The 285,557-nt window shown below is 43.5% G+C and overlaps 9 protein-coding genes, 2 long non-coding RNA genes and 2 pseudogenes across 32 annotated transcripts; 6 read left to right on the top strand and 7 right to left on the bottom strand.

The window, feature by feature from the left end:
• Window positions 1–342: 342 nt before the first annotated feature.
• LOC309607529 (uncharacterized protein) lies at window positions 343–7,751 on the bottom strand. Of its 4 annotated transcripts, XR_014232435.1 has the most exons (5): window positions 7,538–7,751; window positions 6,368–6,602; window positions 5,870–6,127; window positions 5,502–5,586; window positions 343–2,992 (listed from the first exon to the last, which is right to left on the bottom strand). XR_014232435.1 is itself a non-coding variant. In XM_082346152.1 (4 exons), exons 1-3 carry the CDS (start codon window positions 6,415–6,417, stop codon window positions 5,508–5,510), a joined length of 387 nt encoding a protein of 128 aa, XP_082202278.1. In that variant the 5' UTR covers window positions 6,418–6,923; the 3' UTR covers window positions 343–2,992; window positions 5,502–5,507. The 4 variants fall into 4 exon arrangements, 3 of the variants coding, with proteins under 3 accessions (XP_082202278.1, XP_082202279.1, XP_082202280.1); XM_082346152.1 differs by lacking the exon at window positions 7,538–7,751 and having other exon boundaries at window positions 6,368–6,923; XM_082346153.1 differs by lacking the exons at window positions 343–2,992; window positions 7,538–7,751 and adding an exon at window positions 3,687–4,089 and having other exon boundaries at window positions 6,368–6,933.
• A 6,725-nt stretch (window positions 7,752–14,476) lies between these two features.
• FAM229A (family with sequence similarity 229 member A) lies at window positions 14,477–15,603 on the bottom strand. Its single transcript, XM_082346194.1, has 3 exons — window positions 15,124–15,603; window positions 14,896–15,042; window positions 14,477–14,702 (listed from the first exon to the last, which is right to left on the bottom strand). Exons 1-3 carry the CDS (start codon window positions 15,258–15,260, stop codon window positions 14,600–14,602), a joined length of 387 nt encoding a protein of 128 aa, XP_082202320.1. The 5' UTR covers window positions 15,261–15,603; the 3' UTR covers window positions 14,477–14,599.
• A 180-nt stretch (window positions 15,604–15,783) lies between these two features.
• Window positions 15,784–17,925, top strand: TSSK3 (testis specific serine kinase 3). The gene is made up of 2 exons (XM_082380774.1): window positions 15,784–15,963; window positions 16,726–17,925. Exons 1-2 carry the CDS (start codon window positions 15,819–15,821, stop codon window positions 17,385–17,387), a joined length of 807 nt encoding a protein of 268 aa, XP_082236900.1. The 5' UTR covers window positions 15,784–15,818; the 3' UTR covers window positions 17,388–17,925.
• Window positions 17,926–18,066: 141 nt separating this feature from the next.
• Window positions 18,067–40,753, bottom strand: BSDC1 (BSD domain containing 1). 5 transcript variants are annotated; one of them, XR_014232353.1, is made up of 11 exons: window positions 40,700–40,753; window positions 40,374–40,434; window positions 34,859–34,975; window positions 32,349–32,516; window positions 30,941–30,995; window positions 28,886–29,001; window positions 28,396–28,464; window positions 28,148–28,226; window positions 26,718–27,197; window positions 21,036–21,195; window positions 18,067–19,548 (listed from the first exon to the last, which is right to left on the bottom strand). XR_014232353.1 is itself a non-coding variant. In XM_082345645.1 (11 exons), the coding sequence occupies exons 1-11, from the start codon at window positions 40,708–40,710 to the stop codon at window positions 19,516–19,518; spliced, it is 1,293 nt and encodes a 430-aa protein (XP_082201771.1). In that variant the 5' UTR covers window positions 40,711–40,752; the 3' UTR covers window positions 18,067–19,515. The 5 variants fall into 5 exon arrangements, 4 of the variants coding, with proteins under 4 accessions (XP_082201771.1, XP_082201772.1, XP_082201770.1 ...); XM_082345645.1 differs by having other exon boundaries at window positions 21,036–21,139; window positions 40,700–40,752; XM_082345646.1 differs by lacking the exons at window positions 40,374–40,434; window positions 40,700–40,753 and adding an exon at window positions 36,537–38,288 and having other exon boundaries at window positions 21,036–21,139.
• Window positions 40,754–70,019: 29,266 nt separating this feature from the next.
• ZBTB8B (zinc finger and BTB domain containing 8B) lies at window positions 70,020–125,209 on the top strand. Of its 3 annotated transcripts, XM_082345602.1 has the most exons (5): window positions 70,020–75,473; window positions 82,639–82,817; window positions 84,748–84,979; window positions 85,848–85,944; window positions 124,564–125,209. In XM_082345602.1, the coding sequence occupies exons 1-4, from the start codon at window positions 74,489–74,491 to the stop codon at window positions 85,895–85,897; spliced, it is 1,446 nt and encodes a 481-aa protein (XP_082201728.1). In that variant the 5' UTR covers window positions 70,020–74,488; the 3' UTR covers window positions 85,898–85,944; window positions 124,564–125,209. The 3 variants fall into 3 exon arrangements, with proteins under 3 accessions (XP_082201728.1, XP_082201726.1, XP_082201727.1); XM_082345600.1 differs by lacking the exon at window positions 124,564–125,209 and having other exon boundaries at window positions 70,020–70,429; window positions 72,940–75,473; window positions 84,748–87,045; XM_082345601.1 differs by lacking the exon at window positions 124,564–125,209 and having other exon boundaries at window positions 85,848–87,045.
• Window positions 81,696–84,736, bottom strand: LOC309623696. The gene is made up of 3 exons (XR_014241462.1): window positions 84,336–84,736; window positions 83,550–83,727; window positions 81,696–82,687 (listed from the first exon to the last, which is right to left on the bottom strand). It is a non-coding gene; the product is annotated as an uncharacterized lncRNA (long non-coding RNA).
• Window positions 111,056–141,140, bottom strand: LOC309623688. The gene is made up of 3 exons (XR_014241459.1): window positions 141,004–141,140; window positions 125,207–125,280; window positions 111,056–120,344 (listed from the first exon to the last, which is right to left on the bottom strand). It is a non-coding gene; the product is annotated as an uncharacterized lncRNA (long non-coding RNA).
• On the top strand, window positions 140,561–199,660 carry ZBTB8A (zinc finger and BTB domain containing 8A). Of its 2 annotated transcripts, XM_082345710.1 has the most exons (5): window positions 140,561–141,140; window positions 151,871–151,965; window positions 186,177–186,997; window positions 189,171–189,340; window positions 194,432–199,660. In XM_082345710.1, the coding sequence occupies exons 3-5, from the start codon at window positions 186,178–186,180 to the stop codon at window positions 194,762–194,764; spliced, it is 1,323 nt and encodes a 440-aa protein (XP_082201836.1). In that variant the 5' UTR covers window positions 140,561–141,140; window positions 151,871–151,965; window position 186,177; the 3' UTR covers window positions 194,765–199,660. The 2 variants fall into 2 exon arrangements, with proteins under 2 accessions (XP_082201836.1, XP_082201837.1); XM_082345711.1 differs by lacking the exon at window positions 151,871–151,965.
• Window positions 144,376–222,799, bottom strand: ZBTB8OS (zinc finger and BTB domain containing 8 opposite strand). Of its 9 annotated transcripts, XM_082346053.1 has the most exons (9): window positions 222,722–222,799; window positions 222,534–222,597; window positions 222,199–222,262; window positions 213,554–213,578; window positions 212,854–212,975; window positions 212,557–212,639; window positions 211,553–211,605; window positions 209,504–209,540; window positions 205,536–208,124 (listed from the first exon to the last, which is right to left on the bottom strand). In XM_082346053.1, the coding sequence occupies exons 5-9, from the start codon at window positions 212,924–212,926 to the stop codon at window positions 208,038–208,040; spliced, it is 333 nt and encodes a 110-aa protein (XP_082202179.1). In that variant the 5' UTR covers window positions 212,927–212,975; window positions 213,554–213,578; window positions 222,199–222,262; window positions 222,534–222,597; window positions 222,722–222,799; the 3' UTR covers window positions 205,536–208,037. The 9 variants fall into 9 exon arrangements, with proteins under 9 accessions (XP_082202177.1, XP_082202176.1, XP_082202179.1 ...); XM_082346054.1 differs by having other exon boundaries at window positions 222,534–222,765; XM_082346049.1 differs by lacking the exons at window positions 222,199–222,262; window positions 222,534–222,597; window positions 222,722–222,799 and adding exons at window positions 209,101–209,161; window positions 221,966–222,123.
• Window positions 209,548–211,545, top strand: LOC309607466 (transmembrane protein 126A pseudogene; annotated as a pseudogene). The gene has a single exon. The product of its transcript is annotated as a transmembrane protein 126A pseudogene (transcript).
• Window positions 222,800–222,978: 179 nt separating the features above from the next.
• On the top strand, window positions 222,979–240,756 carry RBBP4 (RB binding protein 4, chromatin remodeling factor). 2 transcript variants are annotated; one of them, XM_082345735.1, is made up of 12 exons: window positions 222,979–223,259; window positions 223,700–223,847; window positions 226,834–226,979; window positions 233,574–233,747; window positions 234,118–234,233; window positions 234,347–234,507; window positions 234,604–234,730; window positions 235,168–235,245; window positions 235,979–236,055; window positions 236,496–236,553; window positions 236,643–236,753; window positions 239,907–240,756. In XM_082345735.1, exons 1-12 carry the CDS (start codon window positions 223,124–223,126, stop codon window positions 239,970–239,972), a joined length of 1,398 nt encoding a protein of 465 aa, XP_082201861.1. In that variant the 5' UTR covers window positions 222,979–223,123; the 3' UTR covers window positions 239,973–240,756. The 2 variants fall into 2 exon arrangements, with proteins under 2 accessions (XP_082201861.1, XP_082201860.1); XM_082345734.1 differs by having other exon boundaries at window positions 222,984–223,139.
• Window positions 240,691–258,034, bottom strand: SYNC (syncoilin, intermediate filament protein). The gene is made up of 4 exons (XM_082345455.1): window positions 257,432–258,034; window positions 251,179–252,322; window positions 243,887–244,011; window positions 240,691–242,271 (listed from the first exon to the last, which is right to left on the bottom strand). Exons 1-4 carry the CDS (start codon window positions 257,482–257,484, stop codon window positions 242,196–242,198), a joined length of 1,398 nt encoding a protein of 465 aa, XP_082201581.1. The 5' UTR covers window positions 257,485–258,034; the 3' UTR covers window positions 240,691–242,195.
• Window positions 258,035–258,570: 536 nt separating this feature from the next.
• On the top strand, window positions 258,571–266,423 carry LOC309631631 (large ribosomal subunit protein eL6 pseudogene; annotated as a pseudogene). The gene has a single exon. The product of its transcript is annotated as a large ribosomal subunit protein eL6 pseudogene (transcript).
• The last annotated feature ends 19,134 nt before the right edge of the window (window positions 266,424–285,557 follow it).

The raw sequence follows: 285,557 nt of genomic DNA, 5'->3' as shown, positions 1-285,557 counted from the left end.
CCCCATAGCGCACTCTGGGCTTTTCCCCAAGCTGTACGCCGTTCTCCTTCCTGCATTCATGTAGCATTGTCCTTCTTCCCTGCTATGCAGCAGGGAAACAAGATGGGTTGTTGAAATAATCCAGGCAAGTGATGATGGGGAACCTGCACTAAAGAGAGAAGGGAGAGTCAGCCAACACCAACATTTCCTGAGCTAGACTCTATCCTCAGTGCTCGGGACTGCGAGTGTAGCCTTGGAGCTTAAGTTTGAGATGACTATGAGGGTCCCCGTGGAGACACCAGGCTGGCAGTTAATCGATCTATGAGCCTGGACTTCAGAGGCGAGCTTGGAGGCCTCCCCGAATTTTTTTTTAAATAAATTTATTTATTTATTTATTTATTTATTTATTTTTGGCTGCTTTGGGTCTTTGTTGCTGCGTGCCGGCTTTCTATAGTTGCAGAGAGTGGGGGCTACTCTTTGTTGCAGTGAGTGGGCTTCTCATCGTGGTGGTTTCTCTTGTTGCGGAGCATGGGCTCTAGGCGCACAGGCTTCAGTAGTTGTGGCTCGCGGTCTCTAGAGCACAGACTCAGCAGTTGTGGCACACGGGCTTAGTTGCTCCGCGGCATCTTCCCGGACCAGGGCTTGAACCCGTGTCCCCTGCATTGGCAGGCGGATTCTTAACCACTGTGACACCAGGGAAGTCCGGCCTACCAAATTTGAAGCCACAGGACTGGATGGGATCCACCGAGAGGAGCAGCTCAAGAAGACAGTGCCGGGGGCTCTCCAACTTTGAGACTCTGGGTGGGGGACCAGCAGGGGGATTCAGCTCGTGGGCAGAGAAAGGAAGAGAACCAGGAGCAGGGGTGTCCTGAAGGCTGAGGGAGGAAATGGCTTCCAGAAGGAATGCGTGATCTGCCATGTCAGATGCTGCTGAAGGTGGAGGAAGACAGAGGGGGAGAGGTATAGGAGGGGTCCAGGGGGCAGAAGTGACAGGTCTTAGCAAAGGACTACGGATGTCGGGAGTGAGGAGGAAGGACCGAGGATGGCGCCTGAGGGTCTGGCTTGGGAAATGGGTGGAAGGAGGTGCCAAGCCATACACAGAAGGCCTAGGGAGGAGCAGCAGGGCACCATGGAAAAGGAGAGGTCAGCTTTGGACAGGTTGAGTTGAGGTGCCTTTGGAATGTCATTAGGATCTATGCATCTGGAATGAAATGTGTGTTGGAGAGAAAAAGAGAACATCCCCCTGTGTGTATGTGTGTGTGTGTGTGTGTGTGTGTGTGTGTGTGTCTGTCTGTCTGTCTCTGTCACTCTCTCCTCTATCTTTTTTTTTTTTTGGCCGTGCCATGTGGGATCTTAGTTCCCTGACCAGGGGTCAAACCCGTGCCCCCTGCATTGGGAGTGCAGAGTCTTAACCACTGGACCATCAGGGAAGTCCCTCTCCTCTATCCTTTTCTATGTGTATTTATGAGAGAATCTATATGCTGACCGTTATGAAATCTCTATCTCCAGCCCAGATCTCTCCAGAACTCTGGCTGCCCTTGGAGATCACCCCGGATGTCCCACAGGGACCTACAAGACACAGAAAAGCAGGCTCAGGACACAGATTAGAAAGGACAGAGTTGGAGGCGAGATAAACCAGGGAAGAGTTGATCAGACTGGTCCAGACAATGGCAAAGGTGGCCTGAACTAGGCAAGGGCAGAGGGCAGAGGAGATGAAGTGCAGAGACATTCAGGGAGCGGAGAGAACCAGAGATGGGGGCGAGGTTCCATGTGGAGGGAAGAGGGGCTAGAGGAGGAAGGGAGACGGCTCTAGGGGTCCGCTGGGTGTGGAGAGTGGGGGCAGCTGCCCTGCAGTCACCTGTTTATGTGACTGAGACCCCTCCCAACAGGGCAGGGGAGGAGTCATAAGTGGGTCTTACGGAGTGGGGAGGGGGCTGCTGTTGACCACAGTGTGCGTGAGTCAGGGTGGACACCCGAAGACTCCTTCCTTTAGCCATTGGCACCCTCTGCCGAACCCCTGCAGGGAGGCATGAGCGGGATCCACTCCCAGCCTCAGTCCCAGGTAGGACCTGCGAGAGTGTGTAAAGGGGAACACAGGGACAGGTGCTCAGGGCCTTGGACCTAGTTGAGGGCCAGAGACCACTTGTTGCCCACCAGAGTGGACTCTGAGACCCTGGGAGGGCTCTAGGCTTAGAGATGCCACGATGGGACCATGTCCCTCCCTTGCTTTAAACCTGTCCATGGCTCCCTACTTCCTCTTGGAGAATGTCCACCTCCTTGGCCTGGCCTTCAAGGTCTTTGAAGCTGCAGGCCCAGCTAGCTTCATCTTAGGCAGAGCCCACCTGGCTGCCAGTCTCACGGTTCTCTCAGCAGGATGACCGCTTTGATGATACCATTTCAGGCTGCAAATCACCAAGCCTTTCTCCATGCTGCCAGTTCTTCTTGGATTGCTACTCCCTGTGTAGGGCCTGCCCATCTGTCAAGATTCAGCTCAAGGTACCCCTCCAAAAGGCTTTCTTGATCTTACAGAGGAGTCACTGTGCCCCAAACAAACTAATGTCACCCTCTGTGGCACTTTACTGAGCTGGCGTATGTCTCTGCCTTTCTCTTTCTATGGCCTGTGAGAGTCTGGGGAGCAGGAACAAGTCGGGTTCACCCAGTCTACCCCATGGGGGGTGGTCATGGGTGCAGTGGGACATTCAGGGGTGGCTACAGAGGCCCTCCCAGCCCTGTGGGTTCAGTCTAACTCAGTGTGTGTGGATGGGGAGAACAGAGATCATCATCCCCCAAAGTAGGGAGAGCCAGAGAGCAGTGAACGCTGCTTTATTCGAGCAGTGGAGGGCGGAAACATGGAGACGCCAGGGGATAGGGCAAAGGTGGACAATCTTCATCCACTGAGAGGGGACACAGGACTGTGCAGTGTTCCCAGGCCATCTTCCTGCTCATCCTGGCTTGGCACAAGTTAGCCTCGGGACCATGATGAGATGAACCTGAAGCCTGTCTTCTCAAATCCCTGGAAAACAGACATCCATGACACTCCTCTGGGACCTGGGGCACAGGTTGTGTAGCTGAGCACCCTAGACTGTCTGGGGTCTCGTCCAGCTCTGCTGTGAACTCGCTGGGTGTCCTCGGGCAAGTCATTTAATGGCTCTGAGCCCTGATCAGTCTCCTTATCTGAGAATAATGGGAATAACAATGGTACCCACCTCAAAGGGTTGTGATGAGGCCTGCGAAGTGTTAGCATAATAACTGGCTGAAAGTAAATGTGGAATAAATATGAGTTGTTAGGATTATAACTATTCTATCAAGAGACCTGGGTTCTGGTCCCAGTTCTGCCATGTTTTCCTTTCTGGATCTGCCTGAGTTTCCATCTAAAAAATGGGATATTGAAGGATTAAATGAAATAATGGATGTGGCAGAGGCTCCTAAGATGAGTGATGGTCTCTTTCCCTCTGAGGTTCACCTCCCTGGGGCTGCAGAGGGGTTGTCACCTCCACTCTGTCAGGTCTTTATTGGGCTCTCTGTCCAGGCAGGATCTGCTGCCGCAAGGCCAGCCCATCTCCTCCTCTTGGCCCATGAGGCAGAATGAGAGGAAAGGGCTGCGGTTGCCCCAGCAGGGACTGTGGTTACACAGGACGAAGGACTTCCTTCCAGACTGCAGGATGCTATCCTGGGAAGGAGCCAGAGATCGTGGGACAGAGGCTGCTGAGGGGAGGGATTGCTTCCAGGGGAATGTCCAGACTAGGCTGGTTAGGCCAGAGTGGGCCAGTGGAGTGCATGAGCTCAGCAGTGACCTCACTTCCAGAGAGCCTGGAGGGGTCTTGTTTAAACCTGCCCCATGGCTCCCAAGATCACAGAGACAACAGACAGGAACAGAGACATAGCCAAAGGGGTATTCCAGGACAGACAGCCAGGGGCAAAGGGCCACCCACGAGACATATGCATGCTGTTCCCTCCACCCAGAACACTCTTCCCAGGTCTGGAGTGGCTGATCTCTTATCCTTCAAGCCTTGATTAAGAGTTACCTCCTCAGACAGGACCTCTTGGCCAACCGATTCATTCATGCAATCTTTAGTGAGCCCCAGTTATGAGTCAGGCACTGTTCTAGATCTGTGAACAAGACACAGTCCTTGCCCACTCCATATAATGTAGCACCTGGCCCACCTCGATCTTCTCAAAGAGAGCACACTGTTTATCTCTTTTTTTTCTTTTCTTTTAAATATTTATTTATTTATTTTGGCTGCACCGGGTCTTAGTTGCGGCATGCAGGATCTTCGTTGTGGCATGCGGGATCTTTCAGTTGCCGCATGTGTGCTTCTTAGTTGCAGCATGCATGTGGGATCTAGTTCCCTGACCAGGGATCGAACCTGGGCCCCCTGCATTGGGAGCACGGAGTCTTACCTACTGGACCACCAGGGAAGTCCCCATATCTCTGACTTCTTTTTTTTTTTTTTTTTAATTTTTTATTTATTATTTATTTATTATTTTTATTTTTGGCTGTGTCGGGTCTTTGTTTCTGTGTGAGGGCTTTCTCCAGTTGCGGCGAGTGGGGGCCACTCTTCATCGCGGTGCACGGGCCTCTCACTATCGCGGCCTCTCTTGTTGCGGAGCACAGGCTCCAGACGCTCAGGCTCAGTAGTTGTGGCTCACGGGCCCAGTTGCTCCGCGGCATGTGGGATCTTCCCAGACCAGGGCTCGAACCCGTGTCCCCTGCACTGGCAGGCAGATTCTCAACCACTGCGCCACCAGGGAAGCCCCTCTGACTTCTTTTTATTGTGGTCTTCCCAACCAGAATGTAAGTGCCATGAGGACAGGGACTTCAACTGTTCCTTTCACCAAAGTGAACTCAATGACTCAGAGTATCAACCTGGCACAATCCTCTAAAATAGGCCCTTGATAAATATTTGTTGAAGAAATAAATGGACACAGAGACCAGGGATAGACAGACACACAGAGAAAAAGAGCCATGCTCAGAGGTGATGTAAACATTCAGAGATGCCCCAAAATATGAAGCACACACAGACACACACAGGACAGTGTCCTTCAAGCAGGCCGCTTCCCTTAGGTCATTCAGTTTGGTCATCAGGCCTGGGGCTGGGGTGACTCCTGTCCTGGAACCGACCCAGTTGGTGCCCAAGGTCATGACCTATTCTGGTTCCCACACTCCCTGCGCGGGGCACCAAGTTGGCATTATGTTTGAAGAGCTCTCTTTGGAACTCTATTTTACTCCTTTAGTTGTCTTTTGATGAACAGAAATTTTAATATAGTCGAATCTGTCAATTTTCCAAAAAATGTTTGCGGTGGTTTGAGAAGGGCAGGGATGAATAACCCCGAAGAAACCCACGCCCGGCCCGCAGGGCCTCTCTCACTGCGGCTCAACTCCTCTGGGTCCTCGAGCCTGTAAGGCAGGGCGGACCAGCCTCGTGCCCGGGTATCACCCTTTCCCCACCCCAACCTCCGTCAGGCCCCGCCTCTAGACCCGCCCCTCCGAGATCGCGCCCTCTTCTGGCCCCGCCCCTCACCGGCTCTCACGGGCGCAGGGGAACTAGATGTCTCTTCCTCTTGCCCAGATATTGGTAGTTAATATTCTGCCACCGGTGCTTCCACCTGGAGGGAGGGAAAATTGGGCCGACAGGACGGCGGCAAGGCTCCCCACCCCCTCTGGGTCTACGTCCGCTTCGCCTAGTCCCTTCCGTGGTCAGCCGCTTCAGGCCCCGCCGTTCCCACCCAGTTCCGCCCACTCCTCCCGCTCCTAGGTACAGTCAAGCCCAGCCTATCCAACCCCTGTCCGACCCTCGCGTCTGGGGATCCGCCCCTTCCCACAGACCCCTCCCCTGCCGTAGGCACCGCCCCTCCCACCCAGGGCTTCCGCCCCGCCCCGCGCGCTCACATGAGGCGCGGGCGCGCGCCGTAGCAGCTGGGCCAACGCGCCGAGGGTACGTCCGCCAGCCCGGTGGCACCCGGCAGCAGCAGCAGGAGGTTGCGCGCCGGCCAGCGCCAGGCGGCGCCTGGCGGGCGGCGGCGCTGCGGGCTCAGCCAGTAGTCGCCCAGGCTGCGGTGGGCGGCGGGCGCCGGCATGGCCGGGCCCCGGCAGCCCCAGAAACACAACTCCTGGTCAAGGCGGTGCGGGGGCGTGGCCCGGGGGCGCCTGCGGGGTAGACGGGCAGCGGTCACCCCAGGAGGCACGACGGGCGGGGAGTAGGCGGCCGCCTCGTGTCAGACGCGGCGGCGCGAGGGTCGGGGTCACTCCTGGCCCATGTAGAGGGGTGGGGAGGGGGATTGGAGGCCCCCCCCTCGGGGCCTTCCCAAGGATCTGGACTCCTCCTCCCCCCCAGCTGCCAGCCCGGGGCCCTTCATCGCGCCGGCACCCTCCCCCGGGCCCCCTCACCGAGAGAGAAGAAAATTCACCACGAAGTGGGCAGTCTCGGTGAATAGCATAGTGTCCAGTCTGCCTGGCCCGGCTTCGGCCTCTTTAATACCTGCTGGGACTTGGAGGGGGAGGCCTGAAAACCCGTAGTCCCCCCGGGCCCTGCTGTTTTTAGCAGGAGGCGTCAGCTGGCAGAGCGGGGTGGGGCAGCGCCAGCCCCTCTGGCGGGGTCTAGTCCGTGGTCTGTCTTCCGCTGCTTCAGTGGGAGGGGGTTGGTCACCAGTGCTGGAGGATCCCCTGAGACCCTCCTCCCCCAGGGACAGAAAGGCAAGGACAGGCAGAGGCAGCAAGAGGGGGCCCAGGATAGGAAGGTCAGCTGCCGTTTGGATAAACCCTTCCTTATTTCACCCAGGGGCCTCCAGCTTCTGCTTACACACCCCTGATGGTGTGTTCAGGAAGAAACCACACCTCAAAAGGCCTCACTGCTCCCGGGCTTAAGAGCCTCCCACCTCTGCCCCCGTGGCCCTTACAAGAGCCTTTCCCCTGCTCTGGGGCACTCTTAGATATCAGAAGCAGTAGGCTCCTCAGCCACCTCTAGTTCAGGAGTTCTTATCTGGAAGCCAGGAATGAGTTTGTGGAGACTTAGGAGGCCCGAAACTGTTTGCAAAGTTCAAACACACATATATTTCTGGAAGGAAGCTAGAAAGGGTCCCTGACACCTCCCCCAGCCCCACCCCCCCACCCTCCCGCCAAAAAAAAAAAATTAAAAGCCCACATTTTTTGCAGAAAGGAAAACAGTTTCAGAGAGGGGCAGAGAAAAGCCAGTAGTAGGACCCAGGCTTCCTACTACTCTGCCCATCCTTACAAAGGGTGAGACAACCTCTCTGTGCCCTTGTCCTGCTCAGGGCATGGGGTTCCGGGCTCAGAGCCCAGGCTGGGCCCTGCTGCCCCACCCTCTGGGGATCCTGAGGAGCATGCTGGCCCCACTCCCTTTCCCACACTGCCTGTTTGGGCTATTTCCCCCCAGTGACTCACGCTGGCTGCTGGGGAGAGTGGGCAGCTGTTCTGAGCCCCCAGAGCCCTGTACGGCCCTGACTTGCCCCCCGCCAATTGTGTGGCCATATTTGGGGATTCCACCTCCTCTTTTCCCTCCTTGGGGAATTTCCCTCCTCTCATTCCTTCCTCCTATACCTATTTCCAAGCTCTCCCTCCCTGATGGCTCCTTCCCAGCAGCAAACAAACAGGCTCTAGTCTTTCCTATGTTTGAAAAAGAAGAAAGCCCTCCTTCGACCCCAGGTCCTTCTCCAGCTCCCCTTCACAGCCAACATTCTTGAAAGAGTTGTGTACACACGTTTCCACTTCCTCACCCAACCCCTGCAGTCTGGCTTCCTCCCCCGCCATTCCACAGGGACAGCTCGTCAAGGTCACCACTGACCTCCCTGTTGCTAAATCCAAGGGATGCTCGTGAGTCTTTATCTGATTTGACCCCTTAGCAGTGGCTGACTTCGACACAAACACTCCCTCCTATTTGAAACACTTTTGTGCCCTTGTTTTTCTGGACACTGTGGACTCTTGATTATTTTGCTATTTATTTGCAACCGTGTGGTTGCCACCACATGGCAAATTTCTCATCCTTCACTCACTGCCTAATCATGGGTGTTCTTGGGCCTTCTACGGTCTGTCCCAGGGGATCTCATGCATTCCCATGCCTTTGGTGCCCACCTGTGTCAGAGACTCACTTCTCTCTTTCAGCCCAAGCCTCTCTTCCCTGCCCAACACCTATCTCCTGGCCCCGTCCCCCTGGATGTTTCACCTCACAGCAAACATGCCCCACACCTGCCCTTCCTCCCATGTTCCCCAGCTTGGCCGTTTTCTCGGTTGCCTGAACTGGAAATCTGGGCTTGGTTCTAGAGTCTTCCCTGTCCCTCCCTTTTCATATTCAAGCAGTTGGGAAATCCTGTCCTCTCCAGGATATATCTAAAATCCAATTGCTTCTCTCCATCTCCACTGCTAACACCTGGTCCAAGGCCCCATTGCCTTTCACCTGGGAGCCTGCAGCAGCCTCCTGAATGATCTCCCCGCTGCTACTCTCAATCTCTTATGTGGTCTGTTCTCACAGAGCAGCCAGGGTTGTCTTTCCAAAACGTGAATATGTCCCTCTTCACCGTGTCTTCAGCACCACGTTCACTCGTGGCACAGACAAGTCCCAGGGCCAGGGATATTTCCCACCGCCATGTCCTTGTCTGGGTAACTGCTTCTCATCTCAGTTCCAGTGTCGGTTCCTTAGGGAAGCCATCCCAGATCCCCCAGCTGGCTCTGCTATTCCTTCTCCTCTCAGTGCTCAGCCTCTCTGTAGACCTATCAAGCAGTCATTCACTAGCTAGTCTAATCTGCAGACATTCTACCAACTCCTGAACCCTTCCATTCTAGGCCCCGGGATGTTAGGATGAATATGACACAGCCCCTGCCCTCCGTGAGTCCATAGTGTAACGGGGTAAACAGGCATTCAACAGGGATCAAGGAAGAGATGAGTACACAGTGGGACAAGCAGGTGCTATGGGAGGGGAAGGACAGGTGGTCAGAGGAGGCTTCTTTGAGGAGTGACAATTGGTGGAGATCTGAGAGGTAAGGGGGATGGGAGGAGGCTATTCCAGGAAGAAGGAACAATGTGCTGAAAGCTGGGAAGAAGGTTTTGTGAAGAACTCAGGGGTGTCCACATGGCTGGACAAGTGATGTAAAGAAGCCATTGATGAGATTTAAATAGGAGAATTACATGGCTGGGTTGTGGTCTTTATAGAATAATTCTGGGCTAGAGGAATCAAGCAGGGAAGGAAGCACAAGACCGGTTAGGGGGCTACTGGAGTAATCAAGATGAGTAGCGATGGGGGTCTGATTCAGGGCAGTGCGGTGGAATTGAAGCAGAATAGACTGTGGGCACCAGAACTGGGGATTGGAGAAGAGAGAGGGAGTGAGAATGATTCCAATGTCCTTACCCCAAGGGCAGGTGAGGAGAGGCCAGTGGGAGCTGGGACACCCATATTCCTGTGGGGGTCCAACCCACTGATCTACCTGGTGTTAGGTTGCCTGAAGTCTTCCCACGGCCCTCATCCCTGCTTTCTCCTAGAGGAGCGGATGGAGTCCCGAGTGTTAGATACCTGCTAAGGAGGCCTAGGAAGAGGCGGGCGGGGGGAGGAAGGGGAAGTTGGGTCAGGGTCCAGATGTGATGGGGTTGCAGGGAAAGTGGCATTGGGGTTTCCTCAGAGTCTGGAAGCTCCACTGTCTCTGGCTTCACCTTGAGACCCCCCAGTTCTGAATGCTCAAACTCAGGGCCCAGTCCTTAGGAGTTCTGGGGGCCTTTTAGGGGCTTCAAGTCTATATCTGAGAAGCCACAATGCCCTGACAAGTCCCCAGGACTCTAGAGAGTCACTAACATCAGTGTGCACTTCCCACGAGCTGGCCCACTGCCTATTACCTGCATGATCCCCTGCAGTCCTCACATTAACCCTCGGAGGCATGTAGCTTACTATCCCTGTTGTACATACTAGACTTCCATGGTTAAGGGACTTGCTCAAATTCAAACAGCTAAAACGATGCAGAAAGAGGATTTGAACCAAGGTTTGACTGACATCAGAGTCTGTGCTTTTAACTCCTGTGCTATATTAAGCCTGTCGACCCCTTGGTTGATTGGCTCAGTAAAGGGAGGAGGCTTTGTGGGGGATTTGCTTGTGGTTGGGGTGGCTGCCCCCTTCTCATATCAAGCGATGGGAAAGGGTAGCGCTGACGTCAATTGTTGCCATGGAGATATAGCAACCCTTTCCCTGCCATCTCCATGGTAACCTGGGGGGGTCCATCTGTACTTCGCCCCCTCCTTCTAAAAGAGGGTCCCTTAGGGAGGGGCTGTCTAATAAGGTGTCTGAGAGAGAAGTCAGGGAAGGCAGTGATTCAAGTATCCTCCTTCCCCTGGGCCCCTCCTCATTCCTCAAGCTGAGAATGAGGCTGGGATGAGGGGGTCCTGCCTGGGGGTCTGGGGAAAGCTTTACCCTCTAGGGTGAGGGAGGCAGTTCTGCCTTTCCAACCTGGGGATTCCCCTGGAAATGACCCCCCCCCACCCCCCCACCCCCCCCACCCCCCCACCCCCCCCACCAAGTTCCTCAGCACCTGAGCAGGACTGCCAGGAACTTGGCAGAGGGAGGCGAGAGAGATTCCCCAACCCTCTCCAAGGCTGGGCATCACCCAGCCCCTGGGGACACGGCTGGCTGGCTCTCTGCTATCCCTTGAAGCCAAAGGTAGGAGCAGCAGCAGCCTCTCTTGCTCAGTGCTAGTGGTGCCCGACATTCCTGCCTGGTGCTCTAGGTGCATGACTTTACTGAAAGCTTCCACCAGGTTTCATTAGCCCCATTTTACAGATTTGGAAATAGAGACTCAGAGAGGCTAAGTATGTAGCCCAAGTTTGCACAGCTAGTAAATGGCAATCAGGACTCAAATCTAGGACTAGAGTTTAGGCCAGTGACTTTTCCAGGGAGAAAAAAGGAAGAAGCAACAGAGAACATGATGGAAAAGGAGAAGAAAAATAGAGTGAAGTGACCAAGGTTGGAGCCTGTCGTTCTCCCTGTCACCTACAGAACAAAGTTCAAACACAAGGCCTCCCTGATTCAGCTTCTCTTCTGTTAACTCATCCCTGGATCCCTTGAATCCTGAGCTCTGCAAGGGCAAGGGATCTGTCAGATAAAGGCCTGGGTTCTCAGCACCTCGTGTGGCCCAGGTAGGTGTTGGTGAAAGTTGATTGAACTGAGTTCCTTGAAATTGTCCTCCACTTTCCTGCCTCAAGGCCTTTGTCCACAGTGTTCCTTCCACCTGGAATGCCCTTTCCCCTTGCTCATGGCCATTCTAGAGCTATGTAGCCCCAGGGTCTGGCCCACTGGCAAGGTGTTTGTCTGTATTCTTTGCATCCCCCACTAACCAAGCATATGGGAGGTAGCAGTAAATCTTTTTTGTTTGTTGTTTTTCTTTTTCCTTTTTTGGCCACGCCACACAGCATGCGGGATCTCAGTTCCCTGACCAGGGATTGAACCCATGCCACAGCTGTGAAAGCCCGGAATCCTAACCACTAGGCCACTAGTAAATCTTTTTAAATTTTATTTTATTTTTAAAATTAAAATAATTTTTTTGGCTGCATTGGATCTTCGTTGCTGCGTGCTGGCTTTCTCTAGTTGTGGCGAGTGGGGTGAGCAGGCTTCTCATTGCGGTGGCTTCTCTTGTTGTGGAGCATGGGCTCTAGGTGCATGGGCTTCAGTAGTTGCGGCACGCAGGCCCTAGAGTGCGCGGGCTTCAGTAGTTATGGCGTGTGGACTCCGTAGTTGTGGCTCACGGGCTCTAGAGCGCAGGCTCAGTAGTTGTGGCGCACAGGCTTAGTTGCTCTGCGGCATGTGGGACCTTCCCACGTCAGGGATTGAACCCATGTTCCCTACATTGGCAGGCAGATTTTTAACCACTGTGCCATCAAGGAAGTCCCAGTAAATCTTTTTTTAAAGGAAAGGAGTGTCAAGAAGATTGGAGAAAGGAAGTGAGGGAGATAAGAGAGAAAGGAAGAATGGGAAGGATTCAGCATTTGTGGGCTGGCAAGGTCCATAGAGATCACTGGTGCTTTTTTTTTTTTTAAACTAGTGAGGAAATGGGCCCAGAGGGAAGGGATTTGCCTCCCAGCAGGTCATTGCTAGGCCATGTGAGTTCCATGAGGGTCAAGGCCCATGTCTGTCAGGTTCATCGCTGAATCCCCAGTGTCCTGCACAGGCCTGGCTGGTAGACTTGTATTGAATGAAACAGGGACAAAGCCTGAAGGAGAACCCAGTCACACAGAACTCCTGGTCACACTTTCTAAGGCTCCTCATTGCCTTCAAATTGAGTTGTTACACTGGCCCCTGCCACTCTCTATCCCTTTTTTTCGGGCTTCTTTTCCTCCCGGGGTACTTGATCTTTACATAAGCTGTCTCTGCTCCTGGAATGTTTTTTCTCCATCATTACCCATTATTTTCTGGTGATGCTGTCAATCACCTGGCTGTGCTTGCATCTCAAGTGTAGGCTTACCTGTGGCTCAGCCTGGTCAATTGTAGTCTCCCATCCCCCTGACAGTGGTAATTGGCCCAAGGAATGTGCATGTGATTTAAGAAGGGCCAATCACTGGCCTTCCCAGGGATAGGTATACCTAGACTGCGAGAAAGCAGGTCTCCCTTCCTGGAATATTTAAAATTTTTTAATTTTTTTAATTTAGGCTGTGCCGGGTCTTAGTTGCGACATGCGGGATCTTTAGTTGTGGCATGCGGGATCTTTTAGTTGCAGCATGTGGACTCTTTAGTTGCAGCATGTGGTCTTCTTAGTTGTGGCATGTGGACTCTTAGTTGTGGCATGCATGCGGGATCTAGTTCCCTGACCAGGGATCGAACCTGGGCCCCCTGCATTGGGAGCACAGAGTCCTAACCACTGGCCCACCAGGGAATTCCCCCTTCCTGGGATTTCTAAGCTGATGCAGCCATGTTGCCATGTTCCCTGCCCAGAGGAGATAATCAGGGATGAGAGGAACAAAGCAACAGTCCTGGTGGGGTTGAATCCTTGATTCCAGCCCAATGAATGCCCTGGTTCCTATAGTTCTTCCTTTAATCACTAACATATCCTTCCCAGCAACTTGAAACAATCAATTCCTTTTTTGCTTAAGCTAACATCAGTTGCTTGCAATGGAGAGACCTTATCAATACAGAAGCTGTTTTTTTTCTCTCTAAAATTACAAGGGCCTCCTAAGGAGGGTGAGTACTGTTTACTGGCAGGGAGGCCCTTTTTCTGCAGAGCAGCAGAATGGGTTGTTAAGCAGACTAGGACCTGCATGGAGTTTGGTGGGGATTGAAACAGCTGGATTACTTCACTTAATAGAAGAACAGAGAGTCCCGGTGGCGGGGCGGAGGTTGGGGGGCGTCTCCAGGAGGTAAGGGTGAAGGGGGAGAGGAGGGAGGGAGAGAGAAGCCAGCACTATGGCCTGAAGCCAGGGATTATTCTGGTGAAGGGGAAAGAAAGGCATGGAGGCGCTTTTAAGAGCCAGGATGTTAAAGGACCGGGGCACTGAATGGTCAAGTCTAAAGTCCAAGTAGATCCTTTTTGACAAACATCCTCTCTTCTTTCAATAAGCCTCCTACATCTGGGACTGCCTGGGAGGGAAGTCGTGGAAGTTGAAAAGGGTGGCCCTTTCTGGTGACCTCGGGATCTGAAGTGCTCTGGGAGGCTTAGACTTCTACTCCATGTGGATTAGAGGAGGGGTGTTGAGTCAATCGTACTTAAATCTCAGGGGACAGGAGACTGAACATGACCTTTGGGTTACATACATTTTTTCCAATATTAAAATAATACAGGTTCATTAAAGCAAAATTGGAAAGTGGGAAATATTCAGCTTCCAGGCAGCCTTCCTGTCATGGGCCCCTCCTATGCATGTATTTTGGGGCCTCAAGTCTGAGGACGCTGAGGAGTGCGCTAGCATCACCTGTCGTCTGGGGGACCCCAGGCACGTTGCTTAAGGCTCAGTTCCCTCACCTGTAAAAAGGAATAAGGAATCGAAGTTTTTCAAACGACTTCTTCCCCAGTCTTCTGGCCCCACCAGTCCTAGGAGAAACCAAGGCTCAAGATGGACAGGGACGGGGCAGCCCCTAACCCCTTCAACAAAACCAGAGGTGCCCAGGGTCACAAAACAGCAGGTAGCAAAACCAAACTCCATCTTGGGAGAATTAAATGGGCCTGGTGTGGGTGGCCATTCTCGTTAAGTTCTCTGTCCACCCCCTCCAGTCCCAAGCTTCTCTGGGCCCCCCAGAGTCCAGCACAGTAATGCTAATTTTACTGGAGAACCAAGGAGAGTGTTGGGGAGATGGATGAGGGCAGAGAGAGCCTGAGCAGAAAGGCGGCCCTGAAAGGGATCATGACCAGCAAGAAATGGGGGAAGGGCTTGGTGTCCAGGGAGAAGAAAGCGGAATCGGAAGGGCAGGCCCCTGGGGCTGGGTCCAAGTGAGGAGGCAGCAGAAGGGAAGATGCCTTTGGATGAGGCGGAGCAGCGGGCAGCCCGATCCGACGGGATAAGCATACACGGCCAGCCCGGAGTGGAAAGAACAGTTTATGCTGTGCTTTATTAAAATGTGCATCCGTTCTTTTATTTTAAAATGTGCATCACTGTCTCGTGCTCGGCGCGCGCGACCTCAGCGGAGCTGCGGTGCACAGGCGCACTCAGGTGGCGCGGACCCGGGGGCTCCCGCCCAAGGCCAGGTAGACGTCGATGGGCACGTGCAGCAGCGTCAGGCAGTGGCAGCCGGGGCAGCGTCGAAGCGGCCTGGGGAAAGCGGGGCGCGACAGGTGGCGCTGAGGCGGGGGCCGGCTCATCCTGTACGGGACGCATCGGGGAGTGCACTTGGGGTCCCAGAGGTTCGGGCGTGGATGTGGGACCTTACGTGGGGCGGGGGTGGGGCGGTCGGGGGACGGAAAGTGGGCCGGGGTGGGGCGGCGGGGAGGGGCGCCGGCCTCACCTGACCGGGTTGTGCTCCGTAGCTACCCGCTCCGAGCTGTCCTGGGACTCGCGGGGGGCGGCAAAGCCAGGGGAGTCTCCGGCCTCAATGGGGAATCTCCGACCCTGCGGGGCCTCCTGGGCACTCATGTCCGGGCCCCGGGGCGCTCTGCGCGGGGAGTGGCGGTCAGGCAGCTCGCGGGCCGCCGGGCGCCCCCTCCCCGCGCCCGCCCCGTGGCCCGTCCCTTACCTGCCGGAGGCCGAGGCCGGTCCCAGGCTGGAAGCAGCTGCCTGAGCCCTGGCCGCGTGAGGACGCTCCGGTCCAGGCGGAGCCTGGCAGGTGTCTGCGGCGCGTCGGGGCCCGGGCGTCGAGGGGGAGGGCTGCATTGTGACACGGGCTGTGGCGCGCTGACCTCATAGAACCCGTTCCTCCCGCCGGGGAACCTCGCGCCGCCCTGGCACTTAGCGCGGCGCGAGCCGGTAGTTGGAGGGCTCTTGCCATGGGTCGCGCAGACCCCCAGCTGCCCGATGGGGGAGCAGGAGGCTGTGTCCACAGAAAGGAGCCCGGCATCCCGGGCCGCGCGCAGACGTCCGGAGCGGCCCCCACAGGCGGGGCTGCGACTCACTACCTGGCGCGGGGGCTGAGCGCAGCCGTGACTTAACCCGTTCTGGGTTTGGTGGTGGTGGTGAGGGCAGGCAGGGGGCATTGCCCATTTTGGCCAAGAGTCACACAACATCTACATCACAATTGGGCCAGAGTTTTAAAATGTCTGACCCTCTCCCTCCCCACCACCCGCGGCTTGTGTGTCCAGACGGAGAATGTTACAGCGCTGGGGGCGGCTGCGGATGAAAAGGAGCAGGCCAAGGGCAATGGTGGAGTAGAGCTGCCTCACAGAGGCAGCATGAGCTGAGAGGGTGATAGGAAGGAAGGAGGTGCTAGACAGCATGGAGGACTTTCTGCTCTACAATGGGTACCAGCTGGGCAAGACCATTGGGGAAGGGACCTACTCAAAAGTCAAAGAAGCAGTTTCCAAAAAACACCAAAGAAAAGTGGCGATTAAAATTATAGACAAGATGGGAGGGCCAGAAGGTGAGCTGGGGCCCCTTTGGAGGAAGCGAGGGCTGGCTGAGGTGGGTAGCTGCTTCCTCCAGTCAGAAGGATCATTCCCTCCTCCCCTTTAGTCTGGAACCAAGGAAAGCAAGAGAGACTGTGGCTCTGGGGTAGGTCAGTGGGGAACACAGGGATGCTGGGAGTCCAGGAAAATCACACCCTCTAAAATCCAAGATTAAAGTGGAAGGAGGTGAAGGATCCTCAGAAGCAGAGCTGGAGCCCACTAGGCCTTTCCTATTCCAGGAGGGGAACAGAGACTGGCGAGGCCATGGCCAGGGCTAGCAGAGGGCAGGAGCTGGAGTCAACGAAGGCAGAGATGGGGAAAAGACAGGGCTCATGGAAAGAACTGTGGGTCAGGAGGCAGACGTGAGAGGAGCGGGCTCACCACGCTGTGGGCAAATCAGGCCTCGTAACTGAGATTCAATAGCTTTGTCTAAAAGTCCCTAATAGTCTAAAAGTCTAAAAGCACTTTGATATCCATGGTCTCACAGGCTGCTCACAACAGTCCCTGAGGCTGACAGGGAGTAGTTCCTTTCAGTAATTAACTACAAAAACAATAGAGGTGAACATTCTTTGCAGTGTCCAAGCAGACAGACATTAAAGACTATGAAAGGGAACCAAGGCACAAGACCCAGACATGGTGGGGAGATAGGCAGACAGAAGTTGGAAGGCAGCAGACAGGAGGGAGGAGTTACGCCCTTCTGCACTTGATGCTCCATCTCTTTTCCCTTGTTTCCGTAGAGTTTATCCAGAGATTCCTGCCTCGGGAGCTCCAGATTGTCCGCACCCTGGACCACAAGAACATCATCCGAGTGTACGAGACGCTGGAGTCTGCTGATGGGAAAATCTACCTGGTGATGGAGCTGGCTGAAGGAGGGGATGTCTTTGACTGTGTGCTGAATGGGGGGCCACTGCCCGAGAGCCGGGCCAAGGCCCTCTTCCGTCAGATGGTCGAGGCCATCCGCTACTGCCATGGCTGTGGTGTGGCTCACCGGGACCTCAAGTGCGAGAACGCTTTGTTGCAGGGCTTCAACCTGAAGCTGACAGACTTTGGCTTCGCCAAGGTGTTGCCCAAATCATGCCGGGAGCTGAGCCAGACCTTCTGCGGCAGCACAGCCTATGCCGCCCCAGAGGTGCTTCAGGGTATTCCCCACGATAGCAAGAAGGGTGACGTCTGGAGCATGGGCGTGGTCCTGTACGTCATGCTCTGTGCCAGCCTACCTTTTGATGACACAGACATCCCCAAGATGCTGTGGCAGCAGCAGAAGAGGGTGTCCTTCCCCACTCATCTGGGCATCTCGGCAGAATGCCAGGACTTGCTCAGGCGGCTCCTGGAACCAGACATGCTCCTCCGGCCTTCAATCGAAGAAGTTAGTTGGCATCCATGGCTAGCAAGCACTTGATAAAAGCAATGGCAAGTCCTCCCCAATAAAGTAGGGGGAGAAAGCAAACCCAAAAACCCGCTTCTAAAATGGTGATATATATTTTACACTTTAAGTTTACTTATCCTAAAACTTACCTACACCCTCTCCAGCCTTACTTCCCTTTCCCTTTAAAGATCTTCATGGAACCAGAGGGCCTCATTCAGACTTCCCTTTTATTATAGCTGACAAGTGATTTTCATACAGGTGTTTAACTAAAGTTAATTAAAAATAGACCCCAGAATCATACACATACAGGGGGAGGAGAGGAGAAAAATGACGAAGAGCAACTGGAACCACTGTTGTTGCAACTTCCTTTCCAAATAAAAGCAGAAGCGTTGGGAATGCAGTAACGGCCTCTTGACTCCTTGTCTTGGTGACAGGCCTGTTGGGGGCCCTGTCAGGGGCCCTGTCCCTTTCTCATCCCAAAGGCCAAGGTGAGCCTGGGATGAGGACAAGGGACTTCCTCAGAACCCAGGCTACCTCCCATCCTAACCCCCAGGCTCCAAGCAGGAAGCCACCCTGCGCACAGTGTGCTTCCTGCCCTGGCTCTGGGGCAGCTGCCGCAGGGTACAAGAACAGAGCCCCAGACACCTTCCAGCTTCTGTTGAATCTCTTTAATAGCTGTTAACGGCAAGTCTGGAAAAGGTTCAGGACAAAGTTCTTTTTTCTTTCTTTTTTAATTACAAAACTAACAGCTGTTAGAGTCTTCTTTTTTTTTTTCCTTTTTTCTTTTCCTGGCTACAAAATACTCTGGGGAGATACATTATAATTTAAAATATATAATATTGCACAAACAACCAAAAGGTTAATTAAACTAAAGAAATAATTACAAAGAGAAAAACCCCATCCCATCAAAAAAAGATTCAGCATTCTCTCCATCCCACCCCCTCATCGAAGGTTTGAAGTGGAAGTGACCACCACTCTCTTGGCGTCCCTGACCACAATCACTTTAAATCATTGGTGAACACACCAGATTATGTACAAGAATCACCAGAGCAGCATCGTGAAGCACCAGGGTCTCCAAGGATTCCTGCAGCCCCTCATTCCCCCAAGAGAGGTGCAGCTTTTACCAGAGTGGAGGGTGAGAGCCACAAGGATTTGATCTGCCTTCAGGAAGAAGAGCTTTTGCAGAAACCTGATGACAGTCTCAAGAAGCTCACCCCCAGCATATCCCTTCCAAGACGCAGAAGGGTTGAGGTGGAGAAGTTGGGCTTACCAGAGTTGTAAGTACTCAGCTTTGATCACTGCTCTGTACCGCTGGTAGCTGGCTTGTGTCCTAAGCTACAGGGGAGTCGAGGTGGGTAGCTGGTTGGACAAGGTATCCCGCCAGGTAACACACAGAAGGGCCTGAAGTGGCCCCCTCCCTTCTTGGGGAGGGGAAGAAGAGCAAGAGCAGACTCTTGCAGGTGGCACAGCTGGGCTAAGGACTCGGGTGCATGTGACATGAAGAAGCCTTGGGAAAGGCGTTGGGGACATACCAGCCTGGACTGGGTAAAAGGGAGTTTGGTCTCTAGATTCTGAACCACAAGGAACCTTTCCAGGAATGGAAGATGCCTGGGAGCGGGAGATTCCTAAGAGAGGCAAGTTTCCCAGAAATGAATGCCTCTTACCTGCTGGGATAGGAACCAAAATGTGTTCACCATCCCTGTCTAGCCAAGGGCAGGTGGCATGGCCTTCTTTGCCTGCTTATGGGTGACAGAGTGTGTTGTCTCGGCGTCCTCCAAGAGACTGGTAGCTTGGCCTCTGCCTACACAGGCAGATGGGCTAGGGCTATCCGTTGGGACTTCCCAGCAAGAGTCCCCAGGAACAGTGGGTGTTCAGCAGAGAAGTGTAGGCTCTTCTGGTGAGGGGGGTAGGTTTCCTCCCCGTTGGGTCATCCTATGGTTGGCACAAGTCAGAGTTCCTGGTTTGGATTTAGCAAGCCCCTTCCCAGATGTGAGCAGAGGCCCAAAGGGCCAACAAAGAACAACCCAGAATCTGCCTAGACCTCTGGCTGACAGAGGCCATTTGGGGGACATTCTTAGTCAGTGTCTTCCAGGGCCGGGCGGAGACGAGCGAGGGAGGTGGGAAGTGCTGTGGGTAGGGGAGCGGCTTGCTCTGGCTCCCCTCATTCCCAGTCCTCCCACTCTACATCTTCCAGCTGCAAAGGGAGGGGATAATGGAGAGCACAAACACGTATTACTCCTCTGAGTCAAGCTGAGACCCAAGCTCCCCGGCTGCCTCCATTTTGGGATAGCCCTCCCTGCAGCCCCAGCCCCAACTCTCCTGGGCCATACCCGGCCTCCTCTCAGAGCGAACCACTCGCTTCAAGGAATGTCTGGGGAGCAGAGCTGCTCTCTGCCCAAGCGGTGGGCCTGCTGCTCTGATGGTTCCAGACTCAAAGGAAATGCTTCTACCAACCAACACTGGACACCACAAGGGGACGCCCTGCCTACAAGAAGCCTGTCAGTCAATCCCTGAAGGAGAACTTGTCTCCTGCGGAGCAGGTAAGAACATGGCCCTGAGAGGCAGGGAACTTTACAGTGGTGCTGTGATCAGAAGCAAGCGTGGCACTGGACTACAGGTGCTCACAGGGCCTTCACTAGGGGCTCCAGCACCCTAATTCCCAGCTGAAGTCTCCCCAGGCAACCCTCTCTTGGCCTGCTGTCAGCAGATCCCCTGATATGATGGGTTATAGAATGATTTTGTTCAGGTATATTGTATGTCGGGTTTTAAAGAGGGCTGTAAAGACACCAAAGCCATGAAGGCCACGTGGCATAAGAGGTGCCATGGGCCTTCTCTACCCCGGGTATAGTGAGGTCACAGGTGTAAAATACTCTTGTGTAGGTCACTATCTCCCTCCAGGCTTCAGTCTCTCAGCATGAAAAACAAGGCCCTTCCCATTCTCTCTACTCTGTTCACCTCTTTATAGCAGGTTCCTGAGCTACATGTTGGAAGGAATCATGGGGTTCTTGTGTGACAGTGGATATAACACTGACTTGAATCAGATGTGTGGGCTGGAGCCTCAGTCCTGTCCCTTATTAGCTATGAGAGATTTTTGCCCAGCCCCTCATTCAAAACGACCATCCTTGATTCTGAGAGGAAGTGAAGAATAAGAATAGGCCTCTGAGCTTATAACTGTTTTGTGGTGGTTTCAGGAACGTCTATTAGTGCGCCCATGTCCCCGGGCACTATGCCTAAGGTGTGCACATGCATCATCTACCACAGCACGAGATTATAATGATCAGTGCCATATTTTAGATGGGGAAACAGAGGCTCAGGTTAAGTGATCACATTGTCTTTTGTCTCCAAGGCCAGAAATCTGCTCAGGTCCCACACCTGGCGACCATGAGTCAGAAGGTCTGGGGCAGGGTTTGGCATCTGTATTTTTTAGTAGTTCCTCAGGTGATTCTGATAGGAGCTAATGTCAAGAACTCCCCCATCCATCCCCCTGGAATTGAGGGGAAGCGGACCCTGCTAATGACTACTGTTCAGGGCCTGAGTGGGAGGCCCTAGCTTCCTTCCCGCAGCCTGCCACCTCAGACAGGAGCGGGATCCACCTTGAGGGGACAGTCGGGCTTGGCAGGGAGAGTCCTCAGACCTGGAATCATTGCACTTGCCTCCCTGTGGCCAACCAGGCCCACTCACCTCACCGGAAGCATCCACTTTGGAAAGTGCCATCTGCACTTCTTCTTCAGTCATGTCCAAGTCAAAGTCCTTCTCCCAGTCCTCACTGATGTCTGTGCTTGAGCCTGGAACCATGACCCATAGTGTGAGAGACAGGAAGGGGGATGTGAAGAGGCTGTAGCTGGGGGTGATGGAACTCTTTAGAAAGGCCTGACAAATACACACCAAAGGTCTTTACATTCTGTTTTCTCTGGCTCAGTGATCCCACTTTTAGGAATCTATTTTAAGGAAAAATCCTGGATTCAGTAAAAAAATTTAACCAAAAGGATGTTCACTGTAGTGCTGTTACAGTGATGAAAACTTAAAAAACTACCTGAAAGTTCACTGATAGGAAATTACAAAAATAAACGGTATAGTCATATGATGGAACATTATGTGGCTTTTAAAGGTTAGGCTATAGAACATTTATATACATGGCAAAATAGTCTTAAACTATTAAGTGAGAAAAAGCAAGTTACTGAATAGTGGAGAAGTACTGTGGTCCAGAAGTTCCCTAGGGGCCATGGAAATCTTCCAGAAGAAATAAACAATGAACCTCTTCCTCCTCAATCACTCCATTCTACCTACACTGATCCTGCTACTCCTGAAACACACCAGGCACATTCCCACCTAGGGCCTTTGCAAGGACTGTTCCCTGTACCTGGAACTCTTCCTCAGATACCCACAGGCCAACTCGCTTGCTTCCTTCACACCTTTACTCAAATCTCACCACCTAAATGTGGCCTACCCCGACTGTCCTATTTTCAGTTGCACCCTGACCCCTCACTCTGCTCTGGTTGTTCTTTTTTCTATTGTATTTACCACTTTCTAGTGTATTACATAATCAGATTCACTATGCTCATTGTCTAATAGTAGAGGAGCTGGAATGTGAGCTCCCGAGGACGGGGATCTTCTGTTTTCTTATGTATTCCAAGTGACTAGAACAAATAGTTTGTACTCAGTAAATATTCGTGGACTCTTTCTCTAAATCAGGGGTTGGCAAACTATGGCCTGTGGACCAAATCCAGCCTACTGTCTGCTTTCGAAATAAAATTTTGGAACACAGCCATGGCCACTTGTTGACATATTGTCTATGACTGCTTTCATGCTGAAACGACAGAGTTGGGACAGAAACTGTATGTCCCCGAAAGCCTAAAATATTTGTGACCTGGCTCTGTGCAGAAAACATTTACTCCTCCCTGTTCTAGGTAATTCTGATGCCTGCTAAGGTTTGACAACTGCTCCAAACATTCATATTTGGGTATGCTTTCTTACCGGCAATATAAAAAAAATGTACATGTGAAAGTTATTAGTAAGAAGAAAACTACAAAAATCATTCCTGTAAAAAAGAGTATATGCAGTATGATTCCATTAAAAAAAAATACGCTCACAGATGCATGCACACATACGGAGAGAATGAGCAAAATACCCACAAGAATACTAACAATAGTTATCACTAGGTGATGAGGTCATGGGGTAATATATTTTTTTAAATGAACACATATTACTTTGTAATCATTTTTTTAAAAAGCACCTTTAAAAAGAGTAAGCTCTGATCCCCCAGTGGCACCACCTGTAAATACCTTGTTTCTTCCTGTCCAGCTTCTTCCTCACCATGCACCCAGGCTCTGAGACCTCCCCAAGCCTGGCCTCCGCGTTCCTTATTAGGGTTCTTGCACTGTTCTCTAGTCACCCAGCTAGCCATAAGTGGTGTGGTAACAGCAGGGTCTCTGGAGCCAAGCAAACCTGGGTGGAACCCTAACTCTTTTATCTATTGTGTAGTCTTGGGCAAGTTATTCTGGGCTTCAGTTTATTTATAAAATAAGGATAAAACCACCCTCTTTGCAAAGAACCACTGGAGGAGCTTATTAGAACGCAGATTCCTGCTTTCCCATCCCCCTCATTCAGATTCAGCAGGTGTAGGTGGTGACCCAGAATTCTGCATTATAAACAGGTACCTAGATGATTCTGTATAGACCTTGGCCTGCAGTTGAGATACAACAGTGTTAAAATTAGCAGTATCATGTAAAGTGCCTGTAACATATATACACGGTGGATATTTAACAAATGGAGCTGTTAAAGGCCTGGTCCCAGAGTTAAGTAATTTTGCACATGGTCCCACAGCCAGTCAGGGGCAGATGTGCAACCAAGACCCAGTTCTTCTGACTCCACATCTAAGGCTCCCTGTGCTTTCAGGACACTCTTGGTGGCTTGCGTCTGGTTCCCTGTCAGTGCAGGCTTCCTGTGGGTTAGAAGCTGGACTCCTGGCTGATTTCTCCCTCCAGAGCTGTGGCTGTGGTCATGACAGCTTTTCCTAACCCCAGGTTGCCCTCCAGGGATTTGAAACTCTCCTCTTCAGGCTTAAATGCTAGGGCAGACCCTTCGGGGTAAAAAAGAAAGCATCAGCTAACATTTTTGGAGCACTTTACACCCACCCTCTGGGATATGTATTAACAGTCCCAATTTACAGGTGAGGAAACAAAGGCTTTGAGTGGCAGAGATGTGAATCTGGGCTTTCTCTGTCACCTGCCTCCTCCCACCATCCTGTCCTGTCACACAATGAGAGTACTAAGCTCTCCTTTACACTGTGCACGTGGCAGAGAACTGATCTATGCAACAACAATTTAAGATTTCATGATGAAGTTCTACTGTTTTCTTTTGTTTGTAAGAAAGGGGAGTTTTCAGGTGATTATTAACCTCGTGGTGCTGTCACTCACAGCTCATTTTATTCTGTTTAATTGGCTCTTTGCTTCTCCAGAGAAGAAATGGAAGCAAATGCCACTCCCAGGTCAGTCAGTTGTGAAGTGGCGCTTTAAGCCCAGAGCTCCTTCCAGTCCGCAGGCCACAGGGCCTGCCCTCATCTCCCCTCTCTGCTCCCTGCTGAGGGAGCCTGAGCAGGGTAAGTCTAGTCTCCTTGCTCAAATGGATCTCGGCACAAAATACAGGTGGGAAGCAGCTCTGCAATGACAGGCATCACCCTGGGACCTTAGAGGTCCCTGTGGCTGGGCCACCTCCAGAGACTGCTGTATCCAGAGACCAAGCCTCCCTCATGTCATCTGGACACAAGAGGGAGAAGGAGTCACTCTGCCTCCAAGCCTCTTTTAAGATTCTTCCTCCCTTTACTCTGTCCCCACTGTCCCACCCTAGTCTAAGACCCCAGCTTCCCCCCACTAAGTGACTACAACTACTTCTGGTGGGTCTTCTGCACTGAATCCCCAGGTCCTCCTTTTGCGAATCCCCCAGTGCATTAGAGGCAGTATAGCGCACTGTTAAGAGCTCATGCTGCATCTTCCCCATAATCTCATTTCTTCCAGTCTCTACCCACCATTCATTTTTTCTCATCACGCTCTCCAATAGCCCAATTCCCAATGGAAACAATAATTCTTTAACCTTCCAACTGTTTCACTGTTATTCCCTCCCTTACCCAGCTCAGATTCCATGAACCATCATTCTGATCGCTTCTTGCATACACTTGGACTCTTGTCTTTCTGAGTTCACCTGGGTAAGCTTGAACCCTGATTAAGTCCAACTCCCCATCTGCTCTGTGCCTGCACCTGAGCAACTGAATGTGGCTGGACAAAAGTACAACTGTGCTGACTGGTGTCTCTTAAAATTCACGACCGTTATCTCAAATGGACCCTTCGTACCATCCACCCAGCAACCCCACACCACCTATTGGGTCCATCACCTACTCTTCACTCTCCTAAAGGCAATGTCACACTTTTCTAAATACCTACTGGATGGGTGATTGATCTCAGTTTCCTACCAGTAACAAAAAAAAAAAAAAAAGGAAAATCTCACAGATCTCAGGATTTTTGTGAGGATTGAGTGATATGCATATTAAGTGCTTAGCACAGAGCTATACAGACATACAGAAAGTGCTCAGAGAACGGTACCTCTTATTATCTTCATCATCTCCCCAAAGCAGGGCTCTACCCAAATTTCTTCCCTAACTGAGGACCTATCAGGAAATAATTACCCCCAACTTACAGAGGAGAAAACGGAGGCTTAGAGAAGATCAGTAGCTTTTCTGAAGTCACATGGCTCATGAAAAAAGTTGGGATTTGAACCCAGAACTGTCTGAACTCCAGAGCCTGAGCCCTTAGCCTCTACATGTAAAGCTTTTACTATAGGTTGGGCATATAAGCAGCATGCCCTGTTGCTTTGTGGCACCAAGTCCAAGTTTCTGAATTCGGCTTAAGATTTTAAGTTCTTGTTCCTCCCTCTCCTGGGAACAATACAGAAACGTGGGCTTTGGTCACCCCCTTCAATGTGCCCCATGTCCCCATGTCCTTAACACACGATCTGACATGTGGGGGACTTTGTAGGCCCTCTCAGCCTGGACTACCGCTCCCCGCGCACCTGCCCCAAACTCTCCAACTCTCCTATACGATGCCTGTCTCCTTGGTGAAACACCTGCTGATGCGTGGAGGTTCCTCCTTTCTCTGAACTCCTGTACCAAGCCTGCCTCATACTGCTTCGTGCCTCATCATAGACTGCAGCCTTTACCCCGCCCTCCTCAGTGTCTTATAAAGAGTAGGTAGGAGCTCAATGGATGACCTCACTGAATCAGAGTCAGAAGGAATACACTGTGTTGGAAACTGGAAATCAGCCTGTTTCCCATCCACTGCAGTAAGCCAGCCCCTCACTGCCAGTAGGCCAGTGCTCACCTGCTGGGCAAGCTTTGTGGCCAACTGGTGCTGAGTGTTGGCAGACAGGATGCCTGTGTGTAAGGAGCTGAGGGGAAGTCTTGCTGACAACTGGCTATCTCTGGAGAGGTATTTTGGATGTGGCAAAACAAGCTGACACCAGAGCCATCACTGTCCTTTAATTGCAGGAGTTAGAGAGAGGTTCCCCCTTGACATAAAGTCAAAGTGTCTACAGTCTAAAATTTCATTATGCAGATAAGAAACTAAAGCTCTATTACTTAAGCTGGGTCACTGCAAGTTCATGAGTATTCATTTTATTCTTCTTTAAACTGTACATGTAAGTTTTGTTTATATATTTTATAATAATAACAATTAACACAGGCCTAGGGAAGCTAACTGACTTTCCTGAGGTCATCCATGGAAGAAGACCCTTGACAGCAATCAATGTTACAGGAGTACAGGAGTTCCCACCCCAAAGTTGAACTGTTCAAAAGGATAGAAACTGACACAGTGTGGTAGTTAAGGGCATGGGTTTCAGGTCAGACAGAGTTGGGTCTGAATCTGGGCTTGCTACTTCCTGGCCGTGTGAATTTGAGCAAGTTACTTAACATCTCTGAGGCTCACTTTCTTCATCTGTAAAATGAGGACAGTTATATGGAGTTGTGAGTTGTAAACTGGAAATTAACACGCTCCCCTGGTAACTGAGAAATTAAATGCAATATTACATCCTTAACACATGATTTGACATAAACCTTATTTTGTTGAATCTAAAACCCCAACAATTGTAAGATGCATCCTAATTTCAGAGAATAAATGCATCTTGGAATTGATGGAATAGAGTATACTAAATACTCAACCTATAGTAGCTGTCATCATCATCATCATCAGTAGCACAAATGAAGGCCATCTGCTCCTAGGATCCTCACATGGGACAAGGAGACAAGTCTGCCTTGTGAGGTGGCAACTCTCACCTGCCCTGCCCGCACACGCTCCCTGGGCTTTGGCCTTGGCTTACCTTTTTTTCCATTGTTGGAGGGTGTAGACTTCCCGCTGTCTGAATTCAGCTCAAACACCCGTAAGTCTGTGAGTACCTCCTCCCTGAGAGTCTCTACTCTGGCTGGAGGCCGGGGCTCTGGACCGCTGGGGCGGACAGCAGGGGTGTGGGGCTTGGACTGAGCTAGGGGTGGGGGTCCAGTCTCGCCCACATCCACAGCCAGGTCCTGTTCCTCCAAAGATGCCTCTAGAAGCTTTTGGGACAGGTCCTTGGGCAGCACTGGTGCCTCAGACGCAGGGGTAGGTTTGGCAATCTGTGTCACGAGGGAGATGCTCTCACTGCTCTCCGATGGAGTCACCTCTGTTGGAGCCTCAACCGGGGTCACCAGACTCTCTGCACAGGGGCTCCGGGGGCCAGGTCCTCCTTCAAGGGATGTGGGAGTTTTGGCCACAGGAAACTTGGCCTCTTTTGGAGATGTGGGTGAAATGCCCACAAGCTCCTCTGTCAAGAGAGAAAGGTAGGGAAAGAGAGTGATGTACCCTGCTTAGCCCCAAAACAACCTTGGAGCTCTCTGAAAACAGACCTCAGGTTCCCACCAAAGTTTGCTCTAACCAAAACTAATGGGTGCCAGTTTCCTCACCTCCCTCTCCATCACAGTTCTTCTGCAGATAATCCCTGTTGGTCAAAGTCTCTCCCACCCTTGAGGCAGAGCACGTGCCTGGTGGGCACTCAGCTTCTAGCAGTGCAGCCCAAGATAATATTATAGCTTAGAAAGCCAAGACTTTAAAGTCAGTCAGTTTGAGGTTCAGGTTGGGCTCTGCTATATCCCAGGTGCATGATCTTGGGCGAGCCACTTAACTCTTCTTTAACCTACCTGCCTCATTTGCAAAAGAGGGATAATGAAGTTGTGGTAAGGACCATACATGTAAAGCTTATAGTACAGGTTGGGCATATAATATAAGCACTTAGTAACTGTGTTAACACACCATGCAGCTGGCTCCCACACACTGTCCTAAGCTGAGCTACCAGGTAGAGGGAGCTCAGCTCCGTCCCTAAGCCAGCAGTTCCCAAGTCTGGCTGGCCATTAACATTACCAGTGGAGCTTGTTAAAAATACAAGTTTGGCCACATGTCCATAGAGTCTTATTTAGAAGTGGAAGAAGGGAATCTGGAATTTCAATAAGCATCCCCTACTCTGAAGTACTGGTCCATGGGCTGGCAGGGAAATCTGCTTCAACTGACATATGCGATTTCTGTACCTAAACCTGGGATCCACCAGCCTTGGTAAACAACCCCTTGTTAGCTCAGCGTATCCTGGCATGTGCAAACACCATATTCATTCCCTCCTCTTCCCTGGGGTGCCATGTCCCTCCAGGCTTCAGAGAGAATGGCCCAGACAGTCCCCCACAGGCAGGACTTGGTACTTTCTCATCACCTCTCGATACCTCTTACCTTCTTCCTCCTCCCAGCCAGGCTCTTCAGAGATGCTCTGTTCTGCACGCTGCTTCAGGGCATCCCTCCGGGCCTGCTCCTGAATGTGGGGGAGTAGATGGCCAGGAGCAGTCAGGGAACCCTCTTTCCCAGACTCTGGTCCTGACCGCAGAACTCTTGGCACCCTCTGTCCCCTTATTCCCTCAACAAAATCCAGCCCCCTTCCCCCATGGCTGAGTGGAGTACCTTCCCTGGTTAGGCCAGCATACCTGCTCTAGTTGATGGACTTTATAGAAATACCGATGCCAGAATTCTGAATGGGAAACAGCTGCAGGCACCTGGAGGGAGGGGACAGTGGAGATGAGACTTTGGGAGTGGGTGTGTGGGGTCTATGTCCCCAGCCTCATCAGCCAGCTCCCAGCCACTCTGGATATCAGATGGGATAAGTGGCTGAGTAGTGATTCTTAGAGCACTTCCACCCCCCAGACCCACCTTCCTGGCCCAGCTTGGCCAGGGAAGAAGAAAAGAACTCCCATCAGGCTTTGCTGGCCCATCCATTTCTCACCGTGATTGCCAGAAGCCTGGCAAATCAGTTTCCCCCACGTGAATTCTTGGCTCAGGAGCTGGCTGGTTTGGCTCCACAGGGCCTCCTGCTGCTCTCTAGGCCAGAGGACTCCACAATGACTCTGGACATGTCCCTCCCACCTCCCCACACCTCAGGCCGGGAGTTGGTTGAGGTCCTGCCAGCTGTGCCCTCACCATCTTGGTGTAGAGGGCCCGGATGGAGGGGCTGCCTACAAGGAGCTCTGAGATCTCCCCCTTCTTCTCCTCCAAGCAGAACTGGGAAAGCCAGGTGTCAAACAACTCCGGGGGCCCTGCAGAGGGACAGACACTGATGGTCAGTTCCGTGGGTCTGGAGAAAGAACACTGGGCCTAGAGAAATCACACCTAAGCCTGGACATGGACAAAGAGGAAAGCTTAAGGTTTTTCCAAAGCCATATGGCCCAAGGTGGGGGGTCAGGCAGGGTGAAGGGGTGGGTAGGCCTGATATCAGGGCATGGCCCCTAAGTGATCACTGGGAGGGGCTGCAGTCTCCATTCTCTCCCATGCCTGCTTGCTTTTTATCCCACTGCACTTGGCTACTGAATCCTCTCCTCTCTGAAACAGCTACTCTCAGGTTACCACCAGTGACCCTATGTTGCCAAATCCAATAGCAGATTCTCTGTCCTCCCTCATGTGACCATCCTACAGTTTCTGCCCTGGGAGCCACTACCTTCCTCTTGAAGCCCTCTTCTCTCCTGGCTTCTCACTCTTTTGTGTATTTCCTACCACTTCTCTCGTTGTTCCATCTGAGTCTTCAGTGGGCTCCTCTTTTTCCTTTCCTTATCTCTTCTTGTTTTCCATTTTCTCCCAAGATAACCTCCACTAAACCACGAGTTTCAACCTCTTCCTCCCACTGACAATTCCTCCATGTGTCTTTGGAGCACAGGCTACCTTTCTGGGCTCCAGATCCAGAGGTCCAGGTGCCTGGACACATCCACCTACACATATGCTGCAAATACAACGTGTGCTCATCTTCTTCCCTCCCCCACCTGTCTCACCCAGTTATCCACTGGAGAGCTGGAGGCCCTCCCAGACTCCTCCCTTATGGAGTCACTCTGGATTCCACTTCCTCAGCGTCTCTTATACATGCATACCTTCCTCTTCATTCCACCCGCCCCTTCCCTGGTTCCGGCTGTACCTCTGACATGAGGATTCCTACCAAGCCTCGTAACTGGTCTTCCCATCTACCATCTCTCCCTCTCTATTTCATCCTACAAAACACTGCTTGAAGGCTCTTTTATAAAATGCAAAATCTGATCACATCAGGTCTCAAAATGCTTCAACAGTTCTCTACAGGAGGGCATTTTAGGCTATGGTGCAAAGATGGGCTTCAAAGGGTTAAAGAATTCCCATATGCATATAAAATTCTGTTGAGAGAGGGCTTGTTATTTTCAACAGATTTTTAAAGGCCTTTGTGACTTAAAAAAAGGTTAAGAACCACTATCTTGAGCCTTTTAGGACAAAATTCCAACTGCTTAGTCTGGTACCCAAAGCCTTTCCAGTCTGGTGCCCCTGGCAGCTCTCACTGCCCTCATTTCCTCACATGCGCCCTTTGTCTGGCCTTCCCAAATGCCTAGGTTTTTCGAGAACTTCAAATTCCTGTTGTCCTGCTTGAACACCCTTCCCCCACTTCTAAAAGTAAAATTAGTTTACTTCTAATTCATCGGTAAAACCTCAATTCAGGTGTCACATCCTAGGTTTCCCAGGCTGGGTTACATGCCATCTTCTGGGATCCCACTGCTCCCCTCTTTCTGTGGAAGCAGTCAAGTCACTCTATCTTTAGTATCTTTGCTTCATTCCCTGTTTCTGTCTCCTAACAGCAGGTTCCTGGAGATCTGGACAGGGTTGATTGAGGGTTCAACTCATTTCTGGTGTCTGGTTCCCAGCCTGGGGCTTGCTGCACAGCAGGAGCTTAGCAAACGGGCCAAAAGGAAGGCAGGCAGGGCAGCAGGGCTGGGAGGGAGCCTAAGCTGAGGATGAGGGACGAGAGGAGCAAAGCCTCTGTAGAAGGGGATGAAGACAGTCTGGGTTCAGGGAGGAAGGGGGACCATCAACCCATCCCACCAGATCTAAGGGTCAAACTAGCCCCACTCTGGTCCCTCTACACAGGGGGTGCCTGGCCACTGCTACCAGAGACAGACAGGGTGCGCAATCCAGACCCGCTTGGTCTCCCTGCCCAGCAAGCCTGCCCCCTCATCGCTACCCCCTCACCATCTGGTTCATTGCAGTAGGTTGCTGGGTCTGACTGCAGGCTATAAAGGCGAGCCTAAAAAAACAAGAGAAAAGAACAGAAATTCTGGGGTGATGGGGATAGAAAGCAACCCCTCTCTACCAATCAACCACAACCCAGCTTCTCCCCTGTTGGCTACCATACCCACAGGGCACCTGGCAATTAACACTGTGGGCTATGGAGTGGAGCACTGGGCTAGGAGTCCAAAACTGGGGCTCCTAGAAAAATGCTCTTTCACCCAGTATTCCACCCCTGGAAACTAAGAAAATAAAGGGTAAGCAGGCTATAAAATTATATGTATAAAATGGTTTTGAATTATGTGAGATATGAAAAATGTTAGTGCAAATATATTAATAAAGTCCAAAATTTACTGGCAAATTTTGAAATATTTAACTCTCTCAAATTAAAACAATTCATCAAGAATTTCTTAATTTCATAGCCAGTCTGCCAAATAAACTGCAATCTATGTTCCCATTAGAGCCACAGGAGTGGCAAACTTTAGCTGGTAAACGGAAAGCCCCTCCTTCCTTCCTCATTATTGCAGGAAGCATGGGCTGGCTGTATCACAACTTCAGCAAGCGATTTTGGTGATTCACTGTTATAATTTAAAATCCTATAATTAAAAATTTTTCACAATCCACTTAAATGTGTACTAAGTGGTGGTGCTAATACTAGTGTTGAAAAACATGCTTGAAAAATCATGTTTGGAATTGAAATCCAATGTGGTAAAATGCTATGAAGAAGGCCAAACTGCTGTGACACCACACTGTGAATCTGGGAGAAAACGCTCCACAAACTATGAGGAATAATGGTGAGAAGATAAAATGCAATAGAAATATACTACCATTCTTGTTGATTTAATTGCTTTGAAGATATCCTCCCCCTGTACATTTATTCCTATTGGAAATTAGTCTTAAATAACACAAATGTGGAGATCATGCCCGTAAAGATGCTGTCCAGAGCATTCCTTATTATGGATGAAAGCTGAAAGGAATCCAAATGTGCAGCACTAAGGAAATGACTGAATAAATTATGCTATATACACTTGCAAGAAAGTGATTAGAGGTGATTAGGAAAGATGCTAATAGTTAATTGTAAATTTTTTTTAAGTGGGTTACAAAATTGCATGTATAAAGTGCTTTTTCTATTAAAAAGCAAAACCCCAAACTATCTTTACCAGTGTTTGCAAGCAAAAAGAAATGGAAGGTTATACACCAACGAAGAATCAGTGGTTCTCTTTGAGTGATGGGATTACGGGTTTAGAAACAATTATCTTCTTGCTTATTGGTATTCTCCAATTTAATTATATACATGTATTTATTTTTTATGAACATGTACTGCTTTGTGAGCTCAGGTTGGAAGCTAGAGCCCAGTGCCACTAGTGAATACCTTGGTGCCATCATAGGGCTCAGCCGTGCCAGAGGGTGTGCCCATCAGGGTAATGACATCGCAGTCGATGGTTTTGTCTGGTGAGGGTGCAAAGGTGTCGGAGATCACCCCTAGGAAGTCAGACAGCCCTTTCTTCATTTTTTCCGTTGCTCCCGAGGAGCCTTCAGTCTGCAGAGAGAAGCCAACAGAGGAAGCAAGTGGCCCAGGAGCAGGCTGCAAACTGGGGTACAGGGTATGGAGGTATGAAGCATCAGGGGTCAAAGTGTACTGTGTGTGGGGACCAGGGAAATGCTCATGACCTTTCACCCCCATCTCTGGGGTTGGAGAAGGAGAGAGGGGCAGCCAGAGTCCCCGTCCCCCAGATGGGGGTGTGGAACAGGGCCACAGTAGGCCTGTGTAGGTCAGAGCAGAGCTCCTTGACTGGCTGTTTCAACAAAATTTCAAGGTCGACCAGGCTGATCACAAATTGACAGGGGAGGATCCATGCCATAGACATTCAGTGGGGAAGAGGACTTATGGGTAGAGTGATGGAAACGGTACTAGCTTTGGGGTCAGTCTTGGATCTGAATCCCAGCTCTACTACTTGTTGGTTATGAGACCTAAACCCTCTCAGAGTCTGTTTCCTTATCTATAAAATGCAGATAAATATACTGTGGCGATTAAAAGCGATAAGGTGTGTACAATGCCCAGCACATGGCAAACATTTAATAACTAGCAGTACTGTAATATCACAATCTCATCATCATCATTGCTCAGGAAGTATTTTGTATGAAAGGTTGAGGACATATGGGTAGGATGAGAACAGACAGCCTTGTCTAGAGGCAAACCTGGGACCAGCTGAGGGCCAATGTATGGACCTCCTAGAAGAGGCAAGTGGGGCACCAATCTTGAGCCACACTGGTCAGAATGCCCTTGAGCAAGAAGGGATGGGATGGGACTTCCCTGGTGGCGCAGTGGTTAAGAATCTGCCTGCCAATGCAGTGGACAGTGGTTCGAGCCCTGGTCTGGGAAGATCCCACATGCTGCAGAGCAACTAAGCCCATGAGCCACAACTACTGAGCCCGCGTGCCACAACTACTGAAGCCCGCATGCCTAGAGCCCGTGCTCTGCAACAAGAGAAGCCACTGCAATGAGAAGCCCATGCACTGCAACGAAGAGTAGCCCCCACTCGCTGCAACTAGCGAAGCCCACATGCAGCAACGAAGACCCAATGCAGCCATAAATAAATAAATACATACATACATACATACATAAGTTAAGAAGGGATGGGAGGCTGAGAGACAGGACCAGGCTCTGCAAACCTTGTAGAAAAGTGTCACATTTACTCCTGATTAGGCTGCCCAGGTATTTTAAACCTAGAGACTATCAATGGTGCCTGGCACATGTTGGCACAGGTATATAATCATATTTGTTGAATAGAAAAGGAGTAAATAAATGAAAGAAACAAGTGGCATCTCTGCTACTGGCTGGACTTGCAGCAGTTCAGCTCGATTACTACTTGTTATTCACGCTCATCAGTAGCTGTGGTTAGCAGGCAGACAGTATTTTACAAGATTCAACAAAAGAAGCTTGGCTATAAAAACTCCATAACATGTTTTTCATAACATGGCCTCTAATTACAAGGCAACTGATTCAGCTGGTGATCAAAGAAACTGAAATCTGTTCCAATACTAAAGGAGAAACTGTAATATAAAACCAGTATACTATATACTTCATTGGAAATTTGAGGTTTGCAGGGATATCTCTGACCATATACAATTTTCAAGTTTCATGCTGACTTTAGAATCTAACTCCTATCTCACAAGAGAATTCCACTATACATCTCTGATTGATAAAACCAGGGCCAGTAAGAATATAAGCTGGCAAAACCTTTCTGGAGGACAGTTTTACAGTAGATATTAAAAGGTCTAAAACAACTATATTCACCCTATATCCTTTCCAATACCTTATTAGGAAAAAAATATTAAGCAGAAAGATTAAGCAATCAGCATGTTCACTGTAACTCTGTTTACAATACTGGAAAAAACAAACAGGAAACTAGGAACTGGTAAAATCCACATAACAGAATACCATGCCATTTATGATTCTGTAGAACGAGGTTTGCAATGATTAAGTCAAAAACTAGGTTATGAAACATGGTGTTCATTTGATCCCAGTTTTGAAAAAGAAAGTATACATAAGGGGTATACTCCTCAAGTATTAACAGTAGTTAATCTCTGGGAGAGGGACTTATGGGTATCTCTAGGTCTTTCTTTTTCTTTTATTTATCTGTATTTTCTAAATTGTCTACAATGAATGACTTTGCTGATCTGCTAAAACAATACAGAAGTGGGAAAGCTTATTATTACTTAACATATGTAGCTTGTTTGCTTGACAGACATAATTTTCAAAATGGGAGCCTATGGGAAAAAACAATCACTTAACGGTAGAAAGGTTGGGAGCTCCCACCAGGGTCCCAGGCAGGTCAGGCTATGGGGGAAAGTCACTTGGAGGGTGTAGGTGGTACTCACAGCCAGCTTCTCCTTGACCACGCTGGCAGTGGCTGCAATGGTGCAGGCTGTGTCGTGCTGCACCACCTGGGTGAACTCTGTCAGGTCCCGCTTCATGAACTCCAAGGCTTCGGAGGACTAAGGGAAGACAGAGAGGAATGACAGAGCCAGCTGGTGCCACCACCCTTTGTTCCTATTCCCTGTGCTTTAGTATCAGACAGAAACATGGAAAACTCAGTGACATGGGAAGCCTGGGCTCAGAAACAATGCTTACTTGTCCCAATTCCATGACCTGGGATTACCCAACAGCAGAGAGCACAGAGGAACTTCCTGCTGCTCTGAGAACAGGGACTGAGCTCAGCCCAGACACTTATAAGTTATGTGGCCAGGAGGAACTCTCATCTAGCCCTCAGTTTTCTCCTGGGAAATGAGGGAGGTGGAAGAGATCAGTAGTTCTCATGAGCAGAATGGGGAAGGGGGCACACGCAGTCTGAAAACAAAACAGACTTTGATGCATCACTGCTATGCTGTAAGTCATGACCTTTGTTTCCAATTTCAAACACGAAGAGAAGGTGTGTGTGTGTTTTTTTTTTAATCAAAGGAAAGTGTTTTCTATTTTTACGTTTTTTGTTACAGGGAAATTCAGTTGAAACATGAAACAGTAGGTGAAATTATTTGTGTGAAAGGTTTTATAAATATGTTGTACTGGTAACAGCAATAGTTTAGAAAGCTTTTATGAGCAATTTTTGACAACACCAGTGAAAAAGGTGTGTGATTTTTTTACATTCAACAAAAGGGGTGTGAAAAGAAATACTGGATCGGATTCTCTCCTAGGCCGCCTTAGTTCCACCATTGCCCAAGGTTCTGTTCATCCATAGAGCTCCTTTGGGCAGAATTGATACTTGCTTGTCGGACCGGTCTGACTCTCACTCTGCACTCAAACGCAGTGTGAGACTGCAGGCCCTCAGCTCTTGTCTAAGCCTTACCTCGTCTTGCTTCATCCTCACCCACTCTAAGACACGTTCCTGGACTATCACTGTGCTCACCCCTTCAAGCCCTTTCATTTTACACAGGGATAATCACCTGCATTTTAAAAGCATGTTTTTGAATGTTCTGGTGATTTTTTTCTTTGCAGAAGAGCCTGCCTAGTTTTCATCATCCTGGGAAGTCTCTGAATGGGACAGTCTCACCTATCAGCCAGAGGCTTCCCTGCGAGTGGGAATGCCTCCATTTCAGATTCAGGACTCCTTAATTGGAGTGGAAGAGTCATTTATTAATTCTCTCTCCATCCACACCGCCACCACCTTAGTCCAGGCCAACCTGCTCTTTCAACCGGACTCCTTTCCCAGGTTGCATCAGATACCTCTATTACCTTCTCCTCCTGACACCAGTGGGAGCTTTGTAAGTCAGAGCAGACCACGATGCCCCTGCTTTACATTCTTCAGTGATTACACGGTATCCTATGGCAAGTATAAAATCTTTACCTTCACTTACAAGGCCCATATAATCCCACCTCTGGCAGACTCTCATCCCCTCCCACGATGCCCCTCACTGAGCTCCAGCTGGCCTTCCTCAAAAAGTTTCCCAAATGTTCTACCATCTTCCCTAACTCAGGGTATCTGAACACATCATTCCCTCTCGACACATAGTTCTAACTCTTCAAAACAAGCGAACAAACACAATGAACGAACCCTCTCACCTGGCTATGTTTACATGTCACTTTCTTCAGATGTAGGTTGGCTCCCCTGCTCATGGGCACCTGCACGTTCTCTTCTTTAACATTTACTGTCCTTTAGATTTATGATTACCTGTTCGTGTCTATCCTCCTGGATAAACTGTGAGCTCTGTAAACATAGAACCTTTGTTTTTTGTTCACTGATGCTCTCCCAGTGTCTGACATAGAGCCTGGCATAAAGTAGGCACTCAAAAAATGTGTGCTTGTTAGACTGGTACGTACCAGGGCAATTTTAATTATATAACCATTTACATGATTATTTGATGAATGGTTGTCTCCCTCACTAGACTGTGAGCTCTGAGGGGACCAATATGAACAGATATGGTGCCAGCCCTCCAGGTCACAGTCTACTGGGGAAAATGCTCACGTAACAGTGCTGATGTGCAAGGGCAGAGCAGTGACCGGTGTATTGTGGGGAGGTTGGAAAGACTTGTTGACAGGCCTGGACTGAGCCTTAAAGAATGAGCAAGAGTCATAAGGAAGCCTGGGCGTGGTGAGGCCTGGGGTTTACTGAGGCCTACAAGCACTTCAGTCCTAATGAAAATAAAGGGTAACGCAGAAGTGGTGAGGGATAAAGCTTGAGACAGCAACCTTGGAGGGCCTGGTCAGCCCTGCTGGTGACGGGGAACCACCAAAGTCTGAAGCAGGTGGAACATGATGAGACTCGCGTTTTTGACAGGTCACTCCAGAGACTGGCATGGACTATAGGTCCAAGAGTGACAAGATCAGAAATGGAGGAAGACCAGTCAGGAGGCTGTTGCAATAGTCCAGGAAAGGAAATAGAAGAAAATGAACAAGGACAGCGCTGGTCAGGATGAGAAGATGGGACTGGTTCAAGAAATACTAGGCAAAAAAGGTGGATTTGGTGATTAAATAGATGTTTTGACTCAGGACAAGAAAGAGTCGGGAAGAGCTACTGGCAACTAAACTAGGTGACTGGGTGGTTGCAGTGCTGCCAGCTGAGGAAGAAAATGCTGAAGGGGGAGCGGGTTTATAGAGAAGATGGTGACAATGATTTTGGTATGTAGTATCTGCAGTGACTGTGGGATATCTGGGACACCCGGCCAGCCGGAGCTCTTCTCAAATACTAAATCTCACAGAAAAGGATTAGGAGTCTTCCTAAAATGAAAGAGTTTGTTGAGTGAACAGAGCAATGTGTGAGGATAAGGTTCCTCAAACACCACCTTTAAGGGGCAGGCAGAGGAAGAGGAATTCGTGAAACAGGAAAGGAAAGCCTGGAGAAGTATGTGGAGAACTGAGAGAGAATCATGCCACAAAAGCCAAGGGAGTAGAGTTTCAGGAAAGAGAGAGTGATCACTAGTGTCTAATGCAGCAGAAAGGTCCAGAAAGATAAGACCTGAAAAACACCACTGGATTTGGCAAGTGGTAGGTGAAGCTGAGTGTTTATATAGATAAGTCTATGTGTAGTGGCTTCAGGGGTGGGGAGGGAGTTAAGAGAGATCATGTTGTTGACTTCAAATTTTAAAAAGTAGGAGGTGAGGGCTTCCCTGGTGGCGCAGTGGTTGAGGGTCTGCCTGCCAATGCAGGGGACACGGGTTCGAGCCCTGGTCTGGGAGGATCCCGCATGCCGCGGAGCAACTGGGCCCGTGAGCCACAATTACTGAGCCTGCGCATCTGGAGCCTGTGCTCCGCAACGAGAGGCCGCGATAGTGAGAGGCCCGTGCACCGCGATGAAGAGCGGCCCCCACTTGCCTCAACTAGAGAAAGCCCTCACACGGAAGCGAAGACCCAACACAGCCATAAATAAATAAATTAATTAATTAAATTAAAAAAAAAAAAGTAGGAGGTGAGCTTGTCTCCTGGAAGTAAAAGAGGAAGTGGTTGGACAGGGGACTTGAGGAAGAGTTAGCTTTGGGGAAAGTTTCTGAAGGCAAGGGGAGAAGCAAATATGAGACTGAAAAAAGTTGCTGGGGCAGGGGTGGAGGGTGAGGGGCCCAAGCCCAGAGAGTTTGGGGAATCTGCGGTGGGCCAAAGAGCATCGTGACTTTCCCTACTAGTGTCCATGGGCAAGCAAACACACACACACACACCCAGAGGAATGAAGGGGCAGAGGGAGGCAGATCACAGCACCAAGGGCTGTATTTTCTGGGGCAATATACGCTATGGGGTGCAAGAGAATTGGGGGTGCTGGGAATTGAGTGGTCCAGACAGAGCCAGCATAGGGAGGGAAGGAAGCAAGGCCAGGAAAGTACTGAAAGACCAAGAACAAAATGGAAGGAAAAATGGACTGCAGGTATTTAAGAGGTTTCCCTGTGGCTCTCAATACTTAATAATAAAAATAAGTACTTAGGGCTTCCCTGGTGGCGCAGTGGTTGAGAATCTGCCTGCCAATGCATGGACACGGGTTCGAGCCCTGGTCTGGGAAGATCCCACATGCCGCGGAGCAACTCGGCCCGTGAGCCACAACTACTGAGCCTGCGCGTCTGGAGCCTGGGCTCCGCAATAAGAGAGGCCGCGATAGTGAGAGGTCCGCGCACCGCGATGAACAGTGGCCCCGGCTTGCCGCAACTAGAGAAAGCCCTCGCACAGAAACGAAGACCCAACACAGCCAAAAATAAATAAATAAATAAATATTAAAAAAAAAAAAAGTACTTATTTAGTACTTACTGTATGCTAGATATTGTTCTTAGTGCTTTACATATATTATCATTTAATCCTCACAACAATCCTAGCAGGTAGGTATTATTAGTATTCCCACTTTACAGATGAGGAACTGAGGCTTTGAGAGGTTAAATATCTTGCCTAGGTTCATATAAGAGTAGGCAATTTAAGTCTTCTCTTTCCAAACAGGGAACTGTCAAAGGCAGAAACAACACCCATTCCCCTTGCTTCAAATGAGAGAACAAAGATGGAAAGCTAATCAACTACCTATTTTTCGTGAGTTATGGTAAGACCAACGTTAAGGGTAACACATAGGAGGCCCTCACACAACATTTGCTAAATGAACGTCAGACTCTCCTTCCAGTAGACTGCTCAACGAAAAGCAAGCTCCTTTGGGGTCTCTTCTATTAAACCTCAGTTTGAAATTCTCTGAGTCTTCATCAACAACATAAACAGCTCAGGTCATTCTCAGATTTTGCTGGGCTGTAGTGATGCTACACTACAAATGCTCCCAGAGTAGAGGATTGATTTAACTGAAGCCAGAAGCCTCTTGGAGTCTGCCCTGAAGCAGGACTCAACCCAGCTGCTTGAGCTAAACAGTAATTAACTTTTTCCAGAATTCAGTTGGGTTGGTTTTGACAAACTAGCATGGACTGAAACAGCAACACACAATGGCATTGCCCACCGGCAGAGCCAAGCCTCACTCGTCCCACAGGGATTGCTGTTTCCCCACTAGACTGTGAGTTTTGGGAGGTCCAGGATTGCACCTGCTTGGCTAACGTCGGTATCCTCAGGACCACAGAGTCAGACAGTGCTGGCTGTGGCATATACTCTAATATTTAAATGACTAGAGGAGAAAGTTTCTATCGCTAGAATCCTTTTTCTTCAAGGCCGAGATCAAATGTTCTCTCTTCTACGAAGTTGTGAATTTCCCAAGCGGACATAAACCGCTCCTTCCCACGGATTCCTACCACAGGGTCGCTGCAGCCTTTAAGACCGTATTTATTTCACTGTAGCTAGAGTCACACTGGTCTAAGTTGGGGTCTGTCTACCCGTAGGGCCCAAGTCGGCCTCATCCCTGAGGTCCGGCGCCCACACGGGTCCGGCGGGACGGCTCGGACCAGGCTGCAGTGAGGCGGCGCGGGGCCCTGCCGGAGGAAGGGCGCCGGCCCGGCTTACCTTCTCCTTGACTGCCTGGTAGCTCTGCTGCAGCCAGCTCCGCCACCATCCCACGTCCTCCCTGTGGAAGACAGACACATCTGGCGGCCCCCCAGCGCGACTCTCGCCCGCGCAAGGATCGGGTCTCAGTTCCCTCCTTAGATGTGGCCCGCGGGCCGAGACTTCGCAGGCCGCTTCCCCACCCCCTCATGCTGAGACTCCACCCCGTCCTTTCAGCTCCGTCCAGGCCCGCGCTAGCCTCCTGTTCCCCGCGGGGACCCTAGCCCAGCACCCCAGCCCTGGGAGAATTCAGGGCCCAACGCCCGAGAACTGGATGACTGGCTCACCCTTCCGCCATCTTGCCCGCATGACATCACCACTATTTACTGACCTTTGACTTCCGACACGGCACCGCCCCCTCAAGCACCGCCCCCGAGCGCGCGGCCCAATCCTCGCGCCGACACCGCCCTCAGCCCAATCTCCACCCCGTTCCCTCATTAGGCTCCGCCTCCTTAAACTAGGTCCAGTCTCGGTCCAGAGTTCGGACTTGAAACTCGGCTCCTGAACGCTCGGTCCAATCCTCACCCAGTACTGTCTTCAGGCCCCACCCCAAGTGTTAGCCCCACCCCCACCAACTTCGAACCTCTCTCGGTATCCCCTGACATCCTATATGGTGGCCGCTTTGGGTCAAGATCAGCCCTGCGACTGGGGGCTCGGATTGCTGGGAGTAGAGGGGAGGAAGGGAACGAGCCGGCCTGGAGCTCGAATGTCTGCGTAGCTGAGCGCAGGGCTAGGACCGCCTCCCTTTATGAAACCCGCCACGTAGCAGTTGCCTGGGGTCTCTTCGGGCTAATTCAGCAAGCGCAGTCTGCGGAGCTCTGGGCCGGGGTTTGGAGGTGTGTGGAGGAAAATTCAGAGGTGACTTCGATGCAGCCTCTAGGGGGGGCTCTCAGGAAATGGGAGAGACACATTTAGTTACCTCAGCTCTTGGCGACCCAACTCAAAACAACGTGAGCTGGATGTGGTCTGGAGGAATCCTGAGACAGTCTGGAGGAGGAGGATTGAGTGTGTGTGTGTGTGTGTGTGTGTGTGTGAGAGAGAGAGAGAGAGGGGGGATTGAGTGTGTGTGTGTGAGAGAGAGAGAGACAGAGAGAGAGAGAGGCAGAGATTTTCCGGAGGAGGCCTCCCCTGCTCTTACTGCCTCATCTGCTACCTGCCTGCATCTGCGCCCTCATACTTTGGCCTAGATCCCATTGTCTCTCTCTCTTTTTTAAATTTTTATTGGAGTACAGTTGATTTACAATGTTATGTTAGTTTCTGCTGTACAGCAAAGTGACTCAGTTATACATACATACATATCCAGTCTTTTTTAGATTCTTTTCCCATATAGGTCATTACAGGGTATTGAGAAGCGTTTCTTGTGCTCTACAGTAGGTCCTTATTAGTTATCTATCATCCCTTGTCTATGGGTGTAGCTTTAGTAATTCTCCCCCCCCGCCATTTTGTTTTCCCTCTTTCCAGGATTCTTTCTTTTTTTTTTTTTTTAATAAATTTATTTATTTATTTTTGGCTGCATTGGGTCTTTGTTGCTGTGCGCGGGCTTTCTCTAGTTGCGGTGAGCAGGAGCTACTCTTCATTGGGGTGCTCAGGCTTCTCACTGCAGTGTCTTCTCTTGTTGTGGAGCATGGGCTCTAGGTGCGTGGGCTTCAGTAGTTGTGGCTCGCGGGCTCTAGAGCGCGGGCTCAGTAGTTGTGGCGCACAGGCTTAGTTGCTCCGCGGCATGTGGGATCTTCCCGGACCAGGGCTCGAACCCATGTCCCCTGTATTGGCAGGCGGATCCTTAACCACTGCGTCACCAGGGAAGCCCACAGGATTATTTCTGTCATCATGCATGCTGTTATTTCTCGCATCTTAATAGCAAGCAAACAAAAACTCACCCTCTCTTAATCTGTCACTATTTCCCTATGCCCCTTTACAGCAAAACTCCTGAAAGAATTCCCTATACTCACTGTCTCCATTCTCTCTTGACCTCACTTCGCTGAGGTTTTTGCCTCCCCACGGTCCTTTGAATCACTTTTGGTAGGGTGCCGAGAACAATGGCCAATTTGCAATTCTTTTTTTTTTCTTTCTGGCTGCAGTGCCCAGCTTGTGGGGATCTTAGTTCCCCAAGCAGGGATTGAACTCAGACCCTCGGCAGTGAGAACTTGGAGTCTTAACCACTGGACCGATAGGGAATTCCCTGCAGTTCTTACCTTACGTGAACCATCAGTATCTTATTTAACACTATTGATCACTTTCCTTCTCCTTCACACACTTTCTTCACATGGCTTCCAGGACATCTTGCTCTTCTGACTTTCCTCCTACCTCACTGGCATCTCCTTCTCAGTGTTCTTTGCTGTTTTCTTTTCACACCCACTTCTTGTCGCTAGAATGTCCTAGGGCTCAGCCCTTGACCCTCTCCTTTTCGATGTCTGTAATCATTCCCCAGATGATGTCATCAGGTCTCATGATTTTAAATGCCATCTATACACTGGCAACTCTCAAATTTTCTCTCCAACCCACACATCTTCTCTGAACACCAGGATCATTATCTCTATTTGGTTGTATAATAGACATATTAAATTTAACATGTCCCCAAATTCCTGATGTATCCACCTCAACTTCCTGCAAACTTCCCCAAAGCTGTAAATGGCAACCCTATACCTCCAGTTGCTCAAACCAAAAACCTGGGAGACAATTCGATTCCTCACTTTTTTCATACTCCAAAGCTAATTCCTTGGCAAATCTAGTTGGTGCTACCTTTAAAACAAAACCAGAATCCCGTCGCTTCTCACCACCTCCACTGCTACTATGCAGGTCCAAGCCACCATCATCTCTCACGTGGGTAACTGGTATCTCTGCGTCCCCACTCTTGCCTTCGTTAGTGTAGTCTTTTTTTTTTTTTTAATTTATTTATTTATCTATTTTTGGCTGTGTTAGATCTCTGTTGCTGTGTGTGGGCTTTCTCTAGTTGTGGCGAGCGGGGGCTACTGTTTGTTGTGGTGCACGGGCTTCTCATTGCGGTGGCTTCTCTTGTTGCAGAGCATGACCTCTAGGCACGCGGGCTTCAGTAGTTGCAGCACGCAGGCTCAGTAGTTGTGGCGCACGGGCTTAGTTGCTCCATGGCATGTGGGATCTTCCCCGACCAGGGATCGAACCTGTGTCCCCTGCATTGGCAGGCGGATTCTTAACCACTGTGCCACCAGGGAAGTCCCCCATTAGTCTAGTCTTAATTCATCCTGAAAGTAATCTTTTAAAAAGCATAAGACAGTGGGAATGTGAAATGGTGCTGCTGCTGTGGAAAACAGTATGGTGATTCCTCAAAAAATTAAACACAGAACTACCATATGACCAGAAATTCCACTTCCAGGTATATACCCAAAAGAATTGAAAGCAGAAACTCAAACAGGTATTTGTACACCCATGTTCATAGCTGCATTGTTCACAATAGCCAAGAAGTGGAAGCAACCCAAGTGTTTGTTGACAGATGAATGGATAAACAAATGTGGTATATACATATGTTGGAATATTATTTAGCCTTAAAAAGGAAGGAAATTCTGACACATGCTACAACATGTAAGAACCATGAAGACATTATACCAATTAAAATAAGCCAGTCACAAAAGGACAAATATTGTAATATTCTACTTATATGAGATGCCTAAAATAGTCAAATTCATAGAGACAGATAATAGAATGGTGGTTACCAGGGGTTGTGGGGAGATGGGAATGGGGAGTTATTGTTCAATGGATTCAGAGTCTGAGTTTGGGAAGGTGAAAATTTTCTGGAGCTAGATGGTGGTTATGGCTGCACAGCAATGTGAATGTACTTAATGCCACTGAACTGTACACTTAAAAATAGTTAAAGTGGGGCTTCCCTGGTGGCGCAGTGGTTAAGAATCTGCCTGCCAATGCAGGGGACATGGGTTCAAGCCCTGGTCCAGGAAGATCCCACATGCCGCAAAGCAACTAAGCCCGTGCGCCACAACTACTGAGCCTGCGCTCTAGAGCCCGCGAGCCACAACTACTGAGCCCGCGTGCCACAACTACTGAAGCCCGCGCACCTAGAGCCCGTGCTCCGCAACAAGAGAAGCCTCACTGCAATGAGAAGCCCGCGTGCCACAACAATGAGTAGCCCCTGCTCGCTGCAACTAGAGAAAGCCTGTGCGCAGCAACAAAGACCCAAAGCAGCCAAAAATAAATAAATTAAATAAATTAAAAAAAAAAAGTTAAAGTGGTAAATTTTATGTTGTATTTATTTCACCACGATAAAAAATATGTATGTAAATCAGATCACAATCTTCCTCTGCTCAGAATTCTCTAGTGTCTTCTTATTTCACTCAGAGGAAAAGCCACTAAAGCCTCACAGTTTCCTTTAAGACCCTACATAGTTGATCTGACCTTGACCTACTAGGCCTCTCATTCCCTCTGCTCCAGCCATACTGGCCACTTTGATGTTCCTTGAAAATTCCCAGCACTCTCCTGACTCAGGGGCTTTGAGTTTGCTCTTCCCTCTGCTTAGAATACTCTTCCCCAGACATTCATGTGCTTCAAACCTTCACCTCCTTCAAGTCTTGATTCAAATATCATCTTCTTATCCACCCTGACCACATTATTTAAAATTGCAACTTGTACCCCCAGCATTCCCATTCCTCTCCCCTGCTTAATTTTTTTCTCCACACCATTTATCACCATCTGATGTACTACACTTTTTACTTTTTAAAAAATTGTCTGCCCCGCTATAACTAGAAATATGACCTCTGTGAAGGCAGGGATTTTTATTTATCTTGTTTACCTGTCTACCCCTAGCACCTAGAACAGTACCTGGAATAGAATATTTGTTGAGCAAGTGAAATAATAAATGTAAGGAGAGTAAGGACAAAGACAAGTCTAATTGGGAGCAAGCTGGAGTGGCTAAAATGAAAAGGGAAAAGAGAAGATGGAGGTGAGGCTGTAAAGGTCATTAACATCTAGATTCCTGAGAACCTTGGATGAAGAACTAAAAATTCAAACTTAATCCATGGACAGAGCAGAGTCACCAGAGGTTTTTGAATAAGGAAGTGGCTTGTGCTGTGAAGGTGATGTGACCTAGTGACCACGCACTAATGGTGCCATTTATTAATCAGGTGATCATTTTACACAGTGTACCTTGTGTAATCTTCCCAATAGTCCTATGTGGTAGGAACTATTTCTGATCTCCGTTTGTAGTGGAAGAAGCTGAGATTCAGAGAGATTGAGAGATTCAGAGAGATGGAGTGAATGACTTTTTCCAAGGTCACACAGCTGGGAAATGGCAGAACTCTGATTTGAATCCAAGGCTTTCTGATAAAATCAAGTTTCTGCACATAGCGTGTGCCTTAACTTCTTCCAGTCTCATGTCCTGCCTCCCCACCCAGCCACAAGCTGCAGACAGACAAGGACTGCATCCTCTCCTCTCTACTCACCTTGCCTCATTCCCTCACCTCCAGGCCTAGCACAGTGCTTGCCCAGGAGGTCCTCAGTGTGTGTGGACTGAGTAGGACTCTCGTTGGATCTCTTTGGTCTTCCCCATCTGTTCATCCCTGCACCTTGACCATTGGCTCCCTTCAATGGCATCAAGCAGATCTGGATTCAAATCCCAGCTCAGCCACTTCCCAGCAACGTGGCCTTGGGCAAGTTAACTTCCCCTGGCTTTAGTGTCTTCATCATTAAAATGGGGATACCACTCTTGGTTGTTGTGAGAATTAAGTAAAATAAGTAAAACACAGGGAATTCCCTGGCAGTCCAGTGGTTAGGACTCCATGCTCTCATTGCTGTAGGGCCCGGGTTCAATCCCTGGTCCGGGAACTAAGTTCCCACAAGCCACGCAGTTCTGCCAAAAAGAAAAAAAAAAAGTAAAACACCCAATGTATCTTATGGCATAAAGTCCTTAATGTGGTAATTATTATTGTCTTAGCCCCTTACCCCTGTCCTAGGCACTGGTAGAGGATTTATAAGCATCTGTTGAATTAAATGTTATGTTGAAACATCACTACATTGGGTGTCAGCAGATGTAGATTTTAATCCTGGGTTATGGGCATTGGTCATTTTTTCTCTCTTGCACTGTTTTTTCACCATCCTTAGAACCTCCAAGTTCTCTTCTAGCTCTAAGGTGAAGTGTGAATGCATCATTTTATCCCGTCCCTGACCCTCAGACCCTCCTTTGACGCACATCTCTCCTGCATTGTTGGATCCCTCCTGGCCAACAATTCTTTTCCCAGGATCCTTCTAGCTTTGGCTCCCAGGGAACACTAACAGCCAGCTGCCACCAGATGGTGCTACGGACTCATTCAAGTGAAGCTGGCGTCTAGTCTCCAGCCGGGCTGACAGGAGCGGTCTTAGGATGCCCTTCTGGTTCCTCTGGAGAGGCTGGGCTTCCTCAGTAGAAGGCAGCCAGGCCCGGGATGATCCTAGGAGGTGAAGTTTCCAAAGCCCGCCCTGGTTCTGCAGTGGAAATTCCAGCATAGAGTTGGCAGCAGGACAAACTACATAAATTGTAGGACCCAGTGCAAAATGAAAATGCCTAAGTTGCTGGTGGAAGCAGCACAGGAAATATCTAAAAGCCAGCAGAATGGTTCTAGTTCAGCCTTCTAGAGCTGACTATTAGAACTTTGGGAATTTTATGAGCTGGTTGTTGAACACAGCCATTACAAAAACGTAAATTATAAAAACTTACAATTAAATAACATAAAACCAAAAGGTAATAAATACCCCAAACTCATATTTTTATACATTTCACTATCATCTATGCTTTTGAAATAACTTACATTTTTTGTATCTATATGTAAGAAATACTATATAATAGTGTGTTACTTACTGTAATCTCTTCCCAATTCTGCATTAGATGATGTCACATTGGTAGTTCAAAATCAATGAAGGTGGGAGTGTTTACATCATCAAATCTACAAACACGACAAATCATGTCCCCCGCCCCCAAGCCAGTTGTTAAACTTTTCTCAGTACACCCCTGGTCCTCGTTGTACTCCTAACATGCTGTGTTGTACGATCTTGGGCAGAGCCCTGTTCCTTCCAGCCTCTGATAAATCTATGCATCACTTTATAATTTACAAAAGGGGGGCATCCTTTCTGTTAGGGGTACTGTTGTCTCATGTAACTCTTACAGCAGTTCAGGAGGTAGATTATTGTGGTCCAATGAGCAAAGGATATTTCTGCAGAAGAGCTGATGACTTTGGCTCCCAGGGTGGCTGTCACCAAGGCTCCCAGAAGGTGGCGCTGTGGACTGACTTCAGGGAAGCAAGCCACGTTACCTTTCTGTGCCTCTTTTTTTTGCGTTGGAAAATGAGAACAACAACAACAATAACAATAATAGTAATATATTTCCAGCTGCTTCCAAGCATTGTTCTTGGAACCTGTATGTCATAAGCTTGCTCCATGGCTGTATCTGAGAGTGGGTAGAGGAAAGAGCTAGCCCGCTCTGCTTCTGTAGGACCTAGCAGTGGGAGGTGAGAACTAGCATTTCCTTCCTACTGTGACAACAGACAGTGAGGGTTTTTCCCAAAAGGGAGACTGCGGTTGGATGCTGAAGGAGTACAGGAAATGTCAGCCCAAAATATGTTGCCTTGGTATATTGATTATTTTGCACTGAAGGCACTTGAAAAACAGCAAATTCAGGGAGAGGCTTTCTCTGAACCTCCCTCATCTGCTTGGGGACAAATCCTCCAAAAGGAACTCAGTTATCATAAATTCCCTCCCCTGGAGTTTCGTTAACCAGGGAAGATAAACTTTTATCATAGGGAGACTAGAAGTTGACCCCACACCCAGACAAACTGTCATAAACTGTCATATCTACCATATATTCTCCTAAGGGCCCATTCATCTTTCCCCCAAAAAATCATTTACTCTCTCCCCTAAGTGCCTTACTTCTTCCCTCCCTTCTTCCTATTAAGGCAGTATATAATCTTTCAAATCTCACCATTTTTTTTGGTATTTACTTTTTTTTTTCCTGCGATGTCCCATGCACATAATATTAAAAAGGAATAAATTTGTATACCTTTTCTCCTGTTAATCTGCCTGGTATCAGTTTATTTCATGGGCCCAGCTATGGAACCTGGGAAGTAGAGGGAAAGTCTTTCCTTCCCTACAATGTGGATGGCCCAAACATTAACTGTCTATGTACCCCATTTGCTGCCAAACATATATACCCTGTGTCCCAAACTTAGACTTGCTTCCCAATGAGTAGAAAGCGGCTATCACTCCTGTAATTAAAAATACCCTTAACCCCCCAGGAAAGGCACCCCAATGCCTTGATGTTCCCCCTGTAGCTTTCTCTGAATCCCTTCTCAAAAAGCTGTAATCTATGACTGAATGGTGAAGATAGTCTCCATATACAACCACAAAGAGACAATAGTAGGGAAAAGAGAGAAGAAAGAGGGGCTTCCCTGCTGGCGCAGTGGTTGAGAATCTGCCTGCCAATGCAGGGGACACGGGTTCGAGCCCTGGTCTGGGAAGATCCCACGTGCCGCGAAGCAACTGGGCCCGTGAGCCACAATTATTGAGCCTGCGCGTCTGGAGCCTGTGCTCCGCAACAAGAGAGGCCGCGACAGTGAGAGGCCCGCGCACCGCGATGAAGAGTGGCCTCCGCTCGCCACAACTAGAGAAAGCCCTCGCACAGAAACGAAGACCCAACACAGCCAAAAGTAAATAAATAAATAAATTACAAACAAACAAAAAAAACCACAAAAAAAGAGAAGAAAATGTATTTAAAATATGTTAAATATATACACGGAAGGAAGTTCAAGTAGAGGCTGTAATCTTCACCTCCTTGAATTATTCTAAAGCTAATCTTATATTTATGACTTTCCTTCTTCACTATCCCAGATTCCTTCTGCCTTCAGTCAGCAATAGATGGTCAAGTTCTTTTTCCATGGAAGAGCCAGATCCTCTTGTACAGAATTGTTGTAGTCTTGCAGTAACTTTGATCACAGGATTTGTAGTAGGACTATGATCCTTAGGGAATACAGGTGAGTCTATCCCTAAGCCTCCTACACCCATTGTGTGGTAACAACTTATTTCTCCTTGATAGGCAAAGTTTTGAACCCCAGAAAATACCTTGATTTCTTTTTTTGCTTGTCTTTCAGCAGCACGAGGTACTCAAAATGGTTGAGTGGCAGTTTCAACTTCCAGTATGGTGGGAAAATTGCATCACTTGGTGGAGGCATTCCCCGTTCGGACACTAGAAGCTTTTAACATACCTCCCCTCCCTGCAGTCATGGGGTCAAGAAGCAGATTATTTATTTACTTATTTGTTTGTTTATTTATTTGGTTGCACCAGGTCCCTTTTTTTTTCTTTTTCTTTCTTTCTTTTTTTGGCTGCGTTGGGTCTTCGTCGCTGTGTGTGGGCTTTTCCCTAGTTGCGGCGAGCGGGGGCTACTCTTCATTGCGGTGTGTGGACTTCTCATTGCGGTGGCTTCTCTTGTTGTGGAGCACGGGCTCTAGGTGCGTGGGCTTCAGTAGTTGTGGTGCTTGGGCTCAGTAGTTGTGGTGCACGGGCTTAGTTGCTCTGTGGCATGTGGGATCTTCCCAGACCAGGGCTTGAACCCATGTCCCCTGTGCGCCAGGTCTTAGTTGCAGCAGGCGGGCTCCTTAGTTGTGGCTCTCGGGCTCCTTAGTTGTGGCTCACTGGCTCCTTAGTTGTGGCACGTGGGGTCCTAAGTTGCAGCAGGTGGGCTCCTTAATTGCGGCTCGAGAGCTCCTTTAGTTGCAGCTTGCCAGCTCCTTAGTTGCAGCATGTGGGCTCCTTAGTTGCAGCATGCGGGCTCCTTTGTTGTGGCTTGCTGGCTCCTTAGTTGCGGCATGCAGCCTTCTTTGTTGTGGCATACGAACTCTTAGTTGCGGCAGGCATGTGGGAGCTAGTTCCCTGACCAGGGATCAAACCCGGGCCCCCTGCATTGGGAGTGTGGAGTCTTAACCACTGCGCCACCAGGGAAGTCCCCAAGAAGCAGATAATTTTTGAGTGAGTAAAAAAAATTGCATTGTTAGAGGAAGCCAACCCTACATCCAGCCCCTTGGTTCTTGAACTCTGTGTCTGGCTAAAGGAGAAACAGTTCATAGCATTACTGCATCTTGCAGATGGCTCTCTATCTCCCAAAATGTTGTCTAACAGCTGGTACTTTATCTGGACCTTCAATATGCCTTTCTGCCATTCTAGAAGGCTGACTAATGGAGCACATGGTAAGACCAGTGATTCCTATGGATGTCAGCTCACTGTCTCATTTCTTTTCTTGTGAAGTGAGTTCCGTGGTCAGAAACAATATTGTGTGGGATACCAAGACTGTGTACTTAGTCCACAGGTGGAGGTTCTGGCAGAGGCATATGAGACAAGGAAAACAAATCCAAATCCAGAATAAGTGCCTCTTCTAGTGAGACAAATTCCTGCCTCCATCATGGGGGTCCTATATAATCAATCTGCCCAAGCAGTTGGCTGGTTCCCTTAAGGTGTGACACCAAATCAAGAGTCCAGGGCTGTTAGCTGCTTTGGGCAAACTGGGTATCAGTCCTGGTGGTTGCCCTACTGGCCTTGGTAAGGGGATATCCCTGTTCTTGAGCCCATGCCTAATCTCCACCCCTGTCATCATGGTCCTTTGTCCATGAACCCATTGAACAAGAGCTGGACTAGCTGGGGGAAAAGGCCATCAAGTTAACATCCACAGAGCATGTTATTTGCTGGTTATTAAAAGCTTCCCCCCAGTGGAGACCCAAGGTGAGCATTCAGATGGCATATCTGCTGTCTTATGATCTAGGATCATTCTAGAACTCCATCTTTTGCAAACCTCTTTCTCATGAACTTCCAATCTTTATGACTGAGCTGCTCACATCATTAGTCGCTGGCCATGACCTGGTACAGACCCTGACCTCAGGCCTTCTCTCCTTCTAGGCAAAGTGGACAATGAGATATACTGCTTACAGTTTTACCTGCTGAGGGATTTCTTTCTTCACTAGTCTTTGTGGCCACATAACCATTTCTTTTTTTTTTTAATTTTTTTAAAAAATTATTTATTATTTATTTTTTGGCTGCACTGGGTCTTTGTTGCTGCACACGGCTTTCACTAGTTGAGGTAAGTGGGGGCCACTCTTCGTTGTGGTGCGTGGGCTTCTCATTGCGGTGGCTTCTCTTGTTGCAGAGCACGGGCTCTAGGTACGCGGGCTTCAGTAGTTGTGGCTCGCGGGCCCTAGAGCACAGGCTCAGTAGTTGTGGCGCACGGGCCTAGTTGCTCCGCGGCACGTGGGATCCTCCTGGACCAGGGCTCGAACCCGTGTCCCCTGCATTGGCAGGCGGATTCTCAACCACTGCGCCACCAGGGAAGCCCCGGGAAGCCCCCATAACCATTTGTATAAAACCATTTCTTGCTCTTTCAGAGTCTGCCATCTGAAAACCAAGCTCTAATAGTTTTTCTTTTACAGGGAGCCTTGGTGCAATCATCCCATAGCTGTGAACATAATGGTCTGGGCCTATTCCAGCAGGTCTGTCCTTGTGCCTCTGTCCCCAACTTTTGTTCCCAAGCCTCTCATCTTGTTTCTTCAGTAACCACTTCCTGGGATTCAGTGTTGATCCTGATTTCAGGCCATCTCTCCTTCGAGACAAAGTGGAAAACCATATGCCCCGCTCCACGTTCTGCCACCAGGATGATTTCCTTCCTCTGCTCTCCTTCAGGGTCATCTTGAGTGGGGTGCTCAAGCCACAGCAGTCTCCATTTCTGGCTGGTACCTGCACATTGTACAGAGCCATGTGTAAAGCAGTTCTACATTTTTTCCTTCCCAATCACCTGGGTCTAACTAGTCGTAACAGTGTTGCAGGAGTGGACACACTGGGAGTGAGGACAACCTGCTTATTGCCTCTTCAGGGCTGTTTGGGCCAGGTTTTACATGGACCATTTCCCCTTGAGAACTGCAGGCATAGGGGTCAGAAAACATCCAGTTCATGATGGGAAGCTCAGATTACAAGGTCATCTGGAGCCCTATGGTCAGGTGTACAATCTATCAGAGCCCATTAAAACTCCAGGAGCTAGTTCACAAAAGAAAAATACTCTCTTATGAATAAAGCATGGCTTTACCCCTAAACGCTAAGGGCCTGTCTACAGAGATCCCTCTATCAGTGTTTGCAATAGGCTCCATAGAGCATTCTACTTTACCTGGCACTGTGAGCCATGGATCTGTTCGGTCATCAGGGCCAAAAGGCTGAGCTACTTGCACTGCGGCCTGGACAGCTGGAGAAGCCTCTCCTTCCTCTCTTTGTCTATGCCTTACTCAAAGCGGGTAACTGGCAGACGGGTAGGACAAGTAGACCAATCATGCTGTGTTGTTTCCTCCCAAATCCAAAGAGATCCACCAAGCATTGGGACTCCTTCTATGAGGAAGGAAGTCTAAAGTGCAGCAGCCCTGTTCTTTGCTTTGGAGCTAATGTCCTGACGTGTTTCAGGCCATATGACTCTAGAATTTTAATGAAGTGTCATGATGCTATATTTTCACTGGATTCATCTTGTACCCTTTGGTACCTGCTATTTTCTACTTTTTGTGTTCTGTCCATATGGGGCCTCCAGTGTGACTGCATGTGGGATGAAGTGATAGATACTTGGATTGGCTCTTGACCTCTGTTCCACCATCCTTCTATTTGAGGCGTTGTAAAGCTAAAAACATTTCCCAGACTCCCTTGCAGCTAACGTTCTAGATGAGATTTAGGAAAACAGAAGTGAGGCAGAAGACACCTTTCTGCAGGAGTGGCTACTGGCAAGCAAGATCTGCTTGAAATACCTGGAGTGGTTTCTGTTTCCTACATTGAGCTGTCTTATCTAGACGGTGGCAGAATCAAGATTCCTGCAGGCTAAATTAGGGCATGGAGCAGAGGGGTTTGCTTTTCTCTGGAGCAAGATTATAAAGCTAATTGCTTCTTATATTCTCTGTCACGATGGAAAAAATACATTTTTTTTCTGCTCAAGTTTTGGGTTGTGCTGATACACTCCCCCCCCAAAAGCCACATCTGGAACAGCATTTGCAATTACAGCCACCGTTTGATTAAGTTTACATATTATTCTGTGTTCTTCATGACCATCTGTCTTTTCCACTGTCTGAAGAATGGATAATGATGTTACAAATTTCACCATGTCTGCATATTTACAGTTGTTAATGGTGGCATTAATCTTTGCAATGCTCTCAGGATTTTTTATTTTAATTTACATATTGGTGGGAATGATGAACTTCAATAACACCTACTTCATTTTTCTTGTAGTAAAAGCTTTTAACCTGTGGTCTGGGAGCCAATGTAGCATTCTGTCAGTGGTTTAAGATATCTATTCCAATTATACAAATGAGCACAAAAACTAGTACATGGATTGGGACCTAGATCTATCCCTAAGTGGACTTTGGTCAAAACTCCATTTACGGCCTGACTCCCTAGACTTCATATTGTCTCTTGGTACTTAGTCTCTCATCCGTCCCTTTGTCATCTCCTCTGTGCAGCCAGGGCTAGAAGCCTGCAACTCCATTTCCCAGACTCCATTGCTAGCTGGGTCCCAGTTAGGTTCTGCCAATGGGAGGCCCTTGGTTATGTTTGAAGCTGGGGGGAAGGGAGAAACTCTTTCTGCTTCAGGAGGTGCCTTGTCTTTGGCAGCAGTGGGTCCTCTGGCATTGTCAGTAGTCAGTGTGGGGTTGCAGGCATCAGCCCAAGGGTGGTAGCAACTTCCTGGGCTCTGGGGAATGCCACCCTTTACCCCTAGCTCCTAGCATTTCCACTATCTTTGTGACCAATCCCTGAATTAAATTCCTCTCTTCTTGAAATACGTAGGGTGGTCTCTGTTTTCCTAACTGGGTACTGATTCACACATTTTCATAAGCCCACACTCTTTTGCAGCACAGAGGCATTGTGGGTGCCTAGGAATAAGTGTGGCCAGTGTCTGAGCATAAGTTCTTTGGACAAGGAGAAAGACTCACAGTATGGTCTTATGGTATTTTTGTTGTATCTTTCCTTAAGGATCCTTAACTTTCTTTTTTCTCAGTGGTCAGTGCACTTGTAAATTAATTAGGGTATGGGGATTGGATGAAAGATCAAATTTGTCTATTATGTCAATAGAGGCCCTTGTTCACTAGACACAGAAGTATTTTTTTTTTCTGTTAGTGTTATAAAAACTAACTGGGAACTTAGTAGGCTGTTTATGATTAGTTGTTGCCAAAGACTTCTGTGGATCAAACCACTCTGATTTCATGCCCACTCTGCTCCTTATTGGTAACCCTTCCCACTTTGTATTTGGTGGGTAACTGCCACCACCTGGGCTCTACCACCCTAGAATCCTCCTATCGTCCTTGAGATGAGAGTCTATTTCAATTGTAGACCCATCTACCACCATTCCTGGCTTACAGAGTACTGTCAGGAGAGTGCTTTTTAATGATTTTGGCATTTCCCTCATCAGTTGTCCTTTAGCTTTGGTAAAGGAGGTGAATTTTGGGCCTTTTCAAGGAATATAATATTGGCTTGGTCAGCAAGATGCATATATAAATTCAATAAATCATCCTGCCCCTTGAGATCTTTGAATTCCTTCCTCTGGTTTATGCCAAGAGTTTTCTACTGTCATACAAATTAATGATGGGTCAGTATTGTATCCACGTTTGCATAAACCAACACTTCAAATTGCTAGAATAACAGCTGCAAGCTGTCAGAGGGAGCACATTGAATGCAGACTCTCCAGTAAGTACACTCAGATCAATACACTCATTTTGATCTGAAATTATATTCAGGCTTTCCTTAAGTACCCTCCAAATCCACCTCCATAAATAGTCTCCTGCTTTTTCATTATATAAAATAGCAAATTGCTGCAATTTTTTCTTTTGGTGGACCTCCTCTTCCCTATTTTTTTGTCTGTTTTTCATCCTATAAGATGTGTTAGGTTTGGACTTTGGTTCTGGCCAGAGGGCAAGAAGGGACTTAAGTTTTTTCCAGCAATGAGGGTTCAGTCTTATCAATTAAGGGAGGATGAAAACCTTCAGGCAAGGGAAGAGAGAACGCTTCCTTGTGGCTCAGTAGACAACCCTCTACACTCCTGCTAAGAAATTTAGTCCAGTCTCACAACTTGGATTAAATGTATTAGAAGAACCTCTCTTTTTTTTTTTTAAGATTTTTTTTTTTTTGATGCAGAACATTTTTAAAGTTTTTATTGAATTTGTTACAATATTGCTTCTGTTTTATGTTTGGGTTTTTTGGCCCCGAGGCACATGGGATCTTAGCTCCCCTACCAGGGATCGAACCCACACCCCCTGCATTGGAAGGCGAAGTCTTAACTGCTGGACTGCCTGGGAAGTCCCTAGAAGAATATCTCTCTTTTTTTTTTTAATTAATTAATTTATTTTTGGCTGTGTTGGGTCTTCATTTCTGTGCGAGGGCTTTCTCTAGTTGCGGCAAGCGGGGGCCACTCTTCATCGCGGTGCGCGGGCCTCTCACTATCGCGGCCTCTCTTGTTGGCAGCACAGGCTCCAGACGCGCAGGCTCAGTAGTTGTGGCTCACGGACCTAGTTGCTCCGCGGCATGTGGGATCCTCCCAGACCAGGGCTCGAACCCGTGTCCCCTGCATTGGCAGGCAGATTCTCAACCACTGCGCCACCAGGGAAGCCCTCTCTTTTTTTTTTTAAACAATTGTTTTTGTTTTTATAATTTATTTTATTTATTTATTTATTTATTTTTGGCTGCATTGGGTCTTTGTTGCGGTGCGTGGGCTTCTCATTGTGGTGGCTTCTCTTGTTGCGGAGCACAGGCTTTAGGTGCGCGGGCTTCAGTAGTTGCGGTTCGTGGGCTCAGTAGTTGTGGCTCACGGGCTCTAGAGCGCAGGCTCAGTAGTTGTGGCGCACGGGCTTAGTTGCTCCATGGCATGTGAGATCTTCCCGGACCAGGGCTCGAACCCGTGTCTCCTGCGTTGGCAGGCGGATTCTTAACCACTGTGCCACCAGGGAAGCCCGAAGAACCTCTCTTAATTGACCGATACTTAACTAACTTGCTTGCTTAACTTATACTCTCTGTGACCAGTTGTTTTCTCCATGCTTTTAAAGAAAATTGCAGTAAAATTCACATAAGATAGAATTCACAGTTTAAAAATATACTCTTCAGGGAGTTCCCTGGAGGTCCAGTGGTTGGGACTCGGTGCTTTCATTGCCGTGGCCTGGGTTCAATCCCTGGTTGGGGAACTAAGATCCTGCAAGTCCTGTGGCACGGGCAAAAAAAAAAAAAAAAAAAATTCACTGGCATTTGTTATTTTCACAATGTTGTACAACTACCACCTCTCTCTAGTTTCAACTTTTTCATCCCCCCAGAAAAACACCTCATATCCTTATTTTCCCCTCCCCCCATTATCTGGTAATTACTAATCTGCTTTCTGTCTCTATGTGTTTGCCTATTTTGGATATATCATATAAAAGGGAATCAAACAAAATATGACCTTTTGTGTCTGGCTTCTTTCACTTGGCATGTTTCTGAGGTTCATGCAACTTGTAACATATATTAGTACTTTGTTCCTTCTTCCGCCTGAATAATATTCCATTGTGTGTATATACCACATTTTACTTATCCATGTATCTGCTGATGGACGTTTGCGTTGTTTCTACCTTTTGGCTATTATGAATAATGCTGCTAAAAATATTTGTGTACAAGTTTCTCTGTAGACATATGTTTTCATTTCTCTGGGTATATTCCTAAGAGTGGAATTTCTGGGTCATATAGTAATCCTATCTATAACTTTTTGAGGAACTCATCAAACTCTTTTCAAATGGTACAGTAGCTATACCATTCCCACCAGCAATGTACAAGTGTTCTATTTCTCCATATACTTGTTATCCTTGTTATTACATTATCTGTCTTTTTCATTAAAGACATATTAGTGGATGTGAAGTGGTATCTCATTGTGGTTTTTTTTTTAATAATAAGTCTTTATTGGAGTATAATTGCTTCACAATACTGTGTTAGTTTCTGTTGTACAACAAAGTGAATCAGCCATATGCATACATATATTCCCCATATCCCCTCCCTCTTGAGCCTCCCTCCCACCCTCCCTATCCCACGTCTCTAGGTCATAGGTCATCGCAAATCACCAAGCTGATCTCCCTGTGCTATGCTGCTGCTTCCCATCTCATTGTGGTTTTGATTTTGCATTTCCTTAATGACCAATGATGTGGAGCATCTTTTCATGTGTGTGCTGGACATACGTGTATATCTTCTTTGAAGAAATATGTATTTAAGTCCTTTGCCCATTTTAAAATTGGGTTGTTTGTCCTTTCGTTGTTGAGTTGTTAAGAGTTCTTTAGGTTGCTTTCACATTCTTTTTTTTTTTTTGGCCGTGCCGTGAGGCTTGCAGGATCTTAGTTCCCTGACCAGGGATTGAACCCAGGCCAAGACAGTGAAGTGCTGAGTCTTAACCATTGGACCACCAGGGAACTCCCTGCTTTCACATTCTTAATAAAACAAAAATTTTAAATTTTTTGAAGTGCAAACTATGTTTTCTTTTGTTGTTTGGGCTTTTGGTGTCAAATCTAAAACTCCATTGTCAAATTTGAGGTCATGAAGATTTACCCCTATGTTTTTTCTAAGGGTTTTATAGTTTTAGATCTTATATTTGGGTCATTGATCCACTTTAGTTAATGTTTGTATACAGAGTGAGGTAGGGATCCAACATCATTCTTCTGCACATGGTTGTCCAGTTGTTCCAATTACCAACTATTTGTTGAAAACACTATTCTTTTCCTATTGGTCTTGGCTCCCTTGCTGAAAGTCAATTGGTCATAGATGTTTGGGTTTACCTCTGGACTCTCAATTCTATTCCATTTGTCTATATGTCTATCCTTATGCCAGTACCACACTGTTTTGATTATTGTAGCTTTGTAGTAAGCTTTGAGATCACAAAGTCTGTGTTCTCCAACTTTGTTTTTCTTTGTCGATATTGTTTTGACTATTCAGAGCCCCTTGCAGTTCTGCATGAATTTGAGAATCAGCTTTTCTATTTCTGTAAAAAAGGCCATTGTAATTTTAGTAAGGATTGTGTTGAATCTGTAGACTGCTGTGGGGAGTATTGTTATCATAATAATATTAAATCTTCTAATCTGTAAACATGGAATGTCTTTTGGTTTATTTAGGTCTTCTTTTTTTAAAAAATACAGCCACAATATGATTTTTTAAAAATTTTTATTGGAGTAGAGTTGATTTACAATGTTGTGTTACTTTCTGCTATACTAGGTCTTCTTTAATTTCAGCAATATTTTCTAGTTTTCAGGGTACAAGTTTTTCATCTTCTTGATTACATTTATTCCTAGGTATTTTATTCTTTTGGACGCTATTGTAAATGGAATTGTTTTCTTGATTTCCTTTCAGATTGCTCATTGCTGGTATATAGAATCAAAACAGATTTTTGTGGGTTGTCCATGCTTTCTTTAAACATACTTACTGATGCCCGCAGCATGAGGGATGCTTGTAGCTTGTGGGCTACACTCTAGTATCCCCTGTCAATGCTGATCCCACCAGCTGAGATGTACTTACCAATATTCATTTCCCACTTTCTTTCTTACTAACACCATCCTGAGATAGCAATATTCCCAGCTAAGAAATTATATTCTCCAGCCTCTCCTGGAGACAGGAGTGGGCATGTGACTACATTCTGGCTAACAAAATCTAAGTAGGAATTATTGGGTAGGTCTTCCAGGAAAACTCCTTTACAAGATGGGCTAGCTCAGTTAGTATATATCTTTTGCCCTTTTACATTCCCCTTCTTCCTTCCTGGAGGTTGGCTTTAATGACTGGAGCTCCAGCAGTTATCCTATGGCCTCTGAGGGAATCTTAAATATGAAAGCTGTGTGCTAGATGACAGACAGGAGAACAGAAGGAACCTGAGTCCCTGATGATTTTATGGAACTACACAGCCCTGGCTGCCTACCTCTGGACTTCTCTTTTAATTAGAAAAATTAAATCCAGAATTTAAGTTATAGATTTTTCAAATGTCTATTACATAACAATTCCTACTTTAATCAGAATTTCATATCTGTTGTTGCAGGAGACAGAACCTAGAGAAGGTGGAATCAGGGAGGAGTTAGGGTCTGGGGCAGTGAAGAAACAGATTTTTGCAGGCTGGAAAATGTGATTTTTTTTTTTTTTGGCCGCGTCGTGCGTTTGTGGGATCTTAAGTTTCCCCATCAGGGATTGAACCCAGGCCGTCGGCACTGAAAGTGTGGAGTCCTAACCACTGGACTGTCACAAGGAATTCCCAAGGTGAACTTTTTAATACAGAAGTGAAATATATATATGTATAACTGAGTCATTTTGCTGTACAGAAGAAATTAACACAACATTGTAAATCAGCTATACTTCAATAAAATTAAAAAAAAAATAAAGTGACAGAAGTGAAATATTTATTCCCAATGTTGCCTGTCTTATCTTGGAGAGCAGATCATAAACCAACTGAGGCAGTAGCTTTAGGGGCAGTGGTAGGAAAATTCAGATTGTTGGTGTGTTTCTTTGATGAAAAGAGGAACTCACAGTAGAGCCAGCCAGTTTGCAAGAAGAGATGATTGGAGCATAGCTTTACTAAGGAAGGAACTCTGCCTAAAGCCTGAAATCTAAATTGACTAGAACCCCATAATTTGATCCCTTGCACAGCTGAAAAAGCCATCTGCTTCTGTATCTCAAATTGGACAGGCCATTGGTGGTGCCAGCAAAGTGGTTACCTCAGAAGGAGATAAGACTGTGGCTTAAAGGCCTTTTTAAAGCATCTTTCACCTACCAGCCCTCACAAATGAGCTCATCTATTGTTTCTATGACAGTGGCCATTAAGTTAAGAGAGGGGTTGATGGGCAGAGCTCAGAGGTCAGCAATAAAGAGCCAACAACTCTAGAGGAGAGTTTGGGCTGTAGTTGTTTGTTTACATATGGAAGCAAACTTACCGGAAGCAAAGAGACTAGAAGCTACTAAGTTTTTGAGGGATTGTATTTGAGGCCATTCCTGGGTCCTGGAATCTACATCACCAGGAAGTGGGCTGCACTGGTCTATCAGTTAGGATCCAATCTGGAGACAGAAAACATATCAGTTATTTTAAAAGAGAGCATTTAATATAAATAATTGTTAAGCAGATGTTAGAGAACCAAAAAGGCAAAAAGAAATTAAAGTATCATAAAAAGAGTAACTTCAAGAAGCAGTTACCGGGGCTTCCCTGGTGGTGCAGTGGTTAAGAATCAGCCTTCCAATGCAGGGGACATGGGTTCAAGCCCTGGTCCGGGAAGATCCCACATGCAGCGGAGCAACTAAGCCCGTGCGCCACAACTACTGAGCGTGCGCTCTAGAGCCTGCGAGCCACAACTACTGAGCCTGTGTGCCACAACTACTGAAGCCCGCCCACCTGGAACCTGTGCTCCGCAACAAGAGAAGCCACTGCAATGAGAAACCTGCGCACCGCAACGAAGAGTAGCCCCCGCTCGGCGCAACTAGAGAGAGCCCAGCCCGCGTGCAGCAACGAAGACCCAACGTAGCCAAAAAGAAATAAAATAGATAAATAAATTGAAAAAAAAAAGAAGAAGAAGCAGTTACCACCCATACCGTGTGGCATCACAGGGAAGAGTGTGGAATCATTTCAATTTAGAAGCTGGAACTAGGGTGGCCAGATTTTGCAAAGAAAAACACCGAACACCAGTTAAATCTGAATTTCAAATAAACAATGAATTATTTTATATGTAAATATGTCCCAAATATCACAGGGGACATACATATACTAAAAATTATTCGTAGTTTATCGGAAATTCAAATTTCTCTGGTGTTCAGTGTTTTTCTTTGTGAAGTCTGGCAACCCTGGCTGGAACCCAGACCTCTGAGAAGAGGAGCTACTTGCAGTCACTGGTATCTGAGAGGGGGACAATGAAATAGATTCTTTTTTTTTTTTTTTTTTAAGTTTTTTTTTTTAGAGGGAAGGATTATTTATTTATTTATTTATTTTTGACTGTGTTGGGTCTTCGTTTCGTGCGAGGGCTTTCTCTAGTTGTGGCAAGCCGGGGGCCACTCTTCATCGCGGTGCGGGGGCCACTCTTCATCGCGGTGCATGGGCCTTTCACTATCGCGGCCTCACTTGTTGCAGGGCACAGGCTCCAGATGCTCAGGCTCAGTAGTCGTGGCTCACGGGCCTAGTTGCTCCGCGGCATGTGGGATCCTCCCAGACCAGGGCTCAAACCCGTGTGCCCTGCATTGGCAGGCAGATTCTCAACCACTGTGCCACCAGGGAAGCCCTGAAATAGATTCTTGAATGTTAGAAAAGTACAAACCCAAATCAACCGCCGCTACTGGAACAAACTGCAGCTGCCAGAGTGAAAAATCATTGCTGGGGTGATGCTGGAGGGAATAAGAAGTAGACAGGAAGAAGGATACACCTTCACCCTGTTCCAGAACTGCAGTCTCCCTCTGGGATCCGCTATTGGCAGCTGGCAAAAAAGAACTGTGTTTTCCAGGAGTCTCAGCTCTGGCATTACGAAGCAGAGCTTTGAGGGTGGGTTTGAAGCCGAGAGACTTCAAAAATAAAAGCTGGGCAGCTGCCAAGAAGGACATTTTCTCCAATGCCCACCTCAGATGTGGACACAGAAAACAATGGACTAAGAAGATCCTTCCAGAGAAGAGATCCAGGTGCTGGCTGGCTGATGAGCTCATCAAGAATTTACAATATTGACTGTGCAGGGAATTCTCACTATTCCTGCCCCAGAGCTTTCAATAAATGCCTTGGACAATTGCCATGACTTCTGGGGGTTCACAATCTCTTCTTTTTGAACGATAGTTGTTTTTTTTTTTTTAATTGCAGGTTTCCTGTTTCTTCTCTATCATTGTATATTGGGAGTGTTGAATGACAGGCAGATCATGTTTTCTGCATCTGGACTTGATAGAGAAGACTGCACATCACACAGAGACTTTCAGTGAGATGCAGTAACTGGATGGGACTTTAGGTGGTCTGTCAGGGAGGAGATGAGCATATTTGATGTTTGGGAAGAAGAATGAGTGTAGATGTTGGTATCTAAAGAGGTGGACTGTGCAGAGACGGAGTAATTACCATCCTACATAAGTTCTTCCAGAGAAGAGAAAAAGTGGGAACATTCTCCAAGGCATTTTATGAAGCTGACATTACCATGAAACCAAAACTGAGGATAGGACAAGAATAAAAATTAAAGATCCATCTCAATCATAAATATGAATGCAAAAATCCTAAACAAGATATTAGCAAGTCAAGGGACTTCCCTGGTGGTCCAGTGGCTAAGACTCCACGCTCCTAATGCAGGGGTCCCAGGTTTCATCCCTGGTCAGGGAACTAGATCCCACATGCCACAACTAAGGGTTCACATGCCGCAATGAAGATCTCACACGCGGCAACAAAGATCCTGCATGCCACAACTAAGACCCGGCGCAGCCAAGTAAGTAAGTAAGTAAGTAAGTAAGTAAGTAAATAAGTAAATAAGTAAATAAGTATTTTTTAAGAAAAGATTAAAAAAAAAGATACTAGCAAGTCAAGTCCAGCAATTTACGAAAAAGGAAATAAATCATGACCAAGTTAATTTTATCCCAGGAATGCAAGATGCATTTGACAATTTAAAAAATCAATTAATATAATTCATTTAATTTGCAAATTAAATGAGAAAAAGCATACATTCACCTCAATAAAGGTAGAAGAAGTGTAAAGTTCAACATCTATTCATGATTTAAAAAAAAAAAAACTGAAGAGTGGTAATAAGAGGAATTGAATTGTTGAATCAGACTCACATAAGTCATAGCTCTTACCCTATGCTAGACTAATGATCTAAAGGATAAAAGCAATTACAAAGCATAGGCAAAGTATTCTTCCCTTGGAGAAGTCCAATACTGTCAGATGCAGCTCCCTGTTTAGAGAGAGTGTCCCTCCTCTCTAACAATAAGCTGTGTCCTAGTTTCAGATTTAACAGGTGAGGTTTGTTCTGAGCAATGTGTAGGAAGCCATTGCTTACACAGAGGGGATTATTTTGGTTCTGGAAAACCTCCATCTTACATCTGATTAATCACACTGCTTATATTCCCATTCTCCACGCTCCCCATAAATTCATAAATTCCAGGGTTATATACGGTAAGCAGTTTAGACAGGGCAGGTATATCCTATTAAAAACATTTCATAGATAAGGATTCTCTGTTATTTTTCTGCTAGTAAGTACTATTAATGTGCTTACCAAGAGCATGAGTTATTAGCATGTTTACAAGATTTGACCAGAGACGTTTCTTTCCCCCTAGATCCCAGGAGAAAGAGGGAATGGGTTGCAGGTCCTATTTCCTTCCCATTAGGGAACTTCCTTTATCCCATACGGGATATTTACCGTAAATGTACTTTGTATATTAAAATTCTCCAGGAAATTCCCTGGCGGTCCAGTGGTTAGGAATCCACGCTTTAACTGCTGAGGGCCCAGGTTCAATCTCTGGTCAGAGAACTAAGATCCCACAAACCCACGGTGAGGCCAAAAAAACCCAAAAAACAAAAAATCTCTGTAATAAAAAGTAAATAGCCTTTTTCCATCTTCCCAAAACAGAAATCAAATATAGTTAATGTATACAATCTGGTAGTTGGGTATGTCCATATGGACTCCATGGTCTTAAACATGCAGCCATGATTGTCATTCTTTATTCAGTCTGGGGAGAATATATATTGTCCTATTATGACTCTGTTCAGTGATTTCATTGTACCCAAGCTCTAGGCATCCGTCTATTGGTCCCTGTACATCTCTATCCACAATACATATGGCACCAAGTTGGCAAACTGAACACCTTGAAATTGAACATCCATAGAGAAGGCAAGCAGCTGGAAGGGACCTGGGGAAGAAGCCTGCTGGGTATCATCATAGAATGCCACCTTTTTAGAAACCTCTTTTTCACAGCCTATGGATTGGGCCACCTAGGGTAGGAAAAGTGTTGTTTTTAGCCAGCTGATAATTCCTAACCAGGCATCACCTGAGGAATACTCACAGGTCAGAAAAGGAGGCATCACACATTTCTCTCCTACTCTGGTTTTATGTAAAGCATTGACATGCGTTAAAAGGGAGTCTGCTCCTCACCCTACTTGGCACCCATCTGGGTAAAGCACAAGGTCCTGGCGCTGTGCATGTATTAGTGGGAGGACTGTTGTGGTTCGGTGAGGGCCGAACCTGGGTCAATGTCTACAATGTCTGATCTTGGGACATTGGGTCAAGTACTTGCCCCACTGGGTACTTGCAACTGGCTGGCATCGTGACACTGACCCTCCATCCAGATGGAGCAAGTGCTTTCACAGGGCACCATCAGGCCAGAATATGTCCTGATGTCAGGGGTAGGGGATTTGTTTTTTTCCTTTTTTATAGAGCAAAAGTTACCTTGTGGGTCTTCACAGTTTGTCCATAACCACTAGAGGTTTTCATGAAGGTATCCTTTGCAGCACTCCAGAAAGAGGTCAACTTCTTGACAGAAGCAGACTTGTAACATCAGACAGTACTCAATAACTTGTTAGCTACCAGAAAGTGGGGGGTATACCTGATACTTAAATCTATTGCTCTGGTGTGGCAGAAACTAATAATCAGCAGCTCAAAATATCCTATTATATTTTTAATCAAAATGATTAAAATGGCAAGGGAAACAAATGGTGCCTGTGGCATCGGTTTTTCATGTTTCTTTAGGAAGATAGAGTTGATTTTCTGTAGGAAATAGTTACTTGGGAGTTTTTCTCTATTTGGCTTTGTAGCTCCCGGGTTTTAGAATCAGTGTCACAGTGCTGTGTCATCCATGGTGTTTGGTGTGCTGGATATTGTTGATTGGCACTCAGCATCCTTTCTTACCTCCCTCCAGTGTCCCTGTGCTGCAGAAACTGGAGAGCTAAAATGCCATGCCAAGATTTGGAAGGCAGAAGTGAGGTGGGGTCCATCTTCCGGCTGCTTGTTGCTGATGGCAAACATGGCAGTGGAAGTGTGAGGAGTTTCTGCAACCGGGTTCCAGGGTACCAGTCACTAGCCTTGTGGGTTGAGAGGCTGTTTTGGCGGCAGTGGTGGTACCTGGATTGCAGTCACAGAGGTGTGTTGTTAAACTCAACAGGTACAGTGGTGGCCTCCTGACTTCTCTCCTTCCTGATTTCAGCAAAGGTAGCAGCTACCCTAGTGGGATAGTTTGGAGTCATTCCTGCAGAGTCCACTTTTCTAGCCTTCTCAAGAATTGGTGTCACCTAATTTCTTGTATGAACCCTTTTGTGTTTAAACTAGCCAGGGTGGTTTCTGCTTCCTACAGCTAAACCCTGACTGATATACTGAAGTTCAGGGTATTTAATTCTGAAGGTTTTATTGGTCTGGAGATAAGGAGCTCCACAACAGACTGTATCAAATCCAGGGATCATAAGAATATCTCTTATACCTCATTGCCAGAAATGTCCCCTTTTCAGGCCACCCTAAAAAACCCCTTTAAAAAAAGCTTTTTTTGAAGCATAGTTGATTTACAATGTTTCAGGTATACAGCAAAGTTATTCATATATATATTTCCTTTCCAGATTCTTTTATAGGTTATTACAAGATATTGAATATAGTTCCCTGTGCTATACAGTAGGTCTTTTTTGTTTATCCATTGTCTATATATAATAGTTTGCATCTGCTAATCCCAAACTCCCAACCCTTCCCTCCCCCACCTCCCCTCCTCTTGGCAACCACAAGTCTGTTCTTTATGTGTGAGTCTGGTTTTTTTTTTCATAGGTAAGTTCATTTGTGTCATATTTTAGATTTCATATATAAGTGATATCATATGGTATTTGTCTTTTTCCTTCTGACTTACTTCATTTAGTATGATAATCTATAGGATCATCCATGTTGCTGCAAATGGCATTACTTCATTCTTTTTTATATATGTACCACAACTTCTTTATCCATTCATCTGTCAATGGACATTTAGTTTGTTTCCATGTCTTGGCTATTGTGCATAGTGCTGCTGTGAACATAGGGGTGCATGTATCTTTTTGAATTATAGTTTTGTCTGGATATATGCGCAGGAGTGGGATCGCTGGATCATATGGCAATTCTATTTTCAGTTTTTTTGAGGAAGCTCCATACTGTTTTCCATAGTGGCTGCACCAATTTACATTCCCACCAAGAATATAGGAGGGTTCCCTTTTCTCCACACCCTCTCCAGCATTTGTTATTCGTAGATTTTTTAATGATGGCCATTCTGACTTGTGTGAGGTGGTACCTCATTGCAGTTCTGATTTGCATTTCTCTAATAATTAGAGGTGTTGAGTATCTTTTCATGTGCCTGTTGGCCATCTGTATGTCTTCTTTGGAGAAATATCTACTTAGATCATCTGCCCATTTTTTGATTGGGTTTTTTTTTGTTGTTGAGTTGTATGAGCTGTTTGTATATTTTGGATTAAGCCCTTGTCGGTCGCATAATTTTCAAATATTTTCTCCTAGTTTGTAGGTTGTCTTTTCATTTTGTTTATGGTTTCCTTTGCTGTACAAAAGCTTGTAACTTTGATTAGGTCCCATTTTAAAATTTTTGCTTTTATTTCTATTAGTAGTATGTATCTGTTAATTCCAAATTCCTAATTTATCCCTCCCCCCCACCTTTCCCCTTTGGTAACTGTAAGTTTGTGTTCTATGTCTGTAAGTCTCTTTCTGTTTTGTAAATAAGTTCATTTGTGTCATTTTTTTATATTCCACATATAAGTGATGTCATATGATATTTGTCTTTCTCTGTCTGACTTACTTCACTTACTACGTTAATCTCTAGGTCCATCCATGTTGCTGCAAATGTCATTATTTCGTTCCTTATTATGGCTGAGTAATATTTCATTGTATATATACCACATCTTCTTTATACATTCATCTGTCGATGAACATTTAGGTTGCTTCCATGTCCTTTTTTTTTTTTTAAGATTGACTGATTGATTGATTGATTGATTGCTATGTTGGGTCTTCGTTTCTGTGTGAGGGCTTTCTCTAGTTGCGGCGAGCGGGGACCGCTCTTCATCGCGATGCGTGGGCCTCTCACTATTGTGGCCTCTCTTGTTGCGGAGCACAGGCTCCACACGCGCAGGCTCAGTAATCGTGGCTCACGGGCCCAGTTGCTCCGCGGCATGTGGGATCTTCCCAGACCAGGGCTCGAACCCGTGTCCCCTGCATTAGCAGGCAGATTCTCAACCACTGCGCCACCAGGGAAGCCCCTGCTTCCATGTCTTAAAAGCCCCTTTATTTTAGTAGCCTGGACTATTATTAAGTTACCTAGCACAGGGCATATGTGTCACAGACGTAAAATTTGATACCTTAAACTTGGATACTGGATGCAGGAAATGTAGAATTACTAACACAGGGTGAGTTTCATATATGGTTGTAATTAAGGTTAAGGCACCAATTACATGACTTCCCAGGTTAGAAGATATGAGAGGCTGAGCTTGGAGAAGCCTCCCTTCTGATGACTTCTCCACTGCCATGAGGATCAAACATCCTTGGGTCCTGAGCTGGTCATTGGGAACTGGGTGGCAAGGAGAGGCACCCTGAGAGTAAAGATGTAACTGCTGCTGTCCTTCTCTGGGTGTCTGCTTTTGCAAGGGATAAATAAACTGCTTTTCTCTGATGAATTGTACAATGATGTTTGGCTGACATCTTACCTCCTAAATTATCTTTATCTAAATTATCGAAGTTATTTTTAGAGTGAGCTGCAGTTTAGTCATTGACAAGTTCTAAAATATATTCTAAACCGGCCCTCTCCATCTCTACCACCTCTACCCTAACCCCACCGATTAGCATTTTTTACTGTGACCACTACTATCAGATCATATCTCTCCCTTGCTTAAGTTCCTTCAAAGGTATCTCATCCCATGTAAAACAGACAAAAAAATCCAAACCCCTTAACTTGGCCTACAAATCCCTAGGTGATCTGGCCTCTGCTTCTCTATCCATTCACATTTCCTGTCACCTGTACTGGCTACATAATTTGTGGGGCCCAGTACAAAGTGAAAATATAGTGGTCCTTGTTCAACAATTATTAAGAATCGCAAAAGGGCAATTAAAGCAGCAGAACATTAAACCAAGCATGGGGCATTTCTGAGAGTGGGGCTCCGTAGAATCGCACAGGTTGCATGCCCATTAAGCTGGTCTGCCTGTCATTCACCCCCTCACTCCAGGGGTCATCCTCTTGTTTCTGTTTTAGAGCCTTTGTACTAACTCTTCCTCTGCCTGGAATGCACTTCTGTTTCATCTTAGCTTGGCTCACTTCTTCTAGTTAGGGTCTCAGCTGGAATGTTACCAACTGAGAGAGGCCATCCATGACCTTCAACCTAACCTAGCCACCGAATCATTCTTTGTTGCTTCGCCACCGTTTTAACTCTTTGCCATGTACTTTACCTATTTCCTTTTTTAAGTTATCTGTTTATTTATTGGCCATCTGTCCCTGATATGGGTTGAATTGTGTCCCCTTTCACTGCCCTAATTCCTATGTTGAAATCCTAACGCCCAGTACTGCAGCATGTGACCTTATTTGGAAATACGGCTGTTACAGATGTCATTAGTTAAGATGAGGTGGTTCTGGGGTACAGTGAACTCCTAACCCAATGTGGCTGGTGTCTTTATAAAAAGGGGAAGTCTGAACACAGACGTGTATGAACATGAAGATGGGCATCTACAAGCCAAGGAAAGAGGCCTGAAACAGATTCTTCCTTCAAAGGAACCAACCCTGTCTACATCTGGATTTTGGATTTCTAGCCTCCAGATTAGTGAGACAATAAATTTCTGTTGTTTAAGCCAGTTTGTGGTACTCTGTTACAGCAGCCCTAGGAAACGAATACACCCTTCATTAGAACTAAACTCTCTGAGAGCAGTAACCTGGTTTGTCTATTTCACAACCGTCCCAGAACGTGCCTGTACTGTTACTTGGAACATGTCAGTACTGCTGTTTAACAGTTTCACTTGTATATATAAACCTGAAATCCTTTCAAGGGAAGAGAGTATTGCGGGTGTTCAAGAAAAACCTGTTGAGTACATTAAACCATTTCACTCATTTCCAGAATTTTTGCGGAGAGCGTTGGCAGTTGTAAAATGTGTGCGGACTGACAGGTCATAGCTCTTACTCTCCAGGCTGTATTAATATGCACGACGTGCTTTTAGCTCTTCGGACAAAGAGACCGTTACTTCGCAAGTCCCTCAAGTGGGACTCAGAAGACCGAACCGAGCTCCAGCCTTTTACAAGCGCTGGTCCTTGCCCCTTTTGGCATCTTGGTACTTGTAGTTTTGTCCACTGGATCTTTGCCCGAAAAATGCACGCTGAGACCACAACTCCCATCACCCCGCGAGAACTGGAGCCTTCAGAGCGCATCCTCTGGAGGGGGCGCCAGAGCCACTGACCAACCTTCTGGCCCAAGGGCCCGCCTTCCTCAGCCCAGGAGCACCCATGATTAGTCGGCTGCCCAGCCTCTCACCGGAGGGGGCGACAGGTGAATGAAAGGGGGGCGTGTCGGTGCGCGTAGCTCGGCGGCGGCGGGGCTGCAACCCGCTGGAAGGTGAGAGCTGAGAGGCGGGTTTACGCTGCCGCTTTCATTGGCTTGGGGAGGATTCGGGGCGCCGGGGAGGGGGCCGGGGTGGGCAGCGGGCAGGGATGTTCCGCCTCGGTCGGCCTCTCTGGGACCATCCTGCCCGGCGAATCCCCGGACCTAGGCGGGCGAACCCTCACTCGATGACCGACCCCCTCCCTCCCCTCCTTCCCTGACATTGGGTTGCCCCCTACCCCGGGCGTCGTCCAGCGGGTGGTATGGGCACGCGCTCATTCTGATGGTGCCAGGTCGCAAGGGCTCATTCTGATGGCGCCAGGTCGCTGGGGCAGTGACCGTCGCAGCGATGGTCACTTTGTCCGGGAGAAGCCATGGGAGGGGCAAGGCCTCGGTTCTCATCCTCGGGGGCCAAAGACCATGTACAGTAACGGGTTCTGGTGATTTCTGCAGGGTCGTCTGGCTCCGGATGGGGAAGGATCCCCTTGTCTTGCGATCAGTTTAGCTGGTGAATCAAAGGTACAGTTGACCCAGAAATACTTTCTGTGAAAGTGGAAACTATTCTTCCGAGTAGTTCCCCAGCACTCCGTGCGTTGGGGAAAGGAGTGAGTGAGTTCCCCAGCCCTTCTCGCGGTTTCCTGGAGGGTTTGGGAAGTCAATTTGGCATAGTGGTTAAGGATGTCAACTCTGGGATTCAAACGAATCTCTCTGCCCCAATCCTGGCTTCAGCGTGTTATCTGTACATCTGAACCTCAATTTCCTTCTCTGAAAAAGAGGATATAATGATTTTATCTACTGCACTGAGTTATTGTGAGATTAAAATTAATTAATGCTTGTAAAGTATTTCTTACAGTGCTTCATGAGGAGTAGCGCTCAGTACATGCTAACAATTGATGAACAGGTTTCCATTATTCTCCTGTTGGTGATACTGGAGGAGTGTTGTCAGAAAGAGTGGGTGGAATTCAAAGCTGCTTTTGGCACTGGAGTGAAGACAGTCTTGCGATCCCCTCAGGGGAATGTCGGAGTTGGTTGCAGGTACTAGTGTTGGCATCTGCCCTCTCCTGGAGGACATGAGCTGTACTTGGTTCATTTTTCTATTCTTGGCATCTTCCTTGTGTCAGGCATTGCTTGTAGCCAGTAACCGTTGAATTGGAACCGTGGGAAGGTTGGGAGTGTCACTGCCAGAATGTGGATAAATGTGTTTCTGGGAGCAGTGTACCCTAAGAGCTTCCTTTTCAGGAGAAGTGGTGAGCCTCAGCATGTGCCAGGGATGCAGAGCACTGAAGGCAAGTGGGATTGAGGTGAATAAATACTTCCACATTGTATGCCAAATGCAGGATTGGAGAAAGGTTTGAAGAAAGTATGTGGATAGACTTTTGCAAAGTCAGGGGTCATTTATACAACCAGGTAGAATCTAGAATGTTTGCAGAGAGGAAGCCAGAGGAAATGGGTTTTGGGTACTGTTGCTGGAAAGGAGCGTCTTCCAGTGAAAAAATGCAAGTACTTGGGAGGAGGCCCTGTAGATAAGACCATTCTACAAGTTAAGAAGTATTGGGCCTACTTAGGTATTTATCTCCCTGATTTACCAACTCCTTATCCCTCTGTGCCTCCTCCTTTTTCTTCTTTGCTAAAAAGGAAAGGAAAAAAAAAAAAGCAATATATGCACACAGTAAAAGACCCTAACAGTACAGAAAGTTTATAAATGAAAAATGAAGGTCCTTCCACACACCTCTTACCCCTAGTCCCTCTCTTCAAGGATATCTGCTGTTAACTCTTGCTCATAAAACCTTCCAGAAAAAAATTCTTACATATACCAGCAAAAACATGTACATAGATCGGATCATACTGTACATTTTGTTTTGCATCTTGCCTTTTTCCTTAATATATCTTGGTGACTTTTTTATATGAACACAGACAGCTCTAGCTCACTAAATGCACGGTTGCATAGTATTCCACTGTGTGAATGTACCTCGTTGATTTAATTTGTCACCTATTGGTGGACATTCAGATTGTTTCTACTTTTGCGCTTGAACAAAAACCTCGTGCAATGGACATCTCTGTACTTTTGACTTGATGTACTTTTGGGAATACATTCAAAAGGGTAAGTTTTTAGCCGTGAAATTTTGGGGACAAAAGATGTGTACATTTTAAGTTTTGATAAATATTGCCAAATTCCCCTCTAAAATGGTGTTCCAAATGACAGTTCCATCAACAGTGGATATTATTACATTGAAAAATGTGATTTTACCAGTCTGATAGGTTTTCTTTCAGTTCTGAGGAAGAACAGAATGTGGTATTTAAATGTAGCATTCTCTTGTGTCTTGTTTTCCCCTTAATATTTTGATTGCCAAAGCCAGGAAGGTTTGGAGTGGCTGGAAGAGGTGAGAATGACAGTGAAATCTTAGTCCTGTGAAAACTTTCAGAGCTGATTTATTTGGGAAGAGTAGAATTTTTCAGATATCTGACAGTTCTCTTCCTTTCTGAACGAAAATGTTAATTTTAACTACTTTGGATGAAAAAAAATTTCCCAAAATTATAACTTCCTTGAGTCTAAAATGAATATAAAAAGAATCATCTTGATGACTTAGTCCCATCCATTATAGCCCTGGGCTATAATTTAGTGATGTCCTTAGGCCATTTTGAATATGTAGGAGCATTTAATACCCTTAGCCAAGTGGCCTCAGGCTGATATTTTGAAAAAATTTCTAGGTCTGTTTTTTATAACTTTTTTACCTTTTCCTAGCTGTCAGTTCTCACTTTTGTCAGTTTACTTGCTTAGAGAGGCTCCTCTACTTCTTTCCCTAATTGGTTCTCTAGCTTCTAAACTTAATGCATCACTTGTTATAAATATGTGTAAAGTAGGTGTAAATTGCCATTTAATGAGGTTGCTGTTGGTCTTTTATGAGTAAAGTCTGTTCGGTTAGCACATAGGCCTTGAGGGATCTATTTGGCCAGTGGAAAGAGTCTTTCTGGGGGGTGGAGGTGCCTCATTTCTGTTAGGTGAGGTAATTGTTGTGTTCCATTTGTAGAAAGAAAGAGTGCTGAAGAGTTGTTAGCTGTGGTTGGCAGCTCTAAGTAGGCCTTTTGGGATTCCGATAGAGGGAGAAGATGTAGGAACTTCTCAGAGCTCAGTGGGTCAGTAAATAAAAGGGGTAAGTTGATGGATGGCTATGTGGTTTGTGTGATGGGAAAAGATGGAGAGGAGAGCTCGGGGAAGGTCAGCTTCTGTCTTCCTCATTAGCAGACGGATTTTAAACTTGATTTATACTTGTTCTACTTAGCAGGTAAGAAAGGAGTATTCGTTTGTATTTAGCAAACCATCTTTGTCCAAAGCACTCTGCCAGGGGCTGTGGGGGAAATCTATGAAGTAAGACACGGCTCATGCCTTCAAAGGGCTTATAGTCCACTGACAGAGAAGGTCCAGGACATAAAAATACAGAGGAGAGAACCAAGGGTCGTGGAGTCAATCAATTAGGAGTGTCTCCGTTGTAAGAGATAGAAAATCCAACTCAGACCAGCTAAAGCAAAAAGGGACTCAATTGGCTTCTGGGACAGCATGAGCTGGGGCTCAGATGGTGCCCCTGGGCTCCATCTGTTGCTCCTGCTTGAGCTGGGCTGTCATCTGTGTTAGGCTGGTTCCCCTTGTGGTGTGGCAGCAGCATCCCTCACGTCCCACATGCCCACAGAGTAGAGAGCGCTCTTTTTTCGAGACCCCAGCAAACATTTCATTGCTTTTCATTGGCTCTGACCAAGTCACATGGCCATCTCTGAGCCAATCACGGTGGTCAGAGGGTAAGATATGTTGATGGTTTTAGCCTATGTTACCTCTTACACGTCCGGAGCCTGGGGATGGTGCCAGCTTTATGCAAAGCACGTTGGCTGTGGTTGGGGCCAAGGATGATTCCACCAAAGCCATAAAGGGCACTAAAACCATAAGAATGGAGAATGCATGCTGGCTAGCCCAAGCATCCACTAAATGTTTCCACAGACTTATGGTAATGGGTGTGAGCTGAGACTGTATTTGCCAGTCTCTAAGTTCTGTATTGGGATGCTGGAGACTCACCTGGAGACTGTAATTCTTAGATTCAGGTATTATTTATATTTTGAGCCTTGAAGAAAGTAGAATGTAATTTATAAGAGCATGAACTCTGGAGGTTTTGAGTCCTGGCTCTTTTGCAGCTGGATCATCTCCTATCCTCTCTGAGTCTCAAAAGTACAGTATTAATAAGTACAGTATTGTAACGTATAATATTAGTACTTCCTCTTAGGGTTTTTATAAAAATTCATTGAAAGAATCCATGTAAAATACTAAGTACTGCACCCATGTACAGTTAGGAATAGTTACTTTTCTTGTTTTCATCAGTTAACCCAGTTAGACAACCTTTGATTTTTGTTAGATCCCAAACAGCCCATATTATAAAGACATTACTCAACCAGGGTTTTTGGAAGAAAAATAAAAGAAAACAAACAAACAAAAAATGAACATCTTATTTGTAAGGTTGGGATTTGTGAATTAACTGAAAAAAAAAAATCTTGGCAGAGATCCAGGTTACTCCAAGCGCAGCAGCTGGTGGAGAAATGGAGATGCAATCCTATTACGCCAAGCTCTTGGGGGAGTTGAATGAACAGCGGCAGAGGGACTTTTTCTGTGACTGCAGCATCATTGTGGAAGGGCGGATCTTCAAGGCCCACAGGAACATCTTGTTTGCCAACAGCGGCTATTTCCGAGCCCTGCTCATTCACTACATCCAGGACAGCGGGCGGCACAGCACCGCCTCCTTGGACATCGTCACCTCTGATGCCTTCTCCACCATCTTAGACTTCCTCTATTCTGGAAAGTTGGATTTGTGTGGGGAGAACGTGATTGAAGTTATGTCGGCTGCCAGCTACCTGCAGATGAACGACGTGGTGAACTTCTGCAAGACATACATCAGATCATCCCTAGACATCTGCGGAAAGATGGAGAAGGAGGCCGCTGTGGCTGCAGCGGTGGCAGCAGCGGCAGCGGCAGCGGCAGCGGCAGCAGCGGCTCACCGGGTGGAGAGTGGAAGCCCCAGTTCAGGCAGGGAAGGGACCTCCTGTGAGACCAAGAGCTTGGTCTCTCCAGCCGAGGGGGAAGAGAGTGTGGATCGGCCAAGAGAGTACCCCCGTGGTGACTGCAGAGGCTGCCACCCTCTGGCACTGGTGGGGAAAGACAGCCAGGGCAGTGGCTCAGTGGACAGCGACCACTCCATTCAACCCAAACAGATGGAGCCCAAGGTGGAGTTCGATGCCGAGGAAGTGGAGGTGGAGGTGGGCGGACAGCTGCAGCAGCGTACTGCCCCGCTGAGCCTGGCCCACGGGGAGGAGGGTTTGCCCAGAGGCCAGGCGGTCGACTTGGCTTACAGTAACTACCATGTGAAGCAATTCCTGGAGGTGCTCCTGCGCCACAGTGCCGTCCAGAGCAAAGAGGACGCGGACCAGCACTTTTCTCGGAGTTTGGAGGGAAGACCAGGTGGTGCAGAAGTAGCAGCCATGAGTTCCATGATGGATGTGCAGACTGACTGGTATGGAGAGGACTCAGGTGAGCTCCATGAGCCTCCATCGTCTCTGCCACTCTTTAGCACACACTTGTGTGCCTTCTGGTCTCTCACTGTCATCCTCATCACTGGCATTGTCACTATTATCATCATCACCACCATCACCACCATCACCACCGCCACTGTTATCACCTCATTATCACTGCCACCACCGCCAGTAGGTACTAACTGAGCACCTGCTGTGTGCAGGGCATTGCCTCTTCAAGTATGTTTGTCTTTTACCTCTGCAACTAGAGTATAAGCATGTTGAGTGCAGTATGGAGACATGGAAAGAACCCATTCTCTTCCACTAACCAGCAGAGAGACTTTGGTTAAATCATGACATTTCTTTGAACCCTTTTTGTTCAGGAGATAATCACCCCCACCTTGCCTTTCTCACAGGGTTGAGGACCAAATGAAAAGGTTTTCAGAATTTTTTCTCACATATGAGAACATGTTCTATACAGGTAGGAAATTTATCCTACTTTGTGTCGATCATGGTGCCTGGCCCATGTAGACACTCAGTTAACATGCTGTGGTTGATGGTGTGATTTACTGGAGAATATTTTAGAGTTGAATTTGGTTTCATGTGAGTAAATTTCTTGTATCCTTTGGTAGACTTTTTAAACAGGAGAAAATCAAACAAAAATTTAGTAACATGAACACATAGGAGAGACCCAGGAAAACTGAGTCTGTCTGGAGACTTTTAATTTCTTTCTTTTTTTTCATTTTTACAGTTTTTAATGAAAGATTACTTCATTCCTGCATCTAAATTTCATTTTTTAAAAAATCAAGAATGCTCTGTATGTCTGATTAAAACTTGACTTGAAAAACTTGAAAGTACGGTTTCTGGTCCTCAGAGACAGTGGCTTAACCAGCAGGTAAAAGGTAGCGGCTGTTTTCAGTGACTACACTCTGGGAACTTGTTGAAATCTAATTTCCGTGTATATAGTAGCACTTCACAGACTGTGTCCCCCTTTCCCATCCATCAGCCCTTCATAATGCCACATGAGTTAGGTAGAAGAAGTGTGGAGAAACTGAGACCCAAGAGGGTTTAGTGAGTTTCTTAAGAATGCAGAGCTGGTAAATGTCACAGCTAATACTAGCAACCCTGGCTGGCTTCGTTTCACTCATAAAACAAACTGTGAAGGCAGTACAAGCGGATAGAGGATTTCAGTGCACTGGTTTTGTCTGTCAACCCCTCTGCCTGTAAGCACAAGTATCAAGAAATAGTAATTCAGCTGTACGTCACCCTCATTCAAGTCCATCTGTCCACCTGTAGAGGCAGCTTTCCAGCTACAGGGGTCTGTGGCAAGGCAGCCACCCCAGCCGCTTGCCATGCCTGTTGTCCGCCAGGTGTTGATTCGGTTCACCTGGCTCTGGGCTACGTTTATTCCAAGTGCCAAGGCACAGAGTTGGACTGATTTGTTTGGTTATTCCTTTACTTGCTCAAATATTTGAGCACCTTCCTTGTGAAGATACAAAGGTAAGTCAGATGTGGCTCCAGCTCTCAAAGAACTGATGATGTCTTAGAGGAGTTAAGAGGTGTGTAAATGGCACCGTGTGATAGAAAGGTACTAGGGCTGGAAGACAGATGGAGGTGTGAGTTTCACAGTAGTCCAGAAGCAGAACTGGCTTCCTACTGGTAGATCAGAGAGGCTTTATGAGAGTGGCATCTGAATACTCACTACTATATATAAAAGAGATAAACAACAAGGACTTACCGTATAGCCCAGGGAACTATATTCAGTATCTTGTTATAACCTATAATGGAAAAGAATCTGAAAAAAATACATGTATACATATAACAATCACTTTGCTTTACACCTGAAACTAACATAATATGGCAAATCAAACTATATTTCAATTAAAAAAAAAGTGGCATCTGAAGGTAAGAAGAGAAGACATGGGGAGAAATTGTAGCCAGATCATGGAAAAGCTTAAATGATAAAATGTGGGTTTCTATCTGTAGGCACAGGAGAATTTTTAGTAGTTTCAGAGCTTGGGAGTGGACAGGAGAGATTAATTTGGCCCCAGCACAAGATGGTGCAGAGATGGGAGATGCGGGCAGGGAGACGGTCAGGAGGCTGTTACAGTAGTTTTGTGTTCACATTGCTCATCTCTGACACTAACAGACACTGTCAAAGCACATGGTCCTCCTATAATCTCTCCTCCCCTGGACCTCCCATACCCAGCTCCAGCACCTGCCATTGCTTCTTGAAAAGTTCATCTATATCGGCCACCTCCACTGTTTTACTTCCCAATCTTTTCTCAGCCCACTGTGCTCTGACACTACCACCAACTCCCCCTTCCCTGAAACCACTGTCATGAGGTCAGCTCTACATTTCCAAGGCCGATCCAGGGAGTGATTTTCAGGTGTTATCTTTCTTGACTACTCTTGGTAGTTAACTCTGATCTTTCCTTCTTGAAATTCTTTCCTCCCCTGGCTTCTGACACTACAAGTACCCATTGCTCTTACCTCTGCCCATTCCTTTTCAGCCTCATCATAGGGTCATTTAATGTCAGTGTGTCAGCATTCCACCATTGCCTTGCTTCTTCAACATCTTATCATTCCTGTTCATTCATTCATTTAACGGATATTTACTGAGCACTTCCTATATGCCAGGGACTATTCATCGCAGTGAACAGAAGACAGTCTTTGTCCTCATGGAGCTGATATTCTAGCGTAGGGAGCCGGACAATAAACCAATAAGTACATATATAGTATGAAGAAGAACTAGAGCAGGGACAAAGTTGATAGAAAGTGAAGGGGATGCTGTTTTATTTAGTGTTGACCAGGAAGGCCTTTCTAACAGGTTGCCTTTAAGCGAGCAAACTGTAGAGATATCAGGGAGAACATTCCAGGCAGAGGGAAGAGAAAGGTGCAAAGGCCCAGGTGCAGGATCACACTTGGCAAGTGAATGAAAGGAACAGCAAGGATGCTGGTGTGGCTGGAGTGGAGTGAGCAAGGCAGAGAGTGGTGGGGGATAAGGTCAGAGAGGTTGAGTGAGGGCGGACTGGGGAGGGTGTTGAAGGCCATGAGAAGGCCTTTGAATATTGCTCTTAGAAGGAAATCCACTAGAGGGTCTTGGCAGAGAGTGACTTGAGATGACATATATTAAAAGGATCCCTCTGGGTATTGTGTGCTGTCACCTCCTAAGTGGGCCTCTTGCTCTCCTGTTGACCAGAGGGGAGCATCGACTATAGGGGAGCATAGGTGGGAGCAGCAGGACCGTTTAGGAGGTGACTGCAATAACCCAGGTGAGAGCTGTGCTCCTTGAATCAGTGTGGTAGCAGTAGAGAGGTGAGATGTGGTTGGATTAGGACTATACTGTCTCTGAAAGGTAGAGCTGACCAGATTTGCTAATGACATATAAGTGGTATGAGAAAAAGAGGCATTAAAGGTGACCTTAAGGTTTTTAGCTTGAGTGATTGACTTAAATGTTATGTTTGTGGTGCCTTTTGGATATCCCATTGAAGACGTGCAGTAAGTAATTACATCTATATGTTTGGAGTTCTGGGGAGAAATCAGAGCTGAGATATAAATTTGGGAGTCATTAATGGGTCCATGGAGTTTAAAACCTGTATGTTCCATGAACCTATAGATCTAGAAGGAGAAGACAAGAGATCTAAGGACTGAGCCCTGACCCAACATTTAGAGGTCAGGAAAATAGGGGAACCAGCTAAGGAAACTGAGAAGGGGCAGCCAGTGAGGTAGGAGGGAATCAAGAAAGAGTGATAGATGCCAAGAGGAGAAAATGTTTCAAGAAAAAGGAGAAATCAGATATGTCCAGTACTGTGTATAGGCAGATTGAGAACTGATCATTGGGTTTAGTAATGGAGAGGTCACTGATGAGCAGTATCAATGAAGTGGTGGACAAAAGACCAAACAGAGTAGGCTTAAAAGAGAACTCAGACGTAGACGTGAAGATAGTGAGTATAGATGCTTCTTTCAAGAAATTTTGCTGTGAAGGGAACAAAGAAATGCTTCCTGGCTGAAGGGGCATATGAGGTTAAGGTTTTTATTAAGGTGGAGGATCTAAAAGCATTTATTTACTGATGAGAATGATCCAGGAGAGAGGAAGATAAATGATAATGGAAGAGTGAGGGACAATGGATAGATAGAGGAGAGATGGGGGTCCCATGTATAAGTGGAGGGATGGTCTCGCCTTGGATGGGAGGGAGAACAATTCATTCATAGTAACAGGAGTGAAAGCGGATTAGATGTGTTCATATTGGAGGTTGGGGGGTGGCTGGGACCATGTAGACATTCTCTTTGCTTGCTCCGCCTTCTCAATGAAATAAGAAGCAAGGACAGCAGCTGACAATGAGGAAGGGGTAGGAGGGGGGGGAGATTTGAGCAGAGGGAAGGTATGAAATAGTCACTGAGAAGAGTGGGAGAGTGAATGAACCAGGGAAATACTTAGGGTTCTTGGGCAGAACCAAGGGCTCTTTTGATATTATAGTAGTCAGATGGTGATGGTTGGATTGATTTAAAGTGAGACCGGACCAGAGTTGTGCATTTTTTTCCAGTGATGTTAACTTGCCTTGTTTCACCTACAGAATAGGCAGAGGGTTATATTGAACTAGATGAATGCAGATAGAGGGAGATAGTGGACCAAGGCAGCTGAGGGTATATGCAAAGGAGTGGTTTCATTGATGGGCTATAGGCACTCAGCTGGGGAAGGAGGGGAATGAGAACTCGAGGAGGGGAAGGGCAGTAAAATGGCAGTATAGTCCATGGCTTGGACGTCCCAGTAGAGAAGGAACACCTACGGGGTGAGCTGGAAAGATATAAAATGGTGATTGGAAAGTGGAGCGCTTGAAATGTGGGTTATGGAGTGAGTACAGTTATTGGCAATATCTAGGTATGGGGCCATGATTCTCATCCCTGTCTGTACATTAGACTGGGAAGGATGCTTTAAAAATATGATGCTTGGGTCCCACCCCACCCATTAGCTTGGGATGGGGATTGGACATCAGTATTTATTTTCATTTTAAGCTTCCCAGATGATTCTAATATGCAGGCAGAATTGAGAGCTCTTTGTCTAGGATTGGGTGGCTGAGGTGGAGTGGAGGATAAGGTCTTTGGAAGAAAGGAGGTCCGGGAACAGAGAGGCCAGGGTGTTGCAAGCGTCATTTTCGGTATTCACACCAAGAATTATGCCAGGAGTTGTGTCTGAAGGCAATGTGATCAAATCTCCAAGGAGTGAGGGGATGATCTAGGGGCTCCTGGATAACTGTAACAAGGATGGGTAGCAGTATCATCTGATGGGATGAGCTCCGAAAGATCTTAGGGTTTTTAAGGAAGGAGGGAGGGACAGTGGTCTGGAGATGACAGTGAAGCACAAGGAAGACCCACCCTCCCCTGATCCAGGGTGTCAAGGCAGTGGGTTAAGGGAAGCAGGGTGCTTAGGGGAGAGCCAGACCTCAGTTAAAGCAACCACTCCAATCTGCTGAGGACTCTCAAAACTGTATTCTTCTCTTCTTTCCCTGAGCTCCAGATTTATCTGTCTAACCCAGATATTCCCCCATGGATGCTCTGAGCCTGCCTCAAACATCGTAAAACCCAAACCGACCTTCTCATCCATCCTGCTCCTGCTTTTCCTCCTGTGTTCCCTGCCTCGGTTTATTCCACCGTCACCCACCAAGTCAGCTAACCCAGAATCGGTGTCATTTAGAATCTTCTCTTTCCCTGCTCTCTCCTCCCCAACGTGGTCATTGAGTGCTGTTAATTTTACTTCTCAAACCTTTCTCCTCCTCTCCACCTCCACAGCCGTGGCTTTAATTCACGTCATCGCTCATCCCCTCCCACCTGGACTTCCTGCCTTTAATCTTGCCTCTCTTAAATCCTTCCCCTGCATTATCCCCAGAGGGATCCTTTAGAAGTCAAGTCTCACCTTGTACCTTCCCAGCTTAAAACCCCACCTGCTTAGAGAATAAAGTCCAAGTTCCTTAACATATCAGCATTGCAGAGGCAGGGATTTTTGTCTTTTCTGTTCACTGCTGTATCCCCAGGGCTTAGAACACAGCCTGGCACATCATAGGTGCTCAGTATAGATTTGTTGAATAAATGCATGAATGTGACCTTCTTGACCTTTCCTTGCCCTTTCCTTGGCTTCATTCCTCATCCCTCTCCACCCCACTTAATATTTCATATTCTCATTTACCTCTGTACCTAAGCATATGTTGTTCCCCTGCCTGAGATACCTTCTCTTTCTCAATGTAGGGTCTGCATCACAGCAAACCACTTCTACACATGCCTGGAAGCTATTATTAGGAGCTGCTGTCAAAGAAAGCTTGAATCCTGACCCAGTAGTCTGTTCCATCATAATAATTTTTTCAAACTTTTGAGGGTCATTAAATCAACTCAGGGGGTTTGTATTAGCCAGCTCAGGCAACCATAACAGAATACCACAGACTGAGCAGTTTAAACAACAGAAATTTATTGTCTCACAGTTTTAGAGGTGCAGAGTCCAAGATCAAGGTGCCAGCAGGGTTGGTGTCTGGTGAGAGCTCTCTTTCTGGCTTGCAGACGACTGCCTTCTTGCTGGTCCTCACATGACCTTTCCTCTGTGCAAGAGTAGGGAGAGAAAGACATCTCTGGCATAGTTTCCTCTTCTTATAAGGACACCAGTCCTACCAGGTTCGAGCTCTACCCTTACAACCTCATTTAACCTTAATTACCTCCTTAAAGGCCCTGTCTTCACATATAGTCACATTGGAGGTTATGGCTTCAATGTATGAATTTGAGGGGGATGAAATTCAGTCTATAGCAGGGTCTCAATCATTATTGTCCTAAAATGAAATCAAAGAGAATAGACATTATCAGAGTGAGTATTATTTTGGGAAGCTTTTCAAGTTGTCCACATGAAGGTATATGTGTTCTAAGGTTGTAATATGAGCTGTGTTTTCTAACTGTGAGCCACAGAGAAGTTTCAAAGCTGAGGCCTTACAGCATTCCTTGCAATCTTATATCAGAAGCCCACCTTCTCCTCTGGCTGACTGGGAACCAGAGTTGCAATTTGCAGACAATGTTTTGCTGTTAGCTGCTGGCGGAGTTGGGGTCCTTCTTCTCGACCTGGGCTGGTCGAACTCCCCTGCCCTGGATCCCATCCATTGCAGGGCGGCCAGTGTTGTTGCTGCTTACAGTACCATTTGGTTCCCCAGGTGGTGTGCTGGTGGTGCCCATCAAGCTGCACAAGTGTCCTTTCTGCCCCTACACTGCCAAACAGAAGGGCATCCTTAAGCGGCACATCCGCTCACACACGGGGGAGCGGCCCTACCCCTGTGAGACCTGCGGCAAGAGGTTCACCCGACAGGAGCATCTGCGGGGCCACACGCTCAGCGTAAGTGGAGGAGCCGGCGGTTCTCTCAGGACGGTGGGGTGGGAGTGGGGGTGGTTCATGACGTTTGTCTAACGTGAGGGCAAAAGGCCAGCCTGTCTTTCTCTTTTCTGTCCACTGGGGTATTTCCAGAGAATTTTAAACATGTATTTCTGCTACTAAGTTACACCTGGGTTGGTGGCACTTAGAGAAAGTTAAAACTTATATGGTAACAGACTAGTTTTCTTAGGAGGAAAGTTAAGAAAGTTTAGACCCTAGTCAGGGATGGTTGTCAAAAGGCAGAGAACACTGAGGCTTAGACAGGGGATTGTGGGTCTGTTCCCTGTGGTGTGATGCCAGAGGTAAGCTGCATTCTCGGTTTCCCACCCAACCTCAGCACCCCGGGGTGGGGAAGAGATATACTGCCATTTATAGGGCTACCTGTGAGCAGCAAAGAGGACCCCTGCCCAAGCGGACCTCCCCTCCCACTGGCTGCCGCCTAGGATTCTGTCTCCCAGGTGAGTGGGTGATTCCTACCTGCTAAAAAGCATTCAGGCCATTTAGAAAGGCATTGCATTTAAGATCGTCTTTGAGCAAGGCAATCAGTCTTTGGAAAATCCAACATAAAAATGGTTTGGATTTCAAAAGACACTATCAAGAATGTGAAAAGACAACCCACAGAATGGGAGAAGAATCTTTGTGAACCATTTATCTGCTAAGGATCTAATAACCAGACAACAATAGGTCCCTGGGTACCTTTAAGATAGTTTCATTGGTTGGAATCCTCATTCCCTCTATTTTTCCACTTTGTACGAGGTCCAGTCTACTGCAGCCCAAAGAGGTGGTCTTCAAAGGCTCCATCAGGTTATAAGGGTCACATACACACTTGGGTTGGCTCAGGCATTGGGGATTTAGCATAGGCAGCCCAGGAAACCTCAGGGGAAGCAGGGACAAAGGTCAGGATGTAACGGCAACTCCAGCAACCTGGGTATCGTTGTTGGCCCTTCTCCTGCATCAGCCTCTCTCTGTCACTGCCTCTTGTGTGTATCCTGCATCCAGAGCTCTCTAAAAGAGAGGCTCTGATTGATTCACAGATCCCCTATTGGCTGGAGTTCCTGAAAAGTGCATGCATTAGAAAGATAGTTCCTTATACAGAGGGGACCCCTGGGACTGCTGCCCTCACAAGGAGCTGCATGGAGTAGGAGATCAGGTTCTCTTTTCATAAGTAAGGAATGCATTTATCAATGAAAAAGTCAAGGGTGAAGCATCTGCTGGCACTTTTAGAGAATACACTGTCTGGCAAATCTGCCTTCCTAATAACTAAACAATCCAAGGTACGTAAGAGGCCATGCCTAAAATCCTAATCGGTTCACTGAGTGCCCTTTATATGCCAGGCACTAGGGATGTAGTAACAAATGTGACAGAGGACAGAGAACATGAATGAGGATAGTCCATGACCTCTTGGAGCTTAGAATCTAGTGAATTTTACCAATGATTTGTTAGAAATAAAACAAAGGGAGAAGTATAGGTGAGACTATGTACCTGGGGGACCTAATCTGGCCTGGAGCATCAGAGAAGACTTCCTTGAAAGTCATTAGTGGGAATTCCCTGGCGGTCCAGTGGTTAGGACTCTGAGCTTTCACTGCCGAGGACGCGGGTTCCATCCCTGGTTGGGGAACTAAGATCCCCGTAAGCTGCGTGGTACAGCTGGGGGGGAAAAAAAAGGCATTAGTAAGGAGGGAGAGGTGACGGGGGGAGGAGGGCACACTCCACGCATGTCCGATGGCCCTGGGGTGGAAAGGACCTTGGTGAGGCTGAGACTGTGGCAGAGAGAGCAAGAGGGAGAGTGGTGAGAAATGAGACTGGAGGGTCAACGAGGGGCCATGTCTCATGGGGCCCTGAAGGCCATGACTCAACCCCTTTTCTGTGACATTTACTGTGCTGGTGATTTTAGGTCCATAGGTCCAACCGTCCAATTATCTGCAAGGGCTGCAGAAGAACCTTCACAAGTCACCTGTCGCAGGGGCTGCGGCGCTTCGGGCTGTGTGACAGCTGCACCTGCGTTACAGACACACATGATGATGATGACGAATTGATGCCCATCAACCTTAGCCTGGTGGAGGCTTCGTCCGAGAGCCAAGAAAAGAGTGACACAGACAATGACTGGCCAATCTACGTGGAGTCTGGTGAGGAAAACGACCCCGGCGGAGAGGATTCGGATGATAGACCCCAAGTTCAGCCCAGCTTATTAGATGGAGAGATGCTTACGTAGCAATAAATTAGTGGAGAAGCGGGTTTAGAATTTGTTCTTGCCAGTTCTGTGGTTGAAAGCCACCCTTTGTCCAATTTTGTGGAACCCTGAGAGGAACATTTTTTCACTGTTAATTATTTGCATTCCTGTTAGACTACATGGTGGAGGTTGGATTCTGTGACTCAAAGGACTTTTTAGTGCCGCCCCTGATTTCTGAAAGCTTTCTGAGTGAATCAAGGTTGGCTCTGAGGCGTCCCGTTTTTCCTGCCGTGCATCCAAACTCTGGTTGGGAGGGAGATAAGAAAATCTCCATACTTTTTTCATAGTGTCTCAATCTTTCTGCATTCCTGTGTCGTTATCCTCTTTCTCTGAAAAGGTGGGCAAGAACATATTAAGTTTTGAGATCAATCTTACTTCTGCCAAGCCTCACCTAATGAATTCCGTACTTTAATTTTCTGGTGAAGTATTAAGGAGAAAGTTTCCTTGATATAAGGCAGACAGGGCCGTCTGGCTATATGACTGTAAAAATTACTTTCTAAATCTAAGATTGCAGTTTTAAAGGCTGGGGGCATTTATGTGCAGACAAGCATGGAAATGAGCTGAAAGTTTCCTTATGGCACTGTGACTTGCCCCGTTGAATTAAATTTTAAGTTAGCCCCGGGAAGGGAGACTGAGAGCCCAGGTCTGGGTGGTTTCCCTGTCTGGCTTGGGATTTAACAATTCTTTGCACACAAATAACCTGTTTTATGATCATAAAACAAGGCATTTGGGCAAAACTCAAAATGCTCCTATGCATTTTCCAGCCATTTCCAAGAGCCACTGCTGTGTAACCTGGAAATGCAGCCACCACTGACATTCCTTTACTTCGTTTATGAATAGAACTTTAATTGGAGGGAAAAGGTAAGCCAATATAAGCAAGTTATATGTCTAAATTGTTTACCTTTTAAAAGATCCTTTGGAGGGAAAGGGAAGGTTACTAGAAGAACAGGTTTTTAAAACAAGTCTGCTTTTCACCCACTTTGCAGCCATGCAATTATTCTAACAAAAGAGACTGTACTTCTTTAAAAGTCTAAAGAGCAGGAAATATTAGGGATTAAAGATATTTAAGGCACTTTCATAATTTTGTCTTATGTTAAAGTATCCAAAATGAATTTTCTTCCTTTAATTTTACTATAGTTGTATTTCAAAAGATGGTAAAAAACAAAACAAAAACACTTTCCTTTCTGCCTCTTGAACAAAAAGAGATAATCAAAAAATTGTAAATTGGCTTGTGAATAAATGTTAGCATTGAAGGGTTCAGGAGGTGTTTAAACTGTACTTCTCAATAGAAGTTAGAACCCTAGGATGGTGCTGGCCCCAGACAGCAGCTGAATTCCTGGATCCCAGTCCACACAGTAGGACCACACGTTGGCCTGAAGTAGACTGGAAGTTTAAAAACCAGTCTATTAACAGAGATAGTTGGAAAATTATTGTTCTAGATCAAGAATTACACATTGAAAATTTTCAAGGACCAGAAACACTTCTTACCAGAAATGAAAATATTAGCATTGTTTTAAAAGCAGGACCTTAGCAAAAGGGAAACCTAAAAGGAGGTGTAGAAGATATACTTTGCAGGGAGTTACGTTTGATATTTTCGCTCTCTCCATTCAAAGCATTTCTGATGTTTTAATATGACTTTTCTACCTCACAGTTCAACGCTCTGCCTGCTTTCTCTGGCAGAGCAGTGATCCTCTCTGGTGACCCCATAACCTATTCACATCACTGGGTGCAAAATAAAAAATTTTACATTAGAGATTACACTCTAAGACAGTGATTTTCAACTGGGGGTGATTTTGCCCCCCAGAGTACATATATCTGGCAATGTCTGGAGACATTGGCTGTTTGGAGTTTGCGTGTTGGCATTGGGAATAACTGAATTCGGTCGCTGAATTCTGTCACTTTTAAAGAAGATACTTCCTCTGTGTGGACTATCAGATAATAAACTGTCCTCAGTTTTAAATTCATGTTCCCATTTGGTGGTCAGTATTTATAATCTGCAGTGTCTTTGAGGTTTAATTTGTGGAGTTGGTGATATTTTTATAAGTAAATTCACAGTTGGGCCCAATGCAGACCATTAGTGATTTAGTTTATATTTGGCATCTTTCTGGCATATTCAGTCCAAGTTTGCAAAGGGATTTTTTTTCTAATATTACATATACTGCATGGATGGGAACAGGATTTTTACTTGTAATGGGATTGAAAAGTGGTACCCTTGAGAAATTGTTTCTTTTGGGAGAAGGGAACAGGCTTTCACAGGTGTTGGAAAGGAATATAAATAAGGCCTGGATCTGTAATACCTTTAGAAATGACATAGAGCATCATGGCTTCTGGTCATTTGGCAGAAAGATGCCAGTCTGATGTAAATATTTTGGTGGTCACTATACTTTGAATATTCCTTAAGAAAGCTATTGACCCAGTGGTCTGCAGAATGTTGTGAAATTGAATATTCTGGAGGTTCAGAATACTACGAAGGGTTTTTTATTTTGTTGTTGTTGTGAATTGATGTTGTAATAAACCCCACGTAGAGAAAGGCAACAGGCAGGGCTGCATGCACTGATTCTGAGGGCGGTGGGGAGACTGGAGTGGCCTTTGGTCACTTGAATTCTTGCTGTTTCATTTGGATGTCTAGGTTTTGCCTGTGTGTCTTTTGTGCACTGACAATAGAATTATCTCTGTGAAGTGTAGTGTAATAGGGTAGAGAGGGGCAAGGGGATGGGGTGGGTGAGAAGTCCCTGCTACACTCTGTTTTGAGCATTACCACTGTACTTCCTGTCATTGTTGGTCCTTTGTCGCTTGCTTTGTGCTTTCATGTGTTCGTGCTATCTTTTTACCCCAAAAGGGGGGTGCTTTATTCAGTTGCTATGATAGGCAATGTTTTCATTGATTTTTGCTCCATATTTCTACCAAATATTGCTGTGTTCCTCAAACCTTTCATTAAAGCTCTGAAAATTTGAATTCTTTTCTTCAAATAATGCTTCTGTAGAGATAAATGAAAAGTTGTTTGTTTGGCAAGGGTAGTTTGCCTGGTTTCTAATACGTCCTAGTTTTCAAAGGTGACACTAACTCACACCATTGTGATCAGATGATATGGAAGCTTCATAACTTGAGGAGGACATTTAGCATCTGTTCTGACCCTCCAGATGGATAATTTTACTACTGCCAGTGCTTCATTGACAGCTGTGGCTTGGGGAAACAATTTTTATATCCATCATTTGATTTTTTTTGGCCCTCTGTCAGTAGCATATTAAAAATTATTGGGGGTTAGGATTGGGATTATGTGTTTAGATGAAGAAGGGTTAGCAGTAACAAGCTTGGCGATTTTAAGGGAAAGCATCAATTTGAGATATATGTCTTGATCATGTGTAATGGATATGGATTATCTGTCATGCAGACTGTGAAGGGTATGATTAGGATTTTTTTGGAAGCAGAAGAATATGCCAGACAGTTTCACATCTTTCTACTATCCATAGTCTCTGAGGAGCTTCTCCTGCCACCAGAAAAAGCAAGCAAATAGTAATATAGTGTCCTCCAGGGGTCTACTTAGGCACAATCGAATGTTTAGAAACATTCAAACTCATAAACTACCACAGCAGATTCGCTTAGAAGGACATAGGATGGGAAGCACGGCTCACCAGCAGGGCAGAGCCAGATGTTGCTTCTCCGTCGGAGTCCTTGCATCTGTCCCTGTGGTTCAGGTGCAAGGAGACAGACCCACATCAGGCAAGTATGGAAGCTATTCTGGCTTAAAAGCCTCTTGTCCCAGGGGGGCAAGTATCTCTTATAACAACTCCATAGAAATAACTTCCAGTGTCCCCACAAGAGACATGTCTCTTCCAAGAGTCACTGTGGTTCGGGAAGCCCAGAGGTGTGGCTTCCTATCAGGCATTTGTAGTTCTCCCAGTCTGGATACAGTTCACCAGTTCGGGGTCATTTCTACCATATGTAATGTTGCCCAGCAACATGGTTGATATACTACTCTTTATTAGGTTGCCAGGGGAACAGAGCTAGAAAGTTAACCCAAGGTTAAATTCTCACACAGAAGGGGAAAAGGTTTTGTTAATCCTTTACCAAACGGTATGCTGAGCAATTACACAACAGTTACTGCACCTAGTTCCTATGAAATATAGCCAGAGGAATTTCCTGCTAAAATATAGCCCACACCAACTCACTTTTCCTTGAAGAGTATTCATTCTTTGTGCTTAGCTACTCATGATTAAAACACTGCAAATTTTGCTGAGGTATGTGTAAGAGTTGGATAAATGGTCCCGTCAAAATTATCCCATCAAAATGTCTTGTATCCTTTGATGCTACCCAGAGTAGGCAGGTATAGTATAACATACTATAGGGACATCATTGAATGGAAATTTCTGGGGATCCCATCGATCACACTTTGATAGGAACCTATGTCCACCTGGCAACCACCAAACACTAGGCTCTTGATAATGGTGCCTCTTATTTCTGTGTCATGTGATGCTACCCTTGCCTGCTTCTGTTGCTCCTGGCAGAGCAATAAGCGAGGACGGCCAGTTATTTATTCAACAGTTATTCAATAATCATTTATGGAGTCCTTATCATGTGTCAGGCACTGTACCCCTGATGTACTGTCAAGGGTACATTAATGAACAATTCCTGTCCTCCCAGAACTTGCACTGTGTAATCAGGGGGGCCAACAAACAACACAGTTTGGGGTGTGACAATAGGGGCAAGGACAGGGTGCCCTGAAAGTGCTTGGGTAGAGCAACCAGCCCAGTCTTAGAGCCTCAGAGAAGCCTTTCTTGTCTAAGCTACTGTTGTTGTGGTCCTTCCCATCCAGTAAACTTCTTGCTTTGGGATACAATTTATAAGCAACTTAAATAGTTTCTGACATTTCCAGCCTTTTCCAAACATGGTGGCTTTGGACATTAACAGTGTTTAAATTACATGCTTTATTCAGGTATATAAAAATATTACAAAAATTCAGAATATCCTAGTTGTTAGAAAATATGCATCAGATGCTGTGGTTTTCTTATTCAAGAAACAACAACAACAGGGACTTCCCTGGCGATCCAGTAGTTGAGACTTCGCCGGCGATCCAGTGGTTGAGACTTCGCCTTCCAATGCAGGGGGTTCGGGTTCGATATCTGGTCGGGGAGCTAAGATCGCACATACCTCACATCCAAAACAACCAAAACATAAAAAAAAAACCCAAACCCACAAAAAACAGAAGCAATATTGTAACAAATTCAATAAAGACTTTAAAAATGGTCCACATCAAAAAAAAAAATCTTAAAAAAAAAGAAAAGAAACAGCAACAAGTAACCTACCAACAAATAACTTCTCCACCCCCTGTAATAAGTTAGAAGAAAGGTATTGTTAACTGTGACAGATGTGGAGGAGCCCTATTGCATATGGATTGGGTCTTGGTTGACCATGTAAACTAGTTAATTCCCAGACCAGATAGATATGGAACAGAACCATTAAATCAAAGGATTTGAGAAATGGAAAGGACTTTGAGGATAATCTCCTCCAGAGAGATTTTACAGAGAGATGAAATGACTAGTTTTTAGTTCCCACACAGCTAGTTAGGCTCAGAAAACAGATCCTGTCAGGCCAACGCTGATAACAAACAAACATGTTTGGGCAGGCAGCAAAGACCATCTGTAGACAGCATTTGTTTCCTTGGGTACCCATCAAACTAAAACCCCAGAAGAGGAAATGGCTATTTTAGCCTCATGTGGCTTTGTGTGATCCTGGCCTGAATTCTTGTAATGCTTAGACAGGGAGGGGGGAAATCACATGTTGAACATGAGGGAGTTAATTTAATTTCTTTTCCTATAATACCCACACATATTTGAAACAACATAAACCACCATCAACACACAAACACACACACACAAACACACACACACACGACAAATCGAAATTTTATTGTCCACTTATCTAATATGTATCAGGTATTTGATATTAATGTATTCACTTTGTAAAAACTTTCAAATTAAAAAATTTACAACATTATCCTGAAGTTACTTTTGCCAACCTCTCTAGCTGATTTTTTGGAAATTTATTTATTTATTATTTATTTATTTTTGGCTGCATTGGGTCTTCGTTGCTGCGCGCGGGCTTTTCTCTAGTTGCAGCGAGCAGAGGCTACTCTTCGTTGCGGTACGTGGGCTTCTCATTGCGGTGGCTTCTCTTGTGGAGCACGGGCTCTAGGCGCACGGGCTTCAGTAGTTGTGGCGCATGGGCTTAGTTGCTCCGCGGCATGTGGGATCTTCCCGGACCAGGGCTCGAACCCGTGTCCCCTGCATTGTCAGGCGGATTCTTAACCACTGCGCCACCAGGGAAGCCCCTGATTTTTTGAAATATAAATTGGGTGTGATTCCGGGAAGGTGACAAGGACAATCATATTTGAAACAAAAACCCACATATTTTTAAGACAGCAACCCATATAATATTATGGTATTGAGTGAAAATGTATTTTAGGTATTTCTTGACTCAGTGGATTTTAACAAATCTACTGCAAAAGCTAATTTTACTTAAACTTCTGTGATAATATATAAAAGTTAAAAGTAAAAAGATTAGTGACTTGACAATCTAAAAATACGTAGAAGCAGTGATCCTGGTTGTTAATGATATCAAGATTGGGATTAAAATTAATGTAAATCATCTTTAATTTGGTTAAATAAACCTGGGGGTAAACAGGGAATAATCTCAAACTAAATTTTTGTTTTGATTTATAAAAAGTCAGATTAAGACACCTAGTGACAAATTTAGAATAGGAACAGCCTGCTCTGGGTTCAAGGAAGAGTCTTTTTGTTCCTTTATTGCTCATTTTGTCTTCAGAAACAAACGTAATTTAACTATGTTCTGTACCTCCCAGATTCAAAATTGACCCAAATTAGATAACTGCAAGTTTTACAACGGCTAAGGTCAAAATGGTCAAAACAGTTTCTTTAGAATGAATGAAATACAATGAGGGTTAAGCCTCTCACATGAATGAGTTAATAATCCTTCATCATTTAAACTTAGTTAACTGGTTTTCTCAGGGCAATTATTTTACATGAAATTTTATGAATATAATATTAGTTAAGAAAAACCTCCCACAAAACAATGGGAACTATTAAATAGAGCTCTAAACAGAAGAAGCTTCCATCAACATCCTTTCCCACCTCTGTCCCCTGGTATTAGGACCAATTACTTCCTTATATTAGACAGTTTCTGGGCAGAGTATTCCAAGCCAGGACATTTTAGATTCTGTGAAAGAAGACTGACCACCCCTTGATGAGTGGGCAATGCGGGATGCAATATAAGCAAAAGCAATGGCAGATAACACAAAAATCAGAAAAGGTGCAGCCTTTCTAAGTGCTTAGGTCTATAGGCATACACTTTCCAACAACTTTTGGAAGAAAAATAGAAACTGACTTTATCTTTGGCTGCCAAGTTACCAAGTGGATTAGTTCCTCTAAGAAAGGCACTTGTCAAAACTATCAGAAAAAAAAAAAAAAAGACAAAGTTGGAAGTGATCCAGACCATTAAAACAATAGCAACTGATACCTTTTTTAAGGAGTGGGAAATGTTCTGCTTTTTAGAACTGAATTGGTCTTTATGTTATAGTGGTTATGTACCAGGTCTGTTTATATGATTCAATGTTGTCCCCAAGTGTGTTGTTTTGCTATTTTTACTCTTTATATATAAAGAACTAAAAATAAGACAGAATGAAGTAATAAATTGGTGGATATAATCTATGTAATTTAGATGTGACTTCTCATTTCTGTTGTTTTGGCATTCCATTTTTAACATAAATCTTTAAGTCGTGTTTGAAATATTATTTCTGCTTAAACAATTTCAAATATTTATCTTCTGAAGACAGGAAGTTGGTTCAGTTTTAGCAATGTACTGATATAATTTTACATTTTAAAAAATGTTGAGGCAGGTTTATTTAAGATTGGCTGGGCTCACTGCCAGCTCTTGAGAAAAGCATTTACAGCCTATAGATTTTAAAAAGATTCCCTCATAACAATATAGAACTGCTAACACTATATACACTTTCCATCTGTTTGAAGACTCATTAACTTCATTTAGTAATGAGCAAAAAAAGTTACTGTCTAGAGCAGAGGTTGGGTCAGATCTGCTTGCTGCCTGTTTTTGGCAAATAAAGTTTTATTAGAACACAAGCTCACCCATTCCTTTCCGTATTGTATATGCCAGCTTTTGCCCTACAGGGGCAAAGATAAGTGGTTGCAACAGATGCCTTTCATCTACAAAGCTCAAAATATTTACTATCAGAACTTTATAGTTTGCCCACCTGTGATCTAGAATATTGGATGGGACGTGAGATCTGTTATTCCTTATGTAGAGATGATGGAGATGAGGTAGGTTCCACCAATCTGGTGAGCATCACAAGGATTTAAACCAATCTGGGTATGTATGAACCAATCTGTGAACATCACTAGGATTTAAACATGTCTGGTATGTATGAGAGTCAGTGAAAGGGCACAGCTGGTGTGTATGAAGTTTTGGGGGGAAGTCACTGGAAGGATCTGACCAGGAGAAAAGAGTCATTTGTCTCAGCTCCAACGAAGTATGCCTGAGCCTTCAGTGTGAGAGCTACAGGCAGAAACTCAGTGAGTATGATCCAAGATCTTGGTGAGATGCTGGGGGCTCAAACTTCACTGCTTTGAACATATGATGCCAAAGCTTGAGACGGAGTGGGAGGGCAGGAGCACTGACTGCCCTGCACTTCTGTAACTCTGCACTTCCTTGATGTATTCTCAGCACAGCTGTGGCTCACAGGCAGTAGCAAGAGAGGTTAAATCCAGATGGACAGGGAATTCCCTGGTAGTCCAGTGGTTAGGACTCCGTGCTTCTACTGCAGGGGGCACGGGTTCAATCCCCGGTCGGGGAACTAAGATCCCGCAAGCTGCGTGGCGTGGCCAAATAAATAAATAAATAAATAAATAAATCCAGCTGGGACAGCCTCTAATGGTTAGCACTGAAGGCAGCTGGGATGTCAGCTTTCCCAGGCACCCCTGAATTCAGCAGCAGCAGACATCCAAGCGCCCCTCTTTGTCAGGGCACTTTTGGTTTCAAGGAACAGGCACTCAAGCAAGCTTAAGACAATGGTTCTCAAAGTGTGGTTCTAGGACCAGCAACGTCAGCATCATCCCTAGAAGCATTCTGCTTCAAACTGAAGTTTGAGAACAGTTTTAAGAGGATTTATTTCAAAAGTAAAGTGAGCGACATTATGAGTGTTCTAGGAGAGGAAGTCAGCGGATCACCCATAATTAGAAAGTCAGGACTGAGGCTGTTATGGTCCTTGTCCGCCTCGCTGTGCCTGTGTGAGGCTCCCCAGCCATTCTCAGACTAGCTTTTTTCTGCCCATTTATCAATTCTAAATGACTGCCCCAGCCCCTACCTGTCCTTCAGTTAAAATCCTCCAAAGGAAAACACCTCAGTTTCTGCCCAACAAAGGATGGGTTCCCTTGGGTCACATGGTAACTTGGGCAGAGGAGGGCTCTGGCTGGAGATGAGGGTTGGGGGTCGAGGGGTCAGGGGATATTTTTTGGATGTTACTTGGGTGGGTGATGACAGTATGAGAGGCAGAGCCCCTGAGAAGGGGCCCTGGAGAGGGCAGCTATATTGACATATATGTCTCCTATACCAAGAAAGTCAAGGCAGACAGGAAATTTTTTGGGAGCATGCGTCATACAGCTCCAGGAATTCCTAGAATCAATGGGAGGAAAACTGCAGATGGCTGTTGTGTTTTCCATTAGAAGGGGAGCAAAAGTCTATTTAGTTATATACCCAAAAGAATTGAATTTGAAAACAGCTGTTCGAACAAAAGCTTGTACGCAAACATTCTTAGCAGATCTATTCATAATAGCCAAAAGGTGGGAACACCCAAATATCCATCAACTGATGAAAGGATAAAAACAAAATGTGGTGTATGCATACAGCAGAATATTATTCATCCATTAAAAGGAATGAAGTCCTGATACATGCTACAACATGGACGAACCTTGAAAACATTATGCTAAGTGAGAGAAGTCAGTCACAAAGGACATCGTATTGTATGATTCCATTTATAGAAAATACTCAGAATAGGCAAATCCATAGAGACAAAAAGCAGAGTAGTGGTTGCCAGCAGCTGGTTGGAGAGGGATATAACCACTCAGATGTAATGGGTGGTTTCCCTTTGAGGTGATGAAAAAGTCCCGGAACTAGATAGTGGTGATGATTGTACAACACTGTGACTATACTTGATGCCACTGAATTGTACTTTAAAATGATAAATTTTATATGCATTTTACAAAAAAAAAAAAAAGTCTATTTAGTGGGACTCCCGTAGGTATTCCCGGGAGGGCGTCGGGGCAGCCCCGGGATTGGCCAGCGAGCCTCGCTGCTGGCCCAGGCGCGGGCGGAGGCGCCGCGGGCTCTGGCCCCGGGCGGCTGCGGCGGCGGTGGCGGCGGGATGCGGCCCGGGTGCGGCGCCCCCCAGACGTCCCCGGGCCCCGAGAGGGCGGGAGGCGCAGAGGCGAGCGGGCACAATTTGCAGCCTCGGGCGCAGGGGCGGCGGCGCGCCGGCTCGGAGGGGCTGGAGACGGTCACAAAGGAGACGCGGCCGTCCGGCTCCGAGGACCCGGCCTCGGGGCGGCGGCAGGGCGCGTGGTGGTGGGGCGCACCGGTTCCCGGACTGCGCGGCTGCCGCGCCCTCCCGGCCCGGCCCGGCCCGGCCCGCCTCCGCGCTTGAGACGGTGTGCGGGACAATGGCCGCGCCCTCCCGGCCGCCCCCGCCGAGCGCCACGCCCCCCTGGCCGCTCGGCCCAGCTCGGCCGCAGCGCGGGGAAAGGCGGGAAGGCGCGCGGAGCCTCCTGGCGGCGGCGGCGGGAAGGCGGCGCGGAGCCGGTGCCGAAGACTGTAGCCGTCGGGTGCCGAGGACTCCCGGAGGGTCGGCGGCTGGCCGGGCTCAGGCTGCGTGGCGAGTGAGCGGCCCGTCGGATGGAGCGGCGGAGGTGGTGGCGGGTGGGAGGACAGGCCAGCTAATCTGTAGACTCTCCCTCTCTTGGTTTTGTGTGTCTCGTCTCGACTAGATTCAGGCTATGCGTTTAGGCAGGACTCTCACAGGACTCTCAATGCGTTCTTCTCAAAGCATCACATCAGTGGCCCACTTTGTCAATTTGTTTCATTACTGATGACGTTCATTTTGATCCTTGATTAAAATGATGACTGCCAAGCTTCTCCACTGGAAAGGTACGCTTTTCCCATTTGTAGCGAGATACTTTGAAACTACATACATCACCCATTTCTCATCAAACCGCTAAAATTTTATTCATTAATTTTTCCTCCCAGTTTTATTCAGATATAATTGACATACAGCACTGCATAAGTTTAAGGTGTACACCATAATGATTTGCGTCATATACATCATGAAATGGTTATCACTGGGCTTCCCTGGTGGCGCAGTGGTTGAGAGTCTGCCTGCCAATGCAGGAGACACGGGTTCGAGCCCTGGTCTGGGAAGATCCCACATGCCGCAGAGCAGCTGGGCCCGTGAGCCACAGTTACTGAGCCTGCGCGTCTGGAGCCTGTGGTGCGCAACAAGTGAGGCCGCGGTGGTGAGAGGCCCGCGCGCTGCGATGAAGAGTGGCCCCCACTTGCCACAACTAGAGAAAGCCCTCACACAGAAACGAGGACCCAACACAGCCATTAATAAATAAATAAAATAAATTTTTAAAAAAAAAAAGCTTGCCTTCAATTTAAAAAAAAAAAAAGGAAGAAATGGTTATCACAAGTTTAATGAACATCCATCACCTCATATAGATATAAAATTAAAGAAATAGAAAAAATATTTTTCTTCGTGATGAGAACTCAGAATTTACTCTCAACAACTTTCATATATAACATACAGCAGTGTTAGTTATATTTATCATGTTGTACATTACATCCCTAGTACTTATAACTGGAAGTTTGTCTGTTTTGACTGCCTTCATCCAATTCCCACCCCCCCACCCCCTCAAACTCCCTCTCCCCTTCTGGTAACCACAAATCTGATCACTTTTTCTGTGAGTTTGTTTGTTTGTTTTTGACCTATAATTGACCTACAACACTATGTTAGTTCCTTTTACACAACATAGTGATTAGATATTTCCGTACATTTCAAAAATGATCACCAGGATAGGTCTGGTTATGATCTCTCAACACACAAAGGCATTACATAATTATTGACTGTATTCCCCACACTGTACCTTTCATACCCGTGACTCATTTATTTTGCAACTGGAAGTTTGTACTTCTTAATCTCCCTCAACTATTTATTTTATTAATCATATGGACTCATGGCTTCCTGTTTATTCATTGGGCTGTAATCTGTTGCAATCATTTATTTTAATACTCAAAGTATCCCAGATTTGGCCAGTGGAAGCCCATTGAAGCCAACTTTTGTGTCCATTTGATGTGTCCCTATAGTTATTTGAACACTTTGTTCCTTTCTTACACAAGATGTTCCAGGATCATCGTGTCCTTTTTTCCTGCCCCAGCCCCAGAATCAGACACTTCTCCAAGGAGCTTTGGTTCTTTTTAGTGGAGAACCGTTATTTAGAAACCAAGATCTGGATGCATGGTGTGTTCCTTGCTTATGAAGAGTTGCTGTTTTCAGGCCCTCTCGGTGGATATTTCCATAGATACACAGATAAACAGAGAGATAGATTGACATACAGACAGGCAAATCCAATTCCAGCCCAACACCACAGAATTCATTGTAATTTTCTCTCTCTTACTGATTTTTGGTGTATGTGCTGTTAAGGGGAATACTACTACATTTATCCTTTCAAAAACTTTTATTTCCATCATTAAAGTATTCCTATCAATAAAATCTGAAACTACCAAAAGCTGCAGGGAGGAAAATCAACCATATTAGCATTAAAATAAAAAACAAAACCCACATTTTGTAAATTTACTTTCAGCTTTTTCTTTATGTGTAAGTCTCCTCTTTAAAGTTATAGGAAATCATATCGTGAATACAATTCTGTACACTGCTTTTTCATTTAAGTTTGCAGGGGTAGGCAAATTACAGCCCACAGGCCAAACCTGGCTCACTGCCTGTATTTTTCCATGAACTAAAATTGGTTTTTAAATTTTAAGTGATTGAAACAAAATCAAAAGAGGAATACTATTTTGTGACATGTGAAAATTGGATGAAATTCAAATGTAAGTGCCCATAAATTGTTTCATTGGAGCACAGTCGTGCATATTTATTTATAAATTGTCCATGGCTGCTTTTCCCTCTGACAGCAGAGCTGAATCTTTGTAGAAGAGCTGTGTTGCCCGCAAAGTATAAAATACTATTTGGTCCTTTACAGAAAAGTTTGCTAACCCCTGAAATGTTGTATTTTAATCACATTATTAAATTAGCTGCTAAATCTGTGCTTTGAAACATTATTTGAGTGACAACAATAATACTTAGCACATTTTCGATGCTTAATAAAGGAATTTCTTCCAAATAATTCAGGAAGAGAAGAGAATAGGAGGAAGAAAAGAACGAGGAATAATGGCTGTTAGACTTGTCTCTTTTCAGGTGTTTGCTGAACTTACTATTCCCAACTAGAGGAAAAGATGTCTGGTCATTAAAAGGAAAGATGTCTGTCATCAGTCTTTCATGACTGAAATAATAGCTTCTTAAAGTCCTTTGAAAAAATTATTTGGGCCCCAAATAATCTTGTTGTTACCAAATTAGCAATATGTCTAATTTTAGCTAGCTTTTCCCCTTAGTTTTGCAGCTTTGGTGAGTTGTAAAAATGTCTCTATAAGACTCACAGATGTAGAGAACAAACTAGTTGTTACCAGCAGGGAGAGGGAAGGGAGGAGGGGCAAGATAAGGGTAGGGGGAAAAAAAAAGGTTATTATGGGATTATATGAAATCATGTGTGTGACACTTTTGAAAATTGTAAAGCACTGTAGAATTTAAAGAATCTTTCATTCAATAAAAAAAATTAATTTGGGAGATTGGGATTGACATATACACACTACTATATATAAAATAGATAACTAATAAGGGCCTACTGTATAGCACAGGAAACTCTTCTCAATACCCTGTAATGACCTATATGGAAAAAGAATCTAAAAAAGAGTGGGTATATGTAGATGTATAACTGATTCACTTTGCTGTACAGCAGAAACTAACACAACACTGTAAATCAACTCTACTCCAATAAAATTTTTTTTAAAAGTCAAAAAAAGAAAATGGCTCTATAACAAACATGGGAAGATGGTAGGGAGCTGAAGAGACCTCTCCTACCTTGTGTCTCCCCCACCTCTAGCCATGTGGTCTGAGCAGGGATAAATGCTGAGACACGTTCTATTTAGATCTCTCTAACTGAAGATCAGCCATGAGTTTATTATTTGTATTATTTATGTCTGTAGTTTTGAAAGTGACATTTAATTTTTTCAATACTTATATCATTGAGAGGTGGGGCTTTTATACTCTCCTCTTGCATCTGGGTGGGCTTATGATGGCTCTACCATGTCGTGTATGGCAGAAGTGATGCTCGGACGCTAGGAAAGGCCATGTGCCTTCCACCTAGCTCTCTTGGAATGCTGGCTCTTGGGACACTCCCCCTGGGTTTGCTGCCCCATGGAAGCCAGCCACCGTGCAGTGAAAAGCCAAGCCACGTGGAGAGGCCACGTACATAGCCTCTCCAGCCCAGCCTCAGCCATGTGAGTGAAGAAGCCGTTTTGGAGTGACTCCTGCAACTAACATTCTAACTCCTAGCTGTTAGTCACCAGTTGAGGCCCGGGACGGGGTGGAGCAGAGAAAAGCAGCTCCCACTGTACCGTTTCAGAATTCATAACCCACAGAATCAGTATGCCCAATAAAATGGTTCTTTTGTAATTATAATTATTATTAGCTGTACCGCGCATCTTGTGGGATCTTAGTTCCCAGATCAGGGATTGAACCCGGCCCACGGCAGTGAAAGTGCTGAGTCCTAACCACTGGACCGCCAGGGAAGTCCCAAATGGTTGTTGTTTTATACCACCAAGTTTGGGATGGATGCTGTACGGCAAAAGTAACTGGAACAATACTGTCTCAGTACAGGACCAGTGAAAAGCCATGGAGAGCGAAAGGATAATTAAAGCTAAAGGTCGTTAGTATAACTGAATATTAAATATAGTTCTGAGTTTTCTAGCAGCCAAAAATATAAGCAGAAAGGTGGCTAAATGTAATAGTTCTCATTGTATAATAAAGGAAAACGACTATTTGTCAAGAGAAAGGAATTTTTTCTCTCACTAAACTCTAAAAGGAATTTATTAAACAGTTCCCTCTAAAAGGGGTATTGAGGGACTTCCCTGGTGGCACAGTGGTTAAGAATCCACCTGCCAATGCAGGGGACACAGGTTTGAGCCCTGGTCTGGGAAGATCCCACATGCCGCGGAGCAACTAAGCCCGTGCGCCACAACTACAGAGCCTGCGCTCTAGAGCCTGAGCTCCGCAACAAGAGGAGCCACCGCAATGAAAAGCCCCGCCCTGCAACGAAGAGTAGCCCCCCGCTCACCGCAACGAGAAAAACCCTGCGAGCAGCAATGAAGACCCAACGTAGCCAGAAATAAATAAATAAATAAATAAAAATAAAAGGGATATTGAAAAAATATTATAGGCAAATTCTTTGTCAGCAGTTTTGTAGAATTCACAAGGGCTCTTTCTAATATGGACCATCAATAAACCCCAAGTACACAACACTAAATTGTAAACTCATATTGCTAAGTGTGTAGCTTGATGCAGAGACAGAGCTCATAAAATCTAGAGGAACAAATAGCACATTCCTTTGACCCTCTGAGCAACCATACACACCAGGCTTTTGGCAAGGGCTTGTCAGCAGCCAATCATTAAAAGATAACTTTTCTGGTGGATGTCTGGATTGCAGGAATTCTGTGATGTTGACTGAAGGTCCCTTACATGCTTTAAAACACAAGAAGACAAAGTGGCAAGGTCTACAACATCTCAACATGAAGGCAGGACTACAGACTGGAGGCAGGGCTGAAGCTTTCTTTAAAAAATAATCTTGAAACACATCGAAACAACTCAATTTTTAAAAAATGAGCAAAAGATTTAAACTTCACCAAAGAAGATATACGGATGGCAAATAAGCACATGGAAAGATGGCGTTAGTCATTAGGGAAATACAAATTAAAACCACAATGTGAAGCAAAACCACCACACACCTATTAGAGGCTAAAAACAAAAACAAAACCTGACAATACCAAGCACTGGCAAGGATGTAGAGCACAGGAACTCTCATATGTTGCTGGTGGGAATGAAAAACCGATACAGCTACTTTGGAAAGCAGTGTGGCAGTTTTTTACCAAGTTAAATGCACACCTAGTGTATGCCCTGGAAACCCTCCTAAGTATTTACTACTAATAAGTAAATACTTTTAAGTATTTACCCAAGAGAAATGAAAACTTAGGTTCACACAAAAAAATCCAATGTGAATGTTTATAGCAGCTTTTTTGTTTTTCATAAATCTCCAAGCTGGAAACAATCCAAAAGTTCTTCAACTAGTGAATAGATAAATGGGTGTTACATCTGTACAATGGAATATTACTTAACAATAAAGAAGGGAGGAACTAGTGTTACGTGCAACAACATGGATGAATCTCAAATAAATTATGTGAAGTGGGAGAAATCAGACTCAAAAAACTACCACTTGATGTTTAAACTGGCAAATTTTAACCATATATCTCTCTATATATGGATAGATATCTATCTATATATATATCTCTCTATATAGATAGATATCTATATATCTATCTCACAATTTACAAAAATACTATATGCTGTAGGATTTCATTTATATGCCATTCTGGAAAAAGCAAAGCTATAGGGACAGAGAACAGATCCGTGGTTGCCAGGAGATGGGGGGGATGGAGGGGTGTTAACTACTAAGGTTCAGCATAAGGGAGGTTTTTTTGGGGGTGAGAGAATTGTTCTGCATCTTGATTGTGGTACTAGTTATGTGACTCTATGCCTTTGTCAAAACTCAGAACTGTGCACCAAAAAGGGTGAATTTTACTGTATGTTAATTAAAAAATAAAAAAATAAAATTTCTAGTGGCCACATTTAAAAAGAAAAAAGATTAACATTAATGTTAAAATTATTTGTTTAATAATATATTTTGTTTAACTCAATATACTGAAAATATTATCATTTCAGCATGTAATCAATGTAAGAAAGTATTAATGAGATATTTTACATTCTTCATACTAAGTCTCAGGAATTTGTAGCTTCCACTTACAGGACAACTTAATTTGTAAGGGCCACAGTTCTAGTGCTCAGTAGCCACCTGTGGCTAGAGACTACCGTATCAGACAGTACAGGCCTAGATCATGATCTGAAAAAAAGTAAGCATAAGAAAGTAGGATATTTCCACCGAGTAGAATATACTACTTAAAATGATCAGGCTTAGGGACTTCCCTGGACAGCAGTTAAGAATCTGCCTTCCAAGGCAGGGGATGCAGGTTCGATCCCTGGTCAGGGAATTAAGATCCCACAGGCCACAGGGCAACTAAGCCCACAACTACTGAGCACACGGGCCCCAGTGAGGAGCCAGTGCACCGCAGCCTGCATGCCGCAGCAAAGATCCTGTCTACGGAAACTAAGACCCGACGCAGCCAAAAATAAATAAATAAATATTTTAAAAAACTGATCAGACTTAAAAAAAAAACTTAAAACAATCATAGTGAAAAATTATAAAAATATTAACTCAAGAGAGTCATATTTTTGCTAATGCAACCAAACTGGCATCATCTTCAAAGATGACATCACTCTCCCACTTGCATCATCTGCAGTACTCCCTGAAAACACCACTCCCTTTCATGTTGCTTTTGCTCTTGTATTCTTCTGCTCTCTTATCTCTTCCTCCCTCCACACACCCATATACACTTCACCCTGGTGAAAATTTACTTCTCCTTATAGACCTAGTCCCAGTGGACTTCCTTTTCTCCCAAATTCCTGCTCCGGGAGGGCAGGAACCATGCCTTGTTCTTTGCAATTCTGATACCAATTCAGATGTGTGGGGTTTCCAGCCCCATCAAGCAATTCTCCACCACCAGCCGTGTGTCCTACAATTCAACTCAATTCTGACACTACCTGGAGATCGAATCAGATCAGTCCTCCGAGACTAAGTTTTTCTTGTCTTGTCATAAAATATGAATTTTATTTCACAATTTCCCGCTGTTGATCATTAATATTTCTATAGAAAGCATTAGGTGATCAAATATTAGGTCCCTTGAAGCTAGGGTGGCTGCTTGCCTGCCCCAGTGTCCATCATGTCCCTCAATGCTGGGTCCTAATAGCCCGGTTTCTCTCTTTCGGTGGTTATACTAGCAGAATGTCTGGCAAGGGCTGACAGCCAATTTTAGGTTGTCCGATAAGGGACTTAAGCCATTAAGCCAATTTTCCTTGCATGTGCATTGTGTATGCCCATTATTTTACAGAGAACTATAGAGGTGATCTGTAGTTTCAAGTTTAGACATAATTATCCTAGTACCAGCTGATGACACACAGTGTGAAAAGCAAGAAACTATCACCTTATAAGTTCCACAAACTGTAATTTAAATTGGTAGTAGGAGCAACGATGTCATTAGCAAGGATTTAAACCAAAATCCTCCTGAATCAAATCATTTTCCTAGATTTCCCCTAAACTGGGAAGAGGATTGTTCAGAGCAGAAATTTGACACCTTACAGGTCATAAGATGAATTAACAAATATTGTGGCCAAATGGGCATACCATTGGAAAACTGATAGAAACCAGCATGCCTGCACTAAAGACAGACTGACAGATTGGCAGGGGCTGTTTCCAAAGCTGCTTGTAAATGAGTGACTTTGAGCGCAAGGGAAACCAACTGTGCCTCCCCCGAACCAACCTGGGGAGAGCCAAGGTCATAAACTTGTTCCACAAATCCACTGGGTCCTGTTAGGAGCTACCCAATATTCAATATCTTATAAAAAGGACTATTTATGGCCAGAACCGACATCATTAACTGGCCGGGTAAAAGGGGTCTCACTAAGTAATATTGGCGGTAACATTATCTTGCAGGGTGCTAGACTTTCTTTCCCTTAAAATAAAATTTCTCAAGACCATTCAATTAGAGTCTTGGAGAGGTGAAATCCACCAAGGCAACCTGGGTGTACTGGACATAGGTAATTGGCCATAAATCCAGCAATTGGATTGATTTTTTTTTAAGACTTTATTATTTAATTTAATTTATTATTATTATTATTTTGGCTGCATCGGGTCTTAGTTGTGGCATGCGGGATCTTCGTTGAGGCGTGCAGGATCTTTCTCATTGTGGTGCATGGGCTCTTCCTTGCAGCACGCAGGCTTCTCTCTAGTTGTGGCATGCGGGCTCCAGGGCGCATGGGCTCTGTAGATGTGGCACGTGGGCTCTGTAGTTTGCAGCACGTGGGATCTCTCGTTGAGGCGTGGGAGCTCAGTAGCTGTGGTGTACGGGCTTAGTTGCCCCGCGGCATGTGGGATCTTAGTTCCCCAACCAGGGATCAAACCTTCGCCCCCTGCATTGGAAGGCGGATTCTTTACCACTGGACAACTGGGGAAGTCCCTTGCATTGATTTTTGAAGTTTGCATGTGATTAAGCCCAAGAAATACATTTGGCTCACTTGAAACTTGCATATGATTAAGCCTAAGAAATACATTTGGCTCACAAACAAAAGTATGAGCAATTGTCAAAGTAGTCATACATAGGCCTGGTCCAGGATCTTGGGGTAGCTGTCTACTTCAGATGTTGTCTTCTTCTTATCCTAGTCTGGTAGCGCTGGTCTTAGTCGAAGTCGGGTGTCAAAAACAGGAGATGCAGTTCATTCAGGAGAGGCCTGAACATGACTACTAAGTCCTTTATCTGATGTCTTTTCCAGTATGAATAATCTCCTGGTTGCAGGTCATGGCGAATCTGATCTTCATCCAAAGTTAGATTACTGTGATAAACTTCAGAAACAAACTTAGTGTCCTTTTATAATTACTAAACTTTGCAAGGAGCTATCTGGGAAGTGTGTCTTAGCCAGTAAATATAGACCTCAATTAACAAGACTAGAATTTAATGTTCACTGAACATAATCCTTTTTGTGTCTAAAATTACCTTAATTTCTACCAAATATCTGGTTAATTGATCATATGGACTCTTTTAAGCTGAGCTGAAACTTTTCACAAAGAATCTCAGATTGAACTTTAAAAGGCCAGGAAAGCCATACCAAGGAAGTGTCATAGATTTTGGCTATGATATCTATAGATTTGGGTGATGGATTTGGGAGAATTCCTCTCTTCTTGAGGTCCCCAAAATACCTTGATATTCCTGCACCTGTTAGGAGGTGGCCTTCCTTATATACCTGAGAAAGCTGCTGGGAACCTAAGAGTTTCCAAATTCTAGAGGGATCAGGTAGAGAGAAAATATAAATGTTTCACTTCTACTTACAGGTGTAATTTAAAGATTTCCTTATATCTAGAAAACATAGATTAAAACCAGTGACATTTCAGATGAAAACCATAAACATTATAACCATATTCACCAGTTCACTCAGTAACCAATCCTTTTGTTAGCTTTTTATGAAACCATCAGCCATTCCCATTCGATTTTTTATTTATTTATTTATTTATTTATCATTTATTTTTGGCTGTGTTGGGTGTTCGTTTCTGTGCGAGGGCTTTCTCCAGTTGTGGCGAGTGGGGGCCACTCTTCATCACGGTGCGCGGGCCTCTCACTGTCGCGGCCTCTCCTGTTGCAGAGCACAGGCTCCCGATGCGCAGGCTCAGTAGTTGTGGCACACGGGCTTAGTTGCTCCGCGGCATGTGGGATCTTCCCAGACCAGGGCTCGAACCCGTGTCCCCCACACTGGCAGGCGGACTCTTAACCACTGCGCCACCAGGGAAGCCCCCCCATTCGATTTTTTGAAATTTCTTATCCAGTGTGATATATACTTATCAAAAGTCCTTCCTATGAATCTTCTTTTCTTTATAAATTTATTTATTTTATTTTTGGCTGCGTTGGGTCTTTGTTGCTGCGCGGGAGCTACTCTTTGTTGCTGTGCGTGGGCTTCTCATTGCAGTGGCTTCTCTTGCTGCGGAGCACCGGCTCTAGGTGCACAGGCTTCAGTAGTTGTGGCATGCGTGTTCTAGAGCACAGGCTCAGTAGTTGTGGTGCATGGGCTTAGTTGTTCCATGGCCTGTGGGATCTTCCCGGACCAGGGCTTGAACCCCTGCCCGCTGCATTGGCAGGCAGATTTTTAACCACTGCACCACCAGGGAAGCCCTGAATCTTCTTGAAGATGAAGCATTTTGCAAAGCATCAGAGTACAACGATAATTGTCTAAAAATGACAAAAGACTTAAAAAGTCACAGTTAAACACTTGATTACAGTGTAACCAATAAAGAAACTTGGCTACAATAACCAGAATTATGACTGGTAACATTTTATCAGGACATACCAGATTTTTAGGAATTCCATATAATTTTTAGAATACATGAATTAAAAAATTTATCCATATAATATAACCTGAGATGGCTTATCATTCATTTGACAATGCTTCCCATGTAACTTAACATAACCGAATAAGCCTAATTAGTGTAATATTCCTCTCTCTGAAATGGAGAGAAAACAAATATTTTGAGGTGTTCCAAGAACCCTTTGGAACACCTCAAAGTTAACTAGAGGTCAAATGAACTTCATTTCAAATTTGATCTTTGGGAAGTTTGTCAAATTTATCAAAGAGTTTTTTTTTTTTTTTTTTTAAGATTTTTTTTTTTATGTGGACCATTTTTTTAAGTCTTTATTGAATTTGTTACAATATTGCTTCTGTTTTATGTTTTGGTTTTTTGGCCACCAGGCATGTGGGATGTTATCTCCCTGACCAGGGATACAACCCACACTCCCTGCATTGGAAGGCGAAGTCTTAATCACTGGACCGCCAGGGAAGTCCCAAAGAGTTTTAAAATACTTGGTCAAATAGAATCACAGGTCACTCTGAAACAATACCTATTCACTCAACCAGTGATAATAAAATATCCCAATGGCAAATACAGGTCTCACTTAAACACAAAGAAACTAACAATCTATTACCAAAAGCAGTTAAATATTTTAAGAAAACTTTGTCCTCTTAGAGAGAAAACTAAATTTGGGTTTTGTACCACTTTACCTTTAAAATTAACTTTCTTAATTAAATTCAATCTTATCTTAGCCAGTCCTGACCATGAACCAAACTCTGTGTTCTTCATCCACACCTTTCTGGATCCATATTAATCTTTCCCTCACTTTCTTTTCCATTCAGAAACAACCAGCTTTAGGATAAAACCACCTTTTTTTTTTTCTTTTAACAAAATGCATTTTCATTCCTCATGCCTTTTTTGCTGAACATACATCCTACTTTCCTTGCATACTGAAATGTTTCTTTTATCATTCTTAACCTTAAAACCTTAATCTCTAGTGAAAACCAAGAAGCAAGTAATTGTAAACTATCATACCAGCGTTTCCTGATTGACAGACTTATGCTTTAGTCTTCCTCTCCTAAGAAGGCAAAGGTAGGTAAACTTAGACTTTCCCAGCAATCAATGTCCCAATATTGTATCCTATTTGAAATGTCCCAGATAATCAATGAATTCTCTTCATTTAACTTAGTTTAGTTGCAAGTTACAAAAATCTGGAGCCTGTTTTAGGTACACATTTCCAAAACATAATTATTCCTATAGAGTTTACCTAAAAGCTCTTATCTCATTCATATTTACTTAAAGTTTCATCATAAAGTTTTTTCCTTGCCAACACACTTGCAACAGATATAATAAAGGTCTTATTTGATCTCTAATAAATGTAGGTACAGCAGAAGTATTATACTTAACATTGATGATTCTAAAGACATGTCTATATTAAACCAACAAGCTTAAGCTAGCTTCAATAGCAGATATTAATTCAGTACTGAGTACTTCCCAGATCATGTGAACTCAAAATTCATTCTGGCCAGGTTCTTTCATATTTCTGAGTATTTATATAAGCGCTTGACTTCCTTTAAGCCAATTAGAGCTCTTTTACAAGGTAATTTTGTCAATGCCACACAACTACAACATGCATATAGATATGTACAAACACAGAGACCTCATAGTTCCCATTCCAAAATTTCAGCTGTGAATCAGGTCCAACAATGCAAAACCCATCAGTTACAAAAGAGGTTGGATTCAAATTGGGTTTCTGGCAGATGGGACAAATCAAGGTACCCTGTGTGGATGGCTAAACCCTTTTTACTGACATTTGTGGAAGACACTTCTATTTCTTTTTTTTTTTTTAATTTATTATTTATTTATTTATTTTTGGCTGCCTTGGGTCTTCGTTGCTGCGCACGGGCTTTCTCTAGTTGAGGCGAGAGGAGGCTACTCTTCGTTGCGGTGCGCGGGCTTCTTATTGCGGTGGCTTCTCTTGTTGAGGAGCATGGGCTCTAGGTGCGTGGGCTCTAGGTGCGTGGGCTTCAGTATTTGTGGCACGTGGGCTCAGTAGCTGTGGCTCCCGGGCTCTAGAGCGCAGGCTCAGTAGTTGTGGCGCACGGGCTTAGTTGCTCTGCGGCATGTGGGATCTTCCAGAACCAGGGCTCGAACCCGTGTCCCCTACATTGGCAGGTGGATTCCCAACCACTGCGCCACCAGGGAAGTCCCGGCACTTGTATTTCTATTTGTCTTTGACAAGTCAAGTTCCAAATTACCTACCCCTTTTCCCAAAATTTGCATTTTAAAAAGATGACAGAGATAAGTGTTCCTGGAGAAGACCAAGTATAACACTTGCATCTCAAAGGCTTGAGGAGAAAAGTAAATTCCTCCTAGGATGACTTTGTTCCCTTAAGGCCAGAAAAAAAGTCTTTTTTTTCCCTCAATACTTACAAGCCTTTTAAGATAAGTAGGGGAGGTTTGGGAGTGGTAGTGATTCACTTATAACATTTACATGTACCTATTCTTTTTCAAATTCTTTTCCCATTTAGGTTGTTACATAATATTGAGCAAAGTTCCCTGTGCTATACAGTAGGTCCTTGTTGGTTATCTATTTTAAATATTGCAGAGTGTACATGTCAGGGATTGGTGGGATTTGGATTATTTCTGGAGCCACACCTCTGGTCCTGTAAAGACTAGATTTGTAAAACATGGACACTTTTTTTTCTCACAGAACTGGGTGGTCACCTCAATGATATCAAATGACTGACACACCCATTTACCTAAGTTGGCATGTTTTACTTTCCCTCATTTAGCTTAGGGGAGAAGGCCTCCCCCAAATTCCTATTAGGTTCTGAATATCAGCTATAGTCAGTTTAGTCAGACTGGAGGCCTCCCATTTTGGTAATCTATTTACAAACACTTTTGAGGATCCTCCCTGGGTTTAAGAAATTCTCTAATATGGTTGTCAGTTTGGCTTTTGATCTGAAGAGGCTTGCATACGGCCTCATGTGGTCCCATTTCTAAAGGTAACCATTTAATAGTGCCTTCTGAGTGGAAAGGCAATTCAAAAGATTTCTAGAATGAGTACTAAAATAAAGGATAGAAGAGAGCAGCAGTTAAGACTTTAGGTGCCTTTATATCATTACTTTCATTAGCTTTCTACAACAGATCTTTCAATGAAGCTATTTTGGAATTTTGAAGCGTTTGGGGGCTTCTTCATACCAATTAAAATAGGTGCAATAGTTTAAGATGAGCGCTCTCTAAAATTTTAACAATTTAGATGTTTCCCCAATTCAAAGGATGCATGGAGCTAACCATACAAATATTTTTCCTGCTAATATAATTTTAGAAAAGAAAAACACTTACCACTGTTGTTTCCAGTAGACCCTGCAGGCACAGATGACTGCCAGCTTTAACTGCACGCTCAAAAGTGTTTCAGAGTGTCGAAAGAACACCAATTTGGCCATTTCAGGGCCTGATTTCCTTTGGTTCCCAATTAAGTACTTGCAAACATACATAAACTCAGCTGGTATTCCCATAGGTGGCTGTTTGCATGGGAGTTGTTTGGCCTTTGAGGCACAATTTCCCAGTATTAATTTCATTATCCAATTCAGATATGAGACATGATCTGAACAACTTTCTGAGGACAGGGTGGTGGATCGCACGTGTGCTGCTTCTGAGTCTTGCTTCCCAAGGAGTTACACTTGGGTAGGTTCAACTTCTTTGATGTGGCTTTGTTTCTCCCAATGACAGCCTAAAACCATCATTGGGTGCTCAGAGCACTAGGCGATCAGTCTCTGTGGTGCCCCCCGGATGAGCAGTACTTATTTCATGGTCATAGTGGGGTTCCCCTATTGGACCACTGCACATCATGAGGATTGATCCTCACTCACTTCGGCAAGGTCCTCAATCGCCTGAGGATGCCATGTGGCCAGAAGGAGCAAAATCTCCCTTTATTCTTTGGACCTGAATAACTCAGTCTCTCATTTCACTAGCAAAAGTTTTGTTCAGACCATCTATCAACTCATTTTTTTTCAATTTAAGCCAAATTTAACAAAAACCCAGCCACCTACGTTTCCCTGAGCCTCTCGCCCAGAACCCCTAGGCCCTGCCTAGGAAATGCACTGGTGCCCCTTAAGACTCCAAGTCTTAAGTGAAAACCAGCTCAAATAAAGTTTTTAGGATCATCACCCAAACAATGAGATCTGAATATCAGAACTCACTGGCACACCTGAGGAGTACCGAGAAGCCGGTGGGACACGATGCACCTGTGCTGGTACCAAGCACCGGTTCTGGGTAGACTCCAGGTGTCCTCCGGTGGGTGTCTCTGGTATGCTGCCTTGACTCTGCCAAGTACATGTCAATGAAAAATTAATCAGTCGATCTAAGAAAGAATTGGGAAATTTTATTCAAGCCAAATTTGAGGATTATAACACAGGAAGAGCATCTCAGGAAGCTCTGAGAACTGTTCCACCCATTAGAAGTCAAGACATAGTTTATATAAGTTTTTTGAGACAGAGGGCTATATATTAAATGACATATTATTGACAGTTTACATAATACAGATTTAAGCGCCATGTGGGTCATGGTGGGTCATGTGACCCTTTATAAGATCAAGAAGGAATGTTATCTTTTAAGGAGTTGTCTTGTTGATCCTGGAAGAATATTGCTGTTTATAGTTGAGCAGGTATTCCTGCTGATGGGGGAGGTTTGGTCAATGCATAATGCAGATACACAATGCACAGTGAGGGGAGAGGGAAGGCCAAAGGGCAAACAAGAATTTTTATGTTTAAATTTTTCTTGTCTTGCCATAAATTTGAATTTTATTTCACACCTGGAAGGTCTCCAAACCCCGTTCTTTTGGGTTTTTATGGAGGCTTCATTATATAGGTATGATCGATTAGATCATTGGCCTTTGTCAGATGAGTCAACCTCCAGCCTCTCTTCCCTCCCCTGAGGTCAGGGTGGGGTGGGACTAAAAGTTCCAACCCTCTAATCACATGGTTATTTCCCCTGGTAACCAGCCCCCACCTTTAGGTGCTTTCCAACAGTCACCTCATTAAGATAAACTCAGGTGCAGTTGAAAAGGTTTGTTATAAATATCAAGACACTTTTTGGCTCTTATCACTTAGGAAATTCCAGTGGTTTTAGGGGCTCTGTGCCAGAAAGAATCACAATATAGCACACACAATATAATGGCCCTCACCATTGTCCTTTCTTCTAATGTTTATTGAGTACCTCTAGGTGCTGGGGATACTGAAGCTGAATCTGGCCTCTGTACCGTGAAACTGAATTAAATCTCGGAGACAGAGTTTTGGGTGAAGTAGAAAAGAATAGCTTTATTGCTTTGCCAGGCAAAGAGAGGCACAGCCGGCTAATGCCTTCAAAACTGTGTGTCCCAATCCCAGGTTGGGGAGTGGGAGGGTGTTATGAGGAGTTTTATAGTCAAGGGCTGCTGATAAGGCTCAGGGTGCGTGCAGGGCTCACATTCCTTCAATCCAGAGATCATCTGGCAGCAGGTGATAATGGGTGAACTGTGACCTTCTCTGGAATGAAAAGTACTTCATCAAATAGTTAACATCTTCCATTTGGTGGGGGTTTTAGTTCTGCAGAAGAGCTCAAAGATATTGTTATGTGTATCCTTTGAGGGGGAACCAAGACCCTGCCCCCAAGTCCGCACTATTGTTTCTTGACTGCTCCTCCCTTGTCTCTGCATCCCCTCCCTTCCCTAATTAACAACTGTTCTAATCTGCCCTTTGGAACTCAGGGAAGGGGACACAAAAAGGCTTTTGTGCCCTGGAGCCCCACAGGGTCCTGCTTGGTTTCAGTACCTGGGTGAATGAGACACAGCCCTGTCCCCAAATACCTTGTGGTCAGTGGGGATGACCAACAAATTAAAGAAGCACTTTTGGATAGCCTCATCCACCAGAGGGCAGACAGCAGAAGCAAGAAGAACTGTAATCCTGCAGCCTGTGGAATGAAAACCACATTCACAGAAAGACAGACAAAATGAAAAGGCAGAGGACTATGTACCAGATGAAGGAACAAGGTAAAACCCCAGAAAAACAATTAAATGAAGTGGAGATAAGCAACCTTCCAGAAAAAGAATTCAGAATAATGATAGTGAAGGTGATCCAGGACCTCAGAAATAGAATGGAGGCAAAGATCGAGAAGATGCAAGAAATATTTAACAAAGACCTAGAAGAAAGAAAGAACAAACACCTAGAAGAATTAAAGAACAAACAAACAGAGGTGAACAATACAATAACTGAAATGAAAAATGCACTAGAAGGAATCAGTAGCAGAACAACTGAGGCAGAAAAATGGATAAGCGACCTGGAAGACAGAATGGTGGAATTCACTGCCATGGAACAGAATAAAGAAAAAAGAATGAAAAGAAATGAAGACAGGGCTTCCCTGGTGGTGCAGTGGTTGAGAATCTGCCTGCCAATGCAGGGGACATGGGTTTGAGCCCTGGTCTGGGAAGATCCCACATGCCACGGAGCAACTGGGCCCGTGAGCCACAACTACTGAGCTTGCGTGTCTGGAGACTGTGCTCTGCAACAAGAGAGGCCGCGACAGTGAGAGGCCCACGCACTGCGATGAAGAGTGGCCCCCGCTTGCCACAACTGGAGAGAGCCCTCGCACAGAAACGAAGACCCAACACAGCCAAAAAATAATAATAATAATAATAAATAAATAAATAAATAAAATTAAAAAAAAAAAAGAAATGAAGACAGCCTAAGAGACCTCTGGGACAACATTAAATGCACCAACCTTCACATTATAGGGGCCCCAGAAGGAGAAGAGAGAGAGAAAGGACCCAAGAAAATATTTGAAGAGATTATAGTCAAAAACTTCCCTAACATGGGAAAGGAAATAGCCATCCAAGTCCAGGAAGCACAGAGAGTCCCAGGCAGGATAAACCCAAGGAGAAACATGCTGAGACACATAGTAATCAAATTGACAAAGATTAAAGATAAAGAAAAATTATTAAAAGCAACAAGGGAAAAACGACAAATAACATACAAGGGAACTCCCATAAGGTTAACAGCTGATTTCTCAGCAGAAATTCTACAAGCCAGAAGGGAGTGGCACAATATATTTAAAGTGATGAAAGGGAAGAACCTACAACCAAGATTACTCTACCCGGCAAGGATCTCATTCAGATTCGATGGAGAAATCAAAAGCTTTACAGACAAGCAAAAGCTAAGAGAATTCAGCACCACCAAACCAGCTCTACAACAAATGCTAAAGGAACTTCTCTAAGTGGGAAACACAAGAGAAGAAAAGGACCTACAAAAACAAACCCAAAACAGTTAAGAAAATGGTCATAGGAACATACATGTCGATAATTACCTTAAACGTGAATGGATTAAATGCTCCAACCAAAAGACACAGGCTTGCTGAATGGATACAAAAACAAGACCCATATATATGCTGTCTACAAGAGACCCATTTCAGACCTAGGGACACATACAGACTGAAAGTGAGGGGATGGAAAAAGGTATTGCATGCAAATGGAAATCAAAAGAAAGCTGGAGTAGCAATACTCATATCAGATAAAATAGACTTTAAAATAAAGAATGTTACAAGAGACAAGGAAGGACACTACATAATGATCAGGGATCAATCCAAGAAGATATAACAATTATAAATATATATGCACCCAACATAGGAGTACCTCAATACATAAGGCAACTGCTAACAGCTATAAAAGAGAAAATTGATAGTAACACAATAATAGTGGGGGACTTTAACACCTCACTTACACCAATGGACAGATCATCCAGACAGAAAATTAATAAGGAAACACAAGCTTTAAATGACACAATAGATCAGATAGATTTAATTGACATTTACAGGACATTCCCTCTGAAAACAGCAGATTACCCTTTCTTCTCAAGTGCACACAGAACATTCTCCAGGATAGATCACATCTTGGGTCACAAATCAAGCCTCAGTAAATTTAAGAAAACTGAAATCATATCAAACATTTTTCTGACCACAACGCTATGAAATCAGAAATAAATTACAGGGAGAAAAACGTAAAAAACACAAACACATGGAGGCTTAACAATATGTTACTAAATAACCAATAGATCACTGAAGAAATCAAAGAGGAAATCAAAAAATACCTAGAGACAAATGACAATGAAAACACAATGATCCAAAACCTATGGGATGCAGCAGAAGCAGTTGTAAGAGGGAAGTTTATAGCAATACAAGCCTACCTCAAGAAACAAGAAAAATCTCAAATAAACAATCTAACCTGGGCTTCCCTGGTGGCGCAGTGGTTGAGAATCTGCTTGCCAATGCAGGGGACACGGGTTTGAGCCCTAGTCTGGGAGGATCCCACATGCCGTGGAGCAACTAGGCCCATGAGCCACAACTACTGAGCCTGCGTGACTGGAGCCTGTGCTCTGCAACAAGAGAGGCCACAATAGTGAGAGGCCCGCACACCGTGATGAAGAGTGGCCCCCACTTGCCACAACTAGAGAAAGCCCTGGCACAGAAACGAAGACCTAACACAGCCAAAAATAAATAAGTAAATAAATAATTTTAAAAAACAAACAAACAAAAAAACAACAACAAAAAAAATCTAACCTTACACCTAAAGGAACTAGAGAAAGAAGAACAAACAAAACCCAAAGTTAGTAGAAAGAAAGAAATCATAAAGATCAGAGCAGAAATAAATGAAATAGAAACAAAGAAAACAATAATAAAGATCAATAAAACTAAAAGCTGGTTCTTTGAGAAGATAAACAAAATTGATAAACCTTTAGCCAGAACTCATCAAGGAAAAAAGAAAAGCCCTTTTTTTCTTTTTTCTTTTTTTGGCTGCACTGAGCAGCTTGTGGGATCTCAGTTCCCTGACTGGGGATAGAACCTGCATCCCCTGCATTGGAAGCCTGGAGTCCCTGTGTCCACTCAACCTCAGCCAGCCATTGGCCGAGCTGTATTTGGGGGGACACTTAAGTGGAGGTCCCTGGGAGAGTGACCACAGATGTTAGACACCCTTCTCTCTTTTCCCCTATACAAATATTATAATGTGTGTGCCTCCACAGCAGGGAAAACTCCCCAGTACGCTCCTCCCCTGGAAACCCCTGCCTGCACCAATCTAAAGAAACAATTCTCCCACAGTAGCAATCCTGGGGCCAGGTCCAAGGGTGAACAGCTTCCTCTTGAGGCCTGAGTCATCAAATGACAATGACATACACCAAAGTCAGCTGTCACAAACCCCAGGGAGCCCCAGATTTGTCACTTATAATATCTTCTGAATTTTGCTTTCAAAGTGGGGAGGAGCAAAGAGGTGAGGCTGCAGGGCTAACTGCCCATACTTTATTTCTAACGTCTAAGGAAGAAAGGATGGTTCTAAAGAAGGGAGGAAGTGGTGTTGGTGATAGCACTGGTGGTTGGAAAGAGTAGTGATCCCACTTCTCTGCCAATTACAGAATGATTGTGTTTAAACACCTCCTCTTTCTAAATGCAAGTATATTTGTGAAATTTAAACATCATTCTTAAATTGTCATGAGGCATGATAGTAAAATAACCAAATCGACACACAACAGAGTTAGGGGATGAAAGTTTTAATTATGATTGGGAGGAAGAAAAGAAAATTATGGATGGGAGAAGGGCTCGAAGGAGGCAGGAGGATGGGAGAACTGTAAAGACAAACTTTGTCTACTTTGTGAGTTTTATTTGAATTCTGCATCAGCTGAATAGATTGTAACTGATTTTTAAAAAAATTTTACTGTTGACTGATTGGTAGGTGACAAACAAATCTTCTCCTCAGAACCAAATCATTCTTCTCTCCTCCAATTCTCATAGCCTCTCTGTCAACAATATTTATTCAATGCCTACTATGTGCCAAATCCTGCGTTAGGTTCTAGAGCTTTTGAATCTTTTGCATTTAGCATATTTCATCTTGTATTATGGATAAGGAAAAGTTCATGCATTTAAAAAATACCCCGGAAATAGTGCTGGCTTTTCTCCCCCTGGGTGGTGAGTTCCTATCCTACCTCTGCAGAGACTGAGACTTATTTGAGAAAAGGAGCTCATTGAAAATATTCCAGTCATCTTCGTAGCACTAGTATCTAGCTCAATAACTGGTATATAAGAACTGCTTAATAAACGTTTGTTGAATGACTAAAAGACCTCCCTGTGCTCACCAGCACAGAGCTGAGAAGAGTGATGTGGCAGACCTGGAGAGATGTGCCTCTGAGACCTCCCTTCATGAAAGAACTTGCTGAAAGCCTCCAGCTGTTAGTGCCTTTGACTGTTTCAGCTTTCCAGGAGCCCAGCCAAAATTTGGGAGTCTTCCATCCAGCAAAGTTCGCTCTGGAGATTCCCAATGGGCTGGCAGAGACTGTCACTACTGAAGTCTTTTCTCAGTCCTGCTTCTGCTCCCTTTCCTTCACAGGTGTTACTCCCCATTAATCCTTTTATACTCCCAACTCTAACTCAACATCTACTTCCCAGAAAACCCAACCTGTGACAAGGGACTTTGGTCTTAAACCCACTCACTCTAGACTAGTATGAAAAGCCCACACAATTGTGGCAATAAGCCAAAGTTGATTGACTGCATAGGAGGTAATGACAATAGTAAACATTTTCTTAGTGCTTTTGTACAAGGTTACTTGCCGAAATTATACACTTAAAAATGTTGTAATTTTATATTGGAGTATAGTTGATTTACGATGTTGTATTAGTTTTAGGTGTACAGCAAAGTGATTTAGTTATACATATACATATATCTATTCTTTCTCAGATTCTTTTCCCACATAGGTTATTACAGAGTATTGAGTAGAGTTCCCTGTGCTATACAGTAGGTCCTTATTGATTATCTATTTTACATATAGTTGTGTGTAGATGTTAATTTTATTTTTAGTGTAAAAATGAATACTAAAATGGTCAGAAAAGGAAATTTACCTTATTAAGCCTTAATAAAAAAGTTATTCCACTTAAAATTAGTGTTGTAAAATATAATACAAAGCTACAGTAATCAAACCAGTATGGTATTAGTACATCAATGGATAATAGATGAATGGAACAGAATAACACATCCAGAAAAAGGCTCTTGAATATATGTAAATTTAATACCTGATAAAAGTGACTTTTTAAACCCATAAGGAAAGGATGACTTATTATATAAATACCATTGGGACAACTGGATAGGTATATTGGAAAAAAAATTAGATCCTATACATCAAAATAAAATTTAGATGGATCAGAGTTCTAAACATAAAAAGACAAAGTTATAAAAGTATTAAAGGAAAGTAAAGGATAATATTTTATAATCTTTATGTGAGAAAATCTTTCCTAAGGAAGAATAGAAAACCCAAAGACAATAAAAGAAAAGGATGAACAGGTTTTACTACATCAAAATATTTTGCAGAGTGAAAGATATTACAAGCAAGATTAAAAGATAAGAAAGATTGGAGTCATATATTTGCCAAACATATAACAGAAAAAGGATTAATATCAATAATACATAAAGAACTCCTTAAGAAAAAGCCCAAATATCTCAATAGGAAAAAAGAAAGGAATTTACAGAAGAAGAAAGATAATACCCAATATCATATGAAAAGATGTTCAGCCTCACTGATCAGCAGGGATGAAAATTAAAACAACAGTTATTATTCTTTTATTTATTTATTTATTTATTTATTTATTTATTTATTTATTTATTTATTGGCTGTGCTGTGTGGCTTGTGGGATCTTAGTTCCCCAATCAGGGATTGAACCCGGGCCCTTGGCAGTGAAACCTGTAGTCCTAACCACTGGACAGCTAGGGAATTTCCAATAGTTATTAGTTTTAACCAATCAAATTGTCAACAATTAAAATGATTCGTAATAATCCAGTTTGATGAAGTTGCAGGAGAATGAGCATCCTGATACACCATTTGTGAGAGTGCAAATTGCATCTTTTGCAATAGCATCTTTTGAAAGGCAATTTGTCAGTATGTCAAAATTTTAAATAGGCATACCCTTTGACCTAGCGATTCTACTTCTAGGGAAACTCTTTTGCAGAAGCTCAGGCAGGCAATGTGTAAGGGAAGATGGAGGTAAGTGGGGAGATCAGAAGCAGACTGGACCCACAAGCAAGAGCTAGCACACCACAGGGATGGAATGGAACCCATGTTAGTCCTCACTGCTTCCATTCTTGCTAATGTGGGCATCCTGCAGAAGCCAGAGCCCTTTGTCATGGAGCAAAATATGTGCAACTGGCCTAGGAGTTGGAGAAGCTGAAGGAGGATCCAGGGGAAGGTAGAGAAGTTGCAGGTCCATCTGTTGCTTTACCTCTAAAGAGGTTAGTCAGCAGATCACCAATAAGGTGTATGAACTACAAAATGCCTGCTGCTTTCCTTCTGTCCTCCAAATCTCCCTTGTGGCCCACACTAAATGAAACATACAAGAGAGGAAATTCTGGGAAATGTAGCTTAGCCCAACCAAGTTGACACATTACAAATCAGACACATGAGTGGATACATGTCTGTGCATCACTGTTTGTAAGGCATATCTCATTTTATTGCACTTGGCTTTATTGTGCTTCACAAATATTGAGTTTTTTAACAAACTGAAGGTCCGTGGCAACCCTGCGTCGAACAAGTCTATTTGTACCATTTTTCCAACAGCATTTGCTCACTTCATGTCTCTGTGTCACATTTTGGCGATTCTCCCAATATTTCAAACTTTTCATTATTACTATATTTGTTAGGGGGATCTTTGATCAGTGATCTTTGATGTTACTACTATGACTTGTTGAAGGCTCAGATGATGGTTAGCAATTTTTAGCAGTAAAGTATTTTAAAATTAAAGTATTTCAATTAAAGTATGTACATTTTTTAGACATAATGCTATCACACACTTAATAAACTATAGTATAGTGTAAATATAACTTTTATATGCACTGGGAAACTCCAAAAATTCATGTGACTCACTTTATTGCAATATTTGCTTTATTGTGGTGGTCTAGAACTGAACCCAAAATATCTCCAAGGTATGCCTGTAATAGGAAAAGTTGAAAATAACTCTAATGTCCATTGATAGGGAATAGTCAAGAAAGTTATGATATATATATACCATGCAATACTATGCAGCCCTTAAAGAGAATATCACCACAATGCTATTTCACTACACACCCACCAGAACGTCTAACATGAATAAAACTGACACCACCAAATGTTGGCATGGGTGTGCAGTAACTGGTTCTCACATACTTTGTTTTTGGAGGTGTAAAATGGTATAGCTACTTTGGAAAAAAGTATGGCAGTTTTTTATAAAACTAAACAAATACCTACCCTATAAATCAGCAATTCTACTCCTCGGTTTTTCCTCAAGAGAAATGAAAACTTTTGTGCATAAAAAGACTTGTACAAGAATGTGCATAGCAGCTCTATTCATAATGGCCAAAAACCTGGAAACAGACCGGGGTCCATAAGTAGGGGAATAGATACATAAACACTTATAAGTTCATACAGTGGAATACTACTCAATTATGTAATGAACAACAGTGAATCTCAAAAACATTATGCTGAGTGACATAACTCTTACACAAAAGAGCACGTATTTTGTAATTCCATTTATATGAAGTTCTAGAACAGGTAAAACTAAACTTTGATGAAATAAAATTGGAACAGTTGTTGACAATGGGGGATTACAGGCAGAAATTGACCTAAAGGAATTTACTGGGGTGATGATAATGTTCTATGTATTTATATGGGTTTTGATTACACAGGTGTATGAATTTTTTATAACTCAGCAAAAGCAGGCTTAAGATATGTGCATTCCATTGTATATACATTTTACCTGGAACAAAAAATATATATATAAACATTATACTCTAATTAATGATACTCATACTGATTTTTTAAGGGGGAGGTGTACTGATGCCTGCAATTTACTTAGGAATGCATCAAAAGGGAAAATGAATGGATGAATGGAGGGATGGATAGATATGTCTAGTAAAATGTTAATGGAAGGGTCTAGGTGGTGAGTATATGGGTATTCATTGTAAAATTCTTTCAACTTTGCTGTATGATTGAAATTTTTCAAAATAAAATATTGGGAAAAAAGAATGAGATCAATTTTGTGTGTACTGACATAGGAAGATATCCAAAACATATTGTTAAAAACAAACCTCAGGGGAAAAGTATAGTTTGATATCATGGACATAAAACAACTACACAATACTTAATACAAGTAAACCTCATTTATGTGAGTCAATTAATAGAGGATCCATATTAAACTGTTAAAAATGGTAACCTTTGAGGGAAGAAAGTAGAATGAGAGCACTGATGTCTTAGCCTAGTTCCCTAGAAAGCAAAGCCTGAGGCAAAAGCTTATGTGCTAACACTTTGGGGAATAGTGCAGTCCCAGGGAAGCAGGAGTGAGGGAGAAAGGGCAGTAAAGCAGGGAAGGAATTCAATAAAAATATACATGCATTACTGAGCTGGCCACAGCTTCATAACAAGTACAGGTGATTGGTCTCCAGGGATGTCATCAGCAAGGCTGTATGAAATTACTGCATCCCCTAACTGTCCATGGTGGGGAAGACGGGAGAAGAAGGTATCTGCTGCTTCCTGTATCTCACCAAAGCATACCCCAAAAGGCATCAACTCCCCCACATTTCTGGAACCAGCCTAGCCAGCTAGTCTGGAAGCATGCGTGCTGAGTGGGTCTTGCAGAACATTTTCTCTCAGCAGCAACAGATAAGCCCCAGAGGTAGTTCTGAGGCTTAAGAGCGGGTTGTGCCTGTGAGCAACTTGGGGGGCCAAGAGTAGTCCCCACGATAGGCCCTCCTGGACAAGGTGGGGGAGCACCAAGACAGTATCGCTTCTGCCTTAGGAACTTGGCAAGCCTCCCTCCTGCAGCCTAGAGGAATGTGCTTACTACCAGGCAATCCTTCTGGGGGAGTCTTCAACAGCAGTGAGAGAAACGGGGACTGAGCAAATCTGGGTCCAGCACAATTGATCTTGATAAACGAGGACTTTCCCTTTTTGGGGTAACATTTTGTAGCCAATAGAGTAGGGAGATAAACAGAATGAATTATGGAAATGCTAGCCTAATATTACATTAACGAATACCTTTAAATAAGATATTATTTTGGATAAAGCAATACATTTTTTTGTTTGTTTTCGGCCACACCGCGCAGCTTGTGGGATCTTAGTTCCCCGACCAAGGATTGAACCCGGGCCCTTGGCATTGAGAGCGCAGAGTCCTAACCACCGGACTTAAAGCAAAACATTAAATGAAATGAAGTGAGATTTAATTTTTATTCCCTTTGTAAATGTTTTCATGAAAATAAATTCAAAAATTGGAAAATAGTTTATTCTGATAATGTGTTTTGAACTGTGGCATGGGAATGAATTTATGGTCACTGGAATAACAAGCATACAAAGTACAAAGGTTTCTAATTCTGGGATAAGGGTAAGATAATTACATTTTTTAAAAAAATTAATTAAGTTATTTATTTTTGGCTGTGTTGGGTCTTTGTTTCTGTGCGAGGGCTTTCTCTAGTTGTGGCGAGCGGGGGCCACTCTTCATCACGATACGCGGGCCTCTCACTGTCGCGGCCTCTCTTGTTGCGGAGCACAGGCTCCAGACGCGCAGGCTCAGTAGTTGTGGTGCACGGGCCCAGCGGCTCCGCGGCATGTGGGATCCTCCCAGACCAGGGCTCGAACCCGCGTCTCCTGCATTGGCAGGTGGATTCTCAACCACTGCGCCACCAGGGAAGCCCCAAGATAATTATATTTGTTAAAGAGCTGGTACAACTTCACAGGTATCTGGCCCATCTTGTTGTCCTCATAGTGTTTTATTATTCTCTATCTCTCTGGTCACCATGATCCTGTCTTATAGCCTATTTCCCCCTTTTCCTTCCTATGAAGAGCCCCACTCCCTTCATTAAATTAAAAAATTTTCTCATTTGAATATCTCAGACAACACATGACCTTCCTAATTAGTTACAGTTTTTGGTGATGAAGATATTTTTTTTATTATTTATTTATTGTTTATTATTTATTTATTCCTCAACTGTAGCAAGTTATCAATTTATTGTCACTTAGCTCTAAATCTACCCTTCTTCCTTTTTTTAAATTTATTTATTTATTTTTATTTTTGGCTGCGTTGGTTCTTTGTTGCTGCGCGCGGACTTTTCTGTAGTTGCGGCAAGCAGGGGTTACTCTTCATTGCAGTGCGAGGGCTTCTCACTGGGCGGCTTCTCTTGTTGCAGAGCATGGGCTCTAGGCACATGGGCTACAGTAGTTGTGGCACTCAGGCTCAGTTGTTGTGGCTCGCAGGCTCTAGAGCACAGGCTCAGTAGTTGTGGCGCATGAGCTTAGTTTCTCTGTAGCATGAGGGATCTTCCCGGAGCAGGGCTCAAACCCATGTCCCCTGCATTGGCAGGTGGATTCTTAACCACTGCACCACCAGGAAAGCCCAATCTACCCTTCTTTGCCCTGCTTCATGAAATGAGCTGGACCCTATAGACAAGTCTTCTTTGTCAGCTGGGGCAATCCTAAGCCTAGTTAATAGAGGACACTGGAGGGATATTACAAAAGCAGAGGCAGGGGTTTCTTGTCCTGGACCTAGTGGGCCTGTCTTCTTGATCCTTCATGGCAGCTGCCAACGTAGTAGTGTTCACTTTCTAGCAAGATATACTGGCATCCTTGTGGCTGTCCTCTGATCCTCCAGTCCAGGCCTGTGGCACTTCAGTGAACTTCACCATCCAGTGGGCTGCAAATACATTCTCCATAGTTAGACTGAATCTCAGTCTTGTCAAGAGATGAAGAAGGTGGGGAGCCTTGCAAATTTGTTCCCTCCTTCAGTACTTTCCTTCAACCCTAAAGGTGTTAGCTTCTCCTGTTTTCTTTGCCATTTGCTACATTTGCTATGCCTGTTTTCTTTTACCCTTTTAGTAGATAACCACCTGTGATGATCAATTTTATGTGTCAACTTAGAGGGTATTTTTGGATGAGATTAACATTTAAATTGGTGAATTTTGGGTAAAGCAGATTGCCCTCCATAATGTGGGTGGGCCTTGTCCAATCAGCTGAAGGCCTGAATAGAACAAAAAGACTGGCCTCCATGAGAAACAGGGAACTCACCAGCAGACTGCTTTTGGACTGAACTGGAACATTGGCTCTCCTAGGTCTTGCGCCTTCTGGCCCACACTGCAGCTTTGGACTTGCCTGGCTCCGTAATTGTATAATCTTTATAGTCTATCTATCTATCTATCTATCTGTCTATCTCGTTTACTAGTTAATAATTCTTTATACAAAATTCGTGGTGTGGTTTCTGTCTCCTGACCAGGCACTGATTGATATCAGCAGTATATCTGATACAGGGCACATACATGGAGATTACACAGTGAAATAAGATAAAATGCCTGCCCTCAGTAGTTGAAAGAAATGGACCAAGGAAAAGTTATGAAAACTTTTCATAAGGACAGTAATGGAGATGTTTGTTTAGGGCCACAGGGAAGCAGAGAGGAGGGAGCACTTACCTCTAGGGATTTCACAGGGTGATGTCTGAACTGAATCTTGAAGGAAATTAAGAGTTTTCAAGGCAAGTGGGGGTGGAGAGTAATAAAATCCAGATGGAGGGGAGAAAGTATGTGCAGAGGCAAGAGGAAGCACATTATATTTGGGGGATTGTAAGTGAGGTTGCTCCACAGGCTGGGGAAGAGGAGGCTGGAGGGGATGGTAAGGAATGTGAAAGATCCTGTGAGCCACTGTAAGTAGTTTGGATTTGGGGCTCTAGGACAGAGATTTTCAACCTGTTTTGCACCAGGACATCCAGGACAGCTAACGTTCATATTCATAACAGTTCCATACCTGTGCCAGGTTCTTGCTGAAACAACCCTCCATTAATTTGAGAGTGTAACACAACGTCTATAATTCAAAGTTGCTTCAAGTATCAATGGAGCATCAGTAATGGTTGCTTATTACCATCTGTAGCATAGATAAGATAGGCTGTGTGCTACACAAAATTGCTGCCTCTAACTCTATCTCCTTCTCTTCCATTTAAGAAAACAAATCAGAATGCATACATTCTCCTCCACCTTCTCCAACTCTCTGCTGGGACAGCTGAACCACTCGATAACTGACCCTGTTGGAGTCTGGGGGAGATCTCAGGTACAGCCAAGACCCTGAGTTCTTGCGAAGAAGGCATAGACCATCAGCATTTGCAAAATGGAGCACAGCTTGGGGAGAGGTCAAAGGATGCAAGGCTGGAAGACAGTGTTTCCTCCCAAGAGGCAGCCAGGGCAAAGATACTGATGCTTGCTTTCTGCATGCAGCTCTGGGAGAAGCTTGTATTGCTCAGATGCAGGTGGCATGGAGGAAGCTGCCATGCTGGGCTGAACTCAATGCTTCCTGCTGGCTTCCAGCAAACAGAAAGGACACTTCCACATACCTCAACACAAAGATCCCAGCTTGCGAACTGTTTGCTCTAAGCCCACGGGAGGAAAAAACACTTCTTATATTCCACTGTCACTCATTCATTCAACAGACACTTCCTAAGACTTGTCCTGTATGCTAAGGACACAGCAGTAATCAAGATAGACAAGGCATGAATCATATATTTTAGTTGGGGAGGATAGACAGTAACAAAACATACGCAACATAATTTTCAGATGGCAATAAGGTTAGAGTATTGGAATAGAGACTTACTGGATTGGGGAGTGCTGCTTTGGTGAGGTGATCAAGGAAGGCTTCTCTTGAGGTGGTGGCAATGGAACTGAGATCTGAAAATGAAGAAACCAGTCAGAGGGAATAGGAATATAAGGTCCTGATGAGGTACCTAGAATAGGCAAATTCATAGATTAGAGATAACTAGGGGCTGGGGGCAGGGGAAATGGGGAGTTACTGTTTAATTGCTACAGAGTGTCTGTTTGGGATGATGAAAAAGTTCTGGAAATGAATACCGGTGATGGTTGTACAACACTGTGGATGTTCTTAGCGCCACTGAATTGTATACTAAAAAAATGGTTAAAATGGTAAATTTTATGTTATGTATATTTCACCACAATTTAAAAGAGAGAGAGTAAAAGGCCCTGAGGCAGGAACTGGCTTGTCAGACTGAGATGGTTGGAGTCAAATGATTGAGGGAGAGGGTAGAAAGAGGCAAATGAAAAAGGGCACACACCTAGACTAGTCCTGGTGAAATTTCTGAAGTCCAAGGATCAAAGAAAATTTTTACAAGCTTCCAGATAGAGAAAATAGTTTTCTTATCGAGGAAAGGGAATTGAACTGGCATCAGACAACTCATTAGCAAAACTGGAATCTAGAAGACAATGGAACATTCCAGGCCTTGGAGAAAAGAGGACTGATCCGAGAATCCTACAGTCAACCAAGATACTATTCATATGTGAGGGCTCATGCCTTACCTTGCTCCTACTCTGTTCCGACAGCCGTATTTATCCCATTTCCACAATTTGAACTTGGTTTCCCTGGCTTAACCTTGGGTTTCCTCCAAGGATTTGGTTCAGAAGTCATCTTTGACTCTCTGCAGCTCCTTTGGTTGGAATGACCTATCATAGCTCTGGGTCCTGGAGCCCAACCACAGGCATCACCATTCCCGGCTGGTGGTCTGGCTAGCCCTCCACTGAGATTTCCATACAACTTGTTATACTGGGTAACATGGTCATATAAGATGCCTGCCATGTCAGTGATGACGTTGTAGCAATAGGACTTGGTGAAGAGAACAAGTATCTAGATGCATTGGTCGGACACATACAGGCCAGAGGATGCAAGGGAAGCTCCATGATAATTCAAGGGGCTGCCACCGCAGTGAACTTTCTAGGTTCCAATGGACTAAGGCATGTAAGGATAGTTCCTTTAAGTAAAAAGCAAGTTGCTGCACTTTCCAATACCTACCATTATGAAGCACACTTGTAATAGTGTATGTCATATCTACTCCAATGAAGAAGAAGGAGAAGAAGGAGAAGGAGAAGGAGAAGGAGAAGGTGAAGGAGGAGGAGGAGAAGGAGAAGGAGAAGGAGAAGAAGAAGCAGCGCACTTGTATGAGTATGAATTTTGGAGGCTACATATAGCACGTTTGGGTGTTGCTCTGATCCATTTGCCAAGTAACCCAAAGGACTACCAATTTTGAGTCGGGCCCAGAGAAATAAAGATATATTCAACAGGTTCAGGTTGCAGTGTAAAGAGCAAAACCCCAGGCTACCAGTATGGACAGACTAATATCGAGTCAGTGCCAAGTCCTGCTGGGGGATTAGAGATGGGAGTGGGCTGACTACAGCATGTGGGCATTCTCTCTGCCAGCCTCTCTTCCAAATACACAAAGCTAAGGAATTATACGCTAAGAGACCACCTCATCCTAATGCTACTTCTCTGGAAGAGCTTCAAGGTAAGAGTTCAGAAGGGCTGCATGTCCACAGTGAGAGCAAATGGGAATGATCCAGAATAGTTCTGTGGTGCCTGGCATTCCCTTCTCTGGGGCTACTCCCCTATCTCTCCTTAAACTCATCTTGACTATATTAGTCATTTTTGCTGAGGTACCAACCAACCTCATAATCTCTGTAGCTTACAACAGAGGCTGGCAAACTTTTTCTGTGAAGGGCTGGATAGTAAATATTTTGGGCTTTGTGGGATATAGGGTCCCTGCTGCTGCTCCTCAGCTCTGCCCTTGTGGCATGAAAGCAGCCAGAGACATACATAAAGGAATGAGTATGACTGTGTTCTGACAAAATTTTATGAACACTAAAGTTTGAACTTCATGTAGCTTTCACGTGTCACAAAATGTTATTCTTCTTTTGATTACATTTTTTTGAGATATAATTGACATATAACATTATATTAGTTGCAGGTGTACATCATAATGATTTGGTATTTGTATATATTGTGAAATGATCACCACTAAAAGTCTAGTTAATATCCGGCACCACACATAGTTACAAATTTTTTTCCTTGTGATGAGAATGTTTGAGATCTACTCTCTTAGCAACTTTCAAATGTACAATATTGTTAACTACAGTCACCATGCTGTACGTTACGTCCTCATGACTTATTTATTTTACAACTGGAAGTTTGTACCTTTGGGGGTCACCTATTTTGCCCATCCCCCACCTCCCTGCCTCTGGCAACCACCAATCTCTTCTCTGTATCTATGAGCTCATTTGTTTTGTTTTGTTTAGATTTCACATATAAGTGAGATCATATGGTATTTATCTTTCTCTGACTTATTTCACTTAGCATGATGCCCTCAGGGTCATCCATATTGTCACAAATGGCAAGATCTCATTCTTTTTTGTGGCCGAATAATATTCCATTGTATATATACATTTTCTTTATACATTCATCCATTGATGGACATTTAGGCTGCTTCCATGTCTTGACTATTGTAAATAATGCAGCAAATGAACACGGGGGTGCATGTGTCTTTTTGAGTTAGTGTTTTTGTTTCCTTCAGGTAAATACCCAGAGGTGGAATTACTGGATCATATGGTAGTTCTATTTTTAATTTTTTGAGGAACTGCCATACTGTTTTCCATAGTGGCTGGACCAATTTACATTCCCACTAACAGTGCACTATGGCTCCCTTTTCTCTACATCCTCACCAACACTTATAGCTTGTCTTTTTGATAATGGCTATTCTAACAGGTGTGAGGTGTTTTTTTTTTAATAAATGTATTTATTTATTTTTGACTGCATTGGGTCTTCGTTGCTGTGCGTGGGCTTTCTCTAGTTGTGGTGAGCAGGGGCTCTTCTTTGTTGTGGTGCGCGGGCTTCTCATCGTGGTGGCTTCTCTTGCTGCAGAGCATGGCTCTAGGCACACAGGCTTCAGTAGTTGCGGTGTGTGGGCTCAGTAGTTGTGGCACATGGGCTTAGCTGCTCCGTGGCACGTGGGATCTTCCCAGACCAGGGCTCAAACCTGTGTCCCCTGCATTGGCAGGCGGATTCTTAACCACCGTACCACCAGGGAAGTCCCCAGGTGTGAGTTCTGATTTGCATTTCCCTGATGATAGTGATGCTGAGCCCCTTTTCATGTACCTGTTTGGCCATTTGTATGTCTTCTTTTTAAAAATGTATATTCAGATCCTCTGCTCATTTTAAAATCAGATTGTTTGGTTTTTTGCTGTTGAGTTGTGTGAGTGCTTTATGTATTTTGGATATTAACCTCTTATCAGATAAATAATATGCAAATATTTTCTCCCATTTAGTATGTTGCCTTTTCAGTTTGTTGATTGTTTCCTTTGCTATGCAGAAACTTTTTAGTTTGATGTAGTCCCACTTTTTTTTTGTTATATTTATTTATTTATTTATTTATTTATTTATTTATTTATTTATTTATTTATTTTTAGCTGAGCTGGGTCTTTGTTGCTGCACACAGGCTTTCTCTAGTTGTGGTGAGTGGGGGCTACTCTTCGTTGCGGTGCGCAGGCTTCTCATTGTGGTGGCTTCTCTTGTTGCAGAGCATGGGCTCTAGGTGTGCGGGCTTCAGTAGTTGAGGCTCACGGGTTCTAGAGCGCAGGCTTAGTAGTTGTGGCGCACAGGCTTAGTTGCTCCATGGCACGTGGGATCTTCCCGGACCAGGGCTCGAACCCGTGTCCCCTGCATTGGCAGGCAGAGTCTTAACCACTGCGCCACCAGGGAAGCCCGTCCCACTTATTTTTGCTTTTGTTGCCTTTGCTTTTGGAGTCAAATTCAAAAAGTCATCACCAAGATCTATGTCAAGGAGCTTACTGCCTGTGAGTTTTCTTCTAGGAATTTTATGTTTTCAGGTCTTACATTCAAGGCTTTAATCCATTTTGAGTTGATTTTTGTGTATGATATAAGATAGTTGTCCTGTTTCATTCTTTTGCATGTGGCTGTCCAATTTCCCAACACCATTTATTAAAGAGACAGTCCTTTCCCCAGTATATATTCTTGGCTCCTTTGTCATAAATTAATTTACATATATGCATGTTTTGATTACCTTTCAACCTTTCAAAAATGACAAAAAAAATCTTAGCCTTACAAAGATAATAGATTGGATTTGGCCCATGGACTGTAGTTTGCCAACCTTTGGTTTACAACAACCAACAAATATTTATTGCTTATTACATGTTGGCAATTGCAGGTCAGCTTCTGTGGCTCCATGTGCTTCACTCTAGGGCATAGGCTGGGCTGTAAGAGCAGCCCCTATTTGGGTCACACTATTCTTGCAGCAGAATGGAAGAACAAGAAAGCTGGTGGAAACAAAGGATGCCTCTTAAAGCTCCTGCTCAGACCAGGCATGCTGTCACTGCTCATATTCCACTGGTCCAAGCCAGTCACAAAACCAAACCAGACAATGAAGCAGGGAAAAACACTGTCTCCAGAGAGGCATTGAAAGTCACATAGCAATGGGTGATGATATATAATCCTCTCAGAGTATAAGAAGGGAATAGTTGGAAAGTTTAATACAATATACCACCCTGAACCAATACCAATTCCCAATATGCATTACGACAATACTAGTCAAAGTATAGTTCAAGGACTGATGTCCCTGGCTTATAATAAGTACAGAAAATGAAAGTAGGTGTGTAAAAAGTTTTATATAATAAATAGGCCTGCAATAGATTGGGAAAAAAGCAATCTGGTTCTTCACCACAGTTTGAGAAGCACAGTGTGAGAAGCATTAGCAGACAGACTAGCTAATACTCCCAGGGTAACATGAGTTCACAGGCCAAAATACAACCATCATAAAAAAACCACAAAGTAAATCACACACACACAATTACATACATATAATCTAAGAAATATTGGAATAAAAGGATCAAAGTTTTAAGATAGGAATGATAAATATACTTAGATAACAGATTACATTAACAATATAAGGCAATAATGACAAACATAAAAAATAGCCACGAAGAAATATTAGCATTTAAATGTAATACTTGAAAGAAAGAACACAAGAGATAGAATAAATGGAAGGACAGATACGGGTGAAGAAAAAATAGTAAATTTCAAGACCATATTGAAGAAATTTCCCATAAAATAGCAAGAAAGGACAAAAAGAATATAAAAAGAAAAGTCAAGAGACATGGAGGATAGGAGTAGAAATGTCAACATCTAGAAAATTAGGGGTCCCAGAAGGAAGGGGGAAAATGGAGAGGAGTAAATAAAATTTTAAATAATGAAGGTAAGCTTCACAGAATTAAAGAAGGATCAAAGGTGTTAGACTAAAAGAGCCCATAGAGTGCCAAACAGGAGCATTAAGGGAAAATCTAGACACATTATAACAAAATCTAAGAATATCAAATGTAAAATGTAAGAATATCAAAGACAAAGAGAAAATTGTAAAGGTCCCCATAGGAAGAGCAAATTGATATCATACTACTCAGCAGCAACACTGGATGCAAGATAAGAATAGAGCAGTATGCTTTAAAGTACCAAAGGAAGAGAACTCTGATTCTAGAATTTTATATCCAGTCAAATTGTCATTCAAATATTAGAGCATAATAAACATATTCTCCATCACACGAAGCCTTAGATGCTGTGCTGCACAAAGACAAACATCTAAAAACAATCTTGGGACTTTCTTGGTGGTCCAGTGGCTAAGACTCTGCGCTCCCAATGCAGGGGCCCTGGGTTCAATCCCTGGTCAGGGAACTAGATCCCACATGCCACAAGAAAGATCCCATACAGCCAAATAAATAAATAAGTAAATAAATATTTTTTTAAAAAAGGATCTTGAAGAAAGTACTCAGGATGAGAAACAAATCTGGGAGATGCTCCAAGAGATGGAAGAAATAAGAGTGTTCAAATACTTTGGTAAAGTTTATCTTTGTCTTTAAAGAAAAAAGGTTTATGTCAAATAAGATAAAAAAAGAAAAAAAAATCCATTACCAAAATATCAATATTGGCAGAGGGTGGAGAAAAAGAGACATGAGGGTGTGCTTAAGTATTTGCTTGTTAAGTGGAAGAAATATATATTTATATATTTAATTATCCAAAAGGGTAAAACAAACAAACAAACATGAATATAGGTAATAAATTAAGGGCAACCACAATTCAAACAAAATATAAATATATAACTTTTAAATCAGCAGAAGAAAACTCAATATAGCCAATGGACTATATGGAAGAACAACAACAATAGCATAAAATAAATAAAACATGAAGCAAATGTAAAATATAAAATAATATGACAGTAAACAACAAGGTCCTATTTTATAGCACAGGGAAAAATATTCAATATCATGTAATAAACTCTAAGGGAAAAGAATTTAAAAAATATGACAGAAGTAAATCCGAATTTAACTGTAAATACAATAAATGTAATTGCATTAAATTCAAAACTAAAAGGCCAAGACTCTCAGACCAGCTTTAAAAATCCAACAATATGATTTACCAAAGCATATATTTCTTTTGAAAAAAGGAAAGGTTAAAAATAGGATAGAAAAAGCTATGACAGGCATATATGAATCAAAAGAATCCAGAAGAGAGTAATCCTAATATCTAATAAAATAGATTTGAGGTAAAAAAGATCATAGGAGACAAAAGATATTATGGAATATGGAACATAGACTAGGGCGTAGAGGAAAGAAATTATAAATGCCAACTATTGCCTTGTGACCAGTTTCAGAAATAGGACTGTAGTAGCTACACCCATTTTCTTTCTTGATTACAGAATATCATATTATGGGACTTCCCTGGTGGTGCAGTGGTTAAGAATCCACCTGCCAATGCAGGGGACATGGGTACGATCCCTGGTCCAGGAAGATCCCACATGCCACGGAGCAACTGAGCCTGTGCGCCACAACTACTAAGCCTGTGCTCTAGAGTCTATGAGCCACAACTACTGAGCCCACGTGCCACAACTACTGAAGCCCATGTGCCTAGAGCCCATGCTCTGCAACAAGAGAAGCCACCACAATGAGAAGCCCGCACACCTCAACAAAGAGTAGCTGCTGCTCGCCACAGCTAGAGAAAACCTGCGCGCAGCAACAAAGACCCAATGCAGCCAAAAAAAAAAAAAAGGAATATTATATTATGACTGAACAGATAAGATATGAACATTTCCCAGAAATTGATGCAGTTCCTGATGAGACATTGGGTATTCCCTTTCACAGACAGGGTGAGAATTTTTTTTTTCTAAAATGACAGTTGAATTATATTAAGTGGGACTATTTTATTGCTATTGTTGTTTTTTGAAATTTAATTATGGGAAGGTTGTATGAATAACTAGTATACAAAATGATGGACTGTTGCATATACTGTGTATTGGCTCACTAAACATACTTTCCAATCCCCTTATAGTGTGCCTTCTTTTTTTTTTTTTAATTGAAGTATAGTTGCTTTACAATGTTGTGTTAGTTTCTGCTGTACAATGAAGTGAATCAGCTATATGTATACATATATCCCCTCCCTCTTGGACCTCCCTCCCACCCCCCACCCCCAATCCCACTCATCTAGGTCATCACAGAGCACCGAGCTGAGCTCCCTGTGCTATACAGCAGGTTCCCAGTAGTTATCTATTTTACACATGGTAGTGTATATATGTCAATCCTAATCTCCCAGTTCGTCTCACCCTCCCCTTCCCACCCTGTGACCATGTTCTCTACATCTGTGTCTCTATTCCTGCCCTACAAATAGGTTCATCTGTACCATTTTTTCTAGATTCCACATATATGCATTAATATATGATATTTTTCTCTTTCTGACTTACTTCACTCTGTATGACAGATTCTAGATCCATCCACATCTCTACAAATGGCCCAATTTCTAGTATGCATTCTTATACTGCATAGGTTGGAAAGCTAGAAACTATATTTCTTAGACTCCCCTGAAGCTATATAGTTCAAAAAGATGCATCGACTTGAGACTGGAAAGGAGGAAATGAGAAATGTGAGGCAGAAGCCATACTCATGGGTAGATCAGCTCTTCTTGCAAGCAGAGTCTGAAGGCACTTGATTCTTCTGGGGTAGCTCTGGCAGGGACTGCCCTGTCTATTCCTAATGTCATAGTATCAAGAAGAGACAGCATTGGGAGTTCTATAACTATAGTCATGTGGTACAGTTGGCAGTTTCTCTTGGTTGCTAATGTCCTGAACTTTCAGCAATTAAACATGATTCCCTGGACCACCTAGAGATTCATAAGCCATCTAATATTGCCTAATAGATCCCCTTCTGTTTAAACTACCTAGAGTGGATTCTATTCTCTACAAGTAACAATATTGACTATAGAAGGCTATTAGCTGTCCCTCAGTATCTTTTCTCTCTTTCTTCTTTGGTAATAGAACATGTAGCTATACACATTACTACCTTGTTTAAAGGTTATATTTCCCAGATTCTCTTGTAGCTAGATGTGACCATGAGACTAAGTTTTAGCCAATGGGATGTAAATAAAAGTGTGATATGGCAGTTCCACAATTTTCCTTAAGAGACAACAAGTACATGCCCTTTATTCCTCTTCTCCCCTTCCTCTATCCTTCTGCTTGGAATGTGGAGTTGGAGGTCCATTTTAGAATAGGAGCATGAGGGCCACACTTTAGGAATGGTAGAACAGAGAGTTGGTAACAGCCTGGTTTCCTTAGGGCTTCATAGAATGGAGCTCCTATACTAGCCTTGGATAAGCTACCTCCAGATTCTTTTGTGAGAGAAAAATAAACTTCCACCTTGTTTAAGCCATTGTTACTTTGGGTTTTCTGTCACTCTCAGCCAAACAGAATTCAAATGAAGCAATGATCAGTAAACCACTGCCCCAATTCAGAAAATATACTCCCTTCCTTTCTGTCCATTAATTTCCAGTTCATATTTCAGGGACTGGTTAAAAATTCCATCTCATTGAGTCTCTGACCACTCTAATCCACATCTGCCTAAGGGTGTAGTTCCTTAAGTACAGCTCCTCAAGTACAGCTTCTTTTGATCTGAAGACCCATGAACTAAAAAGACAAGTTATCTACCTCATACACACCAAACAGGCAATGGGGGTACATATAAGATACCCACTATAGACATTCCTATTCAAAAAGGGCAGAAATGCAGGAACAAATGAATCATTGGTCCATAGCAATTCTGAAATCCAGCTGGGCAAATGTTGGAAATTCCTTGATTAGGACTCAAGGCCTAGTGATAATCCTCCATGGCTTTTGGTTCTACCTTCTGGGCTCTTGGTTCTTCCCTCTGAGTCACTCTTCCTTTTGCATGAAAGACAGCCCATGTTTGCAACTGCATAGTTTGCATCCTACTAGTTGAATTTTGGGGGTCAGAAGATATTTTTTCATTTTGTATTGCCTTTGACTCTTTCCATCCAAGCAGTGTTCCTCTGAACAGTCTTTTAAAAACATGGATCTCCTGTGAATCTTCTTAAGGTTCACTCTGTTAAACAAAAGGCACCCTCACAAAGCTCTTCAAGATAAGTTCTTCTCTATCCTGGCCCTCTGCTGAGGAACAATGCCCTTAAACTTCTTAGAATTCTATTGTTTGATTGAGAGGATCCATGAGTCACATTCTTTAATCTTTAGAGGACTTTTAAAATCAACTGAACAGTGCTCTGAGGTACCACCTTAGATCTTTCTTCTATCTTAAAGGCTTTTACAGCTACTCCCTTGACTTCATCTTTAGACTGTGTTTTCTGGCATTTAATCTGTTCTCAGAAGCCATTTCTTAATTTTAGCATCATTTACCACTTGGAGAGGCTAGGACTTTTCAAAACCAGCAAGCTCTGGTTTCCTTTTGTTTAACAGTCCTTGCTTTGGTTTAGCTCTCTCTTTCATATTTTACAAGTGGCAAGAAGATACCAGGTGACCCCTTCAATGCTCTGCTTGGAAATCTCCTTAGCTAGAGTACCCAATTCACTAGGTACATTTTCTACTTTTTGCTTTACTGTAGGCAACAGTGTTGCTAAATTTCTGCCAGTACATAACAAGGACACCATCTCCTTCAATGTCCAGTAAGATTTTTATGACTTTCCTTTAAGTCCTCATTTACAGCTTCCTCAAAGGCAATCAGGACTCTACTATTTTTTGAAAGGCTCAAGATTTCACTAACACTTACATACAAGTCCTTCCAGCTTCGACCCACTGTTCAGTTCCAAAGTCACATTTTTAGGTTTTTGTTATGGTAGCACTTTTTAAAAAAAAAATAAATTTATTTATTTATTTTTGGCTGTGCTGGGCCTTTGCTGCTGCGCAGGGGCTTTCTCTAGTTGTGGTAAGTGGGGGGCTACTCTTCGTTGCGGTGTGCAGGCTTCTCATTGTGGTGGCTTCTCTTGTTGCAGAGCACGGGCTCTAGGTGCGTGGGCTTCAGTAGTTGTGGCTCACGGGCTCTAGAGCATGGGCTCAGTAGTTGTGGCGTAGGGGCTTAGTTGCTCCGCGACATGCGGGATCTTCCCAGACCAGGGCTCGAACCCGTGTCCCCTGCATTGGCAGGCGGATTCTTAACCACTGTGCCACCAGGGAAGCCCAATGGTAGTACTTTTTTAAAAAATAGTTATTTTATTTATTTTTATTTTTGGCTGTGTCAGGTCTTCGTTGTGGCATGCGGTATCTTCATTGAGGCATGCGGGATCTTTTTGTTGTGGCACACGGGCTCTTCATTGCAGCATGTGGGCTTCTCTCTAGTTGTGGTGTGTGGGTTTTCTCTCTCTAATTGAGGTGTGCAGGCTCAGTAGCTGTGGCGCACGGGCTTAGTTGCCCCATGGCATGTGGGATCTTAGTTCCCGACCAGGGATCAAACCCGTGTCCCTTGCGTTGGAAGGTGGATTCTTTACCACTGGACCACCAGGGAAGTCCCTGTTATGATAGCACTTTTAATCACCACAATCTGTATAAGTTGTCTATTGCTTCATAAAAAATTACCCCCACAACTTAATGGCTTAAAACAACAAACATTGATTACTTAACAAGGTTTATCAGGGTCAGGAATTCAGGAGCAGCTTGGCTGGTTGGTTCTGGCTCAGGGTCTCTCCTGAGGGTTCAGTCAAGCTGTTAGCTGGGGCTGCAGTCAGCTGAAGGCTTGTCTAGGGTGGGAGGATGCACTCCAAGATGGATCACTCACATGGCTATTGGCAGGAAGCCTCTGTTCATCTCCACATGGCTGCCTGAGCATCCTCAGGCAGTTGGCTTCTCCCAGAGCAACTGATCCGAGACAGAAAGAAAAAGCAGGACGCTGCTTTCCCCTGTATCACCAAGACTCTGAAATCCAACACTATCATTTCTGCTTTATTCTATTATTTAGAAGCAAGTCACTAAGTCCAGCTCACACTCATGCAGAGGGGAATTAGGATCTACCTCTTGAAGGGAGCAGTGTCAATATGTGGGCATTTTTAAACCAACACACCTATCCATACTCTTCTCTTTGCCCCCCCCCCCCAATTTCAATGGGGATAGCAGTGTTATCACTTTTCTGATCTAGGGGCTGCTCCTCTATTTGAGATTTTGATCTTCTTCTCCCTGAATTTGTAGAGATTCAGCCACTATTAATTGTTCCTCCTGAATATTCAGTATCTCCCTCTCATCTTCATGCTTTCCATCATCATTAAACATTTTAAAGTCTTTTATGTATATCCCCTTCTAGCTAATACCCTGTCTCTTTGCCTGGAATAGCTTTAAAACATAGCCTCAAATTCTCTGACATTCTTCCCCGTAAGAGATCGTAGCTATATCCCCTTCTTCTTGAATCTTGGTAGGCTTGTGACTACTTTAACCAATGGAATATGGCAAGTGAGGCAATGCAACTTCTGTAGCTGGGTATAAAAGATTGTGCAGTTCCTTCCTAGTTTTCTTGAAATACCCCCTCTTGGTATGCTCTCTCTTGGAGACACTCCCTTTCAGAACCCAGCCAGCATGCTGCAAGCTCAAGTCACATGAAGAGGCCATGTGTAGGGCTCCAGATGACAGTCACAGCTGAGCCTAGTTTTCAAGTAGTCCCAGTGAAACAGAGCAGACACTGTGGGGCTCTTGGGCACAAAAGTCTTTCTGTGTCCCCCATTTCTTGATTACAGGAAATAGGCTTCATTCAGCCTCCATGATCTTCCCTGAGTTCCAAAGGGCAGGTTCAAACGGTTGCTAATCAGGGAAGGGAGGGGATGTGGAGACAAGGGAGGAGCGTCAAGAAACAATAGTACAGCCTTGGGGCAGGGTCCTGGTTCCTCCTCAAGGGCTATACATAACAATGTCTTTGAGTTGTTTTGAAGATACTAAAACCCCATGAGGTGAAAAAAGTTAACTGTATGCTGTCCACAAGCACACAGACCCCTTCTGGTTGGAACCAGAAGGCTGATGGTGCTGACTCCCAGTTGCCTCACCACCAACCAATCAGAAGAATGTCCACAAGCTGATCATACCCTCCTCTTTGAACCATTACTGTAAAACTCCTCACTATCCCCTCCAGTTCGGGACACACAGTTTTGAGGGCATTATCCCTCTGAGGCCCCCTTTGCTTGGCAAAGCAATAAACCTATTCTTTTCTACTTCACCCAAAATTCTGTCTCCGAGATTCAATTCGGTACCAGGGTACAGAGGCTGAATTTTGGCTACACCAGCCTTGGTACTAGATCTGTCAGTGAAGAAACCTCCAGGTGATTCCAGTTCCCAGCAGTTCAAGTCACAAAATTCTTGACCCATGTGTTAGGGGAACCACTGACTGAAACCGCCCGCTCTGGCCAGACAAGATAGTAACCACTTGCTTGAGTTATCTTACAACAGGAGGTCCTGGTAAGGAATGTGGAACTAACAAGCTACCACCAACCAGAAGAATTCGGGAAAGGTCAAAAGGAGAGAAGAGATGCCAGTCCATATCTCCTACCAACCTCTCAGAATCCTTCTCGTTGGAATCCATCTTGGCTGAGTGATGCGCACCACCAGGAAGGACCCTGAGTCAGAATGATTGGCCAGACACAACCCGGAAACTAACCCCATTACCATAAAACCTGAGACCGAGAGCCACGTGGTAGGGCCATTCTCCTGGGCTCCCTTACCCTGCTGCTCTCCACCTGGACGCCCCTTCCCAGTAAAGTCTCTTGCTTTGTCAGCACTTGTGTCTCCTCAGACAATTCATTTCCGAGTGTTAGACAAGAGCCCACTCTTGGGCCCTAGAAGGGGTCCACCTTCCTGCAACACATGGAATCCAGGAGCACAATAAAATAATCTTTGATTTATGCCACTATGTTTGGGTTGGCTTTTTACACAGCAATAGTAATTGGAATATCACCCTTTATAACCAAATCTCTCAAGAGTTGTCTATTCTCACCATCTCTATTTCTTCATCCCCACGTAGTCCGATAATCTGGATTTTGCTCCCTTCTTTCAAGCTTAATAATGTTCTCTGAAGTCAATGATTTCCAAGCTTTTAAGTCTAATAGACTTTTTCTCTTAGACTGCTAAGAGAAGTATTTAACACTATTGTCCAATTCTCTCTTCTTGAATTACTCTCTTCTAGTTTCTGTAACACCACACTATCCCACATCTCTTCCTTCTACTCTAGTCACTTCTTAGACTGATTTGCAATTTCATCTTCCTCTAGCCAGCCACTGGATGATGAAGTTGGTGATGCTTGGTTCTTAGTTTCTTCTCTTACTTCATATTCTCTTTTCTATCTATATTCATGGTTTTAATTCCCATCTATACAACATTGATGACAACATTTTACCTCCAACAATTTTATCTATTAAGCTTCAGGCCATATGTCCAAATGCCTTTTAACATTTTGTACTAGTTAGAGTTCTTAGTTGCACAGAGACTGGCCTTGGCTGATTTAAACAGAAATGAATGTATTAAAAGTTCACAGAATCACAGGAAGAGCAAAGCACAGGGATTGGAGCCTATGCTAACCAGGCAGAAACAATAGCCAAGTCATACCACAGAACTGGTCTGGTGAGGATACCAACACTGCTCTCAGCAGAGCCATGGCAGCTGGTACCACTGATAGCACTGGCACTGGACAGGGGATACTGCCACTAGCGGCACTGCCACTGTGGCACCTGGAGATACTATCTTGCTGCAACTATCACCACTGCCAGAAAAGATTCTCTGAGTTTCCTGCTTCTCACAGCTCCCTCTTCAAAGTCCCTGGTGGGTGCATCCGATTATCAAAGTATAGATCCTGGCCATTGTCTTAGCCACAAGGGATTCTGGGAAAGCAAGTCACTGGCATTTCCAGATTCTGTTGCAGAAGGCAGATTCCACCTCCTACCAATTACTCATAATGTAAGGAATTCTCCAAATATATAAAGGAGTTGCAGAAGCTAGAGGGGGAAGTTGAGGGAAAAAAATTCCCATTACTTCTTCCTTGAAACAAAGAGTTTATCACCCATCTGATGTGCTCTCTTGAGGAACAAGTTTGTAGAATTCTTTTGCATGTTTTAATTAATTAAGGCTAACAAAACAAAACAAAACAAAAAAAACCCTTTTGCTATAACAATGCCCAGGTCTTTCTGGGAGAATTCTCAATGGGGATGCTAGCAAAAGAGTTTGAGTACATCCAACACTCCTGATACCAAGTGGCTTTCAAGCACGTTTTCAATTACCTATTCAGAATGTGAGGAAATGCAACTAAATAGGAAAACAACTCAAGAGTAATACAGAAGTGACATTAAGAGATAGTTGTGAATATTTTGTATCCTTCTAGTAGAGAGTATGATCCTCAAATCGCATAGCTAATTATGATCAAACCAAAGTAATAAACTTTGTCCAGTATAACTGAGTATGACATAAGAGAGAAATCCATCAAAAACTAAATGTTTTGAAAATTTTAGTCTTTTTTTCAGTTTTACTATATCACAGTACTTTTCAGTACCTGATCCCAACATAAGGAACTAGAAAACTAATTTAGTTTATAGAATTGTTTCCGTAGTAACAATGAAAATTCAGTGACTTAAGATTTTAGCAAATATATAACCTGACGTCAGAACTCTAAATATTAGGGACATAAATATGTCAGAAGAAAGGCTTGATATACAATGAATTTTTGTATTTGAAAACACAAAACCTGCTATTCTTACTAGTTTTATATTTTTCTCTGAACTTAACCAAGAGTTATTTTCTCTTATCTCAGCTTCTTGGGTTATCCTCTTCAAAGAAAATGCTTGTGACCTGTAGAGATTTAGAAAAGGTTATCCCCGACTAAAACGAGTGCTTCAATAAAGGGAAAAATTCTGTGCAGATCTCTTCCATTTGACGTTGCTAAACTTAAGTACAATAATGTCACATGTACTTACACAGTAATTGTGGGCACGCCTAAGTCCCTCCCTCTTTCCTAAACCAAATTCCCCAGATCCTAGAAATCCAGCCCTTCTGCCCTCCGGAGGCGCCTTTCCCAACGTAAAGTACAATTTAAAATTTAAGCTCCTGACTAAATAATGACTCTGTAGTCAACTGCTAGGGGATCCGGGCACCCCAGTGCCTCTGGAGGGTGCAGCGGGGTGTAGGCAAGGGCAGGGGAGTGGGCGAAGCTGCTGGTTGGTGCCTGAAATCTGTGCGTTGCCCCTTTAATTGTGTCCCCAGCCCTCGGGCGTTTCTGTCCAACGCCCACGTCAGCAAATACCTTTTGTTTCTCTCACGTTGGGGCTACTTGTTTTAGGGCGCAAAGGAACGGCTTCGAAAGGGGGTATTTCCCCTGCCGAGAACCGGGAATCTTACCCCGGCCCGCGCACGCGACCCGCCGGTGCGCCTCGGCCCGCGGTAAGTGGCTGCGCGCGGCGCGGGCGGAGGGCGGGCGGGGCGTCGGGGCAGCCCGGGACGGGCCCGCGAGCCTCGCTGCGGGCGGGGGCGCAGGCTAAGGCGCCGCGGGCTTTGGCCCCGGGCGGCGGCAGCGGCGGGATGCAGCCCGGGTGCGGCGCCCCCCGGACGTCCCCGGCCCGGGAGAGCGGCGGGAGGCGCAGAGGCGAGCGGGCGCCATTTGCAGCCCGGGGCGCAGCGGCGGCGGTGCGTCGGCTCCGAGGGTCTGGAGACGGTCACAAAGGAGGCGCGGCCGGCTGGCGCAAAGGACCCGGCCTCGGGACGGCGGCCGGCGAGGAGAGGCGGCCGGCGGCGGGGCGCACCGGTTCCCGGGCTGCGCGGCCGCCGCGCCTGCCCAGCCGCCCGGCCCTGCCCGCCTGCGCGCCCGGGAGGGGCAGCGGGACAATGGCCGCGCCGTCGCCGCCCGCGCCCGCCCGGCCGCCCCCGCTGAGCGCCGCGCCCGCCTGGCCGCCCGGCCCGGCTCGGCCGCGGCGCGGGGAAAGGCGGGAAGGCGCGCGGAGCCTCCTGGCGGCGGCGGCTGGAAGGCGGCGCGGGGCCGGTGCCGGGCGTGTCTGGAGCCGTCGGGCGCCGCGGACTCCCGGAGGGTCGGCGGCTGGCCGGGCTCGGGCTGCGCGGCGAGTGATGGATGGCCCGCGGGATGGGGCGGCCGAGGTCTGGGGCTTCACCCCTTCGGCCCCGGGCGCTTCCTCGGGAAGGTGGCTGCCTGGGCAGTGGTCCGAGTTTCTCCGTACATCCTTCATCCTTTGGTTTTATATCGTGATGCGACAGATCCGAGCTTAGAACCCAAGGCAGACTTACTATACCTAACAAATATTGTGCTATAATTATTGTTTTATGACGGACCCACACAGACGCACTTCCTACCTATGCAGACGGCATCTTTTGTAAGTTAATAGAGGTTTGGCCCCTTCCCCTTCAAATGTGCTTATTTATTATTGATTGTGTCAGTAGCCAGGCTCTGTATCGTTCAAAGGCGTGTTTTTTTTTCCCCTCCCCTTTTTCTTTTTTCCCTTTTAAATTGAGATATAGTAGACATATAACATCGTGTTAGGTTTAGTCCAAGACGTGTTTGGAAGCGGTAGATTCTCATTGGGCTTTTAAACTACACACGTCAGTATTACTTCTGTTCTTAATAAACGTTTATATTTGCAGAACTTTAGTAAATGGAGTGCTTTCGCCTGTATGAATTATTTCACATAAAACAACCACCCAGTCAGGCTGATGCTTTTTCCACTTTCTAGGTGAGGAAACACATTAAGCATTTAAGCATTAAGCCAGGTGACCGGTGGCAGCCTTCCAGCGCCCTTGCCTCCTGTTCTTGCTCTTTATTTCCTCCTAAGGTCACCTCCAGAGTCTTCCAGTAAGCAAGTCATATCGCTACCGTGCTCTAAAGACCTTAACTGATCTTTATCAGGAACAAGTCTAAAATCCTCAGCAGAAGAACCAAGGCTCAAACTTCTGTAATCTTCCCCAAGCCTCGGGTATGGTTGGGTTTGTGAGACCCCTGGAACAAGAAGAGCCCTTCACTGATAACCACGGATCAGATATCTTTATTCCTGGGAGCACCTCTGGCCACACAAGCAGTAAATGGGAAGTGAGAATCTAACCTGCCACCCTTGGCCAAATGGGCATGTTTGGGTTTGGCTGTAAAATGTCAGAAGGAGGCATCATGAGGACCTAGGCTTCTTCCAAGTCATGTAAATTTCCAACCCCATGAAAGACGGCCCTCTGCCAGACTTTATCTCATGGCCTTGAAATCACCAGCTCTGCTGTTGATGATTTGAGCCCCAAAGTTTGTAAGATAGGGTAATACTTGATTCATCCTATATCATTTAAATCTTATTTTCTAGGTAAAATGGAATTTACATCTAAGAGGCTCAACCTTTTCAGTGGCCTAACTATATGTTTATAATATTTAAAGGATTTGGTGCAAGCTTTTTGATCCCCTTGAGTGAAGTTTTTGTCACTTCTTTGCTCAGAATTGGTCAGTGGCTCCCCATCTTACTCAGACCAAAAGCCAAAGGCCCCTAAGTAGTCTACAAAGTCCTACAGGAACTGGTCCCATGATGTCCTACCTGCCTCACGATCTGTCCTTCCTTTCTGACTCCATCTCTCATTGCTCTCCCCAGCCCTCCTTGATGTTCCTCCAATCCTCCTTGCCTGCTTCACCTCAGAGCCTTTGCACTTGCCGTCCCATCTGCCTGGAACACCCTTCCTCCAGGTGCCCAAATGACTCTCTCTCACCTCCTTTGGTCTTTACTTTAAATACCATCTTCTCATTGAGACTTTCCCAAATATGGTTTTGATTTTCTTAAACACTTTTATACTTAATTCTAAATCTCTCCAGTGTTAAAAGATATTTATCCATACAGTTACCATGCCAGTTTGCTGAAGTTCCTTATGGCCCAGAGATTTATGCTAAGAAGGCTAATGAGATTTGTGTTGGTGACCCTGATGGGACACACTAAATTCTTAGTTAAAAACTATGTGCCTTTATAAAGATGGTCTTCTATCCCACAACCTTAATTGGAGTTACACTCGTTACCTAAATCTTTCGTCTGCTTGTGGAAATTCATGTCTTTTCCTTCTGTTCCAAAGACCTTTGCACTTAATGGTTTCTAAAATATGTAATTGTCTTTTTCACCCACCTTTAAAGATCTTTGAACTTGATGGGAATCATTAATTCTTTAATATTCTTAGAACTATTATAGATATTAAACTCTTATAGATATTTTAAATGTTTCAAATGGAATTTGGACTGTCTACATGAACTAGTACAACTAGCTGTTTCAGCTTATAAGGTCAATCTACTGAAAAGAAAATTTGAAACGTGTTACCCATTTCCATGACTTAATCACATATTTTGAGAATAACTTAAACCTTTCCTGGTGACTCAAGAGTACAATTATGAATGCAGGTTATGTTAATGCTTTGTAGTATTATCAAGTTGTAACTGATCCCAATTTATAGGACAATTCCTATTTTCTTGCAAAGGTTCCTGTTATCACTTCTGTTATTCACTGTCCTCTGCCTGAATTTAGTTCCTCTCCATTTCTTGCTTTGACAACTGCATCAAGCCTTTAAAATGACCTCGCTGGCCCTGCCTCTCCCACTGTGTCTCTTCCTCCATGCTGTCTCAGGTTTTCTTCTGGGTATACAAATTGGATCATCATAACAATAATACCTTATATTTATTCAGCCCTAACTGCATGCTAGGTATTGTGCTAGGCATTTTGCATACATTATGGTCAGAAAAAAAGTGCGAGACTTAGGAGTGCTGGTTTGAGATCAGTCAGCCTGAATTCCAGTCTCTGTTCAGCTGCTCCTTGCGCAGGCTTGGAGAAGATTTTCTTTTCATTTTTCTGTGCCTCCAATTCTTGATCTATACAATGTGAATCACAGCAGCAGTTACCTCATGAGGCTATTGTGAGGACTGGAATAAGATAATAAGTGTAAAATGCTTAGTACTGTGCCTAGTAAACATTCAAATACTAGCTATTTAGTTTTATTAAGATATAACTTATATACCATAAAATTCATCCTTTAAAAGTGTACAATTCACTGTTTTTTAGTGTATTCACAAAGTTGTGCAACCATCACTACCCTCTAATTACAGAACATTTTCACCACTGCATAAAGAAACCCCATATCCATTAATAGTCACTCCCCATTCCTGCATCTCCCTAACCCCCGACAACCACTAACCTACTCTCTGTCTGTTTCATCTGCCGATTCTGGACATTTCATATAAATGAAATCATAAAATATATGGTCTTTAGTGACTTGCTTCTTTCACTTAGCTTGAGGTTTTTAAGGTTCATCCATGTTGTAGCAGGTAATCAGTTCTTTCCTTTTTATGGCTGAATAACATTCCATTGTATAGATCTACCACATTTTGTTTATCCATTTTCCCAAATGTTGATGGACATTTGGGTTGTTTCCACTCTTTCACTATTATGAATAATGCTGCTATAAACATTTGTATACAAGTTTCTATGGAGACATATTTTCATTTCTCTTGGACATATACCTAGGAGTGGAATTCCAGAGTCCTTTGGTAACTCTGTGTTTAATCATTTAGGAACTGCCAGACTGTTTTCCAAAATGAGTGTACCATTTTACATTCCAACCAGCGTACATGAAGGTTCTGATTTCTCGACATCCTGGCCAACACTTGTTATTTTCGTGTGTGTGTGTGTGTGTGTGTGTGTGTGTGTTGTAGTCATCCTAACGGGTGTGAAGTCGTATCTTATTATGATTTTTTACTTGCATTTCCCTACTGACTACTGATGCTAAACATATTTTCATGTGCTTATTGCTGTTTGTCTTAATTTTTTCTTATTGCTGTTAATCTTATTTATCTTAGCTATTATCTTATGTAATCCTCTTAACAGACTTCCTTAGAGCCTCTTAACAGTCAGTATCCCCACTTTACAAAAAGGAAACTGATGCTTAGAATTAAGCAACTTGACTAAGTCACATAGCTAGTCATTGGTGGACCTATAACCATGTCACTCTTCTTAAAATCCTTCAAAAGTGCCCCAAACCTACAAAAGTGGAGGGGCTTCAGGATCTGGAACCTACATACTGTTCTCCGTCATCTTCCACTGTCCCTCCACAGACCCTGAGTCTCTAGCCATAGCACACTTTTTTTGAAGAGGTCATGCTGTTTAATACCTGTCTGTGCCTTTGCCCTTGGTGCTTCTGTTGAGAATGCCCTTTGTCCTCTTTTTCATGTATGAACTTTTACTCATCCTTCAAGACTCGACGGTTCTGCCTTTTGGAAACTTTTGTGGACACTCCCAGGCAAAGTCATTTGCTTCCTTGGTTTTATAGTTTACTTCTACTAGGAGTATTTTCTTTCTCTCTCTTTCTCTGACTCTCTCTCTCTGCTGATAGACATTGAGTTGTTCTAGAGCACTGATCTTTGACATGTCATCATCTTTGTATTCCCAGGGCCAGGGATAGCCTGGCATAGAGCAGATGCTCAATAAATAGGTATTGAACGAATACATTTCACATTTCAGTTTGAATATCTGACCTCATGAAAATAGAATTAAAAGATTTTTTCTTAAAAAAAAGGAAGAGAAAAAAATGTATAGCTGTATGAAGTTCAGAACAGTGTAAACCTAACTACTGAATCAAAGGATGAAGTTGCTTTCTTTCAATTGTTGTTTCTAACCCTTCAGTAAATCTGCACTGCTTTGAGTCCTGGACTCTCAGAAGCATCTGAACCGTCGAGGGTATAACAAACACCTTTGTTTAGACTTCAGGTCCCTCTATCTCACTGGCATTGTTGGATAAGGCGCAACACAAGGTTCTTACAATTTCAGAATATTTGGGGGAAGCTTTATTCCAAAATCTACAATATATTTTTTATCATCAGAAGACACTTCTGCAAACCAAACCAGGCCATCATTTTATCTAAGACCTTCTTAATATGTAAATTAGAATAGTATTCTAAGCCTAAACATTAAAATTTTAAACTTTGAGATTGCAAATCTTATACACATCTCATTCTTATGAAACCTCCTCTGTGATAACATTTTAAAAACAACCTAAGTTTTGAATAACACAACAACCTAACTGTTAATGGATGAATGGATGAATAAGATGTGATATATATATTATTATATATATATATAATATGACTGTATATATACTGGAATAATATTCAGCCATGAGAAAAAAGAAATCCTGCCATTTGTGACAACATGGATGGACCTGGAGGGTTTATTACGCTAAGTGAATTAAGCCAGACAGAGAAACACAGATACTGCATGTTATCACTTATATGTGAAATCTGAAAAAAAAAAAAAAAAGTCCAATTCATAGAAGCAGAGAGTAGGAAAGTAGTTGTCAGGGACTGGAGGGTAGGGGAAGTAGGGTGAGGTTGGTAAAAAGGCACAAACTTTCAGCGATAAGATGAACAAGGTCTGAGAATCTAATGTATAACATAGTGACTATAGTTTGTTTGGTTTTTTTTTTTAATTATTTATTTATTATTTATTTTTGGCTGTGTTGGGTCTTTGTTTCTGTGCGAGGGCTTTCTCTAGTTGCAGCAAGTGGGGGCCACTCTTCATCGCGGTGCGCGGGCCTCTCACTATCGCGGCCTCTCTTGTTGCGGAGCACAGGCTCCAGACGCGCAGGCTCAGTAGTTGTGGCTCACGGGCCTAGTTGCTCCGCGGCATGTGGGATCTTCCCAGACCAGGGCTCGAACCCGTGTCCCCTGCATTGGCAGGCAGATTCTCAACCACTGCGCCACCAGGGAAGCCCCATGACTATAGTTGATAACACTGTATTGTATAGTTGAAATTTGCTGAGGGAGTAGAACTTAAATGTTCTCACCAAACAACAACAACAACAAAAGATAAATATATAAGGTGGTGGATGTATTAATTAACTGGGAGGAATTAATTAATTAATTAATTAGATGGGAGGAATTCTTTCACAATATATATGTATACCACGATGTACACTTTAAATATCTTACAATTTTATTTGTCAGTTATATCTAAATGAAGCTGAAAAAAAACCTAAGTAACAAACCCCTGGTTCATAGAGCATAATTAATGAGGTAACATTTGAAATGGGAAAATGGCAAAAATTGTTTCTAAAGAATAACTCTTCCACACTGTTGGTGGGAATGTAAATTGGTACAACTACTATGGAGAACAGTATGGAGGTTCCTTAAAAAACTAAAAATAGAACTACCATATGATCCAGCAATCCCACTCCCAGAGAAAAACATGATCCGAAAGGATACATGCACCCCAATGTTGATTGCAGCACTAATTACAGTAGCCAAGACATGGAAGCAACCTAAATGTCCATCGACAGAGGAATGGATAAAGAAGATGTGATACATATATACAATGGAATATTACTCAGCCATAAAAAAGAATGAAATAATGCCATTTGCAGCTACATGGATGGACATAGAGATTATCATAGTAAGTGAAGTAAGTCACACAGAGAAAGACAAATATCATATGATATCACTCATATGTGGAATCTAATTTTTTTAAAAAAGAAACAAAAGAACTTATTTACAAAACAGACTTACAGATATCCAAAACAAACTTATGGTTACCAAAGGGGCAATGTGGAGGCGGGGAGGGATAAATCAGAAGCTTGGGATGAACACACACACACTACTATATATAAGATAGATAACCAACAAGGACCTAGTGTATAGCACAGGGAACTCTACTCAATATTCTGTGATAACCTATATGAGAAAAGAATCTAAAAGAGAATGAATATATGTGTATGTATAACTGAATCACTTTGCTGTACAGCAGAAACTAACACAACATTGTAAATCAACTATACTTCAGTTGAAAAAAAAGAATAACTCTTCCTTAGAGTGAGGTCTACAATAACTAGTTAGAGTAACTAATTAATTGACTAGTTAGAGTAGAGGTTTGCTATCCTCAGGTACACTGTGGTTTTGAAATGATCACTCTCTCTGAGTATACAAATATGGGAACCAAATTTTTTCTGTGTCCACTTTTGTATAAGTTAGCATTCTTTAGGCTACAAGAAAATGTGTGGTAATAAAATTCTAAAATGTTTACATTTCCTACTCAGTTAAAGCAGTGTTTTAAAGTGGCCTGCATAATTAATAATAGTGATTACTATTATTACTCTAATAATAGCTAACATCTCTCAGGGGCTTGTTATAAGACAGCCACTGTTGTAAGCACTTTACTTAGATTATCTTTTCATTTACTGTGTCGCATAACTCTAGAAGGTATAGGTATTATTACTAGTCCCATTTTACAGATGAAGAAACTAAGGCACAGGGAGGTTAACTTCCCAGGGAGGTTAATGTGTGGCAGAGCCAGAATTTGCACCTAGGCAGTCTGATTCCAGAGCCTGTTCCGGCAAGCACACTGCCCAGTACTGCTGCTCACAGACTGATCACCCTTCTGCTTACGTTTTGAGGCAACTGATGTGCTAATATGTCATCTGGGCCTAGTTGCAGGAAAGAGCAACCGCTCTAGCATTTTAATTCGTTTGCAGAATCATTGGAAGGGCTGAGAGGAGTGGGCTCTGGGCTGGGCCTTCAGAAATTATTCCCAGGACCAGACTGCCAAACAGGGCCTCCAGGGGAGGGAATCGGGAGGCCACCACTGGCACTTCTGAGTTCCAGATGACATTGCTCACTGCAATTCAAGGGTCAACAAATTGCTATTCTGAAACTGCCCCTCAACACCCACCAACTGGTCACGGCTGTCTCCACCAAACTTGTCTCTTGACAGCCATGAGGCTCTGGACACTGGAATGCTGCAGAAAAACCCAATGTTTCCATAAATGTGCTTGCCAGCATTAACAGCCAGAACAGCAGAAAGATGGCTCCCACCTCATTTCTGCCTTCCAAATCTCACAGAAGAACATCTGATGGACGGGCCCCATTTCACATGGGGAAACGTAACTGTAAAGGAGTCTGGGAAATGGTCTTTTTTTTTTTCTTTTTTTAAAGTACAAACAGATTATTTTTGAAATTTATTTATTTATTTATTTTTGACTGTGTTGGGTCTTCGTTTCTGTGCGAGGGCTTTGTCTAGTTGTGGCAAGTGGGGGCCATTCTTCATCGCGGTGCGCGTGCCTCTCACTATCGCGGCCTCTCTTGTTGCGGAGCACAGGCTCCAGACGCGCAGGCTCAGTAATTGTGGCTCACGGGCCCAGTTGCTCCGCGGCATGTGGGATCTTCCCAGACCAGGGCTCGAACCCGTGTCCCCTGCATTGGCAGGCAGATTCTCAACCACTGCGCCACCAGGGAAGCCTAATGGTCTTTTTCATTTTCCACAAGGAAGTTAGAAAGGATGCTGGGGGTTAATACACAAATCTACTCTTAACTAATTTCTGTCAGGGTAGAACTTGGTTATCACTAAACCTGACATTTCATCAAGTATGTATAAACTGTTTTGGGTACAGACTATGTTCAGAAGTCAGTTCTCTTAAAAAGCCTCAGAATTAATTTTGCTTGCCACTGTACAGACCCAGTACACTGGACAGTGCTAGTTAGTGCTCTTAAGTAGCATTGTTGAAATAGTGACATTAAAGCTATCAAAGTGAATACCCTTTACTAAGTGCCCTCCTTGCTCACTGGGGCTAGGGGTAGATGAGCTTTTAGGGTCGGGAGGAATTGTTCTCAAAAGTTATTTGTTTTGTTCCTGCAAGTACAGAATCCTAGTTTACCCCTAAATTAGATCCTGCTGTTTTAATTATGGGTATTTCTTAAAATCCTTTTCATAGCCAATTCTATTCTTTGCTGTACTTTAAATGTAAACACATAAAAAGTGTTGATAAACCACTGTCAGAGGTTTACTGCTTCCCAACTCCATCACCTTTTGCTCTGTTTGTTTTTTGTCCCTTTATTTAAAAAACAAATTTAAAAATCTCACATTCTTCCCACCTATAAAGACTGTGGGACTTGTTTCTTCTTAAATAAACCTTGCCAATCATAAGAGGAAATCACATTACACTTTATGGAATACTCAGATCATCTTGGCTATTTTCTCTTTTGGTTGCTGTTCAAAAAAATTTTTTTTGTAAACTTCTAGGTCAGTGTTTTAAACAGCAGTGTTTTGAATGGTTTAAGTTGCCAGAATTTAGACCTCCTCATGAGTGGGTAGCTGATGCATTTGTTTTACTAACTAAAGTATATTTGAGCAGTTCTCTTTTCTCTGGTGGTGTTTTCAGGATGCTCATTTAAAAGTTATTTCATTTTGTTTTCTTCTTTATACCTCCCTGTAGTTTTAAAATTTTCTGTAAGTATATAATACTTTTATAATCAGAAAAAAACATATTATTTTAAAAAGTGATTTCATTAATTTAGTCAAAATTATTTTGGTGGGAATTCTTAGCTTAATTCATTGATTTAAAAAGCATTAAATTCATTTTTCCACTGCCTATGGACATAAAGCTTTAACAGTCACTACATTAACAAAACTTCATGGTCAATGAACAAAATAGTTGAACAGATTTTGTGTTTTTGGTAATGAACAGGGTTTGGAATATAGTAGAAACTGAAACATTTTTAATACACGTTATTGCAGCTCCTCTCGCAAATTGTGGTACACTGTAGTACAATCTGGCAAATCGAATGATAGATCTGGGTGACTGCAGTGGGGCTTTCTGAACATATGTAGTAGGACTTTTTTCCCCCACTTCCCTCTTAACCATAGAGTTTTAAAGAAATGTTTAACTTTTCAAGTTGAATCTTTAAAGCTATTCTGTTTGGTTTTCTTGCAAATCATATTGATGCCACTTGCAGGAAAAGAGTAATAGAACATATGTTGCTGTCTTGGTATTTCATCCATTGACCTGCCTTTGAATAGCTGTTGTCTTAAGAAGTTTACTTTATTCTCAAAGTTAAAAAGTATGTTTGCTTTCAGTTTGCCATAATATATTTTAATTTTGGAAATCTTTTCTTGCAGATTTTAATTTTAAGGTTTGGGTTATAAATAGGTAGATAGATAGGTGGATAAGATTCCCATCAGCTAATATTCTGTGCCAGATGATCTATTTTTATATGCTAAAAAATGATACCTCATAAATGCTCCCATATAATTTATTTGAATAAATATTTATTATGTACCTTAGCAGATGTTTCTGTCTCATTACAGAAGTTCATTGTAAATAGCTCTTTTCTGTCTCTACAGGACAATCCTTCATACACAGACTTGGAATCTTCCCTTTTTGTACTCCATTCAATCAACTTAGCAGGGTTTCAAGAGCAGCATTTATAAATTTCCAGGTATGAAAAATTTTAATTCTTGATGTTATACCTGACTTAAATATATAGATAAAAGGTAGAGTTTTGCAATTATAGATTTTATGTATCAGAGTATGGGTTTATTGCTTGAAAAGTCACTGTATAAAACGTTCAACATTCTGATTTTCTTGGCCAGGTCTCCCTGTTCACTTATGGCTAAATTTTTAATTCATTGCCTATCTTGTGTATGTATTTCTTCCATTCTGTTTTAATCAAAAACTCAAATTTACATAAGAGCTGGAGTTTATCTAGACCAATACCCTCTATTTGCAGAGAAGGAAATGAAACTTAGAAAGGGAAAGTTACTTGTCCATGGACATATAGCTGATTTAGTGATAGAACTAGTGTCAGAACTCTGATCTCCCAGCTCTCCCCGAGACAGTGTTGAAGGAGTATAGCTCATCGGTTACATCCTGCAGCTTTGGAGTCACTGTCTGGGTTAATATCCGCCCCCCCCCCCTTTTTTTTTTTGGCCTTGCTGCGGCTTATGGGATTTTAGTTCCCCAGCCAGGGATTGAACCTTGGCCCTCAACAGTGAGAGCACAGAGTCCTAGGGAGTCCTAACCATTGGACCACCAGGGGATTCCCTGGGTTAATACCCTTTTCTGTAAAATGGGGCTAGCAATACCATCTACCTGATAGGTTGTTGTGTGTCGGGATTCAGGAGACAGTGCACATTGCTACTATTATTATTGCTGTGGCCCTTTCATTTCTCACCGTGTTGACCCCTTCACTGCTTCTTAAAGCTCCCCACCCTCGGTGTACATGTCACATGCTCTCCTGATTCTCCCTGTAATTCTCTGTCTGAAACTCTGGCTTCTCTTCCCCATTCTGCTCCACGGTCGGCACAGTCCTCCTGGTTCTCACCTCAGCCCGTATTTCCTCTGAACCCCTTCATCTCTATTTGCAAATATCTCCCACGTCTTCACCTTCAAGTCCGACTTCCCCTCTTAAACTTCAGACTAGCATTTCCAGTGGCCTTCTGGCCACGGCTACCTGATTTCCCACTCACATCAAACACCATGTACTTAAAACCTAAGTCATTGCTTTTTCTCTAACCTGGCTTTCTTCCTCCTGGCTTCCTAATTTCTGTTAGTGATACTGCTAAACACCTATGTTTTTAAAATCGCTGTGTTCTCTTTATGTCTCTCTAGCCTTCCACAGCCAATTACAAATCGTGGTACATTTTGGTACAATTAGGCAAATCGAATAAGAACTATAAGAGCTCTGGGGATTACAGTGGGGCTTTCTGAAAATATGCAGTAGGATTTTTCAATCAGCCATCAAGACCCATGAATTTATTTCCCATTCAAGACATTTGTATCTTTTCCTTCCTTCCCATTCCAGTCATCATCACTGTGTTCAGACCAGTAAGCAGATTGACAATTGCAATAGTGTAGCTGTTTGTTCATGTGGCAGTAGCTTGGTTTGTTCTCTCTGTCTCTCTCTCTCTTTCTCTCTCTCTCTTTCTCCCAAGAAATACAACCTCTTAACGTTTCATAATGGAATGTCATCTTGTCACTTGTTCATGTAGCACATGAATCTTGACTTAAGTAGACACAGAATATCATTACTCTGAGAGCTCCCAAGATATCTTAATCTTGAATTACAACCTAGATCTGGCTAAATGTAAGACAGATAGTTAATATTTCACCCACTTGTTTGACACACTTTAAAATTTTTATTTTTTAGTATATATTCATATGATTCAAAACTCAAAATATTGGGACTTCCCTGGTGGCGCAGTGGTTAAGAATCCGCCTGCCAATGCAGGGAACACGGGTTCGAGCCCTGGTCCAGGAAGATTCTCACATGCCGCGGAGCAACTAAGCCTGTGCGCCACAACTACTGAGCCTGCGCTCTAGAGCCCGTGAGCCACAACTACTGAAGCCCACGCACCTAGAGCCTGTGCTCTGAAACAAGAGAAGCCACCACAATGAGAAGCCCGTGCACCGCAACGAAGAGTAGCCCCCACTTGCTGCAACTAAAGAAAGCCTGCATGCAGCAACAAAGACCCAACGTAGCCAAAAATAAATAAATAAATAATTAAAAAATTTTTTTTTAAAAACTCAAAATATTAAAAAAGTCTACCATATAAAGTCTCCCTTCCATCTTTGCCTCTGTCTCCCAGGTCCCACCTTGCCTCCAACTGGCAACCATCATCCTGGGTTTCTTGTTAATCCTTCCAGAGTTTCTGCTTTTTTCCCTTGTATTTTGTGTATGTATACACACACACACACACACATATATACTCTGTTCCTTGCTTTTTAAAATTTTTTTATTATATTTAAAATTTATTTTTATTTATTTTTTTGCCTGCGTTGGGTCTTAGTTGCAGCACAGGGGTCTTCGTTGAGGTGTGCGGGATCTTTCGTTGTGGTGTGAGCTCTTCGTTGTGGCATGCGGGTTTTCTCTCTCTAGTTGTGGCACATGGGCTACGGGGTGCGTGGGCTCTGTAGTTTGCAGCAGGCCGGCTCTCTCGTTGAGGTGTGCGAGCTCAGTAGTTGTGGCACACGGGCTTAGTTGCCCCTCGGCCTGTGGGATTTTAGTTCCCCGATCAGGGATCGAACCCACATCCCCTGCATTGGAAGGCAGATTCTTTACCACTGGACCACCAGGGAAGTCCCTGTTCTTCCCTTCTTTAAAAAAACTTAACTATGTGTATCATGTATCATATGTGTCATGCATGTATCATAGCCATCTTTCCATATGACTGTCCTCCCCTACTGATGGACATTTTTCTAGTCTTTTGCTATTCCAAACAGTGCTGCAGTGAATAACTATGTACATATGTCACTTTGATCATGTACAAGTATACCTGTAGGATAAATTCCCAGAAGTGAAATTGCTTGGTCAGAGAATATATACATTTATAATTTTGAGAACTGTTGCCAGATTGCCTGCCATGGGGTCATACCAATTTATATTCCTGCCAGTAAAGATTGAAAGTGCCTGCTTTCCCACAGTCTTATCAATATTATCAAATGTTTGGATTTTTTTGCTCATTTGAGAGAGGAAAAATGAAACATCAGTGTAGTTTTATTTTTTTTCACATCTTTTTTGGAGTATAATTGCTTTACAGTGTTGTGTTAGAGTATAGTTTTAATTTGCATTTATATTTTTATGGCTGAGTTTGAACATCCTTTCATATGATAAGGGACATTTGTATTTCTTTTTCTGTGAACTATCCTTTGTCTTATTTTATCTTAGGTTATTGTGCCAATTTCTTAGAAGCTTGGTGTATATTATGGAGATTGCCCTTTCTCTAACAGACATTTTTGCCATGTTGTTATTTGTCTTTTGCCTTTTTGTGATATTTTTTTGCCATACAGAATTTTGTTTTATCTTTATGTAATTAAATGTATCAATCTTTTCTTTTATGGCTTTTGTATTTTGAGTCATGGTTATAAAGGCCTCTCCCACTCTGAGTTTATAAATCTTCCAAATTTTCTCTTAGCACTTTTATGGCCTTATTTTCACACTTAAGTCTTTGATCCATATGTAATTTATCCTGATATGCGATGGGAGGTGAAAATACATCTTAATTTCTTTTTCCAGAAGGCTAAAAATTGTCCCAGTGCCAGTTAGTAAGTTGCTCATCTTTTTATTGTTCATCATATATTAAATTCCCGCATATACTGGGGTACATTTCTGGATTTCCTAGTATACTCCACTGGTCTGTCCTTCTCTCTCTCTTTTTTTTTTTTAATAAATTTATTTATTTATTTATCTTTGGCTGTGTTGGGTCTTCATTGTGGTGCGCGGGCTTCTCATTGTCGTGGCTTCTCTTGTGGAGCATGGGCCCTAGGTGCGCAGCCTTCAGTAGTTGTGGCATGTGGGCTCAGTAGTTGTGGCTTGCGGGCTCTAGAGCTCAGGCTCAGTAGTTGTGGCGCACAGGCTTAGTTACTCCGCGGCATGTGGGATCTTCCCAGACCAGGGCTCGAACCTATGTCCCCTGCATTGGCAGGCGGATTCTTAACCACTGCGCCACCAGAGAAGTCCCCCCGTCCTTCTCTTTATGACCAGCATCACAGTTTTAATTATTGATGAAGTATCAATATGTAATATAATTGAATATCTGTTGGTGCTAATTCCTGCTCTTTGGTATATTTATTTTTCCATAAAACTTTAGCATCAACTTGTATTGATCTTAAAATAACCTGCTGGTATTTTTATTATGATCATGTTATATTATAAAATAACTTAGGAAGAACTAACATCTTAATATGTTGAATCTTCCTGTTTGAAGGGTTTGATTTTCCATAGTCTTCTCTGGTGTCCCTTGGTTTTTTTCATGAGTAGTCTTGTGCATTTCCTGTTAAATTTATGCCTAGGTATTTTTTATTTTTGATGCTATTGTAAACAGGAGTCTTTAATTTCATAACCTCCTTCCCCCTGTGAATACTCTTTTTTTTTTTAATTTATTTTTGGTTGCTTTGGGTCTTCATTGCTGCGCACAGGCTTTCTCTAGTTGCGGCGAGCAGGGGCCACTCGTGGTTGCAGTGCGTGGGCTTCTCATTGTGGCGGCCTCTCCCATTGTGGAGCATGGGCTCTAGGTGTGCGGGCCTCACCAGTTGTGGCTCACGGGCTCAGCAGTTGTGGCACATGGGCTCAGTAGTTGTGGCTCATGGGCTCTAGAGCATGGGCTCTAAAGCGCAGGCTCAGTAGCTGTGGCGCACGGACCTAGTTGCTCCGCGGCATGTGGGATCTTCCTGGACCAGGGCTCGAACCCATGTCCCCTGCATTGGCAGGCAGATTCTCAACCACTGCGCCACCAGGGAAGCCCTGAATGAATACTCTTTTTGTTTGTGGTAATTTTACAGTTGATTCTGTTGCATTTTCCAGGTATACAATCATCTTATCTGCAAACAATGGTAATTTTACCTCCTACTTTCCAGTGTTCCTTTCTGTAGTTTCTTTCTCAAGTCTAATTGCATTGGCTAATGTCTCCAGAACAGTGTTAAATAATATGTAGTGGTAATAGAGGGCATCCTTGTTCTGTTGCTGACTTTACTGGGATGCTTCTATTAAGATGCTGGGTTTGGGGCTAAAATAGATATATTTTATCACCAACAAACTTTTAATAGATTGTAGACCAGACTCTGTGCCATAAAATGGGGATTAAAAAAAGATGAGTATGACTCCAGCTGCCTTCAAAGAGTTTACAGGAAAAGACAGACACAAAAATTAGTGTGATATGTGTCACAGTAAAGTTATGTATAGTACACAGTGGGAACACAAAAAAAAGGTGATAGCTAATCAGCTTGAACCCCATGTCAAGATAAAATTCCAAAGGACAGTGTACTCAAAGCATATTAGCTTAGCTTGCCTTTGAAATGTTTTTGTTGAATTAATTATAGTATGTCCTTGACTTTATTTTATTTTTATTTTTTAAATATTTATTTATTTATTTAGGCCGCACTGGGTCTTAGTTGCAGCACACGGGATCTTTACTGGGGCATGCAGGATCTTTAGTTGCAGCACACGAGCTCTTAGTTGCGGCGTGCAGACTTCTTGGTTGCGGCATGCAGACTTCTTAGTTGTGGCATGCGGACTTCTTAGTTGTGGCATGCAGACTTCTTAGTTGCGGCATGCATGTGGGATCTAGCTCCCGACCAGGGCTCGAACCCAGGCCCCCTGCATTGGGAACGCGAGTCTTACTCACTGGACCACCAGGGAAGTCCCAGGACATCCTTGACTTTAGAGGCAACATATAGGGAAAGTCATGTAAAGAACCTTTGTTAGTTCAGGACTTCCCTGGTGGCGCAGTGGTTAAGAACCTGCATGCCACTGCAGGGGACATGGCTTCGAGCCCTGGTACAGGAAGATCCCACATGCTGTGGAGCAGCTAAGCCCATGTGCCACAACTACTGAGCCTGCGCTCTAGAGCCTGCGAGCCACAGCTACTAAGCCCGCCTGCCACAACTACTGAAGCCCATGCGCCTAGAGCCCGTGCCCCGCAACAAGAGAAGCCACTGCAATGAGAAGCCCATGCACTGCGACGAAGAGTTGCCCCTGCTCATCGCAGGTAGAGAAAGCCCACACACAGCAGCAAAGACCCAATGCAACCAAAAATTAATAAATAAATAAATAAATTTATTTATTTATTTATTTTTTTTAAAAAAAAAGAACCTTTGTTAGTTCAGTAAGGACACTGGTGAAGATATTTATTGAATGTCTACCACATCCCAAACATTAAACTAAGGTTGGGCATACACATAGACATGGTCTCTCCTCATGTGGATATTATTCAATACAATGTAGCAGGGAAACATACATCAGGATAGGCAAATAAAATGCATTTCAGCACTTGCCATGGCATACATGTATACAGTACAATGGGGCATGGAGGAAATAGCAATTAACATGAACCCAGAGGGGACTTCCCTGGTGGTCCAATGGTTAAGACTCCACGGTTCCAATGCAGGAGGCGCGGGTTTGATCCCTGGTCAGGGAACTAAGATCCCATATGCCACGTGGCATGGCCAAAAAACAAACAAACAAAAACGTGAGCCCAGGGAAGTCAAGGAAAGCTTCCCAAAGGATGCTCTGTTTGAGCTGACTCTGAATGAAGAGTGAGAGTTTCTCAGACTGAGAAGTGTGGTTTTATTGTAGCACAGGAACAATATGTACAAAAGCTTGGCGCCATGAAAGGTATAGTGTGCCTGGGAATGGCATATAGCTTAAGAGTGGGAGGTGAGGTAGCTGGTAGGAGATGAGAGTGCAGAGATTGGCAGAAGCTGGGTCATAAAGGGTACTAAATCCATTCATAGAAATATGGACTTTAGTAGGCAGGAAGGAGCCACTAAAGAATTCTAAACAGGAGAATCTGGAAAGATAACATACTTCAGGGTGGATTGAAGGGAGAAAGATAAAAGGCAAGGAGACCAATTAGGAAGTTTATTGTATTAGTCCAAATATTCTCTATAATGAAATTTTATGTCCTCATAATAATTCACATACAAATTCCTCCTAAAAGTTAGTGCCAGAACAATGCTCATTTCTACTGGGCAAATGATGTGAGCACTATATAAATTGTTTGTGTTTCTCTGTTTTTTGCTTTTGCCTTGGATTCCAGGACAAATGGTGCTAAATGTCAACCTACAGAAACCATCTCATCTCCATTTAAAATTTCTAATTTCTATTGTAAAATATGTTTCATATATATGTATTTAAAACTACTTTAAATCACTTTAAAAAGGATGTATGATCCTTTTGGAAAATATAGACAAATATAAAGAAACAATATAAATTCCTGAAGTCATCTAGCCCCACCTCTCCCCAAGTGTATTCACCCTAAGTCAATGACATTCTGCCTCTACCTCAACTGCAAATAGAACTCGTTACTTTGCAAGGGGGCAAATTCTGTTGTTGAACAGCTTAACCCAGTATTTCTCAAAAACAAATTTTTTTTACCAAAACCCACAGTAAGAAATACTATATTTTACATCTTGACCCAATACACACATACCTGGGATTCTGCTTATTAATCTCTCTCTCTATCTGAAACAAAAAATTCATATAAGAATTCTTACTATTTGCAATAAACTTTCCAAACCTTAGTTTGCTTGCATATAAATATGAAGGCACTAGATCAAGACACCTGAGTTCAAAAAAATCCCATCAAGTTCTCATTTTTAAGAAACTGTTCTTTATACTGAGTTAACATCTGTCCCCCTTTAGTCCTATCCATCCGTCCTTTTTGCTTTTCAGAACTACACTGAACATTTATTCAACAAATATGACTGAGCATCTGTGTGCCAGACATGCTCTGTGCTAGGGATGCGGAGGTGAACAAAACAGTCAGCCCTTTTGGAACTTACATTCTAGTGATCAGTCCAGAGGACTAAGTCTACTGGAGCTGCTAAAAGAATAATTCTACTTCCTCTTCCACATAATTGTCCTTCAATATTGGAAGACAGCTATCATGTTTCCTTTTAATCCTTTCCCCTGGTTTCTAAACTGTGCCACATATGACATAGTTTCTATGACGACAGCTATTGAGCCCTAGTGATCAACTGAAACTTCCCACACTAAAGATGGATTTGTCAAGATAACCTCTGATAGTGATATTGAAGCAAAGATTTGTGTAAAGTTGGGGAACAAGTTATGTGAAGATCTGGGTGAAGAGTGTTCCCGACACAAGGGCCATCAGGAGTGCATTGGCACATGGGGAAACATCAAAACCAATGAGGTTAGAGCTAGGGGCAGGTAGAGGGAGGAAGGGAAATCTTGCAGCCCTTTTAGACGAGGGTGAAGATTTTGGCATTCTTTCTGAGAGGGAAACCATTGGAAGTTTTTTTTTTTTTTTAATAAATTTATTTATTTATTTATTTATTTATGGCTGTGTTGGGTCTTCGTTTCTGTGCGAGGGCTTTCTCTAGTTGCGGCGAGCGGGGGCCACTCTTCATCTTCACTCTCACTATCGCGGCTTCTCTTGTTGCGGAGCACAGGCTCAGTAGTTGTGGCTCACGGGCCCAGTTGCTCCGCGGCATGTGGGATCTTCCCAGACCAGGGCTCGAACCCGTGTCCCCTGCATTGGCAGGCGGATTCTCAACCACTGCACCACCAGGGAAGCCCCCATTGGAAGTTTTGAGTAGAGGAATGATATGACCTGACTTACATTTTAGCAGCTAGATCCCTCTGGTAAAAGCAGAGAACAGAAAGGAAGCTAAGGCAGTAGTCTGTTTATTCAAGTGTTCTTTTATGATCCTCATTACAGAGTTTTATCATATTCTTCATAAAGTTTCTGTGTATTTCTTGTTAAAATATTTAATTTTCACTATTTTGCAAGAAGAACCTTCCATTGCATCTGATAACTAGCTACTCATTTTTTGTGTATTCACTTTGTGTATTTTATAACTGGGATATCTTTCCAAATTCTCTTGTTTCTAAGGAGTTTTTTAAAATTGACTTTATTAAGGTATAATTTACATACAATAAGATGTACCGGTTTTAAGTGTACAAGTTCAGTGGGTTTTGATATGTATTCATGTGTAACAATCAGCATAAATAAGATATAGAACATTTCTATCACCCAGAACTTCCGTCCTATCTTTTTTTTTTCCTCATGCCTTTTTGAAGTAAACGCCCCTGTCTCACTCTCAGCCCCTGGCAATTATCAGTCTCCTTTCTGTCACTCTAGATGAATTTTGCCTGTTTCTAGAATTTCATGTGACTGGAATCACACAGTTTGTACTGTTTTGTGTCTGGCTTCTTTTGTTGAGGCTAATGCTTTTGAGATTCATTCATGTCACTGTATCAGAGGTTTGTTCCTTTCTGTTGCTCACTACTATTCCATGGTATGGATGTACCACAATTTATCTATTCACCAGTTGATGGACATTTCTTTATAGATCAGGGCTAGTATGAATGAAGCTGCTATGAAGATTCTTGTATTGATACAAGTCTCTTTGTGGACATATGTTTTCATTTCTCTTGGGTAAATACTTAGGAATGGAATTCTTGGGTCCTAGAGTAGGTTTAACTTTATTGGAACTGCTAAACAGTTTTCCAAAGTGATTGATTGTACCATTTTACATTCCCACCAGCAGTGTATGAGATCCACTTTCTCCACATCCTTGTCAACACTTGGTACTGTCAGTCTTTTTAGTTTTAGCCATTACAGTGGGTGTGTAATGACCTTTCATTGTTCATTGTGTAAAGCCACAATTTGTATTTCCCTAATGATTAATGATGTTGAAATTTTTTCATGTGCTAATTTGTATATCTTTAGTGAAATATCTGTTCAAATCATTTGCCAATGAGTTGTTTGTCCTATTATTGAGTTTTTTGAAGTCTTTATATACTCTAGATACAAGTCTTTTGTCAGATATATGTATTGCAAATATTTTATCCTAGTTCATGGCTGGGCTTTTCATTTCCTTAATGGTATCTTTCAAAGAGCAGAGTTGGTCAAATTTTTCTTTACGGTCCATGCTTTTTGTATCCTAAGAAATCTTTGCCTACCCCAGGGTCCTAAAGATTTTTCTCCTATGTTTTCTTCTAGAAATTTAACTTTTACATTGAGTTCTATGATCCATTTTGAGTGAAAATTTGTATCAATATGTGGTGTAAAGTAAGGATCAAGGTTCATTTTTTTCCTGTAATGGATATACAGTTGTTCTGGCACCATTTGTTTGAAAATGTTACTCCCCCCATTGAATTACTGTGTCACCCTTGTAAAAAAAATTGATGAAATGAGCCTTACTTAAAAAAATTGATTGATAATATATTTGCATGTCTTTTTCTGACTCTTCCTATTCCATTAATCTGTTGTATAGAGTGTTCTATAAATGTCAGTTTGGTCAAGTTGGTTGATAGTGTTGATCAGGTGTTTTATATCCGTATTGATTTTTCTATCTATTCCTTCTACCAGTTACTGAGAGAGGAGTGTTGAAATATACAATAATAATTATGAATTTCAGTATTTCTTTTTTCACTTCTGCCAGTTTTTGCTTTATGTATTTTAAAGCTGTGTTATTAAGTATGTACACATTTATGGTTGTTATATTTTCTTAATGAATTGATCCTTTTATCATTATAAAATGTCTTTTTAGCTCTGGTATTGTCTTGAGCCTGATATGTCTGATATTAATATAACCATTCCAGCTCTCTTACAATTAATCATATGCTTTTTTACCTTTATTTACTTTAACATTTGTATCTTTAGATTAAAAGTGTGTTTCTTGTAGACAGCATATATTTGAGTCATCATATTTTATCCAGTCTGACAATCTCCTTTTTAAATGCAGTTCAGAATATTTTCATTGATATAATTATCAATATAGTTGGATTTAAGTGTACCGTCTTGCTATTTGTTTCCTATTTATGCCATCTCTTTGTTGTTTCTCTTCCCCTTTTTTCCTGCCTCAATAAAAGAATATTAAGTAATTTTCAGTATTTTGTTTTATCCCCACTGTTGGCTTATTAGCTTAATCTCTTTGTTTTATATTTAACGGTTGCTCCAAGAGTTGCAATATGCATTTTCCCTTATTATTTATCACATATTGTACCACTTCAAATATAGCACAGGTTAGCAGACTACAGACTTCAGGCCAAATGTTGATTACTCCCTGCTTTTGTAAGTAAAGTTTTATTGGAACACAACCACAGCCATTCACTTATGTATTGTTTATGGCATATTTTTATGCTACAGTGGCAGAGCTGAGTAGTTGCAACAAAGACCACTAGCCTGCAAAGCCTAAAATATTTACTATCTGGCCTTTTACAGAAAAGGTTTGTCAACCTCTGATGTATAGTGTAAGGACCTTAAAACAGTATATTTATATTTCTCCTCTTTGCTTCAAGTATTTTTTCTGCCCCCACCTTTTCTGGAACGTCAATTACAAATATATTAGACCAATTTGATATTGTTTAACATGTCACTAAGACTCTGTTTACTTTTTGTCAGTTCTTTTATAAAACTTTAGTTGGGATAATTTCCATTGCTATGTCTTCACATTCATGGATTATTCTTCTGCAGTTTATAATATCTGCCACTAAGCCCATCTACTGAATTTTTAATTTCAGATATTGTATTTGTTTCTAGATTTTTTTGATTATTTTTATATCTTGTCTTTCTCTCAATATATTCATATTTTTCTTCAAATTTTAAATTAAACTTAAATATAAAATTTTTAAATATAAAATTTTATTAAGTATATTAACTCTTTTTTCCATCGTTGTTTACTAAGTCTAGCATCTCTTTCATTCCTGGATCTGTTTCCATTGACCAATTTTTCTTCTGATTTTAGAGTGACTTTTTTTGCTTTTTCACATGTCTAGTGATTTTTGATGGAATGGTGGACATTGTAATTATATGTTTTTGAGTATCTGAATTTTGTTATTTTCCTTCAAAGACTTTTGAATTTTGGTTTATGTGTTAGTTAAGTTGCAGATGAATCAGCTTGATGATTTTGAAGCTTGTTTTTGAACTTCGGGGAAGTTCTAGAGTCATCTTTACTGTTGAGTTAGGTTAGTCCTTCTACTAAAGTGTTTCTCTTCTGGGGTCTCTAGTAAATGCCCTAGGTGTTCAGCAAAGAGTCTTTATCCTGACTGGTCAAAACTTAATTGTCTCTTAACCCTGTGTGAGCTCTGGGAATTTTTCTGCTCACAGTTCCCCAATTGTTTTTCAGCTGAACTCTTGTAGTTTAACCCTACACATTTGTAGATTACTGTTCAGCACAGACTTTAGACTACTCCTGTGCAGATTTATTGATCTCTTTGCCTGTGTAGTTGCTTCCTCTAGTACTTTGCCCCACAACTGCCAGGCACCTCAGCCTTCTTGAACACCACCTCTGTCTATTCAATCCAGTTTGATTTCCCCTCCCTGTATCAAAATCCAGAAAGCCAAAGTGATAATAAGCTGCCTCATTTGATTCCTTTTCTTGGAGATCACAGTCTCACTTGCCTTGTTTTCATTGTCTGAAGACAATTTTTTCATGTATTTTGTCCAGTTTTCTAATTGTTTATAGCAGAAGGCCAAGTCTAGTACCAGTTACTCCAACATGACAAAAGCCCAAGAATTTTACTTTTTTTTTTTTTTTTTTAAATTTTTATTTATTTATTTATTTTTGGCTGTATTGGGTCTTCGTTGCTGTGCATGGGCTTTCTCTAGTTGCGGAGAGCACGGGCTTCTCATCATGGGGGCTTCTCTTGTTGCAGAGCACAGGCTCTAGGCGCGGGGGCTTCAGTAGTTGTGGCTCGTGGGCTCAGTAGTTGTGGCACAAGGGCTTAGTTGCTCCACGGCATGTGGGATCTCCCTGGACCAGGGCTCGAACCTGTGTCCCCTGCATTGGCAGGTGGATTCTTAACCACTGCGCCACCAGGGAAGCCCAGAATTTTACTTTAGGAAATAGTTTTCTAATTTTACTTTTGCATTTAAAGATATATAATATCTGCAATAACAATAACCGTTCCATCTTTTCCAATATTCATATTTTAATTATATTGCCTAATTCATTGGCTCGTAATTCCAGGACAATGTTAAATAATAGTATTGATATTTCCCTGGTATTTTTCCCTAAGGGTAGAAGGGAAGCATTTTAAAGAGATAATATCCAGAGTTAATGAAAGTGTTGGGGGAAAAGGGCACTGTCATTTCATGTTGGTAAAGATTTAAATTGATATAGTGTTTTGGGAAGGTAATCTGTCTGTACTCACTAAGCAACTCTACTTCTAGGAATCAAATTATCTCACAAGTGCTCAAGGATCTGTGTGCAAAGGTATTCATTGCAGCATTATTTATAATAGCAAAAAATTGTAAAGTCATGACCTACTACTGTGCTTCAGATTAGAATAGAGGAATTATTAGATTTTAACTGATAGGATATGATAGTAAAAGATTGGGTATTGATTTCATGCTTCTTTAGCAATATTCCCAGATGTCCTGTTTCGGCAATTGTATGATATAACCTTGAGTATATTCTACCTCTGTTAGCATAGTATCCCTGGTTTGTCTGTATTCCAGAGACAATCCTTGGGCATATAAGGATTCAGCAAAAGCTGGATCTTTGGGCCTATAATGAGAATGTGAAGGCCCCAATCTCTAGCCAACTACTTTAGTCTTTTTTATGAAATAATTTCTGGGAAGTTTGGGATTTCAAAGCCTACTATTAGCTAGAACCTAGATTATTTTAAACATGAAAGAAATTTCATTATAGACGTAACTCCTTGAGCACTAATTTATTATAGTGCTTTTCATCTCTGTATATGTTCATATTTATAAATTTGATACAGTACTGAATTGTGGTTAATGCATTTAAAAAATAACCACTCAGCCAGTCAATACAGTTAGCACTAAAGAGAGCTGATTTAGCAGATGGTATGTTCCTGAGTTTGAGAGGCCTCACTAATCTATTTGTGTTTCTATGCCACAGTCTCACTTTCTGTCATTATTTCATGTTCTGCCGAATGATTTTGACCCGTAATAACTTGTCACAAGTGTTAAAGCTAAAGTTACCATAAGAGTACTAAACAAAAATACTACTTTGGATGTTAAAATCGATACTTTACAGTGGTTCAAACCAGGGAAACACTTTGAAAAAACTGATCAGCTGTTAATTAGAGATTGGTGGAAGACTTCTGACATCATGAAAGCTATCATAGGAATTACTGTAGCCTGAGAAGAAATGACTCACAACCATCTGAATGAACAAAGTTGGAAGAAACTTTGCCTGGAGGCATACCAGGATTTCAGGGAATATGAAGGGAAAAAATAACTGCAAAATAGCAACACCAGAAACTATGCTTTAGTGATATGATGACCTTAATTGCACTGATTCTATTAACGTTCCCATTTATAGAAATATGTTCTCCCTGCTAAATAGAGTATTCATGAATGGGCTATCGCTGCAGGCTTGGAGAGTGTTACAAATTAGGAATAAATGACTCTTGGTCACACATGATAGAAATCCAACTTAAATTTAAGCAGAAAAGGAAATTTATTGGCTCACTTAACTAAAAATCCAGAAGGAGCATTGGTTTTAGGCACAGCTGGATTCAGATATTAAAATAATATCATCAGGACTCTCTCTGAAACAGTTTTATCTAGTTTTCTTCTGTGTTAGCATCATTCTTAGGTGGGCTTTCCCAGTTGTTGAAGGTAACTTTTTGCAGTTCTAGGCTCATGCGATCCTTAAGGCCATGCCCTTGTGTAGTGAGACCTTTATTCTCTAGCTTCCATAACACATTCAGACTGACGAGTCTAGTTCATATGTCCATTGAGTCAGGGAGGCAAAGGGATGAACAGCATCACCAAATTGTGGAAGGCAGTTCCCAAAAGAAAAAGAATCCTATGCTGAGGAAGAGAAAGGGGTCCTGTGCAGGCAAAGGATAACAGAGGTCCAACTGTAATTACAGAAATGGAAGGAGGCTCATGTAAAAAGTACACAGGAAATATTATGGGTGAAATGATTTGATGCCTGTGATTTTATTTTAAAATATTCTGGGGGGAAAATGGAGGCAGATACAAGACACAAAATTAGCAAAATCAATCAGTGTTAAAGCTGGGTAATAAATACACAAGTATTCCATGTATTATCTGCTTTACTTTGGTGAGTGTTTAAAATTTTGCTTAAATAAGTTAATGACAAAAACAATGCACCAACAATAACAACAACAAAATAAATGCAGTTTCTATGGACTATGGTTGTTTGTAAGAAGTAAAAGTTAAGAGAGAAGCTGAGAGGGAAGATTATATCATTTGTCCAGAAGGGCAAGCCTCAGGATAGATCCTTTTTTTAGATTCATCTGTTTTAAGGACTAGAAATGTTATCAGTCAGGGTCTCCTCAGGGAAACAGAAACCACTCTGGGCATTTCAAAGAGAAGAAGTTTAATATATGAAATTGCTTCCAAAAGTTTAAGAAGGGCTGGAATAGCAAAAGGAAAAAAAGGGGCCAGGGGAGCTAGAAGAACTTCAATCATAGGAACTTCCCTGGTGGTCCAGTGGGTGAGACTCTACGCTCCCAATGCAGAGGGCCCAGGTTCGATCGCTGGTCAGGGAACTAGATCCCGCATGCATGCTGCAACTAAGAGTCCACATGCCGTAACTAAGAAGTCTGCGTACCGCAACTAAGACCTGGGGCAGCCAAAATAAATTAAATAAATAAATGTTTAAAAACAACAACAAAAAGGAATTCCAATCATAGATCAGAAGCTGCTGTGCCCCTGAGCTGGAGCTCTCAGGTCTGTGCTGGCTGCTGTGCAGTTGGAGTTGCTGTCACAGTCGTTCTGGATCTGCCAGAGAGGGACCACTTCCATCAGAGAGGGAAAGTCCAAAGGCTGGAAAGTCTACTGGAGTCCAGAATCACCTGCTCCTGCTGCCGCTACGCCAACAGCCAGCAGCCACCAGAAACTGCTGCATTTTCACTGCCCAAAGCAGGAAACTTTTTTCCTTTTCCTGATCTCCTGTTGGTGCCTCCTACTGATAGACTCTAACAGGAAGCCAGCTGCAAGGATGGAAGCCTGGGAAATGTCATTTGCAGAATTCTAGTTACATCAGTAGAGAGTAGGGTAGAGCATGGCAGGTGTTGAACTGAGAGACAACAGGTAAATGGCCAATTTAGTCCACCCTCTTTGCCTACATGGCATCCACATATACCACTCTTCCCATATTTAAAATTCTAAACAAGTTCACGAGTCTGCTTTCCAGTATGCAACTATCCTTCATACAAACAATGACACCATCATCGTTTCCCCAAAATGGGTGACGTTCATTCTTCTTTTAGGTCAGTCATGATCAAATTTAGTGGAAACATGCAATGTTTCCCTGGTGGCAACATTCCTATTTTGAGAGATAAGACCTCTGTAGGGACAGAAGGCAAGAATTCTGTAAGTGGGCTATTAGAGGTAAAAGTGAAAGGAGGCACTGCCACTTTCATCCCTTGATTTCTAGAAGTGAGTATTCTAGTTATGGAAATAATAGCATCTATATTGGTCAGTGGCTAAAATTATATACCACATCCATTTGGATAGCACCCCAATCTGTCAGGGTATCATCTCTCTTATGGGGCCATAATGGAATATTCAGTTGGTTATTCCACCATTTTATCAGGTAAGCTGCTTCTGGGTGATGGAGTATACAGCAAGCTTCATGGTGGCTAGGGAAAGAGGCTGCCTGACAGCCACAGAACAGGTCATCTTGTCTACCTGATCTCTGAGAGCCTCTTCTGCAATGGGTACCCTTTATTAAGCATTCACGTGAGGCACTAACGTCTCTTACCCTGTGCCCATTCCAAGAGATATTTCCACCTGCCTCTTCCCCCCATGCCTTTTGGTCACCAGTTCTTCTGTCTGGTTCTTTCTAAATCCTTAACTGTTTGGCCAACTTGTTAGCCATTGTCCATGAATCAGGGTAAAATCTATACCTGTGTCTATCTCTTTCTGTATGCAGAGTGGGCAACCAGATGCTCACTGGGGAGATTTTCCTTCCCAAAATCTTTCAGGGACACTCCTGATGGGATTTGTGATGTTTCAACTATCCACTTCCAGCTGGTGCCAGCATATTGTGCAAAACCATCTCTAAATCGGCCTTAACTTTTTCTTCCTCAGTCAATTTGTTGTAGGGAACTCACTTTGGAACCATATGTATGAGCTGAGGAAAGGCAGCAATTACACTTCCTCTCCCAAAGCATTGCCTTCAATAGGACTTCATCCTAAGCAAACACAGGTGATAAGGTAGGTAGGTAATCATAGTGCTACTACATCTCCATTTTCCATTGGCAGTAAGGCCATCACTCTGTTCAAGCTTAGAAGGTGTATTTCCTGGAACCTTTTCTGTCACCAAGATTATATAGTCCTATCCAGAAAATGGGAGTCATTCTAGATATTCCAGACAGAGATAATATAATACACGAAATTATTTTCCGTAACATGTTACGGAAAAACCCAAATGAACTTTTTGGCCAACCCAATACAAGGGTGTGGGAAGGCCTAGAAGAGCACAAATGAGGATGGGGTCTAGAGGAACAAAAAGAAAGAAGGAAATGATACTCAGAGGTGACAAGCTGCTAATCACAAGGGCTTTGAGTCCACCTGCCCTTAAAGCTGAGCCCACAAGCATATACTGCTTGCTGGACCTTTGGAGACAGTTTTAGATCTGCTGAAGAGTTGCCACCTCGATCAGAATTGGAACCACCAAAAAGATTCTGCATCTGCCTGAGCTACTGTCCAGAATCCTCCCATCCTGCTACTATTACAACAAACACCAGCAACTGTGAGAGCTAGAAGCTGGAAATTTCTCTCTTCCCCTGGTCTTCTGATATCCATTATGACCCATTTAGCATATCCTACAGAAAGTTAACTGATGAAAGATCCTGGGTCATGAAGTTGCAGACTCTCAGCCCCAGACGCTACCCATCAGAACAGAGCAGAATACAAAAGGACAGTTGTTTGGCTTGAATAGGTAAGCCATAGGTAAAAATGATCAGTATGGAAACCAAAATCTGTTGCCTTAGTTATGAAAGCCCTGCTTCCTGACAAGAACAAAAAACAAACTTATTCAGCCATAGATGGGTAGGTTAAGGAAAAATGGCAACTTTTCCTGCCTGTCAATTGCTATAGTCTAGCAATGAAACAGTTTCACCAGTGCAAATCCACTGAATATTTATTGAGTATCTACTATAGTTTAAGCTCAGTTTATGTTGTGATACTTTAATCTTGTGATTTGAGTGAAAAGTATAAATCAGAGTAGATTAAAAATCAGCTATACATTTTTGCATTTAACTACTGTAATTCTACCACATTTCCCCCATCCTCATCATTTTCACAAATAGTGATATTTTAGAGATCAAAGGCATCTGTAATGAGCTCCCACGTCACCTCCTTCTCTTAGATATCTGTACATTTTTTCACTCTCTCTTCCTGTTGCAAAGAGGGTACCCTCTTCTCCCACCCCTCACTAATCCTTTCTAATAGTAACCATTTTAATGTGTTCTCAATCCCTTCCTGCTTCATCTGGAAGTTTATTTCTTCAGTTATTTTTTTTCTTTCTAAAATATTCAGATTCTTCTTCAGCCTTGACCCCACTTTCCTCCCTTATTCTCTTTCCCTTTACAGCAAAACTCTTTGAAAAGAGTTGTGTGTGCTTGTTTCTCTCATTCCATTCTCCCTTAAACCCACCCTAACACACACACACACACACACACGCGCGCGCACGCACACACACACACACACACACACACACAGACACCACTGATAAATCCCAGTGGTCAACTCTTAGTCCTCATCTTACCAAAACTAACAGAGTTGATCACCCCCTTCTTCCCTGAAACACTTTCTTCACCTCCGGGATTTCTTCCTATCTTTCTGGCTTTCCTCTCGGGTATCTTTTCTTGGTCCTCTTCATCTCTCTGTTCTCTACATGTTGGAGTGCCAAGGACTCGTCTCTGTTCTATGTAGCCTCCTTTGGTAATCACATCTAATCTCATGACTGTAAATACCGTCTATATGCTGACGATTCCCAATTTTATATCCCCAGCCTGGACCTATTTCCTTAACTGTACTCATATATCCAGCTGCCCACTCTTTATTTCTTATTGGATAAATAACATGACATGTTAAACTTAGTATGTCCAAAATTGAGCTCCAGATACCAGCCCCCTACAACCTGTTTCTCTCCCAGTCTTTCCCATTTCAACAAATGGCGAGTCCCTTTTGCCAGTACTCAGGCCATAAAGCTTGAAGTCATCCTTGATTGTTCTCTTTCTCCTCCCTGCCATATGTGTGTTACCTAGATGCGTGTGTGTGTGTGTGTGTGTGTGTGTGTGTGTGAATTGCCTTTTCCCTTTTATTTATTGGAGTCTTTTCATTAAGCCCCTGGCACTCACTCTCAATCCTATCTTGAAATTATATTTTCAAGAGTATATAGCACTAGGAATTCAGCTGCCAACTTGGGGTATTTCACATTAGGGAAGAGTCGTGTGACTGCCCTTTGACACAGTCCGTTGCTGAAGTCATTCCCCACAGCTCTCAGCCTTTTCAGAGGTCCTCTGTTGTTTCTTCTGCTTGTCACAGGCAGTGCTCAAGTCTCTGCAGTCAGGAGAAGGTAATTTTCCACTTTACTTTCACTGTTAACACCCCCCCACTCCCTATCACCTCTCAGTGAGGAGCCTATTTAAATTTGTACCAAGTGACTGCGGTTTGCAGCTCTTGACAATGCTGACGCTCACTTCAAATGTCTACAAATTGCCTGGAAAGCAAATTCTTATTGAAACTTAAACTGAAAAAGAAAATCTGTTTCCCCCGCAAGGAATTAACTTTTTATTAAATCTTTTAAGAATAGAATTTGTGTTTATGTAACACTTTTATGTCTGAAAAAGAACTGGCAGTGACTTGGACATCAATTAATCTTTCCTCTATGAAGCCAACTTTGATTCCTTTCCGGGTTAAGAATGGATTTTAAAGAAAAGTTGCACTAATAGATGAAAGTTACCAAAGAATTCAGAATCTTCAGATATAACATAGATTGGGATTCTTTGGTTACAAGTTAAAAGGAAAGCCAACTCAAATTGGCTTAAGGAAAAGGACATTTATTGGCTCAAGTAACTGAAAAGTCCAAGGACAGATATAGCCTAAGCTATGACTGGGTCTAGGGCTGGGGTTAGCAAAAGGAGCCTGTGTCTGTTTTTGCAAATAAAGGTTTATTGGAACACAACCATGCCCATTCCTTCTCATATTGTCTAGATGCTTTTGTGCTCTGACTTGAGCAATATAGTGGTGAAGTTGAGTAGTTGTGAGAGAGATCTATGGCCCACTACGATGTGTGGTGTTTTCCCCCAAACCAAGCAATTCTCTCAACACTAACTCAACTCAATTCTGATACTATCTACCTGGAGATAGCATCAGATTCCATAGGTTAAGAGCTCAATCCCACAAGACTGCCTCCATTTCAGATGCCAGTCACAAGTCAGGTTGTTACCTGTACATCTGACCAACTGGTTTTAAAGGTTCCCAGGACCCCCTCCTTGATTAATTTGCTGGAGTGGCTTACAGAACTCAGGAAACCAGTTTACTTACTAGACTACTGGTTCATTACAGAGGGTATTAAAGGATATGAATCAACAGCTGGATGAAGAGATACATAGGGCAAGATGCTGAATCCAGGAGCTTCTGTCCCTGTGGAGTTTAGGGCTGGAAAGTGGATGAGTTCTCTTTCACCAACCTGGAAGCTCAGAACCCTGTCCTTTTGGGTTTTTATGGAGGCTTCATTACATAGGCACAATTGATTAAATCATTGGCCATTGGTGATTGATTCAACCTCCAGCCTCTCTCTCCAGAGGTCATGAGGTGAGACTGAAAGTTCCAACCCTCTAATCTAATTAATCTAATCCACTGATTGGTTTCCCTGGCAACCTCCTCCAGTCTTTAGGGGACTTCTGAAAGTCACCTTATTAACATAAACTCAGTTATGGTTGAAAGGGGCTTTTCATAATAACAAGATGTCCATTTCACCTTTATGGCTCTGATGCGATTTCAGGAACTGAGGACAAAAGACCAACTATTATAACAAAAGATGTTCCCATTGCTCTTACTGCTTAGGAAATTCCAAGGGTTTGGGGAGCCGTGAGCCAAGAACCATGGACAAACTCCAAAATATATATTTATTATAAATCACATTCTCACACCCACAAGCCCTAAAATATTTCCTATCTGACCCTTTATAGAAATGAATGACCGGGACTCCCCTGGGGGTCCAGTGGTTAAGACTCCACACTTCCAATGCAGGGGATGCAGGTTCTTCCTGGTCGGGGAGCTAAGATCCCACATACCATGCTGCACAGCCATAAAACCTCTGGTCTAGGGAAAAATGATGTTGACAGGATCTGGCCTTTCTGTTTCTTTGCTCTGCTTTCCTCAGTGTTGGTCCTTTCTCATGTAGGCTCTCTCCTCATGGTGGCAGAAAATCTACTATAGCTCCAGGCTCACATCCTCATAAGAGTGGTCTTCTTTTCTGGTCACTCCAATAAAAAATGCTAAGATTTGCTTTGATTGAACCTCTTTTTCTGGCCTTGTTTGACGTGTCCATCCCCAGACCAGTAACTGGCCGTGGGAATGCAGTGCTCTGATTTGCCAGGTCTAGGTCACAAGTTGACCTCTGGAGTGATGAGTTGAGTCAATATCTCCCAAACCATAAGAAGGAAAGTGAAGCGGTGATCCTCTTAAGAAAAGTTGAGGAGTTATTACCAGAAAAAGGTACTGAGTGAGTAGGGGGAGTAGTAGGAATAGAATAATGAATAAACAGAAGGGAAATTACATAACAGACTGGTAAACAAAAGCATCCACTGAAACAATTAGAGTAACAGCTTTTAAATAGCTACAGCTTCGGGACTTCCCTGGTGGTCCAGTGGCAAAGAATCTGCCTTACAATGCAGGGGACGGGGATTCCATCCCTGGTCGGGGAACTAAGATCCCACATGCCACAGGGCAACTAAGCCCGCATGTCACAACTACTGAGCTCACATGCCTCAACGAGAGAGCCCGCGTGCCACAGACTACAGAGCCCACGCGCCCTGGAGCCCGTGCGACACAACTAGAGAGAGAAAACCTGCACACCACAACTAGAGAGAAGCCCACGTGTGGCAACTAGAGAGAAGCCCACGCACCGCGATGAAGAGCCCGCATGCCTCAATGAAGATCCCGAGTGCCACAATGAAGACCCGACGCAGCCAAAAATTAATAAATAATAAATAATAAATAATATTTTTAAAAAATAATTAATTTTTTATTTATTTATGTATTTTTGGCTGCATTGGGTCTTCGTTGCTGCGCACGAGCTTTCTCTAGTTGCGGCGAGTGGGGGCTACTCTTGGTTGTGGTGCACAGGCTTCTCACTGTGGTAGCTTCTCTTGTTGTGGAGCACGGGCTCTAGGCTTGCGGGCTTCAGTAGTTGTGGCACACAGGCTCCGTAGTTGTGGCGCACAGGCTTAGTTGCTCCGCAGCATGTGGAATCTTCCTGGACCAGGGATTGAACCTGTGTCCCCTCCATTGGCAGGCAGATTCTTAACGACTGCGCCACCAGGGAAGTCCTAAATATCATTCTTTTTTTTTTTTTCCAATCCCAATCGCCCAATTCAGTACACCACCATCCCCACCCCACCGCGGTTTTCCCCACTTGGTGTCCATACGTTTGTTCTCTACATCTGTGTCTCAACTTCTGCCCTGCAAACCAGTTCATCCGTACCATTTTCCTAGGTTCCACATACATGCGTTAATATACAATATTTGTTATTCTCTTTCTGACTTACTTCACTCTGTATGACAGTCTCTAGATCCATCCACGTCTCAACAAATGACTTAATTTCGTTTCTTTTTATGGCTGAGTAATATTCCATTGTATATATGTACCACAACTTCTTTATCCATTCGTCTGTCGATGGGCATTTAGGTTGCTTCCATGACCTGGCTATTGTAAATAGTGCTGCAATGAACACTGGGGTGCATGTATCTTTTTTTTTTTTTTTAATCAGTCATCAATTTTTATACACATCACTTTATACATGTCAATCCCAATCACCCAATTCAGCACACCACCATCCCCACCCCACCACAGTTTTCCCCCCTTGGTGTCCATATGTCCGTTCTCTACATCTGTGTCTCAACTTCTGCCCTGCAACCCAGTTCATCTGTACCATTTTTCTAGGTTCCACATACATGCGTTAATATACAATATTTGTTTTTCTCTTTCTGACTTACTTCACTCTGTACGACAGTCTCTAGATCCATCCACGTCTCAACAAATGACTCAATTTCGTTCCTTTTTATGGCTGAGTAATATTCCATTGTATATATGTACCACATCTTCTTTATCCATTCGTCTGTTGATGGGCATTTAGGTTGCTTCCATGACCTGGCTATTGTAAATAGTGCTGCAATGAACATTCGGGTGCATGTGTCTTTTTGAATTACGGTTTTCTCTGGGTATATGCCCAGTAGTGGGATTGCTGGGTCATATGGTAATTCTATTTTTAGGTTTTTTTTTTTTTTTTTTTTTTAATGCTATTCTTGTCTGATTACATTCTTTTTATGTATGTATGTATGTATGTATGTATGGCTGTGTTGGGTCTTCATTTCTGTGCGAGGGCTTTCTCTAGTTGTGGCAAGCGGGGGCCACTCTTCATCGCGGTGTGTGGGCCTCTCACTATCGCGGCCTCTCATTGCCGAGCACAGGCTCCAGACGCGCAGGCTCAGTAATTGTGGCTTACGGACCGAGTTGCTCCGCGGCATGTGGGATCTTCCCAGACCAGAGCTCGAACCCGCGTCCCCTGCATTGGCAGGCAGATTCTCAACCACTGCACCACCAGGGAAGCCCCTATTTTTAGTTTTTTAAGGAACCTCCATACTATTCTCCATAGTGGCTGTATCAATTTACATTCCCACCAACAGTGCAAGAGGGTTCCCTTTTCTCCACACCCTCTCTAGCATTTGTTGTTTGTAGATTTTCTGATGATGCCCATTCTAACTGGTGTGAGGTGATACCTCATTGTAGTTTTGATTTGCATTTCTCTAATAATTAGTGATGTTGAGCATCTTTTCATGTGCTTCGTGGCTGTCTGTATGTCTTCTTTGGAGAAATGTCTATTTAGGTCTTCTGCCCATTTTTGGATTGGGGTGTTTGTTTCTTTAATATTGAGCTGAATGAGCTGTTTATATATTTTGGAGATTAATCCTTTGTCCGTTGATTCGTTTGCAAATATTTTCTCCCATTCTGAGGGTTGTCTTTTCGTCTTGTTTATGGTTTCCTTTGCTGTGCAAAAGCTTTGAAGTTTCATTAGGTCCCATTTGTTTATTTTTGTTTTTATTTCCATTACTCTAGGAGGTGGATCAAAAAAGATCTTGCTGTGGTTTATGTCAAAGAGTGTTCTTCCTGTGTTTTCCTCTAAGAGTTTTATAGTGTCCAGTCTTACATTTAGGTCTCTAATCCATTTTGAGTTTATTTTTGTGTATGGTGTTAGGGAGTATTCTAATTTCATTCTTTTACATGCAGCTATCCAGTTTTCCCAGCACCACTTATTGAAGAGACTGTCTTTTCTCCATTGTATATCTTTGCCTCCTTTGTCATAGATTAGTTGACCATAGGTGCGTGGGTTTATCTCTGGGCTTTCTATCTTGTTCCATTGATCTATGTTTCTGTTTTTGTGCCAGTACCATATTGTCTTGATTACTGTAGCTTTGTAGTATAGTTTGAAGTCAGGGAGTCTGATTCCTCCAGCTCCGTTTTTTTCCCTCAAGACTGCTTTGGCTATTCGGGGTCTTTTGTGTCTCCATACAAATTTTAAGATGATTTGTTCTAGTTCCGTAAAAAATGCCATTGGTAATTTGATAGAGATTGCATTGAATCTGTAGATTGCTTTGGGTAGTATAGTCATTTTCACAATATTGATTCTTCCAATCCAAGAACATGGTATATCTCTCCATCTGTTGGTATCATCTTTAATTTCTTTCATCCGTGTCTTATAGTTTTCTGCATACAGGTCTTTTGTCTCCCTAGGTAGGTTTATTCCTAGGTATTTTATTCTTTTTGTTGCAATGGTAAATGGGAGTGTTTCCATAATTTCTCTTTCAGATTTTTCATCACTAGTGTATAGGAATGCAAGAGATTTCTGTGCATTAATTTTGTATCCTGCAACTTTACCAAATTCATTGATTAGCTCTAGTAGTTTTCTGGTGGCATTTTTAGGATTTTCTATGTATAGTATCATGTCATCTGCAAACAGTGACAGTTTTACTTCTTCTTTTCCAATTTGTATTCCTTTTATTTCTTTTTCTTCTCTGATTGCTGTGGCTAGGACTTCCAAAACTATGTTGAATAATAGTGGTGAGAGTGGACATCCTTGTCTCATTCCTGATCTTAGAGGAAATGCTTTCAGTTTTTCACCATTGAGAATGATGTTTGCTGTGGGTTTGTCGTATATGGCCTTTATTATGTTGAGGTAGGTTCCCTCTATGCCCACTTTCTGGAGAGTTTTTATCATAAATGGGTGTTGAATTTTGTCAAAAGCTTTTTCTGCATCTATTGAGATGATCATATGGTTTTTATTCTTCAATTTGTTCATATGGTGTATCACATTGATTGATTTGCATATATTGAAGAATCCTTGCATCCCTGGGATAAATCCCACTTGATCATGGTGTATGATCCTTTTAGTGTGTTGTTGGATTCTGTTTGCTAGTATTTTGTTGAGGATTTTTGCATCTATATTCATCAGTGATATTGGCCTGTAATTTTCTTTTATTGTAGTATCTTTGTCTGGTTTTGGTATCAGGGTGATGATGGCCTCATAGAATGAGTTTGGGAGTGTTCCTTCCTCTGCAATTCTTTGGAAGAGTTTGAGAAGGATGGGTGTTAGCTCTTCTCTAAATGTTTGATAGAATTCACCTGTGAAGCCATCTGGTCCTGGACTTTTGTTGGTTGGAAGATTTTTAATCACAGTTTCAATTTCATTACTTGTGATTGGTCTGTTCATATTTTCTGTTTCTTCCTGGTTCAGTCTTGGAAGGTTATACCTTTCTGAGAATTTGTCCATTTCTTCCAGGTTGTCCACTTTATTGGCATAGAGTTGCTTGTAGTAGTCTCTTAGGATGCTTTGTATTTCTGCAGTGTCTGTTGTAACTTCTCCTTTTTCATTTCTAATTTTATTGATTTGAGTCCTCTCCCTCTTTTTCTTGATGAATCTGGCTAATGGCTGATCAATTTTGTTTATCTTCTCTAAGAACCAGCTTTGAGTTTTATTGATCTTTGCTATTGTTTTCTTTGTTTCTATTTCATTTATTTCTGCTCTGATCTTTATGATTTCTTTCCTTCTGCTAACTTTGGGTTTTGTTTATTCTTCTTTCTCTAGTTCCTTTAGGTGTAAGGTTAGATTGTTTACTTGAGATTTTTCTTGTTTCTTTAGGTAGGCTTGTATAGCTATAAACTTCCCTCTTAGAACTGCTTTTGCTGCATCCCATAGGTTTTGGGTTGTCGTGTTTTCATTGTCATTTGTCTCCAGATATTTTTTTATTTCCTCTTTGATTTCTTCAGTGATCTCTTGGTTATTTAGTAACGTATTGTTTAGCCTCCATGTGTTTGTGCTTTTCACGTTTTTTTCCCTGTAATTCATTTCTGATCTCATAGCGTTGTGGTCAGAAAAGATGCTTGATATGATTTCAATTTTCTTAAATTTACTGAAGCTTGGTTTGTGACCCAAGATGTGATCTATCCTGGAGAATGTTCTGTGCGCACTTGAGAAGAAAGTGTAATCTGCTGTTTTTGGATGGAATGTCCTATAAATATCAATTAAATCTCTCTGGTCTATTGTGTCATTTAAAGCTTCTGTTTCCTTATTTATTTTCATTTTGGATGATCTGTCCATTGGTGTAAGTGAGGTGTTAAAGTCCCCCACTATTATTGTGTTACTGTCGATTTCCTCTTTTATAGCTGTTAGCAGTTGCCTTATGTATTGAGGTGCTCCTATGTTGCGTGCATATATATTTATAATTGTTATATCTTCTTCTTGGATCGATCCCTGGATCATTATGTAGTGTCCTTCCTTGTCTCTTGTAACATTCTTTATTTTAAAGTCTATTTTATCTGATACGAGTATAGCTACTCCAGCTTTCTTTTGATTTCCATTTGCATGGAATATCTTTTTCCATCCCCTCACTTTCAGTCTGTATGTGTCCCTAGGTCTGAAGTGGGTCTCTTGTAGACAGCATATATATGGGTCTTGTTTTTGTATCCATTCAGCAAGCCTGTGTCTTTTGGTTGGAGCATTTAATCCATTCACGTTTAAGGTAATTATCGACATGTATGTTCCTATGACCATTTTCTTAATTGTTTTGGGCTTGTTTTTGTAGGTCCTTTTCTTCTCTTGTGTTTCCCACTTAGAGAAGTTCCTTTAGCATTTGTTGTAGAGCTGGTTTGGTGGTGCTGAATTCTCTTAGCTTTTGCTTGTCTATAAAGCTTTTGATTTCTCCATCGAATCTAAATGAGATCCTTGCCGGGTAGAGTAATCTTGGTTGTAGGTTCTTCCCTTTCATCACTTTAAGTATATCATGCCACTCCCTTCTGGCTTGTAGAGTTTCTGCTGAGAAATCAGCTGTTAACCTTATGGGAGTTCCCTTGTATGTTATTTGTCGTTTTTCCCTTGCTGCTTTCAATAATTTTTCTTTGTCTTTAATTTTTGCCAGTTTGATTACTATGTGTCTCAGCGTGTTTCTCCTTGGGTTTATCCTGCCTGGGACTCTCTGTGCTTCCTGGACTTGGGTGGCTATTTCCTTTCCCATGTTAGGGAAGTTTTCTACTATAATCTCTTCAAATGTTTTCTCTGGTCCTTTCTCTCTCTCTTCTCTTTCTGGGGCCCCTATAATGTGAATGTTGTTGTGTTTAATGTTGTCCCAGAGGTCTCTTAGGCTGTCTTCATTTCTTTTCATTCTTTTTTCTTTAGTCTGTTCCGCAGCAGTGAATTCCACCATTCTGTCTTCCAGGTCACTTATCCGTTCTTCTGCCTCAGTTATTCTGCTATTGATTCCTTCTAGTGTAGTTTTCATTTCAGTTATTGTATTGGTCATCTCTGTTTGTTTGTTCTTTAATTCTTCTAGGTCTTTGTTAAACATTTCTTGCATCTTCTCGATCTTTGCCTCCATTCTTATTCCGAGGTCCTGGATCATCTTCACTATCATTGTTCTGAATTCTTTTTCTGGAAGGTTGCCTATCTCCACTTCATTTAGTTGTTTTTCTGGGGTTTTATCTTGTTCCTTCATCTGGTATATAGCCCTCTGCCTTTTCATCTTGTCTATCTTTCTGTGAATGTGGTTTTTGTTCCACAGGCTGCAGGATTGTAGTTTTTCTTGCTTCTGCTCCTAAATATCATTCTTAATGGTAAAATTTTAGTAGCATTTCCATTCAGCTGATGAAGCATGCTATCCCATTCACTATAGCAATAAAACCTATAAGCAACAGAAATAAATCTAACAAAAAACATGCAAGATCTTAAAGAAAATAAGGGAACATAACTGAAGAATATGAAAGAAGATCTAACTGAGTGGCAAATTATACCATATTCATGGATGATAAGGCTCAATATTATAAAGATGTGAGTTCTCCCATAAATTAATCTATAAATTCAATTCCAGAAAAAAAATCCCTATAGGATATTTTTTAAGTGAAACTTTATAAGCTTATCCTAATTTTTATATAGAAGAACAAAGAGACAATCAGAATTTTTAAAAATTATTTATTTATTTTTTTTGGCTGCACCAAGTCTTAGCTGCAGCACACAGGATCTTCGTTGCGGTGTGTGGGATCTTTAGTTGCAGCATGTGAACTCTTAGTTGTGGCATGCATGCGGCATCTAGTTCCCCAACCAGAGATCGAAGCTGGGCCCCCTGAATTGGGAGCATGGAGTCTTACCCACTGGACCACCAGGGAAGTCCCCAGAATTTTTTTTTTTAATGTTATTTGAAGAAGACCTAGGTGGGGGAACTCATTTTAGAGATTTAGTAATTAAAGCTGTGACGTATTGGTGCAGAGAGATAGACAAATTAAACTGAACAGACAGCTCAGAAATAGATCCATGAATTTATGGAAACTAGATGTATAACAGAGGTAGCATTACAGATTAGTGGGGAAAGGATTTGCTGTTCAATAAGCACTGCCAGAAAGATTGATTATCTATATGAAAAAAAATTAGAATACCATATGCAAAATCAATAGTAGATTAAAGCCCTAAAAGTGAAAAACAGAACTTTAAAAAATATCTTTATGTCCTTGAGATAGTGATTTCTTAAACAAGATAGAGAAAACACTTTAAGAGATTGATAAATTTGACTGTATTAAAACTGAAAGCTGCTTTTTAATGAAAACTACCTTTAATGGAGTTAAAAAGGTAAACCACAGATGAGAGAAGATATCTGCAAGGCATATAACTGATAAAGGATTAGTATGTTGGATATATAAAGGATACCTATAAATCAATAAGAAAAAGATAACCCAGTTTTACAAATAAGAAAGGCTATTGTGTAGATAGCATTATTGGTCCCAGTTCATTACCCGCTGCCAACATTCACACACTTTGTTGTATGACTTTGCAGTTCTTCTCACTAACAGACCAGAGGATATTTCTTCTCCCCTTGACTTTAGATTTGGCCATGTGATTTGCTTTGGTCTATTAGAATATGTGACAGTGTGGCAGTTACAAGCCTAAGCCTTACGAGACCTCATGTATTTCCACTTGGGCTTTTATACTTCAGCCATTGTCATGAGAGGAAATTGTCCAGGCTGGCCCACTACTCCCAGGAGGAAGATGTAAGACCGTATAATAACATAGCCACTTCAGACAAGCTGCCCCATCCAACCCAAAGGCACTAAGCTAAATAAATACTATTGTATAACACTGTTTTTGTGGTTAGTTGTTATTCAGTGTTACTTGACAACATTGTAATTAGCAAGGAAATTCACTTAATCATGGTCAACAAACATTAAAAGTTGTTCAGTCCATACAGATAAAAACAATAGCATACCATTGCATATCCATAAGATTGGCAAAATTTAAAAGTCTGATAATATTAAGTGTTGGCAAAAATTGAGAAGTAGAAATAGATATATACCATTAGTGGGAGTGCACACCTAAAAAGTAGGTGACATGATTCTGGCCATTGAGTTGCAAGTGTCAGTCCCCTGGATGTGGCATCTGGAAGAACTATATTTTTTCCTGATAAAAAAGAAGATAAACCAGGCTGGTAATTGCCTTTTGTCTTTTTGTCTTCTTCCTGCCAGGAATATGGACATGAGACTGCAGATGGGGCACTCATCTTGTAGCATGAGGTGTTTTAATTTCATTACTTATATTTTTCGTATATTAAATTCATTTGATTCCTCTTCAAACCTACCTCTTCTTTTTTTTCCCTTTTCTTATGGATAATAATAATAAAAGGAGAATAGCTAAAATTTGTGAAGTACTTACTACATGCCAAACACTGTTTTGAGTGGTATATGTACATCAACGCATTCAATCCTCACAATAATCCTATGAAATAAGTGCTATTTTTGGTTCCACTTTACAGTTAAGGAAACAGCAATACAAAGGTTAAATACATTGCCCAGGTTCACACAGCTAGTTAAGTGATAGAGCTAGAATTCCAATCAAGCTACCTGGTTCTAGTGTCTGTGCTTATAACTATGTGCTAGTCTATATCACCTTTTATCTTTGATCATTTTAAACATACTTATTTAATAGCCTATTAGATTTTTGTACTATTTTTCTCAAATTCTTGAGGTTCTAATTCCCTGCTTGTTATGCCTGCTGATTCTTCTTTATAAAGAACAATTTCCTTGTGTCTTTTAATATTTTTGACTCATTCATTCAACAGCATTGATTGAGCAGCTATTGTTTGCTCAAGTGCCGTTCAAGGGGCTGGGAATATATAAGTAAACAAAACAGGCAAACTCTGCTCTCTTGGACCTTAAATTCTAGTAGGAGAAAACAAAGAGTAAACGAGTAAGGGGACAGAGAGTGGGAGGAGGTTCTTACATGGAATGGTAAAGGGGGCTTCCCTGGTGGTGCAGTGGTTAAGAATCCACCTGCCAATGCAGGGGACACGGGTTTGAGCCCTGGTCTGGGAAGATCCCACATGCCACGGAGCAACTAAGCCCATGCACCACAACTACTGAGCCTGCGCTCTAGAGCCTGTGCTCCACAACAAGAGAAGCCACTGCAGTAAGCCTGCGCACTGCAACGAAGAGTAGCCCCCTCTTCCCTCAACTAGAGAAAGCCTGCGCACATCAATGAAGACCCAACGCAGCCAAAAATTAACTAATTAATTAATTTAAAAAGAATGGTAAAGGAAAGCCTTTATTTTAATTAATTTATTTTAATTAATTTTTTTTAAAAAGAATGGTAAAGGGAGAAGAAATCTTCTCCCTTCATTCTTCACCTGGCTAATGGTAAAGGATAAGGTGACATTTGAGCAGAGACCTAGAAAATGTGAGAATGTGAGCTATGTGTATATCTGGAGGAAGCATTTCCAAGCAGAAGGCATAGCAAGTACAAGGCTGCATGACAGGAACATGCCTTGAATGTTTGGGAACAAGCAGAGGTCTTTGGAGCTGGATTGCAGTGTGTGAGGGGTAGAGCAAAGAGATGCGGGAAGAGAGGTACCAGGAGGGGCAGGATGCAGATGGTGTAGGTCATGAGAAGAACTTTGGGGTTGGGTGGGGAACCTTTCTTTGGAGGGTTTTGTGCAGAGAGGTAACATGATTTCACTCGTGTTTCAGAAGCGTCACCATGGCTGCTGTATTCAGACTAGACTGAAGTTGCAAGGAGACTAATTAGGAGGCTGTTGATAATAGGTGGTGGAGTGAAGTGGTAACAGCAGTAGCACAGAAGTGGTAGGATTTTGGATTTGTTTTGAAGGTAAAGCTGGCAACACACGGTCAAAGATGACTCTTCATGTTTTTGGTCTAAATAAGTGGAATGGAGTTACCATTTCCTGAGACGGATAAGACTGTAGGAAAGGCAGGTTTAAGATGAGGATGAATTAAGAGTGGTTTGGGATCTGTTGAGCTCAGGATGCCTATTAAACATCTAAGTGGAGATGCAGATAAACAGATAATTTGAGCCTGAGGTTCAGGGACGAGGTCAGGGGCTAGATATGTAAAATGGTATTTAAAGCTATGAGACTGGATGGGCTCACCTAGGGAATGATATAAGTAGAGGAGAGGTCTGAGCCCTGAGGCCTGGGACATTCCAGCTGTAGGGGAGAAGAAATTTTCCTTGACCTTCTTCCAGGCTGTGTCTGAAAATCAAACTAACAGATTAGCAGGAGAAATGCATACAAATTTACTCAATATAAATTTTACATGACACAGAAGGCCTCATAAAGAAATGAAGGCCCAAAGAGACAGACCTGAGTATTTTTTATGCTAGGCTTGGTGAAGAGTGGAGAGTCGTGGAAGAATGTGGTAGAATAAGGAGTAAGAGGTAAGGTTAGAAAACTGGGGCACACCCAGCAAAGCCTGTTTGTTCAGAGTCTTCTCAGCGTCCCTTTGTCTTCTGAGATAAGGAGGCTCCTCTCCTCTGGGTGTAGGGTGGACACCTCTCACCTGAGGGTTTTGTGATCTGTTGCAGCGGAAAAGGGAGGGGGTGTCAGAGTGACCTTCCTGCTTCTGCTGTTTACTCAGACTCCTTCCGTTCAAAATATTCAATATGCCAAGGTGCCATCTTGGGGGGTAGCATGTCCTGAATCCCAAAGCACTTAGAGCTTAGACAAGGAAGAGCCAGGAGAGGAGACTGAGGAGTGAGCAATAGGAGAAGAACCATGAAGGAGTGGTGTCCTGGCAGCCAAGTAAGTGCAACAAGTGTTTCAGGATGAAAAGAGTGATCCACTGTGTCAGTAAAATGAGGACAAAGAAGTGACCATTGGATTTGACAACATGCAGGTTACTAGTGATCTTTCAAAAAATGGGTTTTGATGGATGGGGATGGAAACCTGATTAGAATGGGAGAAGTGAAGATAGCAAATGAAAAAACTCTTTCAATGAACTCTGTGTAAAGGGAGCAGAGAAATGGAGTAGTAGCCAGAAATAGATGTGAAATCAAGGGGAGTTTTTACGATAGGCCATATTAGACATCATGGTGGTACAATATTGGAAATGATCCACTCTGTACAGAGACGGGAATGACTGAGTTCAGTTGAAGCAGAGCTTATTTCCCACCTGGCCTGGGTTCTGAGAGCTTCCCTCCTGAGCAGTTTGGCGTTTGCTTCTGCAAGGTGTCCCCACAGACACCACCAGCCCAGGACTAATTCTCATGTTAATTTTTCAGTTTGAGGTTTCCCACACCAAGCAGGTAGAATAAATTTGGACTCCAGAACCTCACAAAGCACAACCTTGGGTTTGATATCTCACCTAGGGATTTTTTTCTTCCCAACCAAGGCCCTGCAAAGACAAACTTTCTTTGCCTTTTCCCTGGACTTCGGGGCAAAGTTTACTAGTCCTTTTTCATTACAGTTGAATCCTTAGAGAGTTCCAATTTCTGTTACTGATGGAAACCGGAGCCCATGTTGCTGCCCCAGCAGCTCAGCCATACTTGTTTAAAGCTTTGGCTATATTTTAACCAGCATCTCTAGAGATTTGTGACAGCAAAGTTCCAGCACTTTATAGACCACCATTTTGCTGGAATCAGAAATCTTCTCCCTTCATTCTTCACCTGGCTAATTCCTAGTCGCCTTTGAGGTCTCAGCTTAAATGTGACTTCTTGGAGAGGTATTCCCTAACCCTCTCCATCCCAATCTAAACTAGTTCACCTTTTTATACTAAGAGCACGCTCCTTCTGCCTTAGCACTTAACTTGTCATTTATAACTTCATATGAGTATTTGTTTCAAGCTGGTACCCATCTAGATTAAAAACTACATGGAGGCAAGAATCAAGCCTGTTTAGTTCACCATATATAGCAGAAGGCCTGATTTATAGAAGATGCTCAATCAGGTTCAGTGACTGAACAAATAATTGTCTAAAAATCTAGTAACTAACTAAGAGTAGAGGCTTACATGATATCCTGAAACCCATTATCTTCTGTGTCTTGGAGACGATATTCTCTAAGGAGAAAGTGTTTTTAATGGAAAAAGGACAGAGGTTTCTGACTGTCATTTTACTTGACTCAGAGAAGCAGTGTTACTCCGATTTTGGTAACCACTGTGTCTTTTCCTCTTTAGAATGGAGATCTCCTCTCATCAGTCTCACCTCCTGCAACAACTGAATGAGCAGCGCAGGCAGGATGTATTTTGTGACTGCAGTATTCTGGTTGAAGGAAAGGTCTTTAAAGCCCATCGAAATGTATTATTTGCTAGTAGCGGCTACTTTAAAATGCTTCTTTCCCAGAACTCCAAGGAGACAAGTCAGCCAACCACAGCGACATTTCAGGCTTTCTCCCCTGACACTTTTACAGTTATCCTGGACTTTGTCTATTCCGGCAAGCTCTCTCTCACAGGTCAGAATGTCATAGAAGTGATGTCCGCTGCTAGCTTCCTTCAGATGACTGATGTCATTAGTGTATGTAAGACCTTTATTAAATCTTCATTAGACATTAGTGAAAAAGAAAAGGATCGCTATTTCAGCCTTTCGGATAAAAATGCCAGCTGTGATGGTATAGAACGCTCCTCTTTTTATAGCGGCGGCTGGCAAGATGAAAGCAGTTCTCCACATTCTCACCTAAGCCCAGATCAAGGAACAGGTATAAGTGGGAAATCTTGGAGTAAATATAATTACCATCCAGCCTCCCAAAGGAATACTCAACAGCCTCTGGCCAAGCATGAACAAAGGAAAGATTCCATTAAAAAATCCAAACATTTGAGGTTGTCACAGCCTTCTGAAATGGCTCATTATAAGTCAAGCAAACGAGAAGCACGAACATCTGATTCTTCCAGCCACATTTCGCAATCTGAAGAACAGGCACAAATGGATGCGGAAATGGACTCTACTCCTGTTGGCTATCAGTATGGTCAAGGATCTGATGTCACATCAAGAAGTTTTCCAGGTACCCAGAAAGAGAATCAGTCCCCTCAATCAGGTTCCAAGACTCTGATGTAAATCAATCCTATCTCAACATGCCCTTACTTTTAGGTGTTATGGGCAGTTGAAACAAGTGATTTTTTTTAAGTCATACTTCTCTAATGAAATCTATGCATAAAACACAAATTTTAAAAATTATAATACTGGATAAATTTAATGAAGTCAAAACAATAGAGTTCTGAGGGTCAGAAACCCATGAATTTCCAAACCTGCTTATCTGTGGGCAATTAGATTACTGTTAAATGTTTAAAGCTCTTTTGTAAAATGGTTCAATCCTTAAGACACATATTTTCACTTTATTTTTTAAAATTTTATATTGGAGTATAGTTGATTAACAATGTTGTGTTAGTTGCAGGTGTACAGCAAAGTGATTCAGTTATACATCATATTTTCACTTTAAATAGTTTACTTTTTTTTCTGAGTATTCACTCAGGAGCAGTATTTTTATACAGAAAAGTTAAATAGAGCAACCATACATACTGGTAAAGGTTCACAGACCCAGTATCGAAAAGAAATTAAACTAAATCTGATTTTATTAAGATATAAATACATAATTTTTAAAAACTTAACTAATACAACATATAATATTGATACTGTATCTCTGCAACACCATGAGGCATCTCATTTTTATGACAGTAGTAAAATGCAGAGATATTATTGGAGGCTGATAGTTTCAAAGTAGAGAACAGGGATTAGAAATGTATATCATCCAGTTCCCCCCACCAATTAATCAGTTAGCAAATTTGCTTAATAGTTTACATGTGAATTTAAAGGAAAATTATGATAAAATTAAACTCTTGCAGAGTATAAGATTTAGATGACAATTATATTCCAATAAAGATGTTGACAAAAAAAGATTTAGATGATATATTTAAATTTTTTTATCTTAGAAAAATTCCAAATATATATAAAAGTAGAGAGTAGTCTAATTAACCCCCATGCACCCATTACCCAGTCCCACTCATGACCAGTCTTGTTTCATCTGTACCTCTGCCTCCGACCACTCCCATTTTTAAGCAAATCTCAGACATCATATGTTTTCATGTGTAAATATTTCAGAATGTGTCCCTAAAATATAGTCTTAGAAAAAAAACTACAATACCATTATTATCATACCTAAACAAAATTAACAAGTCCTTAATATTACTAAAAGCCAATCAATATTCACATTTCCCTGGTTGTCATGTAAATTTTAGAAAATAATTTGGTTATAGATAACATTTAAAAATAATAGGCAACCTGATTGATTTTTACTAATCACATTTTCCTGTAGGATACTAACATGAAAATTCATGAAACTGTATCATATTATAGAGCTTTCTGAAAATGCTGAGGCGCTCTACCATTGACCAAGGCAGACAGAAATAACAGAGCAAAAATGGGAAATCTTTGTTGCATTTTAAAACAGCAACAAAGTTATCCTTTCTTGGGCTTTGCACTTTTGTAACTCTAGGTTATTTAAATCTAACTTCAATAATGAACAGCTGAACTTAACTGCTGTTAAATTGAGAAGGTTTGCCTCCAACCACAACTAACATTTTGAATCTGTGTGAGTTTTAAAACAAAGGATTAAAGATCCTTGACACTTTTTACCTTTAAAAGAAAAGCAGTACAGCTGTATGAAAAGTAAGAGCAAGGGGGTTCAGACATCTGGTGTGTGTGCTTGGCTGCGGAGCCAATGGGGCGATGCTACCATCTGTGGGATTATGACTGAATGCCTGTGAGTCAGAATCCTGCCCAGGTGGAACGATTAAAACATTTTTTTGAAAGAAAAGTAAGAGCTGGGGGATAAACCCATGTAAATAAAACAAGTTACTTGAAAGCGTAAAGACCCTGGATTGTGTCTGTAGTTTTAAAATCTAGTACTACTGCTTTACTTAAATCTAGTGACTTTATGCCATTAAATAAAAAGATGAGTGGGAGTCTAAATCTACCCAGACTTTGTAAATATATCAAATCCTGAAGTTACGGTTCTATACTTAGGATTACACTGACAATCTAGTCTTTATAAAATTTCTTCCTTCTCCTTGTTGCCTACCTTTCCGAGATTGGACTCGGCAGCCTCTTTTGGATTCTTGATGTTATCAGAACGGCGATTATGAACTTTCCAGTGACTTAATCAAACTGTCTCTTGACAGATGACCTGCCCAGGATGAGGTTCAAGTGCCCGTACTGCACACATGTGGTAAAGCGGAAGGCAGACCTCAAGCGCCACCTTCGTTGTCACACAGGAGAAAGGCCCTATCCCTGTCAAGCTTGTGGGAAAAGATTTAGCCGGCTAGACCATCTAAGTAGCCATTTTCGAACAGTATGTATATGATTTTTCATCATTTTACTTCTTAGGAAATACATGCATTTATCTGCTTTAGGATAATCTAGTTCACTGAGGAAAATCTTTTCACACAACTCTGCAATATTAAACAATTTTTCCAATTTAATGTTTTTACTTTGCACATAATGCATAATTTTATGTATTTTTAAAATTTATTTATTTGTTTTTTTATTTTTGGTTGTGTTGGGTCTTTCGTTGCTGCACGTGGGCTTTCTCTAGTTGCGGCGAGCGGGGCCTACTCTTCTTTGCAGTGCACGCTTCTCATCGTCGTGGCTTCTCTTGTTGCGGAGCACGGGCTCTAGGTGCACGGGCTTCAGTAGTTGTAACACATGGGCTCACTAGTTGTGGCTCACGGGCTCTAGAGCACAGGCTCAGTAGTTGTGGTGCACGGGCTTAGTTGCTCCACAGCATGTGGGATCTTCCCAGGCCAGGGCTCGAACCCGTGTCCCTTGCATTGGCAGGCAGATTCTTAACCACTGCGCCACCAGGGAAGCCCTATATTTTTTAAAATAGGTTTGTTTTTCTCCTCTGAAACCTTGAAGTAAGAGATATTCTTTTGAATATCCATTTCAGTTCACTTAATATCTATTGTTTTTATATCCTGTTTTTTTCAGAGCCAAAGACAATGTAAACTTTAAAAATGTTTAAAACTTTTTAAATGTCTATGTCAGAATCACCACTTCAGATATTCAGCATCTGCTAGTGATTCTTGAATCCTTATCTGGTAGGTTGTCAGTCTAGTTTCTGCTGTCTGATCTCTCTCCACTACAGCCTCTTTCTAGTGTCTCTCCAGTTTCTCTGGTCTCCTCAAGGAACGGAGTGAGGTGGGCAATAGAGCGACTGTCAATCAGGGACTGGACTGTCAGCAGTCAGAAAAATCTCAGGGAATTTTCTGTTCAGTGCTCTGGTGGTTTAATAAGGTAGTGACGGGACTTCCCTGGTGGCACAGTGGTTAAGAATCCGCCTGCCAATGCAGGGGACACGGGTTCAAGCCCTGGTCTGGGAAGATCCCACATGCCATGCTGCGGAGCAACTCAGCCACAACTACTGAGCCTGCGCTCTGGAGCCCGCAAGCCACAACTACTGAAGCCCGCGGGCCTAGAGCCTGTGCTCCGCAACAAGAGAAGCCACCGCAATGAAAAGCCCGTGCACCGCAACGAAGAGTAGCCCCTGCTCGCCACAACTAGAGAAAGCCCGCACACAGCAACAAAAACCCAACACAGCCAAAAATAAATAAATAAATTTTTAAAAATAAAAATAAATAAGGTAGTGACATTGGAATTATTCTGCTGTTCATCTTGCAGCAAAAATTTTTTCCAAAATTGATCTTCTATTACCCATACTTTTATTCCATTTATACGAGCTCCTTTTAATTTGGAAGGGTATTGGTCACTTGATGCATTGCTTTCTAGGTATTCATCCAACAAATATATATTGAGTACCTACTATGTGCCAGACCCTTTTCTAAGAGCTAGGTATACAGCAGTGAGCAAAACAAACTCTCTGCCTTCATTAATCTCTGAAGCTAGATTTTTAAAAATTAAAATAACCTTTTATTATTACAAAAGCAATAAGTATGCATTATAAAAACTAAGAAAATAGATAGATGTAAGAATAAGAAAATAAAAATACCGTATTTTTACCACCCAGATATTACCATTCTTAACACTTCATCATGTGCATTTATGTTTTTTTAACCAAAATGATATCATACTGTACATGCTATTTTGTAACCTGCTTTCTTTTTTTTTTTTTTTTTAGATTTATTTATTTTATTCATTTATTTTTGGCTGCATTGGGTCTTTGTTGGTGTACGTGGGCTTTCTCTTGTTTCGGCGAGCGGGGGCTACTCTTCCTTGCGGTGTGCAGGCTTCTCATTGCAGTGGCTTCTCTTGTTGCAGAGCACGGGCTCTAGGCGTGCGGGCTTCAGTAGTTGTGGCACACGGGCTCAGTAGTTGTGGCTCATGAGCTCTAGAGTGCAGGATCAGTAGCTATGGCGCACGGGCTCAGTTGCTCCACGGTATGTGGGATCTTCCCGGACCAGGGCTCGAACCCATGTCCCCTGCATTAGCAGGCGGATTCTTAACCACTGTGCCACCAGGGAAGTCCCTGTAACCTGCTTTCTTTAGTGAATAATCTCTACCTTTCCATCTCAATAAAATTTTATGTGTTACACAGTTCAAATTTACCTATAGTTTCCTAAAATACCACTTATAGCTGGTGTGTCCAAACCAGAATCCAATCCAGAACTCATCTCATTGTTAGGTCCCTTAAATATGTTTTTGAGCTAGCATAGTTCCCTACCCACCCCTGCCGCCCCCCCAACCTTTTTAAAAATAACATTGACTTACTGAAGATATTGAGCCAATTGTTTTACAAAATATCCTACCTCTGGATTTCTCTGCTTGCTTCTACATGGTGTCATTTTTAGCTTGTTCTTCTATCCCCCCCTGCATTTTCTGAAAACTAGAAGTTCTATCTAAAGGCTTAATGGATTCAAGTTAAATACTTCCATCAAGGACAAAATTGTATGTTTCATATTGTGTCACATTAGGAGACACATCATATCTGGTGGACCCATCATTCATGTTGTTACAATTGATCACTGGATTAGGGTGATGATACTATGATCCCACCATTGCATTGTAATTAGAAAGGAATCTCTGTGTAACTATTTTGGTATTATATGACTATCCATTTCCCCATGAACTATTCATTTAATAGTATTAATACCAATTGGTAATCTCTGTCCAAATTATTAATATTACTTGGAGTTGTGGAATGATTTACTAATATTATCCTTCCTTCTATATTATTAGCTGGAATTCTATAAAGTAAAGCTTTCCTTCATCACCTGGGGCTATTTGGTTACTTTGAAATAGGGTTCTTACAGGAGAAGCAAGATAAATGTTTAATTATTTCTCTTTAACTACCAATTTTCAAAGTAAAGAGTGATTTAAGAGTAGCCTCAAATGGTATATGAGTTTTTTCTGGCTTTGTTTTTTTAAATAGCATATGTTCTCATGAATTTTCATTGGTTCATTATGTTTGGATCCATAACAATTATTATTTTTTTGATACTCAAAATTTCAAATTTGTGCAGTGGGGACCCTTGAAGCTGGCTCTTGTGTCCTTTTGTCACAACTCCATTAAATTTTCAGTGTCCTTGTTCTCTGGTTCCCTAGGCTCATCTTGTACTTCCCCTGCCACAAAACTGGAATCAGCCATTTCTCAAAGGAGCTTTGGTACCTCTTAGTGGGGAATGAAATTAGAAACCAAAATTTGGACACCCAGGGTGCTCATTGTCATTAGGGCATCCTTTTTAGATTGTTTCTGAGCTAGAAGGTATATATTTTTAAAATAATGAGTTCATGATGATATTTTCCGTTTTAACATTACAGTGTTTCACTTAATTTCTTTGTCTTCATAATTGTATTGGATTTGGAGGGGGATGAACATGAATCTGTGTCAGAACTTTGTAATGAAAACAATGCCACATATGATAACCATAATACTGATTCTATCTCAGGAGAAATAAAGGTACACTCAAATTATGTACTTTCAACATTTACTGATTAATATGTCAGTGGTTAAGCAGAAGATAATAACTGTACTGAGTGGTAGTCCCATACATTTTCTTAGATATTTTACCAGACTGCTTTAGTTTTCTTGGGTTTTTTGACTATTTGCGTTTGGTGGCCCACTTTCATACCATTCTGACATTATCTAAATGAATATGCCATAAACATTAATTCAGCATATGTAGTTAATTATATGTAATAATTTTTAGATTAGAATCTATAATCTATCGCTCTGACAGCTATTGAACAAAGTTACTAACTATAATATACAATTATTCATCAATTACAACTTCTTCCCAAAGCATTTCACACATTAACTCATTTGGTCCACACAACCTGAGTTGTATCCCTATTAGTAATAACGGAGCAGTTAGGAATAATAATAGACTGATATGTAGCAGAACCACCATGTGGTTGTTTATAACCAGTGTCCATTCTGATAGTCAGGCTTCTATTCTGTTTGGGTGGTGCCCATACCTTACCAGTTGTTAAATATTTTGACAGTCACCCTGGAAGCAGGTTTATAATGTTTTAAGTTACTTGCTTCAAGATAACATGGTTAGTAAATGACAAGATTAGTAAATGACAAAAGCAGCACTAGAACCCAAGCTTTCCAATTCCTAGTCCAGTCTCCTTTCTACTAGATCTTTCATTAATAAAAGTGGCAATAATCCTTATATTGAAAAATATTTTTTGATAAATTTAAATTTGGGACAATATTTTTTCTTTCTCTAGCGAAATAACAAAATATTAGTATTCAAATGAAATGACTTTTTTCCCCTGAATTAAGATATGTAAAGTTGGGCTTCCCTGGTGGCGCAGTGGTTGAGAATCTGCCTGCCAATGCAGGGGACACGGGTTCGAGCCCTGGTCTGGGAAGATCCCACATGCCACGGAGCAACTGGGCCCGTGGGCCACAATTACTGAGCCTGCGCGTCTGGAGCCTGTGCTCCGCAACAAGAGAGGCCGCGATGGTGAGAGGCCCGCGCACCGCGATGAAGAGTGGTCCCCACTTGCCACAACTAGAGAAAGCCCTCGCACAGAAACGAAGACCCAACACAGTCATAAATAAATAAATAAATAAAAGACCGTGAATTTCTTTAAAAAAAAAAAAAAGATATGTAAAGTCCTTAGAATAGTATATGGCAGATATTAAGTGTTTGCAATTATTTTGTATTATTCTGGGAATGTGTCCCTTGTTACCTCAGATATAAAAATATTATTGAATTAAGAGATATGTGAAATTATTAAGTATGTAATATTAATCATAAAAACATAATAGACATTATTTAGAGAAAGCTGGTATTTAATATTTCTGTGACATTAATTTATCACCAAAACCTGTGATTTTTTTCTAATGACTAGATGTTAATTTAATACTAATGCTTGACTTTGAACATTTTAAATTTATGAATTAGTACTTAGAATATCAAACTGTTCTGCTTTTGAAAAATCTTTTTTTATCACTATTTAAATCTCTACACAGATTCACCAGGCATGCAAACTCATCTGCAGAAAATGCAAACGCCATGTGACTGATCTAACAGGTCAAGTGGTACAGGAAGGAACCAGGCGCTACAGACTCTGTAATGAGTGCCTTGCTGAAGTTGGCATAGACAGCCTCCCCATTGATTTGGAAGCTGAACAGCATCTTATGTCCCCATCAGATGGAGATAAGGATTCCAGATGGCACTTGGGTGAAGATGAGAATAGATCATACGTGGAGATTGTAGAGGATGGGTCTGCTGATCTGGTCATACAACAGGTTGATGATAGTGAAGAAGAAGAAGAAAAGGAAATAAAGCCCAACATCAGGTAGCTGGGATGTGAACCAACAGATCTGGCATGTCTGCAACTTACATTGACTTCCCATAACTCTCTCTTTCCATGGGCAGAGTCTGGTTAACAAATTATCAAGACTGACTTGAAAGTAATGACCTGATATCACTTGCATGCTTTCTGAACAGGCCATTGTATCCATTCTGAACTTTGTTGCCCTAAAATCTGTTGCTGCACTGGAAAGAAGGACCTAGCTTGAGTTGGCATGATGGATGAACAATTAATCTTCTTACTTTTATTACAGAGATAACTTTTTTTTTAATATTGGATGATCTACTTAGTGAACTTTTTTCAAAGAAAATATTTTAAATAAATTCACCACAACCAAACTGTATATAAGATAACTTCAAGGTGTTTCAAAAACATATAAACTACCACTATTGAATTTTCACAGGGAACGAGGTAAGAGCACATGTAAGGGTCTGGCACCCTACCTGACTAAACTAATTAGCCTATTACCTTCAGACCGAAAATGACCTATCATTATTCCAATATCCTAAATGTTTTAGAATTATGGCAGAAAACAAACCTAAACTGTTTGAAATCGTTCACATTTGAAACTTTTGTCATTAAGTTAAAAATTACTCTTATGTAGTCAGTGTTTAAAAAGAACAAACTCTAAAATAGAAGCTGACCAGAGATTATATACAGACGTCATTTTCTTAAAGCAGGAAACTAATACTGTCAAGGTAGTTTTTTGAGGATCTGTCTATATAGCTCTCTTCCTCTCTAGAGAAAAAAAGAAAACTGGAGGTTCTTACCAGTTCTTAAGATTAATTTCCTCCATTTATATACTGCTATATTACTTATAAAGTGCTCTTTCACACATCTCCTCACCTAATCAGCAAGGTAAATAGTATTGTCTCTGATTTACAAATGAGGAAATTAAGGTCAGAAAGTTTAAGTCGTGGGACTGGTGACTAGGCAGGTTTTGATTTTAAACAGTCCTCTTTCAACTGTCTCTCCCTGGATAGTCCCCTGAAATGGTGAAGAAGTGAAGTCAAACCTCACCAATCTGCAATAATTATAAAAAGAAGCCTATGAGAATTAGAAAGTATGAAAGAAGAGGAATTTAATCATCTTCAACAACATATAATATCTTGAACTAGAGTTATTCAAGTAGTGCTAAGTAATGTCCCCATAGTACCTATTGACATGTTTTTATATTATTTATATATAAATTTTATATATAAAACTATTTGAACACATTATTCTCCTAAGTTCTTTAAGCAGTTTATATATAATTCTTCAAAACAAACTTTTCTACTAGGATACAAAATTAAGTTTTAACTCCTCCCCTATATGAACTATGAAACATTCCAAAATTACAGTCAAATTGGAGATGCATTATTTTAGTTGTAAAGATAAAATCTAAATACTAGAAGTAAAGAACTGTTCATAAAGGTCTTGGCAAGTTATCCCAATTAAGCTTGTTTTAATTTAATTTTGATAGAGGCTCCGTGTATTATACTGTATTTTTAACTGCCATGACATACCTCAAGATACTTTTTATGTTCTTTTCTCTTATTCTTTAATTAATGATTGTCCTTAATACCAATTTGTGGGCCAAATGGTTAATTTCTTTAAGTTTTTTTATAAATAGATGAATAACCACTTTGTTTTATGGTACCTAATTCTGAGGTTTTTTTCAAGATTCCCCTGATGGTAAATTTCCAATTGCTTCAAGACTGGATAGTGTGCATTGAATTCATTGTCTCCCAACATGACCATTCCTGAGTCAGGAGTCTTAACAATTACATTGTTCCAAATGAGGGAGGGAACACTTGTCATTCTTTAGTCTCACCAGAGGATGATAACATCTTTCAAAATTGTAATCTGATTTTTAATCATTGGAACCAATAGGAAAAATGACTGACTTGAGCTTTATTTATAGAAATGAAGTTGTGCTTGCATGTGTATACTCTAACGCACTTTAGTCTATGATCTAAATGTTCTTTGATGCTACTATATTCTGCATGCAAACATCAGCATGATTGTCAGCAAGGTCCACTGAACACAGTGCCACCAGCACTTGTAGAGCCTTATCAGAAATAATGCTTTCTCTTAATTGTTTATAACAAGCATCAAGCAATCCCCACAAAACAGCTATCTAATTCACCAAACTAGACAGTGCATCTGTTCTATCATTTTAGTATCATAAAAGAACATTCATGACATGTTTGTAAGTTGTAAATAATAACTCCAGTATCATATCATATTTATCTAAGACTTTAGAGACCAATTCTTTTCTAGAGTGAAACTGTCTATTAATGGTTTCTAAGAAAACTGAATTCTTTGGCTCTTAAATGTGGGAAAATATTACATAGGGGTATAATCTGTTAATATAAGCTTTATTTATGCCAAGATTTTTTTTTTTTTTTAATGTTAGGAAAATAATGGAAGTTGGTTAGACCAAAGTTTGCTCTTACAAGAATGCTGTTTTATCAGCTTCTGAACACCCTTCTAAGTCTATGGTCCTCAAGATCCAGTTGATAGGATGAAGTTTTGCAAAATAAAGCACCACTGAGTCGTGCCTACTGTCTGGAGGAAGCAAAATTGACTAGGCCAGTGGTTTAAAAGATTTTTTTTTACCCAAGAAACCCCTTCTTCAAATGAATTGTTTCATAGAGAAGTTCAACATTTAAGGAAACTCTAAAGGACAGAGCTGCTCTGGTTTAAGCTCCCTACAAACTTTTCCCCAGACACTCTGCAGAGCTCAGGAGTCCAGCACTGAAAACCTTGGGCTGGATCACTTTTTGAATTCCCTTTGAGCATTACAGTCTCACTTCATTACTCCGTTACTCCTTGCACTTATAAGCTGGTAACCATAGAGCAGCAAATCACATCTTTACAAGGCTCCTTCTATAGTTATCATATATCTTAAGACCTTTTTAAGAACAAATTTTTCAATATTGTATGTCTGAGTGATGAAATCAAACACAGTTACTGCTTTTATGTGGCCAAGTTACTGCTTAATGGATGAAAAGTTCAGTGTTTCAGTTACTTATGAGCTCAGAACTCAATTCGTTAAAAGTTATTTTGCTGAGTCATGCTAAGATATATTGAAATTTCCACTCATATTGGTTATATATGTTTGGAGTCCTAAAATTAATACTATGGAAAAATCACCAAAAACAGTACAGCATAAGATATGTTTAACTGGGAAGGGTGATAACAGTAGGTACTGGAGGACCAAACTTTAGATTATAAATGGAAAGTTCTAAGTTATTTTATATTAGAGTGGATCAGTATTACTATTTATCATTTATATAGCATTTTATATTTGCAAAGTATTTAATAATTTTTATGTTATTCTTTACATATCTATGAAATAGGACATTTATCACATGAAAGGTAAAGAAATTGAGGCACAGAACAGTAAAGCAACCTGCCTAAGACAACCCAGTGAAACAGTGGCAAAAATAGGAATTAGAATGACCAGATTTTCTGAATCCTAGAATATCAGCTTAAATCACTGAGGTGTGTTGTGTATTACTCTATTTTATGAGTTTATGCAAATAACAGTGAATTGTTTTAAAGCTTACGTCATTGTATGTGGATAAATCCTATACAGAATAAATATTATGTAAAGGATGTGACTTTGGTTACAAGAGTTTCAATGATAAAAATTCAGGTTGTCACACAAGTGGCATTATTTAGCCAATTGTATATATTGTGAAGTATAATTAATATTTTATTTTGATACAGGAGTTTCTCAACTATTCATGCCAATTGAGCCATGAATAGACCAGAAAAATGAAATCCACAGAGAATCTATAAACTTCATTTTCTAACTTGTCAGCCTTCTCCCTAAAGTACCTGTGTTAATGCCAATGAAAAGTGAACTATGTTAATAAGCCACACACAGGAGAAGCCAGGGGACTCTTAATTTTATTTTTTTTGGCTGCACTGGGTCTTCGTTGTGGCGCGCCAGCTCAGTAGTTGCTTAGTTGCCCCACGGCCTGTGGGATCTTAGTTCCCCGACCAGGCATCAACCCCGTGTACTATGCATTGGATGGCAGATTCTTAACCACTGAACCACCAGGGAAGTCCCGGGACTCTTAACTTTTAAATGCAAAATATTTTGAAATGTTCTACTTAAAAGCATGATAAACACTTTTCCCTGCCTCTTTTTATTTTCTTCACACCAGCAAAAGCCATTGGATACTTCATCATCTTTAGATAGGAAACCAGGGACCAGGGTAATGCCAGTCATCTCTTTACCTTTGGGCTTGATTAGATCATTTGCAAACATTATTAAAGACAACTTGTAAAGTATATCTAAGAACTGATTATACTTTCCTTCACTCTTTCGGATTTCTAGATACACAGATCCATTATATAGTTTCTTGATTTCCCCATTGGGAAAATCTTTTAATTCCTTGTTGATATTATTTACAACTACTTAATTCTTTTATTGAGTAACTTATTTTATTCAGCCTATAAGGGAAAAAAATGGAACATTTTTACCTAGATAGTAGTGCTCAACCTTGGCTGCACTTGAGAATCACTTGTGGAAATTTTAAAAATACAGATGCCTAAGTAAAGCAGAATCTCTGGCACATGGGGCCTGGATACATTTTTTTTTTATCTTTCCAGTGTTTTTTATGTGCAAAATAGGTCCCCTAGTCAAGGTTCCCCTCTGTTCTCCCCAGATAGATAGATGCTAAAGTTGGGCAGTGGAACCATTTCACCTTCCAGTCCACGGGTTTGCAACCCGATCATTAAGGAAAAAAAATTAAAATATGGTTGCCCAGTCCAAGAAAATATTGTTTTTTGTGAAATTTTAAGATATTGTGTATGTCCCCTCATCTAAAGTTTTTATTAGGGTCAAACAGTATGGACACTAAATTAAAATAGCCCATTTTTACTTTGAGATGTATTTGCATTTTTATTTGATCATGGGTTGCAGTCTGGGAATTCACACAGTAATTCAGAGTAATAAAAGAACTATATTAGGAATATGTGACTGAAATACTATATCCTGAAATATTGCAAGCTTTAATGTTTTCTTTGCTTTTGAAAAAGAAACCAGAACACTCTCCAAGCACTGTGAAACTTAATTGCTACACATTAGTATTCCATCAATGAATTGAATTAAATCAGTTTTTATTCAAGTTAAATGCCATACCAGAGAAACCAAGAAAGATGTCTTATTTAAAGAAGCCTTCAGATTAATTTGGAAAGAAAAATAAATGTCTTTGCTTTACTTCAAGTATTGCCATTAAAATTTTTTTTTGGAAAATAGCTTGAAACGACTTGGGCATAAAGCACCATCCTCATTCCCATAATTGAGGTTATGTATGCAATTCAAACATGACAAGTATATCCATTCAGTAGTATTGTATATGCAGACACCATTGCTTAATCTCCTACCAAAAAAAAAAATCCAATAAGGAAGTGGCACTTTCTTGCATAATTCAAAAAGGTTAAACGCTGAAATACAAGAAGATAATGTGTCTTTTGTTGCATATTTGAGTTGATTTTAAACTTTTTTTCCCCTGGAGGAAAAAAATCCACAAGGAATACAGCAGTGGAAAACGGCACCTGCACCAGACGCTGTAGTATTTGGGGGCCGTGTTAAAAAATGAAAGCCCTGTGTTTTCCCCTAAGCAGCAGCAACATCTATTCACGCTCAGGCGGATGACCACGTGGCTTCATCTTATTTTCAGGAGGACTGCACCAGTGAGTGGGATTAAGGAGTAGCAACCTTTACTTTTCCTTTTCAGTCCTGTTTCCCGCACAACTACTTTTCCTGGAAAGTTATCACAGAGTCCAGCAGCGAGACCCCCGTAGAGAACCCCACAGTTCCCCGTAGAGGCCCCGACATACCAGACACCCCTAAAGCTAAATTCTGGGGGGGCAAGATGAATAGGAAACGCTGTGTTGTGTGCAGTGTGCACCCGATAGAGCCGCTATTTGCCGGGTCCCTACTCGATCCAAGGCCGCTGAGGTAGGCACACATGCCTCGCCATTTAAAACAGGAGGAAACTGAGGCTTGAGAACTGACCCCAAAGTCATTGAGTCCAGCCCACGCAGTGGGTTGGCTAGCGGTGCCCGAAACCGCCGCCCTACCGCCAGGGGGAGCTAGTGTGCTTTACCTCTACTCTCGGTTCCCATAGTGCAGTCTGTGCGTCACAGAGGGTCACTGGCTTGGGCGTCCCTCCCCATTCCTCCCCCGCCATCACACAGAGTGGGGATCGCGCCCTTGGCCTCGCTGCTGCTGGAAGAGATGTACCGGATGACAGCCTGACTCTCCAGATTCTGCGGGCACTTCACTGATGTTTTTTAGTTTACCTGTCTTGCCTCCCTCGCCCCCTTCCTTTCTTTTTCAGGGAGTCGTAACTCTTCTACTGAGCAACAAATGTTTTAGCCTGACAGCCAGGTGAGGTAGGTACTACTGTATTATGACAGATGAAGAAACTGAGGCTTAGAGTGGTGAAAAGACTTGGCCAAGTTCAGAAAATTTGGGAAGTTTCAAGAAGGAAACTGGAAGGAGAGGCCTTGACTCCTACCTTTAGGTAACAGACATACATATAAACATCCACATGTTGGAAGATGAGGCATTTGTAGTGACTTCGGGAACCCTTGTCACATGCAAGGGAGAGAAATGAAATAAAGTCCTGGGGGAATTTTACATTCCAGCTGGAGAGACATACACATATGGCCAATGACGATGTGTGGTAGAAAGTACCAACAGCCAGAAGTACATCCATTTATTCACCCAACCAATGTCTCAATATCTACCAAGCACCCAGATTCCTAAATGGAATTCAGACAAAAAACTTGGGCGGGGAGAGTATCACATTTATTAATTTCGTTTTTACTCAAAAATAAATAGAGATAACAAAAAATGGTCCTTAATGCCAACACGTAAAATAGCAATGCTATATTTAAAAGGAAAAAAAAAGATGATTTTGAGCTACGCCTTGAATAATGGAAAGAACATCCAATTAGGAGACACAATGAAAGGAAAAGAGAAATGATCAGTATAACTAAGGAAAACTAGCAAATAGTTGAGCACAGGGGATGGAAGTGTAAGAGGAGTTCAAGAAAACTCCAATGTGGGCTGTGGAAGGATAAGGGCACTGTTGATAGAAACAAGGAACTCAGAATTTGGATATGAAAACACGACATTAAAGATCTCTCCCTAAGGAGCATGTCACCAGAGGGCTTTGGAATCAGGAAGAACTGGAAGCATCACTGAAACAGACCATTAAAAGATGGAAGGTACAAGGAAGGTACAAATAATAACCAGAAGCCAGTTCCCTTGCTCCTTAAGGTGCTTCCAACTTAAAAGCAGAGTTGACTACTACATACGTTAGCTGACTTAAGGAACTTTATGAAATTGTTGTAAAACAAAGAGAAAAAGAATCTGCACAAGAATTCAAAGGTAGGAACTGGTGAGTTGTATGGTGTGAACTTTGATGGTGGGTGATGGTGGGCGGGCTGCACTGGTACTGAGAGAAGACTTGGAGAGGCCATAGGAACATAAAGGCAGAAACAAAGTTACCCTATAATTGATTCATTTTTCTTCTCATTGTGACACACCCCTTGAATGGTTAATACTTCGAGCTGCAAGGGAATCAGGATGGGACAGTAAAATGGGAGTCCTGTAGAAGGGCACCCAGCTTGGCATAAAGGGACAGGCACAGCTTTTGAAAACAGCTCAACTCTGATATGGAAGAAAGAAAACTAGACTAACATAGGAAAGATTTGGAGTAGAGAAGCAGGAAAGGAAAAAGTCTGAAGAGAAAGCAGGAGGAGAAGCAGAAGGGAGTGGCTTTGTTTGCCCTTCTTAATAAACAAGAGACTCTGGCAGAATGGCACTGGCTCCACGGTTATCCTTAGGCTGGTCACCCCCTAACCAAGCGCTGTGGCCTTTTTAAAAAATTAAAAGGTGAAAAAGTAAGGGGGCTGTTAGCATTTAAGCTTGTCCCAATAACAGTACTAGCCCTCACTGAGCATTACTATGTGCCAGGCACTGTCTTGAGTTTTATGTGTATACATTTATTTAATTCTCTCAACAACTATTGTCACGAGTTAAAATTTGGAAATTGAGGCGCACGGAGATTCAGCAACATGCCCCAAAGTGGATAGTTAGTAAGTGCTGGAACCAGGACTTGAACCCCCATGATCTGGCTCCAGTTTGTGCTGTTAACCACTGCACCCCCAAAATCCTCAAAATAAAACTGTTAGCAGAGTAGTGTTTAAATTCCAAAGTTCCAAGTATAATTCCAAAATTACTCCCTTTCTCTTCTTACAAAATAAGATTCTTAACTATGGTAGCAAAGCTGGGGACACCTGGTCTGTGAGTAGTCACCATCTCCATTTCAGAGTTGAAGAAACCCAGCCTCAGAGAGGTTCAAGAAATTCCCCAAAGTCATATAGCTAGTGAGTGACATGGTCAGGATGTGAATCCATGACTCTAATGTACTTAAAGTTTGTATTTGGAAGTAATTTAAAAAACACACACACGTGTATTTATTTGGCAATGGGAAAAAATAATATAAATCCACTATTTTCTACTGTCTTGTCCTGATACGAGATATTTCTATAGTCAAAATGTTTTTGCTAAATAACATTAGCTTTTGAACTTTTAGAGTATGTGTCAGAGAAAATGAGACAGCCATTGTCAATCATCTATTTTTGAGTTGCACCTTACAAATATCACCCAAATGTGGAGTGTTTCCTTATATATAAAACTTGAGGGCTTCCTTGGTGGTGCAGTGGTTAAGAATCCACCTGCCAATGCAGGGGACACAGGTTTGAGCCCTGGTCTGGGAAGATCCCACATGCTGCAAAGCAACTAAGCCCGGGCGCTACAACTACTGAGCCTGCGCTCTAGGGCCCGCAAGCCACAGCTACTGAGCCCATGCACCACAACTACTGAAGCCTGCGCGCCTAGAGCCCGTGCTCCACAACAAGAGAAGCCACCGCAACGAGAAGCCCGTTGACACAACTAGAGAAAGCCCACGCGCAGCAACGAAGACCCAACGCAGCCAAAAATAAATAAATAAAATAAAACTTGAGTAATGAGAGCTGTCATGCTAACCTCACAGGCCTATTACCTGGATCAAAAGAACAACAGAACATAAATGTGATTCGTTATATATTAAAAGGTATAAGTACAATGAACAGAGTCTTAAGTCCCAAATCTGCCTCTTCTAGCCAGTAGGTTTTAGGTGTCACTAATCCCCTTATTTGTAAAATGTAGGACAACTGTACTACATATAGAATTGCTGGAAGGACAAAGGGGTAATATAAAGCATCTGGGAAAATATTTTGTACAGAGGAGACCTGGATATGTGTTTATGACAAAATAAATATGTTGGCCCTAAGACTACTTTCTTGCATGTCCAGAATTCAACATTAATTGTTCATTTTACAGGCAACAGAACAAAAAAGTACAGAGCATGTTATATGGGAAAAAACATTGATAAATTACTACAGTCACTAAATTCTGAGGAAGTTTGCTCTGGAAGGAGCTTTTGGAAGCTATCTTTTCCAATTTCCTGTTCCCCCCGCCGCCCACCCGGGTTTTTCTAGATGAAGAAACTACATTCTCAGTCTCAATCTGGAATTCCCCAAACCTTCTGAAGCTCAGACTTCAGGAAGGGGCAGAACTATAGTCCACTTGGGGCACTTCCCCCACTTTGAGGAGGGTATAAACTGTACTTTTTCCACCATTTCTTCTTCTTTTTTTTTTAAACTTTGGGTTTATTTATTTATTTATTTTTGGCTGTGTTGGGTCTTCATTTCTGTGCGAGGGCTTTCTCTAGTTGCGGCAAGCGGGGCCACTCTTCATCGCGGTGCGCGGGCCTCTCACTATCGCGGCCTCTCTTGTTGCGGAGCACAGGCTCCAGACGCGCAGGCTCAGCAATTGTGGCTCACGGGCCTAGTTGCTCTGCAGCATGTGGGATCCTCCCAGACCAGGGCTCGAACCCGTGTCCCCTGCACTGGCAGGCAGATTCTCAACCACTGCGCCACCAGGGAAGCCCATCCACCATTTCTTCTTGAACATTCTCTTCCAAAGCCCAAGTGGTAATAGCAAGGTGAAAAGAGAACTAGCAAGGGTGGCTGTAAGGACACACATAACTACTTAGCCTTCTTGGAGAGGCACCAGTGAGAAAAAGTCATCACATCACTACTGTTACTTTCCCGAAAAGTCACTGCCATCATGTAACACACCCCTGTACCCATGACAATGACTGTCTGATTAGTAAGCAGACCTGGTGTGATTTGGACCTTTTAGGCTAAACTGTTCCAGTAAGATACCTTCTCTTTCTCTTTTAAAATATAATATTACTAGATCACAGAAACTTAGAACTGGAAAGGAATTGAGGAATCACTAATACACACCTATAATACATAGATGAGGAAGTAGGTCCAAGGTCAAACAGTAGTAGAGCAAAGGCTAGGAACTGAGGCTTGTGGCTTGGGATTCTTATGTTCTTATAGATATGCTCAAGGAGCTGACCTGCAGTCTCTGCCTAAGAATTTGACGTAGCTCTAAGATGCTTAATCCACTGACCACTAAGTAGTAACTGACCATCTATTATGTGCCATCTAGGAGCTTTCCTTCTATTCAGAGGTATAAGATTAGTGAACATTAAACAATTATAAAATTGAATAAGCCTGCAAATCTTTAAAGCTAACTAGAGAAGCATAGTTCAGAGACCCCTGAAGGCTGAATGGTAAGGGAGGCATTGTGGAAATGTGATTTGAGCTGGGTTTTTAAAATTTATTTATTTTTGGCCACTCTGCGAGGCTTGTGGGATCTTAGTTTCCCTACCAGGGATTGAACCCAGGCCCACAGCAGTGAAAGCACCAAGTCCTAACCACTGGACTGCCAGGGAATTCCCTGAGCTCGGTTTTAAAGCGGAGCTGCAGACTAGCAACCTGTGGACCAGATTCAGCCCACACACAACCTGTCTGTACTTCATTGTGATGACCCACAGTGGTTTGGGTTTCTTTCCAAAAACTTGGGAGGTTTTACATAAAAATCCCACTCTCTGGGGTTTTATGAAAAACTGCCACCCTAGGCTTGTATTCCCATTAGCAATGAGGGCTGGAGCTGAGAAGCAGCTGCCCGCTTGGCCCCTGCATAAACCCTCAGTTCAACACCCGCAGTCCTCCCATTACCTGCCTGACTCCTTGGGCAGCGGATTTGCTACCCAACGTTTTCAGAAATGAGAACGGCAGCCCAGAAGTAAGACAGAAGTGAAGATGTGTGGGTACGTTATGGGGAAGGAGAATTAGCTCTGCAATGGGGGAAATCTGTTCCTTAGGGAAAGACACATACTTGAAACTAGCAGAAGAATCTGGTGAGAGCACGGTGCAACCATCTCAATAAATAAGCTAAAAATAAATAAAACGTGTGCTGCTACTGATGGATCAAGAATGCCAACACTTCATGTATAAAGGGTAACATACTCATTTTCCTTCTATTCAGTATCTTTGTTTTGGCATACTTTAAAACTAATACAAACTAAATTTTAAAATTTACCTGAAACTGTAATAAGTTATAAATTTATTAAAAATAAGAAAATATAATCTGTATTGCATAATTACATCTGCCTTGTTTTTACTGAGCCCCATTATACAGCTCTGGTGGTTAAGAGATATGGCTATGCTTTCCCCCCACCCCGAGTCAAATGTGTACCCTACTTGGCTTACTACATCCCAAGAGCTCTTCTTACTTTGGCTTCATCTCTCCCATTGCCCTCACAATATCCTGTTGTTCACTTTCACAATCAACGCCCCCAAGTAGCCCATGATGTGTAAAGGAGTCGAAAGAAAGAGCCCCATCTCAGGCTGGAAATTCATCCTAACAAAAGATAAAGAGATTCTTCTAGACATTGTTTTGCTTGGAGGTCCACAATTTACACTTATAAAATATGCCTGAGAATAAAGAAGGTGAAGGAGTACTACCTGAGATCCTGCTGTGTAACCATTTGAAGAGCTACTGTTAAAACCACAGGCTCCTGCCCTTGTCTTCATTACGCCCCCCTACTTTCTGTTAAATTCCCAGAGAGGGACTTCCCTGGCTGTCCAGCGGATAGGACTCCGAGCTTCCAAGGCAGGGGGCACGGGTTCGATCCCTGTTTAGGGAACTAAGATCACGCATGTCGTGCGGCGCAGCCCCAAAAAAAAGAAAAAAAATCCCCAGAGTAAAAATGATGTGGTGCTCTGAGAGAATAGTTAGAAAGCTCACAGACAATCTCTTCCTTTTAGGTCAAGTTCAGCACACTATAATGATATTTGGCACCACCCAGTGGCAATCTTTTTTCACATATGTGTGAATAAACAGCAACTTTGCAAACTCTTGCATCACAAGGAAGAATACCTCAATCAATGAACAGAGGATGGAATAATGTTGCAAATCAAATGAAAGCAGCCTCATTTTTTTCAAAGTTTATCTACTTTGAAAAGTTCAGATCATTTTAAAGTTGTTTTCCTGGCCTCCTGTCTCCTTAGGAATGAAAAGCTTAGGTAATTTTTAAAAACCAAAGACATTTAAAAAAATTCTCCTTTTCTTCTCTAAATATAATGGCTTTAATATAAAATTATATGTTAGAAAGAAGGGCCCATTTGTACATGCATCAAATTTTTCTTATGGGAAAACAGGAAAGTGTCAATACTTCAGTGCTTAAAAAAAGTGAGAACAGTAAATCAGGGCTCTTTCTAGAGAAGCCTTCCAATTGTTCAACTATAATTGTTTCATCTGAGAAAACCAACTGGAATACAGGATGGCTCTTTCCCACAGCAATCTACAACGACCCCTTTTCATGTATGTATAGAAAATATATGTGTTAACCGATTTGGAAGAAAAGCAAAATCCTGGTTGTAGGATTCCTCAAATTTCTTTTTTTTTCGAGCTGCATTCAGTAAGAACACGGGGGCTTCAGAGTCTCTCAGGCTGCTCTTAGATTAATGATCCTTTCTGGGACCAGGCTGGAGGGCTGGCATTCCATGGGAAGGGTGTAAGGCACCTGCTGCTACAGCAGGGAATTAACAAATGAGGAACCATACTTGCCACCTAAAGGTTTCTTTAAACTTTGAATATTTCGATAACACAGATCAAGACTGTACCTAGATTTTCCATTTCTGAAAGTCACACTTTAAGTTAAAAATTTCTGTTCTGCAAATCTCCATATATTAACAGATACTGTAGAATTTATATCATGGTATCTTCTCAAAAGGAAGAGAAAAAACAGTTCTTTATAGGGAGTCTCTTTTTTGTGTGTGTCTTAAATGTCAATGATCACAAAAACTTCTGGCTTCTCTTCATCATAGACCTGCATTGCTGAATATGTTATTGCTTTGACTTCAGTTCCCTAAAGTTGGGGTTAAAGAAAAAACAGGAAGAAAAAGGACATCAAAATCAGAATCATTAACTCTAGCAACAATTGGCAGAAAGTCAAAATTCTAATATTGCTCTGAAAAACTCACACGAAACAATTAGTTATCAAATTAGTATAGTATTATCCACTGATCCAGTAAAAGTGAGAGGAAAATATGTACAGCAGAAAAATCACTGAGTTAGGAGATGGAGCATACTATAGCCCTGGCTTTGTTTGCAACTGGATACAGACGCTGTCTGACTTCTCTGGGCATCAGCTTTTTCATTTATCAGATGGGTTGAATCCAAGAACACAAAGCTTTCCTACTGTTTGGGTCAGGGCTCCTTCTTAAGGCTTCTTCCATACAGTCTAACCTGGGCCCTGGGAACTCGGCCTATTCCCTTCTCTGAATGGCAGTCAAATGCCTATTATCCAACATCTCCGTTTAGATGTCTAATAGGTATCTCAAATATAACATACTCAAAAGAAAATGCCACTGTCATTTGTATTATAAAAATAGTTTGTTTTCAATCCACATGCTCCCCCTCTACTGGCTTCTGTTCTTTTTATGCTTCTCTTCCCCAAGGCTCCCTCACCAGGCTTCATTTTATTGCACTGTCGTTGAAGAAATGCTATTGCAGCTACCGGAAGCAAACAGGATTTTCCAGTCACCTCCAACTAACTTAGGTCTCCTTGGCCTAAACACAGGGGTCAGCGAACTACAAATTGAAGGCCAAATCCGGCCTGCCACCTATTGTTGTACAGCCCCACGAACTAAGAATGGTTTTTACATTTCCAAATAGTAGTGGAGGAAATGTTTAAAAAAAGTTTTACTGGAACACATCCACATTCATTCACTTATGTGTTGTCCTTGGCTGTTTAGTGCTATATATAAGAGAAGACTTGAAGAGTTGCTCTTCCATCATTCTCTGCCCACAAAGCACAAAACATTAGGAAAAAAATTGCCTACCCCTAGTCCAACAGATTTGACTCGTATAGAGCGAAGCCATACATGCTGGCAAATACTGAATCTGGAGAAGCACAAAAGGTAGAAGAAACTTTAGAGAACATCTAGTCCAACACCTTCATTACAGGGGAGGACATCAAAACTCGATAAGGCAAAGGGATTTTTACACCCCACAACTCTGTAACAAACCTGACCCTATAACCCAAGTGCTGATTCCTAATCCTCCAAATCAGGTGTGTGAAATCACAGTGTTTTAAAATAATATGTCCAGACGGGTCATATTAGTCTGAGAAAAATTTAGGACTTTACACCAACTTATTAGAACTAGTTAAGTTAACTGTCACATTTACTGACTTTATGGTAAGGTAGTATAAAATGTTTTTAATGGCTGGATTTAAAAACATACCTGAGGGTGCTTGGACAATGAGAATTTTTCTCCCCACCTTGAGAAGGAAAAGTGAAACATGATTAAGATTTCCAGGATTTAACATTTATTCTCTCTTCCCACATTTTAAAATAAGCCTTATAAATGTGGTTTAGATACTAGAAAGCCAAAAGAGATGGAGGGGGAAGGGAGCTATAAATTTCAATTTGATTGTTAGCAGATACAGCTGTTGAGGGACTTATGTGTACAATAGCCATTTCAAGAAGGTTGATAGTTGCTCTTAAAAAAAAGAAGTGTCCTAGTATAGTGTACATAGGTAGATTCTCAATAAACATTGTTTAATGAATACTGGTTCATAACAGAGTAGCATGTTCAAAGTTTTCACTGTACTCAGGATTACAGAACTAATTAATATCTTCCACTGGAGAAAGCACATCTAAACACCATAAAGGCAAAATACTAGATTCTGTAATACAGTCTGAACTTGGTTTGTATTTTATAACTTTTCAAAAAATGTCCATGGTGTGTACATGGAAGGCCCTAAAGGTACTGCCCTGGAACCTGGGATGAGCATCCTCTTTCCCTTCAACACTAATGTGGCTGAAGATCACAGCAGCAGAAGCAGTAGCAGTAGTAGAAAGAGCAAAGTTTTAAAATTCTGTTCAACTATTTATTAGCTAAGTACCCTTGGACAACCCTGTTTTCTTACCTGTAAAAAAAGGGAGGAGGAGGAGATAATAAAAGCTCTCACTTTACAAAAAGAAACTAAAAAAATTCAACATAAAATAGAAAAGATAAGCTTTATATAAAAATAACCTAAGAGTTACGTAAGGGTTGGAGTGAGCCCTCACGTGGCTGAATAAGACCAGAGGAGGCAGCGAGTGCTGGGAGGAAAGTGTAAGGCTCAAGATGGAAAATCATGAACCAGATGATACTGTCAAGGAGAACTTAATTGATATCGTAACCAGAAAAATTAACCAAATTCCAAAACAGAAAGGAATCTGCTTGAAAATGGATCAACATATGTTGGACTTAATGCTGCCCTCTATGGCCTAATAGCAGATAGTATTTTTCGACGAATCTTACATGTGACACAGGCTCATATACCTGCTGGCTTACCAATGGCAGAGATCTCATTTTTGACGGCACACGCATCTTACAAAGATTTTGTAAGTTTACCTTTGAATACAGGTGATTTGCATTGTGAAACCTGTACCTTAACACGAGGTGGATTGGTTGGTCTTGTTTTTGGTGGTCTGTACCCTGTTTTCTTGGCTATCCCTGTGAATGGTGGCCTGGCAGCAAGATATAACTCAGCCCCGCTACCCAAGAAAGGAAACATCTTAAATTACTAGATTAGGATTTCTAAGCCTATCTTTATGTTATTTCCCATTTTGCTCCAGACTGGGTTTGCAGCATACCTTGGGTCTAGAGAATATAAACTACTTATAAAGGCTTTTCAGTTACCTGAACCTGGCCTAGAAACTGTGATTGTTAAGTAAATCTGTACACAAAAATAAAAGAGTAAAAATAACCTACATCTAAGTATGAATAAACAGAGACTTGTTAAAAAACAAAAAACAAAAAAACACCTAAAAGATATCATTAAATGACTGAAGAAACTCGGAAAACACCAAATCCAATCAAAGTGCCGTAATCAAGTGTTTGCAAACTCTGGAAGGAAATGTGTAACTTGTTAATAGAAGGAAATGGAGTCCAGGTGTGAGGATCTATAACAAAGGATGCATCAGCATTTCTCATCACCAAGCTAAGCTTTATGCAAATATCTGTGCCATCTACCAATGATATATTTTTTGTGCTAAAAATCAACAAATTGGGAATCCTGTTTAATAACACACATCAACTTTGTTCTGACAAGTTTCTGGTCCACCAAACCTGAGGTGAACCCTGGCTCCTAGGTATCTCAAGAAGCTTAACCTGCAAAGCCCTACTGGGATGCAACTGGTCTTCTGACTTAACATTTCTATCTGTCTTCCTGCCCACTGAGTTCACTGAAGAATAACTTAACATCTTTCATGACCCGCTACTTAAAAGGTTTTCAAAACTTACCCAATTGACCGTAATTTGAAATTTCTTTGATCAATATTAAGTACTTTTACTTCCTAAAGAAGAAAAAAAATTTCTTTTAATTTTAATATATGCTCATAACAGACCAGCTACTAACACATGTCTAGGTTATCATCTTTTCAAGATAATAGCATAAAACTTTTCTGAAGCAAAGAAAACTAAAATGTTAACTAAAACAGAACAACAAACTATATATTTCAAGAAAATACAGTTTTTTCTTACATATTCAAGGGACATATTCTTGAAAATGTACAGTCTAAAAATATGAGTCAAAAGAATTTTTCTGTAAGATACATAGAGGAGGATGACCTAGGATTTCAATCACTCTGAGTTTTTTTCAGCTTTATTTATTTAGAGTTGACAAAACTCTCAGCCTATTTTTATATAATATTGTAGGACGAATGACCCAGTTCTGTAGGACGAATGACCCAGTTGGAAGAATGTATGCAGTGGAGCTGGTAAGGGAGAGAATGGAGAAATTACGGAAGCAAGGAAGGCCATGTGTGTTAGATAACAATGAGGTTGGAGAGGTGTTCCCTCTGGAGGTTGATGGCAACAAGTAAACTCCATTTGGCTTTTCCTTTTTCACATTAAGGAAAACTAAGAGCGTCAATTTTTAAACTTAGGCCAACATGGCAGAACTGCCAAATTACAAATGGGACAAAAGGTACATATGGATGGACATAAATACAGCTCAAACTTGGGAGACATAAAATGTGCAGACAGAGACAGTGGAGACAATAGGTGCGTTCTTGTCACACAATCCTGATGAGTGACAAGTATATAATAAGAGATCTAAATACAAAATGCACATACATAAGCAAAGTCGGGTTATCCAAGAAGAGCCTATGGTTATTATAATTTCTGCAAATCATCATCTGTATGGCTTGGTTTTGCATCACATGTTCTATTTTAAATCACTAGTCTTACTATAAAATATGGGTAAGAACCCATTTGCTCAGTAAAAAAGAAAAACTTTTGCTTACCCGGGCTACGAAGAATTCATCAGCACTGAATTTATAAAGCCATTCATCCAAAAAGTGAAACAGAAGAGACTGTAAGTCATCTCCTACACAGGATCAAAAAGAACCATGACAGTATCATGTTTAATAACTCTCGTCTCTAAAAAACTTGTTTGAATTTAACAGTGCAATGAATTTCTTAGGTTAGTTGAAAGAACAAGCTCATGATCAATTTTGTTGTTCTTACTGTGAGCATATACTGAATTTATGTGGAATACTGAACATCTATAACAATTTCTTCCTTGTGAATAAATTGGTTACCTTGGGTTTCTACTTCTGTTGCTTGGAGGGGCTCCACTGTCCCAGTATCTGTCATATAACCAAACATGGCCATTGCACATTGCTCAAATGCTTCCTCCAGAGTATCTCCCCATGCGTGTAACCTAAAGAAATACATTCATGCCCTGTGTAATATAACCTACTGCAAAGCAGAAAACTTGTCAGGAAAGTCAAAATAAAATTAACATGATAAATACAAAACCAAAGGTCTCAATCAGTTTAATGACACTGAAACTAGGTGCTTTTAAACCATCATTTGCATGTCCTAAAAGAACCAAAAGAGGAGAAAAATTAAAACTCGGGACATCAAGATTAAAACATCAGGGGCTTCCCTGGTGGCGCAGTGGTTGAGAATCTGCCTGCCAATGCAAGGGACACGGGTTCGAGCCCTGGTCTGGGAAGATCCCACATGCCACGGAGCAACTGGGCCCGTGAGCCACAACTACTGAGCCTGCACGTCTGGAGCCTGTGCTCCGCAACAAGAGAGGCCGCAACAGTGAGAGGCCCGTGCACCGCGATGAAGAGTGGCCCCTGCTCACCGCAACTAGAGAAAGCCCTTGCACAGAAACGAAGACCCAACACAGCCAATAAATAAATAAATTTATTTAAAAAAAAGATTAAAACATCAGCCTTCCTATGTTAAGCACATGATTGCAAAGGCATAAACTCCAGCTATACTCACTGGACATCAGCTGTATGATCCAAATCTGAGGGAGAGAGGAAAAAACACTTATAAGTAACTAAACTTGACTTGCAAATCACAAGAAAATGACTCTAGATCATTACTAAGAACATCACCCTTGAAGAGCATGAAAATGTGGGCTGGCCACACACCTTTCACTAACCATTTACACGAAAGTTAATTGCTCTGTTAAGGGTTATTTTTTATTTTTTAAAATTTCTTCTAAGCATTCACAGTTATTATTCTGTTAATATTAAATAAATGAACTAATATTAAATAAAAGAATTAATAGTTACATAATATTAGCATATTGATGCTAAAGGGTTATTTTTTTAAAAGCCAAGATTTATATTTAAATGAATGACAATTTCTGGAAGGCATCACGGCCACGGTCTTCTAGGTGATCTAAAAAGTGTCTAATACATCATAGTTTTTCAATAAACAAATGCCATTCTCTGCCATTAGTTACTTTTCCTCAACAAATCAGCATCTTTTCTAAATATCTACTTGTGTGAATGACCAAAATTCTAGAAACTACATCATCAAAGATATAAAATTCCAGATTTCGTTTCACCTTTTCATGAACAGCTAGCCAAATCCCAGACAAAACAGTTTTTTATTTTTAACAAGAGCCAAGTTTTATATTTGTTGATTTCTTTCATTTGAAGGACTCCTCAATGATATCCTTGACCAATAAAACAGTTTTGGAAAGTAAACTCTACAATATGTATTATGAGTTTTTTCCTGATATTCTCACACCAGGAAATAACAACTGCTACAACAGCAAGCTCCCATTGGATCTGTTATCTCAAGATTTCAGAGTCAGGACTTCCCTGGTGGTCCACTGGTTAAGAATCTGCCTTCCAAAGCAAGGGATGTGAGTTCGATTCCTGGTCGGGGAACTAAGATCCCACATGCCACAGGGCAACTAAGCCCACGCACCACAACTAGAGACGCCCGAGTGCCACAATGAAGACCCAGTGCAGCCAAAATAAAAAAAATTAACTAATTAAAAAAAAAAAAAAGATTTTAGAGTCTATCCTTCACTCTTACCTGACTTCCATCAATTCTTCCTACTTAGAATCATAGAATATTCAGGCTACAACAAAGTCTTAGAGTTCATTTAACAGAATTCCTTCAATTACAAGAAGAAACCTGAAATCCAGAGAGATTGTGTGACTTGTTTAGGACTACACTGCTGATTAGAGTTTGGACTAGAATTGAGATTTTCTGACTCCCAGTTTAGTGCTGTTTACATAACACATCTTGTTCTGGTAACACTCAAGATTTAAGCTCATCTCTAATTTACTCAAAATATTACTGAGGACTCAATACATTTTAGGCATTAAGGGGCTCAATGACCAGCAGAGATGACAAACAAGTTAAAAGAAAATAACAGGTATTAACCCTAGAGAAATGAAAGTATGTGGCCACAAAAGGACATAGAATGTTCACAGCAATTTTATTCCCCCAAATTAAAAACCCCATATCCATCAAGAGAACGGATAAACAAACTGAGGAATACAATGCCACACTACTCAGCAATAAAGAAGCATGAAAAAAAAAAGAAAAAGAAGCATGAACTACTGATACATGCATTAACAAGTCAGGGAGCTCAGCTCTTTCCCCTGCTGTCAGTAGTTACTGAATAAAATCCATTCACCACTTTAATGTCTAGCTGTGTTTGATACTGAGTGAATAAGCCAGACAGAAAAGAATCTATACTGTGTGATTCCACTTATACAAAACTCTAAAACAAAAGTAAACTGTGGTGATAGAAATTAGAGCAGTGCTTGCCTCAAGGTAAGGGGCTAGGGGACTAACTGGAAAGGAGTAAAGGGAACTTTCTAGGGTGATAGAAATGTTCTAGAGCTTGACTCGAGTACTGGTTACACAGATGTTATCTGTTTATCAAAACTCATTGGACTTTATACTTAAGATGTGAGCACTTTTATAACATGTAAATTGTACCTCAATTTTTTAAAAGACGGTTTAAAGAGACAATGACAGCTCGCTATAGGGCAGTGGTTCTCAAATTTTTTGGTCTCAGGAACCCTTTATTCTTGTAAAAATTACTGAGGACCCAAAGAGTTTTTGTTTATATGGGTTGTATCTGGCAATATTAACCTAGAAATTTTAACTGAAAAAAATTTTAAGTATGTATTAATTCACTTAAAAATAATAAGCCCAGGGACTTCCCCGGTGGTGCAGTGGTTAACATTCCACCTGCCAATGCACGCCACAACTACTGAAGCCCATGCACCCTAGAGCCCCAAGCACCACAACTACTTAGCCCACGTGCCACAACTACTGAAGCCCGAGTGCTATAGGGCCCACGTGCCACAACTACTGAGCCCGGCGTGCTGCAACTACTGAAGCCCGCGCGCCTAGAGCCCAAGGTCTGCAACAAGAGAAGCCACTGCAATGAGAAGCCCGCGTGCTGCAACAAAGAACAGGCCCCTCTCGCCGCAACTAGAGAAAGCCCCAGAGCAGCAACGAAGACCCAACGCAGCCAAAAATAATAAATAAATACAAATAATAAGCCCACTTTATTTAACATAAATTACATACTTTTATGAAAAATGACTACATTTTCAAAAAATGTAGTGAGAAGAGTGGCACTGTTTAGCATTTCTGCAAGTATTTTTAATGTCTGGCTTTTCAGTGTGCTGCAATCTCACAGATATGCAGGAGGAAAAAGGAGTATTTTAAGAGCTTAAAAAAAAAATGTGGACTTCCCTGGTGGCACAGTGGTTAAGAATCCGCCTGCCAATCCAGAGGACATGGGTTCGAGCCCTGGTCCAGGAAGAGCCCACATGCCGGAGAGCAACTAAGCCCGTGCGCCACAACTACTGAGCCTGCGCTCTAGAGTCCACAAACCACAACTACTGAAGCCCATGTGCCTAGAGCCCATGCTCCACGGCAAGAGAAGCCAGCGCAATGAGAAATCCGCGCACCGCAACAAGGAAGAGCCTCCACTCGCCGCAACTAGAGAAAGCCTGCCCGTACCAACGAAGACCCAATGCAGCAAATAAATAAATTTATTTAAAAAAATGTATATGGGCAGCACAGCCGGAGTGAGGAAAAAAAAAATTGTATATAGTCTTCCTTCACCAAAACTAGAAACTGGTGGTTTTTAAAAGGTTAGTTGCAATGCAGAATCTGAGGCTTTAACAATGAATTTTTCAAAGTCTGTAACATTAAAATCCATTGCTCTATCTTGTGCTTAGAACAGATCTTATCTATGCCTGACTGTGTAATATCAAGCATTGGTTTTTGGGAAAATATCAGTTCATTGATGTTGACACATTATATAGAATTTTTAAAAATCTATTTGTTAATATCACCTCCAATCTCATCAGAAAAGTCTTTAAGCACTGGGAAACCGTGAAGCTCATGATGGCAGATACATGTTTTCCAAAATTTTGATTTCACTTGAAAGCTTGAATTTTATCATTATATAATATACATTATCAATATACCAACAAATATTGTTATTTTCCTTGATGTGACAGATTACTTTATTTTCAAGAAGATATTGGAAATACCCAAGTCTGAATAACAATAGTATGTCTTTCAGTCATTCTTTTGAGAAAAAATAGGGTTCCGAGAAAAAAGGCATCTCACAACTCAAACAATCACAGAAGTTCTTTTCCTTAAGGTAAGCATCAGTACTTTGAGAAGCAGCAGAAACACTATGCATACTTCCCATTTTGTTACACAGAATACTAAAATACTAAAAAGGCGTGTACTCAATGGTTAATATTTAATAAAATTAATAGTTCTTGCCAAGTCATCAAGGACATTTTTAAGTAAAAACGACTTTTTCTTTTTTTAATTGTAAGTACATGGTGGTAAATAATACAATGACTACCAATACAGTTTGGTGCCACTGCCTCAATTTGTGCCAAGGGGCCAGGACTTTTACCTATTACTGCTTCTGCACCACCAGTGCAAATATCAACACAGTGAAAAGAGCAAGTAACATCTAGTATTATTAAGAAAGTAGTTTTAACTTCACAGATCCTTTGAAAAAGTCTGGGGAAACCTAGGGGTCTAGAGACCACCCACTTTGAAAATTCTATTATAGGAGAGCATAACAGATAAACTAAGCTAGACTAAGAGGTTCAGGTAAGAATTCCCAAAGGAAATAAGATTTAACACTTTATGTGCCAAGAGACTAAGGATGATCTTTATCTATCTGCTCACTCATTTATTCCCAGTTTCCGCTCAGTGTCTGATACACAACAGGTGCTCAATAATGTTGCTGAATGAATAAATGAGATGACAATTGAGCTGAGTCTTAAAGGAAAAACAGGGTTACAGGGAAAGCTTGGGGTAGATCTGGGGGTAGTCAGTGGCAACAAATGAAGCTGGAAGAAAACACAGACTAATCTCACGTTACATCAATGCCAAGATTCTGTACAAAATGTCGGCAAGTAGAATCCAGAATGACCAAGTGGGATTTATCCCAGGAATGCAAAGATTCAATTCTTAGGAAACAGATTACATCATCTCCATAGATGTAATCATGAGGCATAACATAAAAATTGTTTTTCTTCAGTTTTTTGCCTCGCTGCGTGGCTTGTGGGATCTTAGCTCCCCGGAAAGGGATTGAACCCCGACCCGGCAGTGAAAGTACCGAGTCCTAACCACTGGATGGCCAGGGAATTCCCAAACAAAATGTTAACAGGATTTTTGAGCAAACGGTCTTTTCTCAGCTATTTCTCAAAAATACACTATTGTTTATTTTTTCTTTTTTCTTTTTTTTATAAATTTATTTATTTATTTTTTTGGCTGCATTGGGTGTTTGTTGCTGCATGTGGGCTTTCTCTAGTTTCGGCGAGTGGGGGCTACTCTTCGTTGCAGTGCATGGGCTTCTCATTGCAATGGCTTCTCTTGTTGCAGAGCACGGGCTCTAGGCATGCGGGCTTCAGTAGTTGTGGCACATGTGCTCAGTAGTTGTGGCTCGCAGGCTCAGTAGTTGCGGTGCATGGGCTTAGTTGCTCTGCGGCATGAGGGATCTTCCTGGACCAGGGCTCGAACCCATGTCCCCTGCATTGGCAGGCGGATTCTTAACCACTTTGCCACCAGGGAAGCCCTTTTCTCTCATTCCTAATTGCTGCTTTTCACTGAATGTTTTTGTGGTATAATAAAAATATATATTTGGTCTCTGTCTCTGGTTCCTGGAACAGAACTCTTAAAATCCTGGGAATTTTCTGAGTGACAGGAGTGTCACTCAGTGTTATTCATAAACAGCCCCTTCTGACCACACTTGTCTATGCTAATGAGGTGACTCAGGGTTGGGCCCCTAAGTAGCCTCAGGATGGAGAGAAGATGACACAAATGATTAAAAGGGGGGAGGGGATACCAACAGTAATTCTTATGGATCTGCACAAGCTGATTTTTATCTACATATAGAGAAAAAAATAAAAACAATAAGAATGGCAGGAAAGGAGCAAGTACTGAGAGAGAGATTGTCCTAGAAGATATTAAAAGATACAATAAAGCCTCAATAATTTAAAATGTGGCACTGGCACATAAAAAGAGAGCTAAAACAAAGGAACAGAATAGTAAGGCCAGTTATATACCTAAATATAGTTAGAGGAATTCTGTATATGATAAAGACGTCATATTTCAATCACAGGGGAAAAGACAGACTGTTGATAAATGATTTTATAGCAACGGGAAAATAATTATCAGATATTGATACTTAATTTCCACCTTACCCTAATCCTAAGGTATTCAAAATTTAAATATAATTTTTAAAAAACCATAAATACTAGAAACATGAACAATCTATAACTATTAGCAAAAATACGGTTCTCACAAATATGAGCCAAAAAAAGCCAAACACAAAAGGAATACATACTACATGATTCCATTTAGATTATGTACAAAAACATGCAAAGCTCACGTATGGTGTAGAAGTCAGGCTAATGGGAAAAATAGGGAGAGAGGAGAAAGGAGCATGAGAGGGTCTTCAGGGATGCTGTAACATTCTGTTTTTTGATCTGGTTACTAGTTATACAGGTGCATCCAGTTTGCGAAAATTCATTTGTAACATGTGCACTCTTCTATATGTATCTTTTTTTTTTTTTTTTTAAAGAAATTCACGTTCTTTTATTTATTTATTTATGACTGTGTTGAGTCTTCGTTTCTGTGCGAGGGCTTTCTCTAGTTGCGGCAAGTGGGGACCACTCTTCATCGCGGTGCGCGGGCCTCTCACCATCGCGGCCTCTCTTGTTGCGGAGCACAGGCTCCAGACGCGCAGGCTCAGTAATTGTGGCTCACGGGCCCAGTTGCTCCGTGGCATGTGGGATCTTCCCAGACCAGGGCTCGAACCCGTGTCCCCTGCATTGGCAGGCAGATTCTCAACCACTGTGCCACCAGGGAAGCCCTATATGTATCTTATACTAAAATAAAAGTTTTATTTTTGGGAATTCCCTGGCAGTCCAGCGGTTAGGACTCTGTGCTCTCACTGCCGAGGGCCCAGGGCAGGGAACTAAAATCCCACATCCCACAAGCCATGTGGTATGGCCTAAGAAAAAAACAAGTTTTATTTTCAAATGTACTAGAAGAAAACATGGAAGAATCAATTTACAGTCCCAGAGCGAGCAATGCCTTCTTAAGTATGATATCCCAGTAGCCATAAAAAGGGTTAACAAATTTCACTACATAAAAATAAACTTCTGCACAGTAAAAAAGACCAACAATCCAACAGAAAAAATGGGTTAAAAATATGAATATACACATTCCAGAAGGCAAATACAAATAACTCCAAACATACTAAAATATGTCAGCCTCACTTATAAGTAAAATGCAATTAGTATAAGATACTTAACAGATTGGAAAAGATCAAAAAGTGTGGTAACACAGTAAATTGGTAAAAGTGTGAGAAAAGAGGCACAGTCGGGACTTCCCTGGCGGTCCAGTGGTTAAGGCTCTGTGCTTCCAATGCAGGGGGCACGGGTTCACTCCCTGGTCGGGGAACTAAGACCCCCACCTGCCGCGCAGCACAGCGCAGCCAAAAAATAAATAAATTTTAAAAAGTAAAAATAAATTTAAAAATGAATTTAAAAAAAGAATTCAGGCTTCTTAAAAAAAAAAGGAAAGAAAAAAGGCACACACACAATGCTAGCAAGGGTATAAACCGGCACAACCTCAATGGAGAGCAATTTGGCAATAACTGTTGAAGTTTAAAATGCAGATATCAAAAAGAATGTCTATATATGTATAACTGGATCACTTGGCTGTACAGCAGAAATTAACACAACATTGTACACCAACTATACTTCAATTTTTAAAAATACTGATAAAATGCAGATACCCTTTGAAAAAGCAATGTAACTTTTGAAAATTTATTCTACAGATACACGTGCACATGTGCCAAACAATGGATGCACAGGTATATCTACTGCTGCATTATTTTTATTGGCAAACGAGTATAAGTATAAACGTCCATCAACTAGAAATTGGTTAAGTAAATTAAGTAAACATACACCTTTGCATGTACACATAAGAAAATGTTAAGGATGGTCGATCTGGATAGCAAGACTAAGGGGCTGGGGATCAGGGCTGAAAGAAAGACTTTTCGCTGCATATCTGTTGTATTTTTTGAATTCTAAATCATATATATGACCTATTAAAAGTAATTTTTAAAAAAATAAGTGAGAGAAAGTAAGCTAGGGAGATATGCACGGTCTAGAAAGTACAGAGCCTAGTATGCTATGGTAAATAGTAGACTCCATACAGAGGACAATGGGAAATCAATGAAAGAACTTTAAGAAAGGAAATAAGAGCCAGATTTGTGCTCCCCAAACCACATCCACCTTTAGGGACGGCAGCTTAACGTTTATGTAGAACTTCAGAGTCTGCACTATACTTTCACATTTATTATTATCTCATTTATCCCTCACATGAAGGAACTGAGTGCAAAGAGGTTATGTGATTTTTTGCCTAAAATCACTAAGCTAAAAATGACAAAACCAGGTCTTTTTGCTAACAACACGATACAGGTAAAACGCCAATTTAGAAGTCCCCTACTCAGAGCTTTCCGAGTCCTCTACCCTAGGCACACTCTAACTATCCCACAATTGGAGGGAGATACTTGGGGGCGACAACCCCTCAAACGCTTGAAAATACGTTACCTTCAGAATTAATACAGAAGTAAAATTCCCACAAGATAAATGTAATTAGGCATATGCAGAAAAACTTCAAAAGGCTGTAAATGTGGGAGCCCGGGTTTCCCGACTCTCAGACCAGACGGCTTTAGCCTTCAGCGTTCCCCAGAGAAGTACAGAAAAGTCTACAATACATGGCAAAACGGGAACGCCTGAGCCACCCTATGGGGCAAAGTGGAAGAGGAAGCCGGAAGCCCCCGGCAAGGAGAGAAGTGAGCCACCTACTCACACTCGTACTTCCGATTGACTGGAGGATACTTGGCCTTGATCGCCTTCTGCTCCTCAGTCAAATTGTAATCTCTAATATCTTCCTTTTCCAGCGCCATGACTGCTGCTTGGGCCCCAAACTCAACTTCCGCCCTTCATCAGCCGGACTTCGGCCCGGACTTACAACTTCCGCCCTGGACTCCGCCCCTTGACACACACCCTTAAAGGACCAGGACTCCATTCTCGAGGATTTACTTAATCCCCTAAGACTTCCGTCTTAGGTCCCGCCGCTTGGAGGAGATCTTTAAAAGTCCAAGGCCTCCATGGACATATATACACTACCAAATGTGAAATAGATAACTAGTGGGAAGCAGCCGCATAGCACAGGGGGATCAGCTCGGTGCTTTGTGACCACCTAGAAGGGTGGGATGGGGAGGGTGGGAGGGAGGGAGATGCAAGAGGGAAGAGAAATGGGAACATATTGTATATGTATAACTGATTCACTTTGTTATAAAGCAGAAGCTAACACACCATTGTAAGGCAATTATACTTCAATAAAGATGTTTAAAAAAAAAAAAAAAGTCCAAGGCCTCATTTTCTGGGCTTGCTTCATCAATAGTTCTAAGAACTAAGGGAACAAATAAATTGGAGGACCTAGGAACAAGGGACACTTGAATTAGACATCTCGAGGTCTGATAGAAGCCTTTTCTTGCAGCCTCACCCCCAGAGTTGACAACTAGACCCGAAAACATTTTAGACTCCTCATCTAAAGTCCTACTTTGAAGAGATCGCTAGCTTAACATCCTTCAAGAAAATGGCTGCCCCCAGGAGAGTGAGGACTAAACCTCTCACGTGACCCCGAGAGGCGCACTCTCACCAACCCCGCGCGCGCGCAATCGAAGGAAGTCGGCTCCGGCCGTGTGGGGGCAGGGGAGGAGCGCGCGCTTCGACCCCGCGGCAAGCGACTCTGCGCGTCTGGATAGGCTACGAACGCGGCTTCCCCGCCCACCTCGCCGCTCGACGCGCTCCGATTGGCCGGTGTTGGCGCGAAGGTGCGCGAGTCGGCCCTCACTCAGGGGCAGCAGGAAACAATAGAGGCCGCGCGCGCAGAGCGAGCGCCCGCAGCCTCCCCGCCCCTCTCGCAAAGCTCAACCCGATCCCCCCGGCTTGCCTGCCCGCCATGGCCGACAAGGAAGGTGAGGGTGCCGGGGCGGCCACAGGAGAGCGGGGGTGCCGGGCTTGCGTAGCGGCCTCGACACGGCCTAACAGTGAGGACAGGCCGGACTCTGCTGAGTGCCGTCCCCGCCATCGCAGGCGTGAGGATAAATCGCCCCGCGGGGAGGGCTAACTGTGCGCCAGGTCTTCGGGAGCGGAGGCCCGGCGCAGCGGCGGGAGGGTGGCGTTGGGGGCCCCGGCGGGTGTTTGGTCCCTCCCCGCGCTCCCTGTCGGTCTACCTGTCTCTCTCCGGGTCCTCCCTGCAGCGCTCGCTACCCGCAAGGGTCGGTTTTCGGGCCTCCTCGCGGGTTCTGTGCTCTTGCCGACGCCGTCGCCCGAACGGCTAACGGCGTCTGGCCGGGATGACCCCAGCAGTTAGGCCCCGTGAAGCTGGAGAGCGGTGTTGGTGCCTGCGCCTCGGGGAGATTTAGACAAACCTCCATTTCAGAATCGGGATTCTGGAGCCGTGCCGGTAGCTTCGGAAGTGTTTACTCGGTTTCCATTTGTGGTCGCTAACTTAAACTTGTTTTTAATGTTTTAGCAGCCTTTGATGACGCAGTAGAAGAACGTGTGATCAATGAAGAATACAAAATATGGAAAAAGAACACTCCTTTTCTTTACGATTTGGTGATGACCCATGCTCTGGAGTGGCCCAGCCTAACTGCACAGTGGCTTCCAGATGTAACCAGGTGATAGGAACCTTTTGAACGTTATTTTGTTGTGTTCTCGGTGTAGATTTCTCGCATTGATTTTCCCTGTTTTTCTTTCTCCAGTCACCCGTAGCGGACACGTGATCAGAACCTAGTGGTGACGTTTTTTTCTAGGCCAAAAAAGGCAAAATGTAAAACAACTTTGCAGTTTACCTGATAAGAGAAAACATGTTGTCTTCTTTATCTGATTCTGAATTGAATAGCCATATTATAACTATAGTTGACCAAACAGTAATGTAAAATTTGTCAGCTTTCAAAAAGTATTATGATGAGTCCAATTCTTTCAACAAAAGAAATTTGAATCTCACAGTCATTGGTAGTAGCTGGTTAATGCAAAGATGAATGTGACATGGTACCTGTCATTCAGAACAACATTTAAAAATTCTATATGTGAACTAAGTAAATTCCTTCAAAACTCAGGTCTTTAGAAGTCAAGAAATTTGCGAATTGTCATTATTTGTCTACGTTTCAGCTCAACAAGTTTTATATAAATGTTATTAATAACTTAAGAATGAGCCTGCTACCTTCACATTGGCATTTTTTTTTAAATGGTGACATCTGTCCTAAGTATGTTAATAAGTACTTAGAAATTTAGAGCTGGAAGCTGGTTTATCATGACCAGGAGTTCCCATATTCAGCTGATCATCAGAATTACTTGAGTTCAGGATAAGTGGAGTCATTTCTGTCAGGAGTTCTCAGTTCAAACCACTTAGGAACTTGCGGCAGGATACTTGAGAATAGTTGAATGGTGATTCCAGATTATTGGACCAGAGGATCCCAAATATTGGCCACCCCATACCTACTAAGTCATTCTAGAAAAGTTTTTCATATAATGTGATTAGTTATGTTTGGAAAGCAGGGAATAAGACTAAATAACCCAAGGCTGAAATCTGTGCTGTAGTCTTAGTAGCTTTGTACTTTATGAATCTAGGTAAATAAATCTTTCTGCAGTATTAGACATTGGTCCAAATATCCTTCCCTTTTTTTTTTTGGTATTCTACTCAAATAACAATGTCATTTACTTATTTATTTTTTTAGAATGAGGGATCCTTTAAGCAACTATCTCTAACATCTACTGTTTACTGTTTGTGTGTGTGTGTGTGTGTTCTTTTTTATTCATATTTTGTTTCTAAACACAAAAACAAAAAACCATACAATTGTAGTTTTGTAATATTCTTCTTCCCTCCCTCACTTGCTCTGGTTCTTTAACTTTCTAAATGCAGGTATCCCCAACTTTATGTTGACAGCCCTCTTATCTTTCCTGTTTTTCCCCATGTAAGATGTAGACACCTATTAACTTTGTGCAGAGGAATTTCTGTTGATTTATCTCTAGACCCAACTTCTGAGCGCTACCTCAATTTTCAGCTGTCTTATCTAGAGTATTTTATTGGCTTCCCCAACATGACATATTTCAAACTGAGTATATTTTTTCCATGGAGGTCCCAACCCAACTTTTTCTATTGTTCCCATTTCTCCTTTTCATAGTTGACTTTGGTTTGACATTTCTTAGGTTTTTCCCCCTTTATCCACTTGACAGTCCATTTATAAGCCCTAATCAACTCTTGTGTAGCATCTTTCCCATCTAGACCATGGGTTCTAGAACTTTAACAGGCATCATAATCAGCTGGAGGGATTGTAAAACAGATTTTTTTTTTTCAATTGACCGCGCCTTGCAGCTTGCGGGATCTTAGTTCCCTGACCAGGAGTTGAACCCGGGCCATGGCAGTGAAAGCGCTGAGTCCTAACCACTGGACAACCAAGGAATTCCCTGCAGAACAGATTGTTGAGCACCACAAACCATCCCCCGCCTCCCCCACAAGTTTCAGATTGAGTAGGTCTATAGTGGATCTCTGAATTTGCATGCTGAAGTTCCCAGATGATGTTGATGCTATTGTTCCTGATACCACGCTTGAAGAACCTCTGTTTTACACTGTTAAATTAATCCTTCTGAGGTAACTCAAATGATGCTATGTCCCTTATAAGTTTTCCATGGTTCTTTGTTCCTTACAGTAAAGAGTCCAGAATGCCTTAAGCTGGCATTCAGTACCCTAGAGTCTGATTTTAATCTGCTTTCTAGCCTTCTCTCTCACTTTGTTTTCCCACATTCAAAGTCAGATTTGGACTTCAGTTCTAGTTCTGTTAGTTGGTAGTTGTGATAGTAGGCAAGTTGCTTAATTTTCCCAAACCATCTTTAAATTAGAATAGTACTTCAGAGTGTTGTTATGGTGTTTAAATGATATGAGGTATGTGAAATGCTTAACGTGGTATCTGGCACTTTGTAATCTTCCCCTTTGCTTATTTCCCTTAGAATACTGTCTTCCAAAGCCCTTGTCCCCCTCTTCTAGATTATCTCTCATTTTGAGACCTGCTCAGGTAACACTTCTTCTAAGAACGTGTCCTTTATTCCAGAAGTAATCTTTCGTATCTAAATTTCCATGTTCTTGGGTACTTTTCATGAATTATATGTTGACTTGTGTTTAAAATGTTTGTGTATATGACTGTTTAATTGTCCCTGGTTTTTTGAGGATATGAATCACATCTTAATCATCTTTGTGCTTCAGTAGCATTTGAACAGTTAGTTTACCTGATGTTACTTCCTTTCCCTTTTAATGACGTTAACCTAATGAAGTAACCTAAAGTGGTATTATACCCAGCAATTGGTTTCTTTCCCTCCAACTCCTTGTAAAGGGTGAGTAGTTAATTCGTATCTTATTCCATCAGACTTTTTCCTCAAAGTAATTGTAAACATTTGGCTAAGTTAAGAAATAATTACAAAATTAAGTGCTCTGTGGTCCTTATACTCAGCTCTATGGAAGATATGTGAAAAGTAGGAACTGTGGCTCTTAATGACTTCTTCCTCTCAAAACCTGGTTGTAGTAGTGCCTTGTGCATACATGTATGTCACTGACTTCGTAGTCTCTCTTAGTGTACTGATTTGAATACTGACCATATATTGCTATTACAGACCAGAAGGGAAAGATTTCAGTATTCATCGACTTGTCCTGGGGACACACACGTCAGATGAACAAAACCACCTTGTGATAGCCAGTGTGCAGCTCCCTAATGATGATGCTCAGTTTGATGCTTCACACTACGACAGTGAAAAAGGAGGTAGGAATCTTAAAGGTGAAGGAAGGAATGATGTATGGGTTATATTTTTCATATCTCTAAATTATCATAAAGAGTGTGTACAGTTTGATAAAGTAGTCTCTCAAATTAGGAACAAGATAACTAAGCTTTGGAAAGCCTGATTTTGCAGTATAGATATTAGATGTCAGAAGACATATTTAACACATACTTGGTTCTGTACCTTTTCTATAAACTTTCTTCAACTAAATTTGGTGGTGGGGAAATTTCTAGAATTGAAAGAAGCAAAAATCCACCGTATATTATTGCTATGCATGCTTGCATTCTCAACATGGGAGATACTGCCCCTGCGGGAGTGAAAATTGGTTCTCAGAGGGGTGTGTGTGTGAAAACAATCTTATTCTTTGAACTGTTTAAAGCACAGATACACATAGCATGCATAAACAAATACACAGGAATTTCATCAAGATATCAGAAAAAATGTCCTACAAGGTTCCTTACAGGGGCAATAATGAAAAAAAAGGTTGAAAAACACTGGCTTAAATTACACTTTCCGGGTTTAAGTGGTAGAAATGACTTAACCATGGCATTTGCTATATAGTGTATGAAAATTAAATGAGTGTTTAATTATATCCTATTTTTAGGAGATATTCTCAGGGCATAACTGTTCATGAAATACTTTTTCCCTTTCAGAAGAGATAGAAATGAGTGGGTTTCCTTTATTGTTGTCCTTGAACTCAAATTGTTACTGGGAGGTAGAAGATAGGCTCTCAGTATTGAGAGTTTTGCCCTAAAAAATGAATGTTTAATGTTTTTTATCTTAGATTTCTCCTGATTAGCAGAATCCATTCTTTTTTTTTTTTTTTAATTAATTTATTTATTTATTTATTTATTTTTGGCTGTGTTGGGTCTTCGTTTCTGTGCGAGGGCTTTCTCTAGTTGCGGCAAGTGGGGACCACTCTTCATCGCGGTGCGCGGGCCTCTCACCATCGTGGCCTCTCTTGTTGCGGAGCACAGGCTCCAGACGCGCAGGCTCAGTAATTGTGGCTCACGGGCCCAGTTGCTCCGTGGCATGTGGGATCTTCCCAGACCAGGGCTCGAACCCGTGTCCCCTGCATTGGCAGGCAGATTCTCAACCACTGCGCCACCAGGGAAGCCCAGAATCCATTCTTTTATCTAAGATATTTTGGGTTCCAGTTACTTGCCAGGATTGTAATGTGCAGTTACTCTTTTGATCATTCCATATTTAGGTTAGGGTAATATAGAATGCAAAATAAGTTCTTAGGATAAAGGTCAGCAAACATGATTTTGTGTCACTGACCCAAGTGTGTGAACTATAGGATATGGTTACTACAGAGTTATTCTCTAGGTAGGCATCAGTGATTGAGGGGATAAAACGCTGAACTTAAGAATCCAGACTGGGACTTCCCTGGCAGTCCAGTGGTTAAGGCTTTGCCTTCCAATGCACGGGGTTTGAGTTTGATCCCTGGTCGGGGAGCTAAGATCCCATATGCCTTGCGGCCAAAAAACCAAAACATAAAACAGAAGCAATATTGTAACAAATTCAATAAAGACTTGAAAAGTGGTCCACATCAAAAAAAAAAGAATCAGAAGATGGGCTTGAGACCCTGTTGGGCTGCTCACTAGCTGTGTGGCTTGAGGATAAATCATTTAGCCTCTCTGAGCCTGTTTCCTTTTTATTAAATAAATTGTCTTTAAATAGGACTTTTGGTTATTTAGACATAAAACAAATATTCTGATTGGTAATATAATAAATCATCTTTAATAAAGCAGGGAATTCCCTGGTGGTCCAGTGGTTAGGACTCATGCTATCACTGCGGGGGCCCTGGTTGGATCCCTGGTTAGGGAACTAAGATTCGGCAAGCCTTCACAGTGCAGCCAAAAAAAAAAAAAAATTTGAAGTAAATATAAAATACTGTGAACCCCCCTCCCCCTGTAAATCTATCCCTTATGGATCGCTGTTAAATTGATAGTTTTTTGAATGGTTTATCTATCCCATTTATTGGATCACTCATTCAACAAATATATTAAGTATTACTGTATGCCAGGCAATTTTTCTTGGTACTGGGAATACAGCATAAAATACACTTTCCTGGCCTGGTGTATCTTGGACATCTTTCTGTGTGAGCATATGGAGATGTGTCTCCTTTTTGATGGCTGTATACTATACTATTAATTAACCATCCCTCAATTAACATTTAAGTGGTTTCCAATCTTTTGGCTTCAAAAACAGTTCTTGTGCATGTATCTTGCATAGTTTTGCTGTAGAGTGATTAAGTGGAATGCTAATCAAATGGCAAGAACATTTTCAGTTATAATTGGTACTGCTAAGTTGCCCTCCAAAGAAAGATTCACAATTTCACCAATAGCAGATGTATTGATGTCTGTTTCTGCATGCCTTTGCCAACATTGAATGTAATACTACACTCTTATTTTACTTTGCTTTTTTCTTTTTCCTTTAATGGCTGCACCACGCTGCTTGCAGGATCTTAGTTCCTCGACCAGGGATCAAACCCGTGCCCTCATCAGTGAAAGCACGGAGTCCTAACCACTGGACTGCCAGGGAATTCCCTACTTTGCTTTTTAAGTTATTCGTGATGTTGGACCTATTTTAAAATATTTGTCTTTTGTCTTTCTCTCTCTTGAGCTGCCTATTTATGTTTTTCGCTCATTTTTTCTTTTGAGTTATCTCTATATATAAGGTAAGTTATCCCTAACTTAATAGGTTATAGGTAATTTTTTTCCTCTTTATTTTATAATTTTGAGTCCTATTTAGTTTAGAAGCTTTGAATTTTAAATTATCCAGCTTTCCTCTGGTGTCCTTCAGATTTTGTCATTCATTGAAAGGCCTTCATTCCAAGATTTTAAAATAGTTAGCTGTTGTTTTCTGGTACTTTTATGTTTTGACCATTAAAACTTTAATCTTTCTTGTATTTGTTTTGGTTTTAGAGATGAAATAGGAAAACGAGCTTTTTTTCTAAGTGGTTAGCAATTTTTTTTTTAATGCCATTTGCTGACTAATCCATTTTCTTCACTGTTTTTGTTGTTGTTTTAAGTATAGTTGATTTACAATATTGTGTTAGTTTCAGGTGTTCGGCATAGTGATTCATTGGGTTTTGGGGGTTTTTTGGGGTTTTTTTATATTCCATTATAGGTTAGTACAAGATATTGAGTATACAGTAAATCCTTGTTGCTTATCTATTTTATGTATAGTAGTTTGTATCTATTAATCCCATACTCCTAGTTTATCCCCCTCAACCCCTCCCCTTTGGTAACCATCAGTTTGTTTTCTATGTCTGTGTGTCTGTTTCTGTTTTGTATATAGACTTGTATTCTTTGTATTCTTTTTTAGATTCCTCATGTAAGTCTTCCCTGGTTTTTGAAATGGCATCTTTTAACATACACTCCAGTCTCTTTCTGGTAACTGAGTTTTTTGAGTGGCATCAAACCAATTTACTTTTATGTTCTGATGATACCTTTATCCCCCTTACTAATACTTAACAATTAGAGGAACTATGAAAAATACCAGTAATATGTATGATATATTTGTATGACTCTATTTCGCCCTATTCAATCCTCACAAGGAAATCAATACTTAACAGTTGTTTTGTAACTTGCCCTAAGGTTACATAGCATATCAGCTCCCATTCCTTCCTTTTCTGTTCCTTTTACCTCTCCTTCGTCCTTCAAATCACCCTCGGATGACTGAACAAGCTTGGTGCTTAAAGCAGGACAGGTGCTCTCCATGTGGTCTCAACAGTGGTGGAAGTAGATATATAACTAATGTCTCTTAAATCTTCTTGGGTTGTTGTTAGATAGATAGCTTTCTAGTCCCTCCTTGCTCTCAGATGAAATGTCCTGGACTCTCAGATTGAACTATTGTAATTGATTACCATCTACTTGACCCCATTTGGTTTGAGGTACTTGGTGGCAGACAGCTTCAAAAGATCATTAAACTTTCAAAGAGAAAGAACTAAAAACAGGCTTAGGCTTGTTTTTTTTTTTTTTTTATTTTTTTTTTTTAGGCTTGTTTTGACATTAAAAAGAATTTGTGTGTTTATATTAGATTCAGCCTGGCTGTGGTCACATTTTAAGCCTGAAAATAGATTAGGTTTAAAAGTTTACTTCAGACTCTGTTACCAGGATCTTCAAATATCAACAGATTTATTTTTAGCAACTTATTTGGGGAATGGGTTTGGGGGGCGGCGTTTGTTTTTAAGTAATCTTTAGTCTTTTGCCTCAATATATAATAAACTATTACTAAATCATGATGAAATAATGGAATATTTGACTCAAGATGTTACAACTTACTCCTCTTAGTTTCAAAATGTTTATGAACTCAAAAAATGGCACGGTGGTAGAAATTAGAATGCCGGTTATCTAGTTTGTCAGGCAGCATTGGTTGGGAGGGACACAGTGGTGCCTTGCGGGAGGATGAGAGAGGGCTGGAGATGTTCCATATTTTTATCTGTGTGGTAATTCCCCTGATAATATGCATATGTAAAAATTCATCAGGCTAGACACTTTTACTATATTGTTATGTCTTAGTCTTTTTAAATAGTATTTTATATGGAGAGACGCAAACAAAATAGCAATATAGTTAGACCTTGATAGTTATTCACTTTATTGTACATTGCTACCTCAGTCTTTCTTTCCTACATCAGATTTGGCCTTTTGCGTATCACCTTCAACTTGGGGAATCTCTATTTGTTAAATAGATAAATCCTCATCTTCATAAATCTCAATTATGAATCCTCTAAGCTGATTTCTTATTACTGTACTTCAACTACAGTTAGGGGGGGCCCTTCTGATTAGTAGTATATAGCTGATACTGAAATAACCCACATTATATAACAGTTACCCCTTGCTCTGTGGGCTCCATGCCAGCTATTGCTCTTTCCTTGTTGGTATCTCTTTTCTGGCAATTATTCTTTTTTGTCATAGTCATCTATAATTGTGTGCTTATCTTATCTCCCTGTGTTTGGACTAAAAGTTCTTTGAGATCACATATCCTAATCATGCCTTCTTTTTTTACATTGTAGATACTTGTGGTCTAGAATTCTGGGGAAAAAATTGTTTAATGTGTTTGGTTTTTTTTTTTCTCTTTTAGAGTCTATTTTGAACTGTTTCTAGGTTTTTAGCTTGTTTAAATCACTGCTTTTCAACTTATAAAGTTATTTTGAGGTTGAAAGTTATCTGCTAATTATATTACCCAACTATGTCTCTGCTTTGTGAAAAGATTTTTGTCCTTCAGAGTGTCATTTTCATCTACAAGTTACTCTCATAACTTTGTTTTATGGGTAAGGTATTTGAGGTTCAGAGAAATTGAAGGCCTTCACCAAAATCACCAAGATAGTAAGTGGCAGAGTCAGTTATGCCATGGCCTGACTCTTAACTCAGGTACCTTATCATGCTGCCTTCTGTAATTCTTTGGCTACTTATTAACTACCTTTGTTTAAATATTGCTTTGCCAAGATTTACATAATCACAAATTATATTGTTATACATTTTATAATGGTACTTGGGAGAATTCTGTAAGTGCATACAGTAGTCAAATATGAATAAAAAATGTTTTTGTCTAGTCCTTGCCTACCTGGTTTATTTCAACCAAGGACTCTGGTTGGCAAGTGTAAGTGGGAGGTCAGGAAAGTAGAACCAGCTGTTGTGGCTCTGTTTTTCCTCACTGGTGTGAGGAAAGATGTGACAGTATTTCAGAAAGGTCATCCCAAACTAGAGTTTCAAATTAATAGTAAAAGGGACTCTTTAGTACCTAGCACACTGTGTACTTGATAGTCATTAAAACAGTAACTTAGATTTTATTGATTGAGCACATTTTTTTTGATAGTTTAAGTGAGGCTTGAAAGCCACTTAGAATTTTTGAAGTGGAGTCAATAGTGTTCCTTACTTTTAGATAGTAATGTAATACTTATTAGGTATATTATTACCTAAATCATTGTAGGTGTAGCTGAAAGTACCAGGCTAGGGATCAGAAAAATAGGGATTCAGTTTAGGTTCTGCCATAGTCAAGTCACCATAAACAAATTAAGGTAGGTCCTCTGAGCTTCTCTTTTCTGGTGTAAAACTTTTATTTTTCTGTTTTTTTATTTTTGGCTGCGTTGGGTCTCTGTTGCTGCGCGCGGGCTTTCTCTAGTTGTGGCGAGCGGGGGCTACTCTTCGTTGCATTGTGCAGGCTTTTCATTGCTGTGGCTTCTCTTGTTGCAGAGCACGGGCTCTAGGCTCGCGGGCTCAGTAGTTGTGGCACACAGGCTTAGTTGCTCCGTGGCATGTGGGATCTTCCCAGCCCAGGGCTCGAACCCCTGTCCCCTGCATTGGCAGGTGGATTCTTAACCACTGTGCCACCAGGGAAGCCCTCGTGTAAAATTTTTGGAGATAATAACTCTTCCCTACGCTGTAGGGTTATGGTAAGAATCAAATGAAATAAGGAATGTGAACACACTTTATACTGCTAACAAATGTTTAGATCGCTTCTAGTATTACACCAGTTCGTTGATTAAAGCCTTGCCTGTGTCATACTTTGAGTGACATAGAGTAGCTCTTGCTTTGTCCTCATTTGCAATTAATTTATCATATTTACAGAATTTGGAGGTTTTGGCTCGGTTAGTGGAAAAATTGAAATAGAAATCAAGATCAACCATGAAGGAGAAGTAAACAGGGCACGCTATATGCCCCAGAACCCTTGCATCATTGCCACAAAGACTCCATCCAGTGATGTTCTTGTTTTTGACTATACAAAACATCCTTCTAAACCAGGTACTTGCCCTCTTCGATTCAAATACAAATGATGAGTCACTGTGGGGATACATTGCTTCTCTCAATTTTTTTTTTTTTGCTTCTCTCAATTTTAATTGCTTGTTATTCTTTGTATAACTTAACATCTTGTGACTTATATTGATATGTGTGGGTACTCTTCCTTCATCCTTCTTCCCTACGTGGGAAAAAAAAATGCTTTTTTACATAGGATAGAATGTGCAGCTCTCAGGCATTATCTATTTGGTCATAATGGGGCTGTATGTCTCATAAAAAGTAAGAGCTTTAGACCTCTTGATAAAAATTCCATTATACTTAGTAGATCCAAAGAGGAAGTGGACTGGATAGTCTTGATGTGTCTGTTACTTTGTAGACCCTTCTGGAGAGTGCAACCCAGACTTGCGTCTCCGTGGACATCAGAAGGAAGGCTACGGGCTTTCTTGGAACCCAAATCTCAGTGGGCACTTACTTAGTGCTTCAGATGACCATGTGCGTATCCTTTCCATTTTGAAGCAAATCTGGGCTATTTATATCAGTTTTTTTCCTCTGGGGTGTGTCGGGAGGTGAGACCCTTTTATATAATAGTTAATTTTTCATTTAAGACTATCTGCCTATGGGACATCAGTGCTGTTCCAAAGGAAGGAAAAGTTGTGGATGCGAAGACCATCTTTACAGGGCATACAGCAGTAGTAGAAGACGTCTCCTGGCATCTGCTCCATGAGTCTCTGTTTGGGTCCGTTGCTGATGATCAGAAACTTATGATGTGAGTAGAATCCATTTTTTTCTCAATATATTATCTAAGTTTTATATTTAGTTACCCATTTTAAGCTTTTTTCCTGTTTTTTCTCTTTTACTAAAGCTGGGATACTCGTTCAAACAATACTTCCAAACCAAGCCACTCAGTTGATGCTCACACTGCTGAAGTGAACTGCCTTTCTTTCAATCCTTATAGTGAGTTCATTCTTGCCACAGGATCAGCTGACAAGGTCAGTGTGATTTATTCTCCAAGAAAATATAGGGTGGATTTCTCTGGCTTCTTTTGTTAATATTTATTTATTTGGCTGTGTCGGGTCTTAGTTGTGGCAGACAGAATCTTTCGTTGTGGCGTGCGGGCTTCTCTCTAGTTGTGGCGCGCGGGTTTTCTCTTCTCTAGTTGTGGTGCATGGCTCTCTAGTTGAGGCGTGCGAGCTCAGTAGTTGTGCTGCGCGGGCCTACTTGCCCTGCAGCATGTGGGATCTTAGTTTCCCGACCGGGGAATCGAACCCGCGTCCCCTGCATTGGAAGGCGGATTCTTTACCACTGGACCACCAGGGAAGTCCCTCTCTGGCTTCTTTTGAATGCACAGAGATCTTTTAGTTATGGATTTTCTTTTTCTCAGTAAAAAAATTTTATTGATTGCACTTGCTTTCCTTTTTGTATGTAGACTGTTGCCTTGTGGGATCTGAGAAATCTGAAACTTAAGTTGCATTCCTTTGAATCACATAAGGATGAAATATTCCAGGTGAGAGAAACTAATGCTCCTTCCCCCCGCCCCAAGGGAAATCTGAGTGTGGGAGTGGGCGCACTTGTGCCTTATCCCATTGCTATAAGTAATAAAAATCTTCTTTATGCCTATGCTGATCTCTGTATGAATTGGGATTGTTTTCCCTCCATTATTTCTATACTTTCTCAAACTGATCATTTGTCACCTACACTCTTGAGGTATTAAACTTAGTGCCTGATTATTTTATCAGCCTTGTTCCTGACACTTGTCTCTTCCCTTATTTCCACTCCTTTATCCTTTAAAACTTGCTGTATCTGTTAATTTCGCAGTTCATTCCTAAAGTACTGACTCCATGTTTTCTGCCTCATCCGTTTAATTAAGCTCCATATGCAAAGCCCTCTGACTCAGTTCAAGAAATAATTGTTACATTATGTTGGAAGCTTAATGCAAGGGCACTGTGAGGAGTACATTATAGTCTTTGCAGTCAGTCCTATGTGTAATACTGAATTCATTATAAGTACTTGGGTAAATAATTATTTTGTGTGTGATCTGTACTTTAGTTCTTAGGTCAGCACTGGATGACATTTGGCTAGAAGCTGGAATTAGACAATAAGAATAAATGAGATCTTCAAAAATATGAAATAGAACAAAAGCTGATATCCTGGGTCTAGTAATGGGTTAAATTGTTAAATCTAATGTTAGATTTTTTTCCTCTCAATTTTCTAATTGATGGCTTTTTTCTTATGTATAGGTTCAGTGGTCACCTCACAATGAGACTATTTTGGCTTCCAGTGGTACTGATCGCAGACTGAATGTCTGGGATTTAAGGTAAGTCTTGTTAATTATTACTCTTTGTGGAGTTATTTTCTTACACTTTCCAGAATTACTCAAGGTAAATCTGTTTTAACTTTTTTTTTTTTCTTTTTTAAAAGTTATTTATTTTTGGCTGCGTTGGGTCTTCGTTGCTGCGCACGGGCTTTCTCTAGTTGCGGCGAGTGGGGGCTACTCTTCGTTGTGGTGCGCGGGCTTCTCATTGCAGTGGCTTCTCTTGTTGCGGAGCACAGGCTCCAGGCGTGAGGGCTTCAGTAGTTGCAGCAGCTACACATGGGCTCAGTAGTTGTGGCTCGCGGGCTTAGTTGCTCCACGGGATGTGGGATCTTCCTGGACCAGGGATTGAACCCGTGTCCCCTGCATTGGCAGGCGGATTCTTAACCACTGCGCCACCAGGGAAGTCCCTGTTTTAACTTCTGAAAATCTTTTTGTGCTAGTAAAATTGGAGAGGAACAATCCCCGGAAGATGCAGAAGATGGGCCACCAGAGTTGTTGGTATGTTACAGATATTGAGCAGAACTGAAATAGTTTGTGATTTATTGTCCTCTGTCTGCTTTTCATCTCTGTTTTCCTTCCTCTTTCAGTTTATTCATGGTGGTCACACTGCCAAGATATCTGATTTCTCCTGGAATCCCAATGAACCTTGGGTGATTTGTTCTGTATCAGAAGACAATATCATGCAAGTTTGGCAAATGGTAAGTGTTTCTTTATTTGGGCGAGTTTAGATAAATGAGACCTAGTATCACTTCATATTTATATACTTCATCAGTACAACTGGCAACTCTGTTCAGTTTACTCCCAAGTGTGACTTGCCTGCACATTATCATTTTCAGCTGCCTACCCTTTAACTTTATCAAGTTGTCTCACTGGTATCTCGAACTCAACTAAACAAAACTGATCTTTTCTTTTCTCCTTCCTTTCCTTACTCCCCTCACCTCCTGACTTTTTGTTTTCTATATGGCTTCAATGTCTCCCCAGCTCACTAGACTTGAAAACTCAGGTCTTCCTCTATTGTCTATTCACCTCTAGGTGCGGTTCACTTATCAGATTTTATATTGTTGATCTCTGCAGTGTTTCTCCTGTCTTTACTCAACTTACAAACAGATATAACCAACTTTCCTGTTTCTATTCCACACCTAGTTTTTTGGTCAGGTTCTCACTACTACTTGCTGGGCTATTGCAATAACCTCCTAATTGTTGGCTTGCCTCCTGTTTCTCCCTCTTTGCTAGCAGTCGAATCTTTAGGAATGATCATTCCCTTGAAATTACTTATGAACATGCCTAGCACAGTTCCTACTGCAATGTCACAGCATCAAAGAGTACCATTTCTTCATGAAACTTGCCTAGATGTCAAAAACATTCCCTGCCTTTATACCCCAATTGAAGGTGATCACCCTTCTTTGAATTTTCAGAGCACTTGGAATTTAATAAAAGCAACTGTAATGTCTGATACATAGCAATACAAGAAACAGTTGCCTTCTGGAGATGGATGGTGGTGATAGCTGCACACAGTGTGAATGGACTTAATGCCACTGAACTGTACAGTTATAAATGGTTACGATGGTAAATTTTGTTATGTGTCTTTTACCACAATTTACAAAACAACTGCATGACTTTTAAGTGACAGTAGCCTAATAAATGAAAATAATTCAAAAGAAACTTTTGGTGTCTCAGAGTAGATCTAGAGCCAGGAAGAAACTCCAGAGGTGAGTTTTTGGCTCAACATGAGGGAAAAAAATTTTGATATTCAGAACTTTCTTACGGAATAGCCCTCTTAATCAAAAATAAAGAAATAAAATGGGAGTATTTGTGGCCTATGAGATTAACACATTATATACTGCATCGATACTTTGGAATATTATGTATCAGAATGAAGTATACTTAGTTTTATAAGCTATTCATGATATGGTAATAAGTAGGAAAAAAGCAAATTATAGAACAGCATGATAGAATCCCTCTTATTAAAATTTGGGTGTCTAGTCTTACGTTTAATTATATGTAACTATTTAATAGAAGGCTATTTGCCAAAATGTGGTTGGTATGTTTAGAGAATTCTTGTTTTCTTCTTTATACCTTTCTGTATTATAATTTTTTATAATAAGGATTTGTTTCATGTATTAACAGAAAATCCACTTTATCCTTTTCCTTGTAACATACCCACACAAAATTAATATAAAATATTAGAGTTCTAACAGGAAAGTGAAATGGGCTGCCTTAGCCTGTCAGTGAAAGGTATTTTAGTAGTTGCCATGGGAATGTTGTAGGAGATTAAGCTACATCACCTTCAAGGCCATCACCTCCAGTCCAGGTTGTTACTTTACTCCGTTTTGGGGGGTGGGGGGAGGCTGTTTGTTTTGGGTTTTTTTAAGAATTATTGTGATATAATAAGTAGTAAGCATTTGGTCTTTGTCCAGGTTCCTGGCACAGAGTTCCTAAAACCCTTGGGATTTCCTGAGTTGTAGGAGTCTCTGTTGCTATTTATAAGTAGCTCCTTTTGGCCACACCTGAGTTCAGGCTAAGGAGGTAACTTAAGGGGGCCCCTATAAAAACTCTTGGGAAAGCTCCATAAAAAGCTTTCGATTTCATGGGCTTCTGGGTTGGTGAATATATCAGTGCCACCAGAGAGGGTGTGGAAGCTCTGTGCTCCATCCCCACCTTGCCCTGTGCATCTTTTCCATTTGGCCATTCCTGAGTTATAATCTTTATAATAAACCAGTAAAGTGCTTTCCTGAGTTCTGTGAATCATTCCAGCAAATCATCAAACCTGGCGGGGTTGGGGGGGTGCTGTGAGAAAATTTATAGCCAAGTTGGGCAGGAGTACTCGGGTAGCCTGGGCACTCAGGGCTTGACACTGGCCTCTGCTGAAGTGAGGGTAGTCTTGTGGGATTGAGCCCTTGGTCACAGTGCTACCTCCAGGTGGTCAGCATCAGGACTGAACTGAGTTGTTGGACACCCCATCGGTGTCAGGGGAGAAGATACCACACTTTTGTTGTCAGACTACTCACGTAATTGTATACCTTGTTTGTCCCTGTAGTCAGATTGTAAGCTAAGACTATCCCATCCTCTGTAGCACCTACCCTAGTGATACTAAGTGCATAGTAGATACTAAGAACAGTAAATTTTGCCCAAGTGAAAGTGGTTTCTATGTTTAAGATGCTCTTGGATATGGGTGTTTCATCAAGTAGTACAAGTAGAGTTTATTTTATGCAAGAACAGTTTCTCTTTTTAAAATATTTATAAATTGAGATGTGGAACATGGTTTTTGCAGTGCAGTCACAGAATTGTGCAACCATCACTACAGTCAGTTACCCCAGAAAGAAACCCCACACCCAGTAGCCATCCCTCCCATTTGCCTCCAGTCCACCCAGTACTAGGCAACCATTAATCTACTTTCTCTATGGATTTGCCTATTCTGCACATTTAATATAAATGAAATCATACAATATGTGACTGACTTTTTTTATTGCCAAGTAATACTCCATTGTATGGATATATTATTTTATTTGTCCATTGTTTTTACTTTTTGACTATTACGAATAATGTCTGATTAAAGGACTCAAGGTTGATTATCAAGACAAATGGTAACCATACTTCAGTTTTTAGGGAATATCCTAATCCAGGGGCATTGGCCTGTGGCCAGCTGCCTGTTTTATTTGGCACACGACTATACTTATCCATTTGCAGGTTGTTTGTGGCTGCTTTCATCAAACAACTGCAGAATTGAATAGTTAAAACAGATTATATGCCCCACAGTCTGTCTCCCTGGCCTCTCTATTTGAAACCTTAACTTCAAGAAGTAACTTTCATGTTTACTCAATATCCTTTTCTCTTTTTCTTGTTTTTGGCAGGCAGAGAACATTTATAATGACGAAGACCCTGAAGGAAGCGTGGATCCAGAAGGACAAGGATCCTAGAGAATGTCTGCACTTCTTGTGATTTTAGACTCCCCTTTTCTTCCTCTCAACCCTGAGATTGATTTAACACTGGTTTTGAGACACAGACTTTGGTTATCCCTCTATAATAAGTTCTATCAACAATGTTATTAGTCCAAACAGAAGGTGTTTTCTAAATATTAACTGGGGGCTTCTTGATTCAGCAAAGCCACAGACTTATATTTAAATTTTCTTCAGGAATTTTCTAGTAACAGAGGTCTAAAGTAGCCACAAAAAGGGGAATATTGTGTGTGGTTATCTTTCTTCTTATGCTATATCCCCAAGTTTTTCTGACTCATTTAAGTAAATGCTAGAGTGAGTAAGAAATAGAGCCAAGTGAGGTAGGTGTCTGAGCCATGAAGTATAAATACTACAAGATGTTGTCTTTATTCAGGAAATAGGGGAGATTCAAGTCATATAAATTCCTGCTCTAAAATCTTCACACCAAACTTTCCAGGATACACATTTTCTTACATAGACCAGTCTCCTCTCAGTTTCTTCAGTTAAGTCAAAACAATGTGTTCCTCTTTCCCCATATATTTTTGCTTGTTAGTGTATTTCTTGAGCTGTTTTCATATTATTTCTTTCCTTTCTGTGAAATGGTTTTTAAAAAAAAAAAAAAAAAAAAAAAACTTGGGACCACCAAGTTGTAAAGATGTATGTTTTTACCTGACAGTTATACCACAGGTAGACTGTCCAGTTAAATTGAGAAGAGTGAATCAATAGCTTGTATTTGTTTTTAAAATTAAATTAATCCTGGATAAGAGTTGCTTTTTTTTTTTTTTAAGGAGTTAGTCCTTGACCACTAGTTTGATACCATCTCTATTTTGGGTGACCTGTTTCACCAGCAGGCCTGTTACTCTCCATGACTAACTGTGTAAGTGCTTATAATGGAATAAATTGCTTTTCTACATAACCCCACGCTGATGGGTTTTATTTAATATATAATATCCATCAAACACCAGTCTCTGGCTTCTAGAAGAGTTGTTCAGATGACAGTTATTTTCTATGGTCTTTGACTACCAAGAGCAGAATTAAATATAATAGACCCAGAGGTATAGCAAAGAGCTTTACTCCTTCCCAGGGAAAGTGAAAGACATAAAATACTGAATCAGAGGTGCAGAGATTAGTCTTTGATAAAATAACATCTTTTTGAAGTCTATCTCTAGAGAACTACATGAACTTTCAAGAATGTCAGAGGCAGTGTGGCAGAGAGAATTTAAGGCAAAATTTAAATTTGGAAAAGGTGTTTGACCTTTTCTCATAGAGAGGTTGAATCTCCCCAGTATTTTTTTCACTGGGGCCTGTACTTAGAGGTTAGAAAAATAGGCTCTTGAAAGCCAAGTGCCATAACCAGGTAAAATGCCCAGTTCTTCAATCACCCAATTTAACTGAGTAGATCACTCTGACCCAAAATCATTTTCATGAAGTGAAAAATCAAAATCATCTTTGGGGAAATCTGGATTGGTTCTTTTTTTCTAAGTCAGTAGTTCTTTTAGAGTATAGTGAAAATTACCATGACACAAGAGTAAATCTACATGAATCAGCACAGACTTAAAGAAAAGTAAACTTTGTAAAGGGGATTCAATTAAAGTCTAACACTCATGGCACAGAAGAATTCTAATTTTAAACCCATATACAGTTGACCCTTGAACAACGTGGGTTTGAACTGCACAGGTCCACTTATAACATACTTTTCAATAGTAAATACCACAGTACTATACCTGCAGTGGTTGGTTGAGTCCGTGGATGTGGAGGAACCTCGGATACCGAGGGCCAACTAAGTTATATGCAGATTAACCCCCACGTTGTTCAGGGGTCAACTTGAATATAAGGAAAATCGGCTGCCTTTTTGACTCCACCTGTGTTCCTGAAAAACTTTCTGCTTTGGGTCAACAGAAGGCAAGATACATTCTTCACAATACAGCAAGGTGTGTCCATACATTCATCCTTTACTTTGTGTGGAGGGTTGCTGATGGGTGACAGGAGACTTTTATTTTTCCATTCCTCAGTGCATTGAGATCAGTACCAGCAGCCTATGAAATAGAATCCAGCTAAGAGTTGACTGATAGTATTCTGCCTCCGGCCAGCCCTAGAATCTTTTTAAACAGGTCAGCCAGTATTTGTAACTTTCCCAGAGTGAACTGCTTGCCAAATCCCTGGCACTCCCTTTTCTGTTTAGAAAAAAGTATGTCCAAAGGGTACTTAGTGATCCTTTGCTAAGGAGTTTTTTGTCGTCGTTTCTTGGTTACAGATTCGGCCATATGTTTCTAAACAGCCCCTGTAAGGTTGAGAGAAAAAAGGATAAGTTTAAATTTTCTGCAACTTGAAATAACACAGTATAAAGTTTTTGTGGGGTTTTTTTGTTTGTTTGCGGGTTTTTTTGGGGGGGGGGTGCGCTGCATGGCTTTCAGGATCTTAGTTCCCTGCCAGGGATTGAACCCGTGCCCACAGCAGTGAAAGCACTGAGTCCTAACCACTGGACCACCAGGGAATTCCCAGTATAAAGTTTTTAATAATGAATTTCTGAAGCTTAGTGAGGGCCATATTGAGGAAAGATTGTTAGAGTGTGTTTTGCATCTAATCAAGGATGACTTTGGGAGGGGCTAGCTAAAAATTTTTCTGCCCACGTTAACTTTACACACAGGTATTACAAGGCCTGAAATTCTGTAATTTCGATTCTTTGAATTAATCATTGTCTTTTCCATGTTGTACTTTTCATCTGATCCACACAAAGGTGTTTAGCAGATCATTTTCTTCAGTTACAAGGTTCTAGTAATCTCCCAAACAATGAGCGTAGTCAGTTATGCCTGGATGAAACATGGTAAAAGAAAATCCTAGTATGGGAGTTCCCTGGTGGTCCAGTGGTTAGGAGTCAGCACTTTCACTGCTGTGGCCCTGGGTTCAATCCCTGATCGGGGAACTCCTGCAAGCCACACAGGGTGGCCAAAGGAAAAAAAAATCCTAGTAATTTAGGAAAAGCATCAGTAATAATAGTTATTTGTGAATTTGTATCCAAAATGTAGGATTAACTAGGAAATTAATAAAAATTTATGGATATTTATCTAGTATCCAACTTGATGTTTTTTAATCCTTAGTTTCTTTATCCAAGAGAATCCAGCACTTTATAAAGAATGTGAGGACATATTGGTATGTAAAGAACTTAATGGATAGGTGTGTTGCTTGTTTCACAAATTATGCAATAATCATGTCCTTCAGTCTACAAACAACACCCTCTTAAGCTTTTTAAATGACTGTTAACAGATTAATTTAGCCTTCTTGGCCTCCTTAGTCATAGTCTGAATTAGGTACTCTAACTGCCTTCTCTGCTATTCTAAGGAAACTTTATGAATAGCAGATGGGGTCAGGTAGGGTGAGGAAAGTAAGAATGCACAGAGCCTAGATGTTTTATCCTGTTCTGGATTTCCTGATGATAATCAGGACATATTTTAAGTCCTACTAGAAACTGAAACATTCCAAATGAAGCCTGAATGCTTGAACCAGGCAACCTGGAAGTATGTGTTATCCCTAAATGACTTACTTGTCATTAGACACACAATCTTTTTTTCAGGCACTAGTCTTGTTAGGAGAGCAGCAACAATGCAGACACCGCTCTTGTAACCTACAAGGATCACCCTGAGGCTGTGTCTGGATTCCACCTGCCTCAGAAGTGGGAGCATTATCCTGTTCCAGGCTCTTGGGTAGCACAGCCGTTTAAAAAAAAAAAGAGCCATTTTCCATCTGTTCACAGATGAGCACAATTTGAAAATATCCTTTTTTTTTTTTTTTTTTTTTGCCTTTCACTGTCAAGAGAAATTTCCCCTGAGCAACATCTGCCCTCCCCACCATTCCCTCAGCCAGTGTTAGTTGAGATTTGGGTAGCAGCAAAAACTGACTTGTACGTTGAGAGCTCTTCAGCAAGGCTGATCCTTAGCTGCTCCATCTCTTTGTTCCTCTGTTGCTGGAGTTGCACCCCGCTTCTTAGCTGCCTCTGTCGTTCTTCCATTTCCTCCAGCTGTTCCTGCATGAGGGCCAAGAACATTTCTAATGCGCCGAACAATAAAAACCTGACATTGTCCATAATAGTGTATTTCCTTACACATTGTTTAATCTCCATAGCAGTGTTGAGGTTGAGAAACAGAATTTGTGTTTTGACAGTGATACTGTTTTTGACAGTGATACTGTTCTGAAAGGAGTCTTGTCTGTTAATCACAGCTTACATCTTAATAAAATCCTGCAAAGGGTGGACAGATTCTCAGAGGGACTTTTTTGGTTCCCAATTTTAAGAAGTGTCGGGGGCTTCCCTGGTGGCGCAGTGGTTGAGAATCCGCCTGCCCTGGTCCGGGAAGATCCCACATGCCACGGAGCAACTAAGCCCGTGTGCCACAACTACTGAGCCTGCACTCTAGAGCCCGCGAGCCACAACTACTGAGCCCGCGTGCCTAGAGCCCATGCTCCGCAACAAGAGAAGCCACCACAACAAGCCTGCGCACCACAACGAAGAGTAGCCCCCACTCTCCGCAACTAGAGAAAGCCCGCGCACAGCAACAAAGACTCAACGCAGCCAAAAATAAGTGAAAAAAAAAAAGTGTCAGGGAGGATTTTGATTGTCTAGTGGTGGTCTAGAATTTTATAGACCCTTTGCTCTATGTACAAGTTTGTTTCCATTAATAATCAGTAGTTTTTATAATACCCTACAACTTCAGCAATTTAAGTTGAAAGAAACCAAGTCTTTGTGTAAGCAGTTATTCTTGAATATTATATTTGAAGCTCCTTGAAGTCAGAGATACCTTTACTTAGTACTTACCACAACATGGCATGCAAATAGATGCTTTATTAGTGAGGGTATCAGAGTTGTTATATTTCCTATATCCTTTGCTTATTACATCAGGACAATTCATTCTAAAGTGCTAAGTTGGAAGGTGAAGGTGCTATGCCCTGGAGGCCCTCAGGGGTCTTCAGATAACTATTTCCCATTCTGCCAAAACCAGGCAGGATGCATTCCGTAAATTGTCTCTGCCTAGGATTAATGCCTGAGGAATGAAGATGTCAGCAAATCAGTCTGTGCCTTGGTTGCTAGCTGACATGGATCCTCAGGAAGCATGGATGAGCTGGGAAGGGAAGGGAGCATTGAAATTGGAAGGCACATTTTTAAGGAGCAATGACTTTACCTCAGATTTTGAAGAAGAATAAAATAGGAATCCAGTTTAGGTGCATATTGTCATTAGAAGGATCTAAATAATTTGTTCACTGAGTCATCCTTGATATACTTGTGGCATGTCAATCTGCAGTGTTTTGATACTCTGGCTGAATCTCAACTTTCATCAACATTGTCAAAGGTCTTTTTTTTTAGTGCCTAGCCATGCTTTGATACCACACAGAGATGTGGCCTTACTATCTAAGAGCATGTTATCTAAAGGAAAGCATCTGCATACCTCTGTGCCCCAGTTTCCCAAGCCTCACCATCTAGCAAACCTGTTGTTTGCTGGATATACAAAAGACCTGCTTGTGAAGGCTGTCTGCACCATCACTGATAAGCTCTTGACAGGGAGAAACTGTCACAGAATGAAGGAAGTATTGTACAGTGACAGAAATTAAGGACAATCTCCATTCTTAATCCTGTGTAGCACCACTGGGTTAATTTTTTAAAAACTGCTTTATTGGGACTTCCCTGGTGGTCCAGGGGTTAAGACTCCACGCTTCCACTGCAGGGGGCACAGGTTTGATCCCTGGTCGGGGAACTAAGATCCCACATGCCGCACGGCGTGGCCAAAAAAAACCTAAAAAAAACCAACAAAACAAACCTGCTTTATCATCTCAATCTTTCATAGGCTTTCCATTTTCTTAGTCTGGCATTCAGACTCCTGCTAGTTGGACCCTTACCTCTAACTAGAACCTCCATTATTCCTCTAGTCTGCACTGTCCAGTATGGAAGTCACTAGCCACATGTGGCTATTGAGTACTTGAAATATGGCTAGTCTGAACTGTGATGTGCTGTGAGTGTAAGATACACAGCAGATTTCTAAGACTTGACACCAAATATATATATGTATATCTCAAATTTTAATGTTGATTACATGTTATAGTGGTAATATTTTTGCTATGCTGGGTTAAATGTATTAATTTCACCTGTTTCTTACATTTTTTTTTAATGTGGCTACTAGAATTTTTTTTCTTTTTTTGGCCACGCTGTGTGGCATGTGGGATCTTAGTTCTTCAACCAGAGATTGAACCCACGCCCCCTGCATTGGAAACTCAGAGGCTTAACCACTGGACCACTAGGGAAGTTCCCCTAGAAATTTTTAAATGATATCTGTGGCTTGCATGATACTTCTGTTGGAGAGTGCTGCTCTAGTCTGACCAAGTCAGATTGCTGTGCCTTTACTCCTGCCATTTCTGTCACCTAGATAGCATCTGTTCCCTTATATTGCAATTTTTTTTCTAATTCATGTCTAACTCCCAACCAGATTGTAGGTTCCTGGTTCTTAGTATGTCCGGCACCCTACACATAATGCTTATTGAGGTGAAGTATGCAGATAGTAAGCATATTCCGTCTTTCGGCATTAGAAGTCTACCAATTTCAAGCTAAAAACTTTGAGATCATTCTCAGCAAACTCCTCACCCTGCCCACTGCAACCAGTCACCAAATTCTACCCATTTAACCTCACATCTCTCATCTCTCCTCTAAGTGGTGTTTCCAGGCTCTTTCAATCTACCCTCCACACTGCCACTTAGAGTACGTAACTATGTGGCAGGCACCATAAGCAGCACTTTACAGATATTAACTAGTTCATTCCTTGCAACAGCCCTATTAATCCCATTTTACATGTGAGGGAGCTGAACCACAGAGGTTAAGTCATTTGTCCAAAGTTTCCCAGTTAGTAAGTGGTAGAGCCAGGATTTGCCACTGGCTTAGAGCTCATACTCTTAATTGCTTTATTGCCTTCATATAGATAGATATAAAAGTAGAGATAGATGATAGATAGATGATTGATAGATGATAGACGATAGATAGTAGATGATAGATGAAAGGTAGATGATAGATGATAGACAGATGATAGACAGATGATAGATGATAGATAGATGAAAGATAGATGATAGATGATAGATAGATAGATGATAGATAGATGATAGATAGATAGATAATAGATAGGTTCTTAAATGGTCTTCAAACTGTTTTCCAGGAAACCCCAGGAGGAGGCCATGATGGAGTGACCTTGTCACTCTAGTTAGAAAGTAGCTCTACTTTTACTTGTTTTACATGTTGGCATTCCATATAAAATTGTTTTGGGGAAAGGGTCTGTGGCTTTGAAGAAAACCTTTTTAGGAAAACCACTGACCTAAAGAATACATAAAGCCCTTTGCAATCTGGTCCCAATCTATCTCTCCAGCCTCATCTCTCTACTTCTCACATTCCTTACGATACAGCCACACTGAGCTTCTCACTTCCCATAACAACGTCTGTGTTTTCATGCTTTTATATAAGCTGTTCCCTCTGCCTAGAATGCCCTTCCCTTGTCTACACAGTGAATTCATTCTTTAAGGCTCAGCTCAAACACCTTGTAGTAGTTGAGTGTGGACTTGAACTCGATGGCACAGGGTTACATCCTTCCTTCATCACTTCCTAGCTGTGTAACCCTGGACAGATGACTTCTCTGACTCACCTGTTTTCTTGTTTTTTCAGATGGTGACAGTAGTTATACCTATCTCAGAGGTAAGAATTAAATGAATTATTACATGTAAAGAACTTCACGTACATGCTAGCTATTGTTAATCCTCTAATGAAATTTCCCCCTTATTTCCCCAGGTGTAATTATACCTGCTTCAGTACAATGCTTTATTCCTACAACTATTACATTGTCTATCACACTGAAGCATATTAATTATTTCATTGATTCTAAAACTCACACTTTAACATCTTACTTGGATCAGGATGCATCTTACAATCAAGTGTATTAGATTTTATGAAATTTTATCTGGCATCCTTCCTGGACTATAAACTTTTATTTCTTCTTTTCTTTTTCTGTTTAATTTTTATTTTTTGTATTTTTTGTTCATTTTATTATTATTATTATATTTTAATTGGACTATAAACTTTTTGAGGACAGGGACTGCCCCCCACCTCCACCCTACACCACAACGTCTCATCCCTTGCCAGCACATAGCTCATTGCCTGGCACATAGAAAATAGGCACTTAGAAAATATTTGTTGAATGAATGGTTGATGGTGATGAAAGAGGCAAAGTTTATAGTCATAAGAGTGAAGTGTACCCTTGAAAAGTAATCAGATGCCATAAGTGGCCTTTGGCAAACAGTTTAGGAAGAAGCCATTTCAGAAAGAAGAACTGGGACTTCCCTGGTGGCACAGTGGTTAAGAATCTGCCTGCCAATGCAGGGGATATGGGTTTGAGCCCTGGTCCGGGAAGGTCCCACATGCCACAGAGCAACTAAGCCCGTGCGCCACAACTACTGAGCCTGCGCTCTAGAGCCCGCGAGCCACAACTACTGAAGCCCACGCGTGTAGAGCCCATGCTCCACAACAAGAGAAGCCACTGCAATGAGAAGCCCGCGCACCGCAAAGAAGAGTAGCCTGTGCTCGCCGCAACTAGAGGAAGCCCGCGCACAGCAACGAAGACCCAACGCGGCCAAAAATAAATAAACAAAATAAATAAATTTTTAAAAAAAGAAAAGAAAGAGAAGCATTAGCTCCTTCAGACCTTTATTCCTATTTTAATTATGGTATGGCGATAGGAGACACCCATCAAGATTGTTTTCTATAGAATGATCTTTGGAAAGGTGCACAGACCATCAAATCTGAAACAAATCCAGTACAGTGACGAGAATCACTGGGGAAAAAGTTCTACAACTCTAGTACTATGTCAGAAAATTCTAATCCTGAGAATTCCTTACTTAGAGCACCACCATCCTAGTTAGTCTTGCCTGAAATCTAAGCATCCTCTTTGACTTCTCACCTCTCTGCCCCACTCATTCTGTAGCCAAGTTTATTCTACATTTGTTCTTGTATCCTTCCCCTTCCTTTTATTCCTGCTACCATTGTTTCCTTTTACCAATAGTAGCTTCCTAATTAGTCTCCTTGCCTCTGGGTCTCTAGCCCATTTTACACACTGCCACCAATACTGTTTCTAAAAGGAGAGCAACGATCATGTTAATCCCTTGATTAAATACCTTTATGGGGACTTCCCTGGTGGCGCAGTGGTTAAGAATCCACCTGCCAATGCAGGGGACACGGGTTCAAGCCCTGGTCCAGGAAGATCCCACATGCCGCGGAGCAACTAAGCCCTTGTGCCACAACTACTGAGCCTGCGCTCTAGAGCCCATGAGCCACAACTACTGAGCCCGTGTGCCACAACTACTGAAGCCTGCATGCCTAGAGCCCACGCTCCGCAACAAGAGAAGCCACCACAATGAGAAGCCTGCGCACCGCAACAGAGTAGCCCCCGCTCAACACAACTAGAGAAAGCCCACGCACAGCAACGAAGACCCAACACAGCCAAAAATAAATGAATAAAAAAATAATAAAAAATAAAATAAAAAGAAGCTCTTAAAAAAAAAAAAAACCTTTATGGATGAAACTGACCACTGAATAAAGTCCAAACTCCCTAGTTTGGATTTCAAAATCCAATGTGATCTGCCCCGACTTACCTTTACAGGTTCAACTCACCTCTCAGTTTTACACCTTTCACATGCAGCCAAGTTACAAATTATATTTTAGATCTATTAGATTAAATAAAATATATTAAAATTACCTTCACCTATTTCTCTTTTTATGTGGTTATTAGAAAATTTCAAATTATATATGTGGCTTGCATTATATTTCTGTTGGACAGCACTGCTCTAGATCTTACCTATACTTAAACACTTAGCTCAAATAACATTGTCTTCCGTTATGGGTTCTCTGATTTAATCCATGGCTATTATCCCATAGCATTCTTATCTGTACCTCTCTTAAATCACATGTTACTTCCTACCCTGGGTTACAATTATTAATGTAACATTTGATTGAGTGTAAGCTGTTAAGGTTAGTGTTTGTTTATGCAAAGATAATTAGTGCCCTTTCACTAGATTGTGACCCAGTAAGAAAGCAGTGCGGTGAAGGCGGGGGGCAGTGTTGGGTGAGTGAGGGGAGTGCATATATGTATAGTTTGAAAACATTCAATATTATGACCAAAAAACCCCACCGTTTTCATAATACAAGCTACAGAAAGCTTGACAAAATCTTCAGTGAAGTGAATGCAGCCATTTTCAACAGAGGACATGTTCCCTTAAGGATACGTCAAAATCTCTGGCAGGGCATAAGATTAAGTTCATCCAAAACAGGGGTGTTCCAAAAGACAAAAGTACTGCTCTGAAAAGCACCACACTGTGGTCTTCTCACGGTACCCAGCAGCTCTTAAGTCAGTGCTTAACTGATGCAGGCTTAACTCAGAGCCTGGTGGCAGAGATAAGTGAAACATACGCCCTACCTTCCGAAAGCTCACAGTCTGTGGGGGAGAGAGACGTGTTTATGCACTTAGTGTTCATCTCCCACTCTGTTCTAAAAGGGATTAGAACTGGCTCACAATCAGAAATAGCTTGAATACAAGTGAAATGGTGACAAATGCACAAAAAAGGAAAACGAGGAATTGAGATTTATAGATTTCATCCCAGTTTTTTAAGACTGGAAAAACTTCAACGCAGAAATCAGATAGGTGGGACTTGAGGGTGAATATGGGGGAGGGGAGAGAATGAATTCTACCTAGCCTCATTCCCTCCTGCTCTATATAAACCCAAGTGTGATTCACTTAGAATTGGAAAATTGTGCCGTGGAAAGAGCACTGAAATATTTGGGGGTGGTCAGACTAGAGTTCAAATTACTCCAGCTCACTGGGCCTCAGTTTCCTCATCTATGAAAAATGATAATAGTTGACTTGGAGGATTAATGAAGATCAAGTGAGATAATTGGTGTAAAAGTGCTGTGTAAATTAAGAGTGCAAGATAACTTTCAGCCCTAGCACAGGCCTGAATGAATGAAATGGAAAATGGCATAAAGAAGTGAGTGAATGGCCCAAGGAACAAATTGTTCTTCCTACATAGGCTAGTATCCTTCAGCCCAAAGACATTTGGCCCCGATCCCCTTTTCCTCCCCAGGCTAAAAGACTGTACTTCCTTTCATGCCACGTGGGCCTACCCTGTACTGCTGCACCTCCTCGTCTCGTTTTTGCCTCACAAGGGTGGTCTGGTCCTCCAGATTCCTGTTTTGCAGGTGGAGCTGAAGGGCCTCTGCCTGCAGTGGTCGCAGAGCCTCCTTCATCGCCTGGATCTCGGCCTGGGTTTTCTGCAGAGCTTCGGCCGCAGCTTCTTTCCTCTCTAGGAGCCGCAGCAGCTGAGGCTCATACTCCTGCTCCAGGCCCTGGCGGCTCTCCGCCATGAGGTTCTCGAACTGGGCAGAGAGCTGCCGGCTCTCCTGGAGAAAGTGCCCGTCCCTCTGGCTTGGAGGTGCTTCTAGTTGTTGCCGTAACTGCTCCTTCTGCTTCTGATAGGCATCCAGAAGCTGGGCTAATTCCTCCGAGAGCTGGGCCGCCCGGGCGGTCAGCACTTCTCGGAACTCGGCGAACTGGGCCACATCCTGCCGGCGGCACTCCAGCTGATATTGGTAGGACACACATTCCTTCGTCACTTTGAACAGCTTCTGCTTGACCAGCCGGATCTCCTCCCTCAGCCCATCCCTCTCCAGCTCTGCCTGGGCATGCAGTTTGTAGGCAGCCAGGATGTCCTGGTGGACCCGTTGCACCTCCTGCAGGGCTGGTTCCCGGAGCAACACAAGCTCGTGGATGAGCTGATCCCTCTCCTCTTCCAGCTGGGCCACGGCTTGGACACACTGCTGGAAACGCCCCTCCAGCAATTCCAGGTCCTCTGTGCTCAGGCTCCCCTCTGTGCTGGGACCCTGTCCAGCTCTGAGGCTCTCCTCGGGGTTAGGTTTCTCCTCGCTCGGGACTGTCTCTCCCCCATAAACCATCTGCTCTGGGCTTGTAGTCTTTCCCGGCTTCACGGGCTCTTCCACATATAGCATCTCCCCTGGCTTTCCTGGCTCCTCCACATACAGGGCCTCATCAGGCGTCCTGGTCTCCTCAATATGCAGCATCTCCTCGGGCTTCTTGGTCTCTTCCACATACATAGCCACATCAAAGTCACCTGTGTCCCCCAGGTAGAGGATATCCTCTAAGTTCAAGGTCCCTTCCAAAGACAGAGCAACTTCTGGGTTCCAGGTCCCCACCTCATACGGGGATTCAGAGTTCCCCTCTTGAAGAGAAGTGGCCTCTGCTCTTGTGTTTCTGCAAGAGAAATGACAAGGTGAGAGGGCAGCCACAATCCTGGGATGGTGTGTGACTGGAGCCAGTAGGACACAGGCCTAATTTATATCAAATTCTCACATCGCAGAGAGCACTCGTCTGCCCCTTCCCTCCATCGATCCACCCCGACACAGCCCATTGCTTAGATCTGACACCATCCCCATGATGTCAGTGTCGAGTCTCTGCTTACATACCTTCAAGGACGGGAAACTCACACCTGAGCTACTGTATGTTCCACTGTCATAAGAAAATTCTAGTGTTGAGGTAAAACCTTCCCTGCAATTTTTCCCTGGGTTTGATTCTTCTTTCTAGAATCAGACAAATCTAATTTCTTTTCCATGTAAGTTCTTTGAACACTTAAAGAGAACTGATTTATCCTTCAGTGATTCCATGCATGCCAAGGTTTCCAGTACCCTCCTCATTTGGGTCACTTCTTTCTGACAAGCTCCAAGTTGACAGGCTCGCTATCCCTTGGGGATGGGTATAGGAAGCAATACCCAGGTGTACTCTGAGCAGTGATTCTCTGGACACTATACTCCTATTGTTGCAGTCAAGATGCCCTTAGCATATAGGGCAGCTCCATCATATTCTTGATAAATGCTGAGTTTGACTAAAATCCTGAAGACTTTTTCACACCAAGTGCTTTTAAACCACATTTCTTGTTCCTATAAAACTTCATCTTGTTAGAATTGGCCCATCCTTCTAGCCTGTCATTGCTCGTGAATTCAGATTCTGTGATTCTAACAGATGAGCCCCTTAACCCAGCTGCCCATTGCCTGCTAGCTTACTCAGTTCCTGTTGAGGAATGCTCTCCTGCTGCTTTGGCCCTCAAGTGGCTTTGGTCTTTCCTGTTTCAAATGCATCTTACCTACCTTGGATCTCTGAGCAATTCTTTGAAAATATAAAATACCATGGAAATAATAATAAATTACACTTTTAAAGGTCTTATATATACCAGGCCCTGTTCTAAATGTTTTACATATATCAATTCATTTAATCCTCATAACAATTCTATGAGGTGGTTACATTTATTATTCCCATTTTACAGATCAGGAAATGGAGGTTAAAGAGATTAAGTAATTTGCTCAAGGAAACTCAGATACTCAGAGTGCACCACTTATCAAACAGACTAAATGTGAGTGTAGCTTTCAATAAACTTTTCTTATTTAAGATATAAAGTATAAATGAAAAGCCTCACATATCAAACAAAGAATTTGATTTGTCTTGAAAAGGCTTACTTGTGTCCAGGTTTTCAGCTCTATTTCTTAGCTCCAAGTTCCCAATAAAGATTATTTTTATTCTAAATCGTGTTCTCAGTCCTCCTCGCTACACCCCAGGAATCCCTGGCTTCCCTTTTGTATCTCCTGATGGCCCTCTGGAAACCACAAAAGTGTGGCTTCACCAGGCCCCAGACATCACTGGCCTCATTCAACCCCTGCACCTGCACCAAAATCTAAAACTTAATGACAACTCAGCAATCACCTAGTCCATTCACTTCACTTTACCAGAGATGGAGTACTTTTTTTGTTTTTTATAAATGCATTTATTTATTTATTTTTGGCTGAGTTGGGTCTTTGTTGCTGGGCACGGGCTTTCTCTAGTTGCGGCGAGTGTGGGCTACTCTTCGCTGCAGTGCATGGGCTTCTCATTGCGGTGGCTTCTCTTGTTGCAGAGCACGGGCTTTAGGTGTGCGGGCTTCAGTAGTTGTGGCTCGCAGGCTCTAGAGCGCAGGCTCAGTAGTTGTGGCACACAGGCTTAGCTGCTCTGCAGCATGTGGGATCTTCCCGGACCAGGGCTCGAACCCGTGTCCCCTGCATCAGCAGGCGGATTCTTAACCACTGCGCCACCAGGGAAGCCCTGGAGTGCTTTAGATATCTTCATCTGATGTTACTTGGCACCTCAAACTCAACTGCCACCAAATTATCCTTCTCCCTGAGCTTGTTACACCTGTATTCTCCAGCTCAGAGAAATATAACACCATACATCCGGCTGATGAGACAAGCAGTCTTTTTTTAGTTTTTTAATTGGAGTACAGTTGATTTACAATGTTGTGTTAGTTTCTGCTGTACAGCAAAGTGAATCAGTTATACATATACATATATCCACTCTAATTTTTTAGATTCTTTTCCCGTATAGGTCATTACAGAGTATTGAGTAGAGTTCCCTGTGCTGTGCAGTAGGTCCTTATTAGTTATCTGCTGTATATATAGTACTGTGTATATGTCAATCCCAATCTCCCAATTTATCTCTTCCTCCCCTTTCCCCCTGGTAACCATAAGTTTGTGTTTTACATCTGTGACTCTATTTCTGTTTTGTAAATAAGTTCATTTGTACCATTTTTAAAAATATTTATTTATTTCTTATTTATTTTTATTATTTATTTTGGCTGTGCTGGGTCTTAGCTGTGGCAATGTGGGATCTTTAGTTGCGGCATGCAGATTTCTTAGTTGCAGCATGCATGTGGGATCTAGTTCCCTGACCAGGGATCAAACCCAGGTCCCCTGCATTGGGAGCATGGAGTCTTACCCGCTGGACCACCAGGGAAGTCCTTGTACCTTTTTTTTTTTTTTTTTAGATTCCACATGTAAGTGATATTATATGATATTTGTCTTTCTCTGTCTGACTTACTTCACTCAGTATGACAATCTCTAGGTCCATCCATATTGCTGCAAATGGCATTATTTCATTCTTTTTTATGGCTGAGTAATATTCCATTATATATATGTACCACATCTTCTTTATCCATCCCTCTGTCAATAGACAAATGGTCTTTAAACAGCCAACTCACTAAGAACTGACGTTTCTATCTCAGAAAGTCTCCAGTCTCAATCTCCCTCTTCACCCCACTGCCAGGACCCTCGTCCGAGTCATCATCTCTCACCCTCACTTTCGTACCAGCCTTCCCATAAGCCTTCTTCCTTCTCATCCCAGTCTATTCTTGACAGTGATGCAGCTTGCTATAATATAAAGCAAACCATCTTGCTCCACTTCACCATATATAGCCAACTGCTTAGCGTAGATTTAAGGCCCTTAAAGATGTGACCTCAACATACCTCTTCAGCCTCATCTCACATTACTCCCCATAGCCCACCCAATGCTTGACAACCCGTAACATGCGTTAACTTTTATACCTCCTACTCCTACCCCACAATGTCTAAAGGGTCCAGCTGAGAAAATACAATTCATTGTATACCACCTGACTAGAGAACAGTCCTACACTACCTGGAAAAGTAGAGTTCCTAGTGCCAGGAAGGATGCACCTGCTCCGCTAGCCAGACCCACCCGGATCCTCAACAGAGTCCCTGCTTTGCCAGCAGACGGCCCTCACATCATGCTCCAGCTGAGTCCTCCACCCTGGAATAATGTAATTGTGTTCAAGGAAGTATTCTAAGCGTTTCCCATAAATACTCATTTATCTGATGCTCATCCATTATCCCCATTTTATAGATTAGGAAACCAAAGCACAGAGTAAAGAACTCACTCAAAGTTCTACAACTCGTACGTGGTGGAGCCTGGCGAAGCCCGGCGGTCTGGCTCCAGAGCCGGAGCTCCTTTTTACCACTCTCGTCTTAGAACAGGCATAAGATCTGAAAGAGGTAAAACAACTACGGCAGGTATAATAGAGCTCGGCCCTAGCATTCAAAATATATTTATATCTATTTACCTAACAAATGTCTACTCATCCTTCAAACCCTGCTCAAACTCCACCTCCTCTGTTAAGCATTTCCCAGACAACTCCCATTCTTGTGTTCTCAAGGCACTTTGTAGGCAGCTCATCTTTGAACTAAGTGCTTTGTGTTACAGAAGAGCATGTATCTGTCGCCCCGGACAGTCCATTTCCTAACAACAACTACAGTTATTCTCTCTATATCCCAGGGTGGGGCTCTGTAGAAGGTAGGCAGGCAGCAACCAACTGAGCTCCAGGGAGGAAACTTGCCCAAGGTCGAGCGGCAAAGCTGGAAGTAGATTCCAGGTCTCCTGACTTGCAGGCAGTGCTGTTACCACACACCACTCAGTCACCCCATCCACAATGCCTCTGCTAGGTGCTGCCCTCACACCGCTGTTTCTCTCTAAGGAGCTGGGGAAAAGTAGATTATGGGAGGTCTAGGGGCAAGGGGGCCAGCTTAACTGGGTCCCCTGACCTCAGGTTTCCTTGGGCTCCAAGCAGCCTCCCTCTCTGCCACTTTGTCCCTGGTCCCTAGAGGATTCCAGCAGCTCCCAACCCATCAGGGATGTGACTGGGAGTGTTTGTGACACTGTGCAGGCATGAGTTGGTGTGTGACTGACTCTGTGTGTACCCCTATGTGTGTACAGGTGAGTGCACATGTAAAACTAGGCTCAGCTTTGTGCCCTTGGTGACAGGGGAGGGGTGTCAGGTGTGTGTGTTTGCACCTCTACCTCTTGGTACAAGAGGAAGTCCAGGGCTACAGGCTGACCTGGGGCAGAAATGCTGCCTACTCGCCCCAAATCCTTCAGCCACAGGTCCCTTCCCCGCTAACCAGTGGCGGAGCTGACCGTTGGATGATGGAGAGGGCCTCCCCTCCAGGGCCCCTGCCAACCAAGGCCCTCTTGCTGGTCTGGGACAGTAGACTCTCCCCTACCCCCGCCCCGCCCAACACCACCCCAGGCCCCAGACCAGAGAGAACCAGCTGCTTGAACAGACTCTCAACTCCAAGCTGGCAGCCGCCCAACCTTGCACCAAGTCTCTTCCACACGGCAAATTCAGCAACTGGAGGCCTCCATCTCCAGCTGCATTGGGGGTGAGCAACGAAAGAAAACGGGTAGCGTCTTTGGCCACTGGGGGCCGAGTGGCATCTGACGGTTGGTGCCCGCTAGTGTGAAGCCGTTAGTCCTCACACCGCCCGTGGGAGGGGGAGGGGGAGGGGTAATTATAAAAAGTCCCAGACAACCGGAGGTGCCGGGCCGGGGCCAGACGCCCCCATCTCCCTTCGCGGGTGGCTCCGCCCCGTGCCCCACCCAGGCTGGACCCCCGCCCCCGCCCGGCGAAAGGAGCTCGCGGGGGGGGTGAGGATCCATCCAGCACCCCTTCCCCAGGGGCGGCGACGCGGGCCCGGGACGGTCCTTTCCTACCTCGCGGCCTGGGCGGCGCCGTCCCCGCCGCGCCGGGGCTCCGGGCTGGCCATGGCTGCGCGACCCGGGCTGGGCGGCCGCGGTATTAGTAGCTGGCCCCCCAGGCCGCCCGCGCCCGTCCGCCGCACTGCCAGCTGCAGCCGACACCGGATCCCGCCGGCCCCCGGCCGGGCGCGCCCACTTGGCCCAGGCTCCCGCCGCGGGCGGAGGGAGCGGGCCGCGCGGCCCGGGGGCGGGGAGATGCCGCCCCTCCCGCGACCAGCGGAGGGTGTGGGGGGAGGTGTGTGGGGAGGTATGGGGGGGGTCGGCGTCTCCAAAACCAGCCCCTCTGAGGTCTTCCCGAACCTTCTTTCTCTCCACTCTTCCCTTCCGAGGGTCCCAGTTTGGGCGCGGCGGGGGGGCAGTGGAGGAAGGTGGCTCCGCAGCCTCAGGAGAGCGCTTGCCCTGCCCGACCGGCCCGGGAGGGGGGCAGGGTGTGGGGTTGGGGACCTCGAGGGACCCCGCACCCTGCCCGCCGCCTGCAGGAATTCGGGGGTGTCAGCCGCCGCCCAGCGCCCTGCGATGCCCCCTCGCCTGAGCGCTGTGCCCCGCAGCTGTCGCCAGGGCTGGCGGAGGAGGGGTAACACTACACCCCGTACGTTTGGGGACAGTCCGGAGCCTGGGGAAGGGCGGTGGAAGGACTGCGTGGGAGGGTTTAAGCCTCTAAGGTTCAGTCCATATTTAACACCGCTTTCCGCCCTCACGCTGCGAGGTTTCCAGGGGTCTCTCCGCTTGCTCCACCTGTCACCCCCCCACCCGCCCTGCTTCTGCCCACTCCAAGGCATGCCCCCTCCCCCAAGTCCTTAGGCCACCAGTATCAGGATCGAACTCAACACTGTCTGGGAAGGCTGTCTCCCTAAGCGAGAAGCTGCCAGGCCCCTTCCCAGACCTGGGCCTCGGGCATTCTCCCTTCTGATGCCTTTTTTCCACTTAGCCACTCTGTCTGGGGAGGTCTTTGACTCAATCGCAGAAGAATGCTGTTCACTGTAACCAGCGGAGGGGCTGGATGTGTTTAATCAGAGAGGCCTTGAGCCGGGGTGGGGGGGGGGGGGGCGGCCGTGCGGAACGCTTGTGGGCTGTGCGTTGTGATCTGTGTGCCCGCTGCCAGCTGTGTGAACACCACGTGGTTGTGTGTGTGCTCTGTGGAGGGGGAGGTTGTGGGATTGTGTGTCCACGTGTGACTCTGTGATGACCGTGGGGTACCTGTCCGTGTGGATGTACCCCATGTGGATATGTGACTGTATCATCATGGGGGAGTGATTGTGTGTGTGGTGATTGTGCTGGTGGTGGAGTGTCTGTGTGGCCGGCTGTTGTGACTGTGTTGTGGGGTGTGTGTATAGCTGTGTGCGTGATTGTGTACCTACCGGAGACTGGGGACTGAAGTGTGTGGGAGGGAGGGCTCACAAGCAGCTGTGTGGAGTGTCTTCTGTGTGTCACTGGGGCCCGAGTATGTGGTCCTTAATCCAAGTTTCTGAGTGTGCTGCCTTTGGCGTATATTTATATCTCTCTGTGTAGTGCAAGGGGGTGGGAGATTAACACCCAGGGCAGCCAAATATACCCTTGTAAGGTATGCACGAGAAAAAGTCGGGTTTTGGAGGCTGCTGGTCATTTTCTGACTTACCTCTAAAATATTCTAGGGGAGGAGGTTGGCAAAGCCTCTGGGGCTGGTCATTTGACAGCCATTGCCAGTCAGAGGGGAGCCGAGGGAGCAAGGGCAGGGCCTGCCAGCAGCACTATTTGCTGTGGTGCTAGGCAACAGGCAGCAAGGGTGGCATTAAGAAGGGCTGTCCCTTCCCCTCCAACCCTCAGCCCAGGACCTGGCCCCGGGCTGCCCACAAGACTGATTCCTTAACCGCTCTTAAACTCCCCTTAAGCCCTTCTTTAGGCTGAAACACTGAATCCCCCGGGGTCCCAGAAGCACCTCCGGTCCTTTGTTTTTGCTGTTCCCTCTCCCTAGAACACCCTTCCAGCTCTTCATGTCCTCTCTTCTTCAGGTCTCAGCTTACATGTGATCTGCTCAGAAAGACCTTCCCTGATGTGCTCCTCTCCCACATAAATATCCATCCTTTTACTGTTTGTCCCCTTTTACCTTGTTTATTTTCTGTACAGCACTTCCTGCAATCTTTAATAATATTGTTCATTTTCCATTCCTTCCTTTTCTGCTTCCCCCACTAGAATGGAAACCCCATGAAGGCAGAGACTTTGTGTGTCTTGTTCACTTCTGTGTCCCCAGGGCCCAGCACAGGGCCTGGCATATAGTAGGATCTCAAAAAGTTGTTGAATGAATGAAGGAAAGGAGGATGGTCCTCCCTAGGCCAATTCAGGCAACATTTGATGCCTGCTGTGTGCCTGGCCTGGGCCACTCGCCACCAAGGAACCCCTTTGTACTCAGGGAAACAGACATATACATGTGCCCAGGCTGTGTACACCAAGGCAGAGGGAGGTGGGTGAGGCCACAGGACTCCGTTCACTTGGCAAACATGGGCACTTGGCCTGTGCTGGGTCCTGTGTCAGAGCAAATGGCCTTCTTTGGCCCAGGGCCCTGTCTGCAAAGAGCTCACAGTGTAGAGGATGCTAGAACTGTCCCCTGGGGCTACAAACCCCTGCAGAGAATAATGCTAAATCACTGAGCTGAGTGATGGGCTAGGCACTGAGAACCAAGGAAGCCAAGGATGGGAGAGATTAACTCCAGGACTGGGGACAACCTCACAGACGAAGTAACTTGGGCCTGGAAGAGGAGAAAGGGCATTCTGGCGTCTGGCACAAGACTGCTTGGAGAGACAAGCACAGCCACTCTGTCTCTCAGCCCCTCTACAAAGCTGAGTCCACGAAGAGAGGAGAAGCCCCTGGGCTGGCTACTCTTTGCCTACCCTTCATTCTCTGTGCTTCTCTGCCCTGCCCTGTGTCCTGGGCTGACTACCACTGACAGTCTCACCTGGGCCCCCTTGCCTTATGGTTTCAGGCAAAGTTTGGCCAGTAGGAGACATTGCCAGGAGATTAGAGGGAAGGAGAGTGAGATCAGGATATTTATAATACTGTGATTTTGGCAGTTACTATGTTCCTCCACTGAAAGGCACAGTTCCCGTTGGGTGGCCTGCAACCCCAGGGCACAACTCCTGCCAGGTTCTTTAACAAGTCTCCCTCCCTTGCCCCTTCAGGCCCTGGGGCTAGTGACTCTATCCCACTGTTGTGAGCCCCAGGGTGCTTCACCATTCCTGCCAGCACCTCTGTAAATAGTTCCTTCATTAAACCCTCTTCTGGCAAATGCTTTGCGTGTTCTCCCCTGTTTCCTGCTGAGACCAATAAGGTAAGAACTAAACTTAGGGAAGATGAGTCTTTGGCAGAGAATTTGGGGAGACCCTCTTTCTAAATCACCACCCAAAACCAGAATCAGAAAATGTTGTGAACTACTACAAAGCTACAGTAATCAAAACAGCATGGTATTGGCATAAAAACAGACACATAGATCAATGGAACAGAATAGAGAGCCCAGAAATAAACCCACATGCTTATGGTCAATTAATTTATGACAAAGAAGGCAAGAATATACAATGGAGAAAAGACAATCTCTTCAATATGTAGTGCTGGGAAAACTGGACAGCTACATGTAAAAGAATGAAATTAGGGCTTCGCTGGTGGCACAGTGGTTGAGAATCCGCCTGCCAATGCAGGGGACACGGGTTCGAGTCCTGGTCCAGGAAGATCCCACATGCCGTGGGGCAGCTAAGCCCGTGTGCCACAACTACTGAGCCTGCACTCTAGAGCCTGCGAGCCACAACTACTGAGCCCGTGCTCCTAGAGCCTGTGCTCCTCAATAAGAGAAGACACCACAATGAGAAGCCCGCGCACCACAACAAAGAGTAGCTCCCGCTCGCCGCAACTAGAGAAAAGCCCGCACGCAGCAATGAAGACCCAACGCAGCCAAAAATAAATAAATAAATTTATAAAAAAAAAAAAAGAATGAAATTAGAACATTTTCTCATACCATATACAAAAATAAACTCAAAATTGGAACTTCCCTGGTGGTCCAGTGGTAAAGAATCTGCCTTCCAATGCAGGGGACACGGGTTCGATCCCTGGTCAGGGAACTAAGATCCCACATGCTGAGGGGCAACTAAGCCTGTGTGCTGCAAACTACAGAGCCCACGCGCTCTGGAGCCCCCACAGCACAGCTAGAGCGAAGCCCGCGCACCACAACGAAAGATCCCGCGTGCCTCAACAAAGATCCCTTGTGCTGCAACTAAGACCCGACGCAGCCCAAAAAAAAAAAAAAAAAAAAACTCAAAATGGATTAAAGACCTAAATGTAAGACTGGAGGTCATAAAACTCCTAGAGGAAAACATAGACAGAACATTATTTGACATAAATCATAGCAATATTTTCTTGGATCTGTCTTCTAAAGTAAAGGAAATAAAAACAAAAATAAACAAATGGGACCTCGTTAGACTTTAAAGCTTTTGCACAGCAAAGGAAACTATCAACAAAACAGAAAGACAACCAGCTGAATTGGAGAAAATATTTGCTAATGATATGACCAATAAGGAGTCAATATCCAAAATATATAAACAGCTCATACAACTCAACATCAAAAAAACAACATGATTTTAAAAATGGGCAGAAGACCTAAATAGACATTTTTCCAGGGAAGACATGCAGATGTCCAACAGGCACATGAAAAGATGCTAAACATCATTAATCATCAGAGAAGTGCGAATTAAAACCACAATGAGATATCACTTCACACCTGTCAGAATGGCTATCATCAAAAAGACCACAAGTAGCTCTTTCCCATCTTGCAAGATGGCAGATAAAAAAGCTGAGAAGCCAGATACTAAGGAGAAAAAACCTGAAGCCAAGAAGGCTGATGCTGGTGGCAAAGTTAAAAAGCTTAAGAAGGTTAAGAAGGGGAAGCCCCACTGCAGCCAAAACACTGTCCTGATCAGAGGAATTGGCAGATATTGCCAATCGGCTATGTATTCCAAAAAGGCCGTGTACAAGAGGAAGTATTCAGCAGCTAAATCCAAGGTTGAAAAGAAAAAGAAGGTGACGGTTCTTGTTACTGTCACAAAACCAGTTGGTGGTGACGAGAATGGTGGTACTGGAGTGGTTAAACTTCGCAAAATACCTGGGTATTATCCTATTGAAGATGTGCCTGGAAACCTGTTGAGTCACGGCAAAAAAACTCTTCAGTAAGCACATGAGAAAACTATGCGCTAGCATCACTCCTGGGCCCATTCTGATCATCCTCACTGAGCGCCACAGAGGCAAGAGGTTCATTTCCCTGAAGCAAGGTGAGCTTGCTACTTGTGTGACTGGGCCTCTGTCCCTCAGTCGAGTTCCTCTGTGTAGAACACACCAGAAGTTTGTCATTGCCACCTCCACCAGAACTGATACCAGTGGTGTGAAAATCCCAGAACATCTCACTGATGCTTACTTCAAGAAGAAGAAGGAGAGGACTTCCCTGTTGTCCACTGGGTAAAATTCCACGTTCCCAGTGCTGGGGGCCCGGGTTTGATCCCTGGTCGGGGAACTAGATCCCGCATGCATGCCGCAACTAAAGATCCCAAGTGCTGCAACTAAAGATCCCAAGTGCTGCAACTAAAACCTGGCACAGCCATAAATAAATAAATATTTTTAAAAAAAGAAGAAGAAGGGGGACTTCCCTGGCTGTCCAGTGGTTAGGACTCTGTGCCTCCACTGCAGCGGGCACGGGTTTGATCCCTGGTCAGGGAACTAAGATCCTGCAAACGTGTGCTGCTGCTGAAAAAAAGAAGAAGCTGCATAAGCCCAGGCACCAGAAGGAGAGATCTTCAACACAGAGAGATAGAAATACAAGATTACAGAGCAGTGCAAGGTTGATCAGAAAGCTGTGGACTCACAAATTCTGCAAAGAATCAAAGGTGTTCCTCAGCTCCAGGGGTACCTCTGCTCTGTGTTTGCTCTCACAAATGGAATTTATCCTCACAACATAGTGTTCTAAACATCTTATAAAGAGCCTAATTAAATAACTGGTCCATTAAAAAAAAAAAAAAGACCACAAGTAACAAATATTGGTGGATGTAGAAAGAAGGGAACCCTCAGGGAATTCCCTGGCAGTCCAGTGGTTAGGACTCCGCGCTTTCACTGCTGAGGGCCTGGGGAACTAGGATCCTACAAGCCACTTGGCGTGGCCAAAAAATAAAAAATTAATTAATTAATTAATTAAAATAAAAAAGAAGGGGACTTCCCTGGTGGTCCAGTGGTTAAGAATCCGCCTTCCAAAGCAGGGGACACGGGTTCAATCCCTGGTCGGGGAACTAAGATCCCACGTGCCATGGAGCAACTAAGCCCGTGCACCACAACTACAGAAAAGCCCACATGCTGCAACGAAGAGCCCATGCGCCACAACTAAGACCCAACGCAGCCAAAAAAATTAATAAATTAAATAAAATAAAATGTAACATGTATTAAAAAAAAAAAAAGAAGGGAACCCTCGTACACTGTGGGTGGGCATGTAAATTGGTGCAGCCACTGTGAAAAATGGTATGGAGGTGTCTCAAAAAACTAAAAATACAACTACCATATGACCCAGCAATTCCACTCCTGGTTATATATCCAAAAAAAAAAAAAAAGGTACATGCACCCCAATGTTCATAGCAGCATTATTTATGATCACCAAGATATGGAATCACCAGACGAATGGGTAAAGATGATGTGGTGTATATATATGATGGAATATTACTCAGCCATAAAAAGGAATTAAATTCTCCCCTTTGCAACAACATGGATGGACTTGGAGGGTATTATGCTAAGTGAAATAAGTCAGACAGATAAGGACAAATACTATATGATATCACTTAAATGTGGAATCTAAAAATTAAAACAAACTAGTGAATATAACAAAAATGAAACAGACTCACAGATATACAGAACAAACTAGTAGTTACCAGTGGGAAGAGAGAATGGGGAAGGGGCAAGATAGGGGTAAGGGATTAAGAGGTACAAACTACTGTGTATAAAATAAATAAGGTACAAGGATATATTGTACAACACAGGGAATATAGCCAATATTTTAAAACAACTATAAAAGGAGTATAAGCTTTAAAAACTATGAATCACTATGTTGGACACCTGTAACTTACATAATATTGTACATCAACTATATCTCAATTTTAAAAAGATTAAAAACAAAATTTTCTACTAAAAAAAAAAGTTGCAAACAGATTAAAATCCCATTTTAGGTGAACAGTGACCTCCTGGCCACCACTCCGAGCAGGGTCCCAACCCAAGAGGTCCCTCTTAGCTCACCTTACTTGGGCTTAGGCCTCTAGTGACCCTGACCAAGAGAACGGGTCAGGGAGGGGCTAAGCATGTGGGGAGGATTGGGGGGATAACTGGCAGAGGGATGAGTTGGGAAGTAGAGAGGCTCCAGAGGGCAGCAGGGAGGGGAGCCTTGGCAACCGTCTCCACCAGACCCCGGAGCACACCCTACATAAGCTTGGGAAGGCAACCCTGAACCTCGGTTCCCTGCCTGTGAAATAGGCGACTAATACCGTCTTCACAAGACTGTCATGAAAAGTAATTAAACATGAGGCTCAGCACAGGAGTAATTGGAAGTGAACTTGCTTCTTGGAAGCTCAAAGTAGCACATTCCCCATTATTACTGGTGCAGGCGGAGGCCATTCTGCTGAGTATCTTCTGCATGCCAAGAGCTCCAGCAAACCAACTAGACGTGGGGAGGTGGATGGTGAAAGATGCCCTAGCCGGGCCCTCCAGCCCACTGCTTCAAGGGAGCCGGGCACAAATCCAAGCTTTGGAGGCAGCAGACCCGAGCGTAAAACCTGCCTCTGCACTTACTGTGTGACCTTAGGAAAAATCACTCTTATCTCACAGAGATTGTTTTCTTCTCTATAAAATCAGATAACACTTTTGACCTCATGGGTTTGCTGTGAAGACGAACTGAGAACACAAAAAGCATTTAGTCCAGTACCCGATACAATGTAAGTGCCCAAATAATAGTAGCTATTATTTAAAAAACTCTCTTTTCTCTCTCTTACTCTCCCTGAAACTGCAACCAGGGACTTATTTACTGCAATATGTCCATTCATTCATTCACTCCTTTATTAGTTCATTTATTCATTTCAACATTTATTAAGACGGACGATGTTCTAGATCCTGGGAACACAAGACTAGGAAATCATTAAAGCAAGAAAAATATCTGTATTTTTTCATTGCTGTATCCCTAGCCCCTAGGCTTTAAATAAATAATGGCCATATGAGCAAATGGTATTAGCTATTTTCTTGAGCACCTATTACATGCCAAGTGCTAAGCTAAACCTTTTTTTGGGGGGGAGGGGGCGCCATGCAGTTTGCGATATCTTAGTTCCCCAACCAGGGATTGAACCCGCACCCTCGGCAGTGAAAGTGAGGAGTCCTAACCACTGGACCGCCAGGGAATTCCTAAGCTAAGCATTTTGTCTGCATTATTGCCGTGTATCCTCAGAACAGTCCTAGAGCATAATGCCTGTAATAAAGCTCATTTACTGATGTTTATGTAAAACTGAGGCTCAGAGAGGTTAAGCAGGTTAGAGGACCAAAGTCACAGGTAGGAAATGCTGGCACTCAAATTCAACGTACTGCCTCCACTAATGACTGAATTATTTTTTATCATCGTTATCATTATGCCTGACCTCCAGAGGCTTATAGTCCAGTGAGGGTCCAATGGCCTTTTCCTCCTCGGACTTACCCCAGAGGGGCCCTTGGCATGGCCACACACTTGGGCAGAGTTGGGTTCAAATCCAGTTTTTCATCTCTGGCGAGTTACTTAACCTCCCAGAACCTCAGCTTCCACTTCTGGGTAATGAGGTTGGGTGGGCGTTAAATGAGAAAATGTGTTGGAAATGCCCAGCACTTTGCCCAGTGTACCAGAGTCGCTTGATAAGTGTTATTCTCATTATTTTCTCCTTCCTCCCTGCCCACTCGGACCGCTGTGTGGGAACCCCCTGTCTGCAGCCAACCAAGGGTGCAGAGGACGCCGCACTCGGCGGTCGTCCTTGGCGGCAACGCCGAGCACTGCCTCCAGGGGGCGCCACCACACCGACCACCCCATCCCCCCGCCCCCCGGGTCCCGGGGGTTGCTGTTCTCACCGCGGCCGCGCGGGGTCGTCTGGGCCCGGAGTTTTCAGGGGCCGAGGGCGCGCGGGCGGCGGGGAGGTCCGAGCCCGAGATGAATCAAGGATGTTCTTCGGGAATCACAGTGATAATAATAGACAATAATAATAGTAACGGCACCGGATCCAGCAGTCATCAGCTGTTACCGATTTAAGAGGCGCATTCGCATGCTGGGAGGGAGGTTGCGGGACTCAAGGGAAGGAGCCAGGCTTAGTCTCAGGCTGCGTTCTAATCCAGAGAGCCCACTCTCGCGTTCCGCTCTGTAGCCTTGGGCCTCTCTCAGCCTGCTTCATCAGCATTCAAATGGCACCATAATAATATAGTTCTTTTTTTTTATTATTAATTAATTTATTTATTTATTTTGGCTGTGTTGGGTCTTCGTTTCTGTGTGAGGGCTTCCTCTAGTTGCGGCAAGCGGGGGCCACTCTTCATTGCGGTGCGCGGGCCTCTCACTATCGCGGCTTCTCTTGTTGTGGAGCACAGGCTCCAGACGCGCAGGCTCAATAGTTGTGGCCTCACAGGCCCAGCTGCTCCGTGGCATGTGGGATCTTCCCAAACCAGGGCTCGAACCCGTGTCCCCTGCATTGGCAGACAGATTCTCAACCACTGCGCCACCAGGGAAGCCCAATAATATAGTTCTTGAGAGGAATAAATGAGCTCCTGGAGAGCTCATCCGAGAGCGACTTGGGAACGTGCATTTATTGTCATTCTCACCTCTACTCTGTGAGGGAGCTGTTATTAAGTTCCCTTTACAGCTGAGGATCCTTTGGGGGGGCCTTTCCCAGGCTCCCTGCGCTGGGTCTCTCTCCTAGCACAGCCCACAGGCCAGTCCAGGAGCTCACCGCCTAAACCCACCACTCAGGAGTGTCTCCTCTCCTCTCTGGAGGTGCAGGTTCTACTTCAGACCCTCAGGCTCCTCTGGACACTGCCTTTCCATGCCTAGGTAACGGCTCAGGCCAGTAGACTTCCTCTGGCTGGTCCCACTACAAGCCCCCTCTCCATGCCTACCTACCTCTTCCAAAACCCCATCCAGTCACCTCCTCCAGAAAACCTTTCCTGGGCTCTCTCTCCCCAGGTCCACAGCCTTTGCACATGCTGTTGCCTCTAACTGGAACATACTTTCCCTCAGCCCTAAAGCCTGTTAGGGCACAGCTTAAATATCACTTCTTCCAGGAAGTCCACTTCCCCTATGCTACTGCAGCCCCCTGTGCTTCTAAACAGGTTGCAGCATAGGGGACTGCTTATTTAGTGCTTCATCTACCACCTTTACATAGTGATGCCTCTGAAAGCAGAAACCACACCTATTAAAGGCTCCATAGCATCCCAGAGTGGGGCCCAGCAAATGGGACAAAGTGAATGTTCAGTGAATGCATGTCCGTTGAATGAGTGATTAGACCCGACTGGGTCCACTCACAGAGCCTTCTCAAGAGCCTCAGCTCAGAGGCACATGCCTAGTCACAGAAACAGAGGCGACAGTCATGCAGAGTCACATGCAAGCATAGAGTCACAGTCATACACAAGAGGCACGTGCACAAAGTCGCATTCATCTGTGCTCATTTCTGCTTCTCTGTGTCTGGGTACCTTTGTGTCCTAGGTATGTATTCAGTCTCTTCTATTGTGACTTGGGGTCCCTGAGAACAAGAATTGGGTCTCCTTTCCTAGCCTGGTAGCCCCTAGGGAGAGTGAATTGCCTCCATTGGACTGGGGATCCCAGGGGAAGTGTATGTCGCCCCAGGTAGTTTGGGGAGCTGGGCCAGGGAGTGTCTTCCCTACCAGCCTGGGTGCTCTTGGATTATGCTGTCTCCCACATCAGACTTGGAGCCCTTGGGATGGGGCCATAGCTCCCCCACTAGCTATTCTTGGGCCCTCAGGACAGACTGGGTCTGATTAAGCTGGGTACTCCAGGAGCAGAGCTGAGCTGGATCTTCCCCATCAGATTGGTGGCTCCTATGGGCATGGCTGTGTCCTCCCAACCCCTCTCCACCCCTGCCACCTGCCCACCCGCCAGGCCCTCCTCCCACCATGGTACAGTGACTGGGGCTGGATTGGGCTGCTGGGGCTTTGGAAGCAGCAGCAAAACTAACAGCAAACCTGGGAGAGGCTGGTCCTACAGGATCCCCTAGGAGGTGACGGGATCAGGGAGGCTTCAGCAGTGGGGGACCTGGCCCAGTGCAGGGTATCTGGGCAAGTCCTTCACGTGTCTTCCATTCATTCACCAAGCCCGTCCCGAGTCCCTGGGCCTGGCCCTGCAGCCACCACGTCTATTATCTTGTTGAATTCTCTCACCGGTCCAATCCTGGGAGGTAGGTGTGATCATCACCACGTTTCTAGGTGAGGAAACTGAAGCTCAGAGAAAAGCAGTGACTTGCCCTAAGTCACATAGCTGGGAAGTAGCAGAGGTGGGCTTCCCACTGCACAAGCTGCTTATTTCCTTCCAGCCCAGGTTTGAGGAACACTGGGGAGGTAGAGTTAGCAGGGTGCAGTGAGTGTGTGTGTGTTTCTGGCTTGGGCCTGTGGAGCTGGCTACGGAGATGGGACTGCCGGGAGTGGGAGTGCCTGGTAGGGAGACCGGGAACGGTGAGGAGAGGCAGGTTCCACAGGCAGCTGGCCAGGGCAGGCAGGAGGCGGGCCAGGCCTGGAACCCAGTCTTCCCAGTTCCCAGCACCAGCATCCCCTCCCCAGTCGGCTCCTGGCACTGGAGTCCTGGTTTCAAGTCCCATTCATCATCTGACCCCTCTCTGGGCCTCACTTTTCCCATCAGAGGAACCAGGGCAGAGATCTGGTGGGGACCGTGGCCGGCACTCCTGCTCCTTTAAGCCTTTCTCCGTGGAGGGTGTGGCCGGCTGCAGGTGAGCGGAGTTGCCACATCAGCAGGGTGAGCCCCGCCCCATTCCCTCCCCCAGCTCCAGAGGGAGCCCCAGAGGACGGTGGGAAGTGGGTGGAGAGAGAGCACTGAGCCCAGCCGGCTGGAAGGGGGCGGGGCGGCCGCACGGGTGAGTAGGGGAGACGCGTGTGCATGTACCTGACCGTGCTGTACCTGATGGAATGTCTGTGAATGCTTCAGATCATACAGGAGTGTGTACACAACGTGTGTGGCTTTGACTGTGAGCATGTACTCAAGTGTGCAAGACTGTGTGCAAGAATGTATGAGTGTCCCTGAGCGTGTCTTTGTGTGCCCCTGTGTCTGCGCGGATAGCTTTGGGTTTGCCCTTTTGTCTGTGTGGACGTTGTGGACAGGTGCTCGTGTGAATATGTCTCAAGGTGTGGATATACTTGAAGGTAAAAACGTGTGTGGATGAGTTTGTGAATGTCTCTGAGCGTGTCTTTGTGTCTGGGGGTGACTCTGAATGTCCTGAGTGTACAGGAGTATGTGAATGTTTCCAGGGTGCCTTCGTGTGGCCACGTGGACAAGGGCGCGTGTGACTGTGTGTGTCGCGAGCAGAGGCCTCTCAGGTTAGGTCTGAACCTTTGTGAGTCCACATTGAGCAGCCTCCTCCCACTGACCCCTGACCCTTCAGAAAAGCCCAGCCTCTGTGCCTCGCTCCTTCATGGTTACTCACCTCCCTGCCACCCCTGACCCCCACCCATCCACCTCCTGCCTTGAAGGGCAGTCCCTCTCTTGTCCAGTTTCCCTTCTTCCCACCCAAAGGGAGTCTCAGTTACTTCCTCCAAGGAGCCTTCTGTGACCAGAAAAGGAACCCTAACATTAGCTAAGCAGTTGTACCTCCACTTGACAAATGAAAATGTGGGCTCAAAGCACTGCAGGTCCCATGGTGGGCACATGAATTTGACCCCATGACTCCTACAACTCAGGATAGGACCCCTGGCCTCCTCCAGACCCAATAATGGTCCCAGTCCAAGGCTCTGAGGAGAAAGGGAACTGACATTCGGGGACCCCCAGCCACTGGCTTGGCTGTTCCTGTGTTGTCATTTCATTCGCTCCAGTCTTGCTCAGAGAGGTGAGGCAGCTTGCCCAGGTCACAGTCAGGGAGTAGCTGAGTCAGGATTTGAACCCAGGTCTCTCAAGCTCTGGAGCTCATACTTTTAGGGACAGTGTTGAGGGGTGAGGGGTCAGTCCAGGGCTGACTGGCCATTAGTCCCCGAGAGAAAGGCAAAAAGGTGATGAGACATGAGTAGAAATGAGGAAGGTGGCTTGAGACGGTTCCCATGTGGCATCACACCCAGAGCCGAGATGACACTGTCTCACATGAGCCCTGGGGGCTGAGCCGGACTTCCTGTTCTAACCCGAGTCTGGCTCCCTGTCTCGGGGCTCCCTCCCCTGGACTGAGCCACTGGGTTGAGGGAAAACGTGACTAAGTGGGCCCGCTTGAGCAAACTCCCTGCTGGCTGGTCACAAGTGTTTGAAATTCCACTGTCCCTCTGACCTCTGTCCCCTGGAGGCTCCCCTTTTAGACCAGAACCCCCGGCTCCAGGGGAGGTATCTGGAGCCACCTCACAGACTGAGGGAGTCTGATTGGAGTGAGGGTCTCAGATTGATGGAAGTCCTGGATGCCCATCTGGAACAGGGATGGGAGCAATGAAACAGGACAAGGGCCCAGAGGGAGTGTGGAGGGTGGACCCCTGGGGAGGCTGAAACGGGCTCTTCACCACAGCCTCACTTCACTCTCCCCAACAGCCCCTGGGGTAGGCTTTACTTCCATATTTCTAAGGAGAAAACTGAGACTCTGAGAGGCAGATACCTGGTAAAACAGGACTCAAATCTCATCTTTGGAATTCAAGTCCAGGGCTCTTGCTACCATTTGTGGCTTCCTCTGGATCAGCTAGGAGGAGGCCAGAGAGGCAGGGATGGAGAGGCGGTGTCCCTTTGGTTCCTTTGGATGAGAAGGACCAGGGGAATGCTCACCCTTTGCTTCAGGAGATGGGGCTGAAGGAAGACGGGGAGGTGCCCCTCCCCTGGGACCTCACACGTCTCCACAGGTGTTCAGGAAGCAAACAGCTCCCCTGACCTGGAGTCTCATCTTGGCCACAGCTGCAGGCTCCCATGTCTGGTCCCTAGAGTCACAGAGGCTCGGTCCTTCTGGGCCTTCACTGCTGTCTTTCCTGCATGTCTTGCCTGCCGAGACTCCTTGCTGGGCTTGGCTCCTGCGGCCTCATGATACTGCGCGTGGCTCTCTCTGAGTCGCTCGCTTACTCCCTGAGAGAGGATCTGCTCGTTCAATGAATCTGACTCCTGGAGGGCAGTTTCCAGCCAGACCACTTCATGGGCCCCTGGCCAGCTGAGTGAGGGCCAGGCCCACCTCTGGTCCAGTTAGGGGCAGGGCAGCGGGGCCACTCGGTTCAGAGTATAGTGACCTAAGAAACCTAAGAAAGGACTGTGGGCGAGCCAGGCATCTAGAGCATAAACTACCGCCTTGAGTCCAGACCCTGATTTCAACTGCTTCTATGAAGTTGGGGACAGTGCCTTGTCATCTCTTTGCTCCTAGTGCCCCACACAGGGCTGGCAGGGCTGAGTTGTGGCAACTGTGTTGAGGCACAAGTGAGTGAAGTCAACTAAGGAGCCTTGGGGCTCTGGCCAAGGCTGTGGCTGTGCAGTGGGGCCTGCAATTCCTATGCCCTTGTCCAGGACACTCAAGATCACCATCACCTCCAACCTCCCTGGACTTGGGTCTCCCTCCCATGGGTCTGCTTCTCTGTGTCCTGGAGACGCCTGGAACACCCGGTGGCCACCCCTGCCACTCCAGACTCAGGGCTGTAAGCCACAGCCTCTCTGCCTGTAGGTCTGACTCTGTGTCCCTGACCCTGGAGCTCACAGCCTTTCTCCCTTGCCCCCTCACTGCCTGGGTGTCTTTCTGTTTCCGGCCTCCATGTGTGGCCCTGCCCGACCCTGGCCTGGCCTGAGCGGAGGGGTGGAGGGGATGGGAGGGTGCGCACAGTGCAGCTTTGTTCAGGGGATCGGGTTGGGACGGATGCCTGCTCTTCTGTTCCAGCGCCTGGCCTGAGTCTTGGCAAGCCAGAGGGGGAGCTGCCTCTCTGCAGCAGCAGCATCTCAACATCCGTGCCACTGGCAGAACGGGCCCAGAGCCACCATGGAAGCTGACCAAGAAGGCCCTTAGCTGGGCTCTCCTTCCAGGCTATTACTGATCCCTTTTCCTCTGGCTCCTCCATCTCACGACCTGGGCCCTGAGCCATGACAAAGCCAAGGATGTGGCTGAAATGGGTATACCAGAGACTGGGTAGACGCAACACTGGTCTCAGGGCTGCAGTTTGCAGTGGCTCATCCAGGAAACGAAGGTTTACCAACAAGCCTCCATTAGGGAGATAAGGAATCAGTGAACGGTTGGGGCTCAGTGAAGGGATGGGGCTCAGTGGGGGGATGGGGGATCTCAGTGAAGGGATAAGGGTCTCGGTGAGGGGGATGGGGCTCAGTGGGGGGGATGGGGGCTCAGTGAGTGGATGGGGCTCAGTGGGGGGAATGGGGGCTCAGTGGGGGGGATGGGGGCTCAGTGAGGGGATGGGGGCTCAGTGAGGGGCCTGGGGGCTCAGTGAGGGGATGGGGCTCAGTGAAGGGATGAGGGTCTCAGTGACGGGGATGGGGGCTCAGTGGGGGGGGATGGGGCTCAGTGGGGGGGATGGGGGCTCATTGAGGGGGATGGGGGGTCTCAGTGAAGGGATGGGGGCTCAGTGAGGGGGATGGGGGCTCAGTGAGGGGCCTGGGGGCTCAGTGAGGGAATGGGGCTCAGTGAGGGGGATGGGGGCTCAGTGAAGGGATAAGGGTCTCAGTGAGGGGGATGGGGGCTCAGTGAGGGGCCTGGGGGCTCAGTGAGGGAATGGGGCTCAGTGAGGGGGATGGGGGCTCAGTGAAGGGATAAGGGTCTCAGTGAGGGGGATGGGGGCTCAGTGGGTGGGATGGGGCTCAGTGAGGGGGATGGGGCTCAGTGAGGGGAATGGGGGGGTCTCAGTGAGGGGGATGGGGCTCAGTGAGGGGAATGGGGGGTCTCAGTGAGGGGAATGGGGGCTCAGTGAGGGGAATGGGGGCTCAGTGAGGGGATGGGGGCTCAGTGAGAGGGATGGGGCTCAGTGAGGGGCCTGGGGGCTCAGTGGGGAGGATGGGGCTCAGTGAGTGGGATGGGGGCTCAGGCAGGCAACACCAAACAGTCCTCAGCAACAAACTGTGAGGCCTTAGGGGCTAGGGAGCCAGGGCTGAGAGCAAGGCCCTGGAAGCCAGTGAGAGGGAGTTCTGACCTGGGGCCATGGGGGACAAGAGAGCCTTCCCAGGTTTTCTCATTTCCTGGGAGCTTCCTCCCACCTCTGGGGTCCTTAGGCTGGAGGCAGCTTCCAGAAAGACATTTGGAACTCTGGGATGGCCCTATTCAGGGATCTCAGGGACCACCCCACTGGCCCCTCAGGTTATAGCCCTTGGCAAGCCTGCAGGACTGGGAGGGGGAGAAAGGGATGGGCAGTGGGACCACACCTCAGATTCTTGAGATTTATCCACCTCAGTGAACTCCCACCCTTCGTCCCCCTCCTCAGCACCCTCCTCATCACTGAGTCCTTTCTCTTTTACAGAGGACCTCCCCCTTGATGGAGCCCACCCCCATCCCTAGAGAGTCCCTAGCTTTCTCTGAGTCTCTGTCCCCTTACTGAGCTCAGGTCCGCCTCACAGAGCCCTCACGCCGCTGGAATGGGAGCTGGTAAATCTTTCAGTTGAGTCCTTCAGGCACTGTCCTTTCTCACCTGCAGAGAGGGCTATCTGGACCCTGAACCCATCCACTCAGGTTGGGTTGAAGCCCTATTGCCCAAAGAACTGCAGGGCTGCTAAGGAGAGAGGATGTGCTCATTTGCACGGGATCATTTAATATTCAAATGCCCAAGCTTGGACTGGTGAGGAATGACTGCTAGAAGGCATGCTATTTGCATATTTCCTTTTTAGTGAGGAAAACACCCAAACCCTCCTCCCTCCCCAGCTCCCCTGTTTGGAGCCTGACTGGGGGAGAGCCTTAGTTGGGCTCTGCAGAGAAGGAACAACTATGGAGAATGTTAAGTAGGAACTAGTTTGGGTACTAGACCCCAGAAGTATGGTGAGGACAGGCCTTGGGTGGGAGAAGAAGCGAGGATTCCCTCCCCATTCCCCAGAGGAAGCCAGGATCTAGAACAGAGAGTAGAATGAAAAGGGGGAAAGGTTCTTAGAATGTTAAAAACTGAAGTGGTTCTTAGGGATTTCTTAGACTCTACACAGTGGCTACACAGGGTACATATACTACCGCTGCTCCATTCTGCATCCCCCGCTTCCATGGCAGACATGATTAACTGATCACGGCACTGTGAACCCAGAGCCATTTGAGGCAGCAGTTAGCATATGAAATTAAATCTATTTGTCTTCCCTGATTACGTCAATCCTATTCTTTCCAGACAGGGAAGCCAGGCCCAGAGAGGATGCAGAAAATGCAGATTTATCCACCCATCCTCCCTGGAAGCACATGGGTCATTCTCTTGGAGGGTGAGGGAGGGCAACTCCACTCTGTGTAAGAAAATCATCACAAAAAGGTGCTTCTGGTGATTTTGATTTACAACTTTGTACTTTTCTGCATTTCCCAGATTCTCTTTGAGCATGAATTCAGTTTGTAATCAGATATCTCCCAATAATACTAAGTATCTCTCTCTTTTTTTTTTTTCTTTTAAACACTATGTGGTACCTGCTTTAGGCATTATCTAAATCAACCCTGACAACCACTCTGGTAGGGAGGTGTTATTATTGCTATTCCTGTTTTAAAGAGGAAGAAACCGAGACTCAGGGAAGTCTAGAAATTTGCCCAAGGTCACACAGCAAGTGGCACATCTGTGACTCTAGCCACATTAAATGCAATTGAATCAATCAAAAGTTAATATCAGGGATGGTCCAGGTCTATGGGAGAATGCTGATTGGCTTGCTTTTCTGTGTAATCTACATGGGCTGCCCCATTCAGGAGGAGGGAAGTGACTTGCCCAATGTCACTCTCAAACTCAGTGTTTGTCCACTGTTGTGTGGACAAACAGCCTGGGCCCCAGAGAAGCCTGCTGAGCAGCCTGAGGAGAGAGTAGAGGCCTGGCATGATTCCCTGCTCCTCCCCAGGACCTGGACACCTCTCGATGCTCAAGACAATGGGAACACTGTGCCCTGGCAGAGTGCAGGATGGTAGGACACCGCCTGACAAGGTCCCTGCTATTCCTCTCAGCATGGCACGGTGAGGAGAGGATGGAAGATGCTGAGGAATGAGATAGGGGTGCCTCAGAGCTGAGCCAACAACAGCAAGGGCAGAGCAGGGAGTGGGGAGAAGGAGGGTCTGCCTTCCCCTGGGGCTTGGGGAAGGGGCCGTTTTGGCAGGACCATGGGCCTAGTGCCTCCTCCGACCCAGTTTTTGCAGGCGTCACCCACTGGTATGCCTGAGTCCCTCAGCCCCCTTGTCCACTGTCTCCAAACACCATCCCTTCCTATGTGCCCAGAGCATGGGATGAGGACACCAATGGACCAGCCCTCCAATCTGTGTGACCTTGCCCAAGTCACTTTGTCTCTCTGAGTTTCCTCACCTGTGAAATGGAGGTGACAGGTCCTACTTTTCAGGCAAGACCCTACTTTTTAAAAGCAAGCATAGAAGCAAAGGACCCCAGCTGGAGTGGGTGAAGCAGCTCAGCAAATGCTGGCTGTTAATGTGACAAGGGCTCTCCTCTCCCAGCCTGCCCCACTCAGCTGGCAAAGTGAGGACTGGCCAGGAGAGCTTGTCGGGGAGGAGCCCTCTTCCTTCCTGCCCCTTTCAGCTGGGTATCAAGATCTGAGACCAGATGTGTGGCCGAGTGACTCAGCCCTTTCCTGCCTGGAAGCTCCTCCCTGCCTGCCTCACCAGGCTGGGCCAGGGAGGGTGAGACAGCAGATTGGAGGTGGAGATGGCTGGTCCTGAACTGAACAACCTCAGGGGAGCGGTGAGGACAGGGTGGGGGAGGGAGAGGAAAGGATGAATGAGGCTAGTGTAGCTTGGCCTGCAAGATGGGGATGGGATGGAGGAGGAGAGGGTTTGATCGTGGGGCTGTCAAGGAAGAGACTAAGGGTGTCCTTGAGGCTAGTTGCTGACTCAACCTACAGTGCTCATATGCTCACCCCCCCCACCCCCCCCACCCCCTGCCACCTGCTTTCATCCCTTCCCCAATATTTCCAGGCCAGCCCCAACCTGTTTGCCCCGCCCTCCTAGGCCTGCATTCCGATGGGATGCTCCCTTCCTTCCCGGTTCTCTCCTTCTCTTTCTAGCCAACCGCCTCCACTTTCTCACCTCCCACTCAGGCAGGTCCTATTACGGACTCCCCGAAGCATGTGGAAGCAGCTCTCTGGAAGGTTGCCTCTTAGTTGCTAAATCCCTCGCCCAACCTTGATCTCTCAGGGACAGTAAGCACTGTTGACCTGGCCCTTCTTGGAGCTCTTTTCTTGGCCTCAAACACCACCCTGCTGGTTTCCCTTCTATCTCTTGAATGGTTCCCTCTCTGATCTCAGCTTCCTACTCTCCCCCTTAAAGGTATGTGTTCTATAAACTCAATCCTCCATAGTCTCCATATGGAGGCAGGATTAAGTGCATGGGCTTTGGCATCGTGTGGCTCTGGGTTCAAATCCTGCCTCTGCCTTTTATTAGCAATGTAACTTTGGAAAATTACTTCTCTGAGCCTCAACTTCCTCCTCCATCAAATGAGTTGATATTACCTATCTCCTGGGGATCAAATGGGATAAGGCACATAAAGCTTTCAGCACTGAGGGACTTCCCTGGTGGTCCAGTGGTTAGGACTCCAAGCTTCCACTGCAGGGGGCATGGGCTCCTCCCTGGTCTGGGAGCTAAGATCCAGAATGCTGCAGGGCGTGGCTGAAAAAAAAAAAAAAAAAGCTTTCAGCACTGGGTCTGGCACTAGTCAGTATTCAGTTATTGGCAGCTGCTGTTAATATCTTTTCTTCCTGGTCAATTTTCCTCCCCACCCCACCCCAACTCCTACCTAGTAGGTATGTCCAGCTGAATGTCCTAGTAGCACTTCAGACTCCAAATGGCCAAAAGCAAAATCCCATCCCTTCTTTTTCCTCCCTAAATACTAGCTTCTCTTCTTTTTTTTTTTTTGGATAAAAATAATAACAAATGTTTATTAATAGCTTCTCTTCTTGATGCCCCATTTCTTTTTTTTTTCCTTTTTAATTAATTAATTAATTTGGTTGCACCGGGTCTTATTTGCGGCATGCAGGATCTTCTTTACTGAGTGTGGGATCTTTCGTTGCGGCATGTGGGCTCTTAGTTGCGGCATGTGGGACCTAGTTCCCTGACCAGGGGTCGAACCGGGCCCCCTGCATTGGGAGTGCGGAGTCTTAACCACTAGACCACCAGGGAAGTCCCAATGTCCCTATTTCTGTTAGAGCCCCACCATCCTCCACTGGGCCGAGCCCTTGGGATGTCATTCATTCATTCAATGAAAAGCTATGTGCAGGGAAGACAGATTTGAAAAATCATTGTCTTTGCCCTTAAGGAGCTCATAGTCTGAGGAGGGAGACAAGCAATTTAATACAATAAGATCTATTAGAGGTTTGTATGGAGAAATCCATACAAACAAATCCTTACAATCCAGGAAGCCTTCCTAGAGAAGGGAGCATTTGAGTTGGCACTCGCAGGCTGAGTAGGAGCTTGAAAGTTGAATGAGTCAGGGAGAGCTGAGGAACCAGCCACGGGCAAAGGTGCGGCAGTGTGAGGTACGAGAGAGCAGAGAATGGCCAGGCCCTTAGAGCTGGAGGCTCACGGTTGGGTTTATTTATTTAAATTAAATTAATTAATTAAGTTTTTTAAAAATTTTATTTATTTTTAATTTATTTTTGGCTGTGTTGGGTCTTTGTTGCTGCGCGTGGGCTTTCTCTAGTTACAGCGAGCGGGGGCTACTCTTTGTTGGGGTGCGCGGGCTTCTCATTGCGGTGGCTTCTCTTGTTGCGGAGCATGGGCTCTAGGCGTGCAGGCTTCAGGAGCTGTGGCATGTGGGCTCAGTAGTTGTGGCTCGCGGGCTCTAGAGCGCAGGCTTGGTAGTTGTGGTGCATGGGCTTAGTTGCTCTGTGGCATGTGGGATCTTTCTGGATCAGGGCTCGAACCCATGTCCCCTGCATTGGCAGGTGGATGCTTAACCACTGAGCCACCAGGGAAGTCCCTAAATTAATTATTTTATTTTTGGCCGCACCATGTGGCTTGTGGGATCTTAGTTCCCTCACCAGGGATTGAACCCAGGCCCTCAGCAGTGAAAGCACAGAGTCCTAACCACTGGACTGCCAGGGAATTGCCCACGGTTGGGTTTAGAGAGCTCACTTGGGGCAGCAGGGAGGACTGCTGGGAGGAGGCAGAAGTGGAGGCAGCAGGGAGACACAGGAGGAGGGTTAGGGTCTGAAAGTTTACCCCTGCTTTGCTCTGCATGTTCTGTGCAAACTTGGGAAAGTCACTTGACCTCACGGAGCCTCCATCCCTCATCTGTCAAATGGAGATAATAATAGGCACCCGAGGGGATGTTGGGGAGGGCTGGATGAGCTAATGGAAGGGAAAGTGCTGGACAAATGCAAGCTGTTGTTGTAAAATATCCGCCAGGGCAGGCTGTGTTCCAGCCACGCCCCACCTCAAAAATGGCCTCCTTGAGTCTTGTCTGAGTCAGCCCACATCCTCCCTGGCTCTGAGGTAGGGGGTAGGATGCAGGGGAGCAGATGCGCACACAGCTGACTCTGGATCTTGGCTCACTGGCTGTGTGACCTCGAACCAGTGTCTTCCCTACTCTGAGCCTCATTTCTCCAGCTGCTAAAATAGGGTTGAGAACCTAACTGCAGGGCTGTTGGGAGGATTCCATGGCACCTGGTAGGTGATCATTAACTGTATAGTTCCCTGTCCCCTGTTCTCTGGTCCCCTCGTCCAGGGCCTGGCACCAAGCTGAGCAGAGTGGGAAACAGTAAATATTTAATAACAGATTGGCTGAGAGCTCCTGACGGGAGGGACATGTGGAGGAGCCAGAGGACACCTGCTCCCCTAGCAGGGTCTGCACAGATGTCCCTGAGATCTAGGGGCAGACACATCCCAATCTTGAGGGAACTCTTGCCTTCAGTGACTTCCTGGGGAATCCCATCTAACAGGGGTCCTCCCAGGGTACCCCAGTGTCTCCTCTCCTATCCTCTCTATTCTGTCACAGCAAACGGATGGGGACCTCATTCAACAACCGTTCACTGAGCCCCTCGCCACTGTCCAAGCCTGTGCCAGCACCAGAGGTTCAGAGACGAAGGAGGCCAGGAAGAGACGAGGAAACCTGCTCTCCAGGGCTTCTAGCTGGGAGGGCAATGGAAACATGCTTGCTATAATGTGGTTGTATGTGATGTGGCCAAGGACTGACTTTTGAGAAAATCAGACCTTAAAGAAGGGACTCAACCGCTCTGGGCCTCCATTTAACCATCTATAAAATGGGGACAATACTTCTTATCTCTTTAAGGCTGTTGTAAAGGTTAAGGGAGGCAATTATATAATACACTTAGGGCAAGCCCTAGAAGCTGGTCAGTCCATCAGCGAAGATGCTTTAACAGTGATGATTGTAAGTCACGGTGGGTGTCTGCTGAGCACACTGTGGGGCGGGGGGGAATCTGCACGGGGGAGTCAGGGAAGGCTCAACAAGAGGAGCATTTGGGCTGGTCCTGAAGGACAAGTACTTTGCCAAATGCAAAAATGAGGAGAGGGAGGTCAGGCTGGAGAGTGAAGGGCCCTAGGTATCCAAGAGGCTGGGATTTACACTGGAGTCAACAGGAAGGGATTTAAGCTGCCAGAGGGACAAGATCCAGATATAGCATCAGAAAATGTCCCTCTGGGGTGTGTGGAGAAGGGATTGAGAGGTTAGGAGACTGGGGGAAGCTGGGGTTGGAGCTGTGCCTGCATCACTTAGTCACCTGCCTGGTGCTCACCTGGGGTCAATGATTCAAAGGTTCCTATCCCAGGAAGACATCTGCCCCTTAACAGGAATTTATAGGGGCAACGCCTTTAGCCAGAGGAACCACCCGGGGGACCCAGAGCAATCAGACAGAAAGCCTGTTGGGCCAGCCCTGAGGTGCAGCCCCTCCCCCTGCCCTGGGCCTCCCCTTTGTGAATTTGTGTCTCTGTGGTTGTCTGTGGGCTGAGGCAGCAGAAAGAGTATTTTGGAGTGAGCCAGAGCTAAATCCAAATCCTGATTCTGCTAACTGGCTCTATGACCTTGGTCACATTTCTTAACCACTCTGAGTTGGTTTTGTGGGAAATGTTCAGACTTGTAGTATTTTTAAATGCTTGTATGTAAATGCATAGAAAAAATATATGCATACTGCCCACTAACACTAACAGTGGTGAGGTGGAGGTGGGGAACATGTGTGAAGAGGCACTTTCACATTTTACCCTATTTATTTCTGCATTGTTTGGGCCTTTTATAGACACATATATTCTACGTTATTGCATTTGTAAAAAGAGGGGATAACAATGCCAACTTCACAGATTATTGGAAGGATTTTAAGAAGATCCTACAGATATAACTCCTTTCACGCTGCCTATGCAGAATTGACCCTCACCAAGTATTAGTTCCCTTCGCTTCCTCTTGCCTGAATCTGTGTTGGGTTTTGTGCATCGGTGCTGCTATTTGTAAATGTTTGTTTATATTTATGTGACAAGGCCTTCTGTATATCTCTCTCTGATTTATGGGCCAGTGGGTATCTGTGTGTGTTGTTTTTGTATCAGTGGATGACAGTATGAGTGTCTGTGCATCTGGGAATGTGAGCATTTGTGTCTGTATGTGTGTGTGTCAGCATGTCTGTGTATAATTGGGTATGTTTCTGTACCTGTGTGTGTTTACATGTGTTTAGATATCAGGCTGTCTCAGTGTACCTTGGTGTTTATGGGTACTCAGAGGTGTCATTGTGTATCTGGGTTTGTGTCTTGGTGTGTGTCCATGTATCTGAGTATGCCAGGGTAAACTGGTGTGCATGTGGGTCTGTCAACCTGTGTTTGTGTCTCAGCGTGTTTGTGTAGCCCCTGTGTGGATGGTGAGCGTGGAGGGTCTTGCTGAGAATCCATACCCAGCTGTTTCCTTCCGATCATGGGCCCCATACATCTTGACCCCTCTCCCAGCTTCCAGAAGGCCCTGAGTGTGGGCACTTCCTGCCTAGCCCTGCCCTTGGGCACAGGGCCAGCCTTGCTGCCCAGGACTGGTGGAGTGGGTGTCTGCAAACACCTGGAGTCCCCACCCAGCAGCTCCCAACAGGAAGCCTTATCAGCTGGCAGACCAGGCTGGTCATGCCCCTGTTTCAGGGGTGAGAACTGAGAACTGACCTCGCTCCTTGGAGAGCAGTGAGCCCTGTGGATCTGGGGGTCAGGAAATCCTGGCTCTCTCAGCCTAGGTCAGTGTCCATCTGGCCAGCTTTTGTGCTTGTCAGATGCAGCCAGACAGTTGGGAAACAAAGCACATCTCCATGGCAACTCGCCTCTGCCTTTGAACTTGGGCAGTTCAGTGGTTTTGTGGCTCCTTCTTCAGGTCTGGCACTGGGATGGGGGTGGGCGGTGAGGATGAGTAATGAAGTTTCCATATATGCTCGATGCATCACCCCACACACCCCAACCCACTCCAGTACCTCCACTCACACTCTCCTTTTCTAGGTGAAATCAGATATTCAGATGGGGTAACTGGTGCCCAGAGAGGGCAAGTGTCTTACCCAAGGACACCAAGTTAGTGGCAGGACCGAGATGAGAAACTTGTTAGGCTAACTTTTAACAAGCCGTTAGGTTGGGCTGGCTGGATAACTCATTTCTGTGCAGACCTCAGATAAAGCTTCTCCTGATATTGCTACCAAGATGTTAAAACTCTTACCATTTGCCCTTGCTTGTCTATGAAGTGTAGTATTTTCTAATTACTGACTAAAAGAAACTGCTGCAGAAATAAACTGAACGCTGGCTCTCTGTTAAAACAATAACCACACCTGTAACTCAGGATTTCAAATTTTTAGCCCATCAAAATGTTGGCATTGTTCCTGCTGATTTATTTTGTGTTAAGTAAAGGTTATACATTTGATTTGTAAAAATAAATTCCTATGTATAAAGCATTGATTTTATCTGTCAGATAAAATTCAGGGGGCTTTTGTTGGCGGGGAAAAATAAAAGTTCCACTGCTAAAAGAAAAAGGTTGAAACCCACTTTTCTACATTGTGTACAGCTCAGAGAGTGACAGTCTGATCACAGAATAGCTGGTCAGTCTGGAAGCCTGGAGCACAGAGCTGGTGCTCAGGAGATAGTGGCTGAAAGAATTCAAGGAATCAGAATTCATTCCACAATGGAGACTGGGCAGTGGCAACAGCAACCTTTCCTTTCTCTCTGTCTCCCCCTCCTCTCTCTCTTTCCTTCCCTCCCTCAGCCTCCTAGGAGCTGGCAGCAACTCAGAGCTGAGAGCCCACAAGACTCCATCTCCATTCCACACACATCACTAACACCTTGGGCCTTATTTCACCTCTCAACCCAGCAGGGAAAATGGGTGGAATTAGGCTTGGGGCCTGATTCTAAGAGATGCTGGAGGATCAAAGAAGACCTCAGCAGGGAGGCTGTTTGAAATGTTGACACGCTGCCACAGATGCCAGGAGCCACAGAGTAGGGGGCACAGGAGTGTCCACTGTGGGGATGAGACCTGCAGGGTCTCCCCCGCCCCCAGGTTAGGGAGGAAAGAGGTAGAGGGCATCAGACACAAGGAGCCCCTTTCTATCTTCTCCCACTGAAAAGGATAAAAGTGTAGATTCTTAGTTCATTCTGAAACAGGAACCCCTTTGAGAATCTGTTAAAGCTGTGGACCCTTTCCCCAGAAAAGATGCATACAGGTGCATTTGAAGTTAAGCAGAACATTTCTGGAGGTTCCTGGAGGCCCGGCTGTGGCCCCAGGATAAATACTTTGCTTTTCCAGGGTCTTAACTGCCAACCCTTGAAAGCAGCAGGGGTGGGGCAGGGGCACAAAGCAAGTGATCAATTAGAAAACACCCCCCCCCCCAACACACACGCATGAACACAAATCAGTTTTAAATTTCACCTCTGCCCAGAGGTAGCTGTGTGCCTGTTGGCAAGTCACTCCACCTCTATTTACGCTTTCTTATCCGTGGAATACGAGGACTATTAATCTCGCAACATCCTCGACTTTGCAGAACTGCTCTGCCCTCCAACTGGTCTAAGAACTGAGGGAAGCCACAGGTGCTCCCACCTGCAGCTGCGTGATTTACAGACTCTTTCCCTTCCTGGTGTTCCCTGTAAAATGAGGGAGGCTCAGCCATACCTTGGCCTGGCTGCTTAGTCTGGAGTCTGTAGGTGGAGGCCAGGCCTAGCAGGGGACAAACCTGGAGCCTATGGGAGGCAGGTCTCCCAAGGGTGGGGGGTCAGGAAGTGTAGGATGGGTGTGAGGGCAACATAGGGTGGTCCTGGGTTTTCCAAAAACAGAGGGAGCAGGGAATTCCCTGGCGTTCCAGCGGTTAGGACCCTGCACTCCTGAAAGCCGTGTGGCACAGCCAGAAAAAGGAAAAAAGAAAAACAAAAACAGAGGGAGCAAAGCTGGATGGCCTCAGGGGCTGTAGCCCCAAGCTTGGTTATTGCTGGTTCCTCCCTGGGGACAGGCTGGCAGCTTCCTTCCTGGTCAGGAGACAGCCTGGCTCCAGGATGGACTTTGGGCCCTGCCGACAGGGGCTGCTGGGAAGTCAGTTTCCTTAGCTGCCCAGAGGGCCAGCAAAGAAATGTAGCTGAGCTGAGCAATCATGAATCCAGAGAGCAGCGTTGCAGGCTAGCCCTTCCCAGCTAGCCCTGAGGGGCTCAGAAGCAGGCCTGTCCATTAGGCCAGGGGACAAGCAGGAAAGCTGGGCTGCTGGTCTGAGGGGTGGTTGGAGATGGGAGGTGAGAATGTCTGGGTGTTGGAGTTAGGAGCAGTGAGGGGAACACAGACCTGACCTCTCCCCACTCCCCTTTCCTCTCCTCTTCTCCCAATCAGGGGACCCAATCTGTGAGTTGACTCCTCGGGGTTGTGTTTCTAGGGAAGCTTTCGCTGAGGAATTATATGAGCCACTGGCAGGGCCAACTTCATGGGCATAGTCCACACGGCCCTGCTCTCGGAAAGGCCCCATGTTTGGTTGAATGCTCTGCCGTTGCCTTCTTGAAATTTTTAATAAATTTTGAATAAAGGCCCTGCATTTCCATTTTGCACTGGGCTCTGCAAACTGTGTAACCAGTCCGGCCACCAGGAAGAAAGGAGGTGCTGAAAGGGCTGGTGGTGGGCAAGACTGCCCAACATTCCTCTCCTGATCGCCCCTTCCAAAAGCCAGAGTATGTTTGTTTTCCTCTTTCCTCCCTACCAATGCATCCAGACTATCCAACAGGCCAAGGCCCTGTGCATCGCTCTCTCTCCAAGTCTCAGCCCTGCCTATAACACTTTTCCTCTGATACTCACCAATGGAAGGAGAGGTAGGGTCCTTAGGGATAGTGCTGGGCTGGGCAGAAACCAAATGAATGGTGGTTAGAGGGGAAACTGAGGCCCACAAAAGACAGTGATCTGCCCCAGGTCCCCCAGGTGGTAGGGGGGAGATGTCAGTGATGGCCCAAGTTTGCCACAGCTGAGCCCCTGGGGGCACTTGGGGGCTAAGGCAGGTTAGAGAGGTCACACTGCACACTCTAATTCTTCTATAATATAGTGAGTGTTGTCTATACTACAGCAGGGCTGACTGGGCTGGGTGAGGACCAGGAGAAAGATATTTGACCTGGGTCAAGTTGGGCGATGAAGACAAATTCTAACCGGTGGGGTAATCATGATGCCCTTCTGGGGACCCAGAGAGGGAGTCTAAGAGCCCTGAACCCACAGCTGGACCCTAGGGCAATTTCTAGCTCCTGGGGACCAGGCAGAGACAAGACCTAGATTGTCGATCTTAGCTCCTCTGCTGCTGACC

The sequence above is a fragment of the Balaenoptera borealis genome (genome assembly GCF_965194805.1).
Source record: "Balaenoptera borealis genome assembly, chromosome: 1".
Classification (NCBI taxonomy): Eukaryota; Metazoa; Chordata; class Mammalia; order Artiodactyla; family Balaenopteridae; genus Balaenoptera; species Balaenoptera borealis.
This window is presented reverse-complemented; position numbering and strand designations above follow the sequence as displayed.

Bases quoted from the DNA above. Each gene is read 5' to 3' on its own strand.
- LOC309607529 (XM_082346154.1), bottom strand. From the start codon at position 6,417: ATGCTATTCACCGAGACTGCCCACTTCGTGGTGAATTTTCTTCTCTCT. The intron at 6,128-6,367 runs GTGAGGGGGCCC...TCTACCCCGCAG, and splicing joins GTGAATTTTCTTCTCTCTCG to GCGCCCCCGGGCCACGCCCC. The intron at 5,587-5,869 runs GTGAGCGCGCGG...CCCTCCCTCCAG, and splicing joins GGCGCGCGCCCGCGCCTCAT to GTGGAAGCACCGGTGGCAGA.
- FAM229A (XM_082346194.1), bottom strand. From the start codon at position 15,260: ATGCAGCCCTCCCCCTCGACGCCCGGGCCCCGACGCGCCGCAGACACC. The intron at 15,043-15,123 runs GTAAGGGACGGG...CTCCCCGCGCAG, and splicing joins CCGGCCTCGGCCTCCGGCAG to AGCGCCCCGGGGCCCGGACA. The intron at 14,703-14,895 runs GTGAGGCCGGCG...CGCTTTCCCCAG, and splicing joins ACGGAGCACAACCCGGTCAG to GCCGCTTCGACGCTGCCCCG.
- ZBTB8OS (XM_082346048.1), bottom strand. From the start codon at position 222,062: ATGGCGCTGGAAAAGGAAGATATTAGAGATTACAATTTGACTGAGGAG. The intron at 213,579-221,965 runs GTGAGTAGGTGG...TCTCTCCCTCAG, and splicing joins AGTCAATCGGAAGTACGAGT to ATTTGGATCATACAGCTGAT. The intron at 212,976-213,553 runs GTGAGTATAGCT...GTATTTCTTTAG, and splicing joins GATCATACAGCTGATGTCCA to GTTACACGCATGGGGAGATA.
- ZBTB8A (XM_082345711.1), top strand. From the start codon at position 186,178: ATGGAGATCTCCTCTCATCAGTCTCACCTCCTGCAACAACTGAATGAG. The intron at 186,998-189,170 runs GTACCCAGAAAG...GTCTCTTGACAG, and splicing joins CACATCAAGAAGTTTTCCAG to ATGACCTGCCCAGGATGAGG. The intron at 189,341-194,431 runs GTATGTATATGA...ATCTCTACACAG, and splicing joins TAAGTAGCCATTTTCGAACA to ATTCACCAGGCATGCAAACT.
- ZBTB8B (XM_082345600.1), top strand. From the start codon at position 74,489: ATGGAGATGCAATCCTATTACGCCAAGCTCTTGGGGGAGTTGAATGAA. The intron at 75,474-82,638 runs GTGAGCTCCATG...TTGGTTCCCCAG, and splicing joins CTGGTATGGAGAGGACTCAG to GTGGTGTGCTGGTGGTGCCC. The intron at 82,818-84,747 runs GTAAGTGGAGGA...TGGTGATTTTAG, and splicing joins TGCGGGGCCACACGCTCAGC to GTCCATAGGTCCAACCGTCC.
- RBBP4 (XM_082345735.1), top strand. From the start codon at position 223,124: ATGGCCGACAAGGAAGGTGAGGGTGCCGGGGCGGCCACAGGAGAGCGG. The intron at 223,848-226,833 runs GTGATAGGAACC...TTGCTATTACAG, and splicing joins TGGCTTCCAGATGTAACCAG to ACCAGAAGGGAAAGATTTCA. The intron at 236,754-239,906 runs GTAAGTGTTTCT...TGTTTTTGGCAG, and splicing joins TCATGCAAGTTTGGCAAATG to GCAGAGAACATTTATAATGA.
- TSSK3 (XM_082380774.1), top strand. From the start codon at position 15,819: ATGGAGGACTTTCTGCTCTACAATGGGTACCAGCTGGGCAAGACCATT. The intron at 15,964-16,725 runs GTGAGCTGGGGC...TTGTTTCCGTAG, and splicing joins CAAGATGGGAGGGCCAGAAG to AGTTTATCCAGAGATTCCTG.
- BSDC1 (XM_082345644.1), bottom strand. The intron at 28,465-28,885 runs GTGAGGGCACAG...CCCTCCCTCCAG, and splicing joins GGGCCCTCTACACCAAGATG to GTGCCTGCAGCTGTTTCCCA. The intron at 28,227-28,395 runs GTATGCTGGCCT...CCCCACATTCAG, and splicing joins AAGTCCATCAACTAGAGCAG to GAGCAGGCCCGGAGGGATGC.
- SYNC (XM_082345455.1), bottom strand. From the start codon at position 257,484: ATGGCCAGCCCGGAGCCCCGGCGCGGCGGGGACGGCGCCGCCCAGGCC. The intron at 252,323-257,431 runs GTAGGAAAGGAC...TTTCTCTTGCAG, and splicing joins GGCGCCGCCCAGGCCGCGAG to AAACACAAGAGCAGAGGCCA. The intron at 244,012-251,178 runs GTAGGCCCACGT...GCCCTCATGCAG, and splicing joins AGGAGGTGCAGCAGTACAGG to GAACAGCTGGAGGAAATGGA.